General features: G+C 40.4%; 12 protein-coding genes and 1 long non-coding RNA gene across 26 annotated transcripts; 7 read left to right on the top strand and 6 right to left on the bottom strand.

Annotated features, from left to right (window-relative positions):
* Positions 1–11858: 11858 nt before the first annotated feature.
* Positions 11859–16471, top strand: mul1 (mitochondrial E3 ubiquitin protein ligase 1). 3 transcript variants are annotated; one of them, XM_030734813.1, is made up of 5 exons: positions 11859–11943; positions 12913–13058; positions 13134–13221; positions 13323–13443; positions 14656–16456. In XM_030734813.1, exons 2-5 carry the CDS (start codon positions 12939–12941, stop codon positions 15383–15385), a joined length of 1059 nt encoding a protein of 352 aa, XP_030590673.1. In that variant the 5' UTR covers positions 11859–11943; positions 12913–12938; the 3' UTR covers positions 15386–16456. The 3 variants fall into 3 exon arrangements, with proteins under 3 accessions (XP_030590673.1, XP_030590675.1, XP_030590674.1); XM_030734814.1 differs by lacking the exon at positions 11859–11943 and adding an exon at positions 11974–12222 and having other exon boundaries at positions 14656–16471; XM_030734815.1 differs by lacking the exon at positions 12913–13058 and having other exon boundaries at positions 11864–11943; positions 14656–16471.
* A 17061-nt stretch (positions 16472–33532) lies between these two features.
* Positions 33533–59980, bottom strand: vwa5b1 (von Willebrand factor A domain containing 5B1). The gene is made up of 21 exons (XM_030734111.1): positions 59842–59980; positions 59506–59667; positions 58293–58512; positions 58010–58164; positions 57124–57255; positions 54890–55014; positions 53402–53578; positions 52357–52467; positions 50740–50942; positions 49513–49627; positions 49108–49293; positions 48735–48936; positions 45867–46063; positions 44854–45100; positions 41306–41599; positions 40626–40763; positions 38959–39093; positions 38315–38386; positions 37771–37840; positions 35815–35938; positions 33533–34946 (listed from the first exon to the last, which is right to left on the bottom strand). Exons 1-21 carry the CDS (start codon positions 59978–59980, stop codon positions 34314–34316), a joined length of 3837 nt encoding a protein of 1278 aa, XP_030589971.1. The 3' UTR covers positions 33533–34313.
* Positions 59981–66002: 6022 nt separating this feature from the next.
* Positions 66003–77676, top strand: ddx19a (DEAD-box helicase 19a). Its single transcript, XM_030734797.1, has 11 exons — positions 66003–66487; positions 66626–66689; positions 66793–66985; positions 67063–67155; positions 70940–71042; positions 71144–71258; positions 71351–71528; positions 73422–73659; positions 74872–75034; positions 76725–76916; positions 77004–77676. The coding sequence occupies exons 1-11, from the start codon at positions 66425–66427 to the stop codon at positions 77063–77065; spliced, it is 1464 nt and encodes a 487-aa protein (XP_030590657.1). The 5' UTR covers positions 66003–66424; the 3' UTR covers positions 77066–77676.
* A 392-nt stretch (positions 77677–78068) lies between these two features.
* On the bottom strand, positions 78069–79330 carry ubxn10 (UBX domain protein 10). The gene has a single exon (XM_030734380.1). The coding sequence runs from the start codon at positions 79051–79053 to the stop codon at positions 78379–78381; it is 675 nt and encodes a 224-aa protein (XP_030590240.1). The 5' UTR covers positions 79054–79330; the 3' UTR covers positions 78069–78378.
* A 1115-nt stretch (positions 79331–80445) lies between these two features.
* On the bottom strand, positions 80446–85485 carry cptp (ceramide-1-phosphate transfer protein). Of its 2 annotated transcripts, XM_030732736.1 has the most exons (3): positions 85381–85485; positions 85111–85253; positions 80446–82747 (listed from the first exon to the last, which is right to left on the bottom strand). In XM_030732736.1, the coding sequence occupies exons 2-3, from the start codon at positions 85233–85235 to the stop codon at positions 82225–82227; spliced, it is 648 nt and encodes a 215-aa protein (XP_030588596.1). In that variant the 5' UTR covers positions 85236–85253; positions 85381–85485; the 3' UTR covers positions 80446–82224. The 2 variants fall into 2 exon arrangements, with proteins under 2 accessions (XP_030588596.1, XP_030588594.1); XM_030732734.1 differs by having other exon boundaries at positions 85111–85461.
* Positions 85486–87167: 1682 nt separating this feature from the next.
* ints11 (integrator complex subunit 11) lies at positions 87168–103806 on the top strand. Its single transcript, XM_030734185.1, has 17 exons — positions 87168–87372; positions 87623–87720; positions 90334–90407; positions 90490–90718; positions 90841–90939; positions 91021–91055; positions 94652–94790; positions 94900–94964; positions 95366–95555; positions 95643–95726; positions 95821–95910; positions 97357–97519; positions 97623–97733; positions 98637–98698; positions 99021–99163; positions 99309–99438; positions 103531–103806. The coding sequence occupies exons 1-17, from the start codon at positions 87345–87347 to the stop codon at positions 103594–103596; spliced, it is 1806 nt and encodes a 601-aa protein (XP_030590045.1). The 5' UTR covers positions 87168–87344; the 3' UTR covers positions 103597–103806.
* A 6-nt stretch (positions 103807–103812) lies between these two features.
* Positions 103813–104939, bottom strand: LOC115783384 (lysophosphatidic acid receptor 6). Its single transcript, XM_030734187.1, has one exon. The coding sequence runs from the start codon at positions 104937–104939 to the stop codon at positions 103977–103979; it is 963 nt and encodes a 320-aa protein (XP_030590047.1). The 3' UTR covers positions 103813–103976.
* A 2413-nt stretch (positions 104940–107352) lies between these two features.
* Positions 107353–114427, top strand: LOC115783385 (PHD and RING finger domain-containing protein 1-like). Of its 2 annotated transcripts, none has more exons than XM_030734188.1 (7): positions 107353–107865; positions 109098–109181; positions 109266–109399; positions 109893–109984; positions 111286–111485; positions 113424–113514; positions 113595–114427. In XM_030734188.1, the coding sequence occupies exons 1-7, from the start codon at positions 107698–107700 to the stop codon at positions 113627–113629; spliced, it is 804 nt and encodes a 267-aa protein (XP_030590048.1). In that variant the 5' UTR covers positions 107353–107697; the 3' UTR covers positions 113630–114427. The 2 variants fall into 2 exon arrangements, with proteins under 2 accessions (XP_030590048.1, XP_030590049.1); XM_030734189.1 differs by lacking the exon at positions 107353–107865 and adding an exon at positions 107899–108070.
* Positions 114428–126017: 11590 nt separating this feature from the next.
* Positions 126018–131305, bottom strand: LOC115783236 (uncharacterized). The gene is made up of 3 exons (XR_004020193.1): positions 131110–131305; positions 127318–127504; positions 126018–126245 (listed from the first exon to the last, which is right to left on the bottom strand). It is a non-coding gene; the product is annotated as an uncharacterized LOC115783236 (long non-coding RNA).
* Positions 130513–221523, top strand: LOC115783235 (arf-GAP with coiled-coil, ANK repeat and PH domain-containing protein 3-like). Of its 7 annotated transcripts, none has more exons than XM_030733968.1 (25): positions 130513–130686; positions 169701–169758; positions 175224–175343; positions 175983–176036; positions 194799–194857; positions 195107–195290; positions 196418–196462; positions 196551–196646; positions 196924–196998; positions 199628–199639; positions 204145–204257; positions 207548–207599; positions 207951–208051; positions 209203–209314; positions 209938–210146; positions 211387–211456; positions 212176–212270; positions 212365–212582; positions 212757–212843; positions 213040–213132; positions 213217–213443; positions 213555–213664; positions 214118–214228; positions 214328–214389; positions 221228–221523. In XM_030733968.1, the coding sequence occupies exons 1-25, from the start codon at positions 130640–130642 to the stop codon at positions 221335–221337; spliced, it is 2520 nt and encodes an 839-aa protein (XP_030589828.1). In that variant the 5' UTR covers positions 130513–130639; the 3' UTR covers positions 221338–221523. The 7 variants fall into 7 exon arrangements, with proteins under 7 accessions (XP_030589828.1, XP_030589825.1, XP_030589827.1 ...); XM_030733965.1 differs by having other exon boundaries at positions 213031–213132; XM_030733967.1 differs by having other exon boundaries at positions 212754–212843; positions 221231–221523.
* A 2859-nt stretch (positions 221524–224382) lies between these two features.
* On the top strand, positions 224383–239389 carry hipk1a (homeodomain interacting protein kinase 1a). 3 transcript variants are annotated; one of them, XM_030733960.1, is made up of 16 exons: positions 224383–224739; positions 226540–227273; positions 228300–228673; positions 228759–228882; positions 229331–229450; positions 229550–229636; positions 231914–232095; positions 232177–232327; positions 232657–232861; positions 232943–233061; positions 233919–234067; positions 234181–234333; positions 234432–234599; positions 234716–234909; positions 237565–237695; positions 237832–239389. In XM_030733960.1, exons 1-16 carry the CDS (start codon positions 224700–224702, stop codon positions 238261–238263), a joined length of 3363 nt encoding a protein of 1120 aa, XP_030589820.1. In that variant the 5' UTR covers positions 224383–224699; the 3' UTR covers positions 238264–239389. The 3 variants fall into 3 exon arrangements, with proteins under 3 accessions (XP_030589820.1, XP_030589819.1, XP_030589821.1); XM_030733959.1 differs by having other exon boundaries at positions 233916–234067; XM_030733961.1 differs by having other exon boundaries at positions 233916–234067; positions 234716–234926; positions 237832–237972.
* Positions 239390–241632: 2243 nt separating this feature from the next.
* Positions 241633–254086, bottom strand: sdf4 (stromal cell derived factor 4). The gene is made up of 7 exons (XM_030734175.1): positions 253809–254086; positions 252448–252764; positions 248382–248518; positions 248181–248294; positions 247907–248065; positions 244856–245031; positions 241633–242980 (listed from the first exon to the last, which is right to left on the bottom strand). The coding sequence occupies exons 2-7, from the start codon at positions 252756–252758 to the stop codon at positions 242804–242806; spliced, it is 1074 nt and encodes a 357-aa protein (XP_030590035.1). The 5' UTR covers positions 252759–252764; positions 253809–254086; the 3' UTR covers positions 241633–242803.
* Positions 254087–257036: 2950 nt separating this feature from the next.
* Positions 257037–283088, top strand: c1qtnf12 (C1q and TNF related 12). 2 transcript variants are annotated; one of them, XM_030734812.1, is made up of 8 exons: positions 257037–258119; positions 270257–270361; positions 270475–270586; positions 271065–271249; positions 273098–273206; positions 276363–276456; positions 279784–279862; positions 279946–283088. In XM_030734812.1, the coding sequence occupies exons 1-8, from the start codon at positions 257958–257960 to the stop codon at positions 280042–280044; spliced, it is 945 nt and encodes a 314-aa protein (XP_030590672.1). In that variant the 5' UTR covers positions 257037–257957; the 3' UTR covers positions 280045–283088. The 2 variants fall into 2 exon arrangements, with proteins under 2 accessions (XP_030590672.1, XP_030590671.1); XM_030734811.1 differs by having other exon boundaries at positions 257037–258137.
* Positions 283089–288358: the final 5270 nt, after the last annotated feature.

Raw genomic sequence — 288358 nt, 5'->3', positions numbered from 1 at the left:
TTACTGGCTAGATGACTCTGCTGCAATGAATCAAAATAAGTATCATACACGTCTGCCACCAAACTGTGCTGGACACAGTGGGCTGAGTTGTCACGTGTAGATGGTGGATGAAGTTCTTAGCTGAGAGAATTGTTACTGTGGCAACACTGGGAAATAAATGTCCCTCTTTCCACCCATAGTGTGTGCAGTGAATTAAAAAAAAGCCATGCAGGGAGAAATAAATTGAACAGCTTTAGAGGCACTATAACAGACACGTAAATGCCTATTATTATAACTACAAGAGCAAAATTAAGTGCATCCAAGTTGTCTCAGCATGCTTACTGAAAGGGAAGACTGAGGACTGTTGAAACTGAGTAAATGGGATTGGCAATGTCACCACACAGGAGACACCACAGTGGTCAAATGATTAAGAGATGTTTGTTCTCAAGACTAGCTGGACATTTAGTGAATGAAGACTGGATCTGATCCAGGACAAGCCGGTATCTCCTTGAGTCACCAAAGACAGTCTGATTGAGAGGCCTTATCCAAGCATCCGCAGTCCCATAAATCACCACTCAGGCCCTGATGTACTAAACTGAAAAGATCCATCATGATTTTAAAGAAATTGATTTGTGTATTCAGTATTGACTAGTCTGAGTTATCATCCCATACAAGAAGCCACTTCAGTGCAATTAGGATGATACGTGTTTAGTCTCTTTATCTTGTGGCGTATGAGTCAGTCCTTCAGCCTTTAAGTGATGTGAGACTGTGCAACAACTCTTTTTGGATCCACTGCTCTAACTCTGGTTAATGCATGAACTGCTCTCAGACAGAGTGGTGCATTTAAAAAAAAAAAATCTGTCCGCGTTCAAGGTTAATATTGGACATTCTTTCATAAGTTTTATTCAGAGTTTTAGAAGTGCTAGCCAATTTCTTATGCACTTTTTTTACTTTTATTTAGGCAAGTCCATTTAGAAATTAGCAACCAGTTTCTCAAGAAACACAAAACAGCAATAAAAAAGCAGAAAGCACTAAAAACCACGTGACCATGTAACAGTAGGTATGTCTAAAAGATCAATATGTAAAATAATAATACATTTAATCTTGTTGGATAACTAGCAGTCATCTCATCACGTTTAACCTTCATAGCATTCGGTGGACTGGAATGAACTTATCAGGCAATGCTAACAAGCACATTTATGACAATACAAGTGCACAGACTGAGAATTAGTGCAAACAGCATACAGTAAAAACTTACTAAGGGTACTAGTTTAGCTCACTAGGTGGAGCAGCTGACTGTGCTGCAAGGCTACTACAGAGGGCTGGGTTTGAGGCCATTTACTGCATATCTTTCTCCCAGCTTTGCGGTCTTTTCTCCTCTGTTTTTATCACAATAAAGGCTAAAAAGCCCCAAAGGTTATTTACCAAAACTGGAGCATAAACTAATTGTACAATTAACCACAGAAGAAGTAGTTTTGGCTGCAAACATGCTTATTTCAGCTGTAAAACACGGCATTTTAGCATGGGAGTCCATGGCGACTGACCACGACAGGGTAGATATAGCCAGGATAACATCACACAGCATCACACATTACAGTCTGCATTCTGAAGCTTTAATGTTACCATTTTGGCTGCTTCCACGTTGGTTTTTGTAGCCAGATTTTACCTTACAGTACATGGATAAAAGGCTGAAGTGCTAAGTTATTAGCTAAAGCTAGCAAGCTTGGTTAGTAAGCTGTATTCATAACCTGCACGTGTGCAAAGCACAGACACAGATATCAGCTAATTGGAGCCAAGTAACAAACTAACAAAACACTAGAATTTCACGCACCAAGACTCACCAAAGCCAAGCTTCTTGGATGATCTGTGGCACACAGAAAGCCATATTATTTGTCAGATAATCCATTAAAAAATCTCCAAAAGGCACCAATACCACACACACAGTGAAAAGGTCTAGTTTAATAACTCAAAATAGTGGATGAGGCCTAGCACAGGCAGCAGGGGGCACCCAAGAACACTTGAAAGTCACAAACAGATGCAAAAACCGGTTACTGATTAGGCTGCTTTTTCTGTACTGAAACATAAGATAAGATAAGATAAGATAAGATAAAACTTTAATGATCCCACGACGGGGAAATTTGTGCATTACAGCAGCTCAATACAGAGAAAAAATGAAAAGGATGAGTAAGAACAAATAACTAAACTAAAAACTAAAACTAAAATTCAATAGAATAAAATAAAATAGCAAAAAACTATACACATATACATAAGCACTATATACATAAATATATATATCAGTGTCAATACCCACATTTACATATACACACATATACACACACGTCAAACACTATATAAAGATATCAAAATATTATATACATTTGTAGCCGGTAAGGTACACAGCACACGGTAAGGTACACAACCGCGGTTTTCTGAACTAAGGGACTATACTAGTGACATATTAATGGGATATCCTTAGATCCTTATCCTAATGCCAGGTTGAGATAAATCCCATGTGATAGACGTGACTCTAATAACAGTGTTACATTATACAGATCATCATGTTGGGGTATGGACTAGCTACAACAGCATTTAACATGACATGACCTTTTTTTCTTCTTCTCTGCAATTAATAGTTTGTCTTTTATTTATTTATTGGGTTTTACTATCTAAGTTTATATTTATTTTTTTTTAATATTGTCTGTTTTTACATTTACAATTTACAAGTGTTCTGCTCTTTTGCACATTTCAAAAGCAATTAAAATAGGTAACTTGTTTTGTAAATGGATTGTCTGGCAGTAGCAATAGTAATGGGTGTCTTAAATCTACAATGCACGATCAAGCATGGACAATATATAGTTAATACTGGTGGTGTTGAGATGGGTTTGGCTGGGGGTGGGGGACCCAAATCAAATTCTGCTTAGGGCCTCATAACACCTTTTTTTTTTTATAACAGGGGAAAATACCAATAGAGGTCAAAATAGCTTTTGTACCAGATTGTAAATATGCTTTTTAACCTTGTGAAGTTTGGCAGATAACACGGATGCCTGTGAGGATTGACTCACTTCAAGCAGCAGTTTTGTTATTTTTTTGGTACTTTTGTCATTGCTATGCAGTTATGCAAACGTGTTAGAAAAAATATATATATAATTTCTCTTTTCCTTTTCAGTTAATCCTGAGAGGAATGTCTGTGCCAATTTTCATGGCATAATTCACCCAGTAGTTTTTGGCACTACTCTCAAAACCACAAATATCAACTTGGTAGTACAAGAGGAAAAGAGCTGGGTTCACCTGAGCAGTTACAGTCTATCTTCTTGAAATCTGTTTAGTTGCAGATAAGGAAAAAAAGCAAAAACTTCCTCTTTTGACCTCATCATATTGCTTTCTCCTCTAGCCTTGAAAAATGGACATCAGTTATCAACTCACAAGCAGTTCAGGGTGCAGAAGGTTATTGCAGCAAACCAAGTACTTTCCCTAAGTGACATCCATCCCTCACCTCTGAAATTCTTCCTCCTTATCTTTAGTTTCATCTCGTTGCTCTCAAAGACATCCTTTTATCCAGGCCAACATATATTCTACGTATTTCTGTCTAGCACGGCAGCCTAATTGAATCGGGCTCTCTCTTCATCACGCTACACTTACCCAGTGCGGTGTAATCAATGAGCAGGGTCTGGCAGAGAGGGGCCCAGCTCTTAGATGGCTGATTTATGGTTGTACGTGAGGGCGACAGCAAGGCAGCAATGCAGGCCGGAGCAGCGTAAAGAACGAGCGAGAGGGGATGATGACAGAAAAGCTACTGTGTTTTTCATATATCAGGCTGCGGCCATCAATAACACACCCACACCCAATCAAAAATTATTCTCACAAAAAAACGACGCAGCAGTGTTTCAGAACATTTGGCAGAGCTGAGGTCTTTTCTCTGTTTAGAAAAACAGGAAGTATGAGCCTCAAGGGATGAAAATCAATATCACCTCATTCCCATACTATAGATTCCCTAGCTTTGGCTGAATACATAATTCCATTCAAGTGAATCATAGTTTAATGAAGAAGGAGCATGCAGGACATTACATAAAGGAGGCTCATTCACTCCCTTACTGGGGAGAACGGTACAGTCACAGGAGACATGCAGGTCAACTCCCCCTCATTTAATCCTGTACTATAAAATTGGAAGAGTGCTCTGCTGCCGTAAGTGGTTGTTTGCAGTAAAGGTCAATGTAAAAATAAAGCAAAAAAAAAAAAAGTGGCAACTAGCCAAGAAATTTGAAGCAAGGGCTAATTAATGTGTGTTAAATGGAGTTTACTGTATGTAAGTATCTGGAGAGGGATGCTAAGCACAAGATCATTATTGGTTTCTCTGCCAGAAAAAACAATAATAATGAGACTTATGAGAAGTCTGATATCTTGTGTTTGTCCTTAATTTCTGTCATATGCAATACAGTGCAAAAATCTTGAGCCACGTCTCATTTCTTTGTATTTTGTTTCCAATGAGCCAGACTTTCTTGTAATTTTTAATACTCCTTCAGGCTCTCTGAAGGTCTTTCACAGACAGTTTTTCTTTGGCTGCTTTTTCACTCATTTTCAGTCCGGTCCTTGTACATATTTTTTTTGGAATATTTTTTGGAATATACTTGTATATGAATCATTCAAGCATAAAAATGGTACCTAACTCAAGGGATGAACCAGTGTTGTGTTTACGCATAAGAGGCAACTTAGCAAAGAACCAATTTTAATTTGTACCTTTAGGCCCTTTGTTACTAGCAGCCTGTTGCAAAAAAACCTTTGTTCCCATTTCAAAAATTCAAAATATTATTCAAAATATTCAGTCTATCTGGCACCAACAACCGTGCCACATTCAAAGTCACTTTAATCACCTTTCTTCCTTCATTAGGTTGTTTTGATCATGTCTACATGCCTAAATGCACCAAGCTGTTGCCATGTGATTGGCTAGTTAGATATTTGCATTAATATGCAGTTGAACAGTTGTACCTAATAAAGAGGTTAGCTACTATTGATCTTCATGCTAGCTTTAAGAGGGCAAATAAATATGCAGCATTTCCTCAAATGTTCATTTATTTTTAAAGCACATTTTGGATACAGCGATTTTCCTCCATCTAATATTCGCCCTGTGAAAACTGCACATTATGCGCACCCGTATGTTCAGCATTGTTAGGAATACCAGTGTTTAATCGTGTGCTGCAGGTAAAACCTTTTTAAGTTTTCAAGGGCAGAATATGTGAGGCACCACAATAAAGTAATTGCCAGCTACACTCATTACACATCCTGTGCTCCTCTTGAGTAATGCTCAAAGCAATCCTCCGGCTACACCAACCCAGCACATTTGTGTCTTTTCTCAAGTAATACGCTTTTCAGTGGGTGAATAAGCAGCTTGTTCATAAAAGCAATGAGATAAGGATTATTCCAAACATGTTTTACATTTAAATTTTTGAATTTGTGTTTGCCTCATTGATACCAAATGTTTAAGTCTATTAAGGCACCTGAATAAAGATTAAAAGAGACTTCTGGTTTTTATTTTTTTAAGGCTGTCTTTAATTGAGATACTGAAGCGTGGCATGTGTCAAGTTAAAAAAATTAAGTTAAAAATCAAACTGAAACCGTGGTCCAGTAAGTGCAAACTAATACTCCTCCAACCACGACTGAGTATGTGAACATTTCAAAGGTCCAAAGGTTAATTCTGCAGCTGTCTATTGTAATTTCAGCAGTCTGAAAGAGCATTACAATAAATATATCTTCCTGCTGTGTAATAGTGAAAGGGAAGAGTGCTGCTGTGGATTTTGCACAGGCAGGCAAAGTGCCAGGCTTCTCTGAATCAGTCCCAGTAAATTCCAAATGTCGTCCTTTCAGCGCTGCAGCATCAAGAGGACACACACGATGTTCTTCTCGCCTCTAGTACTCCTTCTATAAAGCTGCTGCCTCCATCTGCTATCTCTATTTCTGTCTGTTTGAAATTAATGTGAATGTGTCAGGCTGGCATTTGAACGGAAGTCATTCTGTGACTGACACAAATAAGGTAGCGGGAGTCTTACATGGGCAGAGGGGGTAATGGAAAGGTAGATTCTCTCCACAAAAAAAGATGACTAATGTTGAGAAGAAGCCCCAAGGACACCCCTGCTCTTTTGTTGAGGATGAAAATAAGGCTGCAACTTTTCCTGAGAGAATCAAACCTCCCTGACTTCGTGAAGGCCGATCATTCACGTCAGGTTGATTATGTCAGACTGATTCAGCCTCAGGAGTTTTCTGGGACAGATTTTACTTTTACTTTGCTGAATTCGTAAGATTTTAAAAGGAAAGTTAAGAAAAGAGGCAACTGAAGTATGAGCTGCATCTCAGGGATATTTCAAAAAGTAAATGCATTTGATTGAAGGCATGAATTAGACAACTAAGAGTGCACCGTTAGAGGCTAATGCCCCTGCTGCTTCCCTTTGATTCATTACATTTTAAACACTCGGTCTGAATAATTATAATAAGTATTTCTGTGCAGTGCCAGTTTGTCTGGCAAATAATTTTTGATGTAAAAAGTTGGAGTGCAAAATAACTGATTTTTCAATACATCCTGAATTTTATGCAGTTGTTTCGGCTTTTTCGATTGTAGACAGAGTCCCCTCATGACTCTGTGACAAATTAATTATGTCATGGTTACACAGTAGACAGGCAAAACTCTGATTCACATAAATTAAACCATAAAATTATACATGACCACTGTGGTAGCATGCTGTCACAGGCCCCCGGCATTAATTAAATGGACAAAGCAGTGTATGTGTCTAATGTGCATATTTAGCTTCATGCAGGGTCCTGCTCTGGTAAAATTATCCTGGTAACACTTAATCACTCAACAATATATATATATATATATATATATATATATATATATATATATATATATATATATATATATATATATATATATATATATATATAGTTTAAAGGATGTCAAAGGAATGGTAAAGGGTCAAAAGAGCCCTCATGTTTTTGTGGGTGGGAATCGACAGCTAACAAGTTTGCTAAAGCAACCAGCTTAGCTTAAATATCAGCCAATTAACCCATGTTCTGATGTAAGGATAGCGCTGCAGAGCAGGGACACTTCAAACAGGTGAAAGGCAAGTTTTTAGCTTCAGATTTAAGATGATTGCAATCATTATCTCATACAAAGTTGCAGAATGAAGTTGTAAATGCAGTCCCCTTTGGGTTACTAAACATAAATAAATGAATACATTTAAAAGGATGAAGAAAGTTACCTTTCATGGTGGAGTGTGGAGGATGAGTTTAGCAAATGAACAGAGGAAAGAAACGGCTCAGGAGTCTGGGGTGGGTATTACCCAAAGACTGTATGAATGATGAATGTGGCATTCAGATCTAAAAATTGAAGCCAGCAGGGGGTGACTCCTCTGGTTGTATCAAAGTCAATGGAAAAATTTTCCTACGTTCCTTTGTTGTGATCTCAGTAAACACTTTTCTGATGAGTTCATGGTCTCATTCACTAGCTTCAAGTTTTACTGAATACTTCACGATGATCATTTTGTAAATTAAGATCGCCATTAGAGTCCAAAAGTAAAATAGAGCACGGTGTGCTTTAGAGTGGACCAAATAACTAACCAATGGGTGATGTCATAGTAGCTACATCCATTTCTTATACAGAGCCTACCAATGTCAGTGAGGCTCAGCCGACTGCAGCTGTAGAGTCTTCAAAACACCACTTTCTGATGTTTCCATTGAAGATTCTTTGTATTGCTCCTCACATGAACTTGAAATTGAAATTGACCTTACTTTGGAAAGGCAATCTTCTTTGAGCTTATGATATAAATACAGTTCTGTAATGTGAAATCTCCAAGGAACAGTAGGATTTAATGACACAACAAAATCAGAAAAAGAACAGAGCTTCTGTTTTTTTCCCAGAAGATTACTGTAAGTAAGAGCGTGGGGTATCCAGAGTAATTGTATTAACTCTCCCCCAAATGAGGAAGTCATAAAACACAAAGAAGGCAAGGACAGAGAGATAGAAACGGGATTAAACACTGGACGTGCAGTGGAGAGAGCTCTGAGCAACACTGAGTTTGCATTTCTATCAGATTTTTTTTTTTTTTTAAAAGGCCATAATACAAGCAGGGATTTTATCTTGCCTCTTTTAATCGTTGCCTCATTTTTTACTCTCGAGTCTGATTTCAGGCAGACGTCATAAAGTAGAAACAAAATGCCCTTGAAATGTCCTGATGCAGTGTTTAAAAAAAAACAACTGCTTTCCTGTAGTTCACCTGACATGTGTAAAATACAGAAAAAAAAATGTTTATCAGACTGCTGAATATTTCACTCAGCTTTTATAGGATTTCCACTTCATTCATTCCCAGCGTGACCCAAATTCTTTCAAAATGCTGCTTCAACCAGCAGCATATCTTCAAACATGCTTTTTTAAATCCAAAGCTCTGCTTGCTCTGATAGCAGCACTTTTATTGAGTGAAACTGGCTGCTGGTTTTTCAGGCAGTTTGCTCCCAACACTGTGTAGTTCCAGTGTCTTAATGGATTGCTGCACAGGGCAGTTTTGACAGCTGGTTGACCTGGACTAAAAACAAAGTCTCAGAAATGATTAGAGATATACAGCATAGCCACTAAAAATCATCAGGATGTCCCTTGTTTTCAGTGCAGTCTTTTAAAACCAATGAATTTATTCAATCTACCCACAGTGCTAAGTTTAAGTATTGCACCTAATTCCATGATTTGTACTCCTTCAGATTTTCTCTTTACCTGATAGATTCAGCTTGTGTAAGAGGGCCTCTTGTTGCAGAGCAGACTGTGCCAGCTGAGAACACAACACTCTAAAGAAACACATGTACACTAAACACATGATGCAATGAGAAAGTGCAAAGATGCAATACACACACACACGCACAAAAAAAAAAGATAATTCAGTCATTGAGTTGAAATATGGTTCTTAAGGAGAAATCAAAACAAAAGGCTCTCTCTCTTTTTGTGTGTACATTGGAGGGATTTGTAAGTGGACCCAAAGTCATGGTTAAAGACTGCCATTAATACTTGCAGAGAAAACACAATTTGTATGCAGCCTTGGATTAACTGCAGGCAGAGAGGGTCACCTCAGGGCGAAGACGCCCTCCTGCCCTCCAGAAGACTTTTGGGTACACTTTCACATCTTTATGGATTGGAATACTTTCCTTTTTTTTTTTTTAACCATACTCTAGCATTGCATTTATGTCCTCTGCAGTGGCACAAGAATGTGCTCATGGTGCAGCAGAAAAAGTAGAAGAGACAAGAGCAGAGAAACACTAGAAATGAGATTAGTGGTTTTCCCAAACTGAGAGACATGCTTTCTTGGGATGGCCTAGGGTTATAATGGGAGGATGCTGCAAGTGCACATGTGTAACTATTAACTGTGTAACTATGTCTGAGGTTTTGTCTTAATATTTGGGTTCTGAGATGGGTTTCATCGTTCTTAGTTTTGCTTTATTTCCAGTTGAGTTTGGGTTCCTGTGTTTATGGTCTTGACTACCTTTTGAGTTTTGTATTCTCTTATATAGCAGGTATTTCCTGGTTGGTTTCTTTATCATTATATTCTCAGTTTGAGATTATGTTCTCACCTTTTGAAATCTAGTTTCTGTTTGTGGTTAGGGCTGTAGTTCATATTTAATTCCTTGAGTTTCACTTTATCCTGCCTCCCAGTGTTCCCTTATATCTCATTAAGTCTGTCTCTGTGTTCAGGTAGTCATTTTTCTCTTGGGTCTTGTATTTAGTTTTTCTTGTGTGTCATTATCCTAATTATTTTCAGCTGTGTCTAGTTCCCAAGGCGTCTCCACTTCCCCCGTGACCTATTGTTTATTTAAAGCCTCAGTTGGTTAGTGTACTTTGTCAGAGTGTGTGCTTTTTCCAGCTTTGTGTGTTTGTGTTTCTTGCCTCATGTGCTTTTGGAATTTGACACTTTCCGCTTTTGACCTTATTAAAATGTTGTTGTTGTTCTTTACGCCTGCCTTCTGAGTCCTGCATTTGGGTCTTTTCCCAATTCCTGCTTCAAACAATGACGAAAGGGACAGATTAAACTGAAACTTTGTTTTTAAGGAGGGTTTAGGCTAAGCACATCATGATATACCAGTATATGTAACGACCAGCAAGACACAGAAGATGTGAAGGTGGATTTGGTACACAGGTGATCAATCCGACCAGGAAACAGAACTGAGTCAAAAACAACAGAAGTTTAATACCATGAGATTGCAGGGACACCGAGTCTACTGAGAGGAAACCACACAGCTTAAATACAAAGGGTAGACAATTAGATGCAGGCGAAACACATCAGGGAGGGGGCAGACCTGAAATATGAGACCAGGGTGTTTAACAAAACAACACACACAGGAAAGAAAAGAAAAACATGCAACTAAAGAAAAACAGAAAATAACTTATGAATTACCTGTAATGCTGACACACACACACACACACACACACCTTTACAAAAAGAACAATATGTTACAGATTCATATAACCTCTATAAACTTGTATTGTGAGTTTAAGTAATTTTAAGTAAAAACACAAAAATATATTGGACTGATTACATTATTGCTTTTTACATAATTTTATCATGATGTTACCTTATTTTGCCATGATGATTGTGTGCGAGCTCCAGTTTAATCGTATCGCCATGAATGATCTGGTGCTTCTTGTTTTATGGTCCTTTTATTAAATCTTTGTTTGAGTTTTGTGCATTGTAATGGCCGGTATGTATCTTCTTGTTCTGTGTTTTGTGTTTATGCATGTATGTTTGTTTGTTTATTTGCATTTTGTACTATCAATTATTGATTGGATGCATTTTAAAGACCCATAGGGTTAATGTGGCATTCGTGTACGCTGGTGGTCCCTATACAAAAACAACCAAAGCTGCATTCTGTTGTTAGAAAAATAGGTCTCAGTAGCTATGGTAAGCACAAGGTCCAGGAAAAACATACTAACCTAGAAACAGTTACTCACGTTCTTCTTTTGTTTAGGTCTGACAACAGTAACTCCCTCTTTTTGGTTTTGAGGAAAAATCACTCTCAGCCTCACCTCAAACTAGCTGACGACTGAATTCAGCAGCTCAGCTTCTTACTGGGTTTTCAAGCACCTAAATCCTGGCTTCTCTCCACGGGCTCCCTGTTCGTTTTAGACTTTAAAATTTCACTGGTCACTTCTAAAGCACGTCTGCAGCAGAAATCTTGGCTCTCAAGTGGGGCCTCTCTGAGGCTTAAATCTAAAGGTGACCCTGCTTTTGCCTCAGCTTTGGGGGCAATCTGCCTGTGGAGAAAAGGCTTTCATACTTAATTCACTTATTAAAACATGTTATTTATAGTTTTACTTCTGCGTGTTGCTGTCTTTTTAATATTTTGATTGTTATTACGGATTTTAATATTTTATTTGCATATAGTATTTGCATATAGTCTACTTGTTTCAACCTTGACTTTCTGTTTCAGTTAACCTACTGAGTAGGTTTTTCATGTTTTGCATGTCTTTCAAATCACTTTATTCAGAGGTATTTTATTTCATTTTGGGCTTTGAGTTTCTGTTCAATTTAGTTTGTTAGTTTATACTATTAGCCATATATACATCCCAGGCATGCACCAAAGCCTCCTGATGCTTGTCTGATTTGGCCACACTGATAAAGATAAAACTGAGGCCATATTCTGTTTAGTTTTATTTTGCCTAGTTTTGTTTCAGTTCAGTTAGTTTTTGTCGTTTCATGATGTCTAGTTTTTAATAATTTTAGTTTTTATTTCAGTTAAGTAAAATGTTTTTCCAACTCCAATTTTGGTTTTGGTTTAGTTTTATCTAACAATGCCAGCCTAGGACAGGAGCTCGTGTGACTGTTTTATGAGCGGATGTACGCTGCCACACTGCCATCTGCTGGCGGGGAGGAAAAGTGCACGACGGTGTCTTTCCTGGGGTTCGTTTTGGTTTAGCTGTGGACTCCGCTGATGTTTAAGGTTTGTTGACAGGAGGACGAGTGTAAAGACAGGCTGGACAGTGCGCACAAGCTGTTGCTAATTGCCTGATTATGTGTCGACTGCAGTTTTCTTTCAGAGAGGCGTCTCAGCCGTCCTTTAATTTACAGCTAAAGCGTAGCTAGCAAACTGCTAATTTAGCCAAGCTAGCTCGTAAGCTCAGTTAAGGAAGTGAAGGAAACGCTAACTTAAGTAAACTCTCCAGCCAACGACTTGGATTCAAACGAAGGGATATCTACTAGCGAAGACTAATTTTACCATGTAAGGTGATGAGTTAATTGTTAGCACAGGTTAACGTTTACGAAAGCTAACGTCCTTGTGGTAGTTAATGAGGGCTATTTTAGTGTCCTGACTACAGTGACCATAAACTGTGTATATTTTACCTTTCATATACGGACTATGAGCGGTATCCAGTGCCTTTAACTAAGTAGGAGTCCTACACAGTGTTAAAATGTTCCAATGCAACCAAAAGTCCACAAATTGGGGAATTATTTAATGAGTAGTACTACAAAACATTACATAGAAATACCAGAGCTGTTTTTTTCAAAAGTACTATATTATCTATACATTAGGTTATGATTGTTGTTTCATACCGATGAGTAGTTTATAAGTGGTTTATAAAATCGTATTTAAAATTTAGTGTATAAGTAGTCACTAGCTGCCAAACAAACTTTCCTGTGACATATAACTTTTGTTGTCTGTAGATTAACTATTTGAGTCATTTTTTTTAGCAATAACAGAGGGAAAGCCCGTATATTCAAGGATTTTTATTGTTATTCCAACGCGTACTAACGCAATTTTGCAGTCAGTTTCCGGTTAAAAGCCAACAAGAATGAGACGGCACAAGGTGATCGCCATAAATCTTTCTATGTAGAATAAACCCAGACAGTGGTCATCTACTTGATTGATATGAATGATAGTGTTCTGATATGTTCATCTTCTCTCTCACAGCGGCCCTGAATGCTGCAGATCTCAGCATGGAGTCCAGTGGGAAACCCTCAGCAGCACAGATTGTGGTTTTAGCCACCAGCTCGGCTCTGACTGCTTTCTTCTATTCCATTTACAGGAACAGAGTTACAATAGTTGCTAGATTAAAGGTTAGATTCATTTCTGTGTGATCTGTTTGTCATATGAAGAGTTGTAAGTAAATATATAACATTTGTATTCTACAGGAAGCAAAGAAAGTCTCCCTTGACCAGGATTTGAAAGCCATCCTGTCTGAAACTCCTGGAAGATGTATCCCATATGCCATCATAGAAGGTTTGCTAGTCCATTCTCTGAAAACCTAAATAAAGTAACTTTTGCTTTTATTGAGAGTCCTGTAACATTTTGCACACTGTCTTTATTATTACACACCACAGGTGTGGTGAGATCTGTGAAGGAAACGCTGAACAGCCAGTTTGTTGATAACTGCAAAGGCGTCATTGAGAGGCTGACGCTGAAGGAGGAGAAGATGGTGTGGAACCGCACAACTCACTTATGGTAAAAGGGTAAAAACAATGTTTTGGGGTTTTTTTTTGTCCTGAATACAGACCGTCCTCATGTTTTGTTAGTTCAGCTGAAATGAATAACATTTTCTGTCTTCGACCGTAAACATCTGCTCTTTGATCAAAAAGGGGCAATATTTATATTCACTATTTTTTTTTTTGGTTTAATAATGGCATACAGTCATCAGTTTCATCCATCTACCTAGAGGGAGAACAGGATTACGTATTGCCGTTTCACTCTCACAAAAAGCAATAACATCAGTGTTGTATGGGAGGGAGAGCAGATGGTAGCACTGACGCAGACAGCAGCCTGTTAAACAACTCAAGAGCCAAACACTAACTACTAAATGAAGCTTATGTCATGCTGAAGTCATCTTCCTGTCAATTAACTTGTCTCCACAGGAATGACCAAATATTCAGGGAAAAGGAAAAATGCTACCAACTCCTTATAGTCATTCTATCCATCCATTTTAAGCTACTTAACTGGGTTGCATGGGTGGCAGTCTAAGCAGAGATGCCTGTTTGAAGTGGTCACAAACTGAGAGGCATAATCTCTCCAGCAAGTCCTGGTCTGCCCTGTGGCATGCCTGAAACACCTCACCTAGGAGGTATCCTAGTTAGATGCCCAAACCACCTCAAACTGGGTCCTTTCAGTGTGGAAGAGTAGTGGCTCTACTCTGAGCCCTTCATGAATGGCCAATCTCCTCATCCTGTCTCTAACGGAGAGACCTGCTGCCCTCCACAGAAAGCTTATTTCCTTCTTATTCTCATTTTCTTCTTATCCTTTCAGTCACTACTCACAGCCACATGTGAGGCAGGAATGTAGGTCAACTAGTAAATCGACAGCCTCACCTTCACGCTCGGTTATCTCTGGTCCGCAGCATACCGTACATTGTACCAGTCTGCCTGGCATTCTCTCCCGTTTGTGGTCCTGTTTGTAGTGTAGATTAACATCAAGCGTTGGTCATGCACGCTCTGTTCAGACAGCTCTGCCGCCCAAAACATAGAAATGAAATATTTTCAGTAGCATGTGCAATTCACTATTTTCCACTACGTGCTACATGTCAGAAAGAATTGTGGAATAATGAATAAATAATGAGATGATTAATCAAAAACAAATAATCTCCATTTTGTATCATTACAAACTGAGGTTTGGACTGTTGGTGCAAAAACAAGACATTTAAAGATTGTGATTGTTTCCAAACAGGAACAGCACAGAGAAAATCATCCATCAGCGCATTAATACAGTTCCATTTGCCCTTGGGTCACATGATGAAGATATCACTACCACAGTCCGAGTCATACGTCCATTAGATGCTGCGGAGTTAGATCTGGAGACCACTTATGAGAACTTCCACCCGACAGTCCAATCCTTGTCCAGTGTTATCGGTCACTTCATCAGCGGGGAGCGACCGAAGGGTATCCACGAAACCGAGGAGATGCTGCGTGTGGGAGACAGCGTCACAGGGGTCGGAGAACTAGTCCTGGATAACAACCTGATCAAGCTCCAGCCTCCCAAACAGGGCTTCTGTTATTTCCTCACTCGGCTGGATCACGAGTCTCTCCTGAGGAAGCAGGGAAACAGCGTCAGACTGTGGAGGATTCTGGCGGTTGTGTTCGGCATGGCTGCCTGCTCCACGCTCATCTACATCCTGTGGAAGCAGTACATGCACCGCAAACAGAGCAAGAAGGAGAGGAGCATGCTCAAGGAGTTCAAGGAACAGCAGAGGAAGCGTTTGCGTGAACTTAATATAGAGGAGGGCAGCGTGTCCCCCACCAGCTGCACTGTCTGCCTGAGCCGGGATCGCTCATGTGTGTTTCTAGAGTGTGGTCATGTGTGTGCCTGCTGCCAGTGCTACGAGGCCCTGCCAGAGCCGAAGAAATGTCCCATCTGCAGGGCACCTATTGACAGGGTGGTGCCTCTTTACAACAGTTAATGTGTCAAAGTCCTTAGCTTTTTGCAGTCATTTGTCTTTCAAAAACTCAGTCTTAAAACTGACACTTGTTTCTGCTTTTACTGTGGCAAATCTATGTGCTGAATAAGAATGTGTCTACAGCTCCAATCAAATCTTCAAATCAAAACGGAAAACCAGAATTCATCTTGACTGAGAAAGTGAATTTCCCTCTGTCATGTTCACAGAGAAAAGTAGCTCTTTTTGTGCTCGGACTCTAACAGATCTTGGCCCTGCTTCCTCATAATCGATCTAAGAGGTTAAAAGCATTTTCTTGGGTGTGGAAAAAAGAAAAATGCAGTTTATCAGTTAAAAAGCTTGAATGTTATAGAAATATTTGTAATTGTTTAGTGAGAAAACACCGCTTAAAGTGCAGTTGTCAACAGCTTTTGTTGCCAAATTACACCAACACCCTTAGGAAGTTCCTTAAGATTAAGTCACAACACTTATATATACAATATGTATTTGAGCACTTATTATGAATATCTTTGTCATTCTTACAGGCACACCATGACAGAAAAATTTTATTTCAGTCAGAAAAGTCAAAAATGGTCCATCACTGGTTACAGTTTGATTTTGTTTCAGTTACTTTGTTATTGACCTTGTACGAAAATTACAAATCTCATACAAAGAGAGAAGAGGCATTGTGCAAAATGTAGCTGCTTTCTCTTGTCCCTGAAAGGTAGTCACAAGACATAAATAAAAATTAGCATAAGCAATAAAAACTGCAGTTAAACCTCCTCTCAGACCCATCTGCAGCTCTTTAGAGCCAGAGCAGAAGGCACTCTTTAATGTGTGGGTATCTCTACAAATGGGTTAAGTTATTTTGCATTTGGGAAAAATAGTTTTAAAAGGATAAAGAGATTGATAATACAATGATATTGGCCTTAAGCTGCTTTTGGGAAACGGGGTCCGCTTTGTTTATCTTAGTTTGTTTCCCTGCTGGCTGGCTTTTTTTTTTTTTTTTTTTTTAATGTATTTATTCTTTTGCTCTATTAAAGTAGCTTTACATGAATCAGTGCTCAGAATGTTTTTTGTTTCTTTTTCTTTTTTTTTAAACTTGTGCTGGGCCTTGGTGCAACTGCTTTTAGTTCATCCACTGTTGGAAACAAGCTGATTTAGCTCCTCCTCATTTAAGGCTGCTGTCCAGCGGTCTCAAACTCCCGGCCCTTGGGCTGGGAGTAGGGGGCGGGGCCGGATGCGGCCCGCGGGCCAGGAGTTTGAGACCGCTGGACATGAGGAGGAGCTAAAAGGAGGAGCTAAATCAACTTAAAGTAACCTTTAAGTTACTTTTTGACATTTCGCTTTCCCCTCCAATTAAGAGGAGTTAGCAAAATGTAACTTAAAGGGCTAAATTGTCTTATATTTTTTACATTAAATCGCGGGCCGGGAGTAGGGGGCGGGGCCGGGAGTTTGAGACTGCTGAAATTTTAAAAACATTCACCACCAGAGGGCAGTGTTTTACCAGTGGCTGCTGCTGTTTAGTTTTTCTCACTAATTCCATTTCCTAATCCCAGCCCACCATAAATAACAAAGTCGTCTCACTGTCTACCTGGTTAAAGTAAAGTTACATGAACTTGTTTCAACATCTTGTGGTACACATTGGTATTACAGGAAAGTGCAGCCTAGCTGTCATTCAACCAAAGCAAAACAAATATGTTTTGGACATGAAGTCAAAGTTTCTTCACATTCTGTTGATGATGTTTGTTAATTTTATAAGGTTTTCAGCTATTTTTAAATACAATAATTTACAATAAGTATCTTTAAGCTACCTTTCTTTGGTTGACTGCACCTCATAAAAAGATTTTTGAATATTAAAAAGGTCTGAAAAACTTTATCGTTTATGCAACAATTAAAAAAAAAAAAAATTATAATACTGTTCCACTTTTGTTTTTTATGGGTGCCTGGTAGGATGTAATGTGCTACTACTGCCAGAAGGTGGTGGTAAGCCACCTGGACACTGTTTGCAGACTCTCATTAAAGGAGGAATGAGCACTTTTGCCGTGTTGCATCTCAGCCAATTAATTTACAAAACTTCTTCTGTACCCACCTCAGATAATGTACTTGAATGAGTGAGAGCATGTGCTGGGTATTGGGGTTGCTGCTCTGTGTGGGCATGAGCAGTTATTCATACTGTGTTGGAGACAGTTTCTCACTCTGATTGGTTGGTTGCTTCCATTCAGGTACAGCAGATCCTTCCAAATGGCGCACAGGGAGGATTTTTTTTTTTCTTCAAAGATGATCTCTGTTACATCCAACTGTTGGAATATAGTGTTAATTCCAGCAAATATGACAAAAATTAATACTTACAAATGCTACCTACTGAACCTTTAAACAAAACCATCCAACAGCTACGGCCATTAAAAAGTCTTCCCGGCCCTTCAGAAAATAAAAACTATGTTCAGTGCAAACCATGCCAAATAAAAATCTACAGTTTCACACTGTTGTTCAAGAGCAGTTTGGGGTGGGGTTATGGTATAGTTCCCAGCAAAAATCAAATGGTATTTTGGCTTGAAAAGCTTTTTTGGACTTTATATAGTGACAACAATAGAAAAAACAGCTTGAAACCTAGAGCATTTAGAGCAGTTAGCTGAGCTTTTGGCTCACTGGGATTACTTGCACATTCATTGATCTCATGTTTAATACCAGCACCCACTGTTGCAACAATACATTTGACAGAAAGTGAGCAAAAGCATAGCAGGACCCCTTTAAAGTCATACTGTTTTAGCTTTGGTAAGGTCTTGCAGTTCAGTCCAGGTTGTGTTTTGTGCGGAGGAGGCAGAGCAAAGGCTGTGATTCACAGTAATTGTACAACTTTCTCTCCTTGTTCTGAAGAGTGGGAGCAAGCTGACCCTGTTGTGTTCTTTCTTGACTTTTCTGTGGGTGCCTGCTAATAGAGAGATGTGCAGTGGGTGCTCAGGCTTTAGTGCATTCAGCCGCAGTACACAAGAGAACAGTACAGGGGTAACCTCTGAAAACACCACAGCGACTGACTGCTGGACTTGAAATTAACTCACTGACTGTTTGCAGCTGAAACCTCATTAAAGACAAACATGGCAGTGACCAAGCAATTTCATAAGGCTGCCTCACTTTTTTTTTTAATTTATTATCAGCTGTTTATGGAAGTTGGAGATTTGTGCCAGGAGAGGGGGGTATTGGTCTGTGAGGGAAATCAGTGATTCAGGTCTTGGAATTAAAGAGCATGAATAGGCATAAAAATGTGACTATTAAATTCTTTCTGAATTATATGTAAGATATTCAGAACAAGGTGTGTACTGTACTGAATCATGCCTTTAGTCATTTGGCTGTTTCACTTTGGAGCTGCAAAAGGTTTCATCTTAAGCCCAAGTAAAGGTATGAAACCGTCATTTTGCCCACAAATAGATGGCTGTATTCAATTTTAGTCAGTGAAATTGAAAGGCAAAATGCTAGAACAGAAGTAGGAGAAAATGCTTTGGAACGGTTCAATTTTAGGCCAGCGGGGATTCATATCTGGCTCCAGAGGAGGCCATCTTACGGCAATTTGAGCACACAAGAATGCCCTTTGTGTTTCTAAATGATTCCATATTATACACAGGAAAAAAAAAATCCAATTTTATCCTCTCACTTGATGCCACAAAACCTCAGATGTATTATTTAACATTATATTGGAGCTTTGGCATTATCATTACATTAGTATTCAGCTGCTGGTCCAAAGATATTTATTTTCAAGGAGTGAGCTGATGCTGGATGGTCTCTGAAGAAACCTGAGCTAAATGTCAGACATACAGTGTAATCGAGCAGAGAGAGCATTATCTATCCACTCCTTCCTGTGGAATGTACTGATGGCCCTAAAAGCTCACTTTACAATCTGGCCTGTAACTGGCTTAAGGGTATTCATGCTGCTTTTTTTTTTGCTTTGCAGTGTTATTGTTGACATTTACATGTATCCAGTGCAATTCTGCTGGGATGTCATTGTAGGTCTGTCAGTTCTTCTGTCCATGGTTTTGGTTCGGTTCAGACTGAAATATCTTGCATTGCTATAAATTTTAGTTTGGGCGCTTGTGGTCCCCGTAGTAATTTGGCCAGGTGTTGCACTTTACATGAGACCCCACAACATTTTTATCCCTTGTTGGTCTGTCCCACATGTTGAGGCTCTGCTCCAGATTTTGATTGGTTCTAGCTTACAAAAATGAACATCCATGGAAACATGATAAGGATGTATCCCTCCTGAAACCCAAAGATGACTACCAGAAAGAACCATGGCAGAAGTAAGAGTTTGGTTTTAAAAATAATTGTAATAGAAAACGGGAGTAAACAAGTGGTTTATGGGCCTGATGCTTCTAGGCCTCAGAGATGTGGCAAAGAACTTGGCCTTTGGGGCACTGCTTCAGAGTGTTGAGGTGGATTAGGCATCTGACCGGAACGCCTCTAGGTGAGGTGTTTTAGGAATGTCCAACTAGGACATGGCTGGCTTAAGAATCCCTTGGTGTCCCCCTAAATGAGCCATCCCCCCATAGACAAGCCAAATGCCTTCTGAAGAACATTTTTATGAACAAGACAAAGATTGAGCTATTTGGCCACAATGATGAGGTATGTTTGGAGGAGTAAAGGTGAGGATTTCAAACCTAAAAACACTACCAACTGTCAAACGTGGTGGTAGCGTCATGGTCTGCGGCTGTTTTTCTGCCAGTGGTACTATAGTGCACAAACTGGATGTAATGAAGAAGGAGAACTACCTCCAAATTCTTCAGCTTCACTTCAAATCGGCACCTAGATGGTTGAAACTTGGATATGACTGGGTGTTCAAACAAGACAATGATCCCAAACACAGATCAAAACTGGTTTTGGGATGGATAAAACTGGCTAACATTAAGCTTCTGGAACGGCCTTTCCAAAGTCCCGACCTCAGCCCTTCTGAAAATGTGTGGATCATGCTTAAAAGTCAGGTCTGTGACAGGAATCCAACCAATTTAAACTCTACCAATTCTGCCAAGAACAAGGTCTAATATCCAGCCAGAAGTTTGTTGATGCCTACCAAAAACATCTGGTTGAGGTGCAACATGGTAAGGGACATTTAATCAAATATTATTGGTGCAAAATTTTTGACTGTAGATGCAGCCTCCAAGCTTTTGAGATGATTCTTTGCCACCTAAGTCTCACTCAGGGGGTCTGACTATGAGTTCTAACCTGTTACTTGATAAAACGTCAAACTCTTATGCTTTTTTTTTTGCTGCTCCTTTCGCTGTGGAGTTTGCATGTTCTCCCCGTGTTTCCGGGTACTCTGGTTTCCTCCCACAGTCCAAAGACATGCAGTTAGTGGGGTTAGGTTAACTGGTTATTCTAAATTGCTCATAGGTGTGAATGGTTGTCTCTCTGTGTTAGCCCTACGACAGGCTGGCGACCTGTAGCCCTATGACAGCAGGGATAGTCACACACAATATAGCTACCTTCCTTCTGTCTTTACCCATCATAGTTCCTACATTTAAAGTCCCTACTCTCACCTCCACATTCCCACCTCTCCTCTCTCACTTTCTCCAAACATGTCTTCCTCCTCTCCGCTTCCTTTGGATTCAGCCAACAGTAAGTGGTAAATGGACTGGTTCTTATATAGCGCTTTTCTGCTCTACTTTCAGCACTCAAAGCGCACAGTTTCCATCGACCAGCTGGCCAGCAGCACTGGTGGGGGATGCTGTTAACCCGAGTGCTGACTGATACCCTGACTGATCCGGTATGGAAATTGTACTGATGATCCGCATGTTTGATTTTATGCTAGATCCCCTTTCCTGACGCAACACTCCCCAATTATCCAGGCTTGGGACCAACACTAGGAGTACACATTATAACAATCACTGTTATTTAGGAATGAAATGAATATAATGGATGTAACCAAGCACCTTGTATCAGGACTATAGTTATAGCAGTTATGCAGCAAACCAAACAGCTTGAAAATTGGTTGAAAATCCAGCGAGTCATGCTAATTTTTAATTGGACAGACTTTCATTAGACTCTTCAGATTTTCTACTCCTTGTGATGGCACACTACACTGCAGTGAACAGCATGGACCAATGTGCTGTTTTTTAGTGGCACAAACTATTGTTTTATGCCTTTTCAATATCCACTGTGATCTGCAAATTGTACCGTACATATACTGAATGTGGGAAAACCAAGACATAAAGTTGAAATTGTATATTTTTCACCAGGCATCACAGCCTATTTATCTGTTTTGAACGTTTTCAGAATGCATTTCTTTAGACTTTAAAAAGGGAAAAAATTGGAGGTGTGTTCTTTTTTAGTTCCTATTGAGGCATAACAAAGTGCTGCACAGAAATGCCAGGAAAAAACAACATTCAAAAATGCAAACAGGATCAATCAAAAAAGGGGGAAAAAAGGCAGCCAGCAATCAAAAACAAAGAATAGAAAGACTGAAGGATCAGAGACAGACTACGGGCTTCTCATTTCTTTAATTTGTGCCTCCACATCTCCTTCCTTCTGTCTGCAACTCGGAAATCAGTCTCAGTTTGCCATGTTGAAGGATATCTTAGTTCTTAAAATGCATCTGAATGCGAGAGAAGCCTTGTCAGAGAGGCAATGCACAGGTGTAGCCTTTAAAAGTGTTTTTTAGCTTCAGAGTTTAAAAGAGGCGTGACACAAACTACGGGGAGAGGATGACTCCTTAAACAACTCATACTTTTTAACCATATGTATTTCCAGTTATTTAAGACAGTCTCTCCTTTACTGTTTATGCGTGATTGAAAAATATATTATCTTGTCACATTGCACTCTGTTGTGACTTTAATTAAGTGGCCCTAAATATTAAAAAAGAAATAATGAGCACCAAAACAAATTATGTTGCAGTTGTGCTAAGGAGGCACAGAAAAAGGAAAACAATAAACAAAGATCATTACAAAAACCATGACTAAAAAAAAAAACCTTTTGTTAAAACACTAACCATTTAAAAGGCTGTCATTGTTTTAATTGATAATTGGGGAAAGTACTTCTGCAAGCAACAGCCTTTCCCACTTTGCAACTCTCCAGTACTGTAAAATGACAGGGAAACCCGAAAAGTTCAGATCCTCGTGCCAAAGGCTGCTGTTCAGTGTGAGCTAAAGACAAAATTTTCTGTTATTTCTCAGAACTTTTTAGTTTCAAGTCTTTGCTATGAGATTCTGACCATATACTCAGCAATGAGGCCAAAAGATCACATTTGTAAGAGCATTATTGTTCAGCTAATAGTCACATTAACAAACAACTCTTTTCCTTTGTGCTCACAACATGAAAGCAGGTGCTCTGGTTCAACACCATGGAAACCCATCAGTCCAGTCGTGCAGTGCTTTTACCATCAGGACCAGTCACTGTTCTGAGAGCGAAGGAACCATCAAAGACATTCCTTCTATTATCTCCCACTTAAGTGTTTTGAATGTCAATGCGGCACGAGGACTGTGCAAGATCTGCACCGAGAGGGCTGCACACAGGCTTATTGATGGAAGTCAAATGATTGCTGTACAGCATCTATGGCGCATGGGTGGCTCCACAGTGGATTACATATTCGGCTAACAAGCGAAAGCACTCCGGTTTGATCCCCCAAGAAGACACAAATCCCTTGTGCCAGGAAGGGCATCCAATGAAAAATCTGCCAAATCAAATATGTGGCGCTACCTGCTGTGGTGGGCCCTTTGTGAATAAGGAAGCAGCTGAAAGCAGGTATTGATGAATGAAATTTGCCATTTAAAAGGTATCACATTTTCCTGCTCCTGCACCAGCTGGACCTGATTCAAATAACATGCCTGATATGTTTTTTCTCAGACAGCATGATTAATCAGACAAATTACACCCTAGACACCTATCTCAGTAGCACATTTGTACTTCACAAAAGTTCTTTTATTCTTTATAATAAGTGGAAATGGCATTTCTCTGTGCTAGTGGCTTATTAGAGAAAGGCAACCTTGAATCACTTCAGCTTTCCTCTTCCTTTTTTTTTTCTCTGAGAAGTGTTATTAACTGGTAGGGCAGTGGATTGATTTTTCCTTTTTTTTTTTTTTGGATGTAGTTGGCCTCCAGACACACTGTTCGGTTCAAGTATTTGAGTGCTATTACATCAAAAGAATACAATTCTTAGTACACAGCTGGTAGATTGCAATAAAAACAAGGTTAATCTAAAGCTTGCACAGTTCCTGCACTTTAAAATGAGAAAGATTTACTAATCATTTCTCTCTGGGACATTATTCTTATGTCTCCTAGTTCTTCAGTTTTATGTTAAGCTGAAACTACCAAGACCTCTGCTACTGTATGTTTCACATTTAATACCTGAGGCGGTACTGTATAAGGAGGGCAATGCAAAAATACGTAGGAGTGAAAGTCTTACACTCAGTCTTAGGTAAATATGTATGCATTTTTAGTATTATTAGCACAATATACTTGGAGTTATTGAAAGTAAAAGTACTTGTTTTACTGAATGGTGTCTTTGTGTTTTATGTTATTTATATTATCACTAATGCACTTGGATTGGGTTCTTGGTGAGTTTTGTTTTTTGTTGTGATTTTATTGTTTCTTGAGTTTCTGATGTTCTTATTTTCCCAGTGTTTCCCTGTCTTTGTCTCCCTCTGTTTTGTGTTTCCTCGTCTTCACTGTCTGCTTCCTGTTTTATTTTGGCGATTGCGTTTCCATGTGTCGCCTGCGCCTTTACTTCCTGCCTTTATCTTTCCCATGCCGCCTTCACCTGTGTTCCCTTCTTAAAGACTATCTGCTGTGCCCTCTTCACCTGTGTCATCCTGAATTAGCAGCCCTCTGTGCATGCGTGCGTGTGTTCGTCGAGCTCAGGTCCTCTACCAGAGGCCTGGGAGATTGAGGGTTCTATGCAGTGTCTTAGCTGTTCCCAGGACTGTGCTCTTCTGGACAGAGATCTCGGATGTCGTTCTTGGAATCTGCTGGAGCCATTCTCCCAGTTTGGCTGTTACGGCACCGACTGGTCCGATTACCACAGGGACCACTGTTACCCTCATTTACTTCACTTCATTAGAAAAGTTGTAATTTTAAAAACAAGAAAACATGCTGGAGGGAGTTTTTCCTTCCCACTGTTGCAAAGTGCTTGCTCATAAGGGGTTGGTTTTAACTTTTGGGTTTTCTCTGTAATTATTGTAGGGTCTTTACCTTACAATATAAAGCTCCTTGAGGCGACCGTTTGTTGTGATTTGGCGCTATAGAAATACAATTGAATTGAATTGAATATCGTTTATAAAATGAAATTAATATTCTTATTTTTCCTGCTGGAGAGATGATCCATTGAAAATTCTTTTTCATGCTTGTTTAGCCTCCATCCAAGGCTTATCCCAGCTTATCCAAAGTAATAAATAATTACTGATATTCATACCTAGAGACTGGCAGTACATGAATGGGCATTAGTATATAGAATATAGTGTATAGTGTGAATTACTTTTTTTTAATTTTTATTCTTCTTATTTATATGTGTGTGTATATATGGTTGCAGGTACAAAATACATTTCACTGTGCATTGTACTGTGTATAACTGTGCATGTGACAAATAAACACTATCTTAATCTTAATCTTACTAATGTAAACTAAACTATATCAAACCACAAACAAACTCTGATCAAATAACATAGATTTTCAAGAGCTTTTTAACATTTTCATGCAAGGCAACACTTTGACAAGAAGCAGATTTTATTATAGCAAAGTTACTTTCAGCTGCTCCCTTGTTTCCCAAGAGGCCACCACAGTGGATGGACCTGCACACTGATTTGGCACAGACTTTACACTTCCTGATGTAACCCTCCTAATTATCTGTTTTTGGGATCAGCACTACCCTGTGGCCCCTGAGGCTGGGTTTGTGTCTCCTCCTGGTCTCAAACCAGGGACCTTTTGTGTGTAAGGAAAATGTATTAACCAACACACCAATGAGCCACCGCTTTTACATTGGCTCAGTGGGCATACACAGCATTTTTATCCTTTGTTCTGCATACATTGAGACACTGTTCCAGATTTTGATTGAGTCTATCTTTTCTAAAGCCTGGTTTGTATCTAATGGCTGTGAAGAAAGTGGGGAAGGCTGTCATCATTGCTTAACTGCAGGCTAACCTGTAACCCATTTTTCCTGCCTTTGAAAGAAGATTTCCACAGAAAATTATAGAAACTACCACAAAGAAAAGCAAAAGCAGTGCCAATAAAGACTTGGAATGGGCAAAGTGGGTGGAAGAGCTTTTTATGCCAGTTATTTTTCAGTCATGTACATGGGAGAATATGACATGAAATGACAGAGTACATGCCCGTCTCACAAGAAACATGGCTCCAAAAGAAATGTGCCACTCAGTGAGTCCCCTGCTGAAATTCAGCAATGACTGCCACACAGAATAGCAGCAGGAAAAGTGGTTAACATCAGTCACTGGGACAGAAAGTTGAATACGTGAATAAAAGAGGACTTTGGCGTTATGAAATCAAAATTTACCTTTCTTTTATCCTTATTGTATTTTACTTACCAAATGAGTTGGAAAAAGTTGCATTCAAATAAAATATTTGTCAACCACTTGTAAATACTACTTAGTTGTTTATTTTTAAGTTCTCCTGTATACACTTTTCTCGGTACACCTTGCTAGTACCAGGTTGAACCTCTTTTGCCTTCAGAACTGCTTTTATACTTCATGGCACAGCTTCACCAAGGTGCTGGAATAGATTTTGGTCTGTACTAACATGATCGCATCACACAGTTGCTGCAGATTTGTTGGCTGTACATTCATGATGCGCTTAAACAGCTCTCACTTACTATTAACGCCATTACGCCGCTGCCAGCAGCCTGAACCATTGATACAAGGCATGACAGATCCGTGAGTTCAGGTGGTTTATGCCAAATTCCAAATGTGCCAGCAGAAATGGAGGCTCATCAGGCCAGGCATCGTTTTTCCCAATCTTCGTTTGTCCAACTTTGGTGAGTCCGTGTGAAATATAGCTTCAGTTTCCTGTCCTCAGCTGGCAGGCGCCACGCCTTCCAGTGTGCTCTTCTGCTGCTGCTTCAAGGTTTGACATGCTGTGCATTCAGAGATGCTCTTCTGCACACCTTGGTTGTAACAAGTGGTTATTTGACTTGCTGCTGCCTTCCTGTCAGCTCAAAGGAGTCTGGCCTTTCTCTTCTGACCTCTGACATCAACAAGGCATTCTGATGCTCGGTTTGAACTTCAATAGGCCGTCTTTACAATGTCAAAATTTCTACGTTTATTGAGTTGCTGCCACGTGACTGGCCAATTAGAGATTGCCATTAATGAGGTATACCTAATAAAGTTACCAGCAAGTGTCAGACACAAACACACTCTTTACCCAACATTTAGTTTGTTCATATAGTCAAATTAATAATAATAGTAATCTTATTGATTTAGATGAATAATTTATCTGTAGTGGGAATCTACTGTGGCTCAAAGTTTTAGTCTTACATTGACTTCAAAAACATTGAAGGTTAATAAACATTATAGACTGACTAACAGTTGAAATGCATGCAAAATGCAAATAAATAAAATGATTGTGAAGCAAAAAAATAAAAATAATTTTGCAAGCAGCACTTCCACTTGGCCATGATGTAAAATACAAATGAAGTTGCCACAGCAGCTGCTAATCATGTTTTTAAGTTCTGCGGGCCAAAGCAGAGACAATAATCATTTATTGTGCCCGACAAGCTTCCTCTGGGCCAACAGTCATCCCGACACTGCAGTTACTTACGTTTGCTCTGTATGCTATTTATGTCCACTTTAAACCGCTGTGATATAGTGGCCTGGATTAAATTAGACATCATCCTCCGTTCTGCAGCTAGACGAGTTTAAGTAGCTCGAATGTAACTGAATAATTATCACTGAAGTTGCACAGTTTACACATCTGTGAGGAAAAAAAAATAAGCATGACGACGGATGTGCGCATGGAGCTAAATGAGCACTTTGATATTTTCCAGCCTGCGTCTAAATTAACCTTTGGCTTCCATCAGTGTTATGTTTGCAAAATCCACAACTTTCCTCACTGTGGATAATGTCTGATCTAAATATGGGGCCGTAAATGAAATGACACAACATTCGTTCAAACAACACGTCTTTACATGCATTATAGTCAGTAGCTTAGCAACAGGACACAGTTCAAACTTTTATAAGGTTTTACTTGTGTGTGTTGCCATGCTGTGTAATATCACAACACACCTGAGAAAATATCATGATCTTAAATTAGCATTTTGTGCACGTGCTCTTCAAAGCACTGCACACTCTCAGGAACTCTTTAAGGCTTGTTTGATCTCTCTGACAGGGGTGAAGATGGTTATTAGTGCCGCAGTAATGAGCTTTCATTTTTCTTACCCAGCACTCTGTTTGCTGGTTCCCTCTTCCCCCATTCCTCCTTCATTCACCCTTTTCAAACCTCTGGCTCTCACGCTGGGCATGTTATACCTTGTAACAGGGTGGATGGTATAAATGGTGCCTTGTCGTCCTAATTACTATCACCCTCTTTGATTTCAAGGACCCATATAATGGCAGCTTTTTGTTGTTAATGAGACTTGTGCCATGTCACTCGGGGGAAGGAATATTACCAGTGTAGCTCAGGTCACCTTGACTTCAATTCACCTGCTGATGGGGAAAACGCTGTAAGCTGAATGTGTAGCATGTGAAGCCAAAAGTGTTATTAACTGTCTGCTCTTTACTTTCACACTTATTTAGTTGGAGCAGTCTAAGTCAGCATGGCTCCAATTCAATTAATTTTATTCTTATAGCACCAATTCACAACAAAGGGATAAGGCATTTTATTGCAAACACCTTAAAAATACACATCATAAAAAAAGCTGAGAATTGAAAGATGAGAAACACACAATGGAGAAAAACGGTGGCACAGAGCTTAGTTTCCATCTCGCACAAGCTCGCGGGAAACTCAGGTGAGTAGCATGAAGTAGCAGTTGTCAACTATTTGCTATAAACTGTATAAAATATAAAGGTATCCATGGTGATGTCACATGCTGGTTTCTGAAGACTCAACGTTTGAGTTTTGGCTGCTGCCATGTTAGGAGTTAGGAGGAGTCGAGCCATCAGCTGGAACCAAGTTAAAGAATCATAGCTTCAAAAATTAGCCACGAAGTCCTATGATTTGCTCCCATTCTCCAAACGCTCTCTTTTTTTCTCCTGTGCAGAGGAATCCTTTATGTAACATAATAAAGTATTTATGAAAAGACTTTACCCGCCTCTTATTTCTTTAGCCAGACTTTCTGTCTCTGTGGAAGCAAAATTTCACAAATTTTTGGTCCTGTCCTTAACTGTTCTCAACACTGACCTACACAAAAGGCACCTAACTCAGTGTTGTGTCTACACATAACAGGCAACTTAACAAAGAACCAATTTGTAACTGCATCTGTAGGAACATTGTTACAGGCAGCCCGTGTCATGGTGCTGGGCCGTGTTTTGTGTTTTTTGAAATTCTGATATTGTTATTTCTTCTGTTGTGTTTCATAGGTTGCTTATGATTCTTAGGTTATTGTTAGTTTTGCAGTTCTGTATTTTTCCTTAGAGTTTCCGCTTTGAGTTACAGTGTTTTGTGGTTTTCCCTCAGTATGCCTGCATCCCTGTGTGTCATGTTTAGTCATTTCCTGTTTTACTTTGTTAGTTCTTGTCTTGTTTGATTTGTGTTCAGTTTTGCTTCCTTTGCCTGTTAGATTCAGTTCAGTTGTGCTCCCTGTTGTGTCCTATCTCCCCGATTACCTCATGTGTGTATTTAAGCCCTCAGTCTTCTTCTGTTCCTTGTCACGTCCTCCCTCATTCCCTGTTCTGTATTCCCAAAGTATCCTAGTCAGTTTGATTATTTGCTCCTGTAAAGCCTCTCTGTGTTTTTGTGAGAATCCAGCAATAAAGCTGATTTTTTTAGTTTATGTTTTGCCTCCAGAGTTGTGCTTTTGGCTCCATATCCTGTCTGCCACATGTCCAAATATGACAGCCTGTGCATAATGGTTCCCATTTCTTTAGCTGAATCTTTAAAAAATGGCAAAGATAACACAGTGACAGGGATAAAATATTTTTGTAACAAGAAGGTGATTCTCAAGGAGCCATTAGCTGAAAACATGGCATACCTCAGCATGGTTTACAGTATGTGCTTAAAATTTTGAGGAAACCAGACAAGAAAGAACTCTCCAGCAGATGAACAGTATCTGAACATGTCCTTAAGAAATATGAGAAAATCCAGCAAAGATCTGACACAGAATGTGGGAGATGCATCTGGTCCTTCTATCCATCTACTGCTGTCTGCAGCATCATCATTCTTTCAGCGGCTGAAGTGGGATGAAGATGGGTGGTGGCAAGTCTTATGGAGTGAAATTTGACATTTTTGCTTCAAACAATGAGAGTCTGCAGCCATCTTTGAAACACGGTTCTGTCATCGATTGGTTTTGCCTTTCAGCCAGACAACACAAGAAACACAAAAACCTGCCATCATGGAACATCATCATCACCTTGGCTAAAATGGTGTAAGTGACTAGAAAAGTTAAATAAGTGAGCGGCCTTAATAAGAACACCTTGTGAGCTTTAGTAGCTCACCTCCAATCAGACAGTTTATGGTGCCTGACCAGAAAGGTTTCTAGTTTCTGGGTTTGTTTCTGGTTTATGGAGCCTAATCAGGTGTAGTGTTTTTTGCTCTTTTTTTTTTCTTGCATTTTAGTTGAGCCTTCAAGTGTTAGATCTGAGTATTTTTGCTCTGTTCTTGTTGCCTGTGTAGATCATTGATTTCCATGTTCTTTCAGGATATTTGTGTCTTGTCTCCATAGTTCTGTTATTTCTGGGAGCTTCCTCCTGATTTTCCTTTTGAAGAGAACCTCTGTGGGGCTCTTGCCTGTGGTTGGGTGATCAATACACTGATAGGTTTGGAGGTACATTCAGAGTCACTTTTTCCAGTTTGGGCCTTCTGATTGTGTGATGTGAATCCCTTTTCATGAGTAAAGAATAAAGTCTCCCCATTTCACAGTTGGTTTATGCCCACTGCTGTGTCACTTTACCATGTAGTTTTCTGTTGTACTGACATGAACAACAGGCCACAGTCATACATGACTGTGAGACCAAGGTGACTGAAGTCACCGTAAAGTGTGTACAAGATGGACGTCTCCATTGGTTGGAAATCTTCCTAGTTTAATACAGCCATGGATGGAGACTCATTGATCTGATAAGGATACATTAAAAAGGATCATTGAAAGACCAAAATGCTGGTATGAGCAGGACAGTGCTGCCTTCATTTTCAGATGATTCTGTAGTCACACTAGAGGAAACAGTGGCTGGAGACCATGGCATGACCAAATTTATAGCCAATGTGTACTGTGATGTCATTGCCTTTGAAATGGTTGCTTCAAAGACAGGGGATGCATTGCAAACCAACTGTGCTCATCTGCGCAGACTGACTCAGATTGATTGCAACATGTTGGCAATATGTCTGCATTTATAAATTAAGACTGCGGTTATTTGCAAACTTTCACCAATCTGTCAGAGTGACCGCAAGTCAGTCCAAGTAAACCGCGATTGACTGGAGACAGGTTGCCTCCCAGCAGGTGGCCTGCGCAATCGCCTTGTGATCCCAAGTGGTCCCTGGAATTGCATTCAATCAGTCATTGACATAAAAAAAAAATTCAGCACAATCTCAGCGCATCTCCAATCTCATTTTACATCCTGCATAATGCCAATAAAGGCATTCTATTCTATTCTATTATTGGGCACCCATCAATTTTTTCCTAGTTGCATGGAGGTTGCCATCCTATTTGTACTTTAGTGTGACTGTGCTGTTACATACCAGGAATGTCACCAGGGACACTCAGTTAATAAAACTTGAAATGAAAATCTTCCAGTCTGCCACTTAAATACAGCCATGGATGAACTGCAAATAGACTGAGAAAGACAGACTGTGCAAACTCATTGGTCTGATAAGGATGCATTCTTTGAAAGATCAAAATTCCGGTATGAGCAGGATGGTGTTGCTTCCTGTATTTTGAAGGAAGATGAGTGTGGCACACCAATAGATAAAGCTATCATCAACATAACAGGAGAAGCTGTATTAAAAAGACAGTGGTCCAAGCACTAATCCATGAGGTACACCTTTGTGGTAGTAGAGGGACAATAATGACTTTAGACTCAGATCTTTGGTTGTAGACTTATTTTATTACATGCACCTTCGGAGCTGGTCAGAGAATTAACAATTATAAAGACACAGCAAAAGCTTTCAACAGACTCAAACAGGTAACGATCATTTATAAAGGCACAAACAGCAAGTTGAAAGATACTGCACCTTACAGCTGACTCGGTACATAAAAATTACTTATTTCAATTACAGCTGCACTAAATACTGCAATTACAGGACAAAAATATTACTATATGACATCTACATTGTATTTCTCAGTTCAGAGAGGAAAATACTGCACTACTGGCTCCAATGTGCCAATTGAGTCATTAAACACCATAACAAACACCTGTGCTCATGCAGAAAGACGTATGCAACTCAGCCTGAGTGAAAAAAGGAATACCTGAGTAAAGCAACACCGAAATGAAGGGGGAAAATAGAAAATAGAAAATTAAAGCTGAAACATGCTTAAAATGGACTGAAAAAGAAGAATTAAAGAAAAAAGTTTGAAAGAAGGGTATCTACTGTATATATTTTTAAATGAACCAATTGTTACTGCAATGAACAGGTTTTACATTTTCAACCGATTTAAACCTTGTTTAGGCACTTGAGGTAACGAAGCTTTGACAGTGATAATTAGCAGGGGCCATTCATCTTTGATTTCAAGAGTAGGACTTTTGATCACTGTACATATTCTTGAGGAGAGGGCTGCACCAGCTGTTTGCACTGGGCCGCCTACACATTACAACTGATTTAGACTTCTGCGCTGAAACTTTGTAGAGCCGAAGACATAACCTACATAAGTCACAGATGCTGTTGCCAGCATTCATGCTTGTGAGTGGCGTTACTACCTTGTGGTCATGTCCCAGTTTTTCAGCTGCAATCCCAGCCATGATAGAAACAAATAAAATGCTGGAACTTTTTTCCCTTTTTTTGTTTTGTTTTTTTGTGTGTGTCCCTCAAGTTTTTCCTTTTTCATGCATTCCCTCATACCCATTTCAATAGTTTCTGTAATCTCCTTCCAGGAATTTGCTGACTTTTATTTTACATTAAGGCTAGGTTTATTATTCTCTCACAGCCATTCTGCAGCCAAAAGGTAGCCAGAAATGCATAGGAAGAATCAACGGTACTGAACAGGCCATAGATTTAACACAGAAGTATAAATCCTGTTACATCTGCAGGAGCTGCTCAGCCTCTGAAACCCATGCCATGTAGCGCCCAGGGTGCAGTTTCTGTGCTGATGCCAGAGGAGGTTTGGTACTCTGCAGGTACTGAGTGAGCAGAGGTTTGGTGACTTTTATGCACTGTGCACCTCAGCACTTAGCCACCCCACTCTGTACCTTTACGTGCCCTGCCACTTTGTGGCTGAGTTGCTGTGGTTACTAATCACTTCCACTTTGCAGTAATGCCATTTACAGCTGATTGGGGAATATCTAGAAGGGAAGAAATTTCACAAACTGACTTACTGCAACCGTGGCATCTGATTACAGTATCATTCTTAAATTCAATGAGTTCTTTAGAATGACCCATTCTTTCACAAATGTTTTTAAAAGGCACCTGAATTCAAAGATTACGAGGCGTGGCCCATGCTTTTGTCTATATAATGCATTTAATATATTTGAAGTCAATATGTTTAACATATCTGAAGAGCACATTGGCCCAGCAGCTGGTGTGATCTCGAGTATTAGAAGCCTAATTTTTGTAGTTTTGGAAGCTATATTTTGAGAAGCTTCATTTAGAAAAACCTTTAATACTTTTTTTAAAAATTCTAACAGGATAATGACAAAGCTTATGTCAGCTTACAGCAGTTTAACCTGGCAAGTACAGAGAGCAAATATTATAAAACAACTAATCTCTGTGTGAACACTAGTCTGTGTAGTGCACCCCCTTTTAAATTAGTGTAAATATCCCTTCTACATAGCAAACTTTCAACTTTCAACAAAGCTAACTCTGAACCTTCAAACTGCTGGTGCATCCAGCTCCACATGTTTTTCTTTTAAATAAAATAATAATAATAGTAATAATACATGATGACCAAATCTTATACTCTTAAATAAGTATAATTACATAAGTGAAAAATAAAAACTGTATGAAGGATAGATAGTAAATTACATGCTAGAGAGATACACGTTCATAGATCCCCACATATACCACATATTTTTTTTAAACAAAATATTAACTTATACGATATATTTTCTCTAGCTTTTTGCATATTTTTCTTTCTCTGCTACAATTAAACTGCAAAAAATGGCAAATAGTACTATCACTGCAATGGCATTGAGCATTAGAAAAGAGTGCCAGTACTGAGAGCAAGTAACCAGATTATTATTTTCAACCTTTTTTCCCCCCACAGAGCAATCTAAACACAATGTATTGTTGTAAAAATGGTATGTGCTAAGTAGTGAAACAGTTTCTCCTACCATAGTTTTGCAGCATTCTCCGTGTTACATCAATATGATGACAGTAATAGCTTTTCTCAGATGATGATGGTTGGTGGTCCAGCATGCTACAAATTTAACACTGGCATTCCTCTCTTTCAAACTCAAATTAGTGGCATAAATCAGATAGCTCCATTGCTAACAGTGATCCAGATACAGCATATGGCACCAGCGAGGTAACAGCTTGCACACACTGTAGTGCCTCTGAAGAGCCTGTGATATGTTTGGAGGAACAGCACACAAACAGAAGAAAACACACACTGTTCACAACTGCAACGCAAAATCAGACTCCAGAGGACAAACTGCTGATCAGAGAATAGCATGGCCTCAGTTAGCATAGTATCGTAAGGGATTGAGTACTTTCAGTTCTGGACTAGCAGGACTCAGACGCTGTTAGGGTTGTAACAGAGCATGTTCAGTTGCAGGTTTTCATCCCAGTGTCTGAGGATGATGAAGAGCTGATTAGCAGCAGCCTTCACTGAGGCTAAATCCCGGCCTTCTGGGATGTCCTGCTCACTCAGCCACATGCTGGCCTTGGCAGCTACCAGTTCCCATTCTATAAAATAGTTGGCAGAGCTGTGCTCCAGCCAGGCAAGTGCCACCGCTGTGGCCCACACCATGCTTTCTAGAGCCGATGGTGTTTCCAAGCCCCCTGACCCAGAGCTCTGTGCACTGTCCATCTGGGAGTGCGGGGAGAGCGGGGGATTGGCAGCGACAGATGGGCTGGCTAACGAGGAGGGACCAGCATCCGTCCAGGTGCTCCTGGACAGATGAGACGGGCTGTGAATGCCTGCGGTGTGCTCTGCAGGTTGCTGATATGTTTCTTGCTCAAATGGTGATCTGTAGCCGTCATCAACGCTCTCGGTGTGGCGGCTGCTGGAGTGAGACAAGTGGCCCAGGCTTGTGCGGTGGCTGGTGAAGGGGGATGTCCACTTTAGCTTGTCCATGGGCACATTAATGGCATCACACAGAGCCGCGTCCAGGGGAAATGCACCGCAAGCCAACTGCAACAACACCTGCGCAGAAAGAAGTTGTTAGAAAATGTATTCATTTGTTTATTTATTACAGCCTTTAATCAATCTGCGGTGAAGCAGAGGGTGAAAATGTGTTTGGAGTGGATCCTAAATCGTTTTTCAGTCGGTAGATTGTGTGTTTTTCTTTCTGCATATCAATAAAAAAGAGAAGTGAGGAAGCAACTCCACAGCTGATTCAAATTCACGCTGCTCTTCTGCACCGCATCTTTTTACTGCTCCAATCAGCAGCTTGTCGTGAGGCGTTCTGACCAAGGATTCCTCGCTGTTAAAGGAAGAGGAAATCATTTCATGGGAAGCTAGTCCACATATCTTTTAATCTGCAGCTATTAATTTCTGACACACAGTATATAGACAGTGTGGCATGTGCCGAACAGTTAAGAGCTCCCTTCAAGGTCTTGGTTATTGAAAGGGAGAGTCATGGACTTATAATATTAATTACCGATATTACAAGCAGCCTATTATTCCATCCATCATTCCAATTTCTTTTGCAGTTCATCAGCAAACTGACGCCACCTGTACAATATATTTCTTATGTGCTTAAGTCTCATTTATTCCAAGTGTATATAATGTCTGACTGACCTTTTTTCATAACTGTTTTCATTTTTCTCAAATTATTTCTTTGAGAGACTGCATGAATTTGCAGACAAAGAGATTTGATATGTCGGATTTAAATCTACAATACAGCATGCTTACGTGCTGTGCACCTTAACGCCTCGGGGCTATTCGGAACAGCCTAAATGACAACTCCTCGTTCACTCTAACTCAACGGCCTCTGACACAGTCACAGTCTCTGTCAGCTCGAGTTAGCGTATCTTAGCAAAGCATTCACACGTAAAGATCTGCAGCCCACCAGAGGAATGTAGTCTTTGTTCTCGATGTCGTTCTCTCCGATTGAATCACCGGACTTGCTGTGAGATCGACACATGAATCCTTTGGCAGCTCGAGTTAGCAGACGAGTCCTGCTGAGGGCCAGCCTTAAAGGGGAGAGGGGGGGCAGAAGTAAATTACAGTGAGCAGTATGTGAAACACACACCACCATGAGATTTAATCCACTGATTGTAAGTGGACAGAAAAGCAGCAACTTCTTTCTTTTCTTTTATGTAAAGATTTACGCATTTTCGAAGTCCAATTTTTAAAAAACTAGGATTTTTGTTATAGGCTATGAGGGGTTTTTTAGCCTCTAGGCATTTCCATGCCTACGGATAGAAATACCTTTATCTATGCTGAAATATCTCCAAGAACTATTGAATGCATGGATATGAAACTGCACAGACCACAGACGTTTTAAGGTGAACTAACCTCGAGGTGTGAAAAGTCAAGTCAATGCAGAATTGCCTTAAATCTGCATTCCTCTCTAAGGTCCAGCAGAGGGCAACCTCTGAAGAAGTACAACTGGATAAAACCCAATGAGAAAATGACTATACTGCTCACTTTATTTATAACCTCAGTAAACACGTCTAACGAGTTTATGGTCTCAATCACTAGTTTAAAGTAATAGTGAAACGCTGAGTCCACAAGTTGTTTTTGTAATTTTCTCTCTGCACTCCACCACAGTGGATTTTAATGCAAACAAGATGTGATGGAAGTGCACTGTCAGCTTTAATTCAAGAGGTTATAAAAGTATTTTATGTAACTATTTACAAATTTGACATTTTGATACATAGAGGCTCAAAGGTAATTAACATTGTGGTGATGCAGAGATGCAAAATTACAAAAATGTGCCATTGTCCAAATATTTATGGACTTAACTGTAAGACATTTGTATTGTATAACATAACATTAGGAAATTGCTGCCCCATGTAAGGTCAAAAGAAGAGAGACACAGTAAAGCAGGGTATTCCTCAGGGAAAGGCTTATGATTTGAGAGTTACATGAGAATGCAGTGTCCTCAATTTCTCGGTCGTATCCACCCCTCAGTCCCCTCATTTGATTTGAACAAACTGAGATGGCCGAGGCTTCCAAACAGGATTCTACAACTCAGTTTCTTTGTGAAATGCTTCAACAGTCATGTGATTTTTTTTCCTTTACAGGTTATGAATGCCATCAACCTGCAAGAGACTGAAGACAAAAATTAGCCTGTATGGCTAAATTTCCCATATTTACATGATGAATTTGAGCGCTCATGTTAATTAATGTGAATTATCCCTTTTTAAATGAAATAAACATTATATTATAAATATAAATTTTGCAACAAAATGTAACTTTGTCTGTTAGCCCATTATCTAACACCAAAATCAGGTCACAGTTTGAGTTAATTCAGAAAAGAGACAGATGTCTAATGTGCCTATAGGGGCTGAATACTCCATCAGAAGTGCTTGTAGGATTGTAAACTCCCCCCCAAACCTTTTTGATTGGATTTACGTCACTTTTCATGCAATGGTATGAAGAGTTTTAACATTAGAGACTGTCTTGAAATATGTTTTTTTTTTTTTTTAACATTTGTACCATCTGGGCTCTTTCTTTCCTTCATTTGAACAGTGATTCACTCTGCTGAGGCATCAGCATGTTGTAGTGTAAACTAGGTATTTTAAAAAGAAGCCGCTCACAGAGCTGCAAGCGTGGCTGCAGAGTCTTTGTCTTCAGGAGAAGAAATTGTAACTCACCAGTTCAGGGTCACAACTTATACGTTAACCTCAATACAAACACTGAAAGCCAAACTCAGCTGACAGGAATGGATAAAGATGATGTTAAGAAAATTTTCTGCCCTGTGAGGCAGCAGAATTACAGTATAATGCTTAAGTCCCTAGTGTGGTGATAGCGCCAGCTTCAGCACATTTATTCAGACAGCAAGCCTCCAATCACCCACCTGGCAGAAAAAAGGCTTTCCACCGATTTCTGTGATTGGTCAGAGGTCACAGAGGGACTCCTCTGGGAGACTTGGAGACAGCAAAACACAGAAAGAGGCAGAGTTAGCCAAGGTAAAGAGAGAAAAGCGAAGCAGTGGCATCATTTTTTTTTTTTTTGTCACTTTTAATTTTGTTTTCCCTCCTGTGTGAGATATAATAGTGGTGAAATACACCAACTGAGATGTAAGTGACAGCAGAAGACATTCCAGTGGCTGTCTCTCCTCTCCAGAAGAAACCCTTTTGTTTGTTTCTCTTTTTTTTTTCCCCAAAAAGATCCAGACAGCATTTGTCAATACAAGCCAGCAAACTGTGTCGGCTTCTGTCGTCACTTACAAGCAGAGGGACTAAAATGTCAATAATCTCATGTTTCTCATTTGAACCAGTGCAACTATGCTGCAGAGAAAACGACAACAGAGAGCCAGACGGTTTATGTCAAAGGTCTTTGTGGAGGGAAAATTGAGGAGACACAGCAAATTCGCTGACCGTTTGATGTGTTACACTTACCCTCTGCAAAGCTACACCTCTCCCAGCCGGCAGAGGATGGGGTGCTGCACGGAGACACGCCGTCCTCTCCACCTGAGACGATGATGAAAAAGATTTTAAATTAACTGTCAGCTGTGCTTAATTTTATTTCTTATCCTTCCAAACCTAAGAGGACATTCTCCTTTTTAAAAGGGCAGTAACTGTCTAATAACATGGATGCAACTCATCTGTAACTGGCAGTGCCAAGCAGATGCTCGAATGGCGTGCTCATCTTAGCTCCTGCTGTTGCTATGCCACCACTGAAAAATCAGTTTAAAATGTTGTGACCCTTTGCTGAAGCTGGATTATTTTTAATGTAAAGTAGCACACCGCTCTCTGAGCTCAAAATCTCACAGCTCCCTGAGCCGGCGATACAGGACTGAAACCTTTACATTTCAAATAAACCAAGATTTCAGTTCATAAGTATGATTCTTATCCTTTCCCCAAAGAATAATATTCCTTTAACTGCTTCCTTTGATCATATGCTCTCTGCTTTCCTCCTGAATAAAAGCCCTCTTTATGTCTCATTTCTTTCTGCTGTATCTCTAGTTGGTTATTGATCTAGGAATGAAAGCTCCTTCCCTGAGACTGAAATGTGAGCCAAGAATAAAAAAAATGCAGCCTACTGTTGGGCAGCAGGACATCTTCGATTTCCTCCGACATGCCGCCAGACTGAGAGCGACCCAGCCCAACGGAGTAACCTCTGTTTTTCCTGCTCCCTGACCGAGAGCTGGAGTGTGAGCTCCTCTTAAGACCATCACCTGAAAACAAAATTTAATCATGAGATATTAACAGGTGCTGCATAATTCAGACTTAAAGAAAACGGCACTTTAGTCTAAATATGACATGGGTCATTTAAGTTCTCGGACATGAGATTTAATCATAATTTAATCATAAAAATGTTTCCTACCCTTTATTTTTTTAACCTATTTCTTGGGTTCTTTTGTGGCAAGATGTTATAAAAACTAGTCCACTGGTGTGGTAATGATAATATAGTTTGCTAGTGTGGAGTCAATTATGACCCCAGAAAATTGTGGAGTTTTTTAATAAGTGGCTTTGATTTTATTGTAATTTTCAACTGCTTATTACTACATTATAATGCCTTGCAGTGAACCATGGCTAAGAAAATTTACTACAGCAGAAGTCTTGGGGTCTACTCTAACCCTTTTTGCATAAAAATAATTAAAAACACTAAATCACAAATGACATTTTTTAGAGGAAAGAAACAAGTATCAAAAACAAGTATAACAAAAAGAGCCATTTTAAGAAAAAAGTATATATAATGAGATGAATATAATGAGGTACCCACTGACCCACTCAGTCATGTTCACTACAGGGTTAAGGAATAGTTGGAAACTTTCTGGAGTCTCTGTTTCATGGAAATCATGTTTTTTGCTTAATAAGAGCAACTTTAACATGTTTAAGGGGAGGAGCAGGTATTGATTGCTGCCCACAGAAACAACTTTTGAGATCTTGTAGCTTCTGCCACAAATGAAGTGATCGACTTGCTCCAGTTGTGTTGAAGCTGACTGTCGGTCACTGGTGGACACTCCTGGCTCTTGTTGCACAGGTTTGCCCTCTTATACACACACAATCGTATATTTATTAATATCCTTTGCTCCCATTGGTAGACTCTTGCCTCACAGTTGAGACTTTTGCATTGCAAACTTTTTATGTTACCACTACATGTTGCTGAATTTAATTTACATTTCATGATCTCTACTTGGCTTATCACTGATTATCTGTTCCTGTATATAGGCCCTTTAATGTGGTGCTTTCAATTGCCTTATTATCACTCTAGTGATAATAGTTTCCATAAAGTATTATTTAATGGGAACCTGTTATTCCATCTTTGGACTCAAGTGGAGTAGCTTTACATAATTCATGCTTCAGGTTAATCCAAGATCCCCAGCTCACTGTCTGAAACAAGCCATTTTAGCTCAACTTCCTTTAAGGCCAATGTCCCTTTAAGACAAGTATCTTTTGATTGGCTGCCCCTCACAAACAAAAGGTTTAAACAAGGGGCAACCTCAGAAGTTGAAAGATCAAGCGAGCGTGGAAGTGCCAAAAACTGCAGTTCCTGTGGCTGCCACTGGAGCCTGGTTTGAAAAGGGAGTCATTCCCGTGTTAAACTGTACAACTCTACAGCACAAAAAGCCATTTCCCAAAATATCACACTTCAAATATGACACTACAAATGGTTCTGTCAGACACAACAGCAATCTTTTTAAAAATAAGCAGATGATTAAACATTTTTATTGCAACTTTGTTACTCTTAAGCTGCGTTACTTACTAGGGTTTAAGTATTTAATGCATGTCTGCAAATACTCATTCGTGTCCAGGTCAATGGGAACAAATGCTGTGTACTTGCTCAGTATATTGCAAGCTTTGCTGGTGTGAATAGCATATAACTGGTACTTCCTGCCAGACCCTGTGAATCACAATGAGCAGAAAATCATTATATATATATAAAATCATCATGTTACATAATATTACATAACACTGTATTTGATTATATAACATAAAATAAAATGATTCCAAACATATGTTATCAGTGACAATAACCATCAATGACATGTGCTTATTTTCTTTCTTGTTATGAAGTAAATGAGAGGATTAACACTAGTCTGGAAAGTAGGAGAAACAGCTCATTTGACTCCATTCAAAAGGAAAATAATCCACATTCCAGGATCTCTAAAGGACCTGATACCACCTAACACTCTGTATCGAATGGATAGACCTGACAGTGATGTTAGTCCTTTCTAAAAAGCCTTTGGTAAAAAAAAAGTGAGTAAGCTAAAATGACCCATTTGTTAAAAGTTTTATATCTAAAATGCCAAAACCAGATGAGAGACAGCCAAATATCACATTTAAATGGGTAGGAGGCCTACTGCCGCTCTCTCTTATAATCTTAAAATTTACTCAGCATCCCCCCAATCTTCTTTTAAACATTTAAATCCCCACAGAGCTCACCGTGTTCAATCTCACACTCCTTATCAGCCATGTGCTCAAAGTCATTCATGATGGAGCGTCCGGCCAGGTGGTGGAAGGTCTCGTTCCACAGCTCCTCATGAACCTTTTCCTCACGTTCCCGGCCATTCAGAAAGGGCTCGATATCAAACACCACCTCCCACTTCATTGGTTTTCCACACAGCAGTCCAGACACCACAGCCTTGCAGTCACCTTTGTGCTGGTTGGCAGCACCCAGATCTGAAGTGTGAGCGTCCTGTGGGGTTTCTGCTCGGCATAGCTGGTGTCCATAACCATCTGAAACATCACAGGAGCAAGATTTGATGTGGATTTTTCAATCCCTCTGTGTTTCCCTTAAGCTTATTACCTGCTGCTGCTCGCATGGAACTGGATTTGTACTGAATTAATTTATTTCCTGTTTCCTAAGCTCTCTGTCTGCTAGATTTTCTACTTTAATAACTGTTTTCTAAAACTCTACCTCTTCTGTTTTTCATCTCCTAGATAATTTTCTGTTTTGTCCCCAAATATAGAAAAACAGTTCCTGTTCTCCCCGTGAGTCCAACATCAGTCACAACTAGGCTTGGTTGCTTTTTACCATACTTGAGCAATATTGTTCTCCTTCCCTTCTCCCCTGCTGGCCGCCTGTGCTCACACTGCCCTTAACAATCCAGGCCAAGAACACATCACATTGTCTCACCATCTCAGCTTCTCCACCAAACGTACTATCTCTCTCTTCTATGCACACACAAGCTTTTGAAATGCCCTCTTGCCATTGTCAGCATTATGAACCTCAGCTAAATTCTACTAACATACGTAAAATTTTGTCATATAGTTTGGTAGTAAAAAAGCTTTAAAACCCCCATGGCAGATATGTTATTCCAGCTCAAGCTCAAGTCAGTTATTTGGGTAATAATAACTGCAGCAATCTAGCATGATTAGTAACTAGCATGACTGACAAGGACACTGAAATTGGAGCAGATGGGCCTGTGCAAGTCAGAGTTTGTGAAGTACTCCTCATACAGATGAGGACAGAATTATTAGCAACCCTATGAAAATTTGATGATCTTCTGGCATCGACATTGGTCTCCAGTTCACCCCACAGATTTTCAATGGGATTGAAGTCAGGGCTTTGTGCAAGCCAGTCAGTAATGTTCACTTTGGTCTTCTGGAGGTAGATCTTCACCAGGACTGCCGTATGTTGGAAGACAAAGCTATAACCCAGACCCAGTTTTGCTGCTGACTGCTTGTTGTTTTCTTTGAGAATCTTCACGTATCCTGCTTTCTTACACATTCCTTCCACCTTGATGAGATTCCCAGTTCCAGACGCACTGAAGCATCCCCCACAGCATAACACTCCCACCACCGTGTTTCACTGTGGGGATGGTGTTCTTTGGGTTATACTGTACAACTTTCCTTTCTTTCTCCAGACACAAGCAGCATCTCTATGACCAAAGAGACCTAGTTTCATCTCATCTAACCAAAGAACGCACTTCCAGTATGCATAATCTTTCTCTGGGTTGTCCTTAGCATAAGTGGAGTTTTTCATGGTCTGCAACCTAGCAGGCCAATCCTGTGTTACTAGTTCTAGAGATTGTCTTCTTTGAGACTACAACTCCCAACTTGACTAAGTCATTCACTAGTGTCTTGGCAGTTGTTCTGGGGTCTTTAGACACATCTCTCGATAGTTTTCTTTCCAAAGCCTTTGAAATCTTTCGCTTCCTACCTGTGTCGGGCTTGTTCTGCACAGGTAGGAAGTTCTGTGTGCTTGTTCTGTGTGGTGCTCTTTGAATTTCTTGATGATACTTCTCACTCCAGTTCTTGATACTTGGAATTGCTGTGATAACTTTGTATATCCATCTCCTGCTTTGTGAGCATTAACGATTCTTTTTCTCAAGTTTAAACTGATTTCTTTTGTTTTTAGCATGATACTTTCTCAAGTGACAACTCAAACCTTTGCTGACATTTTTATATTGTGTGTGGATTGGATGATAACCCTCAGTTTTAACTTGATTTTGCAAGCTTTTGCCATTACAGAGTTAAAGCTCATTATTGCACAGCAGTGGTTTTTGCTGTGGCTCAATACAAAGGTGAGTTTTGGGGGTGGGCTAATAATAGTATTCCTGGTCATTTTTGGTTTTTTCTGAAATAATTCTGTTATTGTGTGCAAATGGAAATAATTTACTAAAAACTAGTATGTTTAGAAATCCCATGTTGAAAATTCCTGGCTCTGTTAAAAAAAGTACTTGGGAAAATTTTGATAAAACTTAAGATTTCATAGGACTGCTAATAATTTTGTCCTCATCTGTCTCTTGGGAAAATATCTCTCCTGTTTTTCCTTTCTAAGACATGTATTGCTTGCATGTTATTAAACTGTCTAAATACACTATAATATATTCCTTATATTGTTCAATGAAAAAAAAAAATTAATGAATCAAATGTCACTCTGTCAAAGTTGGTTGCCCGTCCAGTCCATGTGCTCTGGTGCCAACTTTGACTCTTGCAGAGCATGAGTTTCATGATTTTATGCATTGCGTGGCTTCACTGGGGCAGTGGTGACACACTGACCTTTCACATATTTGTTAATTACTTAAATTTTATGGAGGAAGCTGTTGCCGAGGAAGCCCTGAAGTTCCGTGCTGGAGCAGAGATAGCAATCACACTACATGTGTGTACCAGAGCTCAAGTGAACCATGGCCAAGCCTACCTTTTCAAGCTGGCACGGGCATCTTTCGTTTAACCACATCCCAGCACAGCACACGATCAGACTGGTCAAATAAACTGGACCTTGAAGGTCAACGACATGGGCATGGTACGGATAACACAGTGGTGATGGTATTGTGCAATGCACAGTACTAATCACCCCATATTGTCCACATAACACTGCATTTTTAAACTTCAAGATTAAAAGGGAATCTATTGTGCTCATTTACAACTCCATTTTTATTTTTTGGACTAGAGTGGCCACTTAAGTAGCCTTGCATGATTTAAAAAAAAAAAAGAAAGGAAAAAAAACATGAGACTTGTTGGCCTATAGAGCTCCGCTGTCAAATGTTTAATTATACAATGTGTGACATATTGGAATGGTAACTAATTTGGCTGTAGGTCAACCATCAACATTTAGAACAATGGCCATGTTGAATATGAGTATCAACTATTGTAACAGTATACTTATATATATGACAGAAAATAAGGAAAAGCATAACAGGTCTCATTTAACATGTTAAAAAAATAAAGATTTAGAGCCTTTTTTTCTAAGGGACAGTCTATCTCTATGTACACTCTATGTACTAAGCTAAGCTAATCACTTCCTCGCTGTAAGTTATATATCTGCACACACTGGAGTTTATCTTCCAACTCTCTAACTCTGTTAATTTGCTGCTACAGTGCACTTGTTATTAAGCCCCTCTATAACCATGGACTCTGAATTTAAACTATTAGCTGCTACAACATAAAAATCAGGCAAGCTTTAAAATATTTAATTTCTCTTAGAGATAAAAAAAGATTTTGGTTTTTTTTCTATAAATACAGAACAATTCTATTTGTCCTCTCACCTGTGTCTCCAATGCTCCCGAGAGATGGGCTGTCTGTGGAAGACCTGGATCCATCTTCCCTGGTAGCACTGTGAGACACAGGCATCCCACTGCTGCCGCTGGGCTGTGGCTCATCCTGTGGCTGGGGATGAAAATGAAGCTCAGAGTCAGCTTCCTGCTGCAGAAAGATCTCCTGTTGAAGGAGCGGCTTGTGACAGCTGGCAGAACGCCCTCTGGTAGAAGTGGCACAGAGACTTGCCAGCTGCGGCTGAAAACAATAGAAGGCATTTTAATTTGAAGTACCTTGGTGCTATCAGGGGTCTGATAAGATTTGCGACCTTGTCTACCAATTGTAATTCTGGCCATTTCCATGTGCTCACTCAGGCTCAGGTTTCACGGGGCTTTCAAGTGAATAATTACATAAGGATTCTGCAAAGCATGCAGTGTCTTGCTAACAGGGCAACTGACAATTTTCTAGTTCAGAAGATGTCAGCGTAACAAAGCAAGAATGGCCATCGCAGTATTGAGTTTTTGATTAGTGTTAAAGGCCTGAGGGTACCACATCGTTTAGATTACTCTTCTAATTTGTACAGAAAATTGAAATTTGCTATATTTACTCAGTTAATCATGCAAGAATATATTAAATCCTCAGCTGGATTCTCAGGAGAAGATAGTTTCTTCACAGTCCAGTGAATTCTGCTTAGTTATACTGACACACTCCCTGAGTCATAGACAGACTTAATTGCAATTCATAAATTTTGCCCTTCATTACTGAGGAGAGCACATTAGTATGTCCTTGATTATACTTCAATCCAGACAAGGCTCGGATGGCTGTTTAATTGTCAACTAAATATAAATATCAATTTCTATATAATGACAGCATGACAGCTCCATCATAATCATCATGATAAGAGTTTCCTGCCTGTATAGCTGATAGTGGGTTTTTTTGTGCGTTATGTCCATGTTTATGCAGTTAAATCAGGGACAGAAATTTTACAAATCAAAAAATTAAGCAGTTCCTCTTAAAAGCTCACCTGGTAGTCATTCCTCCACTGTGCATCATATTCAGGGCTCATCTGGCCTATTAGCTCCTGGACTTTGGCTCTCCTCAGTGGATTCTTTGCCACCACAGAGGTGGGGTCACTGGGAGTGTAGACTTTCTTTGCTGGGTTGTAGTCTGATATCTGGTTGGTACTGTAGGCACGCCTTCTCGGTGATGTCTTATCTAAACCTAATGTTTTGTTTAAAAATGAAAAAAAGTCACCCCACCCCCCAAAAAATGTTTAAAAATTTTTTTAAAAAGCAAATCCACAACACTGTGATATACATAATTGTTGGTTCTGCCAGACCGAAACGGTAATTACTGAATCAGCGTGCCAAGTTCACCACTTTCTCCTCCCCTCTTCATTTAGAAAAGCAGTTATGTTTTATTTTATCCAGAAGCTTCGTTTGATTGAAATAATATGAAAGTCAGTAACATGTTAAGCTTGTAATATATACAGTATCAGTCAAGTTTGGACACACCTTCTCATTCAATGTTTTTATTTTTATTCTTTTTCTTTTCCTACATAGTAAATTAATTCTGAAGTCATCCAGACTATGAAGGAACACAGAAGGAATCATGTAGTAAACTGAAAAATGTGTTTTAGAGGCATCTTTTTCCTTGATTACAGCTTTGCACACTCTTGGCATTCTCTCAGTCAGCTTCACCTGAAATGGTTTTCCAACAGTCTTGAAGGAGTTCCCAGAGGTGCTGAGCACTTGTTGGCTGCTTTGCCTTCACTCTGCAGTCCAACTCATTCCAGACCGTCTCAGTTGGGTTTAGATCAGGTGATTGTGGAGGCCAAGTCATCTGACGCAACACTCCATCACCCTCTTTCTTGGTCAAATAGTCCTTACATAACCTGGAGGTGTGTTTGGGGTCACTGTCCTGTTGAACAACAAATGATGGTCCCACTAAGCTAAGATGGGATGGCATGTTGCTGCAGAATGCTGTGGTAGCCACCATCACACTTCTTCCTCCATACTTCACAGTGAGAACTACACATGTAGGAACCATCTGCTGACCTTTTTGCATCTTACAAAGAGATGGACAGATTTCCGCTGGTCTAACGTCATGCCTTGTGCCCAAGCCATTCTCTTCCTCTGGTTGTTCTTCTTTAGAAGAACGCAGGCTTCTCTGAACAGCTGATATTGAGATCTGTGTTCTACTGATCGGGGTGCTGTTAACTTGTGGTTTCTGAGGCTGATAACTCTGATGAACTTATCCTGTGCAACAGAAATTACTCTTTGTCTTCCTTTCCTGGAGCAGTCCTGGCTGGTCCAGGTTATTCTCTGAATACCAACTCTACCTCTTCACAACACAAGTGATGTTCTCAAACATATTAAGAGGGCAAGAAATTCAAGAAATTAACTCTTGGCTAAGGCACAGCTGTTAATGGAAAGCCATTCCAGGTGGTTACCTCATAAAGCAGACTGAGAAAATGCCAAAATATGCCTACTTTGAAGAATCTAAAATCTCAAACATGTTCTGGTTTGTTTAACACTTTTAAGTTTACTACATGATTCCTTATGTGTTCTTTCATAGTCTGGATGACTTCAGAATTGATTTACAGTGTAGGAAAAAATAAATAAAAACATTTAATGAGAAGGTGTGTCCAAACTTTTGACTGATACTGTGAATATTAATAATTTATACAAATAAAAATATTTTGTGCTAATGAATCAACTAAATGCAGAGGTAGATGTACATCTACAAACCTTTGTAGCATTTGAAAGGAAAAAAAGGCTAAAAACAATCTAATTCAGCTGTTTGCAATGTACCTTTATAAAGACATACAACCTTGGCTGCAAACTATTTTTATTCAAAGCACTGACTTCAAAGTAATAATGAAATACAACTTCAGTGTGCCTCATTACTTTAAAAAAAAAAAAAAAAAAAGAACAGGTAAAGTCTCCAAGTGGTGTCCTACCTTTTTCAGAAGCTAATATATGAAGACACACAGCACACTGCGTTCTCTCTTCATCGCCCACCGCATTAAAGCCGACAGCAGCATAAGCCTTGACATATTTTATAGTCTTTGTTTTGGTATTTGTGATATAATTACTCATCTGTTTTACATTAACCTGGCAGTCCTGGCACAAACTACTCCACGCCTTTCTAGCAGTTCACGACAACGCATCATTCTTACTGCATCCTTCCTGCTTTAAGTTTTAGGCCCCGCTAGGGCGCCCCCCTGCGAAGTTTGGGAACAACCGCCCTACTCTGAGCTCTTCAAACTATCTTGTTGGCATGTGTACTGACAACCAAAGGCAGGCACTTGAATTGTGCCGTGGGCTAGTCAGTGGGACATGCCAGAAAAAGTTTCAGAACCACTGGATTAGCGGTGTTTGCACAGTCACCTCCTATACTTCACCAAGGCATAATTAGGCTGGTGGCTTTGGGAATAGTTTTGCAGGTTTCTGGTGATAAAGCAAAGTAATGGGCAAATTATTAACCTTATAGAAAGTTAAATTACCACAAAGGCTTTTAAAATGATGATAATGTCTGCACTAAACTTCAAGGAAAATCCATCCAGCAGCTGTCAAGACATTTCAATCAAAACCGCAAATATAAACTAGCAGCGCTAGATGAAAAATGTCAAAGGATCATGAAATTCAATATGACTCACCCTGTGGGTAGTGTGAATACCTGTGCAAAATTTCCTGTCAATCATCTAACACACATTTCAGTCTGCCTAACCCACCACTTCAGTAGTTGGGATAAAAAGCATTACACCTAAATTATAGCAATTTGCATGAATGAAAGCACACAAATTGACATTTTTGCAAATCCGTAGTTTAGAAAAACATAAATCTCCTCATTAAGGAGCCGAGCACTCATTTGTGCTCTGAGTTCTTACCCATGGGGTCGTGATCTGTGCAGACAGGGCTGCAGTCTATCACGGAGTCCTGGTAGGAATCATACAGAACGCCAGAAGGGCCCTCCCTGTGTGAACCCAGACTGTCACCAGCTGTCTTCACCGGATCCTCTTCTTGAGAGTGGTAAAACACTGAGCTGGCTGACTCAACAGAGCGCATCATGCTGTATCGCCTCCTCTTATCCTGTTGAAATTTTGAGTAGGTGACACATGCAAAAAAGACCTTTTCACTGGGTTTGATTAAAAGCTTCTTTAATTAAAAGCTGCTACTTGGTGTAATTTGGTGTTCCTCTTCTGAAGTGTTTACAAAAGAGAATATCATCATGCATGCCACTTTTTTCAGCAGGTGTCTTACAGATTTGGGGTTCTCGTGATAGCGGGTGGTGTCACAGACCACACTGTAGCCAATCAGACTGTCCCCAGGAAACAGAAAGGTGTTGCCCACGGGAGAGAGCAGCACTTCTTTGGTTTCAGGAAAGAGCCATTCAATGGAAATGTCGCTGAGTACGGGAGACATAGTTTTCTTCAGAGACTTTATCATCTGTGGAGTGAAAACAAGCCAACTAAAAAAGACTTTCCACTACAAGACAGCTTCTCTCTGACCAGTACATAAAGCGAATGGCGTCTCTGAGATATGATTTCCTAATTGGTATCAGTGGCAGACACTTGGCGCTTTGAAATCTCTGCATAATGGCTCTCCAGTGGCCCTCGGAATAGCTCGCTGTCATTAGGAAAGCAACACAAAGCTAGAAATTAGTACCTTGGGCTGCAGCCTTTCACCGTCAGTGAGAAACTCTGCTGTTCCTTTGGAAACTGTCGCCAGCCCCTGCACCAGCCTCCTGCAAGCATTCTGCCCTATGCCGAACGTAAAACATCTGCACAAAGACATTAAACACTGCAGCTCCATGGACAGATCAAGAAATATATGAGCATGACAACAGGTGTCTTTCCAGAATGTGTACACAACTCGCAGATGCTGCAAAGACATTTATATACTGGAAATAGCATCATTCTTTAATAGCTTTATATAAAACACCTAAATTGTCCTTTCTAGTGAAACTGAAGTTAAAATAGTTCTTCTAGCAGATTGGCTGATAGCAAATGATTTTACAGTTTTTCTTCCATTGTCCACAGAGGGACGAGCTGCTTAATTTCATTGCACCAGCTTGCATTTCTAATTAAATCAGAGAGCGCAGACTAAAAAAAGAAATGTCCCCCTCGACATAGTTAAAAATCTAACACAGATTCTCAAAAATGGAGATTCATTGTTGTTTGAGCCTGTCTCTGAATGGCGGCTCTGATTTGTGTGCACAGAGCGATAACGGTCCAGGAATTTCTGATGGTTTGGCCGAGCTCTGTGTACCTAATGCAATTGTCTGGGGGCAGGCATCCATTAAAAGGGAGTGGACAAAAGTCAATTATGTCCAGAGTGACTCAGGACAGGGATTCTCAGTGTGAGACGTAGATGCAGGTGGTAACATAAAATGATTTCCCTGCACACTGCCGATCTATTGTGGCTCTCTTGCTCCCTCTCACTCGACAGCTGGTGTTCATATGCTTGCTTTCTTTCTTTTTTAATTTCTTATTCACACTGACTTGCTGTTGGTTTTTAATCAGAATTCAAGGGTGCACAAACGTGTGAGATTCATTGTGGCGATATACAATGAAACAACACGAGCTGCATATTGTCAGATTTCATTTTGAGAGGATCACAGCTGCAGAATCAGGTGCTGCATTTAAGCCCCCCGACAAGCCTGAGTTGTGATTTTATGTTATATGCAAGCTCAACATTGCATAACAACCATAACCAGAGGATGAATTTACTATCACAATAGTCTTTAGCATCAAAGGTGTTCTTGTATAGTATGTTTGGAAGCCAGAACGGCTTTTACAGCAAAGGTTGCTGCAATACAATATTGACAGTATCCCTGAGAATGCTATTCATTATTCTATCTAACATTCAGAGTGTGGTAACATCAATACTTGCCTGATGTAGCGTGCATTGCTGCGGACCAGTTCGATAATTTTGCCGGTGTTACTGACAGCACCGTCTGTGAGCAGAAAGAGCAGGCGGGGGTGTCCACAGGTCACCGGCTGTCTCAGGATCCAGGTGAGCGGTGCCAGGATGTTGGTCCCCCCCATATCAGCTCTTAACTTTCTAACATACTCACAAGCGATGGATAGGGCATCCTGGATCGTGAAGATAAGGTGTTAATAAAAGACAAAACGCTGCTGTACTCACACAGCACAGAGATCTGTACTCAGTCAAGTTAAAAAGAAACTGTTTGTAAAGCACAGTAATCCATAATTAATCTGCAATACCACTCACAAGGATAAAGGTGTTAAAATAATTAGACATGGTTGCATTAATTCTGAGATCTCAGCAGTTATTAATCAGCGCTGAAACTAAAATGAGGTGGCATTTTCGTAAGAATTGTCCAAAGTGACATAAGTAAATCATAAAAGCCTTCAAAATAAAAGGTAAAATTTAGTTTGAGTCATTAAGCTTCTGATTTGAAGCTCCACCGCTTAGTCACAGCTCTGATTCGGGGATGGTTAGACATTGTTATGGAGTAACTAATTTGGAGTTTGGTGTAAAAATATCCTCTTGCTTAATGTTAAGAACAATGAGATTCGTTGTTAAATTAAAACGCTGTTTGTGTGGATTGTGCAAGTGGACGTCTGATGCTTTGTTGAGCTGTCATGTCTTGACAGCTCCTACAAGTGAAGCCAAAATATGTTGATAGCCTTCTGGTGGGTGGCTACAGAACTGAGCTATATGCTTTGGAGGAAAAAAACAAAACAAAAAAAAAACAGCAAGCTTTCATTTTTTTAGCCTCCGAGGCTAAAAAAATAAAAGCAATGCAAAAAAGTTCCAACAATACATGGCTTTAAGCTATGCATTTAGGCCATCCCATTTATCATCACAGTGAAGTAAATGTATCTTGCTGACATTAGCTGATAATCTATGCTGAAAACTCCCCAGGCATACCCTTTTGTATAAACAAGATGGCATAAGCAAATCTTCAAAAAGGTAGTCCCCAGTTGTTACATCCATCTTATTTCTAGTCTATAGACACCTAGCTGACCCGCTGGTTGGTGAAGTCCCACAGTGAAGCCTTGAGATGAGTCCTCACATTTTGTAACCAGATGTGAAACACAAGGAATAATGTGACCTGAAAATTTAGTGAATGAGCCCCTAAAGTCATCAGGAATGTGTTTACTGAGGTCACAGAGCGAGCGTCCCGAAGGATCATTTTCCTATAGATTTCTAAAAATCCGGAAATGTTTTTGTTACAGCAGTGTTGCCCCCTGCTGGCCACTACAAAGAATGCAGGAATAAGTAAGACACTCTGGCTTTACTTTTTAGGCCCAGAGGCTACATCCATCTTCCATGTACAGTCTGTGGTGTTGAGCAGCACTCACAACAGTCCAGGACGATCAACACTGTGAGTTGGGTTACATGATGTTTAAGTGCACATGCATTTATGTCCAGTCTTTGCTCTACAGAGATACTTTCTACCACAGAAGGCTTTGTCTGGGTTGTACTGCTCATGATCAATAAACTAGCTATCATTAAAATCATTATAAAGAGCAGCATTACCTCCTCATAGCTTTGGCTGGTTGTAAATAGTGATTTGAATGTGGATCCGAATCCTATGACATTGAAAATGCAGCCAGGCACCAGGCTCTTCAGAATAACCACCATGGCATCCTAAAAAAGAAAAAGAAGACGACCGGGAGCCAAATTAGGTCGTGATCACAACACAGAACAGAACAAAGACTGATGTGAAATCTGAAATTTTAAAAGAGAAAAAAAAAAAAAACACTTCTCTGTTTAATGTTTGGTTAAATGGAAACATGTGCTCTACACAGCTGTCAGTGCTCTGCAGCAGATTTTCCCTGAGAGGAGTGAGAGCCATCACACAGTATCATTTCATCCATCACTGCCTCTTTTCTACAGGAGAGGAGCCCTTTCTAGAAGAATACCACTTATCTCAACCTCTGTTCAGGTGAATATCACAAATACCTCATCGACTACACAACCTGCAATAAAACATCCCTTCAGGCGCACAGAAACCCAAACAAACATAATGTTCCAATTTTATAGATATATTAAAAGCTATTCTGCAGGATTTCTTGGTAAATATTCATTATATCACAGCCAGGCTCGCCTTGGTCTTAAGCCCAGACTGTGTAGTAACACCTCCAATAAAACCCAGAGTATGAGTCACAAATGAACACCTGCCAGCATCACATCGCAGGACACAGTCAGTGCACAAGCAGCAAAGTAAACATGGTAAAAAAAAAAGTATCAACCTTGGATGACCCTGATTTGGCATTGCAGGTAGCCTACTGAAATCCGATTAGACCTCAGAACCTAGCAACTGGAAGACAGGTGGACAGTGAATGATTTGTACGATCAATATCCGTAAATGTACGCCTTCCAAGCCTTAAATCACATATGATGGATTAACTTTCCATTTTATCTCATTGAAAATGTATATTGATGTGTTTGACATCAGCTGTAATACTTTTTAATGAAAAAACTCGACGCTGTGTGATATGGTATGCAATTTATATGTAAATCAGCATGCGTTTTAATGTTTGCTTTTATAGCGACGCACGCCACGTCGAGATTAAAATACCTTCACACGGTTGATGTTAATCCCGCTCATGCTGCCGCTGCGGTCGATGAGGAAGATAAATTCGCCGTGAACCTTCCTCAGGTCTGAGCAGATGGACTTGAGGTCAGGGCAGAAGTTCAGCATGACCACAGGGTTGTGGAGGATATCCTTATGGAGTCTCTTGTGAATTATATCTACCTATAAAGATGGAGAAAAGAAAAGCATGAATTAAAGGGGGGCTTTGGTTTGACTGACGAATTTGCTCAGGCTTTAATTAAAGGTTTGAAGAAGCAAAAAAAAAAAGGTGACAAGTTATCAGGTCAGTAGAAGAAGCACATCAATTATTGTATGTATATGTGCTGGAAAAGTCGAGGCAGACTGCGCAGAGCCTTTGGAGTGTTTCCATAGAAACACATTTTTATGGCTAAGTGCTCTCTCCTCCTCCTCCTGTTTGCTGCTGGTCACTTAACAACCTCATCATAGCTGAGACGTAAATGGGCACATGCATGACCAGGGGCGCCGCAGTGAAAGTGGAGCTAACAAGCTGAAACCCAGTGAAGTCTCTCTTTGTTCGTTATAAAATGACACTTAATCTTTTACCTATCAGTCAAAACACCACTGAGGGAAATTATGCTGTGCATTATCTTCAAGAATGAAAGAAGTATCACAGACTTGTTTTGACCAGATGTAGGCATACTTAATACTACCAATTAACAGTTATTTGTGCGCACACAGGAGACAAGCCTTTTTTATCCACATACTATGACCCAGGTTTTGTGCTATATAACTCTTAGTGAATAAAAAAAAAAAAAAAAAAAGCTAGGTAGATTCAAAAAATATGAACTGATTTCTGGGGTGGAGGTAGGGCAGGTCATCTGCAAATCGAAAGGTCGGTGGTTCGATCCCTGGCTGCGCCTGTCTGCATGCCAAAGTATCGCTGGGCAAGATACTGAACCCCAAGTTGCTCTCTGATGTGTTCTTTGGTGTGTAAATGTTAGATAGAAAGCCTGTAGGTGTAGAAGAAAGTGCTTGTGTGAATGAGACATTTTGTATGAAGTGCTTTGAGTGCACGAGTAGAAACGCACTACATAAGAACCAGCCCATTTAGTTAGAATTGCGTTAAGTACTTATTCGAATTTTTTAAAAAAGTTTCAAAGCCCAGCTAACTTTCAGCTAAATGCTTGCTAGCTGCTTCCCCACTAATATTTGGTTAAATGTCTCTCAGCAAGTTGCACCTCGACCAGACACTTTTGGTAGCCATCAACAAGCTTCTGGCATAATTCTGGATATTTGATATTTGAGGAGCTGATTCAACCCTATTTTGAAATCCTAGTATGTGATGTCATTGTATTAGACTGCACTAAATTGGAACAAATAGCAAAATAAAAAAAATGTTCTTTGCAGGTCATTATTGTGATCTTGTGCTTTTGTACATCTCTACTTAAAATTAAAGTGATATGATATTGTGGCCATCAGTTCAGGTGTGCTGCTCACGTCAGGGACACTCACTTTCCTCTCATTGCTGGAATCCTTCTTGGTGGCCTTGATGAAATCGTTCCGGCTGTGAAGATACTCATCATACTCCTCCTGTGTCATGTCGCCATTCTCAATGAGCACATGCGGCACATGAGGCTCTAAAGTGGCACAGTTGGTCATGACAAAAGACATTACTATAAATGCTGCAGACAAGTTTATGAAGCAGATGGACAGACGGCTGAAGCTGAAGGGAAGGAAAGTATGGAAATCTTAAAATACAGATTTTCACATGACTTTTTTCTTTTTCTTCCCTTTTAGTGTCTAGTACTTTCTGTCACCCTATATTTTCATATTTCATGAAACCTGAATCATGAACCCTGACACAGGCATAAAATGCCACTAACAGAATAATACTTCAGGATATAAGTCACAATAAGCAATAAAAAAATAAAAAATACAGCTACTGGCCCCTAAACTTCACAAGATAAGTTTTACTTTAGTTCAATTCAGTGGATGTAGTAAAGGAGGACATACATCTATCTATCTATCTATTGAGAGAGAGAAAGAGATGGTATCATCTGGATAGCAATAGAAATCTATGCAGTGTTTACTAATAATATTGGGAAGCATGCATAGAGTGAGTACAGAACCCTGCAGAACTCCGTGACTAACTTTTGTGTGTGATGAAGACTCCCTGCTTACCTATCAGATATATATGTTTCAAAAGGGCACAGTCCATTTTCTTTTATAACAATGGTGCATTCTAGTGTCTGCAGTAAAATGTGATTATCAAATGCTGCACTGAGGTCTAGCACCGAGATCATCAGCAACCTTCACCTTGGCTGTTTCAGTTGTGACTCCTGACTGAAACTCTTTAAATGAACACTTCCTCTGCAAATGAGCACACAGCTGTGTCAAACAGATTATGTTGGATCCAGTTTATATCTAATAGTTGAAAACCCCATGCAGTCTAAAGAATTTATAAAATCAATACTCTGCACCCCACCCCACCCATCTTTAAAGTGGTTTGGTCCACTGCCTGCCTTGGTTTGTTGTAACCAGACGGCACCTCCCACTCAAATCCTGCACTTGGCCATATTGTTACAAGGCCCTTACATCTCCTAATATATGTTCATAGAGGTAGGAGGTCTTTCCAGTTATAACTATAAAGTGCTGAGTTTTCAATCAGTTCTCAAATGGTTTGGTTTGGTATTTATTTCTTATAGAAGTTTCTAATTTCCTCAAAAAAATAGCTAAATGAGCTCAGAGGACTGCATAATTCTTGGGGATTTGGGCTGTTATTTCACTTCTCTACAGAGATTTTGCAGGTCTTGAAAAAAACTTTAAAAATATCGATTTCAGTTTTATCCTAAATGCTTTTCTGGCTTTCTGCAGACCATAAGAGAAAAGAGCTTTTGTATTACTATAGAAGACTTCTGACATTAAAATTCATGAGGCGGTTTAATTAATTAGATATTTTGCTGGTTGAGAGACCCGTCCCTTCATCCATCCATTTTATGCTGCTGATAAGCTCCGTTTATTGATAGAAAATAACATCTGAAAATGATGTTTTTTCATCCCTTCTGATTATTGCTAATATTCTTTTCTCTGGTCATAAAACAGATATTAATTTGCAATGCATGGAGTATTAAAAAGTCTTACATTTAAATGTTGAGCCATTCAGAAACCCAGCAATAAGTTGAGAAAATTAAGCAATTAATCAACCAAGCTGATGGTGAAACCCGACTGTGCCTCTTTTCGTATTGCACCTCAATTTCCTCCATCTCTCTGCTCGGGCTGAGCATCCATGTTGTGACTGAAACTGCAGCACTCGTCCGAGATGAATTAAATTGCCCAGCTCTGGCCGCAGGTCTGTTTGTGAACAGAGCCTTCATAAGAGGCCTATTGGATCAGTTTGAGCGGGGCTCATTCCTCCCTCTGGGAGACAAACGGCCCCCACACACTGCAGGGTAAGACAGCAGTGAGGGAAATACAAGAACCGGAAAACTGACAACACCCACCCACACAACAGAGTCTGGTTGTGCTGGCATGTCATACATTAATAACAGAAGACCTTTTTTCCCAAAGAGGCACTCACAACAAAACGTAAGGCAGTGAATCACCTTTCCACTGATCTTATTATGGCCTAAAATGGAGTAAAAGTCTCACAGAGCTGAAATAACTGTTTTTTGGTTTGTTTTACTTGAGAGTGGAGGAACAAAATTGCAGGGCTGCATTATGAGTACGTTCTAAAGTTGAAGACCTACCACTGGGGTAGATGAGGATTATGACCGGGTAGTCATAAGTGTACTTGTCTGCCAGGGTGATGACAATACTGGTAGCAGAGCGGGCCAGAGGATCTGCATCGGCTCGGATGGCATGAGAAGGGCTCTCCACACCTGCGTAGAGCATCAGCCAGTAGATCAAATAACATGTTGTTAGTCCTATAAATTGAAAATGCTAAGGAACAGAGCATGCATCAGTGGAAAAACATATTAAGTCGGATAGAGCATGAAAGGAGGCTTGCCGATGCCTACAGCAACTGTAGGCAGCTTAAATAGAGTGCTCTATAACTTGCCAAATGGATGCTTAGAGCAGTACCAGCTGAGCCATCAGCTAATGTGGGCTGAGATCAGCTGATCGGCTAGAACTGTCCAGAGCTTAATTTGGTGGCCTGCCTGAACTAACTCTATGTTCAATTTGTTCTCTTTCAACACTTACTGTCCATAATAAGAAAAATGTACCACTTTCACATCTGTAGATTAAATATGAAGCTTCATTCATGAAACTTAAATATGGGGAAACAGCTAGCTGCACACTAGGTCAATCTATCATCAGTGGCTTCCACGAGTCTGCACTAGATATTTGACAACTTTATGGTGAGACACAAGTTTCTGCTTAGTCAATCATTTCACCACTGCCAACTTGTCATTTTAATATGTATTTTTTCTATATAAAGATTAACTGTTAGCTCATTAGAGACCTTTAGAAGTGCTGGTACTAGAAAAATCCAGGTTAGCTATGTAGTCCTGATGCTACGCTATACCAAGTCCAAATATAAGAGAGCAGTCAGCAAAATGCGTAACCAAGAAATGATTTTTACAGATGTGAAAACTTCAGATTTGTCCTAGGAGAAATGTTTATTTCACAGACCTGCAAGGAGATAGGGAGCCCGTATCTCCAGCTGGAAGTTAAACTCATAGTCCATGGAGTTGATGGCCTCTTCCTCCAGCAGTGAAGCTAACCACAGCTGAGGTGAATTGGGAGTTTGGTCATGGGGACTTGAAGCACAGGTCTGTCTGTCCCGCCTAAAAGTGGCAAATTATAAGTAATGTGCTAAAAACATATAGAAATATGAGAACTGGGGGAAAAGCTTAAAGTGGCAAATCCACACAAAGACAGTGATTTCTGTTGTTTTGCATCTTTGTTTTCTTACGTTCTGGAGAAGTTTGGGGATAATCCCTGCTCCTCATTGATGGACCTCTGCACCCGAGGCGTACACACCGGTGGGGATGAGACTCTGATGCCCCCACTGGGCAGAGTGGAGAGCTCGGAGGAGGTACTGACCAAAATATGGACCGTCTCCATGGGAGGGATTATCCCAAGGTTAACTACTAACACTATCCTCTCAAAATCCTCATCCATCACTATGTGTCCTGTTAGAAGGGGAAGCAGCAAAATTTTCAACAATAACCACAGTGATTATGGTCCTGTATGTGTAAAATATATGCAAAGCTGTCCAACAGTTATCTTACACAACAGATTCCGTTCTTAAATTTTCACTTTAATCCTTTCTAGCATTTTTTACTGATTTATGTAATATATATATATTTATCACTTATGCCGCTGACTCCCTGACCTCTTACAAACTTGGGAACAACTTAAAACTTTCCTAAGCACATGTCTTTCAGCACAATCCTAATGCTAGGCATAGCAAAATCTTCAGAGTGAATTCAGGCTTGAATCATTACTGCAAAAAATCATCAATGCAAAAAAAAGAAGCCCTAAAGGGATAATGTAGAAATGTCATTTTTTCTGTTATCTAGGCAAAAAAAATGATCAAACTCAATGCAGTTGGGTGGAACATAAACTGACTTTTCATGCTTAACATAAGCCAAGCACCTAAAACTGGATCCTACATGCCCCATTATCTCCTAGTACACCCTAATGTACCTGAAATCCATTTGCTGACTGCAGGAAGCTCCCCCCCAGAGCTAAAGTGAATATTGTACTTTGTATATTTCAAGGGATCTGGCAGATTAAGTGCTACCCCTTGTGGTGACATCACTGATATATTATCATCTCGTTTTGTTTTGTTGACTTAAATCCAATAATTGCTCTGTTTTGGTCTCCACCATCTCCCAAGGGAAATATCTGGCTTTATAGCTGCCCTGTCATCAGCAGCTAGGGATTACCAAAGTGGAAACTGTGGGGTTTCTGAAAGATAGCGTAACGAACTCGACAATTGCAGCTGTGAAACCAACACAAAGACATAAAAGAGCCTAAAGCACTCCACAAAGCTGGTGGGGAGCTGCAGACTTGAGTAATACTTCTCAGTGGTTTCCTCACTTTCAGCACCTTTAACTTTCACTCATCTCATTTGATCTTTTGCTAATGTAACGCTATTGATTAGAGCTGCTTGGTCTTACCGCTGCCACTCTGGAGAGCTCCATTAGATGTGCTGCAGCAATCCAGATAACAGTCGTCAATTTTTGCCTTGTCTTTGATCTGAAGTGTTATAATTTGACTGGATATCATAGCCTCGAAGCCTACAACAATAGAATTTTCTTCCAGTGGATAAATGAAAATCCCTAAAAGGCAGTAAGACAGAGAAAACAGAACTAAGGAAAGCCATCAACCAAGCATTTTATATTCAGTCAATAATACTGAATTTCACAAGAGCTTAAAAGAGCGTACGGTTAGTTTAAACTGGTCAAAAGTAGTGAGTGCTGATATAACTAAACTAACAAATAAGTTTCACTCACCTTCAATGTCATGATCCTCAATATTTTCATAGGTCATAGAAGCTGTCAGAGCCAGAGTGTAACCCCTGACACAGGAACTGATATCAGACACACTGAGCGGCAGAGCGCTCCGGTTCTGCTTGTTAATGAGTCCAGGCATGGCTGTGGTTTTAGGATGCTGGTGTGAAAAGAAAACACTCATCAATCCTTCATGCTGTATATACTTTACCCAACTATATGAGAACATTTTTGGTGGGTCTTCCATAAAACAGGAGAGTAAGGCATTTAAGTGTGTGCATATATCTGTGTGTAATGTACTAAGTAAATATGCATCAGTAAAATAGATGGACATTGAAGATTAGCATTTTCAGCTTCACCATTTTGGTGATTTGAAACCCTAAAGTGTCGAGCAAGGGATGGATTTGAATTACTCATCATTCTCCTGCTGTTGGACAGGCAGTCCAGGAGCGTACAGATCCACACCGGCAGGCTCGGGGGCAGTTTCTACACACAAGCCATCAGGCCACTCGCACCACATGCATATGCACCGAAATTACCCCAAACCACTGCCACCTTAACTTCTGTTCCAACCTCTATTCCTTCTCCAAATCATTTTAAAGCTACAGTCGCTTTAAAAACAAACTCACCTTAAGCTTCTATACAGGAATGTATACATACATGTACATAGAGTATATAAATCTAACTGTGTTAACTGTAATTTTACCGTTATCTTACTGTGAAAATTTGAGAGGGCTCTGAGTCCAAGAATTTCATTACTGGTAATGATGTTCCATTATTATCTCTATAAAACTTGAAGCTTCAAACCTGGACTATTAGAATAGTGACTAATCAGTCACATGGCAGCACAGCATAACCTGCTTCATCTCCTTTTTTTATTCTAATGGTGACCATAATTTAAGTCACTGATTAAAGGAGAAACAGGGTCATTTTCCCATAGACTTCTATATAACTGGACTTCTTTTTCCAACCAGAGAAGTCACCCCTTATGGACATTAAAGGAATGCAGATTTAAGCCACTTTTTCACTGGATTCCCTCTTTAATTACATACATCTGATTTTTTGTTAAAAATGAAAATGTATACATCTGTATTATTTTTTTCTAAAAAATTAAATATAAAAAAATAAGTACACCAGTACCAGTACAAAAACACCAGTATTATTCATTTCATGATGGCATTTTTCACATTATGTTTTTATTTCATGCTAGCCGTCACTTTTCCTGAGATGTAGCTAGCCCCTCTCAAACTAATAAGTTCAATAACTGCTACCAAATTTAGCAAGTTAGCTTCTGTTAGCAACACCAATAACTAAGTCATTGAGTTAATTAGCTGGCTGCCTCTAGCAGGTATATAAACAGTACCTAGCTTGTTGAGTAGTCAGCTAGGTAGGCTAAGTAGCATGTGCAGCCATGTTAAATTAATACATAAAAAGTTCTTGCATCTGCAGCTAAATTTGGTTGCAGTTGTCAAAACTGATCCTATATGAAACTAAAACATTTTATAGTATCATTTTTAAAATCATCTCTCAAATTTGAATGCCTTGGTTCTCAATCTCGACAGGGCTGTCCTTTCTCACTAATTCTGTTCATAATTTTTAATCGAAAGAATTTGTAGGCGTAGCCAAGTGGCAGAAGGCTTCCGCCTTGGTGGCTTCAGAATTTCATCTCTGCTCTTTGCGGATGATGCGGTCCTGTTGGCTTCATCAGGTGGTGGCCTCCAGCTTGCAGTGGAATGGTTCACAGCCAAGTGTGAAGCGGCTGGCATGAGAATTAACACCTCTAAGTCTGAGGCCATGGTCCTCAGCCGGAAAAGGGTGGAGTGCCCACTCCGGCTTAGGGACGAGTTGCTGCCCCAGGTGGAGGAGTTTAAGTAGCTCGGGGTCTTGCTCACAAGTGACGGGAGAAGGGAGCAGGAGACTGACAGACGGATTGGGGCTGTGTCTGCAGTGATGTGGCCAATGCACCGGTCTGTCGTGGTAAAGAGGGAGCTGAGCATGAAAGCAAAGCTGTCAATTTACCGGTCAATCTACATCCCTACCCTCACCTATGGTCACAAGCTTTGGGTAATGACCGAAAGAACGAGATTGCTGATACAAACGGCAAAAGTTAACTTCCTCCGAAGGGTGGCTGGCCTCTCCCTTAGAGATAGGGTGAGGAGTGTAGCCATTCAGGAGGGGCTCAGAGTAGAGCTGCTTCTCCTCCACATCAAAAGGAGCCAGTGGGGGTGGTTCAGGCATCGGACTAGGATGCTTCCTGGGCGCCTCTTGGGTGAGGTGTTCCGGACATGTCCTACTGGGAGGAGGCCCAGACCCAGGACACATTGGAGAGATTATATCTCTCAGCTGGCCTGGGAATGCCTCAGGGTCCACCCAGATGAGCTGGAGGAGGTGGCTGGGGAGTGGGAGGCCTGGGCTTCTCTGCATAGGCTGCTGCCCCCACAACCCAGCCCCAGGTAAGTAGAAGAAAATAAATGGATGGATGGATGGATCTCAGTCTTGGTTTTGTAACTCATTTTCCCAGCAATACTATCATACATAGACTGGTTCTCATAGAGTGTTTTTCTGCTCACATGAACACTCAAAGCACTTTATACAGCATGTCTCACTCACATATTCATGCACACATTCATACGAGAACTTTCTATATATAAATGCTTTCTATCTTACATTCACACACACAATCACACTCCCATGAACACCTCTGGAGCAACTCAGGGTTTAGTATCTTGCCCAAGGATACTTTGGCATGCAGAGTGAACCAGCCAGGGATCGAACCACCAACCCTCTGATGATTTGTGCTGCCTCCTGAGCCATCCCAGTGCAGTCTTACTAAAACCTAAATCTGAAGTGGGCTACCTAGATGTCCATTCAGTACAGCACATTTTATACATGGTTGGAGCCTCATACATTTCTTTGATAGGATGCAAAAACAAGGAGCCTAAGGTAAGTTGGCACATGTGTTTTGGACATCTGAGGTAAAGGTCAGCAACAGAACACAATTAAGGTGATATCATCATTGCAACCCAACACCAATGTAGCGAGAGAAGACAGGAAACCAAAATCTGTGCTATGAGACATGAAAAAGAAACTTCACATGTATTAAAAATCCATATAACAATAACAACAGCATTCCTAATTATGTAAGTGTGTATTCAATAAAATGATTTGTTTGTTCTAGCCTGTGCTTCATTGTTAATGGCGTCTCCTCCATCAGCAATCTTGGTTATGTGGTGTGAAGGGTCTGCATCTGCTGCATGACCAGAGCTTAGCACAGGCTTGATAGGAAGCATTGTGACGAAAGCAATATCCATAGAGACAGCTCTGCTTGCTTGCTTGCCTGCAGACTGACCAGTAACACCTCCAAGTGTGCATTCATTTGTGCCAGAGGGGCTGATTGCACTTTTTGTTTACACAAAGCACAAAATCCCATTAGGAAAAAATAAAATAAATTCAAACTTCAGGCACAACTTCCACACTTCCTGGCTACACAAGAAGCCTGTGAGAATCAAAAAGTAAATTTTTATAAGTCTTCTAAATTAAATTAGGGTTTCAGGCACCACATGATTGTTTATGACGAAGAAAAGGTCATAGAGATGCATTTGTATTTGTCTCAACACTGCCATCATGTGCTGAGTAAACCACTTAACTGAGTAATATATAGATATAGATATAGATATAGATATAGATATAAACACAAATTAATTAGAAATAAAGCATCACTGTCTTGTAAAAGGTTCTAATTCTGCACAAGTAGCTTTGAAAAGCTGCACTTCAGTTCACTTAGTGAGCATCTTTCTCTTTAGGGTCTTCAATTTATAATAATTAGTGTTAAAAGTGACAGTCCCAGGATGCTTCTCTCCTGGTTGGTTCAGTCACACGAATCTTCTTGCCACCCTCTGGGGCTTGCCATCAACTCTGAACATTTTCTATCAGCAGCGCAACAGTCCTCTGAATTCATTAGTGTCAAATCAGAGCGAGGATGCTGTGGAAAACCACCTGTTGAAATACAGTATGTCTGTTTACACTGAGACACAACACTGACAGTTTTAATCATCATCCCACTGCCCGACCGTTTTTTCTTCATTTAAAACAAATGACAGGCTTGTTTGTGCACCGTCAGAGAGACACACCGCAGCATGAAAACGCATCTGATCTGTATCCTCATTATCTTACCTTTCATTTGTGTTAACTTGGCATGCAGCTCTCCCTCTCTCTCTTTCTATCAGAAGTCCACTGATCGTGAAAGATATCCTCCACCTCCTCTACTACCTCCTCTCCGACCTCTTTCAGATCCCCTTTTTTGTTCTCTCTCTCTGTGGCGTAGAGGGAATAGGAGTGTGGCCACAGGTGGTATGAACTACACATGCAACGGCCACAAGAAAGGGAAGGTAGCTGCTGCAGCGGCTCAATCAGCAACATGTGGTTGCAAAAACTGTTTCATTTATTCTCTCCTCCTCTTCCTCCTCCTCCTCTTCTTCTTGACTGTGTGGATGCTGGAGTTTCAGTGAGAGAGAGAGACAGAAAGAGAGAGAAAGAAAGAGAGGGGCTGAGACACAGGGTCCAAACATCCTCCTTCCCATCCCCATTCAAAGCACCACCCACTCATTCAAGCCCTGATGACAATGTGTTAGGTACCCTCTTTAATAACAAGAGATCAGCGTGCATGACATGTACTGTAACACCAAGAGAAAAGAGGTGGGAAACAGAGCATTACACATCTCCCTCTTATCTCTATAATCTCTCCTCTGGTGTGATTGGAAAGCCCTTAATGTTTTTAATCCAGCGTGGGTGTCTGGCTGTCTCTCTGTTTGGTAATCACTCGGTTTGATCCATCTGTTTTCTGCTTGAGGTTACCATGACAATTAATATGTGTTTATAAAATAATTTTGCTATAGTTGCGAATGTGTATATCGCTGTCTGTGTATGAGTGTGTGCGAGTGCGCGTGTGGGTGGATTTGGCTGAAACTCAGCATCCGCCTCCAAATTGAATTAACCTGCAGCCAATAAAGCTCCCTCCTCCTTCCCCGCTTCCCTAGCACTTTCTGTTTCTCCACCTCTCTTCCTCACAACATACAAATGGCATGAAAGGTAAAGGCAAATCCTACTTCTATCCAGAGGTTTTGTTTTCCAAAAATAAAAACTGCTTCAATCATCTTTGAACCCAATTAATCATTTGGTTATAAGATGTCAGAATAGTGACAAAATCCCAAATGTTGGTTGCCTATTTTTGCCCATTTCTAATGACATAAGACACCAAAAAACAGCAAATCCTCACACTCAAGAGGCTGAAAAGAGGAAATGTGTACTAATTTCTGTAAAATTACTTAAATGACTGACCTCAATTAGAGGATTAGTCCATGTCTCACACAAGTAATTAAGCATGCTATTAACTCCTAAATGTGAAATTCTCATTAACATTTTATACCTCAGAAGTGTTTCTTTTGCCACAAGCATAACTAAACTTAGCTGCTGTGCATTGGACAAGTCAGTTTGTCAATAGACATAAAATTAAAAAGTTAATTAGTTAAGCTGTTTTATTAAGTAGAAATGACGAAAAATGCCCCAGTTTCAGCTTCATAGTTGTGAAGATTGAATGCGTTTTTTTTTTGTCCTATGTGAAAGTTATTTGAGTTGCCATAGTTTTTAAACTTTTTGAGGACACATGAAAAAAATCCATTTATCAAACACATAATTTGTAATCCAAACTGCATATAATCGATAGCTGAAGACTCTCATCATGGTCATTTGTATGTGAAAAAACCTATAGTCTGAACATGTAAATGGAAGTGGAATTAAGTGCCTTTAATATCCTTAAAGATGAAAATGATCATTAATTAGGATTTTTTTTAAAACTTCCATAGGTCCTCTGTGAAAAGAAGAGTGTTAATATATATATATTAAAACGCATTCAATCTTCACAACTGTGAAGCTGAAACTGGGGAATTTTGTGCGGTAATTTGCAGTTATAAATTACCTTTCTACGCGCAGTGATTGGGTGTGTCTTCTATGAACGGAGTGTCAGCAGGTTCACTCAATTGTGGAAATACTGTGGTACCTTCAAGTATCCCTCAGAAAGTACGTAACTGTACCCTCGCGTGGATTCAAGCGTTACAGTTTAAAACAAACAAACAAACAAACAAACAAACGAAATGATACTGCAAACCTGTGCGAAGTATTTCTTGTTCGTAATCACAGAAAAGGGTAAGTAAAAATGTCATCGTTGCTGTATTTGTCAAAGAATAAATTAACTGTGGATAGAACTTCACAAAAACCTCTCTCACACATCTCACCTAAAGAAATGCCAAAAAAATTGCTTTTGAGATGGGCAGATGTTAAAGCTACAGTTAGCCGTCATATATCCGCGTTTAACCTCTTTGATTGGTTGCTTCTGCAGGCTGAAGTTTTAAAAATGGCGATATTTCCAACGCTTGTGAATGCGACACGAGTGGTCCAGCGGCGGGTTGCGGTTGGGTTAGGTCGGGGTACTGCGCGCTCACGCACATCGCACATGCTGACACCAAACTTTTTCCTAGAGAGAAAAAAAAATAGTTTGTGTCGAAAAAAAATATACGATTAATGTCTGAAAATGTCCCAAACCTCGTGGGCAGCTGCAGTGGATGTTCAAGAGGCTACAACTCCATCCATACAGGTAAGTTTTAAAGGTGACTCAACCGCTCCAAAGGTATTGTCAAACACGGGCTAACCAAGCTAGCTAAATGCTGACTGTGCTGTCACTGTTGTGTTGTTTGCTCACTAAAAAGTTATAAACCGTGCCTTTTCTTACCAGCTTAACTTTTCAAAGAAGGTGAATCGAGTTCGTGGTCCACGCAACATGATAGGAGACATAAATGGTAACTGTTCATTTTTTCCTCGCGAAAAATCAAAGCTAACTAATTTAATTGCTGACTTATGATGGTGCTATCACGGTTTCGGCTGGTTTTCCCACCTGTGCAGGCAACATCATGCCGGAGAAGGCCGAACATGGAGGCTGGGGGGACGCAGAGGACAGGGTGAACCTGGCCGAGCAGTCCCTCCTGAACAAACTAATCCGCCACTCTCTGGTGAGGAACAGGAACCAGGTGGAGGTCCTACAGGCAGACCCCACTTCTCCACTGTATTCTGTGAAGACCTTTGAGGAACTGAGGCTGTGAGTCTGCAAGCAAAACCTCCATCACACTCATTTTGTATTTTACTTTACTAAAAGCATTTTTTTTTTTTTAATAGGAAGCCTGAATTGCTGAAGGGTGTCTACAATATGGGCTTCAACAGACCATCCAGGATCCAGGAAAACGCTTTGCCCATGATGCTGGCACAGCCGTGAGTTCATTTTCTTAAAGGTTATTAAAGCAAGCTAAAAGTAATTAAAAACTACGTGTGAATCAAGAAATTAAAATTTAAAACTAACGTGTATGTTAGAAGGGCATGTCCTTAGTTTTAGTCTTTGGTCAAATTTGTCAACAGAACCAACCTGATGAGGCTTTGTTGGAGATGTTTATTGATGAGGTATCTTATTGACAGTGAGTCAGCTTCCTTTACAAAGGGTTGTTTTTATTGTGTTACCTGTTTTGAACTTCTTAGATCTTGCCCCTGACAAATGCCCTCCCTGGTATGTTAATAAAGAAGACTTTAACACAGAAACCTTTAAAGATGATATAAACTAAACCGAAATGAGCAAACTCAACTGAAAACAGAAATTCAAAATGAGAATGACAACTAGTTAGAAAATGCAAAACTATAACTCTGAATTTCAATCACCTGCTGTAGTGCCAAACAGTTAAGGGATAAATCAGTTAGATATTTTTGATTGAAAACTATTTTGAGTTGTTTGAGGGGAAAAATGTAAAGTGTATGCCTGTTTTTAAATTCTTGAATTTCCCAATAACCTGCTCTTTTATCATTTTATAGTATGAAAATTTTTTTTGTTAGTAGTTTTTCCTTTCAGTAAATTAGCAGTTTGACAGTAACAGGATAATTTAATGGAAACTTCATTGCCATCATCTCCACAAATGGATTGACAATGAGCATTATGCGTTTGGTGTTCAAGTCTGAAAGTAGTGCCTGTCATAATTTCTTGTGGCCAGATAAAACATCCACTGTGGGTTTTCAAGTGGTTCACACTGTGTATTTTGTATTACACAGGGGGGGGGGGGCATATTAAATGTACTTTTCTTGCACAATCATATGAAATAAATGCAAGACAGCAGTTAATAACCCACAGCTAACCCTCTCACATCAGGACACACATGGCACACAGTAATTTGTGAACCAGGAGCTATTTTGATGATAATTGCACAGTTACAACTGCACCACCAAATAACATGCTGTGTAATGCTAGCTGGCTAGCTGCCCACGGTGCTGGCACAGCCGTGAGTTCATATTCACTCCTCTGATTTAGTGCCAAAACAATTAACTTGATAAATATATTAAGAGATTTATTTAAAATAAAACTATTTTAATGTATTTATTGAGGAAAAATATGAAATGGTTGCCTTTTTCGTCTTAAATGTGCACCTGTGTTCATTTGTAATGCTATCTTACGTCAAAGTTAAATAGTTTTAATAGTTTAAAGCACTCTGTTAAACCTGAGGTATTTTTTGCTAATACTTATTTTTAATAACACTCACCTTGTTAGATACACCTGTTCACCCTCACATGTAAGAACCTTAAATTTAGCAAATGCTTTTATAGACAGTCTTGCAAAAAAAAGTACAAGAACCCAATATTCTCCACTTTTGCCACGAGTCATCGAGAAGAAAGGTTCAAATGTTTTTAAAAACAAGAGCAGATGAAGCAAATGACAGCCTGAGTCTATTTGTGCTGCCTTTGGGAGACTAAACCTTTGCCCTGTTTGAAACATCTGGAACTCAACATGTAAGAGATGCTGAGGGTCCAAAACGATGGTCTGTGCCTCTGAGAAGATCATACAGATGCAAAAAGATCATTAAGGCACAGCCTGACTTTTTTTTTTTTTTTTTCTTTCAATTTGCTTTTATTTTTAAGTCCGTATATTGATGCTTTGATTATTATTCTCTCTAATAAATTCAAAAACTGCTGCAAAAAGTAGCCAGAAATTCACAGAAGGACTCGGCAGTGGTGACCAGGCCAATCACAATCGTTGCAGGCTGCGTGGACCCGATGTGTAGTTGCATTTCTGGAGAGGTGCATGTCAGGTTACGTCGTAGGTTACCGCATAGGTTCAGAGGGGTTTCCACAGCTGTCTGGTGGATTTTGAGGTTGGTGGGGTTTTTCTGTTTGAAGTGCTCCACACATTTTGCTGTCATCACTTCTATCGTAGTCAGAGAAATCCCATATGGGACTCTGCTGCTTTCTCCAAACTTTAACTGTTGCCCCACACACACACACACACTGTGAGGTGCCATATGGTGCTCCCATCTAAAACTGCTAGAGCAGGGAAAAATTATTTCATATCAATCCATAAGGCTTTTAAATAAACTTACAAAAACGAAGGGCATTTTATCTATAATTTCAGAACATTTTACTTAGTTTTGTAAATCCACAACACAGTTTCAGTTATCGTTTTATTTCAGTTAATGAAAAGTTTTTTTTATTTCCGTTTTTGTTATTTAGTTTGTGTTTTTTTTTTTTTGTTTTTTTTTTTTTTTAATGATAGTAACCTTGCTCATGAATGCATTAAAGCTTCACAACTTCCTTTAAAAGAACAAACATTCTTTTTGGGGTTACTGTGGCTCAGGAGGTAGAGCAGGTCACCTACTAATAGGAAGGTTGGCGGTTCGATTCCGGGCTGCATGCCAAAGTATTCTTGGGCAAGATACTGAACCCCAAGTTGCGTGTGAATGGTAGACAGTAAGCACTTAGCTTCATATGGAAGTGCTTGTGTGAATGGGTGAAGGTAAAAACGTGTTGTATAAGCGCTTTGAGTGCAGAGTAGAAAAGCACTATATAAGAGCTAGTCCATTTGCCATGTAGTGTACATGTATTGCTACCATGGATGTGCATGACTAGTCAACTGGACACTTAAACTTTCCTGCCCTTACTAGTGTGTTATTCTATTTACTTTATTAATGTTTAAAGGTGGTTACTTGTTGGTTCTGATGTTAGGACGCGGCCCACAGCTAGCTGGGCCTGCAGCTCTGAAAGACAACAGCGCCGGTCTCTCTCTGTGACAGGAAGTTGTAAAGCAAGATCGGTAAACTGGCGTATAACCAACAGGCCAAAGCAAGGCATTACATTTTTCACAAACATGTTGACGCTAGCCTACAAGAAAAGAAGGCTGCTGCTGCAGCTAGCACTGCTAATGTCTGCCACACTGTGCAAAATAATTTGTGTGTGCACAGTGGTATATAGGGTGATATTTAAAACACGATTTCATTAAGAATAAGAAGAGTGTTAACTCTGAATGCACAAGCAATATATGTATGCCTAAGAACTACAATTGCTCATTAGTGTGCGCTCAATTTTGAATGTTTCCTGAGTCCTTTTGTACTTTTAGAATATTTTTTCCCCCCTCATTTTAGACATGAATTAGTCTCTAATTGCTGCCACTGGCTTACCTTCAGTCAGACATTGTGCAAGGAAGACCAATAAACATTTCATTGGTCTTGGCCATATTTATTTGTAGGAAAAACTGGTCACACCACTTGACAGATATGTCAAGGACAGGGCCATGATCGTGCGCCACACCATGCAGAAGACTCACAATTACAGTATCAATGGCATACTTAAGGATTTTGAGCTATGATTGCTCTAATGCTCATTAGTATTTATGTATTTATTTTTTTTCTCTTTTTTAGTGAAAGCACATTAGTGAAAGCACACAGCCCCAATGATCCAGTGGAAGATGAGAGATTACTGGGCAGGGTTCCACTGATCTGAATCTACTAGGATTTTTTGGGGTTAATAGAAAATTAAACTTAAATTATTTAATTTTCTATTAGATTTTTTTTTTTTAATCAGCTAACTATTGTCATCTTGTAATGATCAGAAAACTCCAGACAACTGTTGTTGTTGTTTTAAAAAAAAAAAAAAAAAAAAAAAAAAAAAAACCTTTCTAAGCTTCATTGCATCAGGTTTGTCCATGATTTATTCATTTCTTCATGTGTGCACTTTTTTGTGCTTCCAGACCTCAGAATCTGATTGCCCAGTCGCAGTCTGGCACAGGTAAAACTGCTGCTTTCTCTCTGGCCATGCTCAGCCATGCAAACCCTGACAATAAGTGGACTCAGGTAAGCAGAACATCCTCAGAATATCACAGCATTTTCAATCGCTAGTATCCTTTTATCAGGCCCTTAAATGTATTCACTGGTTCAAAAACTGTTTCTTTTAGTGCCTTTGTATCGCACCGACGTACGAGCTCGCGCTGCAGATTGGTCAAGTAATCGCGCAAATGGGGAAATTCTGTCCAGATGTGAAACTGGCATATGCCATTCGGGGGAATAGAAGTAAGAACATGACACTAATTGTACTTTTCTCTGGAGAAAAGGTATTTCTAGTCACCAGTCTGTATCACTGCATGACTCTGCATTGTGTGCAGTGGAGCGAGGAGTCAAGTTGCAAGAGCAGATTGTCATCGGTACACCAGGCACAGTCCTCGACTGGTGCACCAAGTACAAGATCATTGACCCCAAGAAGATTACAATGTTTGTGCTGGATGAGGCTGATGTGATGATTGCCACACAGGGTCACCGGGACCAGAGCCTTCGGATCCACAGGTGAGCTTCTGTTTTATAGTAACGAGCACCAGCTGGTAAACATGCAAAACAATACAGTACACTACACCTGATGTGTTGTTTTTTTTGTTTGTTTGTTTGTTTTTTAAACACCTGGGAGGGATGCAGATTTTTCATTCTCTATATGCAGTATTTGGCATCATAATCTATAATGTCATAGTTTAATTTATCAGTCATAACCAACAAAATCAAGTTTGTTGGTTATGCTGCAAAAGCAAGCTGATTAGCCTGCTGCTGGCTCATTGAGGCAGGCCAGTTTGCTTTCTCCAAACTGGAAGCAAACTGGCTGGCACAAACCTTCACTAACAAGTATTTTTTATTTTTTTTCTTGTTGCCAGTAGCCAGCTTTCAATTTTAAAGATGTGTCTCTGAAATAAAGAGGCTGCTCTTGGCGGTGTTGAAAGCACAGTAGGAAGACAATGCTGGTTGTTGACTTGACAGCGCAGGCGTTTCACTCACTTTTGCACCTATATATATACACATTCATGTGGATTGTACGTGTAGGGGGAGGAAAAAAAAAGATTCAGCTTAAGCAACCTCTGCTTTCCTCAACAAAGGGTGATAAAACAGCAGGAGTGAAGATAATGCTGTTGTAGTTGGAGCTGCGCCTCTTAGACATACACAGCAAGCAACAAAGAGGCAGCACCACGACCAGGATAATGAATCAAGATGGAGTAAAAGGAAACCTTTTTTCTTGTCTGCAGTGTCCACATTTGTTAATGAGATGAGAACCTTTTTAAGTATAAGTATCGTTTATAAAACCACCTGTTAAACCACCTTTGGTTTCCTTCATGCAGCGACAAAGCTAATAAAGAACAAATTAGAATAGAACACTCCGTATGCAGATAAACACAATCTTTAAATTTGGTAGATTTCTTGAAACACTTTGCTGAGAACTGGCAACAGTCGTTCCCCTGTCGGTGGGATAACCTGAAGCATGCAGGGGTAAGGCTAAAATGGGTCATTGGATGTACTTCACGTCATCCAAAACTCATTAAAGAGAAGGATGGTGTCAGCTGGCAGCCAAGTTTGTGATATCTGCCACATTTAAAGAAACCAAAGCAAGCAATTTGGCTGCATAGCTTTCATTTCAACTTTTTCTTACTTAAACAGCATTGTAGTTGCTTGAGATTTGGTCAAAAGAAGCAGCTTTTCTTCCAGTTTAAACTTGTTGAAATGGTGGCCTAACAAAGGACCATTAGTGACAATTACTTGTGAGGAAGTCAAGATTCACATCGAACGAGCAAGATGGCATTTTTGTGTGTGTGACCCAACAAATGGAGATCTGTGGTCTCACAGGCAGTAACTCTTCAAGGCCTGAACACAAAGAACCTGTTTTCATCCATGTTATATTATGGAAGTGCAGACATGTAAAATCTTCCATCAGACTCATTTTGATTTTAATTGTGGTCGCAGTAATGAGCCCTTCTCTGTGTGCGTCTGTTTGCTCTGTTGTTTTTTTTTTTTTGGTTTTTTTTTGTTGTTGTTGAGATCTTTTTATTTACGCATGTTTGCTCCTTAATACATTTAGCAGTTTACGCACATCTATGAAGTGAGTGAAAAGTTCGCAGTTTTGAAGCCTGCAGTACCAACTTCACCTTCCTGCTGTTTTGTCTGCACCACTAAGAACAGCTGGGTTATTTCAGCAACTTTGCTTCCTTTTAATGTGGAAACCTGCTACTGATGGCAAGGAAACCCTACTTGTTCACAAGCCTAAGCAGGACAGCTGCTATCGGGCCATTAACATTCCCCCAACCCAATACACCAACATAAACACAACAAAATTAAGGTAAGAGAAACCTAATAACTTAATATTTTCTTTGTCATCTCAGTTAACAAGTTTCTCGTGTCACACTTGTGTCCACACTGATGCAGGCAGCTGACGAAGGACTGTCAGATGCTGCTTTTCTCTGCAACCTTTGAGGACTCTGTGTGGCGGTTTGCAGAGCAAGTGGTCCCCGACCCAAATATCATCCGGCTGAAGCGTGAGGAAGAGACGCTGGACACCATCAAACAGTTCTACGTGATCTGCAAGGAGAAGGAGGACAAGTTCATAGCACTCTGTAATCTATACGGGACCCTTACCATTGCACAGGCCATGATCTTCTGCCATGTAAGTCAGCTGTTTAATCTATCTTAAAGAAAACCTCCTTATGATTAATGGGTTTAATTTGTCACTTACTGCACAATAACTCATACCAGAATTCATCAATTTACAACTGAGAATAAGAAGTGTTGTTTACTCACTCCTGATCAAGCTGCAGTTGGATTGATTTATCAAGTTTGGCTCCAAGAAGTAGTGTTTGAGCTTTGTTTTTCTTGACAGAGGACACATAGGTTTTTCTTCAAGCTGTGGCTACTTTTAACTTTTGCTGGGCAGCTGCAGCTATTGGGAAGAAGCAGAATCAAGTGACCTTTCCACTTAATAACTGATCATTTTTAACTCCTCTGAGTGAAGGACCTATGAGCTCATGAGAGATGGAGAGATATAAACCCTAATACTAATGAGGTAATCCATTAAAAATGCATTAAAAGGCACCAACGAAACAAACACAAGGGAGAGGTCTAGTTCAGATCAGTGTCAGCCTAGCTGATGTTGATCTGGTACAGCTCCCTCTCTGAGGATATGTGTCAATCAAAGCAGCCACAGCCCTTACTTGACCCTCACTCCATCATGAGTTATAAAAACTGTAACATAAACACAACAAAAATTAAGGAACATAACAGTTAACAATAATTTAATATATTCTGTCATCTCAGTTAACTTTCTCCTGTCACAGTTGTCTCCACACTGATGCAGACAGATGATGGGCTGTCAGGTGCTGCTTTTCTCTGCAACCTTTGAGGAATCGGTGTGGCGAGGCCTCAAAAACAAATGAACATACCCTAGAGTTTTTGTAAAAGGAGTGTTTACAGGATTAAAAAGCATGTGTAAAGTTGAGCATTTTAACATGGGGGTCTATGAAAACTTTTTCGAGTCAGTCTCAAGTGGCCACTAGAAGAACTCCAGCATTTGCTGCTTGTTCCTTTAGCTTTACCCCTGTCGCCAAGAATACTGAAGTTATTTTATGCAATGAAGTTCTTTGTAGTAGAGTGACTCAAAACTGTCAATCAAGCTTCTGTTTTTTTTTTTTTTTTTTTTTTTTTTTTTTTTTGGGGGGGGGGGGGTTTGCTGCTGTTTTTCTTCTTTTTTTTTATCTCAAACATGCACTTTTACAGAGCAAGGATATTTTAATGATGTTTACAGCTAAGAGCTTGACTTTTAATAAACTTGACATACTGCTGTGATTTATCCTTATTTTATTTATTTTTTTTCTCTCTTCAGACACGGAAGATGGCTGCTTGGCTGACTGCACAGCTGACCAAAGAGGGCCATCAGGTGGCACTGCTGAGTGGTGAAATGACAGTGGAGCAGAGAGCTGCTGTCATCGAACGCTTCAGGAGCGGCAAAGAGAAGGTGCTCGTGACCACAAATGTGTGCTCCAGAGGTAAGAACACCATTTAGAGTTCAAGATAAAAAAATGTTCATGCTGTGGGAGGGAATGATCTGCCCCATGAATGTTTGAGCCTGTCCTAATTGGTGACCTTAAGTTGTAACATTTGCCTGGTTCTTTTTTAAATTTTTTGTAGCTGTTAACCCAGTCTTTGTGTAAAATAGCTCAGTTGTCAGTCTTTTCTAAAGAAAAAAGACATTTGGGGGGGTAAAAGTTGAGGAGACAAGACAAACAAGCATCTCTGCTAATTTAAAATCAAAGCAACAAAAGTTGTCCTCCTGTTTTTCATTTGATGATAGATCAGTGGAGTCGTTCCACAAACTCATATTCACTTGAAAGAGTGTGGAGGAGTTTGCAGATCCAGACAGAACTGCTGCAACAATCAGTTGTACACGGGGATGCCTACATTTAAATGAAGTGAGGCAGATTCAATTGGTGAAAAAGCACCTTGATTGATGAGCTACTGTCATTCACGTTGACCAACATTGATCCCACTCATCACCTGGATCTTCTTGCTGGTCCAGAGCCCTTCTCTGGTTCATCGTCAACAACAATCTAAATTAAGAAGCTGTTTATATGGTCTGGGCTCTTCTGGAATACTCTGCTCTTCATACTCAGTCCATCGGCTGCAGTTGGCTGAGCTCCTACAGCTGTGTTTCCACCTGTCTGACCCTCCGCCAGTATTTCATTGCTGCCTGGACGTCATTTGTCATGCCCGTCTGATACAGTAGATCCACCATGGATCCCGGTGGATATTTCATGTCTGACTCCAAACCAATAAATTCTATCTGGTCTGAAAGTCACCATTCCCCAAGAAACAACACGGAAAGTTGACCACAGTGTCCTAGCTACCCTGGCTAGGTCAGGTAACACCAGCGTCAAACACAGCCACACCTGTGCGTGCGTGCGTGTGTGTGTGTGTGTGCGTGCGTGCGTGCGTGTGTGTGTGTGTGTGTGTGTGTGTGTGTGTGTTTGACTGAAATGTGGCAAAAACTAAATTTTTCCCCCGCTGACTGAATCTACTCCTCCTGGGAGTAGATTGGCTGAGCATCTAGCAGAGGGTCTCACAGTAATCTGCTGTGGAAAGTCTTGCTTGTTTCTGTGCCAGTTTACAACTAATTTAAATCCATTGCCCAACAATTTAACAGGCCTATGCTTACTACGGTCTCCACTGTATATCATCCACCTAAGCTCAATAATTTTTATAAATGAATTTGCTGCTCAACCATCACTGACACGCCCTTAAAATGGTTTAAATCTTCTCTCTCTGGCCACACTTAGTTCATTCAACTCAAAAATTTCAAATCACATCAGTTTCCAGTTCCCCAGGGATCTATCCTGGGGTCTCATCTGTTTATCATCTACTTTCTTATATCTTCTGTGAACAGTTTCCATTGTTATGCTGATGACACCCAGCTTTACCTGTTTACCAAACCTACCACCACTCTCCCACCCACCGTCGTCCGTGTTTACTTCCAGGAAATTGAATCCTGGTTGAGCAGTGATTTCAAACTGAGGTTCTTCTCATTGGGGTCTCATGGGGTCTAGAGCCTTCAGTTGCCCTGCTCCTTGCCTCTGGAATTCCCTCCACCCAGACATTCGTAACATTGACTCTCTCCACTTTCAAATCTCTCATCGGCGCAACCCTGATATCAGCACCCATTTGTGATTGTGTGGATTACAGGTATTGATGTGGAGCAGGTGTCTCTTGTAGTGAACTTTGACCTCCCAGTGGATCTGGATGGGAATGCGGACAATGAGACGTACCTTCACCGGATCGGCCGCACCGGACGTTTTGGCAGACGCGGATTTGCCGTTAATATGGTGGACAGCCAACACAGCATGGATATTATCAAACAGATTGAGATGCATTTCAGTATGTTCCAGTTTCATTCAGTCAGTTTGTGTTTAAACAGAATTGATCTAAATCCTAACTTGTTTTCCTTTTCCCTTTCTCCCACAGACAGGAAAATCATAAAACTAGACACTACCAATCTGGAGGAAATGGAGAACCTGATATGCTGAATTCTTTGCAGATGCGGTACCTAAAATGTGACGAGTTTTTTTTTTTTTTCAAGGGTTTATTGTTTGCGTTTAATTGTTTACAGATGCATGCAGTTGTTAACTATGCAAAACAGAACTTTTTCACTTTGATTTAGCTTTTGATCACTGACGTCACCTTAAAGCTTTGAGCCGTGTCGCTCTGTCTATAAACTGACCCATGGCTGTTTAAAAACAGCATTTACAAGGCAGAGTGGACGTTTGCAGTGTTTGATTTATTTGTGCAGTGAATTATTTATGTAGCATATAGATGTTTGCATGACTTGATCGGGTTTGAGTTTAATAAAATGTCCTTGAGTGACTTGAAGCATTTTAAGGTTTAAAATGCCTGTTTCAGTGTAGCGGGAGCCAGTTGGTAGTTTCACGTGAGGCTATTAAGTTTTTGTGGATTTAAAAAAAAAAAGAAAAAAAAGTGCCCCTGTAAAGAGATGGTTGCCAGAAGTTGAAAGGCAGCTTTTAAGAGTGCAACTTTTGGCACCTTGAAGAATAATATGTTTAAAAGGGGTTTCTCAGTTTCTCTGAGCCTTTTCTCTGAAATATCCTAGTTTTTCTTTGTGAACTTTGCTGTAAATGTTTTAATAAATTTTCCAGAGTTAGCACAAGTGGCTTCACGAGTTTTTGTTGAAACACATTAATGAAAATAATGACTTTGTAATGATGCCTTCAGGAATAGGCTGTGTTTCCAGTTGCTAAATATTACTAAGGCAGTGAAACTACTAAATATCATTCATTGGGATCTGGAGCACCCTGACCTCTAAATATTACATACTGCAGTTACAAATTTTTAATTTAATTAATGAGCTGTTTTTAAGGTGCCATCTTCAAATTGCCCCATAAAGGATAAAGAAAGCAGATCCAAAAGATTATTTTGCTTCTTCACTAATCTTTTGTCTGATTATGTGGTTGAATAAAGCCATGGGATAAATTTTAATTAACAGTCCAGGAAGACAAGCTGGAATGAGTTGTACTGAGTTTGATTTATTACATTTGAATTACAAAACCAAGCTTATGCATGTTTAAAGATCACCAAAAACATGTTTTAGGATAAATACAGCTTTGAATACTACCACCCCACCCCTGTTTACACCATGGTCCTGAGCGTGAGTAGCTTAATTTTACTTGCGTAAGGTGCACATTAAGTTTGGTGTTTAAAAGTATAAAGGACTACGACTACAGACTGATGAGGAAAACAGCCTTTTAAGCGCTGCACAGTAAAGGTCAGATATCCAATTGAGGCCATAAAAATGCATAACTGCAGATCCAAAAGCCATTTCAAATCATTCCTGCTCCCCCTCCACAATGTCATTTTTCTGGGAGATGCACAGCACGGATCTGTTCGGAATACCACACTGTGCCAGAGTCATATTCAGGTCTGTGAAGGTCCTGCGTGGCACCTCCATGGTCTCAACGCAAGCCGCTTCGTACGTGGCTCCAAACCTGGCCTCTGCACTGGCTCTCACTGTCAGCAGAGTGTGTGTGGGGTCAAAGAGCTGCTGAAACCTCCTCCCACACGGAGCTCTTATAGCAAGAAGCAAACTGCCACTGCCAGCTTCTGGTGCTGGATCGTGGGGCCTGGCACAGACTGTGTCCACTTCGGGTCTGGAGATCTGGGTCACACCATCATCATCAGCCAGGTTGAGGTTGGACATGTCTTTGTGCAGACTCGCCTCTGACTGCCTTCTCCTCTCTATAGACGGAAGGACTTTGTACTTGTTAAAAGACTGTAGCCGAGCAGCGGGAGCGTGATGCAGCATGTACAAAACATCCTCCTGGCTCAGCTGGTTAGCTTGCAACATGACGGGCTGAGACCGGGAGCGGAGGCTTCCGTCCGGCCTGCGACACACACGAGACTCCGGCTGCCTCTGGAAGCTGTCCGCCTCCCCTGGATACACTGAGTTATTCACAGCGGGTCTCTTTCGCCCCTTGGAGGACTTTGGCCTTGTTAGATGCATCGAGGAGCCGTTGTTGTGAAGATTTCCAGCTGTTTCTCGGCTTCAGTGCTTCGCAGAAAGAAGTAAAAGTTTATATTGGCCTAAAAGCTGTGAATATACCTTTTTTAAAATAAAAAACAAAAAAAAAACTGCTGCACCACTTAAACGTGTACATGTATGCTTCTGTAGCTGGTTAACAAGATAAAATGCTGTTTGTGCGCTTTACTTCCCAGTTTAGGTATTAAGTCCCTTCTCAAGCGTCAGCGACGTTGCCATGGCACTCTGGTTGCCTTGACGACCCGTGATTGGAGACTGGGAGCCCCCTAGTGTTGGGAACACGCAACTGCAGCCAAATCCATTAATACAAACCAGAAGTGGCAAACCTATTTTACAGTTTAGTTAACAAAAAAACTAAACCTTACTGAAACAATATTGTGTGCTTAAAACTACCTAAAATTAAAATGTAGGAAAAAATATCCTCAGTTTCAGTCAAAAACACATTCCTGTTTTTGTGTGTGTGTGTGTGTGTGTGTGTGTGTGTGTGTGTGTGGGGGGGGGGGGGGGTTGGCATTTATATTTTGATATCAATTCTGAACTGCTTTAATTTTTACCCTGACAAATACCCTCCATACTATGGAGCCTGTGTGAACTGTACTTTCAGTTTCCTGTTCTTAGCTGACAGGAGTCACACCTGGAGTATTCTTCTGCTGCCATAGCCCATCTGCGTCAAGGTTTGATGTCTTAAACATTCAGAAATGCTCTTCTGCATACCTTGACTGCCATCAACAAGGCGTTTTTATCCAAGGAACTGCCACTCACTTGATATTTTCTTTTTCCCAGACCATTCTCTGTAAACCCTAGAGATGGTTGTGGGGGTGGTGAATTTGAGTAGATCAGCTTCTGAAATACTCAGACCAGCCTGTCTGGCACCGACAATCACACCGCTTTCAAAATCAATTAAATCACATTTCCACCCCCATTCTGATGGTCAGTTTGAACTTCAGCAGGTCATCTTGACCACATCTACATACCCAAATGCATTGAGTTGCTGCCGTGTGATTGGCCGAATAACACTGCGTTGAGCAGTTGAACAGGTGTACCTTACAAAGTGGCCAGTGTGTATATTTAGTCTTATAGCAATGCTATGTAATAATTTCTGCCACTTCCTAATGCTGCAGCTCAGTTTAAAGCAAAGAGAAGTTTAGCTTTTTCCAAGTTTCTAGCCTTCAGAGAAGCAGAGCAGTGGGGTTCTTATGGGATCTCAAACAAGCTTGATTACAAAAAGTCAGGTATGAGGATGACTGCGCTCACAAACATGAGGACTTATATTGAGGGTCTAATCTCACAAGTCACATGCCAAAGTGTTTAAATCACTAAATAAGAAACTGCGAGTAGATCTTTTACAGCCACAAGTCAATCTTTAAATTTATTTGGACAGTTTATTACACATTTGAATAATACCACAGGGGAGATGTATCATTTCAAACAAAGAATGCCCTTTTATCAGAATATTTGTACATATAAATTCACAATTATTTCCATAAATAAATTTATGTAAACAAATGAACATTTGCATGTAACAAAAAAGACAAATCCTAATTTAACCAACAACAAAAAGACAATCAAACCCTAAATCAGTTGTATTGTAAAGCACTGATTTGATATGCTTTTATGGATGTTTAATAACAGTATGTTTTTCTTTTTGTTTTGCTTTTTGCAGGTTAATGTTGCTACAGATTGAAAAATATTTTTTTAATCACTGATTTAAAACATGCTGTTTTGCCATTATTTGCTGGTCTGTCTGCATTTGTAATATTTCTCAATTTATAGAATATATTGTAATATAGGTCATCCAAAATTACATTATCTACAACAGACGCAACATTTTAACACTGGACTAAATACTGCATGACCATTTAAAAACTACCTAACAGTTTACTTTATTTAATTACTGATATTTAATTGTTAGTTTCCATTTAACTGCTTGGTCATTAGTATCATCACCATGCCAACAAATAATTTTTGTGTTAATCTACTGAAAATATTAAATCTCTTCGGCAAATTCTCATATCTGAGAGCCAAATATTTGTTATTCTGTAATCAATTTATCATATTGTGGCTTCACTACCTCTAAATTAATGTGCAAATGTAAAATGTCAACTTGCCCTTTTTTTCCTTTGGATAAATTGTAAAAAAAAACCAGCAGCTTTAAACGAGACTTCAGGAATCCACCGTAGTTATGTTTAAAATAAACAAAACAGTTAATCCAGAGCAGCTATTCCCAAACTTCAGACCACTGTGGACCAGTATGAAATTTAAAAATCCTAAAGTGATATCAGGAGATTGGAATTAAAAAAAAAAAAGGTCAGAAAAGGAATTATAATAATGAGGTCATTCTTTAAACCCCATGGTTTTACTGTTTGTTCAATTTCTTTTTAAAATATAAATATTTAATTGCAGTTTTAAACTAAATTTCAAACCTGGGTCAAAAAGTCCTTTAGGATTAAAGAGAAAAATCTGTTTGATTTTGGCGCTTTGGAACTCAAAGAATTTTATCCTATTAAATGTTTTAATTACTGGTGGTTCAGGCATCTGAACGGGATGCCTCCTAGGCAAGGTGTTTGGGGCATGTAGTACCACGAGGAAACCCTGAGGCAGACCCAGGACATGCCAGAGAGATTACATCGCTTGGCTGGTTCGGAAACCCCTTGGCTTCCACCCAGAAGAGCAGAAGGGGATGGCCAGGGAAAGGGAGAGTTATGCATTTCTGCTTAGACTACTGCCTCCATGACCCAGATAAGCATCAGAAAATGGATGGATAAGTGGATTAAGTCATAAAAGTTTAAAAGGTGCAATTTTTAAAATATATTCCTATTTAAAAATGTAAAATCTTGTAAAAATTTCAGTTAACTGAAAACATGTTTCTCAGGACCCACACTTTGGGAATTGCTGATCTAGAAGGAAAAATTTAGATTAAAATAATAATTCAAAGGTGGAGGTATACAGATAACATTTTATATTAAAACATGTACACAGTAATTTAAAATAAGTCTTAATGAAATTCCACTTAGTTATGACACAAATCCTTCACCAAGCAGCAGAAGCAGGTCGTTCAGCAGCCTTTCAGCAGGAAGAAGTTACAAATATTTAATTATATAAAGTACGAGGCAACGTAATAGCACTTCTCGCTCTCTACGGTAACTCCAGCAGGTTATGTTGAGCATAAAGGTCCTCTGTGATCTGATACACCTCAGAAATGAGGGGCAGGGCCTCCCCCAGCTTTGCCACAACCTGCTCGGGTGGGCCAACATTCATCACTTCAAAAAAGGCTGGACGCCCGGGAAGCATGCAGAACGCCATGCCCGCGGCCTTACGGACCACCCACGGGTGGTGCTGGGCGAGGGACTCATTGTAGGCCTCTGCACACATGACAGATGTTTTGCTATCCTCAGTGCTGGTGCGCAGGCGATCCAGGAAGAGCTCCAGCCACCTCAGAGCACGATGGAGCCTCAGCAGAGTGCGGCAGCCCGACTCCGGGTGGATGCCTCTCTTGTTCACGTCCACGAGATCATTGTCCAGCTCATATTTCACCATCGACTGCATGGTGGTGTAGTGAGAGCCATTCTCACCCTTCAGATAATTCACCAGGATCTGGATCTTGCTGACAGCATCCTTAGAAATGAAGCCAAAAACGCTTCCCAAGCTGTTCAGAAACCTATTACAAGGAGTAAAAAACACACACTGTTAACACCCCTGTGTCCTTCTGGTGTACTATTAGAGGTCAGAGTATAATCAGTAAAATCGAAATGCCTGCAAATTATAATCAGTTCGGTTCACATGAGAAATTCCAAGAATCCGCTCACAGAGCAGAGCTCGAGTTTTCCTCAAGTTTTCCCTTTTCATGCTACTCCTGGTGCAAAAATATTTCCCATAATGCATACTTTTTACAGTAAAAATGACAATTTCAATTACAATTGTGGCTTCCAATAATTTTTTTAAAACATTATTGAAAACTGGACTAGACTTCTTTGCTTCTTTAAGACGTTTCACCTCTCATCCGAAAGGCTTCTTCAGTTCTTAATTTTTAAGCTCAAGGTAATCCACCTGAATAAAAGGAAAAGTCAGTTAAAAAAACTGACCCATATAATCAAACAGCCCTAGCAAGGACCTGTTTGCTGTGTGTGTATTTCTCAGGATGGGCCTTAAAGGGAGGTTGGCAGGGCATGTAAGGGATTCATGCACAGTAAAGGCAATGAGTCTGTGTTATTTGAGACAAATGTAAAGCATCATACTGACATTTGTGACCTTTTGAAAAACAGAAGTGCCTGTTATGCTTGAGTATTTGAAAGCCTTAATCTCTTTAGAAGGCACCAGAGGGGGAGACAAAACAGGTATTTTTATTATACTCATCCTTTCCTTTTTCTATTTCTTTATTTGAAATATTTAGCTCCCCTTTTATAGGAACAGCAATTTAAAAAAAAAAAAAAGAAAACAGCAAGAAAGAGAAGGAGTGTTAAACTGTAGTCTGGGCACACTCATGCATTTACAAATCCAAATTTAATTCTTAACTCACACATTGCTGAAAAACATTTGAATCTTTAATTAATCTTGTGACATTTGGGTCATATCTGGATTATAACCAAATGGTCCACTGTATTGAAGACTTCCTATTTTATTTTCCACACTTCCTGTCCCCTTTCTTCTCATCACTGATCTTATCTGAAATCACCTCACATTATTTAAGGACTGCGCTCCCGTTGAGTCACTCTTTTCCACCTCCACATGGGACGGCAGTTACAGTGAGTTTGTTACTCATCCTTTCATATACTAGGTTCTACTAGCTTTGTCATCCTATTTCTATCATGCACTTTTTTTTTTTTTTTTTTTTTTTTTTAAACAGGAAGTCCACTGAGATTAGAATCTTTTTCCAGGGAGACCTGCCCAAGAAGCCAGAAAATACCAGGTTACCAAAACTAAGCACAAACATAACATGGAGAGACATAGGCCAAACAAAAGATGCTGTACACTGCTAAGAAAAAAATAAATAAATAAAGCAACACTTTGAAAACACATCTGATCTGAATGGGGAAAAGATGCCTGCCTATAAATTCCTGGACAGGAAACCGGACGTTCCATTGTTCTGGAACAAGCCAGTGATGTTCGGTTGAAAGCCAAATGGCATTGCAGGCCTAAAAGGATGAAGGGCATTGATTTTGAGGGCCAGTGGTGGACCTGCCAATTCTGGTATTCGATGGCAAATACCAATCAGGCTCCACGGTGCTGGGCAGTGAACACAGGGCCCACAGGCCACGCTCATGAAGTCCATTTCTGTTGTTTGGTCAGAGACATTCACATTAGTGGCCTGCTGGAGGTCAGATATCAGTTCTGCTGATCAGATCAATATCCCAGAAGTTTAACTGACTTGATGCCACACTGATTAAAAAAAAAAAAAAAAGTTCCTTTAATTTTTTGAGCAGTGCATAATAAAGAGTCCAGCCTAGGAACAGCAGGATTGTGAGCAAGTGTGATGTGTAATCTTGGTATCCAGCACATGTTGTATACATATATAATCTTCATTTATTCAGCATTATCATGGTTTCATATCCTTGAGTATATTAAATATCAAATTAAACACCTGGCATGTGTTAAAATATGACTACATTAGAAAACTATGTTGATGCAGAAGGAATGACAGAAGATGATCATGGGATCATTATCCCATGATGAGGTAAAAAGGAGACCCTTTCGTGTGCTGTAACTTGTTTTGATCAGCCACCTATCCCACATAGACATTGTTTCTGCTCCTCTACATCACAGACATTAAACTGGTGCAGTTTTGCCACTAAAACTACGATATAACCCATAATATTGGTGCACAAAGTTGGCTGTAGAGAAACAGAATTACACCATACAAGATTTTTGCTTCAGACTGTGTAGAATTCATTTGTTTGCTGTTTTTAAACACAGCTTTAATGCGTTTTTGTTCTGTCCCACATTTACCTTGCTGGGATCTGCTCACCTTTATTTCTACATTGATGTAAGAACAAATGTAAAATATTCAGGCCCCAAATCACTTACTTTACAAGCCCACGCCACCCAGCGACGTAGTGTTCAAGATAGACTTCTTTATTTTCCGACAGACACAATTTAAAAGTGTCTAAGACCTCCTGCAGGGAGAACTTCTGGTCTTCCGAGCCAGCCATGGTTGGTATAAGGAAGTGCTAATGACACAAGAAGGCAGGTTAAAAAAAAAAATGAATGAGAAAATGTATTTCAGGGATAAAAATAAACCGGAGCTGGGTAAAAATGTAAGCCCTGAGGTAAACGATCAAAAAGTGAACGCGTTACCTGCAAGAAAAGTTAAAAGTGAAAGAAAAATTAAGCATTTTTCTGCTCGATAAGATACAGTGACAGGTCTGACTTGTTCTAATCCGGTTCTACTGCGCAGACTCGAAATTTGCAGTTAACCTTCAAAATAAAAGCCTTTTATTCCTCCTGGCTTTGGCTGCCCTTCCATTATTTTTTTCACCGAATCAAATATTTTGTTGCCTAAATATAACTGGGTGAAGACTGAAAAGTAAAAAAGGTTTTCTATACCAGAAACTTTTAAAATGAATCCACCTGAAAGCCCTGCAGGTGTTGAAATTGGGTCAAAAAAGAGCTATGAAAAGGTGAATTGCCAGCTGAAATGTCACCTGAAATGGCAGCTGGTGAGTGTTCAGTGAAGCACTGATGCAAAGAATAAGAAGCATTAAGGATGAGAGCTCTAAAAATGTCACAGAGAGGTTATAACAGAAAAAATGTACATGAAAAACTGGCCTAGTGTTAATTTATTGTAAACATTGCTGGAAAAAATACAAGCGTATTGAGCACTGTTGTGAAAAATTACATCTGATGACTTGAGATTTCTTTTCTGTTCTTACCAATGAGATAAGCAAGTCAAATATGAATAAAGTACACTTTGACCCACATCCCTCCAAATTAAAGCTGAAAATGTTAGAAAAATCAAAAATGAATCAGAAGCTATATTCTGATTACTGATTAAACTCTTGAGCCCCTTTTTTTTTACACACAGTATCATTTGAAGACATATTTTTGGGAAATTGTGAATGAAGTAAGTCCCTTAAGTTTAATGGTGTTTTATAGACTGAATTTTTATTTGTTTGAGAAGTCATTTGGCAGATTCATTAATAACTGAAACAAAAATTCTCAGTTCTAGTTGAAATCACTTTCAGAGTTTGAGTTTCCCAAATATTCTTCTGCATTTTTACTTTTTAAAATAAAAGTATTTTTCACAACATAAAAACTCATGAATGTAAAAGGCCCAGACAAATAAAACTACCCAATATTAGCACTCACCTGATAAGAAAATTTGTTTTTTTTTTAATCCAAAAATTTGGGCAATCAGCAGCAGAAAAAAGTGAGCATAACTTATAACAAATAATAACAGGGTGTAGTGGACAACACGTTTGCCTTACATGTGAAAGAGCCCCAGTTCAAGATCAGGAGAAGATTGTGTCTTCTCCTGACCCAGCCTTACTGGGTCACAAGCTGGAGTATTCCCAGTGCTGGTCCCAAGCCCAGATAAATAGGAGGGTTGCATCTGAAAGGGCATCCAGCATAAAATCTCTGACAAATCAAACATATAGCAGGTCTCACTACCACCTTGTAAACCTCCCCTTTCACTCTTGCTGCTACTCTGTCACAAATCACCCTTGACACTGATCACCACCCACCCTGCCTGCACTTTTTCGCCTCACTGTTGTTTTGGGGTGGTTGACCCAATAAAACCACAAATGATTAATTAAATGGTAGTTGATTCATTTCCAGGCTACCTGTTGCCATATTTTCTTGGTCACTAATATAATAAAAGCTCACTCCTTCACACAATGACATAATTTTTCCTTATACTGACTGGCAACAAAAAAGAAAAAAAAAATTAACCTTACCAGATATATAAATATATTTAAATTTGTCTTCAACTTGAAGGGAAATATAGAGTATCACAATAAGATTTGGAAAAGGTGCTTCAACACTATACTCTGGTACTTTCCACCTGCGGTTTCTGCAGCTTTGCTTGGTAAGGGGGGTTTATTTTGAAAGTGCTAACCGGAAGTCCTGCCCCTTACCATGACGCTAATGAGAAAAAAAAAAAATAGAAAGTCAGTGTATGAAATTAGCCGCACGTTTTAAAGTTAGGGACAATAAACTTTCCCATCTAACCCAGTGGTTATTTAGCCGACACAGCCGTTTGGGTCACCTTGGTGTCATTTACCTATGTATAAAAAAACGGGCTGCCCCGATGAAAAAACATGCCTGAAATAAAAGTAACGCCGCTCGGTGAGTCCAGAAGCTAGCTAGCTAGCACCTGCTAAGCCAGTTCCATCAACATTCAAATTGTATGTTAGCTGGAAAATTTTTAACACCGCTTTAAGCGTCTGCCTCGCTTTGACAAGTAACCATCGCCTGTTTTCTGTCTTTAAATGGTGCTAAACAGGCTTTAAGTCCCACCGCTGTGCACCTGTGTGTCTGCTGCAGTTGCTAAGTGAGTGCATTTCTGAGCTTTTTTCTTATGTGCTCCCTCTCCAAGGTGCTGGACAGGATGTGGGCAGGAGCTGCATCCTCGTCTCCATCGGAGGCAAAAACATAATGCTCGACTGTGGGATGCACATGGGATACAACGATGATGTGAGTGAAATAGTGCCTTTATCGTTGAAAACATTACAACCATGCAATATAAACAGTATGTCACGTTCCCTTATTCGTTTCCGTTGTGTTATTTATAAACAACCTGCGCGTGGCTCAATGTAAAAATAACTGTTAAGAAGAATCCCAAAACAAAAAACCACAGTATAAATCCTACATGAGATATGCAAAAACAACGAATCTAAAGTGTAACAATACAAACATGCTCTCAGAAGTATTTCAAACATGACACTAAAAGTTAACACAACTTAGGCTGCCATACACTGGGAAGGTTTACAAGATGGTATTGAGATACCACTTAAATATGAATCTGCAGCCAGGAAGGTGTTAGTTTAGCATAATGATTAGAAACAGGGGACCAGCTAGGTTGTCTCTATCTACCTTAATGTCTTAAAGTTTGGACTCATCATTACAGCCATGCAATGTCTCTACCTATAACTTCTAAAGGCTCAAAATGGGCCTCTGTGGCCATAAACATAACCACGACTCATCTGCATACATGTAAGGCATTGACTCTGTGTTACCTTACCTAAAAAAGACCTGTGTATTTGTTCTTTCTGGCCTACTGATAAATATATATACAGGGGAAAACAACATCTGAGGGTTGCTAAAGCCTCTTTCAGACATGCACATGATTTCATCATACTGATGGAGGAGATTGTTGCATAGTGGGTGTAGTGGGTGATGCTGTTGTCTCCCTTTTGGTTGAGTTGCTTAACTCACAAAGTTTTCAGCAGTAACATGAAAAGAAAATTCTTCTGGATCACTGTATGTCTGGATTGCGTTGTGTCCTCCAGTAAGATCCACTCCTTTCTTGTCATAAACAAACAACTGAGTTCTGGGAGCTCAAAACAAATGGGATAGCTTGTTGAGGCAGAGTGTTTATCAACTATAGATGTAGCCAAGGTGATGTCAACCATTGATTTTGGGCTTAACAGTCTGAAGTCTCAAGATTAGTCTGTAAAAATCCAACATGGTAGTGAGACCTGCTGTGATGTCTGGTTTGGAGATGGTGGCACTGACAAAAAGACGAGAGGTGGAGTTGAAGATGCCAAGATTTTCATTGGGGTTAGAAATGAGTACATCAGAGGAGCAGCTCAGGTTGAGCAGTTTAGAGGCAAAGTTAAAGAGGCAAGACTGAGATGATTTGGACATGATGAAGATGGAGATGCAGCTGCCAGGCAGGAGGAAAAGAGAAAGACCACAGAGGAGATTTGTGGATGTAGTGAAGGAGGAGATGTGGAGGGTTGGTGCGACATTGGAGGGGATAGAAATATTCTCGGTATATTGGAGGCAGATGATCCTTCAAGAAGGTCCTGGAATTATTCCTCAAAAATTTGGGTTTATGACGTTGACGTTATAGCTTGATGGCTTTTATCTGTTTTTTGGGAGTTTTTTGTAGTTTTCCTTTTAGCACACTGGGGGCTGAAGTGCCCTTTTCAGCCCATCTATTTTGCCCATGTGTGGTCTATGGGCACTTGTAAATGTTTTGGGGCTTTTGGGATAGCCAGCAGATATCTATATAAGCAGTGTCGGTGTTGATAAAAAAAAAAAGTAATGCATTACACATTATTTTTTGTAGTGCAGTACATCACAAAATCATTTGCCAAAGAAGGAGAAAGTAATTTCTTAAACTACTTTTTAAATTACTCACATTACTCGGTAACATGACCTGAAATGTATTGTCACGTCGTTGTCGGTTAATATAAACCTGAGGCTACAGTCCCACACGCCAGCACAGATCCCTATTCTAATGAGGACACACACACAAGCTTTCTTTTTAGTGTTTAAAACCAACAACACAAAGTAAAATTGAAAACCAGTCCGAAGAGGCTTGAAAGTGATCACCACAGTGATTCTACTTTAGAAATATGTACAGATAGAAATGCCACAAGCCTGACTGCTCATCACTGTTACCTGTTGAGGTTCAGGCTCTGGCTGCTGGGTTGGGGTCTGCATACACTCAGCTTGAACATCACTCTGGGTTCTTCACTGCGTTAGCATGTTGTCTGTGCAGGTGTTTGTGAAGAGCCGAAGTTGCGTTAGCAATATAATACAGTTGTTTCTGTCCTGGATGTAGTTTGCATTTTAACATAGTGCTCTTGTCCTTGTGTGCAATAAAAATAAAAGCAGTGTCCATAGCTCCACTCCTCAAACGTTGTAGACAGCACCACCATTTTCCTCCTCCCTGCACACAAACTGAAATCAGCTGATTGCAGCACAAGTGTGCACATTTGATGTGTTTTTTTTTCTTTTCATTCTATCTGCCTGAAAAACTTTGCAACACGAGTAATGACATAATTGTCACCACAGTCTGGTTACTGAATTTAGTACAATAACTTGTTATATAACTATGTTACTGAAAAACGTGATACGACTAATGTAATGCATTACATTATAGTTCATTACACCCAGCATATAAGAGATATGAGTTGTTGTGTTCACTCTGACTTTGAATGCATCTTAAAAACAGCTGTATTAAAGTAGTCCTTCTAGAAAAGAGGCTTTCTTTTTTGAATGCACTAGTTTGTGCCTTTGAAAGAGGATTTTCTATATTCAGTCTCAGCTGAATGACAGATTGTTTTGTTATTGCAGAGACGTTTCCCAGACTTTTCTTATGTAACTCAGAACGGGCGTCTGACAGACTTCTTGGACTGTGTGATCATCAGGTTTGTCGTCTCTCTCTTCTGCATATTACACCTTTTTATCTCAACAGCATCTATAACATAACTACACCTGTTCTTCTTTCAGCCATTTCCACTTGGACCATTGCGGTGCCCTGCCCTACATGAGTGAGATGGTGGGGTATGACGGACCCATCTACATGACCCATCCCACCAAAGCCATTTGCCCCATTTTACTGGAAGATTTCCGGAAGATCACTGTTGACAAAAAGGGTGAAACCAACTTCTTCACTTCACAGATGATCAAGGACTGCATGAAGAAAGTGATTCCTTTGAACCTACATCAGACTGTCCAGGTGCAGTGCTGACATCGTTTTTGACCACGTGCCCACGCACACGTGTCTAATGGTTGCTTCTGCACCAGCTGCTTCTTCTCTTTTGATGGCAGTTCAAGCTGTTTGTGTTGTGCTGCTGGCAGGTGGATGATGAGTTGGAGATCAAGGCGTACTATGCAGGCCATGTCCTGGGAGCTGCTATGGTGCACATCAAAGTGGGATCAGAGTCTGTGGTCTACACCGTGAGTGTAAACAAGCCTGTGCTGTGTCACAGTTGGTGAATTTAGCAACTTCAGTCTAAGAATAATGTCCTTTCATTTTAGGGTGACTATAACATGACACCGGACAGGCATTTAGGGTAAGTGGATTTTACTGTGTTTAATGATAATCAGCAGGATTTTATGCTAATAGAATCAGCGTAAATTTTGGACAAACTTACTCATTCAAGGTTTTTCCTCCCACAGTTAGTTGGGTTAGGTTAATTGGTGATTCTAAATTGCCCGTAGGTGTGGCTGTGAGTGTGAATGGTTGTCTGTCTCTCTGTGTTAGCCCTGTGACAGACTGGCGACCTGCCCAGGATGTACCTTACCTGTTGTCGTATGGCAGCTTGGATAGGCTCCATTTCCCCCGTGACCCTGGAAAGGATAGGAGGAAGAAAGTGGATGGATGGATGTTTAGATCATACATTCACAAACTTAGGACTGCTGGTGCTCATTTTGAATTTAATAATAAATATATTTTCTGAAAATCTAACAAAGCAACTGTGATCCTCACACAAGCCAAAGTTGAAATATTTCTGTCCTGTTTTCATTGATTCATTTTGTTCTACTGACAATTTGCTTGTTGAGGTTGACCCTCCATTAACGGCTTTTACCATCATTAAACTACTTTCCCAAAATGGACAAGAAATAAAAGAACTTCTGGATCAAAAAAAAAATGGGTCAGAAGATGAAGAATAACCTGTAATTTATAAATTTCATGCCTTTATTTCATTAGTTCTGTTTCTTTTTTCAATTTTAATCTTCTTCTTTAGACTGCACCCTTTAGGGGTCACCACAGCAGCTGGTCTCCCTCCATCTTACCCCATCACTTGCTGTTCTGCACGTCCTCTTTCACCACATAAACCCTCTTTGTGGTTTTCCTCTTTCCTGGGAGCTCAGTCTTCAACATCCTTTTCCCAATTTATCCACTATCCCTCCTCAGGTACATGGCCTTGCCTCCCTTTCAAACTGTCCAACCTGAGCTGCCCCTGATGGCGATTTTAAATTACAAAATTAAAAATAATTGATTCACTTCTTGTGGTCCACCTACAGGGTGCCACACATTGTAGATTTTTACTGGTAGACATCAAAACTATTAAAGAACATATGAAAGTGTCAGGGCTGTACCCAAATATTCAGATATGTGGGGAGGTTTTCAGGAATAAATTTCAGGATTTCGATATTTACACAGAAGCCACTCTATTTGCTCTATTCAGTGTTTTTTAAAAAAAAATAAAACTGGGATCTAAAGGGTAAGAGGATGTTTGTGCCACAGCGATGTCTCCCCTTTGTTTTAAGCTGCCAGGAGATTTTAGAGCATTTCATTTTCCCACCTGCTGACAAGCTTCATGGAGATCCTCATTTCCTTTTACAGCAGGACTTAGCGCCTGCCCACAGTGCCAAAACTACTACTAAATGGTTTGCTGACCATGATATTACTGTGGTTGATTGGCCAGCCAACTCACCTGACCTGAACTCATTGGGGGGGGTTCTGAGGAAGCTGAGAAGCCCCAAAATACAGATGACCTAAAGGCTCAGCAGTCCCGCAAGCCGATCACCTCCATGTCATGTCACATTGATAATAATTCATGGAAAACAAGCCCCGGTTAAGTGTTGAGTGAGCAAAGAGCCCAGTTTGACCTCTGCAGGTATCAAAATAAATAATCAAATAAGTAAAGTGAACAGAAAGTCCTTCAGTACTTTAAGACATGAAGGTTATCAGGCCAGAAAACAACTTTTAAAGTTTCCTTCAAAAACATCAAATGCTGAGATGAAACAGTTTCTCATGAGGACCACCTGAGGAGACACAGAGTCACCTCGGCTGCTGAAAATGTTCATTAGAGGCTCAGAAATCACCAATTAACAGCAACTCAGATCAGAGGGCACATCAGTGCTTCGCAGAGTTCAATCAGTGGCAGATCTCAACATAAGCTGCAGGGAGGAGGTTGTGTAAATAACTACTGAGGGAGACTAATTAGAAGAAATTAACTGCCTGGATTAAGAAACACAAGAAATGGGCATTAGATAAGTCTGAATCTGGACTTTGGTCTGATGAGTCCAAACGTGAGTTTTTAGTTGCAGCCAGGTGAGGGAGGAGCTTCATTGATGACACTGTTGGTGATGTATTTAAGAATGGCGTGGCTACCACAGTGTGGTCAAGCAGCAACCTGTGGAGCTGAAAAAATGACGCCAATGCAGATGTGGCAAAAAAAAAGTTAGACCCCATGTTAAAATTCCCATCTTTACAGCAGAAGTAAACGTGTTTTTAGGCTGGTATAATTTTGATTTGATTTTGGCCTCTAAGGATAGTTTCTAACTCCAAATGGATGCTGGAGTTAGGCCTCAGCTCTGCTAATTTGAGGCACTGTCTGGACCTCTCAACAGTGTTTGTTCTGCTTTTTGAATTATTATTTGACAAATATTGTGGCTTGCTGTGTAGGAAAGGCTGTCCAAGATGTTTGTGCTTTAATATTGGTTAGTAAAAATTTATTATTTTATTAGTCTGTTACTATTTAGTGTGATTTAGCACTAAATAGCAGATATCTGTGTGTGTTGTACTCGCAGTTTATAGATTGATCTTTTCATCCAGATTTGCCAGCCTTAACACTCACCCTTCTCATCTAAATATGCTGACATCTGGCTCCCAAAAGCCAACATGTTTGGGTTGTTTTTAACAGGAAGTCTGAGATTTTGCTTGATTTTGGAATCGGCCTCAGGTGGCCACTTGAAGAACTGCAGTTTTTGTCACTTCCATGTTGGCTGCATTTGTCACCCCCAGAGGATGACAAATGCACCAGTTTATGGGAAAATTACCCACCTGCTCACTTGATCTATGACCTTAGTAAACACTCTCCTCATGTTATCATGTGGTGCCAAATACTAGCTTAGAGTCTTACTGAGTACAGCATCTTAATTTTGTAAAGTGTAAGTCCCACTAGAGTCAAAAAGGAAGATAAAGCAGGGTATGCTTTAGGGTTGAGTTGCATAGATCCTAGAAGTAGCTCCAAATTTCCCACTGTCTTCAAGGATGTTTAGATGGGCAAATCAGTACCACTTATATATGAATCCGAATCCAGGAAGGTGTTAGTTTAGCATAAAGATCAGAAACACTGGACCAGCTAGTTTGTCTCTGTCTACCAGAACTACTAAAGGATCCAAATGGCCTTCTGTGACTGAAAACATAACCACGACTTGTCTGTATACATGTAAGGCAATCAATTCATGTCTGTGTTGTACAGTGTTCTTAGTTTTCCAGAGCCACAACTTTCTTTCCATGAACAAACAACTGAGTTCTGGGAGCTGTTGTGGGATGGCTTGTTGAGGCAGCGTTTATATAAAATACAGATGTAGCCAAAGTCTGAAGTCTCAAGATTAGTCTCCAAAAATCCAACACGGTGGCAGTCAAAACACTAAAGTTAAAGCTTCAAAATGCAAAGTCCCAAACCAGTGGGTGATGTTGGTGTTAGCTACGTCCATCTTGCAATGAGAGGAGTTGTGCCCTGGTGGCCGTTAGAAAGAACGCATTTTTAAGGCATTGACTTTATTTTTCATACACATGCTTTGCTCACACCTTTATCTCCACTGTATATAATTCCATATTTGTTTATTTGTTTTGATGTCTTCAGTCTTATTCCATAACCCTCCCAAATTGTACAGGTTTTGTACATCTCATCCTGGTGTTGTATTTTCGCAGTGCTGCGTGGATTGATAAGTGTCGCCCAGACATCCTCATCTCTGAGTCTACGTACGCCACCACCATCCGTGACTCAAAGAGATGCAGAGAGCGGGACTTTCTGAAGAAAGTTCATGAAACCATAGAAAGAGGAGGAAAGGTAAAGGTTAAAGTTAACAAAATATTGCATTTTGTGGTCATAGTTGGGGTTTTCTTCCTCTTAGTATTATATATTTTCTAAGTTCTTTGTTTTCTTCTAAATCTTCCAGGTTCTCATTCCAGTTTTTGCCCTTGGTCGAGCACAAGAACTTTGCATCCTGCTGGAAACATTTTGGTAGAATTCAGTTTTAAAGAACTCCTCAGAAATATTAACAAATGGGGCTTTTATATATCTCTGCTTTCCACATGGTTTCTTTTAAAAAGCGAGGAAGTCTCTGTCAAAGCGGGTAAAGACAGTGATGTGTGGGGATAATCATAGTCTGTTCCCTGGCTGAGTGATATCAGATAAAGGCCATTTTTCTAGCGCATAATTGTTGACATTCCTATTAAATAAAAAGTCCTTTCAGTGTGGAGTAATTGCACATGATTACAACACAAAAAGGTCTGATATTTGTCTGGACAGTTCCCTAAAATAGCTGTATTCAAGGTATTAAGCTTGATAGAATAATGGTGGCATATTAACTTTTTCACTGGCTCTTTGGACGGATGCTCTAATTATCTCCTCTCACCACACAGGGAGAGAATGAACTTGAAGGCCCCAATCTACTTCTCCACTGGGCTGACAGAGAAAGCTAATCATTACTACAAGCTTTTCATAACATGGACCAACCAGAAGATTCGAAAAACCTTTGTACAGAGAAACATGTTTGAGTTCAAGCACATCAAGGCTTTTGATCGCTCCTACGCTGATAATCCTGGTCCTATGGTGAGTCCATTTTTCCTCAAACGTGTGAGAAATTTCTGACCGAGTAAGTCAAAATGCAGTAAAGTAAAAACGTGTGGATACTTTCAGGTGGTGTTTGCAACACCAGGTATGCTGCATGCAGGTCAGTCTCTGCAGATATTCAAGAAATGGGCTGGCAATGAGAAAAACATGGTGAGTCTGATTAGAAAATGGACATCACTTTTTGAAAATTGCTACACTTGAAATCTAAAAAAGGTCTTTTTCTCTTTTCTTCTTTTTTTTTAAGGTTATCATGCCTGGGTATTGCGTACAGGGAACAATCGGTCACAAGATCCTAAATGGGCAGAGAAAACTGGAGATGGAAGGAAGAGCAACAGTAAGATTTATTTTATTTATTTTCTTTAAGCAAAGATATTTATTTCTTTTAGGTGAGAAGATAAAGTCGCCTCATTTATTCATATTCTCCTCACTCAGTCGTGCCGTTCCCTCTCAGTTTTCTTTGAACTCGGCTGAAGCAAAGACCCAAAAAGAAGTAGCTCCAAATTTACTACATTTACTACAGTATTCAGCAGGGTTTAGATGAGCAAATCGATACCACTTAAATGTGAAGGTGTAAAGGTCTACCAGAACTTCTAAAGGCTCAAAATGGGCCTCTGTGGCCATAAACATAACCACGACTCATCTGCGTACATGTAAGGCAATAAGTCTATGTTACCTTAGCTAAAAAAAAAAAAAAAGGCCTGTGCATGTATCTGTTCTTTCTGGCCTATTGATAAATATATATACAGGGAACTCCAGAACCTTTAATGTTTGAGGGCAGCTTGCAGGCAGCAGTATGTAGTAGTGCAAAAAAAAAAAAAAGGTCATTTTCCATCATTCTTGTCCAATGAGCTGCTATCATCGATGACAGACTACCTGATTCAAAGTGTGATGCTGTTTCCACAAGGTGCCTGCAGCAGCAGCAGCAGCATTATATTCCAGGAGTAGTGGTGCAGCAATATATACAGTGATGCGCCATAAGTCAAATGTAAGCATAACAGTAGCCTGGGTAGTATTTTCAATGGAAAACTATAAAAAAGCTGCACTACACTTAAGTTTAACAATAACTAAACTAAGTCATAACTCCTCAGGAGCCTGCACAGTATTGTCACTTACAGTAATAAAACTGAAATTGAAATGTATTTTCTACCTGGGATGTTGTAACTTGGCTCAGGCTTTTTATGACGACAGCATACCCATGCTGTTTAAAGCCCTGTGTTTTTGTTGGAGGTTGTTCTAGTAGCTCCCATTTTATTAAACAGTCATTGAAAGCTGACACAGACCTCATGCCGTCAGACGTCTCTGGGTTTTTCTCATTGTTGTGCGCCCTAGGGAATGTAAACACATGGCGATATGACACTTTTATATCCCATAAAAATTTATACTGGTAATATTGCAGATAATATGATTTGGCACACTCCTATTGTGTACATAGTATATATACTGAGCTCTGAGGTGTAGAGCAGATAAACAATAAGGTAACCTTTATCTGACTAACAGAACACTGTCACATAGTCATGAATTTACTTCAGAATTTTGCCAGTAAAGTTACGATTAATTTTAAATATCAATTTGAAACCGGCCCCAGTATTTATACTAAGCTAAACTGCACCACCAGCAGGCAGTGGTTTCTCCTTTAACAGCCTGTCATGCTGCTGATCAGTGTAGCCAACTCCATGCAAGAAAGTGAATAAGCAAATTTCCTAAAATGACAAAAGTCCTTTTAAAAATAACGGAGAAGCATCCGAGTCATTGCCTCTGAATCTCTCTGTGATTCTTACAGTTGGATGTGAAGCTGCAGGTCGAGTACATGTCCTTCAGTGCACATGCAGACGCCAAAGGCATCATGCAGCTCATTCGCATGGCAGAGCCTCGCAACATGCTGCTGGTGCATGGAGAGGCAGTGAAAATGGAGTTTCTGAAGGGGAAGATTGAGCAGGAGTTCAGTGAGTACAGACCACACACTCATCAGTAAAGCTTGAAATGATTCAACACCGCTAATGCTTCTGTTTTTTTTTTGGTGGTTGTTGTTGTTGTTTTTAATGGCAGGCATCGACTGTTACATGCCCGCTAATGGAGAGACGACGACTGTGACCACAAACCCCAGTGTGCCTGTTGATATCTCACTCAACCTACTAAAGAGAGAGATGGCTCTTGGAGGTATCTTGTTTTCTGTGGTAAATATGGGTTAGGTGCAGTGTGCCTACATAGTTTCACTTTGGATTTCTCTTCATTTGTCCTGACTTTGGTTAGCAGATTGCATTTGTTGCGTGCTCGTGCCACCTCCATTCAGAATTGTGACCCACATTAGGTGTGGTAATGAAAAATGTCATTTATGTGACATTAAGAGATGAGAGAAAATGAGTTCCCGTGTAAGTCGGGACAGTACAGCAGCGGTTTAATTACTGTAACACTTTTCGCACTTTCCAAGAACCGCTGAATTTAGTCCCAGTTATTCCTGGTACTTTTAGACTTCTGTTTAACTTTTCTGTTATAAAGTTGATAGGCGGGAATCTTTAGCTCCTGATCAGAGGTATAAAGTGATAATGAGGTAAAAGATTTAGGAGCCATAAATAGTCATTACTTAAATCATTACACCTTAAAAACAAACAAAAAAATATGATTACTTCTCTTAGAATAAAATATATACATGCACAAAGTGAGTTCAGCATAACCAGGCTTTCTTTGTGTGAGCTGACTTGACAAAATCTAAAACCCCAGTCAGAGAAAAGGGGTCTCGCAGCAATGTTAAGCCAGGCTTTCTGCTTCAGGATCTCTGCAGAAAAGACAATAAAAAAAACCTGAAAAGGGGGCATTTAATGTACCATTTTTCTCTGCTTCTACACAAAACTGACCGATTTAAGCGCAGCTTGCATTATCACAGGATTGGGTGATAGATTGTAAAAAACAAAAAAAAAAAACAGAAATGGAAAAAGGTTAATGTATGTTTGCTCACTTTTCTTGGACTTTACCCCAGACAGCCTTTGCACCAGGACCTGTATTGCCTAGTTTTGATCATAAACAGGAGTTTATAAAATTACTTACTTTTTTATTGTGCTGCAGGACCCCTGCCTGATCCTAAAAAACCTCGCACCATGCATGGAACGCTGATCATGAAGGAAAATGTAAGTTTCACAGTTTATACGTTTTCAGTTCATTAGGAGCACCTAAAGAAGCAGTTTTTATTAAGTTGACTCAGTTTTCTGTTTAATTATTTTGCTTTTTTCTTGTTTATGTCAGTGAGATTCAACTAAATATAAACTGACTTTCCAAACTGAACTTTTGCTTTGATTTATTGCAAGATTGTTGCATCAGTTTGCACAGCTTAGCTTTAGGTAGGTGTGCCTAGTAAACTGCTGTACCTCTTTAACTTGTGACCTGCAGTTGCTCACTTATTATTTATCGTGTAATGATAATTACCCCCCTGGTGTCTTTCACTACACGCAGAGTCTGAAGCTAGTATCATCGGAGCAGGCCCTGAAGGAGCTGGGCCTCAACGAGCATCAGTTACGGTTCACCTGCCGCGTGCAGCTCCAGGATCCTCACAGCGATGCGGACACGCTCCACAGAATCTACACTCACCTCAAGAGGTGAGAGGAAGGTCACCAAGATGCTACCAACTAATGATTAATCTGAATTTGTCTACCTTATTATCTGCTTGTTATAAAGCATGCTTGTTTTCACTTTCTCTCAGTATAATTATCAAAATATATCCTTTTTTTTTTGTTGTTTCAGTGTGTTAAAAGGTTACACCATCCAGCATCTCCCTGATGGTACAGTCATAGTGGAGTCTATCGTCATCAAGGTCTCCTCCTCCGCAGAAGACTCCAACACCAAAGTCCTGCTGCTTTCCTGGAGTTATCAGGTGAAAACTTTGGCATTATATTTGCAGCACGGTCTTTTTATTTTTTCTTATCTAAGTGATCTTTTAAATGCTTTGAACAGCAACAAGGTCTTAGGGGGTGTCCACACAGGAAGGGACCAGGAGCAAAGCCAGTCAATGTCAATGAAATACAGCAACATGTAGCAACAATGGGTAAAATAAGCAAACAGGGAGGGTGTTGAGTTAAACTTTTCTCACCCTTGAGGCAAGCAGTACCAGTGGTGGCAAAGGAAAACTGATTGGCATACAGTGAAGTGGAAACCTGCCTGTGCAGTTGAAGCCTGGAATTTCCATTAGCACCCAGTCATCTAGTTATCGAATTGCTGTGATCACACATGAGGACATTTTCTAATCAAATTCAGTGAAAAAAAACAACAAGACGCTGGAAAACTTATGTTGTGTGCTAAAAATGTAACACAGGATATAATGAAAGATGAATGTCCAGGAAATATTATGCACATGTTTTTGCTCTTCAATATGGAGAGGAGGTGCTTAACAGTGTCTGTAGCTCAGGAGGTAGTCCTAACCAACCTTCCAATTAGTCCTAATCGGAGAGGTGGTGGTACTGGCTGCTCAAGTCTGCATGCCAAAGTATCCTTGGGCAAAATACTGAAACCCAGTGTGTGTGAATGCTGCATAGGAAGCACTCAGGCGCAGAAAAAATGCTTGCATGAATGGGTGAACGAGTCATGTTGTATAAAGCGCTCTTAGTGCTCAAGTAGAGTAGAAAGGGCTATATAGAATTTAAACTAAACTTTTAATAAATTTGATCCACATGCTCCATTTGGTTTAGTTTGTATTGTCATTCATTTTCCTTTAAGGAGAAAGTGGTCTGGGTCTTTATGGTTTAATGTTGTAAATATAAATGTGGTGTTAATGGTGGCTGAAATCATCTGAGCGTCTCAGCTTCTCACTGACCCACATTTTAAGGAAATGAAAGAAGTTCAGTGTGATTTAAAAAAAAAAAAACCCCACCCTGAACAGCCTCCTGCTCTGTGGATTAGACACATTTGTAAAGTTTTGGTAATAAAGGCCTGGATTACCTGGTTTTACCTGTAAATGATACATTTCAGGTTACATTATATTCTGTGACAGCAAGGTTTCCTGTCACCTCTGGTGGTGCGTCGGGTTTTGGAGGAGTAACTTTGCTGAAATGACAAAAACTTGGTGCATGTTCTTCTTCTTCTTCTTCTGCAGTGGTTTAACAGAACATGGCTGCAGAATAACTCTTTAAAGTAAATGGAAACTCACATTTTATTTTCTTCGGCTGAAAATTCACGACATGAAAGAAAAACATTTGCTTTAAATAAAATAAAATGCAAATAAAATAATGACTGGTAGAAAATGAAGAGGAGAAGAAAAAGAAATATGCTTACAAGTTATTTCTAATTTAAGATGACTTCTGGTCCTAAGAGCGGGATCATAAATGTCACTCTTGGAGTTTTTTTTGCTTGAGACCAGTCTGTCAGACTTTAACCTTTCCAAGGTTTAAAGACTCGGTAGCTTTGGAGATGGTTTATATCAACCTTTCCTCTTCCTGTTAAACAGATCTGGTGACTCACTCTGCACTCAGGAAGCTTATATAACTTTATTTCAGCAAATGTAATAAAGTAGAGCAAAAAGTGTGTGTTAGGATTTCATCTGATAAAATTTAAAACAAGAAGAAGTACTAGCATCATGTGCACTTACAAGAGATACCACCTGTAGATAATATAATACACACAAATAATATGCACACCTGAAGGATCTGATCTAAAGACTGGCGGGGCTACACTGTGAATGTTGATAAATATGATTTAAAGGCGTATGAGGGAATTAAAGCTGGGCCACACTTATGCATGCAGCAGAAATAATCAAAATGTTACAGTGCAGTCCGACAGCTCATATCAAGAACGAGACCAACTGTATTCACCAGATGTGATTTATTTTGACACGTGAAACCTTTTCAGAGAAGGAGTAACCCATCGTGACCACAATGAGTGCAAGAACATCGATGAAGGTTAATGTAAATAACAGGGTTTACTGTCCTAGATCCTTATCAGTGATGGACTCAAGTAAAATTTTGACCGCAACGCTCAGGAGATGGCAGTTATTCAAGTGTGCCTGCACAGGGCTGAAGGTGAGCGGTTCAGCCATGAGGGGTGAAAGCAGTTGCGTAGGTGGACAGTATGAGAGTAGGGGCTTTGAAAGTAGAAGGTGGGGAAACCTGCCTGTTAAACTCAGTCACAATGGAAAGAAGTAGAGAGGTTTCTGTGGCTTTGTGTGCTCCATGCAAAGAGCAAAGGGTAAGAAAAGAAGAAAATATACTTGTGTGTACTTTATGCCTTACTGTCGTACCTTTAATATCTCGTAACCTCAAGATGGGACTTCAGAAAAATCTTATGATTATAGTTTTTGATGGCTTAAAATGTGGAATATGTCACATTACTGAGGTGTAATTGAGGACTTTGGAGAACTTGAACAATCACTTATAATTAGCTGGGATAGAAGGCTGACTTTACAAAACGCACAAACTCATTGTCATAGCAGGAAAGGTAGAGGTGTAATAAGACTTTTATTTAAGAACTGATATTATTTATGAATTACAATGAGATCACATGCAGGAAAAGAGAGTTAATGAGGGGAAAACACAAATTAAGCACTCATTCAAAAAGTTATTGGACTGACATAAGGTGATTTCCTTTTTCTTCTTTTTGTGCATTTTCTGTTAGGGCATAGAAACAAATCATGAAAAATTATTAACACACCCTGAACAAAATATCTCAAAGATTTTTTTTTTTTACAAGTGTCACAAATTATTAAATTCAGAAATATCGTTATAATTAGTAGATTTTTAAGCTTTATTTTGGGCATTTTAGCCTTTATTTTGACAGGACAGAGCAAAGCGCAGGCAGGAAAGTAGGGTGGGAGGGAGGGGAAATGACACACAAGACTTGGTCTGAGGTGGACTCAGATCCAGATGTGCAGTAACACTTCATTGTACGGGTTGCCAACTCAACCAAGTGAGCTATAGTGGTGCCCTGCAGTTACTTGGTTACAGATTCTCGATCAGTTGTTTGTAAAGTCCTCTAAATTGCATTTAATTTTATAAATAAACAAAGAGTATTTTTCAAACAACTGTTTTAATAATTAATGAAGTTTAATTTGGTTTGCATATTATATGAAAACACAGTAGTAGAGATGAATAAAGTAAAACAGTGCAGGGGAGGTTAGAAGCCAAAGAAAGCTTATGAGGGTAAAGATCTAAATAATAATAGTTGCCAGTTTATTATAATACAATCCAAAATGTCTTAAAAATCATTGATTAGAACCCTTTCAAAAGTTTTGTAAACTGTGATCATGTAGGTGCTGATTGCAGTTTATGTCATGTTAGAAAGTGTGTGTCCTAGAATGTAGTGAGGTGTGCTTTAAAGGTTGAAAAATGAAATAAAGAACTTTAAAGGATAGATATATAAAGCCATTAGCGTGTTACATGTATTAAATAGGATGTAAAATAATATAGTTTTTAAAATGTTTTTGTTTCAGCTTCTCAAATGTGATCATTTTTTCATTTCCTTTATGTCAGTGTAAACTCAACTTCTCTTTTTTTTAACTTTAGTCTAATTAGTATTGAATTCATCTAAAACTTAATAAGAACTTAATTGTTCATTAGCAAAGAATAATCACTAGCTGCAGACCAAATTAACTAATTTGTCAGTGGAGCTTAGCATGAGTTAGTCACAATAAGACAGATTGGAGTTAGAAACACTAAATTTATGTCCATTTTAATTCAGACTTAAGGAGGTGTCGCCCTTCCTCCAAAGAAAATCACCAGAATTGTATTTAAAATATTTTTGAGCTTTTACTTAAGGCAGAGGCAGACAGAGGTTTGTGCATTCTGTCTGCAGACCAATCATACTCATTAATCATACATATCCAGGCCCTCTATGTGCCTGCAAAAACTGATGAGATTAAAAGGTTGGAAAGCCCTGAGCTAAATCCTTAACCTGTATGTGTGCCAACCACAAATATGATGCTCACTTTCTTATTCCCTAAAATGTTTGTGTGTGTCTCTCTCTCTTTCTCTCCCTCCAGGATGAAGACCTGGGGAGCTTCCTCTCATCCCTACTGAAAAAGGGTCTTCCATCTGGAATCTGCTGAAGCAATTTTTGGCCTCTAAACTAAACATTTAGAAGGACATTCACACTAAAATAAGCCCATTTGTAGTTTAAATCTGCTTCCAAGTGCAGAGAAACTAAAATGTCCACATGTAAACTTCAGCAACAAGGCTGCGCCCTTTATTTACACGTATTACACACAGGCCTTTTCATATTATTGGCTTGTTTATAGTTAAAAAAAAAAAAAAAAAAAGGCCACTCAAATTCTGATTTATTCTTTTATTTTGATGTACAAATAAACATTTTTCCAGAAAAGTCTTTGCAGTACTCCAGTTTCACATCCACTGATGATGAAGTTTATACAGAGTGTTATTTATTTACAGCTGTATTTACAGTATGTATGTTGTTGGCTCCACTCCCCGCTCAGTTCACTGCAATGGCATAAACCCCCCTTCTCCGGCTCACCACCCCCCACAGCCATGTCATCTTTAATCGCTCCCATTTGCAGTGGTTGGTGGTGACATAGTAGAGAAGAGGGTCCAGACATGTGTTGAGAGTGATGAGTGCCATGGTGACCCGCCGGGCGTTGTAGGTGGCTCTGCCAAAAGAGCAGCTTTGGATTACCCCCCTGCGGTAAAGGAGGTGCAGCAGATACACGATGTGGTTGGGCAGGAAGCAGAGCACCATGATAGCCAGGATGGTGTTGATGACCCTCACAGCTTTTTGGGCTGTTCTAGTTCGTATCATAGAAATGCGCTTGGCGGCCAGAGGGTAACATATCAGGGTGATCATGGAGGGCAGCAGAGAGCCAAAGATGAGGCCCAGCACGCTGTACGGCCCCATACGGTCGTCCCACTCTTCCTTGGCAAAGTTTTCAAAACAGCTGAGGCCTCCAGATTTGTCTGTGTTGGTTTTTAGAGGCCCCATGAGAATGAAGACCAGGATGGCCACTCCAGCAACGCACCAGAGGACCACGCTCGCGACCACAGAGCAAAAGGGGCTTCGCATCCTCAGGTAATTGTGCGGGTGCACCGTGGCCATGTAGCGGTCCACGCAGATACAGGTCATGAAGCAGATGCTCATGTAGATGTTGGAGTAGTATAGAATCCCCGTGATGCGGCAGGTGAAGTCCCCGAAGATCCAGTTGTTCCTGTTGATGTGGTAGTGGATCCGAAAGGGAAGAACGCAGAGGATGATGATGTCCGCCGCTGCCAGGTTGCTGATGTAGACACTGAAGGCCGTGCGGGGAGTGGTCCTGAAGGAGAAGACAAAAAGGGCTGCTAGGTTGCCCGGCAGACCCACAAGCAAAGCGAGGATGTAGACCGCTGGGAAAAGGTAAATCTCGTACTCTTCTGTTGGGTTGCTGCAGTTTGTCGCATTCATCATGGCAGGTCTTTTTTTTTTTTTTTTTTTTTTTTTTGTCAAAGCAAAGAAAGTGTAGGTTGATTCTCAAAAACGAAGCATCGCAGGCTGTCTCCTGTAACTGTAGTGACACACACACATATTTCCATTCAGAGTTTTTCCACTTTCACTTCCACGCAGCAGCAAACTCAAACTGATCAGAAACATCGAGAGTAAACTCTGCTTTCTACTTTATTGTTGCTCTAGAAAATGCAGTAATCTGGTTTGTTAAAACAAGAGTAATGTGTCTGTTTTATGCTGCACTTTTTTCCCCAGGAATTTTCTAACAAAAATGAAAGGCAGTGCTCAGGCACTGTTGATTTTTCTGCCTGAAAATCAAGCCAAAAATAAAACGAAAAAAGTTCTACTTCTTTAATAATAAAAAAATGTTCTTGAATGTTGAATATTTTTACTTTACTGATAAATTTTAATAGTGCTGAATTATTTTTACAATCTCAGCAGGTGTCATTAAACATTTTCTGATGCCTTTTCATAGATAAAGTAATAAAACTATATTATAGAGTATTATAAATCATATATGAAACAATTGGATAAAAAGTAACTCACCAAGTCGCTTATGGACTCCTCCGCTTGATCGCCACATGCAGAAAGTAACACTGTAGATCAAAAACATGTGATCAGACCTCTGACTGTGCTGCTCTTCTCTGACTGCAGAGGGTATGTAACATGCTGCTTTTTGCTCCACCAGTGTAGTTTCCTGTCTCAGTGACATAGGCACAGGAAACCAAAGCATGACTATCTACAGTCTACTTCTGTCATCCACCTACTTCAATGTAGATGTATACAGTTTAACAGCTTGTGGTTATTAGTAATGTTTTTTACACATATGATTAGTAATATAAGGTCAAAGACAAACAGAACATTTTCATCTAGTGGCATATTAAACTTTTAAAAGAGTTCACATATTTGTACAACCTTTGGCTTGGAAGGTTTTAACAGATTAAGGCATTTTCATACCAGCGCATGCTGCTCTGTGTGGTAGGTTCAGTGTTAAGTAGGTAAAACTGACTAAAAGAAACTACATTGCCCTACACCCAGTGACTCAATGATAAAGTGAAAACATGATTTAAGAAATTCTTGCAAATTATAAATTGAAATCTCTCATTTAATAAAGTTTAATTCAGTAATCTGCAGTGTGCCCTGCAATCTTTCCTTTCAGATGGGTGCAAACTGTGATGTAATGGAAAGTTTATCAAAATAAATCTATATCACAACAGTTTGCAAAAGGTGATGGGGCCTGTTGATTTTTTTTTTTTTGGAAGTGAATGTATGACTTAAGTCCTGCTATTCAGCATCATCATCTGGCCGGAGTGTAAAATCAGCTCACACACTGCAGGGGTCCAGCTTTACCCAATTAATGAGGTAATTAAATAGCACTTTCCTACTCTAATTGAGCACTCAGTGCATTGTAATTTATGCCAAAGTGCCTTTTGTAACATTCAGACACCCTCGGTCACACAAATGCACCAGGGACAACTTGGGAGTACTTCAACATGCAGACTGGAGGATTCAGAGATCAAACCACTGACCCTCTGATTAGCCTATCCACTCTACCACCTGAGCCACACCCCTGTTATGTGCCCCAGGAAGTCCTGGGGATGTTGGGGAAATAAAATAAGTGTCCAAGTTGAAAAAGGAGATAAGGGAGGAAAATCAAGAATAAAATGCAGTTTTTTTTTTATTATTACTATTATTATAAAGTGACAGCCAAGCCAGTGTCACCACCACAAATTCTAAAAGTTGGTCACAAAATGAAAGTCAGTCAGAATGTTAAATGCTCAAAAGCTCCGCTTTACTGCGTAGGTGTAAACCAACACAAACCCACAACCAACACTGTGTGGCAAAAGGCACTCTGACATTAGGGAGCTCCTCTCCCTGACCTTAACTACTAATAGCGTGATGGCTGATTTGGCTCAGCTGCCAAAACACAGGACAGGGAGAGCAAGGTACCCCCAGAGGCATTAATGAGAACTTAAATTCCAGAAGAGTTTCTAATGACCTGGAGGCTTGATTTCATGAGTAATAATGCCCCCCCCCCGCCCAAAAAAAAATACGGTTTTATTTTTCTTTTTGGTTTGACCACAGGGAGATATTGGCCGATTTGAGTAACATAGATGACACTTATAAACGGCTAGTCTGATCATGAAATCAAGATGTCAAGTCATTTATGGGTCTTTTAGGGTTTTAAGATACCATGTCGCTTGAGAAATATTATCTCGTTAATCTCGTTTTTTTTTTCTGTACATGAAAAGGTTTCTCGGAATTTCTAACAATCTGATTAATTCAGGAAGTGAATGATATCAAGTTAGTGCATTGCGCCACAATCACAATCGAAATCTGCCGCTTTTAGCCTGAAAGGACACGACCGGATGTTTTCGCGGATGTCGCGGAGCGTGAAGATTGAAAAATATAGTAGCTATATATATTTACTTTTACACGCGAATTTTAAGTGATATGCTGTACCACAAACTAAATAAAAGTCAAGATCAGTTAATAGTAATATTATTTTAACGCGGCAACCGGAAACGGCTTCATGATAGTAGCGGCTAATGCTGCCTGTCCGGTTGTTGTGGTCGGTTCTGTTAGAAACCAGAGAAAGGTAGAGTTGGCTTAGAAGCATTTATGCAGGTTTCGTTTTTCCAGTATAATTGTCCCGTTTTAACCGTGTGCAAGCAGTAACGGATTCAGAACATCAGTCATTAATACTGATCTAATGTAAGGGATGGATAAGTCACCTGCTTTGAATGCCGCTGGTGCAGAAAGCAAAGATTCGATGTGCGATTCAGTGAAATGCTGCATTTGCCTGAATCCTTTTGACAAGCAGACTGTGGGCTCTCTGGAGAACTGCCAGCACGTCTTTTGCCTTGAATGTATTCTCCAGTGGTCCCAGGTAAACTCACCGTCTTTCACTTGTTGTGTCCAACTACCAGTGCACAATCTATTTGCTGCCATACATGACAGAAAACCAAATTTGACACATCTTGACGGGGTGATTATGCTCGGAGTTTTGCTTTTAATATGACTGAAATAATTTGTCGGTTAAGAGCCATACCAGCTCGTTTGACACCAAAATAGGAAGGATCTGTATGCAGCAGGTAAGCAGAGATTCAAAATGTTGATTAGAAACAGTTTAATCAATAGAGCCGTCTGGTTTCAGGTAAAGATCTGCTTAGCAACACACTGAAATAATGACCAAACATATATCTGCGATGTTGAACTTATTGACAGGTTATTTGTGAATTATCAAACATTTACCACAGGCAGTGTGGCCAGTCTTTGTTTGTTCTTTTAACTTTGTTTTTTTAAATGTTATTTTTTTTTCAACATGAGGCCATTTACAAGAGAATTTTAGGATTACAGTAAATTGTTTAAAAAAAAACACTTGATCAGCACAGTAAAACGCAAAGCCAGTTAAACTTCAGGGATGTGTGGTGTGTGTGACCAGTTAGGAAGCATAAACCGCTGTGAATCCATGTGGTGCAAATGAAAGCAACAACAGTCGCAATGGAGAGGCAACAACAAGATAACCCCCCAAAAGGGAATGGTTTTGGAGGCGGTGGCCACAGACCATTTCTCTTTCCTTATTCCTCTGGACATTTTTTTTTTCTCAAAATTAGCTGTTTTCTCGTGTTCTTGTCTCTGCTGGTAGCATGAATCAGTACCTGCAGCCCATTCAGATTGCACAGGTAGTCCAGCTGTTCCAGGATGGCACATTAATATGCCAGAAGCTTGTTGATAATTACCAAAAGCATCTGATCAAGGTGCAACTTTCTAAAATTAGTGGGGGTGTATGTATGCGTTTGACCCTGTGTGGATTAGAGAAAATCCTGAATAAATGTAAACTTGTGCACCGACGTCTTTTTTTTTTTTAAGTCGTTAAAGATGTATGCTACACAATAATTTTACCTTGGAAAAAGAACAGTTCAAAAAGCCATTGAAAGCCCCAAATTACCATGATATTCATACCTTTGACCACAACTGTGTATTATGTTTACCATCATGTTTGACTAAGGAAAAAAAATAATTAGCACATCATTCAATAAATAGTTACAAACACATGTGAATGAAATTATAAGACACTGTTAATTCTGACAAATTTAGTTGCTTTGCATTGATTTTCAGACAGCTAACACTTGCCCAGTGGATCGGATCAGTTTTGCTTTCATCCACCAGAGACCGAGTCCCGGAGGCAACGTTCAAAAGAAGGTTTGATGGAGGAAGTATACAGAAATATATGAATAATATATGTGAAAAGTGCCGGTGTGTGCTGAAGTGTTTGTGCTCCTGTAGATCAAAGTGAGGATATGGAAAAAGAATGATGGCGACGATGAAGAGGAGGAGAGCAGCGCTGCGGTTATCTGTGAGGAATGTGGGCGTGGAGACCGGAGGCACCGGCTGCTGGTGTGCGTACTCTGTGATTCAGGGTATGAATTTAAATATTTTGATTTGATTTGTCGCGATTCCCCACCCTGTGACACTTTTTGAATGTCTCCACTGATGTTTTGTACAGTTGTGTTCAAAAGTTTACTTTCCCCGGCAGAATTTTTTTTGACCATTTTTCAGAGGATGTGAATGATAACACAAAAACTTTTCTTTCATTCATGGTTAGTGGTTTAGTGAAGCCATTTATTATCAGACAACTGTGTTTGCCCTTTTTATATCATAATGACAACAGAAACTACCCAAATGACCCTGAGCAAAAGTTTACCTACCCTGGAAGTTTTGGCATGACAACATGCAAGTTGACATGCACAGATTTAAATGGCTAATAAAGGGAACCATCCTCATATGTGGTCTGTCTGCTTGTAATTATTGTGTGTATAAAATGTCAGCAAAGGATCAGCAGGAAAAGATAGGTGAACTTTAGACAAGAGAAAAAGGAAAAATATATCCAAGAATTACAATTTCTTTTTCCAGGTATCATATGCACTGCTTGAGACCATCTTTAAACACGGGACCCGAAGGTGACTGGATTTGTCCTGAGTGTGCAGTCACTCCTCATCACACAGGTAAAAGTGTGTAGTTAAAGAGCAGTTTCAGGTTGGTGACCCCTAAGTTCGTGTGTAGGATAATGGAGCATTACTGATGACATTTAAAGTCACTTTTGTAACTGAGTTTATACCCACAGCAAACAAAGAACAGAAGAGCAGCAGAGGTCCATGTGAGCGATAAGAAACAGTAGTTTTTCCTCTTAAAGAGGATAAAAATGTAAATCAGTACACACACGAAAAGACCACAGGCTTATATTCATGAGCTGCTAATGTTAAAATCATAGCCATCAGTGAGAAATCAGGAGGTCTGAACAGATATCTTGGTAAGGCCACAGTCAGCAACCACTGATCACAAGGGGAATGTTTCCCAAATGGTGGCTAGTTGTTGCTCTGAGAAACTGGTTGCAGAAAAGTACAGGTGGCTACACCAAAAACCTCTTTACTTTGGCTGCTAGCATGTTGCAGCGGATGCCCATAGTTTGCACGTGAGATGCTGACATGTCTGCAAACACAAACTACTCACTGATTAGTAGTTGAACTTGAAAAAGTGAAAAACAAACCAGAGCCAGTAAACGTTTTTGAAATGTGATAGCTGCAGCAGTAAAGCACAACTTTTACTTTGAAAGCAAAGGTTTAGTTTCCGGTTTGTGATCGAATTTTTCAGGTTTCACGACCACTCTGTGAGTCATTTGTGAGTGTTTGCAGACTAGTTGGGCAAACGGAGGTTTTGTGAATAACTGAAACATTCGAAGCGGTTGCCCCAGAATTGTATCCAGGTTTCAAAACAATCTGACACCCGTCTCCGTGGGGACACCTACTGGTAACTTGCTGTAGTCGCATCTGAATCAACGCTATCTTGTGAAACAATGAGACAAACGAGCATTCCAGTGTAATTCTGATTGAGACAGTTTGGAGAAATCTCGCCACAAAAAAGCAAGAAAAATTTTAAAAATGTTAAAGACTTCAACCTGCGACTGTAATGAACTGTGTGTTTCAGCTAATTCTATTTCCCCCTGTTGTGTTAACGTGTGATGAGGTTTCAGTTGCTTAGTAATTCAGTGCAATGTACAAGTTTTATAAAATACAATTGTAATCAAAGGTCAAAAATGTAATAAAATGAAGAAAACATAATGCACCGCAGTGTTTTAAATGTTTAAAACACTGATGTTTACATTATCGAGTCATCTTATGTTAAATGACTCAATAACATCAATGGTTTTGATCCTTTTACTAGAAAAAAACAACATATATATTAAAAGACAAACAAAAAATGCATCAGGATTACGCATGTTTATTTTTATGAAACTGTTGCTGAACAGAGAGCTCCCTGGCAGAAGAGGAGATCAGTGATGGAGAACTCACAGACCTCCTGGCTGAAGTGGAAGAAACTGCCTCTATCGGCAGTCGCCTTCGGCCCTCCACCGTGAATCGTCCCAGCAGCTCAACCGAACGGCGACGCAGCACGAGGATCCAGAGCAGAGCTGGCAGGAGTCCAATTCCGCGACCACAAACCTCCTGGGTAAGTTCAGTGTTACACAGAGTACCATTTATTCAAAGAACAGCTGTTATTGTGCATCAGTAAGACACAATTTTTACTTTGAGGCCAAAAATTCCCTGTTTTCAGTTTGCATTGCAATTTTACAACTTTTACAAGTGTTCTGCCAGTTTGCAGACAAGTCAATGTCTTCCATGCAAAGTACACACTCCTAGTGACCAAGGTTTTTGCTGCTGCACCCTCTGTGCAACTGATTTCACCCGGTGACTACCAGCAACTTCTAGCAACCGTTCACCAACTGGTCAGGGAATCCACATTTTTCTCTAGTGACAGGAGCTGCCAGGGGGTCACCAACCGGTCTCTAAGCCTGTGTGACCGAGGGACTTACTTAACTTAAATGAGCAGCTGTCAGACACTCAGGAAGAAAAGACCCCATTTGTGGTTTCTCTGATGTTAACAATTATGCAGTGCATACTTGTTACTGTACGAGCAGCACTGTGGTGTTTAACCACATTTTCTACCTTGCTGAATGTTTTTGTTTAGTTTTTTTTCCTGGAGCTGTTTTGCTAACATTGGTGCACGAAGAACTTTCCACCATGTTAAGTGTGTGCACACAGATCTGTAGTAGGCTTGTTGGTGAAGAGCAGGGCAGCTGCGCCTGTTTGGGGTTCCTGTCTGAAAAAAGCTTAGGTTCTTCTTTGTGGGCCTAAAAACTGTCACTAGTTTAGAGGAAGGAAGTGTCATGCTTTTCTTATTTTCTGTTAAATAGATATTGTTGCAATGTTGGATGCTCATAGTAAACATGACTAAAGTTTTAAATAATGTGTACATATCTATGCATAAGTCCTGCGAGCCAAAAGTTCAGGCTTCAGACTGCTGCAAACTGCTGTTTCTGATATTTTTTTTTCCTGCTCTTTCATGTGTGTGCGATCACCGGTGAGAGCAAAAATAATAAAGTCATCTCGATCAGAGAAGCTCCACCCACCTGCTGTTCAAACCTTCTGTTGATGAGGGGCAGCCAGTCAGAAGAAGAAAAACAGCTTATTTCAGACAGTTAACTGGCAGGCTAAACCAAGGCTCAGTATAAGTAATTAAAGTGAGAATCACACAAAGCTAAAATATGGCACTGGGGATGAACAGAATATACTATCAGGGGCATTTGTTGAAGTTCCTGCTGTACCCCACTGCAGTTTCTGGCCTCATGTTACATGGTGCAATACTTCGAAATGTTGCCAATTAATTTCATTGATAATGCACTTATTACATTTTAGAACTTGGTGTTAGTATAGGATTCAGTATGTGCAAGTATCTGGAGACAAGAAGTAATATAAAAAACACAAGAACAAAAGTAGATTTAGGCATTGCAAAGATGCATATCGATGGAAACTTGACACAAATAAAGCCTGAAGACAAGACTTCAGCAATCAGAGATGAGAAGCAGCTCATTGTTGTCGTCTGTGGGCGCTTCGTGATTCAACTTCTCTTTATATAGAGACAGGAAAACAGGAGTGGGCTTGGAGAAAAGCACACACATGGTGAGAAGGGCCTATCTTCTACAGCATTGGTTTCCAAAGTGTGGGCCCTGCACATAAATGTATTTATTTATATAAAAAAAATAAAACTGGTAATAGGAGGTGGTTAGTTTGTGATATTACTCACTAATCTGACCTAAATTTACTGCTCTTGTATTGCAGAAAGGGTTTGTTTTTTTGTTTTTCCCCCCAAGGAAAGTTTCAGGGTGTTTTCACCTGAAATTTTTGACTGAGTTTGTCTGCAGTCATGTCGTCCTCGCTAAGAGACAAGCGTTACGCACCGCTCCATTTTGCAGTAACTTTATAGTGGTCGATGGGAAAGTTTATCTGACACCACAAAAAAAAATGTATTTCTGATTTGAGGGGAAAAAATAGATGGACCATTTTTCTGTTTCTTATTCATTGCGAATTTGAACTCTTTATTTTTCAGCATGTACCTAAATACCTGCTGAGGGCATCAAAGCCTGCAGTCCCAACTGATGAAGCTCTTAATCAGAGTGAAACCAGCCAGACTTCAGTCAGTAAGTAAACAGCTGTCAGTGCTGTGAAGACCATCACATTTGCTTATATAATGTTTAATGTTTGTGAATGTATGTTGCAGAGATGAAGAGAAGAAGACGGAAGCGTGCAGCTTAAACGTCTGACAGCAACAAACTGATTAGAAGAAAAATCGGTCAATTCTTTTTGTACAATAAATACGTTTATTTAATGAAGTCATGGAAAATTTTACCTTCATACTATGAAGATTTTCTGACTTACAGACCCTTAGAGTCCGTGGTGGGTCAAAATTCAGTGCTTTTAATTATTTTTTCCCACATTTTTAAGCTTTAAATACAGGAAGTATCCACATGAAACCTTTCAGGACCCCCCCTCCCCAAAGTGTCACAATCTAATGCCCAAATCTCTATAACCAACTCTGAGCATCAGTATCATGGGATGTGTCATAAATAGCAAAACTGCACCAATTTAATGTCTTAGATGCAGAGCAGGGGTGGACAATTAATTTTTTCCAATGAGCAACATGAGAAACTGGGACTGTTGAGCAGGGCTCTCACCGTGTGCAATAGGTGGCTGGTCAAAAGAAGTTATGGCTTATGGAAGGTCTCCTTTTTACCCTTTATTTTGATACCATGATCATATCTTGACCACGATAGCTTCCGTGTCTGTGTTGAAACTATTTGCAGCTACAAGTGCACTTTTCATAACAGACCACAAGATGGCAGCATTGTATTACCTGAACTACAGGTTCGGGTTCAGTACCAGAAGCTTCAGGTCCAGTCCTGGTGGTTCGTCATTCCACAAAAAAGAACTGTCAATAAATGCTTTCATTTTTGCTTTGTTTTGTTTTTTGTTCAAAGTTATTGGAAACATTTTTCACATTTTGAAGTTGAGGATTACCAAAAATATTGCCCAACAAAAGGCTAACTCATTCTGTTGGAGAAATATTTTTGTCTTAAAGCAAATGTCTTGTCTTAATGTTTATGGTGCTTGTGTTGTTTGCCCATAAAATCATTACAATAAAGCAGCTCCAGCATTCAGCAATACAACCAAAGACGTAAGACTGTGAACTCAATGGAAAATATTGTACCAGCACAGACCATAAATTGGATACTTTAGACTGAGTGTGAAGGTAAGTTTGGATATCTTTATGGACTTCATGTTCATCAAACATGCAGCAAGACCTCAAACATCAGATTGTCAAACAAATTTTAATATTAGTCAAAGATAACCTGAGTATACACAAATCAGTTTTTAAATGATGATTTCACTTATTAAGGGGGAAAAGCTATCCAAAACCTACCTGGCCCTGTGTTGTGTCTGACAGTGTGAAACGCATCATGCCAGGATCTAGAAGAACAGCTGAGAAACAGTCTTTGTTTCTCAGCTGTTCCTATCAGTCTGGAAAAGGTTACAAAGTCTGAAAATGCAAAGCTTCTTAAGTCCAAGAATTAAAAAAATGCATCTGGAAAAGAGCATAAATTTAATGTCATATTTGCTATGTTGCTTTTACTGCATTTAGTAAGCCATTTTAATTTTTTTCTTTGTTGAATTTGATATTTTTTTCAATATTTTTTTTACTGAAATTCATATTACGTTTAACTTAATTGGGATAATTGGCGTACATCTCTTAAAATCACCTCACAGTCACATCAGGTAGTCGGACCTCAGCAAGCAGAAGTATGTGAGACAGCAGAGGTGTTTGAGAGTCAGAGACTTGAACTTCAATAGCAAGAATTTCCTCTGATCGTCCCTTGTCCGCCTCCCTCAGCAGCGCCAAGCCATCACCTACTGTAAGAACACCAGCCTCTGTGTCTCCTTGGGAGCCTGTAGACACACTCACATCCATGTGGTCACTTGATATTAAATCCATCCTTTGATGTCCTCAGAGCACAGATTTGGAAGAAAAAAAAATCAATCATCCCACTAACATAACCTGCTCAGACATCCCTTCATTTCACCGTGATGATATTAGAGTGAAGTTATTAAAGCTTGTGTATCCGTGCTCATTTGGTATGTATGTGTGTGTGTGTGTGTGTTTGTGATGTTCGATGGGCTGGCACATACACAAGCCTGTAGCTCTTCTTGCCCTACTTTCCCCCTAAAACAACGAGCAGAGAAAAACAAAAGCATTGTTTAGCCATGTTTGCTGAGCAGAACTGAGATGGGTAAAATGCGCTGGCCGAGATGTTGTGAGGTGCGTTAGACAATGTGTACACAGGAAAGCACTCAGTTTCTTGTTTGTTGGTATAACCTTACTTGGATAAGCACCTTTGGATCATTGGGGAGCAGCTGCATGCATTATTCATTAACCATTTTTAAAAACTCCACCTAGCAGCTCCTCTAAAACTCTCTAAACTATAACATCAAATCCATGTTCATATGGAGAATCAGACATCCCTCATTCCACCTCCCCTTGGGGATCCCAAGGTCTTCCAAGGCCAAATGAGAAGTATTATCTCTCCAGGATCTTCAGGGTATCTGACCATTTGGAGGGAGGACTTCCAGTGGAAAGCAACCAGGAGGCATCAACTGACTGTGTTCAACAAAGAGCAGCAATAACTGCTCCTTGTTGAGTCTCTTAGGGCCTCCCTGAAGAGGAAGCTTGTTTTGGCTTCTTGTAACCGCATTCTCTCTCTCCCAAAGCTCGTGACTATATGAGTGTTGGAACAAGGATGGTAGCTGGAAAGCTTTGCCTTCCGCTTTACTGCTGACGCTGCACCAATCCACACGTCAATGTCACTTTACTAATGAACAAGATCCAGACATATTTGACCTCCTTTATTTTGAACAGGAACTCAGTTCAGAGCCTGGAAATGTAGTTTGAGACTTGGAGATCCTTTTTTTTTCCTGACTGCCTTGGGGGACCACCAGGATTGTGTGTTTGTCTTGCGCAAAGCTGTGCAGAAGCAGTGGCTGACTCAAATCATGGTAGTGGCAGCTGGTTGTGGCATTTAGAGGACCACCCTCAGATGCCACTGATTTTCTGGGGTACACGCTGTGGTTTGAAGGTGATGCCAGGACCTGCCGTGGCTGTTTGGGGTGATGCCACAAACTACAGCAGCAGCTGCCTCTGTCTGGAGACGATGCCACGACCTGCCTCAGCTGTTTGGAGATGATGTCACCACGACCTGCTGCAGCAGTTTGGAGATAAATGCCATGACCCGCCACAGCTGTTTGGAGATGATTCCACAATCTACCCCAGCAGCTGCCTCTGTTTGGGAGAGATGCCATGATCTAACAGGCAGTCTCTGGAGCTTGAAAAAGGCGACTGGGCTTCTTTTTGTTTCTTGAAGACGTTTCACCTCTCATCCGAAAGGCTTCTTCAGTTCTCAACCAAATGGTGGAGAGACCCAGGTATTTAAACCCCTGTGGGCGTAGTCCCCTGGAGGTGGTTATGACCCTCTATTGATCATGTGCTTGAACACATGTGCCCAGGTGTGAAGGGGGCGTGGGTCATATTTAATCAGTGGTTTCAGTTGAAACCAATTTAGGACTCCGCTCCATTGTTTCCTGTGGCCTATTGAGGTCACTGGAACAAAGGTGTGAATGGGGGTTGAGACGTCTGGGAAGGGAGCTCAGGACAGCACTGTAAGCGGGGGAAAGTTGGTGACGTAATCCACCTCCTCTGTTCAATGATGGTTGTTCACAGTGGACATAGATGGCTTCTTTCACTCCTCTTTCAAACCATCTGTTTTCCCTGTCCAAAATGTGGACATTGGCATCCTCAAAAGAGTGCCCTTTTTCCTTCAGATGCAGATGTACTGCTGAATCTTGTCCTGTCGAGGTGGCTCTTCTATGTTGTGCCATTCGTTTGTGAAGAGGCTGTTTGGTTTCACCAATGTAGAGGTCCGAGCACTCTTCACTGCACTGAACAGCATACACTACATCGCTGATCTTGTGTTTGGCAGGAATGAAGGCCAAACACAAACTACAGAGAATGGGAAGGACAAGAGGAACAACATTGTCATCCCATATGTGTCAGGCTTGTCAGAGAAACTCAGAAGAATTTTCTCCAAGCATGACATCTCAGTATACTTCAAACCAAGTCACACCCTAAGACAAAAACTGGTTCATCCCAAGGACAAACCCGCCAAACACAAGATCAGCGATGTAGTGTATGCTGTTCAGTGCAGTGAAGAGTGCTCGGACCTCTACATTGGTGAAACCAAACAGCCTCTTCACAAACGAATGGCACAACATAGAAGAGCCACCTCGACAGGACAAGATTCAGCAGTACATCTGCATCTGAAGGAAAAAGGGCACTCTTTTGAGGATGCCAATGTCCACATTTTGGACAGGGAAAACAGATGGTTTGAAAGAGGAGTGAAAGAAGCCATCTATGTCCACTGTGAACAACCATCATTGAACAGAGGAGGTGGATTACGTCACCAACTTTCCCCCGCTTACAGTGCTGTCCTGAGCTCCCTTCCCAGACGTCTCAACCCCCATTCACACCTTTGTTCCAGTGACCTCAATAGGCCACAGGAAACAATGGAGCGGAGTCCTAAATTGGTTTCAACTGAAACCACTGATTAAATATGACCCACGCCCCCTTCACACCTGGGCACATGTGTTCAAGCACATGATCAATAGAGGGTCATAACCACCTCCAGGGGACTACGCCCACAGGGGTTTAAATACCTGGGTCTCTCCACCATTTGGTTGAGAACTGAAGAAGCCTTTCGAATGAGAGGTGAAACGTCTTCAAGAAACAAAAAGAAGTCCAGTCGCCTTTTTCAAGCTCCAGAGACTACTATGACCTGGATAACTGAGAATCTACACAGACAGGAGACGGGCAGTTGCCTCTGTCTTGAGATGATGCTACAATGTGTCGCAGCACTTTGGAGGTTATACCCACGATCTGCTGCAGTTATCTGGAGATGGTGCCACAACCTACCGACTTACAGCAGCTACCTCTGTTCTTAGTAGGTGACATGACCGGCCATAGCTGTTTGGACATAATGCCCTGACCTGCTCAGCAGAGGTATAATGCTATTTAAGTAAGTTTTGCAGACCATTATGTACATGTTGCAGCTGTGTGCTGCCATAAGACAGCAAATGAGTTTGCCTGTAAGGCACTTTGGGTCAACTTCTGTTGTTTTAAAATGTGCTCTATAAATAAAACTGACTTGACATAAAAATGAAACCTAGTGTTGAAATCAGTGAAAACGTCTCACTTCAATCATTGAGATTCATGTTGTTTTTTTAACGTTTAATTTTTTTTTCACGTTTCATCCCTTCCACGAGGAACTCATGTATTGGAACCACATAAAAGCAGATCTATAAAAACGTGTTTTAAGAAGTGATTTCAAGGAGCTTACTTCTTTTGCAAGCCTTCCCTCTTCAGGCAGTTTATTTGAAAGTTGAGGGGGTCATGATAGCAAAAACATGGTCGTGACTTTGGTGTAGAGAGAGGGGCCTGAGCTAAGGGTCTAAGGATGTGATCAATTAAATCTTTAAATAAGTTAGTAATTGTATAGGAAACTAAAGGAGAGAAACCAGGTGGAGTAATGTGACAGTCTCCAAAAACCAGTTTGAAGCTGAGCTGCTGCTCTCTGAACCGGCTGAAGGTGAAAGAGGAGGGAGTTGCAATAATCAAGTCTTGAGAAAATAAATGTGTGAATGACTTTTTCCAGATGAGAGTGTGAAAACATTGGTTTTATTTATTTATTGTGGTTCAAAGCTAATCAAACTGAACTACATTTTTGGGAATGAGCTTTGCGTTAGTAGACAAGGGGCCAAGGGAACTGTCAGTGATGTTGGACCACACTTTGCTAATCAAAGGCTTAAAACAAATCAGTTATTGAGTCCACCTGATTGCAAGAGGAAGAGTTTTCCAGATTTTGGGTGCTATTACCTCAAACGCTTGTTCACCTCTGGATTTATAACAAGAGGGTGGATCCATTAAGAGGCCCCATAATCAGATGATCATGCAGACTCTCAACTGGCTTTGGGGAGAAGTAAGGTGCACTGTGGAGACATTGCTGGCTCATTTTTGGACCAACATAAATAGTTAACTAAAGAGGTTTCTGAAGAGGTCATCTTTTCCGCTGTAATGACGTATATAGCAGGGTTTGACCCCTACGACCCCGGATGACCCTGCTCCCTGAAGTCCTCATGCCTTGTGGCGATGATGTGAATTGGTCTGAATATCTGACATCAGTCCAGCTGACTCAGTGAAACATGCTTCCTGAAGAGTATTTTCCTTTGTTTTCAGTTCCATTCTTGACCCGGCACTCACCTTCTCATCTGTTAATGATATCCTGTCACCGTCTCCCTTACAGAGAATCATGATCATCATTGACAGGAGCAAACACACTGCAGTGGATAAAGCCCTGCAGAACCAATGGGCTTTGCGCTGTAAAGCCTGTGATTCCTTAAGCACTTAGGCTTACCCTAAAACGATTAACACACAATAGAGTCAAGGTCAAAACTTCTAATTACTCACTAAGTCTCCGTTCATAAGTACGTTCTGTTCATAAAGATACTTTTCGTAATCACCCTCTGCAAAACATTGTTAAATCTTTCACCACCAGATGGCAGCATTTTACCAGTGAGTAAATTTAAATGTTTTTAATTTAAATGTTCAAATATATGCTGCTGTTTTTTTAACTTCTGATATTTCTTTTTAACCCTACCCCCAATCTGCTCTTAATGACTTGTCTTGTTAAATAACGGTTATTTTGAGTCACTGCACCACCTTCTGGTACAAACTGATATTACAAGAAAGTACACCCCCCAATTTTAATTTCAGTTGATATCTCTCCTAAACAATTAGTGGACATTTTGGACACATTTTTTTCATCATATTCTTGAGATAGCTTTAGTTAATTTTTAAAGGTTTTGGAATATTTTTTAAACATTAATGTACGTCGTGGTGAAGAGGGAGCTTAGCGTAAAAGCGAAGCTCTCGATTTACCGGTCGATCTACGTTCCTACCCTCACCTATGGTCACGAGCTTTGGGTAGTGACCGAAAGAATAAGATCGCGAATACAAGCGGCAGAAATGAGTTTCCTTCGAAGGGTGGCTGGCCTCTCCCTTAGAGATAAGGTGAGGAGTGCGGCCATCCAGGAGGGGCTCAGAGTAGAGCCGCTGCTCCTCTACATCGAAAGGAGCCAGTTGAGGTGGCTCGGGCATCTGATTAGGATGCCTCCTGGCCGCCTCCTGGGTCAGGTGTTCCGGGCATGTCCCACCGGGAAGAGGCCCCGTGGTAGATCCAGGACACGCTGGAGAGATTATGTATCTCGGCTGGCCTGGGAACGCCTTGGGGTCCCTCTGGATGAGCTGGAGGAGGTGGCTGGGGAGAGGGAAGCCTGGGCTTCTGTGCTTCGGCTTCTGCCCCCGCGACCCGGCCTCGGATATGCGGAAGAAAATGGATGAATGGATGGATGGATGTACAACAAGTACTTTTACATACCCTACTTAGCAATGATGTACAAATGAATGACTGATCCACATCCCCTTAATGAATGCACTGTAATTTTTTGTCCTGCATGTGACGAACTTGGAGATGTTTTCTTTTCTCTGGGATTGGGAATAATCTACATTTTTTAGCATATAAATTTCACAAAAAAAATCCAAAATAACAATGCAGAGCTCAGGATGCAGGATAATAAGTATGCAAAGCCAGTAAAACTGATGTTTTACTTTTTTAGAGGTTATTCTGTTAACTTTGTTGTACGCTGTTTCCACATCGCAAGCTTTAACCTGTTTTTAGCATTAAACTTATTAAAATACCATATGACTCACCAAAGAAGGCAAACTGTGGCTTTAAATAGACACAGGAGGTAAACAGAAAGATTGAAAACACCAGGGTAACAAGACACAGCTGAGACTAATTAAGACAATAATCAGACACAAGAGAGGACTAACAAAATAAAACAGGAACTAACAAGATGACACCACAGATGCTGGACTAAACTTAAATACAAGGAATCAAATAGAAAGATTTCTAAATATTAAAGAAAACAAAAACTAAACACAGAGTCAAAAGATTAAACAGAAACTAGAGACAATAAAATTCAAAATAATCCAACAAAATCCACAGACCATGGCATGAATAGGAATAAAATCTCATTTAAATTACCACAGAAGTACACTGAATAAAATTAAGAACAATTAGAGAGAAACTGAAATAATAATTTAAAAAAATGAATTAACAATAAAACAAAGAAATAATACTGATAGATAAAATATATTTTAAAGACAGAAACATGAAATAATCAGGGATTATCTCAGACATTGTTGGATTTGTTTTTATTTTATTTTCACTGTATTTTTCTGACAGCACAAAAATAGATTCAATTTCAATTTTCTGGAAAAGGTAAAATCTGTTTTTGTTGCACATGTTGCATCAAAGTTTGGCCTGGAAGAATCTTTTGTTCTCTCTCGTTCACGTCCTTAAATTTGTAATATTCTAGAATCGGTTTTAAATGGTCCATATTTATAAGTCATCATATATTTATTAGAGAGTATAAAGTAAATCTTGAAAATCTGCAAAGGTATTTTACAGCAACAGCAGCGATGCATTTAAACAGATGCAGGGAGGTGTCTCACACCCAGAGGTGACACAGAGAAGCTGAGATGTCGGGTTCGCGGGTTAATGTGCACTGGCAGGACTGTTAAATAAGTCAGCAGTGATTTCAGAGCGACTATAAACAGCTTCTGGCAAAAAAAAAAAAAAATGCACCTCAAACTCAAAAAGGTCATGTGTCACATATCTGCCATCACTGGGACGTAATAACCGTATGTATGGAATCACCTGTCAAGATGAATAAAAACAGGCCTAAAAAGCTTTGCTGAGGTTTTATTTTTGCAGCATTACAGCGTCATTAAAGGCTCAATCCTCACACAATCCATGTCTGTGCTCATCCCAGAGAAAGATGATGACTTAGGAAAAAGGTGAAAGACTGCCTCTTTATTATCATAGTAAATAGAACTCACAATAACACGTTTTACAATTTGGCTGCTAATTAGCTCTCTGTGTGCAGGAGCATGTCCAGGAATTTTTTTTAATGGTGTGGCACTGGGGAAAAAATTGGTGCAAAAGACATTGGGCACAATTTTTCAGGTTTCTCGAACGACATCACGCACACATTACTCGAGAGCTGTCCGCCATATTGGAGTTGTATTCCCTGACTGGTTGGTGAGGTTGCTGGCAGTCACTAGGTTAAATTAAGAAGGTGGCTCCTTGTGCCTGCTTTCGTCACTACCAGATTGCTGCATTCGCTTGTAGCTCGAGCTACTACAAACCACTCGCCGAGCTGTAGTAAAACTTGAAAAAGCACAAAGCAAACCAGGAACAGAGAAAGTTCATCTTCAAAGTAAAAGTTGTGCTTCAAGCGCTGCAGCCAACACATTTCAACTTTTACTTTGAAAGCAAACTGTTTGTGTCACACTTCCACAGTCTCACTACCACTCAAAGAGCAGTTGGGGGGCTTTACAGATAAGTCTGCAACTTCCACACAAGCTACAGTCACATAGGGGATTTTTAGTGCACCATATACCTGTTTGCAAGCAATTTCATGCTAGCAACTGCCAGTAACCTCCTGCAACTGTTCGCCAACTGATTGGGGGATACATATTTTTACCTAGCAACCGGTGGTTGCCAGGGGGCCACTTACCTTACTAATGGTCCTCCTATCCATGCTCTCATCCAATGGTGATGGACACTGTAAGGTTAACAGCAATCTAGCCTAACAGCACTGGTAGGGTGGCACTGGGGCCATATTTCAGGGGTGGCCAGTGCCACCCTATTTTTAGACCATATTTTCTGGCTTTTTATTTTCTATACAAGCGTACTATTAATCTTTAGTCTAATCTGAAGAAAACATCAAACTGCAAAATTTCAATTTCAGCCTCTTTGTTTTTACGCTGAATAGAGAAGCCTGACAGATGACAGTAGCACACAAATACTATATTATACATCATGCCAGTATGCAATTAGTACAAGCACAGCAGTTATAGTGCAAGATTAAAATGAATTTAAAATTCTAAGTAAGTGTGCTAAGAAGATATGCATGCATAATACAAAACATCCATGCGGCATCTGTACATGGCCCATCGGTAGTATTACAAGCTGTGTGCTCAGCAGTGAGGCTTTCTCCGGCAGCCTAAAACAGGGGAGGAAAAAGTAGGTCACCATCCTGGAGACCCACACATTTCTCCTAGAGATGCTGCAGCGGTGCTTATGTCTGCAAAGAGAGAGCCTGTGATGGAAGCAAAAATGGGAGCCGACAGCTCCCTGCCTCCCTGTGCAGAGGCAAGACTCATCCCTGCTCCCGGTACATGCCACACAGAGTTGGCAACAAAGGCAGCGGGAGATGAAACATGAAGAGCTCATTACTGATATGATGGCTTGTAATCTGCCCCCAAATCTCATCATCCAAATCATAAAAGAATAGTTTGACATTTTGGGAAATACACTTATCTTAGATTAAGGTCAATACCACTCTCATAACTCTAATTAAAATATAAAGGTACAGCTAGACAAGGCAAACAAGACCTGTGGAAAATAATGCTTAGAGAGCCATGCAGTTTCAGTGGGAGATAAAAACATGAAGAGAATCAAATCTGATAAAAATAGCTTTTCACAGCTGTGGGGCAAAATTCTGTGACTCTGCTCTGCTTTTAACGTTTAAATGGCCTGTTTTTTGTCTTTTTCTCCACAGGTTATAAAGGTTTCACAAAGTGGGAAAATGCACGGATCTAAGAAGGACAATTGTAGGTTTACACAAGTTGGGAAGGTCTCATGGAGCCATTTCAAAAAAACTACAGATTCAAAACTTATCAGTTCGAACAGCTGTATGTTAAGTACAAGTTATTCATTGTGTCACCACTTTTCCAAGGTCTGGAAGAAGACCCCTCAGATGAGAGGAAATTGGTTAGGATGTTTTTGCTGGAACAACCCAGGAACCACCAAAGCTCACGCCTACCATGAACTAGAAACTGCTGGAACACCAGCATCAGTGTCCGCAGTGAGGCAAGTTTTATATCATTATAGACTGAGAGGCTGCAACCAAGAAAGAAGCCCCTGCTTCAAAATCGACACCTTCAAGTTCAAAAGAAATTGCCCACAAGGCCATGCCAAATACCTTCTGGAGAAAAGTTTTATGGTCAGATGAGACAAAAATTGAGCTGTTTGGCCACAGTGACAAAAGATATGTTTGGAGGAGTAAAGGTGAGGCTTTCAAACCCAAGAACACTGTATCAACTTGCATGGTGGCAGTAGTATTCTGTTATTTTGCTGCCAGTGGTACTGGTACATTTCCCTAAGTGAATGGAATAATGAAAAAGTCCAAATTCTTCAACTGCGTATAAAACATGGACGTAGACAACATGTCTAACATGTCATTCATGCCACAAATTAGCTGACAGCAGCATGCTAACTTGTGTAAAATAATATGCTAACATGCTAATATTTAACATAATATCACATGCTCATTGCTTAAGTTTAATGTGTGAGAATAATAACATTTACTAATTAGCATAAATGAAAGTGGCCTACTTTGAGTTCGAAGTGTATAATTTGTTTAATATATATAACTGGAGTTTAGCTTTAGCACTGTAAAAAATTGTGGCGTTTTAGTGTAAGGCTATGTTATCTAAAAAAATATATGGTTTGCTAACATACATTTCCTAAGTTATTGATGTTTGGTAGGTCTTCACAATGTTCTATCTAGTTTAGTATGCTAGTTATTATAAATAATGTAAAGGACCAATTTAAATTTTGTGATTGTGCTAGATGTAGGGAAGCTTGCACTTGAAAAAAAAATGCGGCAGAAAATCTTTTGAGTACGTTGAAATTTTGAGATATCTAATGCAAACTTTCAAGATACTAACCTAAAATTTTGGCTTACAGAACTTAATTACTAAAAATAATAACTAAAAATTTTCAAATAACAAGGTCGAAATATATAAGCTGAAAACTCAGCCTTCAGACTTCTCCAAAAGTGTCAGAGACAATTGGATCTGTATGAAATCATTGAGAGGGGATGTTCCTAATATGGTCATCTCAGACCCAGAAGCCCCACGCACCTGCTGTTCAACCCTTCTGTTTGCGAGAGACAGCCAATCAAAAGAGAGTGGGGTTAAAAAGATGGTAGGAGTCCTAATGACAGTGGATAAACTTAAAGGCTGCACCAAAACCCAGTAATAAAGTACAAAAACATGCAGATTTTTGCTAATAGAGAAGAAAACTAAAAATGTGGATATGGATCTTGGCACTTTAAATGCATGGCTGTCACCAGGTGTAATGATCATCATGTTCATTATTTTAGTTTATCATGTAAGCTATTAGAAAGTATGGGATAAATGTCAAATTTAGTCTGATAATGGTGCAATGCAAACATCGTAATTCATGGTAATGGTGAACCTCTTATGCAACAAATATCTTACTCAGAATCCAAAATTAGAACCTCATGGTGGCTCTAGAGGAAGAGCCAGCTAGGTGTATGATAATTACTGGAGGATTCAAATGCAAGACTCAAAGAGACTAGGCTGTTGATTCGTATAGCCTTTATTGTGCAAAGGAGATTTGTGATAATGTGAGAGGATTCTGAGATGTCTCTGGGTACAGGTCTGACCAGAGGAGAGGAAATTTAAGAAGGCTGAAAGAGATTTCCTGAGATAGAGGCCACTGGTTTGGCTTTCCGTAGGAGCAGAGGATGTCAGAGGGCGAGCAGACCAGCTAGACAGAAGCAGGTAGGAGATTCAGGTGAGTAATCCACAGCGCAGCCAGGGGGAATGACACTGGAAACAGGGAGATGTAGAAATTAACACAAGGAATTGTCGCACATGTGAGCCTGATTACCACACATAGGAGGCCGACAGTCTGGCAGAGACTGGGTTCTCAAGCTGGTTCTTAAATGCAGGTCTGAGGCACGACAACCTGGTTCCACCCAGAAGGTGGAGAAACCACTTCTTAGCTCCTCCTGGACTCAGGGAGAGTCAGAGACTTCCAACAGGCAAAGCACAGGGCAAGAAATCCCTCAAACATGCTCAGCTTATTTTCTTTGTTTAATCTTAAGGAAATTGGAGAGTTGAGGCTAACCACTTGCTGCTACTGTTTCTTATTTAAACAAATTTGGCAGCGATATCCTAGGATACAGCATTATTAAGCATATTTTCTAAATTTGTACTTTATAATTCAATACGGTCTAAAAAGCTGCAGTGCTTTGGTTGGACCAGTCAGGCATTTAGACAATATCAAATCAAAGGAAAGCCTGTGCTCGTATGCATCACCTACTGAGATCTTATGGTGCTGTAATAAAGTCCAGAACAATCTAGAAAATGTGTGTGCTGCCAAGTTTGCTGTGTAGTTTCTCTGGCAGTCTGCATTTTGGGATCATCCAGCTGCTGACTCAACAGCTTCAGAATCAGGGGCTGCTTTGATCTCAGATTAGTAAAAGGAGCTTGGGGGTAAGGCGAGGACTGAGAAATTGTTGCTTAAGTCCACAAAGTAGAGGAGGACTTTCATGAAGCCGGAATCACTTTCTATATTCAACCAGAACAAGAAGACAAAAATATCACAATAATATAATAATAATAATAGTTTAATTGATAAGAAAAGATAATATTTTTTCAGTTCTTCAGACATTTTTCTAAAACTCTTAATACATAAAGAAATAAAGATGTGAACTATAAAGTGCCATGAAAATATGCATCTCCCAATCCAATAGAGCCAAGGTGCTCTATTGGATCCGGTGACTGTGGAGGCCATCTGAGTACAGTGAACTCACTGTCGCGGTCAAGAAAGCAGTGTGAAATTATCTGAGCTTTGTGACATGGTGCATTATGCTGGAAATATTGTACTGCTTCAAACCTGCAACAGCCAGTGTCTCTGTCATTCCTGCTAAAAGATGATGGCGTTCTTCCCAAGAGTGAAATCATCTCCATTCATGGCCTGAGCTGCAGCCTTTTTAAAGCCAGGATAGGAGGAACAATGGAGCTCAGTGAAAACCTGCAGAGAAATCCCAAACAGGCGCTCTTTCTCCAAGCTTTCCCATTTCCTGTGAATTAATAATAGCCTTGTTAAGGAAGTGGAAGTTCTTAACGCAGAATCATTTAAGAGCTGCATGGGAAAAAAACGAAGTTATGGCAACCCTGCAGGATTAAAGGCCATTTTAAAGTGCTCCTTTGAATCAAAGTGTTTGTTAGAAGCTACAGGCTATTGGCTTTTCAGGTTTTTACATGAAATAGGTTTCACAGCTTGGACAAAATGTGATGATTTGATATGGAAAACAAACCGTTCTGCATCAAAGGTGTGGAAGTTAAGAGGGATTAAAACTGAAGCTACTGTGGGCGTTTGCTTATTCACGGCTGTTCACCAGAGAATATAAAAATACTTTCATCCCACTTCTCTGATGAATCTACAAATACTGTAACACTGCAAAGATTGTTTTAATAAACTAAATTTATTTTTATTTGTTGCACTGCCCACTACACTTTACATTCTGTTATTCTAGGGTGCTGTAATGCCATCTAACATTTGCTGTGCTTTTCTCTATAGCAGTTATATTCTGTTTATTTTGCTTTATTAGATTTAATGAGCTATTCTGCTTTGTTGCACAATATACCTATTTTTAATTTCAGTGAATGTTATTTAAACATTTACTTCTTGTTACTCTTGAATTGTATTCTTAGACTTTAATTTTTCAGAATATTTTATTTTTTCTAATTACTTCAGCTAATTTCTTTTGTGTAATTTTTAAAATCATATTGAGCCATTTTGTTTTGTCATAGTGTATCTTATAGATCTATTTTACTTAATTTAAAACATTTTCTTGGGTTGTATTTATTGCTTTGGCTCCTATAATATGGGAATTCCCCAACAAAATTTTTTATTTTTTTATTTTTTTAATCTTCAGCTGTGGAAAATCAAAATTCAAAGAACAAGATAAAGGTGAACATTATTATCATTATTAGGTGATACAGTTAATGTCATATTGTGATGTTAAATGTTTCCTTTTTTGCTGTGTTCATAGAAAATTGTTGCTGTCTGTTTGGGCAGCAATATTTTTGCTCTGTTCATTCAAATCAGGTGGAATGTCAGCTTTACCATGTTGCTTTCACGAGCTACTGGAAATGGTAATGCTGTTACTAGTTTTTTCAAAATTAGTCTTCCCAAAAAAACATAAAATAGTTGATTTGTTCAGACAGCCACATAAAAAAATAGACCTGTGATACTTTTTGCATATTTTGCTTTAAATATTACTGCATAAAAGCACATTTTGATAATGCTACTTCCTGAATTTAAGGATCTGTTTATGATGTTCACCTCTGACCAGGATATGATAAACTTGCAGAAATACAATATGATGATTAGACATTAAGTTGGCTTTAAGGCTACTTGTTTCATATAAATATAGTTTTTTTTTTCTTTCATTATACTGCTCAAAAAAGAAAAAATTAAAGGAACACTTTGAAAACACATCAGCACTCAATGGGGAAAAATCATGACGGATATCTAAACTGATACGGACCGGGCAATGAGTTAGGAAGGAAAGGATGCCACATCATTTGTTGGAAATGAAAATGATCAACCTATAGGGCTGAATTCAAAAACACCCCGAAAATCAAAGTGAAAAAAGAATGATGCAGCAGGCATGCATGCCTGATAATGTTGGGGAGTGCTCCTAATGAAATGATGGCCAGTGGAGGGATCTCCTCCCAGATCTGGATCAGGGCATCTCTGAGCTCCTGGACAGTGCTGGAGGTCATTTTGTAGGGCTCTGGCAGTGCTCATCCTGTTCCTCCTTGCACAAAGGAGCAGATACCAGTCCTACTGATGGGATAAGGACCTTCTACAGCCCTGTCCAGCTCTCATGGAGTAACTGCCCGTCTCCTGGTATCTCCTTCATGCTCTTGAGACTGTGCTGGGTGGCACAGCAAAACTTCTGAAAATGGCACATATTGATGTGCCATCCTGGAGGAGTTGGACTACCTGTGCAACCTCTGTAGGGTCCAGGTATCGCCTCATGCTACCAGTAGTGACACTGATTCTAGTCAAATGCAAAACCAGTGAAAAACAATCTGAAAAGATGAGGAGGGAAAAATGTCAGCGGTCTCCACCTGTAAAACCATTCCTGTTTTGGGGGTTGTGTCATTGTTGTCCCTCTAGTGCACCTGTTGTTAATTTCATTGCCACCCAAGCAGCTGAGACTGACTAATAGCCCCCTCTGCTACTTAACCGACCACATCAGTATCCCAGGAATTTAATTGACTTGATGCTATACTCTGATTAAAAAGTGTTCCTTTAATTTTTTTTTGAGCAGCGCATATAAAGGATATGTGAAAATACTACAACCTGAACACTACTGAATATATTGTGTAAAAACTGAGCTGAGCAATAAATGCTGCTAATTAAACACGATAAAGAATTTTGCACTACAGGACTTTATGATATATAACCTAAGACGAGAAGGCCAAATAAAATTAATCAATATTACATGCATATGATGTTGAAGATCGCTGCTGCTGTGCCAGTCTCACCTTTATAGCTATATGTTCTAATTTACATTGCAGCTTATTTTTAAGTTTAAAAAATCTGAAAAAATAAGTAGCAGCTCCAACTATTAACAGTAGTGGAAGGTACCTGTGCATTTACTCCAGTGCTGCACCATGCTATTACAATTTTTTTTTTCTAGCAGCACATGTTACACTTTTAAATCTGCTACATTTATCTGTTTTGTTTCATGCCACTTTTTGAGTTCTGCATAATCATTTAAATATTATGCATAAATATTTCATGGTCGTTATCAGATAGAACTTGAATGCGTGCTTTTAATATGTCTTCTTCCAAAGTTAGCTGAAACATTCCCTTAAAAAAACTAGTGGGACAAAATAATAAGTTTAAAATAATATTTAAGTTTAAAGTAAAGTACTATTTTTATGCCCAAATCTAATGAATGTGCCGTTGAGCGCATTGAAGCTCTAAAATCCGAGCTCGTCAGGCGCCACTGAAGGCAGCAGCGGGTTGAGTACAGAGTGAAGCGGCTCCGGATCAGCAGAGCCGGACTGAGCAGCGGCTGCAGGAGGAGCCAGCGAAGGCAGGATCGCTGTGGACTAATTTACATCCCTACTTGAAGCCACCCGGGAGATGAAATCCGTGTTTTAACCGCGTGGAAACTCCAATCCAGCCCAAGATGACGGTGGATTTTGAGGACTGCATTAAAGATTCACCCCGGTTTAGGTAAGAGCAGAAAACTCAGTATCCTAAATGTCTCCTTGAACTGTTGAACGCATTAATTCTTTGCACGTTTGCTGGTATTTCAACATTTAACATGTTTCTTCTCAGATTAAAATGCGACACTCTGATAGTCAGTGGGAGCAGCACTTTTATCCGGTACATGCTGGATTACGAGCCCAGTTTGGAGCGTCATTCAGACTGTGCGCATTTTTTCCAGCCTCATTTCTTACAGTAGGCACGATGATAATGATGAGCAATGCAGCCACATGAGTTGTCACATGGGCCGACTCTGAAGCTGCTGATATCTGAGCTCACAACGCCACAGTTTTCAATTCATCAGCATCCATTTGACAATCTGGCTTATAAAATAAGATACGATTATCCCGTTCCTGAAGTAATTAAATATTTTTAGTGGAAATCACTTACTGCAAGGTTTTGTTGTAGAGCATTCATCACGAGCCTGCCGTCATCTGTATTGATTTCTATTATGAATGAGCTTCTTCCCATTTATGGCCCCATTAGCCGATTAATGGTCTGAAATAATTTCACTTTCTTATGAGACAAAGAAAAGCTGCAAACTTTCACTACTGCGCTCAGATAGATGGTCAAATAGACTGTTTGTGTCAGGGATCCCTAGATCAGAGGAAACGGAAGATTTCCACATAGACTATGCCAAAGTCCCTGACAGGGGTGCTCCAAAGGTTACATAAATAAGTCAGGAATTTTCTACACCCACATCTAAACCTGGTCCTGTGCTCCCACAGAGTCAAGAGCTGGTCAAACGGGAGGGGAGTCAGGGTGGTTTTTCTCACAGGTACACCGGTGAAAGATACTTAGAGAAGAAGTACCAGTACAACAAAGTAAAGATGTCAAATACAGTCAAAGACTTCACAGTACTGGAGCAAAATCTGTCCCATTGCAAATTTAAGTACTGCAAAGTTAGTTAATGATTTGTAGAATTTCAAGGGCTGCATGATCAAAGATCTTCTACCTTTTTATTTCCACACTGAGTTGTCGTGTTCAGGCCTTTAAAGAGTAGGTGAAAAACAAAATTAAACATGCATAATTTAACAACTTGAATTTCTGTGGATTTATCAAGGTCTACATACGGAACAAAATTATATATATGGGACATGATGCAACAGTATTATCCAGAACATTTGTATTCTTTTTCATTTATTAACAGTTCATATATGTCTTGTGCTAAAGTGTGCCCCCCCTCCTTTGAGTTTTTGGTTCCTTTATTATTTGCTAGATTTTCAAAAATGTGAAATCAGATTTTGGAAAAAGGGTGCACAGATAAAATATTCCAAACAAAACATCAAATAAATGAAAACTTCCAGTAATTAAACAAAATAAACCTGGACTCAAATTACACAGATTAACTCCTTAAACTTTCTAATCCTGTCTAATCTGCTTAAATAAAATAAATAAATATGGTTTTACCTTTATGGGCCTCAGCTGTAATAACAAGGATTCTTTGCGACACAATATGTTGTGATTTAAAAACTTATTGTGAAATCTCTCTGATAAATGTGCAGTGTTCCCCTCTGAAAATGGAAATTCTCATTTAAAGTACCTTAACGCTGCTACAGTGAACAGACTTCAGTGAACTTGTGCGCTCCCTGAGATAAAAATCTCTACTTTCAAATCAAAGACTTCCAGACTTGGCAGCAGCACCTTAATGACTCCCATCTGGAGCCGGAGGAAGGCACATCTCGACCTTCTCCCTCCTCGTTTCATATGCAAAGCAGTGCGGCGAGGCCACAGCGAGGCAAGCTGCATGCTAAACAGTCACCTTCCTCATTATTCAGAGCTTGGAGAAGCCTCGGTGCATCGTGAATGGGTGGAATATGGAGTGAAAATGTACCTCCTCCCCCTTTTATGCTGCACATGTTTTCAGATTTTCTTGCCTGCTGCAGAGAGATGTTCTCACAAGTGAGCTGTCCTCCAGTTTACAGTGCATGAAGAGTCTTTTATCTGCTGCCCAGGGTGTTTAAGTGACTAGAAGAGATGCTGAAAGAGGCAAAGTAAACGCATGTTCACACAGCCACTGAAGCCTGTAACAGTGTTTTCAGACGGCATTCAAACGGCTCCTTTATGGAGCTAAAAGCGGAGCTACAGTATGTAGTGTTATGTAACGGCACTGGAGGTGGATGGCTGCGAGGTAGCAGCAGGGAAATCGGGTCTTTTTACATTTGGGACTTGCGTGATTCACTGCTGCTTCCCACACATGTAAAATCATGCAGGAATTATGTTTTGCACTATTATCGCTGACACTTGGCTGCCTTCTCTGTTTCTCAGCTCAAGGTCGGACAGCTTATTAATGGATTATCTAGTGAAACAAAATTGCAGACAGTCAGATTCTTCTTCTCCCATTTTGATTTGCTGTTTTCACTCTATACAGTACTGGCATGAACAGTAACCTGAAATATATAGGGGGCCTGCCACATAGACTGTATATGAAGATGGCTGTCACCATTGTAACCATCTGGTTTACAGACTGCAGATTTGAACAGACCAGTTTGGTGTAGTGGCAGTGGGCATAATGTAACCATATTTATGCTGTCTCATCATGCTATGGTATCTCAGCAAGAGGATCATGGGATTCTCATGATTGATGATGATTGATCAACCAGCGTTGTCACCACAATTAGCAAGCGGACCCCACCCACTGTCCCCCATCGTGTGATCCTCCGATACCGCCGGCATGTTAATTTCACCGGTTCCTCATCAGCAAGCAGGTGCAGACATGGGCAGTAGCAAGCAGGTGTCTGATACCCTGCTAGGTTATCAGCTAAAACTACTAATACATAAACTACATGAGTGCATTGCATAGACACAGGTATCTGCTAATTATTGATAACTAAGCAGACATCAGCTACAGGCTACAGTTGGATGAACAATTACTCGGTTAGGTTTTAAGGTCTGATCTTAAAAAATGTGCAGCAGCTCTTTATTTATCCCATGTTGGGTATCACTGATGACAGCCTGTTTCTCAGCTGCATGAGGCAAAGTGAAAGACAAAGGATTTCCTTACTAGCGGCATGATTTTGAGGCCTTTCTTTTCCTTGATATCTACACTGGTAAAAACATAAAGCTGTGATTGGTCTTAATCACACAGTTATGTGTTCATAGTCGCCCAACATGACACATCTGAACTTCTTATCAGACACAAATATCATGTAGTCTGATTTCATCGAACAGTATGAAGCGTTCACAGTCTAAAAATCTCTTTAACAAACTGTGAGTTCACTCTCGGGACAGATGTGATACCGCAGCCAGCGATGCTCTGCACATCTGCACAGGTCAGTGAGGATTGCGCTGCAGTGGAAGCTCATCTGTTTGTGTTTGCTCTGGCATATTATTGGCAACGTTTGAGCTGTTTTCTCCTCACTGACGTGTTAGTCCGACATCACACTCGCAGACTGAGAGAGCTGAGAGTCAAACACACGGTCACTGAAGTGTTTGTTGGCAGACATTTTCCTTTATTGTTTTCACCAAAGAAATTTGATGCCAGTGTTTCTCACGCATTAGGACTACTTGATTATGGGAAAAAATGATCACAAATATTCTGGTGAGTAATAAAATTGTGATTATTTAACTAAACCTTCGAAATGTCGGCCATTAGTTGAACTTTTAGGAAAAATAATATTTATTTGTTGTTCCTCAACAGATACCTCACTGAATATTAGGACTCTTATAGTTAAGATGGCTAACACATCCTTTAGTTTTCACTTAGGAGGAAGTTTCATTAATGCCTGCTCTGCGGTTTGGCGGGTTTTTCAGTGTCCCTGCTGGCCTGTTCCCGTGAGCTTCCAGACCTTCAGTAGAATATGACTATTGTCCAGCGAGCTTCGTGCTTCCGCTGAGAGACAGACTCTTTTCTCTACGTCTGAATGGCCCAGGGCAGCGAGCCCCGATGATCCTCCCTCCCCTCCCATGTCAACAGCTGGGGGCGGAGAGCTGAGGCAAGGCTGCCGTCGCGATGAAGGGCTTCGCTTTGAGTCACAGCCAAGCAGAGAACCTCAGCAGGCAGGGAATCCAAGGCCAGTGACCTGTGGCGCTCCCTGCTTCTGAGTCTCATAGCGTCTGTGAGAAAATGAGTGGATGGATGGATATGTGACACAGTCAGATGACGGGGGTAAGGCGAGAGAGGATGTCACAGTTTTTTTTCAGATTTAACTGCCTCAGCTTACTGAAAATTTTAGTAAATAACAAAAAATTGTGATGTAAATAAACAATCATTGGTGGTTTGTTTTCAAGTACCAAAAAAAAAAAAAAGGCTAATTTTTGCAAATATTTTAAACTAATGAAAAATGAATTGGAAATGGCTTGATTCATGTTGGCCTACCACTAGTTAGCAGTTAAACTGATAGTTAATTGTTGGTGGTGTTGTGGTCAGCTGTTTCACAGCAAGAAAGTCCGGGGTTCAAATCCACCGGTCAGCTGGAGTTTGCGTGTTCTCCCCATGCCTGTGTGGGTTCTTATTTGGTTCTCCAGCTTCCTCCCACAGTCCAAAGACGTGCATGTGAGGTTAAATGATGATTCTAAAATTGTACACCGGCCCTCACCTTATGACAGTTGGGAGGAGTGTCCCAGCTTCTTGATGGTGAAGATTTGATGATAGTAAACTGAATATCTTCAGGTTTTCAGGGGAAAGAGAAAATCTGTTTGAAGCTGTCATTTTGAGTTCTGCTAAATTAAAGCATCACAGTTCTTGTGTCATTTTATTCATGTTTAAGATCCAGGATACATATCATGCACTTTTCAGCAATTTTTTTTTAGTAAATTGGACTCAAATTATAAAGTCTGTGGATGAAGAGTTTATGATGGTTTTACACTTCATCTTTATATATTTTTACTGAGAAAAAAATGAGTGTGTAAAAAATCCTTTCAGCACCCTGATTTTAACTCATCATGCATTAACTCATAATTACAAGGTTTATTAAATTCTTAGTGGTATCAGAATCATCTGAATGCTCTGCGTCATGGTGAATCCAGGCATCGGGCTGGTCTCGGTTTACGACTGTGACAGATCATCTTTGTGTTTCTGCATCTCCAGCTGCTGGAAGGGATTTCTCCTGCATCCTCTTGTTGCTTCTGCTCTATTTCCAACTGACCTCCTTCCGTCTTGAATCTGTGTCAGTGGTCTTTCTGCTCAGCTAAGAGTGCTCCTCCCAGAATGGTGTCTCCCGGCCAGTTGAGGGTGAGGAGCACACCATTCTTGTAAAAGCAAAAAAAAAAAACAAACACTTTCCTGATATCCAGCTGCTCTCCATCAGATCTATTTCCTAATGCAGCCTTTCATTATTATTAATTTGCATAATTTCTCTTGCATCATATCATATTTATTTTCAGGTGGAAACTGTTTAATGTCAGTTTAATGATTTGCCTGTTAGAGTGGTGATTTAGATGCTTTGCTGCCATTTCTCTCGCCAATAATGTAAGTTGGTTCTGCTGTTCTATGTTCTTGGTTCAGAGGCTGAGAAAGCTCAATGATGTTTGCTTTCAGCCTTTTTCTCCATCTTGTTAAGGGCAGCAGCAGCTATGTGCGCTGCAGGTAATGAAAATGACAGTGGATTAAGTCAGCACAGTGCAGTAGGTTGGATGCACGTTTTAATCAGGGATTGCCCCACATTTCGCCTGCTCAAAACCTCAATGTCGAGGTGACACACCTGCGGGCTTAACATCCAAACGGTGTCATCCAAACAGATCTGATGATACACAGGGAAATATGACTTTATAATTGTGTTGTTGATGCCCTCCTGTTGATAATGTGCAGTGCTATTAGCTGGAGAGGCTTTTATCTTTTTAAAATGAGACCAGATGAAGTGTGCTTGCAGGCTCCAAAGCATCAGGAGGGCAGCCGCAGGAAGGTGGTTTATTAAAGAAGAAATATGTCTCTGCAAACACAGAAGTGGCAGATTCACACATCTGTAAGGCAGAGCTCAGGAGACGTTTGCTTTGGCAGTGCTTGGAGGTGACCCGAGATCACCTTTTTGCATTATTAAAGCAAAGACGGAGGGGTTTAAGAGACGTGGATCCTAACTGAGCTAGATTTTGCTGTACTTCTGGCATTTTAAAAATTTAGTCTTGAATGAAAAGAGAATTGGTTCATTCAGTGAATATAAAGATGGACAAATTGTACAAATGTAAAGGAAAAATGGTAAAAAAAAAATTGATGATGCCTTCTCACACTGAGCTGGAGTCCAGTGTTTTCTGTGAGAGGTGGAGGGCGTAGTGTAAACCAAATACGAGCGCACAGCCCTTGAATTTGTAGTGTTGGTGCCAGAGTGGATAAGCCAGAGGGACGCTCTGTCTGTTACTCTGGGATTGGATATGTCGCTGTCAGGCAACTGATGTGACAGAAAAGGTTGTGCAGCAGCTAAATGGGTCATTTGTGGACTTGACTGCTGGCTTAAGATTAAGTTCATTTTGTTAAGAAAGAGAGAGAGCGCGCGAGAGGAGGATTATCAAGGGTATGCCCATTGGCCGGTGAGTGACACTGAAGGCGTGGTTTTACAGTCAGATCCGGAAAAAAAAGTGCTCATCTCAAGACTTCTCTAACCAGAGTGTGATGTCACAGTAAAGTACAGAAAGAAAGTGATGAGTTTTCTTGACATTGGGTGGCTATATTGCACAACCTAAAGAGGTTGCCACAGCAGTTAGCGCCTCGTGTTTTGATTTGGCAGATTTATACGCTGAGTGGCCTCCCTGACAACCTTTAAAGGGATTTGTATCTCCTCCTGGGATCGAACCAGGGATCTTTCTCTTGTTCCACAAACCAATGAAAGTTACAATCAACCGAGAAGTCAAGAGACTTGCAAACAGTCAAATGACAGGACAAATTAATGAAAGCGTTTGAGTTCAGGAGTATTTTGACTCCATGTCCAGTAGTAACCATGGCCATTAAACGCATTAAAATATGTTAATGCATCAACATGTCAGAGAATATTATTGATGTTAGCATAATGGTGATAGGAAGGTCAAACCACACCGTGCTGCTGTGATCATGATCGTCTGATACCAGTTGTGTGAAACGTGTGCCAAAGCGATATTTGAAGCTATCACATCATTTGGTGTTTGAAGTTCTTTATTTATCATTTTCTGCAAAATTTAGCAGCATTGAGAATCTTATGTTTATGACTCTGTTAAATGCTTTGAATTGAACGTTGTTCGGTGCATCCAGAGTGAGAATTTGGTGAAACTGTAAGAAGAATGCACGAAGGTTGTGCTCTGGCCAGCTAAAGAGACTCAGGACATCTGAGGCCTCAGGTGAAGTAGACCTAGGCTATGTATTAAAAAGGCTCAAATATGTTTTCTGGATTTTTATTTTTATTTTGTGGTCAAAATTTGTTCAGAAATCTCCTTTGGATAGTAACATGTGCCAACTCCTGGTGTAGACTTCAACAAACAGTTTTAATTTATTTTTAAAGTGCTGGAAAAGGTTTGTCTATTTCTACGTTTGAAATCCTGAAAGTTAATTGATGATTTGTGTAAATGGAGATTAATCCCCAGTGAAACGCTTTGTGATGGAGAGATGATGTCACCCCTTTTGTGCATTTTGTGTTGAAGGAGGCGGCTCGTCTGTCCCCTCTTATTTCATTTCAGTGAAAAGCAAGACGTTTCACACACTGCGCACACAAAGAGCTGTGAAAAGCAGGGTGCTGCATACCGAATGCTGCGCTAATCTGCTTCTGTCGGACATCCTAAGAGATTACAAAGGCCTGGAGCTGCTGGCTGCATGGCCAGCAAGAGCACGGACAGTTTATCAAGTGCAATTAAATCAAATAGCCCAACCTCACAGCTGCTGAGTTCCTCACGCCTCGCTTTCAGAACAGCCGTCCAGTTTTTCCACAGGTTCAGCATGCTTTGCTGCAGACATTGATTCACCACTGTGGCAGCTAAGTGATGGATGAATTGTAGTAAATTTACATTAGTATTCCTTTCCCAACCCATGGCAGAAGCAATGATTAATGCAAGGCAGCGGAGTTAGAAAACAGGAGTTGGGCCAATGAGGACAGTATCACACACACACTGAGAGGCTTTTTATTTAATGCTGATAATCCCAAGCTTTGGTCTTACTTCACAGTGTGGGTCAACAGAACCTCTCACAGTTTGGCATTTGTTTTTCCCAGCAGATTGGATTATGGTAATGGGCGGCGAACATCTGATCTTAATTCTTTATGGCTGCAGATATCAGATGTCTCATACAGTTTTCAAGAGAAAATCCACTTTTCCCTTGATATGCAGGAGAAGGGATTCAATTTGCCCAGAGACAGTCTGGATCATGTGTTTTGTTCCACTGCTGGAGAAGACAAAAACATGAGAGAAACCTCCAAAAATATGAGCAAAACAGTGAAAACTTATGTAAAGTGTGTCTTTAACGATGGAGAAACATGCACTAGTTTAATCTGTTCACCTTCAGCTCTTCCTGATGCTACGGAGAAGGACAAATGGTCTGGCTTCAGTGTGACTCGGCGCCGTTTGAAACTGACTATAACTCTCCAAGTTAGTATAAATAGTCTGGATAATGTTCCCGTTGGATTAATCACACTGTAAATTCCAGCTGTCGGATGTACTGCAACACAGGCTGGTGTAATTTGTCAGGACAGCAGTGTAGCTTTATTTTTCTTCTTCTCTGCTCTCATTTGTCCCTTTTTTTTCATATTAAAGGAATTTAGTGGTCTCATTCACTTCCTGTTTTGGGGGGGGCGATGCAGAGATTAGCATCACTCTCGGGTGTTAAAGCTAATTGAAGTTTTTATATATCAGTTTCTGAATAAATTAAGCAAATGAAATATGCCATCATTAAAAGCTGGATGGTTAGGTTTTCAAATCCAGAACTTCGATTTGATTCCTCGTTAAGTTACACTGGAGAAGCATCTGTGTTACATAAAAGCACACAGTATTTAAGGCCAGCTATTATCATCAAAATTACATTTAACCTAAAATAGCCTTTGTGGGCATTTTGTAATAACTTTATCACATTATTCAGTCTCCTTCTGCTTAACAGTTATCTTAAGCTAAGCTAACTAGTGGGTCAGTCATTTTCTAAGATGTGCTGTCCGACCATATCAAAATGGATAGATGGGTATTCGTTTAGTTCAGTGGGTAGTGTAGACGATCCTTATGCCATAAGGCTAATGTGGTGTTTGGGTTTGAATCCATACCAAGGCTATTACCACAAATAAAAATGTTTGGAGGAGGAGGAATTTCCAATCTGCTTTCCTGTACTCTGATTGGGGGTGAATTATATGTTCCACTCTGTTAAGGTGGCGCTATCCGTTTTTTCTGTGCAAACACAGTGCAGCTCATGTGAGGACGAGGGAGTTTATTTCCCATATTGGCTAACGTAATAGTCTGAAAAGCATCTTAAAAACTACTGAGCATTGTGGGACACTGGTGGGAACTGCGATACTGTTATTTACCTGTTAACATGAAAGTTTGCACCATTACTTGGGAAATAACTGGATGATTACTTATTTTGGAAAAGGGTTAATAGATCACACAGACACCTAGCACATTTCTGACTGGATGCTACGAACATTATAATGGCAGTGTAGTGCATACATTATTAAAACAAGAACTGCAGTCAGGCATTTGCAATAACTGGCAATGAGTCTTTTTCATCACTGTGGAGGAATTTTGGCCCACTCTTCTGTTTTAATTCAGCCACATTAGAGGGTTTGCAAACATCCTGTTTAAGGTCATGCCAAAGCATCTCAAGCGGATTTAACTCCAGACTTTGACTAGGTCACTCCCAAACCTTCATAATCTCCTTCTCTTTTATTTTTGAAGCCATTCAGAGGTGGAGGTGGTGGTGTTTCTGATCATTGTCCTGCTGCATAACCCGATTGCTCTGAAGCTTCACGGTATGAACCGATGCTTGGACATCCTTCTTCAGGATTTTCTGGTAGAGAGCAGAATTCATGGATCTATCATTTACAGCAAGCCATCCTGAAGCAGCAAAGCAGCCCCTGACCATCACACTACCACCACCATGTTTGACTGTTGGTATGATGTTCTTTTTATGAAATGTTGTTAGTTTTATGCCAGATGTGACGGGACTCAAACCTCCCAAGAAATTCAACTTTTGTCTTGTCAGTCCACAAGTTTTTTCCTAAAGTTTTTGAGATCATCAAGATGTTTTATGGCCAATGTGAGATGAGCCCTTGTGGGAATTTTGGTCAACAGTGGTTTTCCCCTTAGAACTCTTCCATGAATGCCATTTTTGTCCAGTCTCTCTCTGACTGTTGAATCATGAACTCTGACCTTACCTGATCCAAGTGAGGCCTGCAGTTCTTTAGATGTTGTTCTGGGTTCTTTTGTGACCTCTTGGATGAGTCGTCAATGCGCTTTTGGAGTAATGTTGGCAGGCTTGCCACTCCTGGGAAGGTTCACCGCTGTTCCAAATTCTCTCCATTTGTGGATATTGGCTCTCACTGTGGTTCACTGGCGTCCCAAAGCCTTAGAAATGGCTTTGTAACTGTTTCCAGAGTGATAGATGGCAATGACCGTGTTTCTCAGTTGTTTATTTAGATCATGGCATAATGTGTTGCTTTTTGAGATCTTTCAGCCTGCTTCAGTTTGTCAGGCGGGCTCTATGGGTCTGACAGTAATCAGGCCTGAGTGTGTCGAGTGAAATTGAACTAGGCTTTCCCAAAAAATGTGGATAATCACAGTTAATTCATGATTTAACAAGAGGGGGCAGTTACTTTTTCACATAAGGACAGGTAGGTTGTATAGCTTTTCATTATTTAAAAACTGCATTTTTTTTATTTGCTAGAGTTATCTTTGTCTAATATTAAAATTTATTTGATGATCTGAAACATTTGAGTTTGAGAAATATGCAAAAAAAAAAAAAAAAATCAAGAAGGGGGCAAATATTTTTTCACAGCCCTGTAAACAAAGGTTTTGACAGTGGTATTTATATAATCATCTGCCTGGATTATTGAGCCCAGATTGTATAAAATGCTTCCACTCATGATTGTGCACCTTAGAAAAGTGACACAAGCTTTGGATTATAAAAATCTGATTTGGTTTTCTCATTAGTTCTGCAGTTTTATATGCTTTGCATACAAAATGGATCACCCAATGGGAAAATATGCAGCGTCCTCAGCATGCAGCAACTGATCTGCTTCAGTCTTGTGGCCTGTCTCGCATCTGCGGTGCTTTTGACTGGCTGTTTTTTTTTTTTAAAGTTTGCCCTCTGGTCAAAAGCAGCAGCATGTGAGGAGCTGTCCTCTGGGTTTGGCCCTGAGCTTGTGGCTGTGCGTCATTTGTCAGCAGACTCACAGAAAGCAGAAATGATAACCCATTTGGTTTCTTTTTACCACTACATTCTTTACACATAAACTAAGCTTGACACAGATTTGAATCTAGGTTTAATAGGACACATAGAAAGTTACGACTGAAGAAGTTTCTCTGTTTAATGTCATGTCTCTGTAATGGCTCCTCTAATGACCAGGCTGCCTAGAAAACCTCTCTGGCTGGGTGGCTTCCAGGTGTGTCAACAGGATAATGTTATCAATAGAAGAGGGAATTTCATCTGCACAGCTGTAGCTGTTTGTCACCACCAGAGGAATGAGAAATGACTGTACATCCAACACAAACACGAAGCCGTTACCCCGACAGCATGAAAAGGAGATTCTAGGATAATTCGCTGGGCTTCGACTCAGCTCCGATTTGAAATGCTGAATCACACGTGTACAGGCATCTGTTTTTGATTTGTTCCATCGCTCTCACTCCCTGCCTCATACTCTCCCCTTCTCTTCCCCTTTCCGTCCTCCCTCGTCTTCCCATGTGTGCGGGGGCAGACTTCTGGTCGCGCCTGGGCCAGAACCGGGTCTGGGGACGGGTCAGGAAGTGCGTCAGTTTGCTGAAATATTGAAAGCAGGTTCAGCAAAAAGGGCAAAACTCTGGGGAGATGATGTGTGTGAGGATGTTGCTGACTCGTCTGTTATGACACCTAGCTCTGATTCATATTGTAAATCTCTTAAATATCTTCCAGCATTAATAAAACTTCAGTCCACCGAGGAGCACAAGGAGAAGATGGATTTTTCCTTTCTTCTATCCACCAAAACTGCTATCACTGAAGAAACATACTCTGAAATCCTCAAAGTGAGGATTCGTGGATACGTTTTGTTGTGAATCTGTTGCTTTTGACTGGATTAATTGTTTAATTCACTGGCTGATTAACCTAAAATTAATGTTCTAAATTTGTGTAACATAAAGGGTCTTTTTTTAAAAGCAAAAGGCCAATCTGCTGATTGGTCAAACAGGATATCTGAAGTCCTGATTGGTATATTTTACTGTTTCTATTGTTTTATGCCCTTCAGTCACACAATTGTTGAAATCACTTTCTAGTTATATATTGTACTGTAATATTCATTTTCTGACATCAACTACCTAAAAAGATTATGTAGGCAGAAGATGATTTTTTTTTTCTCACCAAAATCGTGACCAAAGGAGATAAAGATCATAAATGTGGGGCTGCATGACGATTAATCATGTCTGACTTATAACTGTGGAAAAAAAATCACCATGTAAATGAATTGCTCTTACTTTTTAAAGCCCTGCTGCAAGAAAAGCAAGATACAGTAGATATTTTTCTTCACATAGGCCTCTAGGCTTCCCTTCCCCAGCAACCCCAGGCTGGCAGTTGGTAATTGGTTGCTGGAAGTTGCTGGCTGTCAATTGGTGAAATTGCCCATAAAGAGGGATATCGTGCTACACCAAAAACCTCCTTGTGATTGTTTTGGCCACTATATGATTGCTGTGGTCGCTCGTAGTTTGCACGGAAGACACCCACTTGTCAGCAAACACTCACAAACTACTTGCCAAGCAGTAGAGAAATTTTAAAAAATGCAATCCAAACTGTAAACAGAGAACCCTAGCTTTCAAAATAAAAGTTGCCCCTTTTGAAATATGTTGGTTGCAGCAGTAAGGCACAACTTTTACTTTGCAGGTGAACAATCCATTTCCCATTTCAAGTTTCACAACCACTCAGGGAGTGTTTGTAGTTAAGTCAGTGTCTTTCATGCAAAGTACGGGCAACCATGGGAATCTGCTAGTGACCAAAGCAATCACAAAGAGGTTTTTGGCGCAGTACCATCTTTGCAATTGATTTTATATATATATATATATATATATATATATATATATATATATATCCACATTTAAAATCAAACACATTTCTCAATCCTCAAACTGAAAAACGGCTTACATAACCCACAAAGAAAAATCTGAATTGTTAGATAATTATTTTTTATTCACAATTGTGTTTTCTTACTTTCAGTCAGGACCCCCATAAGACAATTGTTATTTATCAGGGACTTCCCTGCTATTTCATGTGCATAAATAGAACGCTGGAGGCAGGGAGAGCAGCAGAGCATCAGCTATGACATGGATTAACTCAGATGTAGCATGAAAAGAGGAACTGGGGTGGTGGTGGGTTGCAAACCAGCTTGCACATGCACAGCAGCTGTGGTCAGGCTAAAGCAGCTTAAATAACACATTTTCCACTTTAATGCATAAAGTATGAACTGAGCCATCAGCTGATTTGGACTGGCATTGAGGAATGTGGCTGACGCTTGAAAGATGTAGCTCTACCAGTGTCTAATTTCCAGATAGTTGTTTTTTTTTTTTTTAAATCTTCCTTTAAAGGGCTGAGAGATCAATATGCTGTTGAAGCCTGTTCTGTCCAATCATGATTATAAAATCACGTAAGACAAAATAAACTGAGCTGCTGGAACTAATGAATGTTTCATATTTTTGCTTGAAAATAATCGACTTTAATACTTAATTCTTTATTCTGAGCTCATCTCTAATCGTGGTCTCAGTTTTCGGAACTACTGTATGTTATTAGAGCCTGTATTTCTATACATTATGGGTAATCTGTAACATGAAAAGCCACATTGGAGGTGCTGTTAGGATTAATGTACTGACAGCCATCACTGGATTACCTTTGACACCAGAGAGAATGTAGAAACGTGACTTTAAAAGTTGTTTTTTCTCCGATTCCTGTCAGATTTATTGGCTTCGGACATCGACGGCCTACTAACCTTGACCGAGTTTGTTGTGTTTCCCACCTAATCTCCAGTCACTAAACCACCAACTGTATCACATTATTTCACTGACCTTTACTAAACCAACAGCGCAGTCAGTATTTTGCATTCCACTTAACTCATTTTTCATTGTTTTCTCACTGTTTTCGATGTTTGTTTGCGGCTCTCCTCGGAGAGTTGGGTTTGCTGAAGAGTCCAATGAGCCGTGACTCGGCTTCATTTTTTTTTTTTTTTTTCTTCTGTTTTCTCACAAAACTGTGTAATTCTGCTCTTTTCTCTCCTCGCTCTGAGTCTGGCAGAGCTGCCAATGCTGCGATCCTCTGGGGGGCTGTTTTCAGTGCCTTGTTTCTGCATTGTTAACTGAGCGCAGACAGCTGTCCCACCACGCTGCACTTCGCTGCACTCTCATCTTTGTTTTTTGCATACTGGTTGCTGCTGTTGGATTGTGGGTTTGTGTGACTTTTCCACATTTGAATAGCTCTGGTTGAGGAACAAAAAAAACCCAGCACCCCTCCCTGGCTTTGTCTATGCTTCCTTGCTGGCAGTGTCATAGTTTGGTTAAATCTCTTCTGATTGTCACGGGAGTCATCTCAACTTTCAGGTTCATGGGCTGGATTAGGTTAAGGGGGTCGAGAGTGACATAAGGGGCATGTTCCTGACTCAGTGCTTAGGAAACACCTGGGGGAAACCCTGCAGGAAGTGACAGCTCTCCCGTTATCTTTGACAGTCTGTCCATGAGCTGAACTGACCCTTTTTTTTCCCCTGTTAATTCTTGGATTAAAACTAAGACATCAGACAGTCCAGTTAAAGTCTGTACAGCTTGAAAAGGATGTGAGCACAAGCCACATCGAAGCTGTTGTTTCTGCGAGCACCATCTCTCAAGCTTCTAGACAGGAAGGAGCTGAATGCTTCACACGTCTGGTATGTCTTTCTAGTGGAAGCCAAGCTGCATGTTTAACCCACAAAAATGCCGGGAAGACTCCCAGCTCAGCCCCGTCACAGCCGGACACATCACGCCTGTGTAGGGATTTTCACTAGGGGGAATTCAGCTATTTCACCAAAATGTCAGGGTGTTACACTGTAGGTTTGGCTTTCTGTAAGCTCTTTGGTGCCAGTTTTTACTCCGACAGCCTGGTGTGCTGCCTAGAAAAAGGCTGAGAGAAGCAGCACATCTGTAGGCTTTATTGTCTTCCTTCCTTCAATGGAACATTGTCCAGGCCAGTTCTCACAACTCAGGCATCTTCTGGCTCCTCTGTGTGTGTGCGTGTGTGTGTGTGTGTGTGTGTGTGTGCCTTCTTTCGTCTCCCGCGTCCCAAATATCTTCATTGACATTTTTGTGTGTTGCAGTCATCTCGGACCACCCTGAGTTAATATAAACCTGCGCTGCCATTCCAGACCTCACGTATCCTGACCTTTTTTTGGCATGTCCCTCCTTCCCACCCACTCATACAATAGTCTTGTGACGTTGCGCACATCCTCTTGCATCCTAATAATAATAAACACTCAATATGAGGCTGTCCATTTAAGCATGTTTCCCCCTTTCTAACGCACGGGAAGAACTTGCAGACCACAGGCTCAGTCCCTAAAATGGGAGTTTTGCTGAAAGGGTTAATATGTGTCACATTCCCCCCTATGTGAAGATTGCCATTTCCCTCCCGTGGGCTGTGGTGGCCTAATTGTACGACCCTCTTCCCACCCCCAGAGCTGATGGGGGAAGTAGGGAACAGGCGTTGCATCGTGCATGGTTACAGCCAGCTGGTTTGTCAAAAAGCTAATTGCAGCCACTTTCTGCCAATTTTCTAACAATGCAGCGGTGACTCTTGACTCTCCTGCAGTCCATTCAGTCTTGACTGCAGCAAAGTTTAAGCTGAGATGGTGTTGGCCTCTATCCAAAGAAGTAGGGGTTAAATCAGCCGATTTAGCAGCTGATCAAAGTGCTTTCACCAGTTTGGTCCAGAATTAAACTAACCATTGGATGCAAGTTTACAGGTCAATAATCACGATTATTTTGGTCAATACTGGAACATAATTATTGATTCATTCAAACATCAAGCAGTAGCTGAACTTGAAAATGTGTCTCTCTACAGCAGCTTTCCTTGAATTTTAAATTAGAGGTGACACAGTGTAGTTAGGCCCTGATTAGGGGATGTTTTTGATCATAAAGACAACAATGGATCCCTGCCAGCCTGCCTCCTTCATGGGATGTCTGTGGGTGCAGACAGGGGTCAAGGGAAAACTGATAGCACACCTCCAAAAGTGGGCTGTGTGAGACAAACCCATCCTTCCACAGGTTCATGTACAAAAACCTTGCAAGTCTTTTATTTTTTTCACTAGATAGATCTTGTTAATCAAATGCACACTTTTAGACATTATCACTAGCAAGGAAATAGACTCACTCAATTTATAGCAAAAGGAGCCAGTTGCTTTGGGCGTCTGATTAGGATGGCTCCTGGATGCCTTCTACTTGAGGTGTTGTGGATATGGCCTATGTAGAAGAGACCCCAGGGCAGACCCAGGAAACATCTCTGAGCTGGCTTGGGAATGCCTCAGTGCCCAAGCCAGCTCAGTGCAGGATAGCTCAGGTTGAGCATTTTGGAGACAAAGTTGGAGAGGGAAGGTCTATCCCAACACTGTCTCTTGGACATATCTGCACATGTCCAAGGGATGGTGTTGGGTTGTAATTTTAGGGGTCCTTGAGTTTCTTTTTGGCCGAAATGAAGGGGATTCACTCCTGTATAAAACTCAATTAAAGCCAAAGTTTCCCAAAAATCACTGGGATGAGCAGGATCCAATGCAGGCTGTTTATTAGACATATTGGTTACACAAAACACAGACAAAGACCAGGACACAGACGGTAACAGAAATAAGACAACGATTAGAGAAGAAGAAGAAAAGGAAAGGAAAGAGAGAAACAAAGAGACAGGGACAGATGCAGAGACAGGAAGAGAAGAGAGACGAAGAGCAGGCACATCATTATATAACCTGAAGATGCTAACTCTACCCACTTGCCTTTGACCCCTCTCAATTTGCATAAAGTGTCATCCCCTGAAACCTGATCACAGACCAGTAACCTCCGGACGTACTGCCAACTGTCCTCACGTGTGTGCTAAAGAAAACACACGTGTCACCGGAGTACCCCATGGTTTATGACAATTCTGACAGGCATAGTAAATAATAGATCCTCTTCCAATTAAAACTTCACTACAGCACCACTTTTAGACAGAACCCACTTAACTGGAATTTATCCCCATAGTAATTCATACTACCCAAACACAGGTTGGTCTGCAGAGCCATGTTTCAGAGGCCACACAGTCATAAAATAAACTGAAATAAGGCAATACAATGTCATGTGAACCAGAATGTGAATGGATGAGACTGAGGCCTCAAGAATAATGAGAGTGAATATAACAGGCCTCAGTTTTATACTACTAATCTAAAGCATACAGTGTTTATTAATCCAGTCTATGTGACCACTGTGATTGTCAATACATGATGCTAAAAATGATAACTGTAAATACTAATACCAAAGTAATAAGAAATGGACATGGACATGGGTGTGGACTGTAGATTTGCAATTGCCAGATTAAGGGAAGAACCAGTGGCTAAATATTACATGTTATTAAAACTTACTGTCAGATTTGCTCATTTCATGCCACCAGTGATCAAGATCCCAGAGATTTTTAATTTGCAACAAACATCACATTTGAGAAAACACAAATTTGCTAATTTTACTCAGTAAATGACATAAAGATGATTGTTGTCTACTTTAATCCTTGTGGAGGAATATTCAGCTAACTGTTTAAGTTGCAGCTGCAGGTTTTTGATCATGTTTAATTGTTTTACATTTTGGTATCACTGGACCATGGCTTCAGAAGAGCAGAAATATAATGCTCTCTTCTTTGTGACATTTGCTGAAGTGTTTACAGGCTGTTGCGTCACACTCACTCTGCTCTTCGATCTGCAGCGGTGGCTCTCACACTCATGTTTTATCCATTACGGCCACTGAGAGTGAGAGCTGGATCATTGTGTAGTCGTGAGTTGAGTGGGAGTGTACTGTTTATTCGAGATGGGAGTGTATTGTTTATTAAATCCCCAGATTGGCTTCACCACTGACCTGCAACAAGTCAAGGTCATGTGGGACTCATTGGCCATGTTCCCAATTATTGTCTCCCTTCTCCAAGAAAAGCACTGTCAGAAGGAAGTTCAGATCACTTCTGCTTCCAAATTCACTGTAAATACAGGATGCTGAAATTGGAGGTTGCATTTATAGGTTGATTTCATCCTCTCTTCCTCTCAGATTCTGTTGTCTTGTTTATATGCTATACATTGAGTCTAGACTGAGTCAAGACTGAGAGTCCCTTCCGATGCTGTTAAATGATCCGTAATCTCCCGTGTAGTGTTCAGTAGAGACTAGGGATATCATTATGAGCTAATATATTGTATTTCTAACCACAAAGCTCCAGAGGCTTTTAGGACATTGAAAGGTGTGATGTATCATACAGTATGTGAAGGCTTCCTGAAATAAGTACTCTAGCTGCTTAACTTATGGATGTACTGATATATGCAACCAGTATTGGTTAATATTGGTTACTGTTTATCATTGTTTCAAAAAATAATAGCTGAAAGACCTGAAAATAGGTCAGATATTGTTATACAAGCTCTAACACTTTCAGTACTATTGCCAGAGTCTTCCATGAAATTGATGGGTTAAGCCCAACCGAGGATGCAAAGGTGTCAGTTCTCTCAAAAGAGTTTGGATTTTCCATTTTAAAGTTTGTGTCCAGGTGGCATGAATTGGATAAGTGGAAGAAAATGGATGGTTTTTATGGTGATTTATACAATGGTTGTGTATTTTCTTCATTTTAAATGATGCAGATGTTTTATTTACATGATTTATCCTTTATTAAGCACCTAATGAGATATTGTGATTGTTTGTTTGTTTGTTTTACTATTTCCTTTCAGCTAAATCAAACTACTCTATGTATTTTAAGGTATTTATAAAAATCTTTGATCTTTTTTAAAGTATCATTTTTAAGTTTTGGATGGGACAGACACTTCCCCCTGCCAACTGTTTTGGCTGCAAAGTTGTATATCAAAGCATACGTGTAAATGCTGGCAGTGGCTTTGGCGAGTTGTGTAGGCACTACATAGATTCAATGCAGAACTATAAAGCATTACAGAGCTGTGCTTACAGCACAGTTCATGAGCAAGTATTGCACAACTGCTGCATTGAGAAGCAGGAAGCAGTCCTGTTGTAGTGAAGTTAGAGACGGTTATACCGCAGACAGAGACGTGGTTCAGGTCATAAGAAAACTTGTTTATTGACAATCATTAAAAAAAGCACAAGATAAAAGAGAGCCATCAAACCAATTGCATATTTAAGATTTTTTTTGGTATGTTGTCTTTTTTCTTTCTTTTGTAGTTGCAGCATTTGAATTGTTTTGGTTAGTTTAGTGGTGCTCTGTCCTCTTTTTCTGTCTTCTCCCCTGTCTCTTTTTTTTTTTCTCTTTTTTTTTCCTCAGCCTGTCAACTGGAATTACATGTATATGTACACAAATAAATAAATAAAATAAAAACACAAAAATTAACAAGAAAAGCTTACAGAGACTCTATAGAGCTTATCTTGGAAGAACAAATATGTTTGGCACAACAGTGCATTCAGATCACGATTCTGCTTGCAAACACTGCCAAATATGACAGGCTTTATATAAAAATAAAAAATAAAAAAAAAAGTTCAATCATCTCAGAGTTGTGGCTTGCCGAGGAGTGAATGGGATACCAAATGAAGATAAGTTCAAAGAATCACCAATTCACACATGCATCACACCTACACACACACTCACGCTAAGGTGCAGCTCAAACCAGGGGTGCAGAAATGACCACAACACACGGAAGTAGATCCACCACCAAAGGCACCCAGTTGCCTCCACTCTAGGCCTGCGGCATCTGAATAAAACGGATGCAAATTTTATTAACACCCCACGCCCCAGAAAAACAAAACAAAAAAACCCATAAAAATCCTCAAATATACCCTTTCTGGAGTTGAGCCTACTGCACTGACCAAATGCACCAACCCAGGCCCTAGATCAAACAATTTACTATGTTAAAAGATTCACAGCATTTCATATACCACACATACATACAACTCACAGTGTTTTGAAACGTTCTGGGTCACCACTTGACTCCAAGTCGACTTGCCTGAGACAGAGGGGCCAACTATAACACTAACTAGTGCTTGGCCAATTATGAAAATGGACACCTTTTTCATCTTCCAACACAACCCGGAAAGTTACCATGCAAATGAAATAAAATACAAACATAAGCAAAGGTGAAGATAAAAACAGGCAAAGCAAAGCCAAAGGGGGGCAAAGCAGCACTTCTGCAGCATAGCCCAGAGTACCGTATTTTTCGGACTATACGTCGCTCCGGAGTATAGGTCGCACCAGCCAAAAAATGCATAATAAAGAAGAAAAAAACATATATAGGTCGCACTGGACTATAAGTCGCACTTTTTTTGGGGGGGGGTTGATAGAATCCGAGACCCAGAGCAGAAATTCCATCTTGAACGGCAATTTAAAATAATAATGGATTAAAGAACAGGACGAACACGGTTACGCCTACGTTATGCTAACGTAGCACATTCAGCTACATGACGCACAACGAACACGTGTTCGGTATGTTAACGTAACATTAAGTTATTCAGATAACCATAGCATAAAGAACATACTAACAAGTTAACCAAACCATCAATCCATTGAATTCTTCATCCTCGGTGTCACTTCTAAACAACTCCGTACACTCCGTAGACGAAGCGCCGCTTCCTCTTCTGTGTCGCGTTAGTCAGACTCGTCGTCAGCTGCAGTTCCAATTATTCCAGCCTTTCTGAATCCCAACAGGATGGTTTGTCACTGAAGCCCATGTTTTCTTGATCCATCCAATGACTTAGGGGAAAGTTGGGTGGCGCATTCTCCCAGTTGCCGTTAAGCTGTGCTCTCCATCCATCATCCACTGCGCCCACAGGTTACGCAAGACTGCCTTAAAGCTGCAGTTCACGGAGATGTCAAGTGGCTGGAGTATTTTGGTTCATGTGTTATAAATGTCACATATACGTCGCTCCGGAGTATAGGTCGCACCCCCAGCCAAACTATGAAAAAAAGTGCGACTTATACTCCGGAAAATACGGTAGTAGTAGTAGTAGTGATAACACAGTCATTTGTTCCCACTCAGGCTCAAACTTCTTATCAACAGCATTGCCTGGTTTTTAGGAAGAAGTGGCTTCCTCAGCTACAACCGGTAATCCAGGAGAGAAGACTTCTGAGAAAGTAAGATAAGGCAATTTCTGTAACAGAAGTCAGGTGAGCAGAAATCTGGATGCGGACGACAACAGGAGAGCGAGGGCGGCTCAAGTATCAGCTACTATTTATACTTTAACCACATGATGCAATTGGCCACCAGACACACAATTTACAGTGCAATACTAATTAAGGTATTCATTTTGCTACATATAAAAGTAAAACTAATACAACCTAAACTAAAACTGAACATTTTCAGACATTTAGACTTATTTGAAAATACCTGACTATAATAACTCTGGAGCTAGTTTGTTAGCAGTGACTGAAGTACCAAAAAAACCACTAAAATGAGTCACAAAATGCACCCGAGCAGCTTGTCTGTGTGTGAGAAACACCGGAGATAGCTTGGCTTCACTTTCTTGAACTGTCATCAGTTTTATATCCAAGTCCAAGTCCGGATCAGTGAAACAATGAGGGGGTGGTAGCGTTCTGGAGCCACTGGTAGGTTCAAGAGGCTCCTTACGGCTCATGTATTTGGGAATAATCTAAACTTACTCAGCAGTAACAGTCAGACCAGGTGGTATCTCACTGTTTCCCATCAGGTTATCCAAACATCTGAAAAGATGCTTATCATAAAAACAACACTGAGCGATCCACAGTCGGATGTACCGCGGAGATGTGATGTTGCTTTTAGACACTTTTAGTCTCTCTCCTGACCGTCTTCAGTGCTGAAATCCATCCAGCTGTCTGACTGCAGAATGAAAGGAGATATTGTGCAGGAGACGTCTGTTCCAAAGCTGACCTGCAGTTAAAGCTTTGAAATATTAGTGGAAAGGCTGACACAGGAAAGAAAACCATCACAGATCCAACTCCGATGTAACAGGAGAGAGACTTTCAGGGTTATAATTGTGGATTTCAGGCCTGTGCGTTCACACACTCTTGATGCAAGTCCTCAGCTTTGATATCCAGCTAATAACTCAGGTTTATGCACCCTTAAATTAATCTGTCTGAGCAGAAGCTAAAATTAGATAATCCAGATGTTTTGCCATTTCTCTCTGGCACAAATCCCCGAGCCAGACGAGTTATGAATGGAAACTTTATTTTCCTTATTAAAAGAACCTCAGAGGACGACTTCAATGAGAGGAATGCAGCTGTACTTGGCATATTTGCATATTTTGTACATGAAGGAGCTTTTTATCATGTGGTAATTATTCTCCCCACTGTCTTTAATGCGAACTTTTTTCCCTTTGGTCCCAAATGTACAGATGTCTTTGTTAGGAGTGTGTCAGCATGGCGTCCCTGTGGATGTGTTTGGGCTGACGGTTAAGAATTTGAGCAAGCGTGATTTCAAAAAGAGCGGGAAACCTCCTCAGCTGTTCTTTCTGTGCAGCTGTGAAGCAAACGGAGGAGGTGTGCGTTTGTGTTTCTTTGGCAAATGAACCCTGCTCTTATCTGGTCAGCCTGGAGAGCGATCAGAGAAGAGCCAAGGACAGCTGCTCAGGAGTCACCACGGGGTCAGGGTTTGGCAGTTAGTGTGAAGGGGTTGTTAGTACATTAACCTTTGCTTGTGAATAAGGTGCAGCTCTTTGTGAGCAAGTGTTTTATCCAAATCTTTCTTAAAATTGTTTATTATGTAGCCATATTGCTAGTATAGTCTGTTATCAGTAACAGTATTCATGTAACACTGAACATGAAACATGAAATATTTAACAGACATTTTTGGTTCCCAGAGGACGACTTGTACAGACTTTAATGATCTCCTGACTTCTGCTGTCATCATGTTTGACGTGCTCTGCAACTATTTGATGATTTAATAACAACTTTTAGTAATTGAAGTGATCTCTGGACTTGATTTAGTTCTGTATCAGGTTAAACCTTGAATTTGTTGATTTGTGGTCAGGTGATTTACTCAGCAGGGCTTGTTGACATTCTAAAATCTAATTAAAAGATTGAAATCTTATGTTGCACTTTGATTATGAGAAGCAGGGCTTGCACGATTATGGCCAAAATCACAATTATCACAATTATTTTTTGAGATCAGGATTATTTGTCACAGTTATTCATTGATTTTTAGTGACAAAAATATTTTTATTGCACTGTCAGAACAGAAACTGCTTTCATATACTAATAAATCTTTGCCTCAAAATGCAAATCCAAAATCCAAACAATGAATGATAATCCATTTCGAGGGAGGACCTCTTTGCCTTCTGCTTTGCCAGACATTAGATTTTTGTTGGCTGGCTATATGTTACTTGTCCAGACTAGTTCAGGAAACTTAAAGCTGCAGGGGGCAGGAAATGGCCGTGATTGGCACATGCTTGCATGCACGCAATCAGGCTCTTGATTGTTAATTGGTGGAGCATGCATTTTAACTATCTCCTGCTAACTATCGCTTCATTCAATTGTGGGAACCCCAAACTGTGAAAGAGACCCCAGTAAGGAGCATGTTAAACATTTATAAAATTATGGGAAAGGGTGGGCATTTATATTCAGCATTATTGATTGAAAGATTGTCATTCAGTCCAATGGGTGACAGTCTTTGTAATCTAAGTATCTAAAGCCTCATCTCCTGGGAGGGTGTGTGCGATGGTGTTAAAATACAGGAGAGACCAGGAGATAAAAGAGAGGAGACATCTTTCAAAAAGATGGGTTTTTAAAGTAAATATCTTATTTTATCTCTCACTTCATTAGGAGATGTGTCAAATCTGATATCGGATATAAATGCAGCACTTGGCTGCAGGAGTGCTTGATTTGAATGTTTCTGCTGAAGAGTCTCTCTCTGTATTGTTGTGCAGCGTTAAGAAGATTGGATTCCCTGCTCTGCGTTTCCCTGCCTGTTTGCGTGGTTGCTTTGCTGCCCGTGATCAGCAGGCTGATGGACAGCACCAGAGCTCAAGTCTCCCGCCAAGGGAAGCTCTGAAAATATGCACACATTCTTCAAGGTCCAGCAGGAGACTAACAGGCTAACGGAAGAGAGAGAATAAAAATCAGAATCCGTGACGAACAGCTTGAGAAGTTTGATCGGCTTATGTGTTGGTATTTTTCACGCTTGCAGTCTTGTTTTAACGAGGCATTTCAGTAATTTGGCAGGTGAAGCCAGTTTAGTCATTGTTAGAAGTACTAAAACTGTGTGAAACCTTATAAGGTTTTGCAAGGAAGTTGAGCTTTTAAAGTATATAGAGAGGAAGTGTGCAGAGCTTTATTTAAAAATGATTGACTTTGAGACACAGAAAATTAGCTGGTCTGTGTTGCAGTTCTGTGCAGTGTTTATTGTGCGGACCTTCAGCTGCTCCCTTATTTCCCAAGGAGTAGCCCCAGCAGATGGGTCTGCATATTTGATTTAGTACAGATTTTACACCGGGTGCCCTTTGTGACACAACGTTCTCATTTGTAGTTATTCATAGTTTGCGGACTTTTAACGTGGTAGGTTTGCCTGGTGCAGTTTACACTGAACTTCATTTTCTTTTTTTTCTTTTTTTGGCATGGCCGTAATCATCTTTGGTTTTACGTGTTTCCCCCATTTGCACAGTAGCATCAATCTCAAAGCAACACGTATGCCCTGCTGGGAGCTAGTACCATGCATAGACATGGTAAAAGATGTCTATAGCTTCAGGTCCTGAGAAGTAGCTTAAACATACAGTACATTCTTTTTAGTGGCCACCAAAGTGTGACACCTGCAAAAAAATCTTAGGACTTCTGGTCCTATAGAAATCTAATGGAAAATGGCCTTTAGTCCAGTTTTAAGATGCCTGCAATTGCAATGTTGCCTCAGAAAATATGAAAGTTCCTGGTTCAAATCCACTGGCTGACTGTGGCCCTTTCTTGGGGAATTTTAATGTTCTTTCTGTGCCTGCGTGGGTCTCTATGGGTACTCCATCCCCCACCCCCACACAGTCCAAAGATGTGCTTTTTTGGTTAATTGGTGATCCTAAATTGGCCATACGAGTGAATGTGAGTGTAGATCAGGGGTGCCCAAACTCGGCCCGTGGGATGCTTCTAGCCCCGCCCCTACTTCTGGTCCACGAATTGATGTCAAAAATAACATACAATTTGACCCTTTAAGTTACTTTTCTGACATTTCGCCTTCCCCTCCAATTAAGAGGGTTAAGCAAAATGTCAAAAAAGTAACTTAAAGGGTCAAATTGTATGTTATTTTTGTGACATCAATTCGCGGACCAGGGGGCGGGTCTGGAAGTGGCCCGGGGGCCCGGAGTTTGGGCACCCCTGGTGTAGATGGTAGTTTGATACATGGTTATAGATGGGTGGCCTGTCCAGGGTGTACCCTGCCTCTCACCCTATGACAGCTGGGATAGGCTCCAGCCCCCCCACGACCCTGAACAGGATGAGTGGAAGAGAATGGATGGATGGATGGATGAATGGATGGATGGATTATTATGTTCTTGCCCTCATAATTTACTGATAAGGTTTGTACTATAAATATGTTCAACTCTTAAAGTTGGCTTCTTTTTTTTTGGTGCTATGATTGAGCTCCATGTATTTAAGCAGATCGGTGGTATTACCTTTGGTTGCTGAAGCAGTTTTTTTCACAGTTGCCTGCTTTCTTCTTTTTGTTGCATGAATGTCTTTTATATTATCACTCAAGACTTAGCAACACTCGCAGACTGAATTATGATGATGGATGGTCGTTTCTAACCACAAATGCATAAAAATAATTCCTAAAACCAGCAATAAAAATTATATTTGCTTTTTTGTGAACTTTTTAATTACTTGTGGTTTTTCCTGTGGAGTCGGAGGGTCAAATGAAGATATAATTACCATTTCAGAATAAAAAAATTAGAATATTTGTAGTTTCTGGCACAGACAAAGTCGTATATAAAAATTTGAAACACTAGCATCGAGGAATCAGTCCCTGTGGTATTACTGTTGGCGTTCAGAAAGTCATTATTGCTTCTGTTTGTAGCTTCCTGGGTTTCTTTCTGTGATGAATATTTATGTTTTTGTAGTGCCTTTGGGTTTCTTTCTGAGGAGAAGCTTCAAGCCTCGGGCTGCTTCCCTCAGGATTTATGTGCTGTGGTCTGTGGCGTTCGGAGGAGTACCACACCGCCAACACAAGCGTGAACGAGGGAGAGCTGGCAGGGGTGTGGCAGAGACTGAGGAAGAGGAGGAGGAAGTGGTGGTAGTGGTGATGGTGGAGGGAGCAGACAGGCAAAAGTTCACCCACAGCAGGCAGACTGGTCATCAGAGGTGGAGCGCTCAACACGCCGCCAGACTATATCCCACTTGGCTAGAAAAAACATCAGGAGTGTTGGTTTTGGAGAGGTCGTGCACAGTCCAAAGAGATCCTCCCTATCTCTTCCCTTTCTCTTTTGCCTCTCCTGCCCTTTGTTTCCAAGCCAGACGTTTCTCGGCAGTCTGACCTAAGATCTGATGGCGGCCTGTTAGTATTGAGCTCAGCTGGGCTCCACATGCGGAGTTCCTGACATCTTATCAGAGTTCTGGCTCTGGTGAATTCCTTACAGTGAAATCATGAGGGAGGAATGGATGATAGATGATCATCTAAGAGGCTCTGACACTTACAGAGCAGCTTTAGCGCAGCACTCTGCCTCTCTCTGGGCTTCGTCAACCCACAGTGAACCCAGATAACCAGCATCCTGAAGTTTATCCAGCTGGATCTGTTAGCTCAGGTGTCCTCTGGTGGAAAACGCTTAGCCTCAAGTGCAGCACTTTTAAAAACACAATACCTGCAAAGGAATTTGTACACAAATCTGTATAAAATGATATCTAACAATTATTCTGGTTGATCTAACTAAAGAAATACTAACATTTTTAATTCTAACATCCATTGGATGCTGTCACCATCCTTTTTTGGCAGTTTGGAACCATTAACAATAGAAACAAAGATTTCAAGGAATGATACTCATTATAATCAACAAATGAACATGGACTGAATCTAAGGATGCACTGATCCAATATTTGGATTGGATATCAGTCGATCCTGACCAAGAAAGCTGAATATCAGTGATAACAAGCTAACGCAGTATGGAGGATGGGGGGAAAAAAGCAGCAGCATTATGAATGCATTTTAACAGCTTTTACTTTACTTTATTTTACTTTTGCAAAAAGAACTTTTAACTGCAAATTGGGGTCAGGTGAGTTGACGTGACTAGAAAACTTCGACCGAGACGACGATTCCTCTCTCTCGTTTGTTCTCACTGTCATTCTGTTCGGAACAAGTTTCAGTACATACAGTTTTCACCAACAGTCTCCATTATTTACACTTAGACACGGGGAAGCTGGGGCGCATCATACAACTGCTTGCCCACAGAGACAGCACAGCTTTATACTTGTTACAAAAACTTCCTTCTATCCTTGAAAAAGTGCCAGAGTCACTTCTGAATGGCAGCACTCTTAACTATTAGTTTGGCCATCTCTAAACACAGCTCTCCCCAGACATCTTCCAACCCTCATGAATATAAAAACACAGTAAAGTAAAAGTAAGTAAACATTTTTTGTACAGCATCTTTCAAGATAAGTGTCATAAAGTGCTTCACAACAAAATGCTCAAAACATAAAGACAAAAAGTTACACAAAGGCAAGTTTGAAAAGATGAGTCTTTAGCTGCTTTTTAAAAGAGATCTTTGAGTCAAAGATCTTAGGCTCAGTGGGAGAGAGTTCTAGAGTCTGGGCGGCACTGCAGCAAAAGCTCGATCTCCTTTAGCTCTCAGCCTTGTATGCTGCACAGCCATCAGGCCTTAAACATATTACCTCAGGGACCTGCTGGGGATGGATACAAAATTTCACTGATGTGCACTGGTGCTTCTCCATGCAGAGCTCTAAAAGTCAAACCCAGAATCTTAAAGTGGACTAAAGGGGATCCAATGAAACTGAATTAGCGACGGCGTGACATGTGAGCACTTAGAAGACTTAGAATATTCACAGCGGCATTCTGAACAACCTGCAGATGATCTAAGGAAGCTTTAAGACAAGTGAACCATGAATTACATTAATCCAGACATAATAAAATAAAACCATGAATAACCATTTCCAGTTGAGAGCGTGACACAATGGAACTAAACTTGTCAATTTTTCTCAAATGATTAAAGCAGGGGCGAACCAGAGATTTAACATGAGCATGCAAAGTGAAAGCAGGTCAAAAGTTACCCCAAGGTTCGTGATAGAAGATTTAGGAAAAGTGACAAGGGGTACAAATGTGTCAGGGGGACAAGAAGGACTCCTGTTTTCTCTCCATTAAGTTGGAGAAAATCGTCTGCCATCCAACTTTTAACAGAGTCTAAGCAGCTATGTAAGATCTGTAGCTTAGAAACATCTTGGGGCTTAAAAGACACATTTGGCTGAAAGTCAGCTGCATAGCAGTGATAAGAAATGTACTTAGAAATGCTCAAAATGTGCCAAAGAAGGACAAGATATAGCAGAAGCACATCAGATAATTATGCATTAATTGTATTAATATTAAATCACATAAGTAAATAAGGTGATGCTGTTTGTTCATTAAGAAACATTCTACCACATAACTGTGAGGAGCAGTAAAATTAGGCGGAAACTAAGGTGACCATTAAATAACAGTTTGCAGCAGCCATTGACTCTCACATTTAAAATGAGACTAGTAATAAATTAGGTTAATAACATGCATTCAGTTTTTTATTTTTAATTTATTTTTGTCCTGTTAGTTATTTTACTTTTAAATACCATTTCAGTGAATGTATATTCTTGGAAGTATTTATTTGCAGTGCAGTAAAATGTGCAGTAGATGAGCAACAATCCCCCCCAAAAAAATCAACAAATGGAAAAATACATTTCCAAGTTCTGAATCATCAGAGTTTCCCTAAACAAATCTCAGGGTAAACAAGGGGAGAGCCTTAAAGTCCCTTCTGTAAATCAAAGCTGATTAAAAGGCCTTTTTATGCACACAGTGGAATTTGAACATCAAGCTTTTTCCATATTTACACCAACATTAGTCTATTAACAGAGAGAGACGCAGTGAACCCACAGAGACGTGTCCGTAATAGTTTGGATTTCACAAAACACTAACAGGAGAAGTTCATTGCTGCTACCAGCTGTTTGTAGGAGTTTCCCTTATGAGATTATTAAATTCCTGTAGCTATTCTTCTGATCAGTCCGCTCTCTTTAGGGGTTGCCACAGCGATTATCCGCTTCCATCTCACTCTATCCCAAGCATCCCCCGTCACACCAACCCTCTGCGTGTCTTCCCTTCACTACATCCATGAAACTTCTCTGTGGTCTTTTTTTTCCTCCTTCCTGGCAGCTCCATCTTCAACATCCTTTGTCCAATATATCCATTATCCCTCCTCTGCACGTGTCCAAACCATCTCAGCCTTGCCTCTCTGACTTTGCTAATCCTGTCTATTGTGGTCACTCCCAATGAAAATCTTAACATCTTCAACTCTGCCAAGTCCAGCTCCACCTTCTGTGACACCGTCTATAAATAATACACCATAGCAGGTCTCGCTACCATCTTGTAAACCTTCCTTTTCACTCTTGCTGCTATCCTTCCATCAGAAATCACCACTGTCATCACATTGTCTCCACTCACTCTACTCTGTCTGCACTCTTTTTCATTTCTCTTGTGTTCTGTCCATCTTATAACTTTAAGATGTACTTTACAGCAAATGTTTGGGATTTATGTTAATTAATCAAAATAATTTTTTTAATTGATTATCAGTGATTACTTTCTGTAGACTAATTTTTATGGATTGATTGCACTTTAAGGATCCTGTCCTCTCCTGAATTCAGCACCAGAGAGTTTCTGTACAGAGAGGCAGAGATCAGATACTCAAGGCCACTCAGAGGAAATCATTTGTGGTCTCTGTAGTTAAGCCGCTGAATGAGTGGGTGGGCTGGGAGGCCGGTCTGTCTGCCAAGGTAGATGAATGTAGTCTTGGTGAATGGTTGCCAGTCAGCTGTTTAGCTACAAACAGAAATCTGGTGCTGGGGGTAAGCGCTAACCTTCACTTGCAGAGTATGACCTAAAATATCTCCTATCTGGAGACATCCATGTTAACCCAGTGATAGATACCACACATCCAGTACATGGAACTAAATCTCTACTTTCAGCGATGGTGTAATCGAAGCACAATTGAGTCATTATCGCTGCAGCAGATACGTCACTCCTGTGAAGCCATTAGCGCAGATGTGTGTTCCTGAAGAGGGTTTGGGGGTTTATTGCGGCAGTGCAGTTGGCACAGTCTGGTGCAGAAATGTGAGCTGAGCTCTTGGAGAACAGAAAGCTGGTCAGTTTAAGCATGAGCGACACATCTAAGCTTTCAAGTGGAAAAATAATGGCAGGGCTTATGAAACAATAGCCAGAGCTTTGAACACATGTTCAGAAGGGTATTACTGCAAACATCTGAACTCCCTCTGCACCTCAAATGCATTAGGATTGGGTTACTGCAGACTAAAGAGGAGCATATGTCTTAATTGGATGAAGAAGTAAATGCGACACCAACTGTATGAATACTGTGGAGGTCACATGGTCTAGGTTGGTAATTACATCATTGGTCATAACTGCTTCCTTGCTTAGGGTTGAGTCAGGAAGGACATCCATCCATCCATCCATTCGCTTCTGCTTATCCTGTTCAGGGTCGCGGGGGGGCTGGCTGTCATAGGGCGAGAGGCAGGGTACACCCTGAACAGGTCGCCAGCCTGTCACAGGGCCAACACAGAAAGACGAACAACCTTTCCCACTCACTTTCACACTCTCATTCACACCTATGGGCAATTTAGAGTAGCCAATTAACCTAACCCATGTCTTTGCATGTCTTTGGAATGTGGGAGGAAACCAGAGTACCCGGACAGGAAGGACATACGGTGTAAAATATCTGCTAGATGAAACTTATGGAGCTGTTCTTATGGAACCCCTTGTGAATGCCATCTTGTTTTGTTGGACCACTTGGTGAAACTGTTGTCAGCTTGGTTAGACAGAACTGTATTGTGCATTGTACAGACTTGAGTACCTGCTAAATAAAGCTAAAATACAAATAAAATACTAGAAATTGAATCACCAAAAAACCTGGAGTCTTCTTGGACTGGTCGTTAGCACAACTTACCAAGCAGAAATATGTATTATTTGTCTGATTATCTATCCGTCCATTTTCTACCACTTATTTGGGTCCTAGTTGTGGGTGATGCAGTTTAAGCAGAGATGCCCAGACCTCCCTGACCACCTCCTTCAGTCCTTTCAGTGGGATTAAAAATTTCCTCAGCCAGTCAAGAGACATAATCTCTCCAGCATGTCCTGGGTCTGCCCCAGGTATGCCTTTCTGGTTGGACATGCCTGAAACATTTCACATAGGAGGGATCAACCACCTCAAGTGGCTCCTTTTGATGTGGAATAGGAATGGTGCTAAACTCCCAAAATACTGAGCTCCTTATCTGTTCTCTGAGTCATAGGTTGTCAGATAATTATATTAAGAAGGCAATAACACCACAAACACATTTGATAGAGAGCAGCCTCGTCAGCCTAAACTTTGGTAGGATATAGTAGGTCTAACCTTTAATTGAGAAGAAAAATCTACACAGTTGACTTCCCGTTACTCCTCCAACTAATGTATTATGTCAGATAAAGTGGTCCCTGGAACTGGAAATAACATTGGGCTGCTGGAGTATAAATTTTAAAAAAGCCAAGTGAGCTAACATTTGCAGCATCCTCTCTAGCTTCAGTATTTATTGGTTTTTCGAAAGGCTGCAGTACAGGAAATTCAGTACTTCAGGATTGGGAGAAATACAGGTTGACAGTCGTGGCATTCATCTCTCAGGGGAAGTTATTTTTGAGCTCTGAAAATGGGCTGCGTAGATACATTTTTATTGGTCAGAATGGCACAGCCAGGGGTGCCTCCATGATCTTGCTTTAGCTCACGCAGTGAGTGGTCTGGAAGAGTGAGAGGGGGGCAGGGCAGAGGGCGTTAGGACCCATACAACTAAAAATAACCTGAGCTGTAGCTGAAGGGGGTATGCTGAGTACACTCACCCCCTCCTCCAATAATCAGCCATTCAACCCTGTAGTCCAGCCTCAATTAGGGCACTAAAGCAATCAATACTACTACCAAATGCAGTTTCTCCAGACAGGAAGCTGCTGTGTCACAACTGAGGCTTCAGACAGATGCACAGACAGGGCCACGCCCTGTCCCTTGTTTCCCCTCCTCCATCCTAACACCACCTTTTCCTCCACAGGGTCTGAATGATGATGTGGAGATGCTGAAGTGTTGTGCTGATTGCTGAGGACCACTCAGAGATCATGCCCGGTCTGTTGCACAGCTGTGTGCTGACACTGCTTCATCAATCAGTGGCTAATTCGCTCTCCCAGTGGGCCGCGGTCTGGAGGTTTAGCCGCAGGTTTTGCCCCAGCTGGAAGATGCTTTTGGGTCTGGTTGCATTTTAGAGGTCACTACCTGCACCCAGTGTCTGCTTTCGTTTCAGCATCCCACCTGCTTGCTGTCCATCCAGAACCCTCTGGGGCCTCTAAGCCCAGCTGACTCTCACTCAGCTTCACACACAGGAGCCAAGACAATAAATGTGAACTAAGTACATTATTAAAACACATGGTATTTCTTCATCTCTATTCCTATGTTATGCTACTTTACACCCCACTTACATATTAAACAAAAATATAATTTTTTATCACCTTTATTTTTATACTGATTATTTATTTTAGTTTAAGATATTGCATATTATTCAAATTACAACTACATATAATTTTCTCCAGCTCTTCTAGGGGGCCACTGGAGTGTTTCCAAGCTAGCTGAGTGTCCACTTCATGAATTAGGACCTCATCACAATGGAGGTCTTTGCATCCCTGGGTAATGTCAGGAGCTGTGAAGTCTGGGGCCACTTGCCGCTGGTAGCATCTACGAGGGACAAATTGGTCCTGGATGCGAGCTCAGACTAATTGCGATTCAAAGGAGTCATGATGATGACGACATGCAGGGATCCAGAAACCTCGTCCATATCAAGGAAATTAAGGCCCATCCTTGGAACCAGGACTTTGTCTGCAAGCACCTGGTGGCTGGCTGTGCTCAGCCACAATGGCGCATGGGTTACACTCTTGGGTCCACCCTCCTGTGGGCCCACCACTCGTGAGAGGAGCTGTCAATGTCTGGTGATTTGTGGATTAGGTAGCAGTCAGAAGCCTTGGCAGTCTAAATCCACAGCTGTTTAGGCTTGTGGTAGTAAGTCAGGGTTCACAGGGATATGTTGGTTCAACACTTGATGGTAGGTATTCCTGGTGTTCGGATGGGTGTCTTTGCTGGTGCGATTGTCATAGCAACAATAACAAATCATCACAAGGCAAACTAGCTGAGCTTCAAGTAACTCACTCTAATAAATCTTCACATATTATTCCACTTTTAAAGCTTTTGCACTGGCTTCCTGTTAGGTTTAGATTCCAGTTTTAAAATCTTGGTTCTTACTTTTATGGCCTTGCAGGGTGAGACCCCCACCTACATAACAAAACTCCTCAACTCCTCTTCTCCAAATCGAGTTCTCAGGTCTCCCTTCCTGTGATTCCATGTAACTAAAGGGGATTGTGCCTTCCAAACCTTAGTGCCAAAACGATGGAACAGCGTACCACTCGCTCTTTGCTCCTTTACTCTGTGGCATCATTAAAAAAGCAGCTTAAACCTCATCTGTTCAGCAGGCATTTGGGTAGTGTTTGTGTTTTGTGTTGTTTTGCTTGGTTCACCCATTTAGCCTTTGGTAAGGGATTCACACATCCTTGTGAATCCTGCGTAATTAATGACTTCACTGGTTCTGGTCTCCAAGCCATACATTCGACACCTGAGGTATAGACTCGTTAATCTGAAAGTTTATTTTGTGCACAAATTGAGAACATTTCTTTTTTTTCATTAGTGAATGGGATCTAATGTTTCTTTCCCTTACTTTAGCAAATATGTAATTTCACTTTTGTAATGTTTTCAGTGGAATATAATTACAAAGAGAAGTCGTAGTTAAGAGAGTTATCGCCTCAGTCTGCACCTCTTTTGAATTTTCAGTTTACACTAGCATTTCAGCTCATTGTTTTCCTGTTTTGGTTCACGGTCTCTGCTCTCAAGGGGTAATTTTCTGATGCAGCAGCTGTTTTTGAGATAAAAAGTTCCAAATGCCTTCAGTACATGACTTAGGTGCAGTTACAGACTGACATATTCCCCTCAAAAACCAAAGACGGGCCTGAGTTTACCAGGTAGACAAAAAATAACCTGATATTGGAGGTTCAAGTAAAGGATGTGACTAAAATTTTCCACCACTGCTTACTAAAATGAAAACATTTTCCCTGAGACGATACTTTAAACCTCAAACCAGCTGGCCAGCATGGGCATAATGTTTATTTACCATTCAGCATGTCAAAAGACCTCAGCTTAGCGTCACGTGGAACCTGTTAAGACGTTCAGCGGCTCTTGAACTAACAAGAAGCAGAGGTGTTCTGCGACTTTGGGCCAGTAAACGGCACCTCAGCCTCTCTCCTGGATGCCCAGTCAGCACGCCACCAGCCAGAAACCACCAGAGCTGCGGCTTGCTCAGCACAATCTCTGTTTATTGTGTTTTTACACCACTGCTTAACTATAAGGCTTCATGTCGGATAAATGATCCCGACGGCGTGTTTTAAATGTACTGTGGGTGTTGCTGTCGGGCTCTAATCAGCCATTAAGGACCACCGTGTTTATGTGAGTTGATTGGTGACGTCTGCGTGAACCACATGTGGATGTACTGCCGTTAATGGGCTCCTGATGAGTTTTTAATGGAGGTTGTCTCTTGTCGCTGCAGCCCTGTTGTGAGTGAGTCGTGTTATAGACAGTTTGGCTTCCCCGTTCCTCTTGGTGTGAATGAGGGTCAGCTCACAAGCATATCGGGGACTCCTGCGGCCCACTTAGGAGATGGTTGCCGTGGCTACAGGCCCGGGGCTCCATGTGCATGTATTATAGGAGGCGTGTGCAGTGAGGGGAGAAACAAAAAGGGAGTGGAGGGGGATACAGCCTGGAGGGAGCAGCTGTCCTGTGAGCCGGAGTCTGCACATCTGGGACCGCTAGCTGGGTTGTCACCACGCTGTAGCTGAAACCCGTCCATCACTGCGAGAGGCACATTGTTCACATTATGGTGTTTTGTAGACCAGTGAAACTGAGGTTTAATGTTTGTGGCATCTTTTATGTTTGTGTACATGATGCTTTGGGAGGATTTTTCCACTTTGCCCAGCAGAGTGGAAGTGAAACACTTGGTTGGTTTCAGTCATTTATTATCATGCCAAGCATTCTGAGGTTTTAATTTTCCATGATCAGGGTTTCTGCCAGTGTTGTGAAAGCCCCACAGTCCGCCTGACCTAAGCTGACCCCCCCCCCCCCCCCCCCCCCCCCCCCCCCCCCCCCCCCCCCCCCCACCCCCACCCAAACAGGCGTAAATATCAGAGATTTTTTATTTATCAGACCAAAACCTACAAGTATTACCTTGGATAATCCAGTGATTCCAAAGTGTGGGAAGCATTGAGATACTGCAAGACAGTCGACAGAAGCTATTTTAACCTTCTGCAAAGCAAAGAAATTTAAAATTTGCATGTTATTATTTTATTTTTCAGTTCTATTTTTAATTCCGAACTTTATATCTCATCAACAAAGGGAAAGTTCTAAAATGAAGAAGTAAATTTTCTCACCCTTATAGCTGCAGTATCTGCTGGGTCTTACAACCTTCCTAGTGGAAACTCTGTGTGATGTTGATTTTCTGCCTTTCTTCGGTTTATGTCATTGAGAAGTTCATATCTTGATATCCCATCTTAGTTTAGGAATTTTGTGGTAGACATTTCCCCCAGTATTTTTCTACATTTTATTCAAGTTAATCTATGAAATTAAATTATGACCTGTAGATAAATCCATAATGGTTTGACAGTTGGGCCTAAAGCTGGTGGTTGACCTTGATATCTGTTGTAACCACTGTAATATTTTAATTTTACCCATTTTATTTTAATTTTATCCATCCAAAGGAGTGCATTTCCAGTGTTCTCTTCCCCATTAATATTTATCAGTTTCTATTGATGAATCCTGATGTATTCACAGACAAAATTAAATATGTATCTCTCCAGCAAGTTCTGGGTTTTTCCCAATTAGGACTGCCTGGAAAACCTCTAAAGGGAGGCATCCAGGACCTGACCAGATGCTCGGACCACGTCAGCTGATTTCTTTAGAAACAAACGAGTAGCAACTCTTATATTCACAGCCTTATTATTTTGGTCATTCCTGAGAGCTCATGATAGGTGAGGGTTAGAACACAATGGTCTGGTACATTACCCACATTACAGTACACCTCATGATCCAACTTACCAAAGGTCCTGAGATCAGTGACCTACCTTGCTTAGGGCGGCAAGTCAGAGGGAGCAATCTGCCATTTTCCGACAGAGGACCATGGCATCAAACACTATCTATATCTATTGTGTTTTAGATCAAGCACATTTGTCATAATAATAGTAATTATTATTCACAAGTAGTTGATCATTATATATATATATATATATATATATATATATATATATATATATATATATATATATATATATATATAAATAAAACACCAAAAGCTTCTGAAAACCTCTGTAGACATTTGGAAATAAAACATGACATTAAAATCAGCTCAGCTGAATGCTGGAGCCATAAATGCACAAGCAGAACTGGGCTCTTGAAAAGCGAGAGCCTGCTAAGCTCTGCACTGTCATGTTAAAAAAAAGAGCAGTTTCAAAAATGACGTCAGCAATGAAAACAGTTTTGCTCGCTGGCAGATAATCCCTGGCCGTGGATGGGCTCAGAGCCGTTTAGCAGGAGATCAGCTGAGGTTACAACAGCACGTGTCCACATGTGGAATAATGTGGTATTGATTAATAAGGTAATGCATGTTTCCAGTCTGCACGATTTACAGCTTTTGACAGACTTTTCCTCTCTGGAGTATTTTTCCCTCATCCTCTCGGTTCCATATTAAGGAAATGGTGAGAGTAGAAGCTGCGGGGGTTGGAGAACATGTGCCATCCTCCGTCCCTGAGCTTGTCCAAGCAGACTAATCCACCCAAGCCCAGAGATGAAGAAGGGAGCCGGAGATGTGTATTCTGCCAGAAATGGCCGATATATGGCAGAACTCCTGTGTGATTTGTAATGCAACATTGATTCAAAAGTTTAAAAAAGGAGTCAAGCGTGGGAAAAAAGTGTGGCTGGTCGAACATCTTTCTTTTTTTTCCCGCTCCTTTCTGGCTTCTGGCTTCTCCTACCCTCTCTCTCAACCGTGTTATACAAAAATTCCTCCAACTTTTCATGAAACAACACCTGTGTCAAAACCTGTTTGTGTTATTCCATTATTTCAACAATATAAACACTCTCTTCTCTCTCTAAGTGTGTGGATGTTCAGAACAACTATAAGTAGATCTGATTTCTGATGTGGTCTTACAGCACATCAGGTTCTTTTCTGCTGTAACTTCAACCTCAGAGTGTTCGGCTGTGCTAACAGCCTTATTTTGCTGATGATTGGAAAGAGTCTTGTGTTTGCAACCTAAGATGGCAGCTGCCAGTCTTCTTGTATGTGGGTGTGATTGATGCTACCTTTGGTTTTTACATGTGTGTTGCTATATTCACTACTAGACACACAGAACACTACCGAAAGGCCCACAAACAGGACAAATCAGCTGTGCTCAATCATTTGCGAACACCGAAACAGGATGTAAGTAGTTCTGTTGGTATTTTGCAGCAAAGCCAAGTTTTTATCATTTCTGCTCTGGGACTTATAGATAACTGTAGAACTGCTGGGATATTTGTTTTGCCTGGGACTCGAGATACTGGCTGACCAACTGACCAACATTTCTACCCCTGATGTCATTGCTAAAAATGGGAAGATGGGTTGTGACTGTATACCCTTTGGTCACAATATGGGAATTTTGGTGGGGAAAAAAATTAATCTTCTGCCTAATCTTTTTTGGTAGGAGAGGTCAGAAACTGAATATTAAAATACAATATATAACCATAGAAAGTGATGTACGCTATTCTGTATGCAGTGCCTGAGGGGGATAAGAAGAAACTGGCTGTAGATCATCCTTAAACCACCAGCTCCCGCTGTGCAGCAGGAAGCACATAATGGATGAGCAGCACATGTAAATTGACACATCAGGGCGGTGAACATAGACCAGCTCACAGTCCACATAGTCTGACATCACCTCAGCATGTGGAGGAGCCTGGGAGTGGTGGAGGAGCCTGGGAGTGGTATTTCTAGGGGGCTATGTCATGCTGCCTTTGGGTGTAAATCACACCTCTCTCAAGGGTGGAGGGGGGGTGTTCCAGATGTGGTTGGGTGCGGTTTTAGTGTTGACAGAGAGTAGGTGGACTGGAGGTTATGTGATGAGCCAGATGGCTGTGTTCCCCTCACTGTGGCGAGACCACGTCTGTCACTTTGTTTTGACAGAGCTGAACTGCTCCTAGGATGGCGTCTCGCTCACTTAAAGCACACCCAGAGAGTGCTTTAAGTTCCACAAAAACGCCATCTGCCACTCACACATTTATACTGTTTCTGAGAACGCAGGGAGTGACGAGCCTATTGCAAATCAACTGGTTTTCATGGAGATTAAAAATATTTGATAACAATAAAATTTCCTCTGTTACACTTTACCACACATGTAATAACAGATTCTCCGGCTTTTATTTTTCAGGGCGAACATTGATGAGGTGGAAACGGAGGTGGTGGAGATCGAGGCAAAACTAGATAAGGTAGGACACTTCTCATTCACTTGTTAGTCTGGTATTATTTGACAATTCCAGGTTTAAATGCTCCTTCAATTCAGCAGTGTAGACAAACACTGAGGCACCACGGAGAGCCAAAATGGCCCAAATTCTTTTGGCTGTAATAAAAGGAGTTATGATAAAGTTTAAGGTCTAGACATCCAGGCAGAAGGTTTAGAGACCAGTCGATGACCCCTGGTAACCAATGGTCTCTGCCAGTGACTGCCATCAACCTCCAGCAACCACTCATCAAGCAGTCGGGGAATATGCATTTTTAGGCTTATAAGCACATCAGCACAGGGAAGATGTCGAATGAGGGTTAAATTGTTCTCAGTAAAAATCAGTGTTGGGGATCCCGGATGGGGAGATCCTGGAAACAAACAACACTGTGTTAGTCATTAATATGATGTTGCATGGTTTGGATTACTCGCCATGAAAAAGTCCTGATGCTAACCGTAGTGTCCACACCGAAGTCTTAGTTAGCCTGCAAGTAATTCTTCTCTGAAGCGTCACCGTGGGCCCATGGGCTGTAGTGTATACTGTGAATTTTTAAAAGCTTAGCACGTGAATAGTGCTAATAAAAAGTTAGAGAGGCCCAGAATAACAAATGAATCATTTTGGAGAAGTTTTATCTCTGAAGCATGTTAAGAAGACAACAGCCAGTGTGGGAGACGGCTGACTCTTTCTTCTTCATCTATTTGTCCATCTGCTCTATGCATCAGCATCTTTTTGGGTGTTTTCACACCTGCAGTGTTTAGACTGTTTAACTGTGGTTCATTGTCCCCCCCACACTGAGACACTTTGGAGAAGGTGTTCTCCGTCTGGTTCCAAACAAACTCCAGAAAGCTTTGTTGATGATGAGAACGTGATCTGTCTTCAGTCTGACCAAATGTCAGCTGTATGCTTCAAGTTTGAGCCATGCCACTTCCTCTAGCCAGGTATGCTTTGCATTCTGGGATGCAGCAGAGTACACATACTGTAGCTACTAGCTGTAAAATGAATTAAACTGCCCAGATAACTGTGAATGTTAGGATTAAATGTTATCCACTAGTCCAGAACACATAATCTTTTTCCTGTTTTTACTTTTGTAGCTTCTGCCCGAGACACAACTGGCCATGAAGTGGACCGAACCTTCTCGTGTGGTTTGTTGTGATGCATTTTGGTTTTCTCTGCGTGAAAAGAAATCAAAACATGGGAAAAAGCTACAAGTTTAAAAACTCTTCAGGTGTGAAAACATCCTTCACTCTATGAAGCCTGAACCATGAAGTAGTTGCCAGAAAAAAAAAAAATTAAATGGAGTGTTCTGATAGATTCTTAAAAAGAAAGAAGAAATAAATAACAATTTGCATATATGAGTTTTTATTTGTATGATATTTGCTATATCCAATTTTTTTTGCGTTTTTATTCCATTAAAATTTATGCAATTTATTTAGGTTTTTCAGGGGAAAAGATAAACTGATATAGAAGTCTCAAAAACTCCTCAAAGATCATCAAATATAATAAAGGGTTAAAGAGCAAATTGTCTTAACATTTATGTCTGTGGGTTGTTTTTGCTTAACTTTATATCTGTTTTTATTGGTGCCGTTAATTTCCTTCCTTCTTTTAATTTTGGGGGAATAAAGTTTACTTGTTTAATTGCTATAAAACTGCAAAAGAATAAAAACAATATTGTGTAAATAAAGTAAACTTTCTATAATCTTTTCAGCCTTTACAACCCACGCTGTTGGAACTTGCTTTATTTTTCAAGAACTAAACCAAGACTAGGCCAAGTTTCGATTGCTTAAAAAAAAAAAAAAAAAAGAAAAAGAAAAAAAAAGTCCAATTAAAATGAAACAGAAAATCTGCCCTGAGAAACACCTGAAGGCAAAAACATGTGACATACTTTGAAGAAGCCATTCCAGTTTAAAAAAGCAAATGGGAATCAATGGTGCTTTTCAAAAAAGCAAACATAATGAGGTCAGGGCATTAAGTGACGTATCTGGCAAGGTATCAAGATGCTGATACTGAAAGTTCACTAGCAACATGTCTTACAGTATAATATGAAACTATTAGTTGGATTTAGATTGTGGTTTTGCTTAAAAGTCAAAAGCTGCATTAAATTCAAAACATAATCTGAACCTTAAATTAGAAATCTGTATTTTTCTAAAATACATTTTTGGGGTAGTACGCTGTTCTGTAAAGACATTTCCCTTGTATGTACATAGTGATAAACACAGTAAAGTGAGCTTCTAAGAACAACTGACCTCTTTTAATCAGACCCTTTAATGCCACCAGCAATAACCAGAGAATCAAATATTTGGGAGAGTTAAAAAAAATAAACCAAGTTATTTTCTGTTTTTCGGCTGACGTGGATACCAGTGACCTTGGTCGCAGATAAATTTAAATCCACTAAATCCAGCATACATTTCATGAAGAAGCCCATATTCAATGTTACTGATGGATTAGGGGACAGTAAAAAAATAAAAAAATGTTGGGCAAGTTCACTGGTCACCTTTAGGCTCCACTGGCTGAAATGGATCCTGATTTTCTATTTATTTTTTTCCATACAGGAAGTATTTCTACATGAAAAGGTCAACTTAGAGCCACCTGTTTGGATAGGTCAATATAAAATGTAGATTTACTGTTAAATTATGCTATTATTATTGAATGATCCAGCAGGATGTAACATAATAAAATTAGCTTTGAGCTACAAGTGGTGGTAAAAATCTTTACAACTATCCTGTATAATTGATCGATAATGCAAAATATCAGTTACATTTGTACATTTTGTGGGTTTTTGAGCACCAAGTATGATTTTTAGTGCTTTAGAGTGGTGCGTTTTCCACCTATCTGATGTCTCTATTAAAAAGTGCAAGATGAAAAATCCATTAAACAAGCTAATTTGAACAATATTTTTAGCACTAAAAAAAAAACAGGTCTAGACATTTGCAGAAATATAAAATTCTGCCCGTTGTTTTCCTTAAACTGGTGTTAATATTACAGATTTGAAACATTTGGACAAGTGTGCCAGAGAGGCCTCTGCCATGCTGCTTGCATTTAATTATTAGTAATCCTTGCAAACATATGGGATCCCATAAATTTTACAGGGCGTTTCTCACACTGGTCACAGGCCTGAGTGGTAGAAATACTGCAGGAAAAAATGGGTGGAAAGGAGGAATTTTGGTCACATTTTGTCACACTATATTGAGTTGCGGCAGACCTTAGATGCGGCCTGCCCGTCGCTCCCAGCATTATATCACTGTTCAGTGCCTAATCCCTCAGTACTAACATTGCTGGCCTAATGGACCGGGTATTGTTGCTGAGCCCAAGTGCAGAGTTCAGCTCAGGTTTGCTGAAACGTGACGTGGGAGGAGTACAAGCTGGGGATTACAGAAAACTTCAGACTGCATGGTTTTCAGAGCGTGAAGTTGCCCTGTAATGAGGCAGCCAGATGTTCCAGCTGTAATGCTCCTGTCACAGGTCCATCTGGTGCTGTTCTCAACCTAACCCTAACCCTGACTTTGGATTGCATGTATCAGAAGGAGCCAGGATTAATCAGGCTGTTCTTTTATTGCCATCATTGTTGGAAACCTCTACTATTAGTTCATATACTGGTCCACAGGGAGTCCTGTCAACTTTAATATTTATCTACCACAAGAGTCTTCACAAATTTAACCATCAAGATACTTTAGAGAGGGGGTTTTTAACAGCTTACATATATTAGACTCATTAAGGTAGCTAACATGGTAGTAAAAATATGACTGGGGCATAATTGTCTGCACCAAATTTAGCTGACACTTGTAGAACTCCTAACTGGTTGGGAAGTGGTTGCTGGACATTGTTGGCAGTTGCTGAGTGAAACTGGTTGCAAAGAGGTATACATGCTGCATGGAAAACCTTTTTGTGACTGCTGAGGTCTCCACGTGCTCATTGACCATATCACAAATCCTCCTTTCCACAATAATCAGAATTTAGAAAATGGACTTAATATTTTATTCAGTGTGATTTGAAATGAGCAATTAAGTCATCAGGAAAGCTTTTACAGAGGTCACAGAGTAAGAGAGCCGAGGACGGTTTTCCCATAAACCTCTCTGAAATCATCCCTTGCTGGCCATTAAGAAGAATATGAGTTAAGCCACTTTGATGTTGGTTTCCTTTTTTTAGATCAGAAAGCTATTTTGTACAGACAGTCTGGAGTGGCATAGCTGGCTGGTGAGTTTTAGCAAGCTTTTTGTTATTATTTTTAATGGCAGGTTAGGTATAAAGCCTTATTTCCAGTCATAATGCTAGGCTAAGTTTGCTTTAGCTTTAAAAATCAAAGGAAAGACTGCATCAGGTTTATGTCTGGTTAGCAGCTGGGAGGAAATGAGTCTTTGCTGCAGAAGACGGGTGCTGAAAACAGAAAACCTGGCACTAGAACACAGGATGAAAAATAAGAAGAGATTAATTTTCCTCTCATGAAACCAGAAGCTAAACAAAGCAGGCGCTCCAGTAGACATCAGAAATGTTACTGACAAAGAAAATGTTCTTGGACATTTATGCTGAGTTGTCAGTATCCACTGTCTGTTATCCAGTCCTGGATAACATCAGCTCCTTTACATGTGTGCAGGGTGGCAAGCAGATGTCAGGGGCTGACATCCAGAGACCACCTGCACACACTACCATATGTGAACACAGGTGATGAATAGGCAACACACACACGCAGTTGGATGACTCCATCCCTGTATAGGGCTCAGGTGTGGTGATGAACTGAAAATGCAGAGAAACAAAAGCTTGAGTGTTGTGGCTGAGCATGTGAATGCTGAGCTGTAAAAACCGCTGGGGGTGGATTGTACCTCAGTGATGGTCACATGGAGCCTCAGGTTAGGCAGAGTTTCTATTTGCCAATTCTGGAGATGTATGAAGAGAAAGTATTTTTGTACCAGGCTGTAAAGTGTTTTTTTTTTTTTGTTTTTGTTTTTTTAAATGCTGCAAATTTGGGCATTTTAACACAGGGGTTTATGGGGACTCACTTGTTTTTGGAGCCAGCCTCAAATGGCCATTTAAAGGAACTGCACAAATTGGGTGTAAAGCCAGCATAAAATTGCAAATTATAGGGTGAAAAATAATGCTAAAAAGCAAGTGGCAATATGTACCAGTAGCTGGTCTGAATGTAATGTTTACTCTTGTCTCTTTAGTTGCTAAATTGGTCTATTTGATGGCCTTGGCAGGTTGCAAACACATTTTTTTTTTTTTTTTTTTTGTGATTTTTTACCTCCATACACATTCAAGACCAGCTCATGGCTAAAAATGACTTTTTAGTTTTTTACAAGGCCCCAGCCTGATATGGATTTTTTTGTTCAAACAAACAAGGCCTGTCCATCCTCGTCCTCCTTAATCATAACTACAGCCCTGCTAATATGATGCGTACGTTGAAGGCTTCCTCACCATGCGGTGATCTTTCATCTAACCTCTCATCTGTTTTCTGTCTTCAGTTGGTGAAGCTATGCAGTGGAATGATTGAAGCAGGAAAGGCGTACATCAGCGCCAACAAGCTCTTTGTCAACGGCATCCGGGATCTATCTCAGCAGTGCAAGAAGGATGAGATGATCTCGGTGAGGTTCTGAAACAAAGCCTGTGTTTTATTGTGGTATTACTGCCTTTATTTGCCTTTAGCGGATAGGGTTGTTAAAGAGTTTATCCTCAGGAATCGGGGTCTTTCCTTCTCTTCAGGCATTAGCTTTGCAGCTCTGTTTGTGTGTGAACAAACCTGATTACTCACAGATTAGTCAGTGAAGATCAAATCAGGCCTGGAAACTTACTTCTTGGCTCGACTCACAGCTCTGGCGTCTTGGACTATTTTCATTGCTGCTGACATTAAGTACTATTAAAAGCCTTTTTGGCTTCAACCATATGACTAATTGTGAGTTTCTTATTAAAGCCTTGTTCATATTTGTAGTTTCCATTGTAAAAATAAAAAAATAAAGGGCATGAATCAGTCCTGCAATTATAGCTCTTTTTCCCGTACATGGTACAGCTCAGTGACTTTAACCAGCTTTGACTTACTTTTAGCTTTGTGGATCTTTTCATTTTCTTCCATTTAGAATTCATATAAATTATGGTTTTAGTTTCTGACAGCTTTTATTTGCTTCTTTTATTCACAAAAATGAAGTTATGGTGGCATGAGACTATTATGGGGATATTTCTGTTTCTATTGTGTAGCTAAAGAATGGTTTTTGTTACTTTCTGTGCAGGAGTGCTTGGAAAAATGTGGAGAGAGCCTCCAAGAGATCATAAACTACCACATGGTAAGTCAGCCATGCACTCTACATATATTATATTGAGACTGAGCAGTATAACGCTAATATTAACTGGCATTTAAGGCTACATTAGGGCCTTATATTCCCTTTATTACAATACTGAGGGTCACTGAACCCGTCTGTGGCTGTGTTAATGTCAGTATATGCATCTCAAGCTGCAAAGTAGACACTGACACTGTCTCATTAGGTTATTTTATGGCAGTATTCACCAACAGGGCACCTTTTAATAAAGCTTATGTTAATAGTTAGTGAATAATTAAATAATAGCTTTATAGCTCACTTAAAGGCCATTTATAAAAACAAAGTTGGGGTTGCCAGGTTATGAAAATCTCCCATTGGCAGGTACTTTTAATTTCCTTTTAGTTGGCCTAATAAAGAAAATTCTCCTGGGTTTCTCACACTCCAGTAAACAATGTAATGTGTAATTTAATTCAGGTTTTTAATGATCAAATAATGTTCAATCATTTTAAATAGATGGATTTTGGCCCTGATTTTCTGCAGACCTCCAGAAATACTTTAACCCAAACTCCACTATGTAATTATTTTACTTTATAAAACAATTTTATATAGTAATATTAGGGCATTTTTGTTTTGTTTTTTTTTTGTTTTTTTAAATGTAGATTAGTTTATTTATTTTATTACATATTTATAAACCTGAGTCCAGTTAAAGTTGTTGATAGCAAGATCAGTAAAAAGTAAAATATCTGCTTACAGTATCATTACAACGTATTATAGAACACATTTAAAGATTTTTGAAGGTGTGCAACCACCTTACTTGACCGGACATCTAAATAAGGTTAAGATTTGGTTAAAAAGTGAAAGGTCAAAAAGCAGTCTTCTCAGGTAACAGAAAAGGTGCCCTTTTACATCTAAATTTGAGTGGTAACTCTTCCTCCTTAACTCCTCAGAAAACCAGCAATTTGAACCCAGAGCTGTGTTGTTGTGATGCACCATCATGCTGCCCTAGCATATGAGAACAATAACTTTGAATTGTCCTATGCTTGCACAAATTAGGCATAATGCAAAAAAGAAATAAGAACATTTTATTTGTGTGGCACATTTAAACCAAAGTGCTGCACAATGGAGACCCTGCTTGCATACAATGACACGATAAGAAGCTGTCCTCCATTCACACAATCCCAGAGATCAGCAGTTCTGGAACTTAGTTCTTCAGCTTTTGTTTAAGGACAAAAAAGTCACAGTTGATACAAGTCTCATTGCAATGACTGCGAGACTGTGGGACAATCAAGAATGGGATGCAGACCTTAAGGCACTTGAGGGAGTGTATATATCTGCCACATATGCATGTTCAAGACCATCTAAGTAGGGTTTAATATTTTTCCCGAAAATGACATGAATCAAATCCCGGGAAATGACGAGCCATTTCCCGGGAATCCCGGGAAAAATTTATTTATTTTTTTATTTTAATTAGGCCTTCTGTAGCCTGTGTCGGCCTTAACCTATTGTGATATTGTAGAGGTAGCTTTCCAGCTATGTCCTGTTATGCCCAGTAGGGGGCAACGTCGGCTTGATTAACGCAATAAAACCTACATCTCGACATTGGAGTGCTCGAGCTATGCGGTGTTGTATCGTTCCTCAACACTCCCTTAACAAATATAATTCGAATATTCCTCCATTGTACATGGAATTATACCAAGATATTTTACAACTGCTGGTGCAAAACAATACGGTTCATCTCCACAGCATTGATAAAGGCTCAGCCACGCTGTCGTGGCGACATCTGTTGCGCTATATCTCCACCAGTGGAACGCTGTAATAGTCATTGAAAAGTTAACTACCATACTACACTATAATATGACATAACACAGGGCCTTGAGTAATGCACTACGACTTGGTCATTGCCATTCTGGCAACAGCAAATTTATAACACCGTGTCTGAGGGTTAAAGTAGGTTCGCTGTGAATCGTCTTTTGAAAAACTGGCCAATCCTTATAGCCTAAAAAATATACATTTTACTCAACTCCATTTTAAAAGCGAAATATGTTAAAGTATCTATTTCATGATACTTTCTTCACACATTAGGCCCGTATCCTAATTCATGATTGTTAGTAAGCGGCTGCAAACGAGGAAAAGAAACACTCGAAGTTAAACAGATATTTCTTTATTGTTCAGGGCAGGCATATTTTATAGGCTATATAATGCAATATAACAATATATAATAATATAAAATTATATAATACAAAATACTTTAGGGTAAACACATTGCCTACGATTTCAACAAATTAAAGAGGAAAAAAGTACAACTGTGTAATACCTCTATTAAAACGCTTGAGATGAAGGCTGAAGCCTTAAACGGAGGCTGAACGTGCCTGAAATGAAGAGTAATGCTTTTCGCATTAAACGAACCCTTCTCTCAATATTTCCTTAAATTTAACATTCTGAAGCTTTCTTTTCTTTCTGAAAGTCAAATCGACGCGCGCGACTTTTTTCCCGGTTTCCCGTCTAACGTTTCCCGGGAAACGGGAAATGGTTCTGATCGCATTTCCCGGGAATCCCGGATCCCGGGATTAAACCCTACATCTAAGGTTTTAAAAACAAACAGCAATAAATAAAAAGCACCACTTACTGGATTCTGTAATGTGCAGGGAGCCAGTGTAAGGCTGCTGACACTGGACAAATGTGATACGTGATCCCTCTTTTTCTTTTTTTTATCCCAGGCAGTAATATACTAATTGTAAACAAGCAAGAGATGATTCACTGACTCCAGTATACAGTGCATTAAAGCAGTCTAATTTATATGTAACAAAGCCATCTGTGACTTTCTCACGATCTGATAGATTTAAAAAGGATTTTAGTCTGGAGATTGTTTTGAGCTGGGGAAAAAAGCAGCCCTTAATCACAGCATCTGTTTACATTTGTGTCAAAGATTATCCGAAGATTTTAAACCTGTGTTTTAATAAATGGGATTTAATAAATAGTAATTTATCTATAACAAACAATGGACATCCTCTTTTTTTTTCTTTTTTTACCTTTCATGTGGATTCAAGATTATGAAGTGAATGTAGTCACACAGTGAATGAGAAATAAGATGTAAAGTTCACAAATAATTAAAAGGTACATGTATAGAGAAAAAGAAGAGGCCCCAAAATTGATTCTTGTGGAACTCCACATGTCATAACGGCTGAGGTTTTATTTCTAGTGGATACACTAGAAGAGACGGTGCTGTCAAAGGTTATTACAGGAATTGACAGCAAGGATAATTCTTGTCTGTTAAATGAGACCTATAAGCAGTTTTTTTGATTTCCAAAGGAGATTCATTGAGCTGTCGTATGGATGCAAAATTCAGGTAAATAAATTTCTAAATGAGAAATGGAATATTTAAAAATAATATGCCCTGAAGGCAGCATGTATAGAAAGAAAGGAAGAGACCCTACTATTGATCCCTGTGGGACTCCACGTCATAATGGCTGATGTGGAGACTTTTTTCCCCAACAGGAAAAAAATGGCTGTTAACTGAGAAAGTCCTGTGTTTAATATAAGATTTAAGCCAATTTAGAGCCATCCAAACACTCAATGAAACACTTTGATTTATACTTGATATATGCTTATTTTACAGGTACACTTGTCAACTGCTTGCTACTGAGGTTGTAATTAGTGCTGTTGATAAAATGTGTTTCACATATTTGTTGTCTGTAAATTAAAAGTATTGTCCAGTTCAGACTAATTTAAAAAAAAATATACATTTCTGGAAAAACAATGAACATGATTTTGTGCTGAAAGAATAGTTGATGAATGTTAATTTAGGGAGTTTATAGGGTTGTTTATTGTTATAAATCATTGTTTATTGATGATTGTATGTAATCCTGAGTTTCTCTTGTAGATTGACCTGTTGGGAAAAAGTCAATAAATAGTTTGATCATATGGCTTTAATTTAAAAATCTATAAAGCATTTAGAAATGACTTATTTACCCTGAATTAAACTATTAGTTGTTACTCCTAACCTCCCTTTAAATAGCAATAGGTACAGTAGCAGCTATCTGCTGGCTTATAACAGTAAAGTTAGAGTAAATGTTCCTTATTCCCAACTATGTTATTGTATTTTCTTCATCCACTGACATCAAGCAGTGTGTTCTGCTTTACTGCTCTGTCCTTTCCCCTCCTTGTCTTTAAGACTCCTGACCCGTGCCTCCACTCTGCCCTTCTGAGACCCTTAAAGTCCAATTGCTCAAGTGCACAGCATGCTTGACCATGCTGTAAAGTGCAGAGCATGTGTGTGTTTTCAAACCACAACAGAGATGTGTCGTCGCAAATCAGCAACTTCTTCCTCCTTCGTCACTCCCGATCAATTGATTAGCTTAACTGCTGGATAGTATAGCCTATAAACATGTTGCTTTGTGTTATGGGCATGTGTGCAGTATAGATATGCGTGACTGTATAATTATTTTGTGTGCTATTGTGGGTTTAGATACTCTTAAAAAAAAAAAAGCCTTAGAAGCTGTTTTGACTATACAGAGAACTTGAACATTTTTTTTCTTGCTGCGCTTTGGCTGTAATGTGAGTTTTAAAATGTTTTTATAGACAGAAACTAACAGTGAGATTGTGGTCAAACTGGACTGTGAAGGCAGATGTTACAGTACAATAACAAGGATCAAGTTGTATCAAGGAGGTCAAGTCTTGTTCATTTAATTATTAATATCATAATAAATTACCGTTATGTACTCCTGGGAAAACAATTTCATTCCATTTTTTTCTGTTTCTGTGACTCTTTGGTTGATATGACTTTGAAATGAGTATTAAATTTCATCCTGTTTGTATTTAAAAGAGGTCAGAAATGTCACTTAGCTATGCACCGGGAGGGACAGTGCAAAGCTGCTCTCCTATAAAAAAACTATTTAGGTGCAAATGAACATAACAGGTCCACTTTAAGCACAGTTAACCTTCAACAACCTTCATCTTCTCATCAGGCATTAACCTCCTGACCTGACCTGACCTCCTTACCAAACACAAACACAGGAGTGTAAGCTCAAGCACACTTACTGGGAAATAAACAAAGTACAAATAAGGAGATAGGAGCAGGATGAAGATGAACATCTTCAGCCACTGAAAAGAAAAGACCTCATCTCTAAATTAATATATGTTAAAAAACAAAATAGGTTTCGCTTTTGTGTAATATCTATAAAGAGATACCTGCATATGAGTTTGCAGAATATGTAAGCAAGCGGCGACACTTTAGGTAAAGAAAGTTCTCTGGTTTCCATTTGTAGTTTGAGGAGTATTGATGAATTAACACTGACGAGGCTCTGAGGGCGCACAGATAAAAAGATTATTGTGCTGCAGTCTGTTTTTAAATAAATCTGCCATTTTGCCTTTGAGCACATCCTGTTCTTTTACCTCCACATAAAAGTCCAAATTTGCTCCCCGCCAGACTGTGCCAGATTTAATTAACTTCTCATGCATTTATTTCATTTGCTCATTTAAAGTACAAGTAAAGTTCATGGAAATTCCCTTAAATAAAAATTAAGTTAGTTTTTGTTGTTGCTGTTGCTACTTTTAGCCTGTGAGTAATTGTGTTAAATAATCGTGAGCAGCCCAGCTAATAGTTATGGCACATCTCAGGAGGGAACCCCCTGAGATATGAGAATGATGTATAGGAACTTTTTTTTTTTACACGTTTTTCTGTGTGACACTCCTGTAGCTGAGGGACTCCAGCAGAGCATCAATGAATAAGAAATGATGACAGTTATATCTGGCATCGTACAAATGTGGCTGCTGAGTGCCAGCCACCCTTGTCGCAGCCATGCTCGGATGCCTTTAAAACCCAGAAAGGAAACACAAAACGGCGTCTGAGCGCATACACGGGACAAGTTTAAAAGAGTCTTGGCCCTTGCTTCCCTCAATTTCCTGATAGCTTGGCTCTCTTGCCAGTCCAGTACCACACAACAGAACAAACAGGCTCTGTTTGTATGAATGTCACCAGCAGGCCAAGTATAGCTCTGATCCTGAGAGTCTCTTTCTTTTCAGAGATTTCACAACACATTTTTCTTTCTCATGGGCAGCGGCATCAACAGAATTGGGCCAGAAAACCCTATTTGAATACTCGATAAATTATTGACATATGTTTGACTCTCTGAACATACATTAGACATGAGGTGGGAGGGCCGACATGCAGACACAAAGAGAGAATATGATGTGAGTAAATCTTAATGCACTGGAAACAGTAAAGGGTCATAATGTAAGAACTGATGGCATTTGCAGTCAGTAGAAAATATGTTTAGGGTTTCATTACATAGGTAACTATTTGCGGTGGAATTGCAAGCTGTTGGCCTACAACAGCCAACATTTCCCAGTCCGATGCGTCTTCCAGCTGTCCATTCCTGGTCTGTGTTGGAATTCTCTCCTGTCCTTGTTCCCCTTTACGGATGAAGGATACTGAGGGGACTGCTGTAGATGTTCTAGAGCAGGGGTGTCCATACTTGCGGCCTGCGGGCCGCTTCCAGCCCTGCCCACTTCCGGTCCGCGAATTGATGTCAAAAATAACATACAATTTGGCCCTTTAAGTTACTTTTTTGACATTTCGCTTAACCCACTTAATTGGAGGGGAAGGCGAAATGTCAAAAAAGTAACTTAAAGGGCCCGAAGCGGCCCGCGGGCCGCATGTTTGGACACCCCTGTTCTAGAGACAGTGGCGCTGGCGGTTTTTCTTTTTGCCTCGATAGATGCAGCCAGGGATTTTAAAGGTGGTGAAATCAGGTGTGGAAAAGCAGAACTGCAAATCATGGAAGTATATAACATCATTTGAACTGGCCTTTATCATTATCCAGTTGTCCTAGGTGCACCATTAGATTGAAATCAAGATAATTAGCAGTGCAGGCTCATTGCAGTTATTTGTTTTAAAATTCCTTAGTGATTCCTGCCACTTATTTATTTTTTGTGAGTAATTTTAATTTCCTTTTCAGCCATTGCAGACCAGATTAGGTCCAATGGGCAGCTGAGGCTGGGACATTAGCTCTATATTGTTTTTGCATCTCTTAAGCTTTATATTTATTAGTCATGCTATGCGGCAACAGTCTTCTTGAATGAATATACTCTTCTTTTGAGAAAATGCTAATTTCTGTTTTTTCAGTGATCCATCTCATGCTTTTAAAGTTGATATAAAGCTACAGGAATCAGACAAACATAAAAACATTTATCCTAAGAAAATACGATCACCAGCATCTTTAAAGATCACTAATTAACAAGGTACCTGTTTATTGGAGAAAAGTTATATTCCTCGATCAGCTAGTGAGTGGTTGCTGGAGGATGCTGGCTGTCACTAGGTGAACTCAGTCCCAAAGAGGGTGCTCCACCAAAAACCTTGTGATTGCTTTGATTGCTAGCAGATTGTCATGGTCGCCCTGTGGTGGCCACATATATGCACATTTCACACCAGAATGCCCCAAGCTCTTATTGCGAAGAGAGAGACCGGAATAGATCTGGAAAAGGCGGGAGAGAGAGGCCTGGGATAAAAGGGCTTGACTCCTCCTTTTGCAGGAGTTATATTTGGAGTTCTAGTTTGTTGTGAGTTTACCGAATAAAGCTGAGACTACATACCTGCTCGTGTCTCCTTCCACCGACTCCTACATTGGTGACCCCGACTAAAGAACATGTCTGCTGACGACAGCTCAACGGCCGCGGCCGCTGTTTCCTCACCAGCCGCCGCCGTTTCCTCACCAGCCGCCACCGTTTCTCCCGCTATTTTTGCGGCCACAGTCAAGCTCCCGGAGTTCTGGCAGCACGATCCAGAGCCTTGGTTCCAGCATGTGGAGGCCCAGTTTCACCTCCGCGGGATCACCTCAGACGACACCAAGTATTACCATGTCGTCGCGGCGCTGGACTCTGCTTCTACCCGCCGGCTGATGGGACTGCTCCGGGACCCGCCGCCTGCTAACAAGTATGGAGCGCTGAAGGAGAACCTGCTGCGGATTTATCAGCTTTCAGACGAAGAGCGGGCTGATCGCCTGTTGTCCCTGAATGGCTTGGGAGATGGTAAACCCTCCGAGCTGATGGAGCACATGCTGGCTCTGCTCAGCCCGGGCGACGCTTCGTTTCTCTTTACGCATCTGTTCCTGCGCCAGCTCCCCCCTCCCGTGCGCACCGCGCTAGCCAGCTCCGCTCTGATACGGGCCAAGGATTACCGCGGGCTAGCTGAAGAGGCAGACAAGATTTTGCTGGCATCCAGGCATTCCGGTGTGCATGCACTTTTACCGAGTGCGGCTCTACAAGGGACGGAGACTAGAGAAGCTGGTGCTGTGGCCGCCGTCGCAGAGCGCCGGAGGAAGGAGAGCGTGCTCTGCTTCTATCATCGCCGGTTCGGAGTGAAGGCGAAGCGCTGCATTCCGCCGTGTACCTTCCAGCACCAGGGAAACGAGAGGGCCAGTGCTCACTAGCAGCTGTGTGCGCTGGCAGCTCGGACAAGCTGCTCTTCATTGAGGACACTGCTTCGGGACGCCGTCTGCTTGTGGACTCGGGTGCTCAGCGTAGCATCATGCCGGCTTCAGCTGCGGACGCCTTGGGACAATGTCACGGACCCCTGCTGGACGCGGCGAACGGTACCCCCATTCGCACATATGGAATGAGGTTGGTGACTGTGTGTTTCAAGGGACGTCAGTTTAACTGGGACTTTGTGATAGCGTCTGTGTCAGTACCTATACTCGGCGCTGATTTCTTGTGTGCTTTCAGGTTGTTGGTCGATGTAGCTAATAGGTGCTTGATAGATGCTGTGTCTTTTGATACCTACCCCTGTACACTTGGTAGTCCTGGCCCCCTGCCCCTCGCTAACATGCTTGCCACAGGTGATGAGTACCAGCGTTTGCTTGCCGAGTTTCCCACCCTCACGGTTCCCACCTTCTCTGCAGCCGTAGCTAAACATGGTGTGGAGCATTACATTACCACTGTGGGTCCGCCGGTTTTTGCGCGTGCACGCCGTCTCGATGCCGCGAAGTTAGCGATAGCCAGGGAGGAGTTTGCAAACATGGAGCGCCTTGGTATTGTGCGCCGCTCAAACAGCCCGTGGGCGTCCCCGTTGCACATGGTCCCTAAAGCTGACGGTGGGTGGCGCCCTTGTGGGGATTTTATTTTTTTATTTTATTTATTTTTTTTTAAAGCCTGTCATGTCTGGTAGATCTTGCAAGCAGAACTGTGATCTGAATGCGTTGTTGTGCCAAACATATTTGCTATTTCAAGATGAGCTCTATAGGTTCTCAATAGGCTCTTCTTGTTGATGTTTTAACCCTTTATTTTATTTATCTGAGTTATTTTTCCACATACTATGTAACAGCCAGAGCTGACAGGCTGAAGAAGAGGAAAATAAAGAGAAGAAAAAGGGAGAGAGAAAGGGAGCAAAAAAAAAAAGGGGAAAGAGCACAAGTCTATTAATCAGATACTTCATCACTTTAACATATAAAAAAATACTATCAATACTTGCAAAAATAAATTTGTGTGTGAAAAACAAAACTAACAAAGCATGTTACGCACACCAACAATTTTGTTGAGTTGTGATTGAGTGGGCGTTTGTGTCTGTGTCATGTTTGTGTCTGTGTCATGGAACGTACTTACCAATGAGGGCAAAACGCTGCAGCTCCACCCATCAGAAGCCAGAGGCAGGTACGGAAAGCCCCCGGAACCCCAGGCCACCAGCAGCCCACCAAGGGCCAGGAAGACCCCCGGCCACTCAGTCCAAAGACAACCGCACACCTACCCCAGCAGACGGGAGAGGGTGGTCTCAGACGGAGCCCCCCCAGTCGAGGAGCGAGGGCTCCAGGGAACCCAAGGCGATGAGAAGCCAGCCCCCCCCCAGCGGCCAGCCCCCTGCACTGGCCGGCGGCAGGGCTCCCGGGCCCACGGCACCCAAGGACCGCCCGACCCTCCACAGAGCCCCCCCCCACGCCGAAGAAGCCAACGCAGCCCCGCACCGCACCCCCAAGGGGGGCAGGCCAGCACCCACGCCAGAACACCCAGCCCCACCCAGGAACCCCGAGGCACCCCCATCCTTGTGGGGATTTTAGGCGCCTTAATAATGCAACGACTAATGACAGGTACCCGGTTCCCCACATTCAAGATTTTTCGGTTCATCTTGCGGGGGCAACTATTTTTTTCAAAGGTGGATTTGGTGAGGGGATACCATCAGGTTCCTGTCCATCCGCGTGATGTGCCCAAGACCGCGGTTATCACTCCTTTTGGCCTTTTCGAGTTTTTGCGAATGCCCTTCGGTCTGAAGGGCGCGGCACAGACGTTTCAGTGCCTCATGGACTCCGTTTTGCGTGGTATGCCATTTTTGTTCGTCTATCTGGATGACATACTGGTTGCCAGCCCTTCCGCCGCGGAGCATTCAGTGCACCTCCGCCAGTTGTTTGAGCGTCTCAGTGAGCACGGTTTGATTGTGAATCCAGCTAAATGCCAGTTCGGTCTGCCGGCCATAGAGTTTTTGGGACACCTCGTTTCGCCCCAAGGGGCGTTTCCCCTGCCCGCTAAGGTGGAGGCGGTTTCTGCTTTTCCGCGCCCTTCCTCAGTGAAGCCCCTGCAGGAGTTTTTGGGGATGGTGAACTTTTATAACCGTTTCATCCCCCGGGCTGCTCACCTCATGCACCCTCTGTACAATGCACTTAAGGGCAAGAAAGGCAACCAAGAGATAGAGTGGACACCTGAGCGGGTGCAGGCATTTGACAGTGCCAAAGCTGCTCTTGCCAACGGTGCTCTGCTGGCCCACCCATCTCCCGAGGCGCCTGTTGCCCTTACTACCGATGCCTCCGATTTTGCAGTCGGGGCCGTGTGCGAACAATGGGTGGGTGGTGCTTGGCAGCCCCTCGCCTTTTTTAGCAGGAAGCTTCGGGATGCGGAGAGAAAGTACAGTACGTTTGACAGGGAGCTCCTTGCCCTTTTTCTCGCGACGCGTCATTTCCGGTTCCTGCTTGAGGGCCGTGACTTTACCGCTTTTGTAGACCACAAACCTCTCACATTTGCCATGGCAAAGGTTTCAGAACCATGGACTGCACGGCAGCAACGGCAGCTTTCTGCTATTTCAGAGTTTACCACTGACATTCAGCACGTCGCCGGCAAGTGTAATCAGGTGGCTGACTGTCTGTCCAGGGCGCAGGTTAGTTCTGTGCATTTGGGAGTGGACTACTCTGCCATGGCTGCCGACCAACTTACGGATACGGAGATTCAGGCTTTTAAGGTGGCCGAGTCCAGTTTGCGTTTGGAAGATGTCTCATTTCAGGATAGTGGCGTAACCCTACTTTGCGACGTCTCATTGGGCAGGCCTCGCCCCTTGGTTCCTGCTTGCTGGCGTCGGCGGGTTTTTGAGGCAGTTCATTCTCTTTCGCACCCAGGAGTTAAAGCCTCAGTTAAGTTGGTAGGGGCCAAGTTTGTGTGGCCCGGCCTCCGGAAAGAGGTCAGGGCGTGGGCTTCCTCATGTGTTGCTTGTCAGCGCGCCAAAGTGCAACGACACACCAAATCCCCTCTGGAGCACTTTCCCATACCCCAGAGAAGGTTCGAACATGTCCATGTAGACCTGGTAGGTCCATTTCCCCCTTCCCGGGGTTTCACCCATCTCCTGACAATGGTGGACAGGACGACTCGGTGGCCTGAAGCAGTTCCTTTGGCGTCAACCACCTCAGCAGATGTTGCTCGTGCGTTCGTCTCCTCCTGGGTATCTCGGTTTGGCGTACCGCTTGACTTGACATCTGACAGGGGTCCTCAGTTCACGTCTGAGCTGTGGACTGCTGTGGCGGAGAACCTTGGCGTCAGACTCCATCGCACTACCGCGTACCACCCGCAGGCCAATGGCCTTTGCGAGAGGTTCCACCGTACCATGAAGGCTGCCTTACGGGCTGCGCTGGTGGACAGCAGCTGGGTTGACCGCCTTCCTTGGGTCCTGCTGGGCCTGCGTGCGACACCTAAGGAGGACCTGCAGTCTTCTTCAGCCGAGCTGGTCCTGGGCCAGCCTTTGAGGGTTCCAGGGGAATTCCTTCCTGGTGCATCTGCTTCGGGGGCCGACAAAAGGAGCGGGCCGGTTTTCCCGGGGAATGATAGGTTTTTGGCCCCAGTAGCGGCGCATCACTGCCTTCCACAGTCATATGTGCCAAAGGACCTGATGTCTGCCAAGTACATTTTTATCCGCCATGACGCGCACCGTTCTCCACTTCGACCTCCTTATGATGGTCCATTCCGTGTGCTAGAGGTGGGACCTAAGGATTTTTTGGTTGAGCTGGGAGGTCGTCAGGAGCGGGTTTCGGTGGATCGCCTTAAGCCTGCTCACATGTTTCCGGATGGTCCTATTGAGTTGGCCCAACCTCCGCGCCGCGGTCGTCCTCCCGTTTCTATGCCTCACTCGGAGGACCTGCCCCCAGCTGCTGTTTTTTCCCCTGCGAGGGGGCAGTCTCGCCGTAGTCGGGGCTGTGCCCCTCCCTCGTTTTCACCACCTGTGGTCGCCGAGCACAGCCGTAGCGGCCGCCTTGTTAAACCCCCTAGGAGATACTCTTGATGTGGTATTTTATTTTTGCTATGTTGAGTTGAAAATGGTTGCTGTTTTTATTATGGTATTGTTTGCCATTCTGTGTGTTCAGGGGGGGCCTGTGTGGTGGCCACATATATGCACATTTCACACCAGAATGCCCCAAGCTCTTATTGCGAAGAGAGAGACCGGAATAGATCTGGAAAAGGCGGGAGAGAGAGGCCTGGGATAAAAGGGCTTGACTCCTCCTTTTGCAGGAGTTATATTTGGAGTTCTAGTTTGTTGTGAGTTTACCGAATAAAGCTGAGACTACATACCTGCTCGTGTCTCCTTCCACCGACTCCTACAGCCCAGTCATTTTTGTGCACGAAAGATACCGATTTCTCCGCAGACCTTCGCCACTTACTCTCTGAGCTGTAGTGAAGTGTGAAAGAGTGCGACACAAGCCAGATATGGATAATACTTGCCTTCAAAGTAAAAGTTGTGCCTGACTGCTCCAACCAACATGTTTCAAATTGTTTCTGTTCCCAGTTTGCGTGGCACTGTTGCCGTGAAGAAGAAACTGGGAATCCTTCTTTGTGTACGGAAACATGAAGACATTGTTTTCCTCCTTCTTTAGACTGGTCCCTGTAGGGTTTGCCATGGCAGATCATCTGCCTCATCTCACACAATCTCTCTATTGCTTTCCTAACTTTTTAAAAACAAAATATAACAAATAAATGCACCCAAAAATATAAATTTACTGGATTGGTGGTATTTATTAGTGAAATAATAAATAACAGAGCAAGGATAAATATAATGTAAAAATATCAGTGATGATGGCAGAAGTTGGTAAACAAGAGGTTTTATTTTAGGAAGCTTCAGAGGCACAAAGTAGGGTTTAATATTTTTCCCGAAAATGACATGAATCAAATCCCGGGAAATGACGAGCCATTTCCCGGGAATCCCGGGAAAAAGTTTATTTATTTTTTTATTTTAATTAGGCCTTCTGTAGCCTGTGTCGGCCTTAACCTATTCTGATATTGTAGAGGTAGCTTTCCAGCTATGTCCTGTTATGCCCAGTAGGGGGTAACGTCGGCTTGATTAACGCAATAAAACCTACATCTCGGCATTCGAGTGCTCGAGCTATGCGGTGTTGTATCGTTCCTCAACACTCCCTTAACAAATATAATTCGAATATTCCTCCATTGTACATGGAATTATACCAAGATATTTTACAACTGCTGGTACAAAACAATACGGTTCATCTCCACAGCATTGATAAAGGATCAGCCACGCTGTCGTGGCGACATCTGTTGCACTATATCTCCACCAGTGGAACGCTGTAATAGTCATTGAAAAGTTAACTACCGTACTACACTATAATATGGCATAACACAGGGCCTCGAGTAATGCACTACGACTTGGTCATTGCCATTCTGGCAACAGCAAATTTATAACACCGTGTCTGAGGGTTAAAGTAGGTTCGCTGTGAATCGTCTATTGAAAAACTGGCCGATCCTTATAGCCTAAAAAATATACATTTTACTCAACTCCATTTTAAAAGCGAAATATGTTAAAGCAATCTATTTCATGATCATTTCTTCACCCATTAGGCCCGTATCCTAATTCATGATTGTTAGTAAGCGGCTGCAAACGAGGAAAAGAAACACTCGAAGTTAAACAGATATTTCTTTATTGTTCAGGGCAGGCATATTTTATAGGCTATATAATGCAATATAACAATATATAATAATATGAAATTATATAATACAAAATACCTTAGGGTAAACACATTGCCTACGATTTCAACAAATTAAAGAGGAAAAAAGTACAACTGTGTAATACCTCTATTAAAACGCTTGAGATGAAGGCTGAAGCCTTAAACGGAGGCTGAACGTGCCTGAAATGAAGAGTAATGCTTTTCGCATTAAACGAACCCTTCTCTCAATATTTCCTTTAAATTTAACATTCTGAAGCTTTCTTTTCTTTCTGAAAGTCAAATCGACGCGCGCGACTTTTTTCCCGGTTTCCCGTCTAACGTTTCCCGGGAAACGGGAAATTGTTCTGATCGCATTTCCCGGGAATCCCGGATCCCGGGATTAAACCCTAGCACAAAGTAGCACTTTTTGGAAAGAGCATGAATGGTTTCCTGTATAAAGTTAAAAATAGTGTATTTTTACCCACTCAGATTTGACAGAGGTGTTCTTGTGCATGGAGTGGGCTTAAGATAATCGCTTGACTGACTTAATCACATTATTCTGTCTCAACATGCTGGCGGAATGAGAGGGGGATTAAAAAAAAAGTGATAGTACAGTAGTCTTTTGTAATGGTGTCTTCAGCCATTTCATTCCTTAGCTCTGATTTCAGCACGCTGAAGGTGTGCCAGATATTTTTGGACTTACTCACGTGTTTGACATTAGCTCTATTATTTGTGCTCATCTGTCAAACATGAGAGTAAAATGTCTGTTAGCAGTTAACTGCCGAGACGTTTTCAAGTCCAAACAAAGTGACACCTTTGTCATAATTAACATGACTAGTCTGTCAGATGGGAAGCCAATGAGTGACTTAAGATACATGTGCTGAAGGCTTTATTACGTGAGGTACAAGAGTGATAAAAATAAGATTAAAAAAAGAAGTGGAAGAAAAAATAAAAGAATACGTCTGAGATTGTTCAAAAGAGAATTCATTATTCTGCTGTGTGAATATAAAATTTATGAGCATGTATGTAGCATGTATGATGACGGTATGCTTAAAGTTACCATATTAACAACGTGCTAATGTATGGCAGGCTAATGTTTGAGAGTTACGTTTAAGTATCTGTATACCTACATTAGAAATAACTTTGTTTTAATTGTAAAAAAAGTATTTTTTTTTAATTTTCTTTGCCTATGTACCAGTAATTCTTTTTGCCCCCCCTCCATTTCTATTAGAGTTTACAACATTTTAAGGCCACCAACAGTCTGTCAGTGGAACAGTGTGAGACAATCAAAACAAAAGTGTACTTTGTCGTATACTTTGAGTACTATGTAAGAATAAAAATGGGAACACACCAAAATAAATAAAAATCTCTATCTCTATATTTTTGTCCACATGGTAACATCAGGTTCAAGTTAGGTTCAAACTGAAGTTTAAGCCGATGGAAAACTGAGCAGTTTTTGTAATATGCTGCAAACTTTATTGATTTTATAAGATGACAGGTAGGAATCAACCTCTGAAGACCACTCTTAACATTTGCCATCATTTTTCACAACTCATAACCAGTCCCCAGAGCCCCCCGTGTTATTAGTGTGGCAAATTACAATACAGTATCCCCTGCTGCCTTTCACATTTTAAACTGCCAGGTTTGCATTGTGCAGTGACAACCTGATGCATGTTGGTCCAGTGAAAGAAGGGTGTCAGCTTGCCACAAAAACAGCTCAGGAATGCAACAGGCTGCACTTCCCCCCCAAAAGCCAGGAAGTTTTGCAGCAGCTCTCCTGCTGCACACAACCATCAGGGTGTGCTGGGTGAGCCAACATCTTTTAAAGACTGTGGTTTACTTTAAAACGCAATCCAGCTCAGTTCGGTCTGCTTGACGTTCAAACTAATCCGAGCCTGGCAGGTTTACGACTGCTGCACAACACTCCTCTGCTGATTTTTGTGTTTTAGTCATGGCGTGTTTGAGGGAGCTCATGATAGCCTGAGTTTTTGTTCCCACTTGCACTTTTCTGAGCGCTTGTTAAAATACATTCAGGGAAACAGACTGACCACATATGCGGTATCAGACCTGTTTACTGTCAAACAGGGTGCAGTTTTAAACATTTCACTTTCCAAGAAGCAGGAAAGGTTGTCTCACCTACCCTCACTAGCATTCACAATAACGTACGTGTGGCCGAATGGGTGGGCTGTTTGTTGTTCCATTCTCACGCGTATTTGAACACAATTAGTTTATAGAGCAATAAAATGCAGCCTTAACCCACCATCAAAACAAACACATCTCTCTTTGAGGTGTCGGGAAGATATTTAAAATGACCACTTCCATCTGAGCCATAGTTAAGTAAGTGTGAGTGTGTGTGTGTGTGTGTGTGTGTGTGTGTGAGAGAGAGAGAGAGTGGGATGGTTATTTTCAGGAAACAAACGGGTAAATTTACAAGAAAAATTTTGATACATTTACAAGAAGTTTACAAGGAAAATGTGGTAAATTTAAGAGATAAAAACTGCATATTTACAAGGGCAAAATGGGAATTTTACAAGAATAAAAATGGCAAATTTGCAAAAAGTGGCAATTTCATAAGGAAAAACTAGTTAAATTTAGGAAATATGACAAAATCACAAGGAAAAGAAATGGGCAAATTTATGAGCAAAATAGTTAAATTTATGAGGAAATCTGGTAAAAACACAATGAAAATAATTTACAAGGAAAAACTTTAAATTTCAGAGGAAAAACAGGCAAATGAACAATTTAAAGAAAATTATTAAAATGGCTAAATTACATCAAAAAATGTTGCAAATTTGAATAAAAAATAAACTATTCAGAGGAAAAAATGGCAAATTTATAAGAAAAAAAATGACAAAATTGTCAGGGAAAATCTTGTAAATTTATATGAAAAAAAGGAAATTTAAGGGAAAAACCTGCAGTTCAAGTATGTGAATGTCTTTCCGTCTTGAAACCTTAAAAAGTGAAGCAATTTGGTGTATTGACCAATTAAAATTAAAGAATTTTTCTTATAATTTCATCCTCTGTCTCTCTCTCTCTCTCTCATACACAATTTCTTTTTCTTTTTCAGTGGCACTAATAGCCTGTCATACACTCACTACATCGTTCACAGCAACAATAGCAAAGTGTCTTCGTCATCATCAGCACTTATAATCCCTGAGTTAAAACACCCACCACGCCTCTTTATACACTCAAATCACTCAAATCCTGTAATCCACACATACACTCATGTATCTTTTATTTATATATATATATAATATTCAAGCAGAATGAGGGTGAAACCTTTTAAGCAGTCTAAATGCTCAGTTGTGCTGAGGACACCTGGGCCTTGACAATTTGACTGGTTTGTACCCTGTGTTGGATGCAGACTGCAGTGTTGCATTGTACCACAAGCCTCGTCTCCTCTCTCTCACTCACTTCCTCCCTCCCTCCCTCCCTTTCTGCCCGAGTGACCTATTTAGCAGCAACCGCTCTCGCAGACTGTACACTCTGAAGATGAAAGGGAAGAGGAGGGATCTTGAATGTAAAACACCAAACTGAAGGCAGCATGTTATTGTGTTAGAACAGGCATGTTTGAGTCACAGCATCATTCACCCTTCATTCATTCCAACAGGCATTAATAGCTGACTTGCATAATTTACCAGCATCTTTTGAAAAAAAGTTGTGCTTTGTTGCCCTCTGTTGGTCACTTTGCAGGTAGTTTCACAAAAGGCGCATAAGTTGTTTCCCTCCAAAAGACTTGGAATAACTTTATGAAATGAGGCTCTCAAAGCCACAACCAATCATTTTGAACCCTCATCATCTCGTACATATTGAATCTGTCCAAAGGTAGATGCAGGCAGACATTTGATCTTGCTCCTGTTATTTTAAGCAAATTTTGAACCTTTTTATGGTTCATGGTGATTGTATGGGACACTTGGATCCTGCATTGCTTTCTGTGCGTAGTACTGCATGCATGTATTGTGTTTTGTGTCAGCAAAGCAAATGGGTGTGGGTGAATTCAAATTTTAGTCAGGAGTTCTTTGCTATTTATTGGTTCATCTATAATGAAAAACTGGCACTTCTGTTTTTTTTTTGTTTTGTTTTTTAATTGAATACTAACAATAAAAAAAAGGGTTTAAGGGTTTCTCTATTACATACTTGTGACTTTACAGGTTTCATCTCATAAATTTACTGGGATTTGTTTCATAAACTTGCCAGCATTGGTTTCATATATTTAGCAGTTTTTTTTTTCCTTTAAATGTGCCATTTCTTTTCTTGTAAATTTACCTTTTTTAATTATTATTTTATGGTTTATATATTTATTACTTTGGGGTGGTATGGCAGGCCACAGGTGATGTCTTTGTTGTAAAACTGAAAACGTATGCCCCGCCCTTTGGTAGGTTGGTTCTGGCCCCCTGGTCTAAAGAGTGTATTAGGTTAAAAGTGCTCCTCACAGGTTCCTTAGGCCCAAAATGAGATCTACAGATTGTCCATAACCCATGATAATCAGTTTACTGTGACATAAGACAAAGAAAAGCAACAAATTGTCAGTTGGAAATACTAATCAAACATTTATGATCTAAGAATGTCTAAAAATTTGTTGCTAATGTCTTTTTGTTTTGTTTTTTACCTGTTTCAGATCCTGTTTGATCAAGCCCAGCGGTCTGTAAAGCAGCAGTTGCATAACTTTGTGAAAGAGTGAGTAAACCTGAGATTCACTGAGGCATCCCTTTAGAAGTTTAAATGTATAAAATATTCAACACAGGTGGAAAAAAGACATATTCCACAACCTTTAAAGGGCAGACATACCCTTGTTACCCCAAAAAACCTTTTTCAAGTGTTTAGAACAGGGTACAACCTTTTGCAGCCCAGATGTGTTGTTTGAGATGCACCGTTAACCTGCAGTGCTGATGCCTCACTTGTATTTTGTTCCCGTTTGCTTGTCAGGGATGTTCGGAAGTTCAAGGAGACAAAGAAGCACTTTGACAGGGTGCGTGAGGACATGGAAATAGCACAGGTGAAGAACGCTCAGGCGCCCAGGAACAAGCCTCATGAGGTTGAAGAAGCCACCAGTGCACTGAGCATCACCCGCAAGTGCTACCGACACCTCGCTCTAGACTACGTGCTGCAGGTCAGAGAAACCACTCCATCAATGTTTGATCCATTATTTAAGAAAAATACAAAAAATAAGATAAAGGTAAACCCGTTAGGCTAGTACCAGGTCTTAGAATGGACAGAGTAACACATCGTGAAAAATAGAGCCAGCCAACAATTTTAAGCATCATTTTTGGTTTCAGTGACCCAGAAAGAGCAAAGTTTCAGAAGCATTATGGCTATAGAGCAGTGTAATGCCTTCAGATTCATTTACACTCCCACTAGACAGCCTCTTGTTGCTATTACAATAAGAAAGTGACCATGATGTGGCCTGTTGGCCTGCAGCGATGCCTGCCACCATCCTTCTGCTTGAGTGGCACATCCTTCACTCTGGTAGCATGCAGCATGGATTCATTTTGCCCACACGTTTACCAGAACTGCCCGCGGGAACAAAAGGAGACTGATTCAGAGCGATCGCTGTGATGGCCGTGGCCTCTTTCCTTTCTTCAGTTTGTCTGCCGGCAGCTTTCTCTCACAGCTCTCAGACATCTGACCCTTTAGAGTCTTAACGGAAAGTGTCTTGAGACAGAAAAGGTCAAAGCTGTGGGGATATGTGCTCTATATGGAAGTGACCTCTTAAATGTAGCACAAAATATCACTTAGGTTTGCATCAGTTGGGATGTACAATGCAAAGACTTTGACTCAGGAAGTAGTATAAGGATGGAGTGAAAAGGAAACAAACCCGTCAGGGGACTGGGTGAGTTTTGTTTTTGGCAGGCATGTTATAAAAAGAAAAATGAAAATAATGTCCACCAGAGGGCGCTATCTCAATAGTTTGTGTCAAATAATATTTAATGTTGTGGGCTTCATCCAAAAGGTGATATTTATCCTCCCTTATGTACAACTTTACATAAAACTCAATATGTAAAAGTTGATTGCACATTTTTAAAATGTATAAAAAATATTTATTTACTGAAATATCTGAAAATTAGATGCCTAATTATGGGCTAATTACCACAAAATTAAAAGGCTAGATATATTTGTAGGAAGAGTAGATTATATGGAAAGTAGACTGACAAATTCTTGGTAAAAAATTAAAAAAATAAAATGTCACAATTATAAAACACGTTAATTATGAACATTTCCTGTTTGTTTTTCCTGCAGATCAACGTCCTTCAGGCAAAGAAGAAATTTGAGATCCTAGATGCTGTAAGTCAATATTTTATTCTTTTCATATATTCAGCATACCAAGAAGAATCTGTGCGCTTCTTAATATTAATTTTTGTTTCCCATGCAGATGCTGTCATTTATGAATGCCCAGTACTCGCTGTTCCAGCAGGGCTACAACCTGCTGGATGAGATCGACCCCTACATGAAGAAGCTGGCTGCAGAGGTGAGCAGTGTGATTACTGTTACCACCACCATCATCTGCATCATATCCTCAGGCACTCTGATTTGATTGGTCCTCATTTTAACTATTGACAAGAGACTGTTGCGTAATTTAAATTTCCATTTCTCGGCTACCCTTATAGAATAGGCTCACTTACAGTCAGATGCTGTGAATCACTCTCGCTCTGACAGTATTTACAGTATATTTTAATTATTGGACAAGCAAAATGAATCCGGATACAACTGATGTATTTCTGTTTTTGTGTGAATTGACTTTTAAGCTGGATCAGCTGGTGATTGATTCAGCCATGGAGAAGAGGGAAATGGAGCACAAACATGCAACAATTCAGCAGAGGGTGAGTTCCTGCTTTTTCCTTGATTGATTAAAAAAAAAAGGAATATAGTAATTCAATTAAATTTTCTTCTTTCTTTTTTAAATTTTTTTTTTAAAAAGTGTGTTGTTACCCACTGAGTCACCAGGCTTCAGAGCCTTTTCTCTGGGGTCTTCAGTGTCTCAAGTTTTGTCTCAATCTTTTTCTTGTAATTTTGCCATTTTCTTTCTAGTAAATTTATTATTTTTTCCTCTAAGATTCTCATTTATCCCTGATGAATTTGCCAGTTTTGCTTATACACTTGTAGCTTTTTAATAATAAATTTGCCATTTTTTTCTTGTAAATTTATCTGTTTCTCATTTCATAAATTTGTCAGTTTTTTCTTATTTATTTTCCAGTTTTTCCTCATTTGCCTATTTTTGTTGTAAAATGTTTGATTTTCTTATTATCCCTTTTTCTGCTAAAATATGCCAAATTTTTCCTTATAAATTTGCTGATTTTTCTTGTAGAAATTGACACCTTTATCTTTTTTTTTCTCCAGAAATTTGATATATTTTACTTTTAAATGTGGCATTTTTTTTTTTTTTTTTTTGCAAATTTGCCATTTTTGCTCATGAATTAGCCTCCCCCTTTTTAGTCTACGTTAAAAAAAGGAGTGTTGAAAGGTCTTACATTTGAGTTTCAGTCAAAAATACTACATTAGTAACAAAGTAACAAAGTGTTTATTAGTAACAAAGCTAACTACTGAGCTACTGTGGTTTTATGCATTTTATACCACTCGTGTCAAACTTGAGGCCTGGGAGCCAACTGTGTTTATTAGTTTTTTGGTTTTTATGTGCATCCATTTTCACAGGAAAAAGCTAGGCTGTAGTGGTACATGTAAAATACAGATTTATTCCAAAGTTGGCAAATTCCTTTGTTACTGCATATTAAATTAAACACATCTTATAACAAAATCTCTAACATTTAAAATAACATGTTCATAAATAAAATTCAAATACAGTATTTCAGTAAGTTACAAAAACACATATCAGAGAGTAAAATAAAATAATTTAAAGGAGCTAAATAAGAAACTTTGGTTTAATAATATAATTTAATAATTTTAAAATTAAATTAAATATAATAAATGTAAAATATTAAATAATTAATGTTAAATAAAAGCTGAATAGAATACAGTAAAGTGAAATATGAAGTAAAATATTTCCAATTCACTCAAGAAAAATAAACTGTATGAAATTGGCTTCCTAGATGTATTAAAGTTCCCCACAGGTTTTTACCCTTTAATAGACCATCAGGTTGGTACTGAGCTGTATCACACCTCTGAGATCCAGTCTGCCACCTGGACCAGTTGGTCTGTTGTGACTGGGGTGAGATTAGACCCAGGCAGCTGGGAAATGTTTGATTAATCCCCCTAACAAACTCCAAGCATTGATTAAAGCATTAAAGCAGGTGGATTTAAGTGTTTTAACAGATATTAATTCCTCTGTTGTCTGCTGTAAATGTTAACTGTCAGCATATGTATGTGCTGGTGAATAAGCAGTCTCGTAAAGTGCTGACTGTATGGTTTACTGGATTCTGGCACCATAAATGGACGACATAAATCTGTAACTGGACTAAATAATGGATTTAAATGAAAAGTCTGGGTTTCAGTTAAAGAGCCATGACTTTACCAACAAGGTATCCTCTAGGTGTCCTCTGGGTATCCTCTGGGTATTCTCTGGCTGTCGCTGGGTGAAGTCAAAGGTAGCTGCACCAAACCACTTTGTGAGTGTTTTGGCTGCTAGCAGGTTGCTGCGGTCTACAAACACTATCACCTGAGCGGTAGTGGAACTTGCAAAAAGCATGATGCAAACCAGACATGGAGAATGATAAGCTAGCTAGCTATAGTAAAATACATTGCTTTTAGCTGTATTTTTAGTTTAGTGGTAAAAGTCTTGTCTTGTAGTCTTGTAAAATTTGCTATTTTTTCTAAAAAAAATAAATAAATAAAAAAAATCTATTTTTTAAATTTAAGATATTTTGCAATGTGTGTTTTGGTTGTGGCTCCTATGAAACAATAATTTCCCAACTTTTGGGATAAGTAGAATGTAACATATCTTCTTTATTGCTTAGATTTGGCAGTATTAGTACACTGGGTTTCCTGTTGTTCCAAAAAAGAGAATCCATAAATCCAGGGTGCACTCCCTTTATGGCATCTCCACATTTAATAATTTAGAAAGCCTTATTTTCAGCAGAGGTCTGGCTCTTCTATACCCCAGGATCAGTGGCCATCTGTCAGTCAGCTCTGGTCAGCCTCCAAGCGTTGTGGTCTGTGCTGAGGATAGACTCACAGGGAATGGATGGGTCACATGTGGGGCCAGTTATTGATCTGTTAGACACTAAATTTCATAAAACATCTGTCACCAAGGGGTCTGTAATGGTAATTAAACAAGCTGAAGCCACACTGAATGAAAATATTTTGTTATTTTAGTAGGTGGGTGATGTTTCTTGTTCCTGAAGTGATGGAAATCCAGTAAGGAGGATAATCAGAGGCGCACTGAACCTGAAAGATTAGCTTATTATCCTCATTTTAACCAGTCTGCTGGTGGTGGTGCTAATGCTCTCTTCTCTTTTCTTCTCCCTGTATGTTCCCTATGCCACCGCTTCCTCCCAGACCCTCATGCAGGTGAGTACACCTTCATCTGTCTTCCAAGTGAATTCTCATTTTCTACTTGAAGCACCTCTTTGCTTTATTGTGTGAGGAGGTGGCTGCAGCATAGCCCACAGTGTTAGCAGGGAACATTAGCAAACCCCTTTGAAGTTCTCTGCAGCTGTAGTTGGACTCCTGAAGCCTTGAGGGCAAGCTGAAGTGCATCCTGAATCATTTATACAAAACAATTAGAAACACTGAAGTTAGCTTGAATGGCCTATATAGAACCTGTCTCTTACATCAGCCTCTGCAAAGAGATCATGGTGGGGTCCTAAAGTAGAGACCGGTCTAACTCTTTACCACAGAATGTGCTTTTCCTGCATAAAAATAAGTCAGTCAGCTTTTCTATTTTTACTTGTTTAACTGTTATACTCTGTTATTTCACTTTATATGCCTTATAATTAATGGCTAGTTTCCCTGACGCTTAAATATGAAAAGATAGATTTGAAATATTAGTTGCATCCAGCTGTAATATGTTCAGCCCTTTTTGCTGTCAGCTGCTTTTAGATCAGTATTGGCCTACTTTGTCATTTGCTCTCTTTTTTTTCTTCATCACGCAGAGAGCATGTTCAATAAGCTTTGTGTAAACTTACATGGGACAAAGGGGCAACCAGGGGAGCAGAAAGTGCTCCAGCTCGGGGACTGTCGCTATTGCTGTCTGGTTACACAATGCACAGCGCAACCACCTAAATGCCAGAGCCATTCATTTTTAACTGCAGGTTTAATGGAGAAGTCCTGTTTAAGCTCTGCCTACTATATTTTGGCATTTAATTCACCAGTGCAGCTACCTGCTGCCCCTTGTGCATCACTGTATTTATTTTAACAATGAGATGTTCCAGGTGGATGTTGTAATATAGTAATGAGTAAATATTTTCCTTTGTTTGTTGGCTATTTCACTACAGTTAAATTATCTTTTGCTAATGGATAATTTTCTTTTCTCTTCATTTTGGTGCAATAAATAGGCAAAAAAAAAGAATTTTTTTAGCCTGTCAAAACAAAATTAATTTAGTTTTATATGTGATTTGCATGTTACCAGAGGCATTGTGTTGGGTCGTCAAGTGTGCATAAAAGTATAACCGTGAAGTTAGCAAATATCTTTTCATAATAAAAAGCTGAAATGGTCAAACAGTCATTCATGCAGCATCTAACCAAGCTCTCCATCTGTGCAGAGATTAGCTGCGCTCACCTTGAATCAGGTTGTGTGTTGACACGATTCATTGTATGCAATATGTAAGTAGATTGTAGCTCATTAGACACATTTCCAAGCATTTGGAGAGAAGCTTTGTTTCCAGTTGTCCTTAGGAGCATATCTCATTTTTTTTTAAGGACTGTTTAGTATCTGGTGAGTCACTATTTTAAACGATGTTCAGGAACCTCGTAGTAAAACTCGAGCAGGTTGGTTGAGGATTACTAGGAAGTGGCTGAGCAGATGTCTGGCAGGTATGGAAGCTGTCAGACTGTAGTAATGATGAGAACAGAAGGAGGCTACAGATGAGTGATGAGTGTGTAATCACTGCAGCCAACTGGGCTCACCGTTTGGTGTATTACCAACCTGTGTACGGCGGCAGCAGGTGGATGAAGTATCAGGACACTTTTGTCTGCATCATCCGGTGTTCCCATCTGTGTTGTTCCTGCCTGCTGCTCCACAGCAGTTTACTTATTTGCTCGTAATATTTTGAGGTCTCCTGCTTGTTCAATAATTCACTGCTAGTAGGTTTTTTTTCCCCTCTCTTTCATCTGTGTGACGTTGCTTCATTAAAAATAAATGATCTTTGTTGTGGGTTTTGGTGCTTGCAGAGCGCACAGCTTGTTAAGTGTTTCCTCTTGTGTTGATGTGCAGGTAAGCTGTGTCAACTTGATTTCTCGCAGATTTATCAGTTGCATTGCAGGGATTGAAGTGGGCAGAGCTGCTGTCAGTGTCCTTAGTAAATCAAGCCTTCAGTTGTAGTATTTGTTTGGTGGTCTTGGTTGCCTGCCAGTTGGATTCCCAGTGGGTCTTCTTCAACAAGGGAGGTGTGTTTAGGGAGTTGAAGCTTGCTTCTTTTTTTTTTTTTTTTATGTGGTGGGTCAAGAGCAGCTACAGGACAGCATAGCAAAGTCCACAGTTCCTCCAAAGCTCCCTGCCAGAGATACATTGGCAGCTGTATGGTAATTAGCCATAATCCGAAGGCTCACAGGGTGGCAGGCAGGTGGCTGGAGTGGAGGGCACACATGTCAGTGCTGGAATTACTCACCAGACTGCAGCAGCACAGAGCGTGAGAGTTGTGAAAGCTGCAGCACGAAGACAGACATGCTTTTACTTTGAGGAATCTACTTTTTCAGGAGCCTGTTTACAAGGTTTTCTCTTTTCTTTTGTGCATTTTAATGTTGGAACATACAAAGCATTTGAAAATGAAGATCTTTTGCCGGTGGGACCACAGTTTGGTGGGTGGATTTACATTATTAACTGCATTTGCATTTACTTATCATAATATTCAACTTTATTCTTGCCTTTGTATGCTTTTTTTTGTATGGCTTTAAAGCAAGCATAGCGTGATTACAGTCCTGGTAAATGCTTAGTGCTACAACATCCTCTCCCTTTCTCCCTTTATCTCTTGCTTTTTGAGTCTGGAACATTGCTGTCTGTGGCAGTTTAATCAGAGAGACCGTGCCCCGCCAATAATGCTCAATAACTAATGTACTGAGTGCCTTCATATTAAAATGAATACACAGGGGCAAACGTGCACAGGAAAGATACAGTCAAAAGATTCAATTCATGCAAGGTTTGAACTGTAGGTTGCATGGGAACTGTGCATTGCCCATCTTGTAACAATTTTTTTTTTGTCCTTTCATTTTTGTTTATGGCATGTATTGTTTCCTGCATTATTCCACCAATCATCTTGATCAAGAGCCTAAAAAGGGTTATTTTTTCATTGTAAAGTTATTTCAAACCTACCTGACTGAATTTCATTAAACTTGGAGAAAAGGTGGAGCATGTGCAAAGGAATAACCTACTGAATTTGGCATGAAAAATAACATTGCATTAGCCTTGGTGGAGGAGGAGCTTTCTGGGTGCCCTTTTCATATTAAAAATTAGTTATTAATACGATGCTGGCCAAGATCTGGGTTAACTGGTTGCAGCAAACTGTGGCTTTGTGATTTCAGTGCCTGAAGCATTGCCTCTCTGTGTAGGGATGGGGCCAAAAGGGGGGTGCTGGGGTGTCACTGTCCCCCCTAAAATTGCGTTGTCATGACAATGTAACTATGGGTGGAAATTACTGGGGAGGTAAGGAGATCTAGATCTTTTTTCCTGTGGGAGACAGTTTTATCCTCCTTAGTGCATCACTGTAAATGTACTATAAGTAATGCTAGATAATATTCAGTGCCGTGAAAGCTGTTAGTTTAATTATATATGGAAAGCAATACATTCGTAAGTTTTGAAAGATAAGACTCCTCCTCATGTACAGTCTCTTTCAAAAGGTTTGGCTGTGGTACAAATTTTGTGTTTCACACACTTCACCACTCAGGTTTTTATTTAGATTATGTTTAAACTGATACATTTGAGAAACCACTTGTATCTCACAGTGGTTTGGTCCACTGTCTGCCATTCACAATCTCCTTTACTTTGCAAACTGTAAACACAGGGTGTGTGAGACACTGTTATCCCTACAGAAGCAGGAGGTCTGTAAAAAAAAAGAAAAACAATTGTGGAAAGGCCCCTGTCTCTCTGTGCTGGAATTCATCCTTTTTTCCCCTTCATATGTATATATTCAAAATGGTGATGTGCAATGTAGCAAGTTGTTCTATTATTTAAGCAAGCAGCAAGAAGTTAATGGTGTGCAGATTTATGAAACAGCAGAGTAGAAGGTTGAAAGTTGTCTTTACATGGTTTGCTCCTGTAGGCATTCTCATGTTTTCTTCACATTTTAACAAGGAACAGCCTAAAACTCACTCTGCAGGGACGTCTCAGTCCGCATGCATGCAAAGCTGAAATTTAATATTGGACAAGTTAATATTCTGTCCTGCTGCATGTTAAATTACTTCTAAAAATGTAGGTTACCAAAACACTTAAGTTTAAATAATTCCTTCCTTAAACCCTTCGGGGCATTGGCTTGGCCTTCAGCCTTGAATACCTGCTTGATGCTTTTTGTTGGCCAGCAGTAAAGGCAGTCATGAAAGAGGCTGGAGGCTAATTTCACATGAATCACTTTGTTTATATAATAATCTGCATCACAGTCACATCTGTTCCCAATGTGCCACACAGAAGGATGGCATGCAGCTTCACACGTGACCATTTCTACATCATCACATGAGTTATGATTATTCAGATGGTTTATATACAGTATGTACAGTACACTGCACATCAGACCTGCTGGTATTTGAAGAACACCTCGGATGCAGCAGGTCATTAACAGGTTAAAACAACATCCTGCCAACAGTAAACAGGCCTCTGGCTTCCGTCTGTGACAACCGGGATTTATTTTGTCCCTCTTCTCCTTCAGGACTTTTCCTATGACGAGTCAAAGGTGGAGTTTAATGTGGACGCTCCTAATGGTGTGGTGATGGAGGGCTACTTGTTCAAGAGGGCCAGCAATGCCTTTAAGACCTGGAACAGGTAACCACAAAAAATTCTCTTTTATATTATATACATTTATTTTATCTGGATAAACCTTTCAAGATATAACCTCTCATTTTCAAAGGGATCGAACCAAGCTTTTTTACTTAAAGGTATATAATATGTAACACAACAAAGACTAAACAAAAAATCTTTGGTTACCAGGGTAACCCTGGTTCTCTGAAAACACCATGGGAGGTTTTCAAGAGAGCACTTAATTAAAAGTCGTAAAAATGACAGCCTTATATAACGTACTTATAGTAAATCATGTATGTATGTATGTGTGTGTGTGTATATATATATATATATATATATATATATAATTTTTAAGGCTTTAGAAAGCCTTCCCACACTCCTATTAACCTTTCCAACTCTCTTACTACAACTTGAATGATAAAGATGATGAATTATGTAGCTGTGCAGTACTGATCACGATGAAGGTGGTCTAGTATCTTCACCCTCAGCCGTTACTTATATTTCTGCTAAAGGCATAGGCATAACATATCTCCTCGTCCGAGTGATGAGGAGATATGGTATTAAACAGAATTAGTAATATTAAAAAAAAAAAAAATCCACAATACAGTGAAGCCGAAATAACTGAATCGCGATACAGCAAGGGATGACTGTATAGTGTGCATAATGATAGGTAGGATATAAATATACACTGCTCAAAAAAATGAAGGAAACACTTAAACAACACAATATAACTCCAAGTAAATCAAACTTCTGTGAAATCAAACTGTCCACTTAGGAAGCAACACTGATTGACAATCAATTTCACATGCTGTTGTGCAAATGGAATAGACAGCAGGTGGAAATTATTGGCAATTAGCAAGACACACTCAATAAAGGAGTGGTTCTGCAGGTGGGGACCACAGACCACTTCTCAGTACCTATGCTTTCTGACTGATGTTTTGGTCACTTTTGAATGTTGGTGGTGCTTTCACACTCGTGGTAGCATGAGATGGACTCTACAACCCACACAAGTGGCTCAGGTAGTGCAGCTCATCCAGGATGGCACAGCAATGCGAGCTGTGGCAAGAAGATTTGCTGTGTCTGTCAGCGTAGTGTCCAGAGGCTGGAGGCGCTACCAGAAGACAGGCCAGTACACCAGGAGACGTGGAGGAGACCGTAGGAGGGCAACAACCCAGCAGCAGGACCGCTACCTCCGCCTTTGTGCAAGGAGGAACAGGAGGAGCACTGCCAGAGCCCTGCAAAATGACCTCCAGCAGGCCACAAATGTACATGTGTCTGCACAAACGGTTAGAAACCCGACTCCGTGAGGATGGTATGAGGGCCCAACGTCCACAGATGGGGGTTGTGCTCACAGCCCAACACCGTGCAGGACGCTTGGCATTTGCCAGAGAACACCAGGATTGTCAAATTCGCCACTGGCGCCCTGTGCTCTTCACAGATGAAAGCAGGTTCACACTGAGCACATGTGACAGACGTGACAGAGTCTGGAGACGCCGTGGAGAGCGATCTGCTGCCTGAACCATCCTTCAGCATGACCGGTTTGGCAGTGGGTCAGTAATGGTGTGGGGTGGCATTTCTTTGGAGGGCCACACAGCCCTCCATGTGCTCGCCAGAGGTAGCATGACTACCATTAGGTACTGAGATGAGATCCTCAGACCCCTTGTGAGACCATATGCTGGTGCGGTTGGCCCTGGGTTCCTCCTAATGCAGGACAATGCTAGACCTCATGTTTCTGGAGTGTGTCAGCAGTTCCTGCAAGATGATGGCATTGAAGCTATGGACTGGCCCGCTCGTTCCCCAGACCTAAATCCGATTGAGCACATCTGGAACATCATGTCTCGCTCCATCCACCGTCACGTTGCACCACAGACTGTCCAGGAGTTGGTGGATGCTTTAGTCCAGGTCTGGGAGGAGATCCCTCAGGAGACCGTCCGCCACCTCATCAGGAGCATGCCCAGGCGTTGTAGGGAGGTCATACAGGCACGTGGAGGCCACACACAATACTGAGCCTCATTTTGACTTGTTTTAAGGACATTACATCAGAGTTGGATCAGTCTGTAGTGTGTTTTTCCACTTTAATTTTATGTGTGACTTCAAATCCAGGCCTCCATTGGTTAATAAATTTGATTTCCACTGATGATTTTTGTGTGATTTTGTTGTCAGCACATTCAACTTTGTACAGAACAAAGTATTCAATGAGAATATTTCATTCATTCAGATCTAGGATATGTTATTTGAGTGTTCCCTTTATTTTTTTGAGCAGTGTATATAAAGTGTCTTTATAAAGTAAAATATCTAAGAGTTAATAAAACAGAATACAAATGGCTTACCAAATTTAAAAAAAGAAAATTCTGAATATCTAATAAAGAACCCAACACATAATATCCTTATCTTCCTTTGATACAGATGGGCTATTAAAGAGTTTCTTTATAAAGAACCTGAAGCAGAAGGAATGACAAAATATACATTTGTAAATAAATACTCAGTAAATTTATCAAGTTATCCTTTATTAATCCCTGCAGGGAATTTTTTTTTTCCCTGCATTTAACCAGATCCTCAATATTAGGATCAGGGGACCAGTTTCAGCTCTTGTAGTACATAATGCATTGGTCATGCAAACTGTGACGTCAATACATCACCATGACTGCTGGAGGCTCACTTGAAATGCTGCAGTCTTCTCCTAAGCAAAAGACACATTAGGAGAGAGAGGAGCTGTTAAAAAGAGTGGGTTTATGATTTTATTTATATAGGAGGGATGATTATGTTAACTCAGCCAAAATTTTGTATGGAAAAAGCTGAAGTGCAAAAGTTCACTCAGAGCCTTTAGCCATATCTCAAGGTCCTCCATTCTCTCAATATCTTAATTAAATAGGTTTGTTTGACCCAGTGATTTAAGTCAAACATTGCAGTCGCACACACATTGTACCCATGTTTTTGTTGGCTTCCATTTTCTGAGGCTCTCTATTAACTCAGACTGCAAACACATGCCTAAAAATATGCTTTAAAAGGCAATCATTGTAACTCTAAGACTTGATTGGAAGTCATATTTTAGTTTTCAGTAACAGTTCTAAATATACTGATAAGAGCACTGCAAGCTAGAGTTGCTAGGGGCCAATTCACTTTTTTTTTTTAAGGGTTCCAGATTGCCAACAGGTAAATAAATATAAGCCGAAAAACAAAGGCAGTGACCTACTTTAGAAACTTTTGAATAAAAACAAACAGTAAAATGTTAGTAGTTTAATAAGGTTGTGATGTGATGCATACCCTTAGCATCTCAAGGATTTAAAATGTTTTATTCCCCTCCCTCTGTCTAGACGGTGGTTCTCCATCCAAAACAGTCAGCTGGTCTATCAGAAGAAGCTTAAGGCAAGTCCACATATCTATCTCAAGATGTCAGCTTTCCTCGGGAGCAGTGTGGCCTCTGAGAGGTTTAAGTGGAGCTGGAATGTTGTGTATTGTGATCTACTCTAAATTGTGTGTTTTTTTTTTTTGTTGTTTTTTTTTTTAAAGACACCCCAGCATCAAGTAGGTCATAGAAAAAAAAAACCTCAAAGCTGCTGTGTCAGTTTCAGACTGAATATTTAACCTCTCAGATCTCACATTACCCTCAGGGGAAGCAGACAGCTGGTCAGGAAAATTGTATAATCTGGGAGGAAAACCAGTGTTTTCTCTGTGTTGACAATAGCAGGAATGACAAAGTATTTTTTGTGTTGTCAGGATTCTTTGACGGTGGTGGTGGAAGACCTCCGTCTATGCTCTGTTAAACCATGCGAGGACATCGAGAGGAGGTTCTGCTTTGAGGTCGTGTCCCCCTCCAAGTAAGGCACAATGCCATGATAATTACAAATGTTAGCCATGCTGGCAGCAGTGGCTCAAATCACTATGGTTCAGTGTGACTGTGGTGACTTTTCCCCTAAAGCCACTACCAGGTCAAAGTGCGTCTATTTCCAATCAGCGTCATCTGTATTTGTCTAGTGATAATCATAGACTGTTTATAAACAATGGATGTAGCCAAGCAGCCCATTGGTTTCTGCAACATAGTATTTTAGCTGCCACCACATTGTTTTTTGTTTTGTTTTTTTTATATATTTTATTTTTACCATCAGAAGGTGCTGCAGATTAGTGAGAATCTGAGACTGAAAAAAGAAAATGACTACTGAAAGCAACTGAAAGCTGTCATAATTTTGAAAGCTCGTTTTTCACCATTGATTTTTTTTTTTTTTTTGGCCACCCATAAGTCAAAATGTCAGGTTAATATTTCAAGATAGAAATTTTGAGATAACTTTAATTTGTGATTTTCCTCTGGTAATTTCTTTTTCAGTGGCAGAGACAGGCTTCTATACATAATAACTGAAACATAACTTTTTATTCAATAGTAATTCCCACTAAAACTTGTGTGAATATATATAAAGTTGTAATTAGTTTAGCATACTAACTGTTTCTTTCATGTTGCATGTTAATACAGGAAACTAGATTTAGCATATTAATATAGAAGCTTGTTTCCACCACTGGGGGAAAAATTGCCAGGCAGAGTTGAGTTGAAATTTCAAGTTCTCAAAATTTTGACTCACTAAGTATCTAGAAACTTGCTTCTGAGTAAGATGAAATTTTCGAGATACCGAACTCTTAAGTTGAAATTTTGAGGTGAGTAAAGGTTTCGACTTATTAAGCATCTTAAAATTCTGACCTAGTTTCAAGATGCTCAACTTGAAATTTTTAGTTAGTTCAAATTTTGAGAAACTAACCCAAAATTTGGATTTAGGGACACCATTTTTTTCGCGCTCAGCAGCAGAAATCAAGCTTCAGTATATTAGCTTTTAACTCAAATCAGTGCTGTGCCCAAGCACAGTGTCACAGAGTAGCTGGCTTGTTTTACTTTTTTTTTTTAAATCTGTGCTTTAGGTGATCATAAATATACTACAATAATCTTTTTTTCTGATTCATGAATATAATTGTGATCGTCTTTCAGGAGCTGTATGCTTCAGGCAGAGTCTGAGAAGTTAAGACAAGCGTGGATTCAGGCAGTTCAAGCTAGCATTGCTTCAGCCTACAGAGAGAGTCCAGACACATACTACATAGAGGTGAGTCATAATTCATAGGAAAAAAAAATGCTTATGAGATATTTTCTCCCTCGTTATGTCCCTTTTCCTTCAAATATGGTACCTTTTATTCCACTATAATTTATCTGGCACCTGTAGTTGCTTTATGATCAAAATATGCTGCTTTGATACAGACTAAATACCTGGTATGCAAAAAAAAAATTTGACTTTGTGAAATGAGCTTTCCTGCTAGGAGATAAATGAGAAATATATATTAAAAAGAACCTTTTGTTTTAAAGAAAAACAAAAAGGACTTGATTGTCCTTTGATTGTCTCCAGACTGCCACAGTTTGGTAGAACAATTATCCAAAGCCAAAATTGGCATTTTCTGATAGCATAGGATTAGAGATTAGAGGTTTTTTTTGTTTTGTTTGTTTTTTTAACCTTATCTTACCGTAAAGCCTGGAAACAGAAAGAGCAGACATGCTATATCCCATTGTAGCAAATATTCCTACTAGGATGTCTAAACTTGCTCTGTAACAAGTTTTATCTCATTTGTTTAATCTGTAAACAAATGATACTTTGTTTTCACTAAAATTTACTGAACACTACAGATGCAGAGCATGCTTTCAGTCCTAACTGATAAGATTTGTGTTTACATTTAGCATCTGGACAGAACAGCCTCTCCATCCACCAGCAGCATCGATTCAGCCAGCGAGCCGCGGGAGCGCAGTGCCCGAGGTGAGACCATCCTGCATCGGATCCAGTGTCTGCCGGGGAACGAGCAGTGCTGCGACTGTGGCCAGGCCGACCCTCGCTGGGCCTCAATCAACCTGGGCATCCTGCTGTGCATCGAGTGCTCTGGCATCCACAGGTACAAAAAAAAAAAAAAAAATCTGCTTTTAGATCCAAAAAGGCATTTACTGAACTACAGTGTGCAGTTCAAGCACAATTTAGAGGTTTTGTACTCGAAAGATTATTCAAATTAAAGATTAATCAGATTATTCTCCATGTCAAGACATTATGCAGAGATCAACACCTGGAGGTCAAGGTTGTATAATTATTAAATCTTTGTTTTTCATGTGACAGCAAACAGGTTTAATACAGTTCGATGGACTTTTTTGCCTCGCTAGGCGGTGCTGTTGTTTCTTAATATAATGACTTGTTTAAAGTTTCAGGGAGTCTCCCACTGTTGCATTAAAGGGAAGGTCACATATACTCGTATTTACCCCCCAGTGACGGTCAGAAAACCAGAAGATGATTTTAAAAGCAGCCTTACAGTGTCAAACTGCACAAGATGCACGAGAATCTGTAGAGCGGACGTAAAGGATCTGAGTGTTTCCCCCAAACCTGCCTCGTGCTGCGTGGTGGCTGCTGGCTCTGAGGACAGGAAGAGGTGCCAGCCGTCTGTTACTTTGTGCTGCTAAAGTTGGGAGAGCACGTTCTGCCACACACGCTGCTGATGGATTAAAGTGCAGTACACCACTTATTGGATCAGTCGGGCTTTGATTGAGAGTTCTCATTGAGTGAAGAAGCCATTGAATAGCAGTGAATTCAGTGCTGGATATGATGTAATGCAGCTGAATGGAGGTACCATGTTTGCAGATAAACACCTCCTTTGCACTTGTTTTATTACATCACACTGTGGCGTCATTGAGGTTCGTTTTCAGCCGTCCGATCCCTCGGGTGTTCTGTGTTTGTTTTGAAGCTGCAGTTTTCACCGCTTATGTAATCTCAAATCCCATCCCTCTGTGTGTGTGTGTGCCCACCTGTTGAATATTCATGCTCCTTCTTTGGACTCGTCTTCTCACAGTGAGATCAAACATGGCCTCTTGTGGCTCAGTGCAGTTTTTTTCTAATGTGCAACAGTTGCCTGGATACCAGACAGTGATTTGCATGACATTAGGAGCCCGGGCTTCAAATCAGGTCACTACACAATGCCATGGTGCATCTTTTCATATTAGAAGAATACTGGAACTGCTTTTTGTTTTCTTGAGTTGGACGCCATCTGCTGCATTACAGTCAAAACAAAGTTAAATTCTTCAATATTTACTACTAATAAATAGTTTGACCAAACATCAACAGCCTGGACTCAGAATGTGTTTCTGTTGCAGGAGTCTTGGAGTTCACTGCTCGAAGGTGCGCTCACTCACGCTGGACTCCTGGGAACCAGAATTATTGAAGGTACTGTTAGCCTCAGCTAATGAGTTGTTAATGCGTTACTCGAATAAGTTGATGATAGGGAAAAAAAAAAAAAAATACCAGTACCAGTCAAAAGTTTGGACACACTTACCCATTCATTTGAATGGTTCATAGCTCAAAATAATCCTTTTTCATCTTATACTGTCTGATACAATCATTTTAGCTCATTTCACTCTTTTAAGCCATCTCTATTCTGATTGGCTACCCCTTGCAAACAAAAGATCTAAACAACAAATGGGTGGGGCTTTTGCTGATCATAGCCAGAGCTGTGCACCTGAGATGACTAAATTTGGACAAATGACATCTTAAATTATGTTAGCTTATTTATTCCCTGTTCTTTGAAGGAGCAAATTTACATCATGTGCTAAAATTAGCATTTCTCCTGACCAAGAAATAGTCCAATAAATACATAACCCCCTTTAAAAACCACAAGTTGTAGCTTCTTTGGTTTGTTTTGTTAGTTAATGAGCTGTTAGGTGGAAATATTTACCTCTGGATAACACCAAAGTAGCAGTTTCCCTTTGCCAGCTTAGCATAAAAACTATAATCTTTTAGCTCAAAATTTATATTGTGCAAGCAGACATGAGATTGACCTGGGTCTTCTCAGGTAACTCTGCAAGGAAGCAGAAAAGACTAATATTTCCTAAAATATTAAACTATTGCTTTAAGTTCCCTTTCACTATCATCATATTTCCTCATAGTTGATGTGTGAGCTCGGAAACAGCGTCATCAACCACATCTATGAAGGCTCATGCAAAGAAAAAGGTCTGAAGAAACCATTACCGTCCAGCTCAAGGTAAGAACTAATAAAGCTCAGCTAATCTGATACATAAATACGTGACTTTTGAGGCACTAACATCAAACGTCATATGTGGTATTTTTCCGTTCAGGCAAGAAAAAGAGGCCTGGATTAAGGCAAAATATGTAGAGAAGAAGTTCCTAAAGAAGCTGGGCTCCACAGAGATACTCATCAATGGAGAGAGGAAGTCAGAGCGGCGGTGGAGCGTCAAGAAGTGTCGGAGACACAACAGTGCTACCACAGTACCCAAAACACGGCGAAGATACCGACAGGAGCCTGGAAACACCTCCCCCTCCACCCTCTCCTCAGGTACATCAAGTGAAATGGGACTTGGTGGAGGCACTGGAGCATCAGGCCTCAAAAAGTCACATATGCAGTTTAGTGATGTAGTTTTCCAGTGTTTTTGATGCAAAATAAAACACTAATATTTAGAATGGGCCATATGATCATATAAAAGCTGTCTCTCTGTTTGTCTCACAGCAGCTGCTAAGTTCAGACGAGAATCTCTGTTCTGTCCTGATGAGCTGGACTCCCTCTTCTCCTACTTTGATACGGGGTCTGGGCCTCGAAGTAAGCAACTCGCTAGTCTGACACTTCGTGCACCCACACCTTTTTAACCATAGGCCCAGACACATTTTAAAGCATGTGAATACAGAGCTTGGATTGTGCGTTCACCCTTGCATGTGCCTTTAAAATGACACTAATCAGCCTGAAAGAGACAGCTGTGACTAATGTGTCCATGTTGTGGCGCCTCCCGGTCCGGCAGGTCTGAGCAGCGACAGCGGGTTGGGAGGCAGCACAGACGGCAGCACAGACATCCTGGTGTTTGGCTCAGTGGTGGACAGCGTCACAGAGGAAGGTAAGTCCAGTGGAGGAATTAGTCTAAGAAACTGTTTTTATGGTTTGTGTATGCTATTGCTGAGTTTTGTTACGCTCTCCTCAGAGTGTGAGGTGTCCGAGGACTCGAGCGGCGAGGCCGAGCTGGAGGCCGAGCCAGAGATGTCAGACCCAGAGGACACGAGGGATCTTCATCCTGGAGCGCTGCTCTATAAAGCCTCAAAAGCTCGCAACCTTCCCGTCATGGCTGAAGCATTAGCTCATGGGGCTGATGTCAATTTAGTAAACGAGGAAGATGAAGGAAAGACTCCCCTCATACAGGCTGTGATCGGGGTGAGTCAGTTGACTGAACATGTCTGGAAACTTCACATTGTTCTTTCATTAGATAAAAAATACAGATTATGACTTACACCAATATAAATATCCTTTCACTTCCACTTTTAGGGTTCATTGATCGCCTGTGAGTTTCTGCTCCAGAATGCTGCTGATGTCAACCAAAGAGACGCAAAAGGGAGGGGGCCGCTGCATCATGCCACGTATCTGGGACACACAGGGTGAGTCATGAGGAGTTTTACTCTCCCCACTGTGTTTCTAACCACTTCACACATCAGGATCAGAAATACTTTATTGATTCCAGAGGGAAATTTCGGATGGTTTCTAGTTTAGTAAAGCGAGCTTTGTCGGAGGGATGCTAAGCTAGTCCAGCACAAGGCTCATTGTGCTGGAAATGTATTTAAATGGGTCCACGAGGATGTCTGCATGCCTACCTGTTTTTGTGATTACAAAACTACAAAAACATTACATTATAATGCACCAACTATACATTCCTGGCCTATGACAGGAATGACTACTCAGCCGTCGGGTCTCCAGCTGTCCATGTCTGCAATATAAGCAATTGGCCCGCTTCTTCATGAACAGCTGTGATTTTAAACACTCCTTTGAGCAAATTTCAAAACTTGAAATTCTTCTTTGAATAACAGTTATATGGTTTTCCTTTGTCTTTCCAGGCAGGTGTGTTTATTCCTCAAACGGGGAGCTACACAGAACGATGGTGACGAGGATGGCCAGGATCCTCTGAGTATAGCTGTGCAGCAAGCCAACGCAGATATCGTCACGCTGTATGTTATTTTGCATATGTGCTGTAGATTTGATGAAGTTTTCTTCAAATATTTAACATTCTGTTTCTCCTCTCTTTGATTTCTCATCTTTTCCTTCAGGCTGCGTCTGGCCCGGATGAACGATGAGATGCGGGAGTCAGAAGGACCCTTTGGACAGCCAGGTCAATACCCAATCAGCAGCCCTACTGAGCAGCAGTATAAGAAATGCATTCAGGAGTTTATCTGTCTCAATATAGCAGCTTCCTAATAATCGAGTGAGGTTGAACCAGTGCAGTCGGTGCCATTAGATGAATGACAACACATGCTTGGAGATCTTAGGCTTTATGGTCGTCTAATGGAGTCCTTTCACCACCAGATTTTCTTGTTCTCTACATATTCCTCTCCACAAACCTGGCAGCAGTCAGCTCCCCTCTCAGGATCAAACAGGAACTCAGTGTTCTTAATCCACGCTAACGATGTCAGATTGGACCAAAAACAAATAAATTAGCGAGGTGTTGGTCAGCAGAAAAATCACTGCCAGGGAACTTAACCTCTTTATTGTTATTATAATCATTATCAGGCAAGGAATGGACCACAAACATCATCAGCAGAGTGTTTGGGACCAATCTAGCCCTTTGTTTGAGGGTTTCAGAGGGTACAGGGAGTTCTGAACTAAACAACCAAAAAGTAATAGGTTTCATTTCATCATGTGGCTGGGGTGTTTGTTTTGTGTTATGTAATGCTACCCCAGGCACATAGGTGTCATATGTAGAAATTATGCCATGTCACAATGGTGATAGTGATGAGCTAAGCTGATAAAACATTGGGATATCTGTAGTTTGTCAGTGTGGTATATTTTTCTAGAACGTTGGTCTTGTGGTTCTTTGGGTTATGCTAACTTTATATATATATATACACACACACACACACACACACACACACACACACACACACACACACACAACCTTTTGTTGATGATGTTCCAGGAAATTAGTTGTTTAAAACAACGTACAGTAGAACAAAAGATGTGGGGTCCCTGGAGCTTTTCAAAAACTTAAATAATTCATTTGAAATTTTTTTGTTAAAATGCGTGAAACAACCACTTTATTAAATGTGGGCTCTCCATCTGGGAATACTTACCAACCAATCTGTTGGTCATCCAAAAGCTTTACCTGTGCTCCCACACTTTAGGATGTTTAACACAATGCAACTGACCCCCACCCTGAGCCTTAAAACTCCAGTATTAGGAAATCACCACCCTGTCCACTTGGCTGGCCAAGCTTATTGTATAAACAATTTAAGTGGCATAAAATTTTGGGTTTCTAGGACCCTCATGGAAACCATCAGTGGCATTCAGGGTCAAGACAACAAGCCACAACTAGAGTCTTCTGATTTGAATAATGATCATAATTTACAAAATGAACCACCACAAGAGCGTATGACCTGAAACTATAGTTTTAACCCACGAAGCCATCAGAAAAATATTTAAGGTTACAGAATAAAAGGTCAGTACTGTTCTCCACAGACTTCTAAAAGCTACATACAATTTTGATACACCATATGTGGTACTGTAGCTTAGCATCTTATGGCAGAAACCTCCAGCTCTACAATGTGATGTACTACACAGAAAGCTCTCCACAGCCTGACATTATGTAAATGGATGGAGATACAAGTTTTAAGGTTTACCAGCAAGATGTCCCAGATTAAGATATTTAATGGAGTTAGGAAAGTAGCTGCTACAGGCAGCTAATTTGTATTCATTTATGTTGAAGACCAGCAATATGTGTAAAAATACATATTTTTAAAGTTAGCATAACACAAAGAGCCACTGTAGCCACCTTAATAGGAAATAGATTCAATTCTAAAGTAAAATTAAAGAAAATTTTCAGCTATGAAAATCAAGAGGGGAAAACCCTTCTGGAGCCAGTGACATGCTTGTTTCCCAGTAGTTTTAAAAAAAAAAATCACTGACAGCCACAGGGTGCTGCAGTTTTCAACTAAATCCATTTAAAAAAAAAAAAAAGAAAAAAAAAATGTATCAACCTGTGAAACAAACTGAGGAACTATTTATTTAAATAACATGATGGTTATGAAGAGAACCGGTGAAGCTGCAATAACTGACAGAGTAAATGACCTGAGAATCATTTCTGTGTATTGACTGAACGATTAAGTATAGCTTTTATTTTTCATTAAAAGCAAAATGATGCACTTTTTTTTTCTTGCCAACAATGATTCAAATTTTTTTTTTTCTTTTAAGTATGATAGGACTCTCAGAGCCATAGTGCAATGACTATTTCAGTGCAGATAATCAGCTTTTTTTTTTTTGTATTATGCCCAACGGCAAGGCAGATGGTATTTTTTTAAGCTGGATATAGATTTTATTTTTGGCTGAACACTTACACAGTACCAATAATATGTTCTCAATATGATATAAAGTCACTTGTTGGTAGGAGTTATTCTGCAGAAGAAACTGCACTGGAAGGTTTTTGATAAGTCACTCCTAACTACCGTGTTACTGTACATATAGTATTTGTATGTTAAAATGTTTATGGTAATCAGATGTATCACAATTAGGCCTATGTTGTTTTTGTTTGTTCGTTTATAATGCATGGGTGGCTGTTACCCAGGTCCTCTGAAGCCCAGTTGCTTATTTTTAAACTTCTGTACCCAATGTACATGAATATTTAACATTGAGTATTGTTGAAAAATGTTAATATCCATATTATTTACTACCAAATAACAGTGCATGAGATTCATGGCAGAAATCCATTAACGCAAACACACTGAGCACCCTCTCCTGCAGTCTCCTGTTATCTGCACGACAATGATAGTAAACCTGGCAGATCACAACTTTTTTTGACCACTTGGTAGCTTGCAGATAGTGGCATTGTGTTATCTGAAGTCTACATAAAAATACTGGCGAATTCCCAAAGATCTTGTCCTTCAGATGCTATAGACTGTTTGGATTTAAGTAAAACCAAAGAAAGCCAACAGTTAAAGAGTGCCAGTGAGCGCTTTTATTTATTTTTATTTATTTATTTATTTTTTATTTCATTGTCAGAAACTCTTTGACACTATGGGATTGTCTAAAAACTTAGTCATAGGGAGAATGGCAGATGCTTATAAAAGTTTTTGGGGGATTTTTTTATAAAAATTATTTGATTTCAAACTCAGTATGTCATTTTTATATTGCGTAAATTCCATGACACGAGTGAAACGACTAACTTCTAAAACTGTACTAATCATAAAAAAAGGGTACATTGTCTAATTATTTTCGAACCAAAAACTCTAGCTATGTTACATTAGTCTAATCAAGCTAACATTAGCTTGTTAGACCAATGTATAGTGTTAAGGTAGGTGTCATTATTCAGACTGTCCTAATATGAATTTGGTGTTGAAAATCTTTCAACTATTAGTCTAGTCTAAACAATTTAACATTGGCTTGAACAAGTTAAACATATGTTACTGTTAAAATGGTAATACAGTATGTTTGGGCTAAAAAGCGTTAGCCTAAAAAAAATGCTAAATATGTATTAAATGTATATTAAGTAATACACCACTTGTTTGGGCTAATCTAACATGAGCCTAAGTGAGCTAATGTTAGTCTAAACAAGCTAAACGTTTACTGCACATACAATAATACACAGCTTTGGCGTAAAATTTTCCTCGTTTCCTTCTTTGTGACACTTTATATAGCGCAAAACCACAACAAATACTCACCTCAAGGCACATTATATTGTAAGGTATAGGCCAGGGGTCAGCAACCTTTAACACTCAAAGAGCCATTTGAATTCAGTTTCCACGGAAAAGAAAACACAGAGCCACAAATACTACTGGAAGCCAATAGCGGCTACCGTGAGTGACACATGTATTAAACAAAAATAAATAAATAAAATGATTTTATTTTAATATTAAGATCACAAAAATGTTCCAATTTAGAACTACAACAAAAAAAAAAAAAAACTGACTAAAATAAAATGCACTTCAATTGGATACTTATAATTTACTTCTGCAAGCGGCACAGGGCCGCAGCATAAGCCTGAAAGAGCCACATGAGGCTCCGGAGCTGCGGGTTCCCAACCCCTAGTATAGGACATACAATAATTACAAGGCTAAGCACCAAAAACTATCCACCAGCCTTTTAATTGCTAACTTGTCACTGTGCCCCCCCCCCTTTTCTTTTTTTTTTAAAACTACAATTAGTGCATGATTGTGTTATTGCTTTGTATTTCTGGTACCAAAATAATGCCGACATCAAGGACACTAAAGAAAAATTTAGAATTATTTTTTTTTTTTTAAACATAATTTCGTTTTGGTGTTTTTTTGTCACCAAAGTGTCGGGTCTCAGGACATCCTTAGGACGATCTGCTATTGCCAACAGCTATTGGTTTAACCCCTTTGAGTGAACTCAGTGTGGCGAAATTATTTTGCTACAAATGAAACCATTTTCGGACCCCACTAACCTTCCTAATAATTTCTGTACAGTTCCACTCTTGTAATTTGCCAGTTAAATGTTTTTAAAAGAAGCACTGACAGGAAGAGTAGCTCGCTCTTTTCCTCCTCCTTTCTCGTTTCTGATGGATTCAAAGCACTTTGAAAACATGCCGTCCCTTAGCCTTTTCTTTCTTCGTGCAGTACGTGGCATCAACAGCTGTTGGCCCCACACAACCACTTTCCAAAAGTTCTCAGTTTTAACGAGATGAATGATGTCGTGACTGACAAAACAATCATTAGCATTAAGCCATTAAAGGATTACATGTTGTACAGCTCAGTGTGTCTACAGTGACTGTTGTGTATATAAACTCAAAGACTATTAACACTTCTGACAGTCCATTTCTAACCTTCTTGTACTTTTTCCTCTCTTGACTGTTATCTGTACAATTTTGTTGAATATTGTGAGAATATGCATCTCTGAATTTACAGTACTTGCGCATATTAACACTAACTGCTACCTGTGTTTTCCTCCTGGTGTCTTCTGATATTGAAAATAAACAGAAGGTGTGACTAAACACTAACCTCTCCCTTTCTTCTGTGCTTCATGTTCATTTCTTCTGTGCTTTAACAACCTTTCACTAACTTTACCGAAGACTAGTAACTCACATACGAAACCACCGAACAATTATCTGATTTCTATTGCATGCAACTAATATATTATGTGAATTAGAAAAGAAATTAGAAAAGGATTTTTTTTTTTTTTTTTGATGAACAAATTAAACTGAATGCTATGGAAGCTTGTTTCAACCACTGAAGAATTTTTATTTATTTTGCTGTCCATAATTGAAAATTTAAGGTTAGCATCTCAAAATTTTGACTTTTGTAAATTTCAAGTTGGGCAACTTGAATGTTCAACTTATTCAAAAGTAACTTGAAATTTTGAGATAAAAATTTGACTTAGCTTTTTGACTTTTTTAATCCAGTGGCAGAAACAAGTTTCCATAGTATGCACTTTAGGTATTTAATAACTTAGTAAGGAATAATGTAAGATTTGTATAGCAACCTATTATGGACCTATTATGTCAGTTTAAAAGGCTATTCTTAGACTCCATTAGATAATTTTGCATGATTCACAATCCCAAATAATCCTTATTCATCTTAGATTGGTTCTTGATGAATCACCTCAGTTCAACCACTGTTTGAAACGAGCTGTTTTTGCTCTTCACCTTTTGAGACAACTTATAGGCTCCCTAAGTTTGAACAGCAATGGGTCGGGCTTCCGGTCTTAGCTAGAGCTAAGAGACGACCATATACTTGAAATCCTAAAAAAAATTAAACTGAAAAAGCTCATCAGACTAGACAATGTCATCCAATCTTCTATTGTCCAATTTTAATGAGCCTGTGTGAATGGTCACCTCAGTTTCCTGTTCTTAATTGACAGGCGTGGCACCCGGTGTGCTCTTTTGTTGCTGTAGCCCAACTTCTTCAAGGTTAGATATGGTGTGCATTCAGAGATGCTCTTCTACATACCTTGGCTGTAATGAATGATTATTTGAGTTACCATTGCCTTTCTAACAGCTCACAGCAGTCTGGCCATTCTCCTCTGGCTTCTGATATCAGCAAGGCCCAAAGAACTGCCACTCACTGGATATTTGCTCTTTTTGCAACCAGCATCTGCAAACCCTAGAGATGGTTGTGTGGAAAAATCTCAATAGATCAGCAGTTACTGAAATACTCAGACCAGCCCGTCTGACACCAACAACCAGGCCACATTCAAAGCCACTTAAAAAAAAAAAAAAAAAAAAAAAAAAAAAAAACCTCTCTTCATTCTGATGCTCGGTTTGAAGTTCAACAAGTTGTCTTGACCATGTCAAAATGTGCCGAATTACTGCCACGCGATTGGCTGGTTAGACATTTGCATGAATGAGCGGCTGAACAGCTGCCCCTAATAAAGTGGCCTCTGAGGGTAGCTCTTATAAATCCTTCTGCAGATTATTTCAGGAAAAAGGGGCAGAATGTTTAAAAGCTCAGGGAACAAGCATTTGTAAGATGTTATGAGAGTGAAGGTCATTCACAATCATTCATTTCTATAGAAAAAAACATACAGAAATGGTCACTCAGCAGCAATTTCCACAGGTAGTAATGAAACAAAGCAGAGTGGTGTACACACGTCAAAGCACAGCAGCTTCTTCAGAGCCTGGTCAAAGTCAGTTAGAAACCTCCATATCTACGAGAAGCCTCGAACTCTGACTCACTCAGAAACAAGCTGGGAAAACCAGGAATTTTCTTAATTTTCTGAGCCTGGCAGCTCTCATGGACACAAAAGACTTCAGTTGCTTTTGTTGTGGTGGTAGCAGTGGTGGGCTCAGCAGTCGCCATGACAACGGCAAAAGTAGAGGCTCAGTATTTGGAAAGTTGAAGGAGGGGAAGCTTCATGGCGCCTCGGCCTTTCATTCAGAAGCCTCCTCTGTTGTTTCCTTCCTAACTTTCATTTAAAAACATGTTTTGGCTCTTCAAAGAGCTTCAGGTCTCAGGCTGTGGTTTTCATCGTCATTTCCTGTCATGCCCCCCCTTCTCTTTCTTCAGCAGGAGATGCCACGTACCTTGACATCTTCCGAGAATTTTCCCACATGGCTTCCCACAACCCGGAGAAGCTGAAAAGAAGGAGTTTGCACTTCCGACACTCCTTCAGGTAGTCCTCCAAGATTTCAGAGAGGGAGAAAATACTTGAAAAATGCAGCTTTCCATACAGTCGCCACAGCTGGATTTCAGTGAGAACTAACTGAGGAGAAGCCTGATGCTGATGCTAAATTCATCTATTACAGTGTACTATACCATCTGCTTTATTCCACAGAAAACTCTACAAAAAAAAAAAAAAAAAGTCACATTAAAAGTGCATGAAAGTGAGGAAATGACTGCATTTTAGCTCAGAACTTTTATTTTGATAGTACTTTGTTCTATGGGGATCTGCTGGTCTTTTCCTCTTAAATGTGTTAGATGAGCACTTGTTTTGCATAAACCATTTGTTTGCTGATTCATTACATCAATAATTTACAGTATGTTTTTTTTTCTGTATATGTACTGCATGCATGTACTCCCACTATATTTCAAAGATAAGAAGTGTAATATCATTAGTTATTACCATATTGATAAGCAGTTTTTTTTTTTTTTTTTTACCTGTTTATTTCATTTTTGTTTATTGCATCGACTATGCTGGTGTAGTCGTGGTGATATATTTTTGTCTGCTGTGGCGTACCACTATGAAATGCAGTGTTTCCGTTACTGTAAACATGTTATAGAGACAAAAATAAAAATGCTAATATATCTGATGGATGGAAATAAACGTTTCTTGTTTGACTCGCACCCCTTTCCTCATGGATAAGACAACAGCACCCCCTTATGTTGAAATGTGTGCATTAAAAGTCCCCTTTTGGGAAATACTACACAATTAGTTGATCTTATGATTTAAGGGAATTATTTAAATGGGGTGTCATGAAACAAGCTTTTTTTTTTGGTTGATTCAAATCTGAAAAAAATATTTGCTTTTAGATCTACAATATTTCTGCTAATATTTTCAAAGTTTTTATTTCATTTAAACCTATTTTAAAAATCAGGTAAATATGATGTTTACAGCCCTCCTTCCATGGAAAACTTGGCAAGGACAGCAGCATCACAAGTTTCAATTAGGAGAACATTAAATAATGCTTTAAAAAATTAAAATTAATAAGGGACCAGAGGATAAAATGTGATCTTAAATGTATAATCAAATGGTCCACAGAAATATGGAGGACCATAAGTGTCAAACAGCAATTACATTTTTCATTAATATTTAATAAAATCAAATCAATTACAACACAATTATTTTGTATGTTGGTGTTTTATATTTTCATAAGTAATGAAATCCATAGATGAATGATAAGAGGAATTAAAACTTTTTTGATATTAATTCATCAATAAATTATTTGATTTTAAAAAGGTCTTTACAAAAACATTAAGCAGTCATAGGTTAGAAAAATGTATTTATGAAATTATAAATAAGGAATGGAACTTTAAAATCATTTTAAAATGTTATCTAAAAGGTAAAATACTGAAATAACAATACCTTATTTCCATGGTAAATGTGGTCCATCCATATACTGTTAAAAGAAAAAAGTAGACAAACTGTAAACAAAGAATTAAAAAAAAAAAAAAATGAATAACTATAATAATAGCCAGTTATGATAATGCTAGTGCCCTCTGCTGGCAGAAGTGTGGACAGAGACTTTTCCCACATATTTTGGGAATGCCCTATGATAAAAGTCTACTGGGAGAGGGAAAATATTAAACTTCAACACAACCATGGAAGTTTACCGTTTAGTTCTGGATGATTTAAACCTTGCTGCTGAGACTGATACAATATGTGTTACGAGCCCTTGTGTTAATTGCTCATAAAGTTATTACTGCAAACTTACTGCCACTTAGGTCTTCATACACAGAATGCACACAGATTTACATTAGATATTAATCTCACATTGATGATTTTTCAATAGCTTCCATGTCATCAATTATATAATATATATGACAGCTTATAATGATAATATCATTATCCAGCAGATGCATTGCATTATAGAGGGTGAGAGCATGAGCTATGAAATATTTCCTGTATCCATTCTTGTAGTAGCAGAGCTGAATCAGTCTGCTGGACAAGGTGCTCCACTGCCTGTCCAGTAAGTGGTGCAGAGGGCAGTCAGGATTACCCATAATGGATGATAGTTTGTTCAGTGACCTGCTCTCCACCACAGCTCTAAGAATGTCCGGTTTGCAGCCAGTCAGAGCCAGCCTTCCTGATCCGCTTGGCCCATGCTGCTCCCCCAGGAGGCCACAGCAAAGTACACTGAGCTTGCCACAACTGTTAGAAAATCTCCATTATTTTGCTGCACATATTGAAGGATCTCAGCTTCCTTAGGAAATACAGCCTGCTCATCTCCTCCTTGTATGCAGCCTCTCTCAGTGTTGGGTCTTCCAGTTCAGCCTGTTGTCGATGTGGATGCCTAGGTACTTGCACTCTTCCACCACATCAGCATCCTGTCCCAGAAGAGACGAGTTGTGTAGATTGGCAACATAGTAACAGCTGGTGAGTATAACCTTCTTTGATTTCTCATGTGCATTTAACACAATTCAGCAACTACTGAGAGAGAAGCTACAGTAAATGCCAGTAAACACATCCACCATCTCACACATGCCTGACAGGCCACAGTGCGTGAGACCGGGCAGAGCTCTTTCTGATTTAGTGATGTGCAGTACTGCAGCTCCACAGGGGACGGTGGTGTCTCTGTTCCTGTTCATCCTGAACACCTCAGACTTTCGTACAACTCGGTCAGTACAGAGCACTGGTGGGTGATTTTGCGGACTGGTCTGGGAGGAATTATCCGCTTCTGAATATGAAGCCCAGAAAGAAGGTGTGTATTGCTAAGGTTTGCAACCAGGACACTGCTGCAAAGGAGGTTTATAATCTCCAGACTCGTATTTTCCAGTTTAAATAAAAGGTTAAATAAATAAAATTTGAAAAGAGACGACAACTACTTTTTTCCCTTTCCAATATCACATTAAAATTATTCAAATGTAGTTAATCACAGGGTTAATTATCAGAGCATCAGCTCGGTGAAATAAAGATCGGAAAATAACGAGGAGTGAGATACGCAAGAAAGATACAGACGATCTTTGACTGCAGCCGTTGACGTCTGTCACGTCTCGCCGTCGGATACGTCAACAGGACAGGAAGTGTAGGGAGCAGACGGTCCATGATGATGGAGCTCAGTCCGGGAGTCGGCGCTCATCATGATGTTATCTGACGTTTCGAGAGACACGACGCGCGTTATTACGCTTGCTTGTCGCGCGATGTGAGGCAGGGGATCGGAGTCAGGTATGACTCGGATGCTCGTGGAAAAGCTAGCTGGCTGTTAGCTCGGTTAGCTCTGATCCTTCCAGCTCCGAGCAGGCAGCGCGCAGCTCCGCCGACCCGCCGCCGCTGCTGCAGCACCACACGGAGCCCGGGGAGAAGATGACGAGGCCTTAATTAATGTCCGACAGGCGACGGTGTGCAGAGTCAGCAGATACAGGTACTGTCAGTCAGGTTTGGGTTTACTTACTGCCAGTTAGCGGAAATAATGCACGGCATAATGTCTAGGTTAGGGGTGGGGGGTAGATGGAGACCCAGCTAGATGGTTTATATGAGGTTAAAACGCTGGAATCATGCTCTTTTTTTGTTAAAAAGAAAATACAAGGCGTCACAAATCGGAATAACAAATAGTAAACAGTATCTAGCTCAGTTCGGGTTTCTATCACAAGATGTAGTCAGTCTGGATCGATAAAATGCTGTGATTTGTCATTTTGTTGCCTTAAAACAAATAAGAGTTTCATACAAGAAAGTCTAACAGCATTTCACAATATGTGAGAAAATTACTCAGAATTTCCTTTAACCAGCTCAGTCAGAGATTATCAGAATAAAATAGTGCTAGTAATCCCATGAGTCTAAAGCTTTACTCTGCTGTAAACACTTACCTTTCCACAGCTGTTTGATACTCGTGGCTCTGTATGATGTGTGGTCAGAGGCACACAGCTCTAGTTGTGAGCCCAGAAGCTCCACCCACCTTATGTTTGAGGGGCCTCCAATCAGAAGAAAGTTGCCTTAACGAGCCACCAGCTTGTATGGGCTTAAGGTCCAGTGAATCGTGGGAAGCTACTCTAGTAAAATCCAAGAATAAAATTATGGAGTTGGAAATGAGTTTAATGAGGTCCACTTTTTTTTTTTTAAAAGGAGGGAGGAGGTGGAGAGATAGCGGGTCCAATTTAATCATATTTAATTGTAAATGACATCCTGTTTCTAATACACCTGACACAGGTTCTTGTAGCTTTATGCAGTGGTTCCTCAAGCTGATGGGGGCAAAAGAGGAAGCTGAGTTGAATAAATATGATTTATTTTTAGGGAAAACAAACCCTGACCTTTATTTTAGTAAAATTAAACTTTTATTTATTGTTAACAGTTGATTAGAAATTGAGGGATGTGAACTGGATTTAGCTTCTGAGGTGGGTAATGCCAGGAAAAAATTAAAACCATTGGCTTAAAGTAACAAATCAGATCAAACATTTAATCAGAACAAGAATCCAGGACATAAAATCAAGAAATGGTGGTGAAAATTTTATTTATTTTTTTGCAATCTAGTTACAGAAATTTCTTCCTAACACAGTCATTTCACGTGAGGACACATGCTGTATCATATGCATAAGTTACAGCACATTTAGACCAGAAACTTAACCCAACTCTGGAAACCAGACCTTCAAAAACATGCTCTCAAGAGCTCTCACAAGGCTCAACTTACCCCACCATCAGGGCAAGCTGATCCACTGTCTTCCAGATTGAAAATAAATAGGTAAATAGAAACATCTTACTTTACTGAACAACACTTCATCATAAAGACAACAATAAAAATAAAACGGTCCATATAAATGCTGCTTTTGTAAATAATATAGATAAACCAATTAGAGTATAACACAATACTCTATACATGGGAGCAAGAGGAGTCACTGGGTTAAGATATTTTCAAGACCTGACTTAAAGCAGAAAATATTTTAGGCTATTTCAAGTGAACATGTGAGAAAACCATTTCCCTGTTCAGATGAAATCCACTACTAGAGGATGATTTTGCTGCTAAGTGCTTCAGAAGAGAAAGTTGTAAAGCACATAGGAAGTAAGTCGAGAGTCAAGCATAGGTGTTACAACTAATCATTTTTGACATTTAATATTATTTTGTCTTAAAAAGGAAGATAACTGTTTTCTTCCTTTCAGACATTTAAACATAAATAACACATACAGGCTCTTACACCTCATCTCTGTTAAAACTGTTAAATGTCCTCCACAGACATGGCGTCCCAGCTCCAGGTGTTCTCCTCCCCCTCTGTGTCCTCCAGTGCCTACTCTCGCTCAAAGAGGCTAAAAGTGGAGAATCCCTCCTGGGATGTGTCCAACCAGCTGGGAGACAATGGTTACTACCAGCAGAGCCCTACCCAGGGAGCTGCACCCTCCACTTCAGGCTCTAACTTTAATCCAGTGTACACCTCCAACCAGGTTCACCCACCAACAGCTGGCTCCAGGGAGCAGACGGTGGTGCGGGCGGCAGACAGCACAGGCAGCCTTTGTGGGCCTCCTTCATCCTCCTCTTCATCTTCCTCCTCCAGCCGGCGCATTAAGGATGCAGAGTCCTCCTCCCAGCCGTCTGACCTTTACCATAAGCAGTACAGCCTGAAGAGGAAGAGTGAGGAGGTAGACAGCAGCGACAGCGTGCAGATACTGGAGGAGCTTTCTGCCCCTGTGGTCTCAAACCGCACAGGCGGCGGCGGGGGAACCACCACAGCTCAGTCCATAGCACACTCCACCTCCACCACCAAGAGCAGCAACTCCCACAGCGAGGGCGACTACCAGCTGGTCCAGCACGAAATCCTGTGCTCCATGTCCAACAGTTACGAGGTGCTCGAGTTTCTGGGACGCGGAACCTTCGGTCAGGTGGCTAAATGCTGGAAGCGGGGCACAAATGAGATAGTGGCAATTAAAATCTTGAAGAACCATCCTTCTTATGCTCGGCAAGGGCAAATTGAGGTGAGTACACATTTAGAAACTTGAAGAAATCTTCTAATTTTATCAAAGTAATTTAGTAGTAGCTGTCTTTAATTCATTGACCAGTACTGAGAACGTCAGTTAAAGTTGTTCCAGGCGGTGTGGCTGTGACATGTAGTTACAGTTCTGGGGAGGTGCGTGTAAGGTTATGCTGTAGTGGTTCAGAACTGTTTGTGGTTACAACGTACCTGTGGCATAGATTTAACACGCAGTATAAATTCTTCATAACACAGCAGACCAGCTGATTAGGTCCCCAGGTTGTTTGCTCACTAATAGGTAGTTAATGTAAATTAGGAATGGTGGTACATGTCTGACACAACAAATGTAGTCCTGCGTTGTGCTTTTGATGTGGTTTCAGCTTATTTGAACGGGTTGGCCTCCACCTGCTTTTCAATGATATAATCAATACAGGAGCACAGAGACTCCCAATGGCGCAAGCCGAGGTACTGCAACAGCTGGAAATGATGCAACTTTCTGTAGACACTTCTGCAACTGCTTTGTTTCCTTTGTCTTAGTCCAGCTAAGAATTGCTGAATATTTTTTCCCCCGTTCTTTTTTTTATCCGAGTTGCATTTTGAGTAGAGTATAGCAAATAGCTCTACATTAGCAGTATGTTTCTGCAAGCTGTGTTAGTGGTCTGGCTCCAGGGTTGGTAGTGATGGTCAAGTCAAATAAGTTCTCTGAACTTTGGTCCACTGACTAAACTGTCTCATCTATTTGATTGGCAGGAAATTTTGTACTGTTTATATTTATTGGTGGATGAATTCTACTGACTTATGTGATCCCCTCGTGTACACTTTAGTGCTAGCATGGGGCTGAGATTTGTGATTTTGAGTACTAAATGATTTGCTGTTGTATTAGAATTCATCTTTATAAACTGTGGTTATCCCTTTGTTTTTTTTGTCCCGCACAAAAATAATGAAATTCCTGCAGCCTGTTAAGCTGGATGTAATTTCCTCAATAATTTTTGTTCATTACCACATAATTACACGCTCCTCCTACATGCAGGTGAGCATCCTCAGCAGGCTGAGCACGGAGAACGCTGATGAGTTCAACTTTGTCCGCTCGTATGAGTGTTTCCAGCACAAGAACCACACGTGCCTTGTGTTTGAGATGCTGGAGCAGAACCTTTACGACTTCTTGAAGCACAGCAAATTCAGTCCTCTGATGCTGAAGTGTATCCGGCCAATCCTGCAGCAGGTCGCCACAGCGCTAATGAAGCTGAAGAGCCTCGGGCTGATCCACGCCGACCTGAAGCCTGAAAACATCATGCTGGTAGACCCTCTGAGGCAGCCGTACAGGGTGAAGGTCATCGATTTCGGCTCGGCAAGCCATGTGTCCAAAGCTGTTTGCTCCACTTACCTGCAGTCACGATATTACAGGTGAGTGTTTTGGCCTGGAGCTTTGAAATATCTTGTGAATTACCTGCTGCGATCTTGCCATTTACCAGCTTTGACGTGCCTGCAGAGCTCCAGAGATCATCCTGGGCCTTCCTTTCTGTGAAGCCATCGATATGTGGTCTTTGGGATGTGTCATTGCTGAGCTGTTCTTGGGATGGCCCCTTTATCCCGGTGCCTCAGAGTACGACCAGGTCATCTGACATTTACATAATAACTTTTTAAAAAAAGAATAAATAGACTTTTTGGAGAGTATGTTTAAAACTAATAATGGAGCTGCTGATTACAGCTGACTATCTTGGGACACTTGCCAATCAAAGAGGCCAACACCTTTAATTTTAACCATCAGCAAAATCCAAATTAGTTATAAAAAAAAAAATGAACCACCCCTACATTTAATATCAAGAGAGAAACTAGCTATAGAGACAAACTGGTTCTTGTACCAGGCTGTAAAGGTGTTTTTTTTCTGCTCTAAAATTGTACATTTTAACATGGGAGTCTATTGGCTCACTTTTGCCTCAAGCGGCTGCAGTTTTTATCCCCGGAAGTTGCCAGTTGGTGTGACTGAGTACTATGCAGTAGTATAGGTCGGTCTCAGCATGTATTTTTTGTTTTTACTTATTTTTCAATGTTTTCTCTCAGATTCGCTACATTTCTCAGACCCAGGGTCTTCCAGCAGAGTACCTCCTGAGTGCAGGAACCAAGACCAGCCGCTTTTTCAATCGAGGCCCCGACTCGAGCTATCCGCTCTGGAGGCTCAAAGTAAGCAACGCCACAGATTTGAGCCCACAGACGAGAACAAACAGTGAGTATGTGTGCAATTCATATCATGAGGCGTTGCTGTGATTCTTCTCTCTGCAGACACCTACAGAGCACGAGGCAGAGATGGGCATCAAGTCAAAGGAGGCGAGAAAATACATCTTCAACTGTCTGGATGATATGATGCAGGTGAGGAGGTATACCTTTTAAGAACTGCTGTAAGCAGATATTTAAAGTGTTGCCGTCCCTTTGAGGCAACCATGGCTGAAACAGCAACATTGTCTCAGGATAAAAAAAAAAAAAAATCTGATCACGGTATGACAGCAAAAACTGCAGCGTAGATGCAGATGTTGACATTTTCAGGTAGAGACCCAGTCAGACTGTACAAAGCAGGAAAACTCAGTCACATTATTGCAAATAAGAAATTAAATGCATTAGGGCTGCAACTAAACATTATTTTGGTAGTCGACTAATCTGTCAATTATTTTTTCGATTAGTCAACGATTGTTTCAATCTTACTTCACCTGTTCAAGCCTGTGAATATCACCTTGTTCTCTCTTCTCATAATTACAATAATGACCCATAAAAATACGAGTTTGAAAATAATCAAATGTATTTTTAACACCAATGTGACCATCGCAATAAATATCAAATAAACAATGCATATTATATGAAAATATAATGTGCAAATGAATAAAAATGTCCTCTGTCCAGAAGTTCAAATAAGGCTTCAAATTAAATCAAAAAGATTTTTCCGTCCAAAACAACTGAAAAGTTTACAGACGATTCAGTTCACGAAGAGGTTTACTATTCAGAATGAACGCTAATATTAATGCGAGAAGAAAAAAAAAAAAGAGACAACGTAGCTGCTCCTATTGTCCTTCACTCGTTAGCTAACATAACTGAAATGGTGCTACTTAGCAAACATCATCTATGAGAACTTGTTTCCAACAGGTAAACTAACAGAAACATTACTGTAGAAACCGAAAGGCTAACAGTACCCATCCAGAGCTGACGCCGCAGCTCCAGGGTGCCAGCAGCAGTGATGCTGCCGTGGAAGGAAAGCTCTGCTTTGCACCGTCTGCATTCAGTTTTATTTCTGTTTTCTGTAAAATGCTCCCACACCTTTAACAGTCTGTCTCCATTTTCTTTCATTTTATCCACCCTCCTCTCTGTTCCACCACTGTTATGTTGTTCACTTTATGTTCTTCTTCGTTGGTATTGTTGTTACTGCTAGACAAGGGAGGCAATACTGCCCCCATATCTTCTTGTAGTGTATTGCAGTTACAAAATCACATAACGTGGTTTTAGAATATGACGCGTCGACATTAAAATTCCACTTCAACTAATTTTTGTTGTCGACATCATCGATTATGTCAACGAATCATTGCAGCCCTAAAAGGCATATGTCTTGTTTTAGTTTTTTGAATGAACTAGCATTTCACTTGGTTATTGAATGGTTTTAAGCAGACTGCCACACTTTTCAAATTACACAGACTGGTATTACTGGAACTTTTTACACACACACTCACACACACACTTTTAAGCCATTTACCTTTATCTACATCTAAATTGTGTGTCTCACAACCATCGTCTCTGCACCTGATGTCAGCATTATAAACCTGTGATCCGAGTGTGAATGTCTAGTAGGATACTAGTTCAGAAATCTCTGGACACCAGAATGGCCGACAGGTGCGCTGGAGGAAAAGCTCCACAACCATTTAAATATAACTCCCACACAGGGGCTCGCTTTTATTAAGTCACAACGTTTCGGCCTGACTGACCATTATCAGGTAACACATGAAGTAGGAGACAATGTCATCACACAGTTCATAGCAATGCACAATCAAACCATCATTAACAGCATTTCATGCCATAACATACTGATGCTTTGAACCTTAAGTGGTAGCTGTTTGAACATCAGAGGTTAACTATGAACAGCTGGATTTTATTACACTATGTTACTATAATAAAATCCAGTCCATATGAAGTTGTTGTCTTGCTCTATAAAAGCTCTATAAACCAAGATTATGATCTATATTAAAATGATCAAAGGAAATTTGCATTGTTATGTCTATTGTTGCGGTTATGTCTGATGCGATTAGGATGATCATGAATTAATTTGCCTTCAGGCACAGAAAACCTTAATAAAGACAGGAGTTACACTGAATCATTTCAGCAGGAAATCAAAATGAGCAACAATGTGACAAGCATTTTCTTTCACTTTTTTTTTAATTCCTTTTACTTTAAAATTACAACCTTGGTGATGAAGTGATATTTTCACCCAAGATTTTGCTTTCACATTGGTCAGGAGCCTGGTGTAAAGAACCAGACTTCTCCTCTCCCTCACACCTTTCCTTGACCTCATAGTGTTTTCCATGGAGGTGTAGGAAAAGCGATTAGGAAAAGGAGATAGGAAGTAATTTCTCGGGCTGTAAACATGTCACGTGCTGTGACTTCCTGCAGGTGAACATGACAAACCTGGAGGGCACAGACATCCTGGCAGAGAAGGCTGACAGACGGGAGTTTATAGACCTGCTGAAGAAGATGCTGACACTCGATGCAGACAAAAGGATCACACCTATGAAGACCCTGAACCACCCCTTTGTCACCATGACACACCTGCTGCACTTCCCCCACAGCTCACAGTAAGACCTGCATGGAGGAAAAACAAGCTATGCATTGTGGTGACTGATGCCCTGTCTGATTTATTCATTTTTTTATTCCAGTGTGAAGTCTTGTTTCCAAAATATGGATATATGCAAACGCAGATGCAGCGCCTTTGAGAATGGAAAAAATATGTTTGCAAGCAACAACACCCCGAGTGCAGCCACGAACCTCACAGTCACATTCAGTAGCCAACTTAATCAGCACAATCAGGTGAGAAGATCATCTCTAATCTGCCTCGGGAACATTTTGATCTTCATAACACTATTCTCATCAGTCCACTTTATCCTGTTGAAGGTCTAATCAGTTATTTTGTAAAGCTGTGTTCATTTATTAGCTGTGTGTATTCACATTTCTGTGCACAAGTACTAGAAGCAGGGATGCACTGATCCAACTTTTCCATTTCTGATTCATATCCTGGATTTGGGCATTTGAAAACTCCTACACTGCATGCTTGTATATGCAGCTCCTACGCAAACATTTAGAAATCTAAATTGATCTTTTCAGGCATTAAATTTGAATTTTTCTGTCACGTCCTCCAGATGGCTGCTACAGGAGGCCAGTCCCTGTCTCTCAGCAGTAATGTCCCACTGCTGAACTACCAGCCTGGCCTCTACCAGCAGGCCACCATCAACATCCCCGGTCTGACCCAGCAGGGAGTTCCTCTGCAGACCAGACCTACCCAGCTCTGTGCCCAGACCGAACCCTTCCAGCAGACACTTATAGTTTGTCCACCAACCATCCAGGGTGAGAATGATGGGACAGTTTTCTCTCTTTTGTGACATATTTGCCACAAATTATAATCCACCTCTGGCTTTTTTGGCGTAGGTCTTCAAACCTCCAACAAACCATCTGCTTACCCGGTAAGAATGGACAACTCTGTACCCTTAGTCCCTCAGAACCAGTCCTCCCAGTCTCTTCACATCCAGCCCAGCATGCTGGCACAGGTAGGACCCTCTGCACGGTTGAATTTCTGTAAAACTTTATTGAATCTAGTATTACATTTACTCAACTACTGAACGGCAGTATATAACTTTAGGTACTTGTTTATAATTTAACAGGTAAATACAGTTATATATTTGACAGCTGTAGTTACAACTTTTAAATGAAATATAGTTATAGAAAATAAATACATTTTTCACCAAAGTGACATTTTAAGCATTTAAGCACTTTTAAGCATTTTTTTCTTTCACACTCCATGGGAAACAACACTGTTATGACCCTTTGGGGGTCCTCACCTTAGGTTGGGAACCAGCAGACTAAGCTAACTATATATCAGACCTTGGGTGCCACCTGGTGGAAGCCAGCAGTGCACACTTCTGTGTTTTTTAAGCTTTAGAAGTACTCAGTGATTATTCTTTTTAAAACATAAAGCAGTGAGATAAGCTCCGACACATTTCTGTCTTTCATGTTCTTATCTCAGATTAACACATTTCAGTTTCGGGTTTTATGCCAGATTCATACTGGCATAAAACCCGTATGCCAGTATGAATCTTGCTTGGCATCAGAATCGATGAGAAATGTTTTCTTATTAAGCTCGGTTTTGTTTGTCATGCCACTTTAATCACTTTTCTTTCCTTATAAGTGGTTAAAAATACATCTCTCCCTCTCTGTACAGCAGTAAATATGGAAACAGGCTCTAAGGCTGAATCCATGCAGCATTTTATTCAGCTAGAGATATTGAGCGCATGCACTCTCATCTCTGAGTCTTTTTTGTTAGACTAATGTTTTTTTTGTTTGTTTGTTTTTTTAAATGCCTGTTTCTTACAGTTTTTCAGCATGTTTGTGTGTTCTCACACAGCAGGGCTGGCCGGCTGGAACACAGCAGATCCTCATCCCTTCCACATGGCAGCAGATGCCTGGCATGTCCATCCACAACCCTGGGCAAGCTGTGGTGCCCGAATCACCCATGGGAGCCCCCGTCTCTGACAGTCAGCAGACTTCAGGCTGGAGGTGAGTTTATTCTGATGCTGCTCATCTGTGAGTTCACCTTGGGTTACAGTGGAACAGGATTTCTCACAAAGGTGGCTGCCCATTCATACTGAAGTGATACCTCCATTTCACAGGGGTCGTCATGGCAACCAGTATGATGGCGTTAGCCAGCAGGACTCTGGTGTTGGCCGTCATACTGGCACCCAAAATCACAGCTCAGGGGCCGCTCACTCGAGATCCCAACAGGGCAAGAGAACGAAGGCTCGACACGCTGAGAGCAGAGCCAGGTATCCTGTTGGGAAACCTCTTCATGTCTCACCTTATCATTCAAATGTATATATATTTGCATTAAGACAGCAAGTGTGCTTCTTATTCTCTCCTCCAGGCCGGTGTCCTCAGTGCATTCAGCCACCACTGTGGTCAACAGCACTTCCTTTGCCGGTGACCAGTCTCAGCCCATCATCATCTCTGACACACCGAGCCCTGCCATCAGCATCATCACCATCCACAGTGACTCTGAAGATGAGGATGATACAAAGTTTCCTGCCACCTGGTGAGCCTCATTTTCAGTTTGGACAACCTCTATTACATTGCTTTTGTTCAACTTTGAGCAGCATTAGATAAGAAGTTGTTTTGTTTTTTTAAACATTTTACTCTTCTCTCCCGCAGCTCAGGAACGAGTCAGAGAACCAATGTGATCAGCTGTGTGACTGTGCATGACTCCCATGACTCTGACTCCTCTAGCAGCACCCCCCTGAGCCCCAAAACCTCCTCTCAGCCTACGAAGTCTCTAGCAGTCATCATGCCCTCAGTGAAAAGCCAGCCTGGAGAAAGCACAGCCCACAAGACTCCAGCAGCTTCAGGTCCTTCAGCTCCTTATGTAACTGTTAATACAATTCATTTTCTCTATATTCACTTTAGACTGCAGGGTTCTAGCCAGAAAAATTTTCAGCCTGGCACGTGTGTGTTTTTTGTTTTTGTTTTTTTTTTTTTGGGGCAGGGGGGGCAGTATTAGCAAGCTAATGCTAAATGCTACATGCCATGCCTCCTTGCTAATTCAGTGATGGTGAACATTTGGATCGATAAAGCAATAATTCTTTTTGCATATAAACCAGAAGACTTACATTTACATATTCAACACATATACATATTTACACATTCAACGTGTCCCAGAGCGCCATTTCCTTCCACTAATGGGTTTGCAGATATGTAAAAAGCAAACAAAACATTATAATCCAGGTGTTTTATCGATCAGCGGCTAACAACACGTTCTATGTTGGAAAATCCATCATCACGTTGTCAGTACGAACTGTCACGTTTTTAATGCAAGCTACTAACTACGACAGCAGAAGGTGTCATTTTGCTGGGAACTGTAGTTTTTTCCCCCTCCAAGGTCTCTCACAGCTCCTGGGATTTTATGTTTAACAGGAAGCCCAAAATTGTCCTTAGAGCTCCCTTTTTCCTCTACTTCCCCCTCGGTTTCACGCTCATCACCATTTCGCTTTCTGTAGCCCCGCAAACTCAAGCGTGAACAGGACCATCACGGGATCGCGTGTGCACATTGTGAATGAAACTGGCCATGCCCGGTGGTAGATTGCAAATTAGGGTGAAATAATACTATAGTACAGTGATCTAGCCACAGAAAAAAAAAATTTCTCTCGTACTGGCGGTGGATTGCATGGTTGCACGGCCGCTTCATAATTGCAGTGTTAGTGAAGCGTTTCTGATAGCGAACCAGTTAAATTCTCAGCCCAGTGCGAGTCGACCTCAGCATGGTGCAGTGCCAGGCAATCAACCGCTGGCTAGAACCCTGGACTGTTTTAATTATACGTGGCTGCATTTTTACACTTCTAATATGGACCAATACACTAGAGCATTAGTCCATGGGACTGCTGACACCACTGACAATCAGAAATGGAGAAAGCTTATTGATGCAGTTTGAGGGCAGCTGGAGCTGTATGGTTCAATTTCACCTTTATATGGAGATAGGGGAGAAAAAAAAGAAAAGATTCCAAAATTATAGCTCTTTGTGGTTCTGAAAATATGTTTCTGTAACTTTTCTCCAGCTTGGTGGTGGTTCTTCTCATTCTGCTAGCTGCTGAGACAAATATTTGTGGCAGCAAGTCTACTGTAGTAGTGGTAGCAGGCTGGAAAGTGCTCATACATGTCCTCCTTTGGGGAATCAGTCATTCCCAGGCCAGATGAAATATATCACATCTCCATCGAGTTCTTAGTCTATCCCAGGGTCTCCTCCTCTGAGCTGGGCATGCCCAGAAAACCTCCAAGGGGTGGGGTCTAGGACGCATCCAAGCTCGCTCAGGATTACTGAACTCCTCACCCAATCTCGAAGGCTGAGACCACCCACCCAACAGAAGAAATTCATTGTTCATATTAGGGCTGGGCGATATGGACCAAAAGTAATATCTCAGTATTTTTTAGCTGAATGGCGATATACGATATATATCTCAATATTTTTTCTTCCCAAAAGGTATAAACAAAAAGGCACTTCTGAGGCACTTCTATGTCACACGGGCACTTTTATTAACATTCAGCTGTAGAGGTACATGAGAAATTGCTCAAAAATAAGCTATTGGCATATTTAAATAATAATGCTGCTCAAATAAATTAATGCTTTTTTAACTCCATAACAAACTCACAGTTGTGCTATTAAAATATAAATAGAAAAGATACAGAGCAAAAATAGCAAAAGGCTGACTTATTCTTTAAAAAGCCAGTCTGCAGTGAAGTAGACTTCCCCAAAGTGCTCCCTCCTGTGTGTACTCCTGTACATCTAGTACTCTGTGCAAATAACAAAACATGTAAACAGACTGAATGAACAAAATTCCATCCTTCAGTCAGCAGGGTTCTAGCTAGCTCAGTAAATCCATAGACATATATGCTGATGTATCACAGACCCACTTCCGCTATTAAGGTCACATGACTTATGGTACAAACCAACTTCTGTTGCGATATGGCGGCGCCCTTCTGCCTGCAGCCAGGGACTTTTGGGGGTCTGGGCGACGCCAAAGCTCACGAACGGACGCAGTACGAAGGCTGTATGTACACAAAACACGGTGACAGTGGAGGATTTCAGGTTTCCAAAAGTCACCAAAGTCACCGGAAAAAGTCGCTAAACTTGTCGCTAGTCGCTTTTTGGAAGAAATGTCGCCAGCGGAATCTGAAAAGTCGCTAAATCTATCGACAAAGTCGCTAAGTTGGCAACGCTGCCATGCTGTGGCTTCCTGCATGAAGCGGTGAGGGAGAGAGGCAGCGTACTGTGAAGTTGTGCAGAGACAAATTGGGAGAAGAGAAAGGTGAGCTGGTGGATCTACAAGTATGATTGTAACGCGACATGGACTATATCAATATAAATGATAGTCTCATCCGATATCGTGTATGAAACTATATCGATATTTCTTAAAAACTCAATATATCGCCCAGTCCTAGTTCATATGTTTTATTTGCTATGTTTTATGCTCTTCTGAGTGCTAACAGTTGCCTGTCTGGTTTTGTTTTAGCTCAAGCTGCAAGCAGCTCTGGAAAGTCCAAAAAGGCATCCACACAGGCATCCGGTCGGTCAGGAGATTCCACCATCGAGCGCCATCAACGAGCTGCATCCAGCAGATCTCAGCCTCTGAATCTGAGTCAGGTAATGACTTTCAAAAGCGTCATGTCTGAATGACATAAGGCTCCAGTTCTGTACGTGGGTTTACTTAATGTTCTGCGGCTGAAGGCACCTGGACTTGAATTTGCACTTTAGAGGCCGTTGTTGTCTTTCGTTTCAGCTACAGCAGACTGTGATGACATCTTCTCACGATCAAACAGGAAGCAGTAGTTCCCTGAGGAGGCAGCCCACATACCCCCCTCCGGTCTCTTCCCACTCGTCCTACCGACTCCATGAAAGCACTCTCTTCGGCTCGACCCCAAACCTGTACGCCTACCCGGCCTCTGCTGCCTTGGCCTCTGTGTCTCAGGCTGTGGACCAGATGCAGGGCGGCTCGTCCCGCCATGGCAGGGCGAGCGGGGCTTACTCCTCTCTGGCTCTGCTTCAGAAGAACAGCAGCTTAGCCCTCGTGGGGTCTGCTCCAGGACAGTACAGCAGCAACCAACAACAACAACAACAACAGCAGCAGCAACAACAGCAGCTGGGAGCGCAGCCTTTCCATCGCTCTGGTGCCGCTTACCAGAGAAAACTCAACCAGTACCCCTACCTGTGAACACTGATGAAGACCAAACTGAGACCGAGACTAGAGACGAGCACAAGCTCATCACAGGCGACTGTGATCGGACTCCTTTTTTTTTTTTTTCTCAACGCGACATTTTAATTTGTTCGTCCAGCCCCAGAGTCTGCTAATATTTTAATCATAGTCACGTTTTTCTTTAATCTTCTCCACTTTTGAGGTTTCTTTGTGTCACATTACAGGTTAGCGTGCTGTACGTGGTTTTATACAGTGTCCAAACTGAAGATAAAGCTAAAATTACTTACAGACTGTAATTTAATTCTTCACATATCAACCCCAATATTGTGATTTTATGTAAGATGTGTGGAACTTAACTGTTATGCTGCTATATTAATAATTGCCTCACTTATTTAGGCTGTTTTAATTTAAATGTCTGCACATTGTGATAAGTTAGTTACCTTACTGTGTTGTATGTTTTATTTATGAATGTACTGTATGTATGTGTGTGTTTAACTGTAGTATACTACAAAAACAAATTGAGACTAAGCGACGTACTGTACTGTATAATGACGTGTCAGTGTGTTTTTCTTGTTTGAGTACTGGCCATTAACTTGACTATATTTGTATGTTTGGTATGTTGAATGATGCATTTCTGCATAATGTAGGTGTATCAGAGGGGACTATTTTTTTTTTTTTTTTTTTTTTAATTTTACTGTTAAGGTTGCATGTGTCTGACATGGAGTAGCATTCAGGGGAGGTTTCTAATCTGCAGACACGCTGGTCTGCAGACAGATTAGTAATGTTTAATTTGTGACTCAAACACAATAATATTGGGAAAATGTACAAGTTCTTGTCTTGTGAAGTGATGTCTGTGGAGTAAAGCGTGCACATAAAATTAAATTGGGTATCGCATACGTAGAAGCTGAAGCCATTTAGATTAAAAAATTCACAGAGCTGCATTTTTAATTGTGAATAATCAAATCCAACAAGGACAATTTATAAAAAAAAGTTGATTGATGTTCAGTATGTCACTGCTTCTAAGCAAATCATTGGTTTGGTGAAATGATGGTTGTTCTTCCAATCCTGCGGTGTTGTGAAGTGCTACATTACATAGAACACACAATGAACCTTAACCCGTATATACGCAATAAAAACCGTATCAAAACAGGACCTGGGCCTCAGTCATGCTTTAATAAAAAAAAATATATTTTCACACAATCATGTACAGTTGTTGGCCACTTTATTAAGAAAAACTTCAACTTGTCCCAAAAATCAGCCAGTCACGTGACTGCAACTCAGCGCATTTAAGCTTGTAGACATGGTCAAGAGACAACCCACTTAAGTTCAAATCAAGCCTCAGAATGGTGAAGAAAGGTGATTTAAATGACTGAACGTGGCATCGTTGTTGATGCCAGATGGGCTAGTCTGAGTATTTCAGAAACTGCTGAAAACAACCATTTCTAGGGTTTACACAGGGCCAGCCCAAGCCTCGAAGGGGCCCTAAACAAAATTTGATCAGCCCTCCACCACCACTAAACATGCATGAATAAAGCCAAGATCTGTCCAGTCCACTGAATCTCGTAAATATTAAACAACCCTGACACATAAATGTCACGATTCGGCAGTGTGGCAGGCAGAAGGAGGACCCAGACGCAGGACTGATGATGATCGAGGCCCCAGTCTCAGTCTGCATCAAGACGATACCTAGCCAGCTAGCGATCGCTAACTACATAACCGTTTAGAGTTGGTTAACTAACATATTACTCGTGAAAACATACCTTTGTTTTCTTGCCTTTTTTCTTACTCTAATCTTCTCTTCTTCCTCTCCTCTGCCCAAGAAGGATGGGTCATTTCCTGTAACATTTCTGTTTTGTGGCCTCATCCACAAATGACCATAACTGATGTTACATCAAGGTCACATGGAACACTGCTGATGCGCATGCCCGCCAAGACCTCCTGACTGCATGCTGACATACCAAGTAGCCTATTCATTAAATTAGTATTGTTACAATTGTACAGTTATTGAGTGCTATAATAGTTTCTTGTTAATTTTAGGATACTGGCATGTTAAAAAAAAAAAAAGTTTCATGTAAAATTTGGGTGAGCTCGGCGGCCCCCTGGTGGTCAACATATGCAGCCACATATGTTGCGTATGCGTCGGGCCGGACCTGGTGCTGCCGGTCGGTATGAGGGGTTTGTGCTGATATGCTGCGTTTTATTTTTACCAAATGTGACGCTGTGCGTTATGGCCACACATCTCCATCTGTCCAAAGGACATTGTTCCAGAAGTCTTGTGGTTCATTTAGATCAGGGCTCTTCAACTCCAGGCCTCGAGAGCCGGTGTCCTGCAGGTTTTAGATGTGTCCCTGATCCAACACACCTGAGTCAAATATAGAAGTCATTAGCAGGACTCTGGAGATCTTGACTGCATACTGAGGAGGTAATTCAGCCATTTGATTCAGGTGTGTTGGATCAGGGACACATCTAAAACCTGCAGGACACCGGCTCTTGAGGCCTGGAGTTGAAGAGCCCTGGTTTAGATGCAGGTACCATGTTCTGTGAAGAAAGGAGAAGCTTTCTCCTTCCAAACAAGCCGTACTTGTTCATTCTTTTTTCTAATTGTACTGGCATGAACTTTAACATGGCAAAAGGCTAATTTAGGCCCATATAGTCTGAGATGTAGCTCTAGTTTATTTTATTTTTTGCAGTTTCTCTGAGTGTTGCACAGTCTGATCTCCAGGTGAATTTGCTGGGCCGTCCACTCCTGGGAAAATTGGCAGCTGTCGTTAACGTTTTCAATTTGTGAAGGATCTTTATCACTGTAGAATAATGGACTTCAGATTTTCTGGAAATGATCTTATAACCCTTCCCAGATTGATGAGCAGCAACAGTTTCTTCCCCAAGATCACTGCTGACACTTTTGTTAACACACACCTGAATGCTACAGACCAACAAACTGCCAAACCTTCTGCTGTCATAGAAATGCTCACACTTGACTTTCATTTAATCAAGTGCAGCTGATTAGCAGCACCTGGATGCTGCTTATCCTAATTCCCACAGAAACAGCAAAGGTGTACTTAGTTTTTCAACATACTTCTGCATTTTGACTCATGTTAAATAATGTGTCACGTGTTTGCTCACCTGAGGATGTATTTACCTGGTTTTAAGACCTGCTGAGGACCCGATGATTTTTCATTAATGGAACTGAAAGAGGGCGTAGTTTCCTTTTCCAAGTGACAATCCAGTTTGGGTACTAGTATCCACCTGTAAGATTCCCCCGGTTTATTCAGTTATCTGCTCACTACTTAAACTCATTTGCTCTTCTGTTCCGATTTACGTCATCGAAGAAAGGCTGGACCGCCTCCAGCCTCGAATTAAAAATAACTCAAAGCCGGCACTCATCAGTCAATAAGAAATATTTATTGTTTTACGGTAATTTTGCAGTACATTTTATAAAGCTGTGTCACATTCTCTTATCTTATTTTTACAATCACACCAAGGACAGAAAAGACTGCAGCAGGATCCCAACACTCCACAGGTTACTGAAAAAAAATGCAGCGAAAATCATTAACTGATAACTGTCCATGCAACTGGAATCAATCGTAAGGATTGACCGTGAGCATTTAAAGATTTAGCAGGTAAATATGACGACGAGCAAACCAAGACAAGGACATCAGGACTAAGTGAACACCTGTATGTTCAAAGATGCAGGGGGTCAGAAAAAACAAACTGTTCTTCATTGACATCTTAATGTTAAGTATGAATTAGACTGCTTGGAGTGAAGATTTAAAACCAGACACACACACACACACACACACAGGTGAAACAAGATGTTTAGGTGCTGCTAACTTTTGATTTTCCTTCAAAATATTCTCATATATTAATCTTTTCTCCAAACTGAGAAATATATATATATTTTTTTACCATCACAATATTTTGAGGCTGCTTTAAAAGTTACACTTCTTATTATTGATTCTTAAATACACAAATACCCTGTTTTTAAATAACGTGGAAGGACGGATACCACCTATTGTGGAAAGCGGTGGAACTGTACAGCACTACAAATGAAATCTTAGGTTTGGGGAATTATGTGATATACCTCGTGGCACTAATATGCTCTTTTTAATGCATTAGTGTCTCTCTAAGGGTCGCACCTTTCAGCACCATCATCTTTCCCACTGACGGAGGCATTCGTGTGTGATAAATGTGAATATTTACACTGTATACAGACAACTGATCCTGCAGAAAAACAGCTCGCCTGGCTGCCCAGTCTCTCTCACCTCTGCACCAGCTATGAAAATTCCTCATATACACACATTTCACTATTTAGCAAAAATAAATTTGGATTGGTGCAGTGCCTTTAAATTTATGGAAAACATTTCAAACAGTCCAATGGCACGCAAAAGGCAGACTGTTAGCTTCACTGGTCCAGGGCTGAAGGAGGGGTGTATTAACTGGACTCAGCAGTGACAGGGGCTGCTGATGCTAGGCTTTTTAAATACAGAATTGCACACTAGAACATCTTGATCATCACGATGCCCATCTTCCAGATTTGTCCCTGAAGCAGGATCTGTTTTCAGAACTCCTCATGCACGTTTCTGGCGTAATCCATGAGCTTGCTCCCCGTGAAGTACTCGCTGTACTTCAGGATCTCGTCCAGCTCCAAGTTATGGTTCTGGTTCTCGTCTGCGACGGCGATCATCTGTTTGGCTTCATTCAAAGCGTTGTGCTCATTCATCGGGTCCATGTACTCCTGACAGACAAAACGGAGACGAGAGACAAAAAATTGACTGTAAGAGACACACATGGTTAAATCAAAGTACAGGGTGTGGAGAAATAAGAAAATATTTCAGTTATACTCGCAGTAGCTATTTTGTTGGACAAAAGTAAGAAGGTTTTTCTTTTGTCTCTATTAGTTTTTAATCCATCGTGTTGAAAGGAGCCAACTGAGGTGGCAGGGGCGGCTGACCATGATACCTCCCTGAATGCCTCCCTTTGGGGGTTTTCCAGCCACTCACAACTGGGAGGAGACTCAAGGGGCTATAAACAGCTATAACCAAATAATGCCAAAGAATTACCTCCTATTTTCCTTAACCTTGATGGAAAACATCATGAGGTCAAGGAAAGACGTGAAGGAGAATTTATAAGGACTATAAAGCTTATGCCACATTTCCACTAGTACCTACTCAGCACGGGTTGACTCGATGCGGTCTTGTTTTGTTTCCATTACAATTGAGTACCACATCAATGTGGGCGGAGTCGATATAACAGTGCGGGCAGTAGTCTCTTGATATAATTTGTATGCGACTCAAACCACAACACAACAATGGATGAGATAGAGGCAAGCTAATGGTAGCTAATGCCAGTTTACTATCATTATGCATAAGTCCCCCTACATGTTTTAATGGATGAAGGTTATCATTAAGTATTAAAATATGTATGCTGTGTGAGTGTTTCAGACGATTCTCTTGTTGCAAAACTCCCGCTGCAAACTGTCGGTCTGAGTGTTCAACCGAGCCTCCCAGTGGTTTGCGAGCCTCCATTTTCTTGCTATCGGGTTTTAAAAATGGCGCAGTTGATTCTGGTGAAGGAGTTGCTCTCATGACTCAGCTAGTGATGACACTCTCTGGTCAATCAGTGGCATGCTGTTCTTCGACATCACATTTTCAGATCGCCTCGGATCGCTTGGAACCCCGGCTGAGTGGGTACTAAAAAAGTACCTGGTACGAGGACCTAATGGAAACGCCAACAAATGGTGCTGAGTCAAGCTGTGCTGAGTAGGTACTAGTGGAAATGTGGCAATAGTTTTCGGCTCGTTATTATTGGACGTTGCTGACACAGATCTGCTGTGGTAAAACGAAAACATCCTGAAGATGGACTATAAAAAGCTGATCGATACTTCACCCCACTGGTCCTTACTGTGTTGTTTCTTACAGGCTAAATGAGAGTACTGCAGGTGGAACTTCATTACTGACATTGTAATTTTAAAGAAAACTGTCTTTAAAGTGAAATGAAATGTAAGTTATCTTTGTAATTAATGTTTTCTTAAACTCTGTTTTTAGCTGATATATATGATATGTTAACTTGAATTGCAACAAAATGAAAATCACAAATGTAAAAAAACAAAAAGTCTTAATATTTTCAAATAAGGGTGAAGTTTTCAGTTTAGAGTTTAATGATTGCTCTTTAAAGTGTTAAAGAAGATGATGTGGAGCTGAACAGCAGCTTGATGGCTTCTCGCTTCCTGCCACGCTCCACCTACTTTTATGAAATTTGATGGTTTTGCATAATCTTGGTGATATTATCAGCTCAAAAGTGGCAGTTTGATTCATCTGAAATTAAATCTACAACACAAACTGTACTCCACCTTCTATATGATCTTTTACTTTCTCCAAATCACACTTTACATGTCACCCAGCTTTTCCATCATAATTAACATTAGTTTGGTTTTTAATATCCTTTTGTATGTTTTTGAGTGAAATTGTGAAACAGGCTGGACACACAGTGATTCAAAAACCCTGCTTTTCATACAGTTGTTTTGTTCCTCACAGCAAACAGCTGACTGTATCACATGAATGAAATAAAATAAGCACCAAACAAAAACTACAGTTGCTTTTTCATCACTCACCTCCAGCTCTTCCATGGTTACAATGCCATCGCGGTTTGAATCGATGACATCCTCAAACTCCTTCTTCCTCTCTCGCACCCACTCATCTTCAATGTCTACAGCCTGCTGGTTCTCCACGGTGCCCACGGGCAAAGAGATGAACTCTGACAGGGTCAGCCTCTTATCACCGTCCTGGTCTGAAAGGAAAAACCTTGGATTTATACTGTGCACTGTTTAGATTAACAGTCATTAACCTGCCACTTACTACAAAGCCACGAGGACATGGACACTACCACAGCAAAAAAGAAAACGCAGCCACAAAAACACTGGTGGATGGTGATTCTTGGTTTTTGTCTTTTACTAGAGGAGAGTATGATATGAAATGCCATATTACATTTGAGTCGCACAACAAATGTGGTACTAAAAAAACTGAAATTCAAGGATGATAACTGGGCAGCACTGCAGCTGAAATACCTTTTAACACCAGTTTAACAGTTACAGTAATAATAAAAGTATTTTGTTGTCTCTCTGTTGTAGCCTGGTGGTTGCCAAATAAAATGTTTGTCCTTCACATCTTAAAACACACAGTTTGCTGGGACCTGATCACCCCTTTGCTGTGACATTATTAAAGGAAAATATATATTTGTTTGATCTCATATGGAAACAAAATAATTAAAAATAATTTTGTATGTAAAGCTGATATTTAATAAATGTTGATATTGCATAAAATTTCCTCATGAAAGCAGCTCTGTTTGTTCATAAAATTATGCTTCATGAGAAAAATGCAGAGTAAACATTATGCCACATGAGAAAAATCCAAGTGGGACCGCTTTCAACTGCCAATCATAGTATGAGAACCATAATCATTTACTACAGGAAAGAATGGAAAATTAGGGAATGGGATATTTTACTGATACTGATACTTTTACCATATTGGATGCAAGAGAAAACCGGTTATATCTGGGCTTGAAAAGACAAAACTAAGTTGATGCCTCTGCGTGTTCCCTGTGACAAAATGCCAACAGTTACAAACAATGCTCGTCCCAGGAACTCTTACTATTGGCTTTATCATTGTGTGCTCATCCCAAACTTAACCTTGAGGCGCAATATTTACATGCAACGACACAAAACCAACCATCACCCAACAAGGTCAGGAACACAATTATCTGCATATCCTCTTCACTGCTTTCTGCTGCAGAGCCACAGATATTTACTGCCTATGTACATTCACATCAGGGCAACCACAGAGATGAATGTGAGCAGAAAAAGCTTTGGTCTGTACCTTTTCAGTCAATATTATATATGTAAGAATCCAACCACGTCTTTAGCTTTACATTAGCATTCTATTGTGTGTGTGTGTAAACCTGGACATTATTTAGCATCTTAAAAGTCTAGTCCATTCTACAGTTTAGAAATATTGCAAAGGTCATACTTCCAAATAATATGACTGACCATTTTATCGACACCCTTGTTTCCTCATGATTAGATTACTGCAACTCATTGCATACATGATACCACAGTTTCCTGTGTACAGCTACAGCAACGAGTCCTCACAAACACTCCTTACACAATCTAAAATTTTACTTTTAAAATCACTCCCTGGTTTGGTTCCACTTTATAACTCCACCTCTAGAGCCCTCAGACCAGCAAATCAATTAACGAGGAGATGACAAGCTTAGAGCAAAAAAAAGGACCCGTCATTATTTCAGGCCCAGCACTGTGGAACAAACTTACTTTTACTGTTAGATCAGTTCCTCATTAAAAAAAAAAAAAAAAAAAACTTCTAGTGATCGTCTGCTTTTTTAAGATGTTTAATAATGTCTTCCTGAATGGTTCCTCTTGCCCTCTTCGGCTTTTGTTTCCATTTCTTCCCTTTCACCCATTTTATAGAGTTTGTATTGTTTTAATGTTTTTTGTAAATTCTGTAAAGCACCTTTTTACATTAGTTAAAAAAGGTGCTGTGTAAATAACGTTTAATATTCAGGGTTCATACACCTTTTCCAGGGTCAAATTCAAACACTTTTTAAGCACTTATAAGGCCCATTTTCAAAAATGTCCAGCACATTAACACTGGGATACATATTTATACAAATACACACATACTCAAAATTATTTCACATTTTTTAGTCACATTAAAAAGATGGTATTATGCAGTAAGTCACTTGACAGAAAACAATAACTACTGATAGTTAATTCTGGAGACTTTATTCTCCAGATTGTGAGCAAATCTGGTTTGAAACAGCTCTTACGTTGCTGCCACGGTGTAACTCGGTCTAACGCAGTAACCTGAACTATCCATCCAAGTAACCAACACATTAGGCTCCATAGGCTCCGCCCAAATGGGCGTAGAATTCAGCTCCACGCACACAAAGTTTCCTCACAAGCACGTGAACCTGCAGCAACACAGCACAGCAGACACTTGTGTTCGTGGCTGCTGAGTTTTACGCACACGAGTTGTTGAATTAACTCGCAAGGAATGAATACATGTGCTCGCGGAATGACATTATTTGCGCAAATTGTTTTTTTTTTTTTCTCTCGCGTGTGATTTTTGACCTAAATATAATTCCATACTCGTCTTATCCATAATTGGAATTTGCAGTTTTCCAGCCAACACTCATTAAAATGCAGGCTGTCTTTGGGGGAGGGGTGGGGTCACAAACAGACTGACAGGTCGCATGCAGATGTGCAGGCCAGGCTTAGGTGGAGAAATTTTCATTTTAGACTTTCTGTCTCATTTTCTTTCTCCATCTCATAAGCAAACTATTCAATCACATAGTTATTTTTTTTTTTATTTAAAAAAAATAAAAGGTTGCAATTTCAAGCAGTTTCAAGCACTATATCCAAAATCCAAGCACTTTTCAAACCTTGAAAACACAACATTAAAATCCAAGCATTTTCAAGGATTTCCAGAAATTGGCTATCTGTTAATGCCTATGTTGCTCCACATCTACTTAGTATGTAATACAGCATTATCTTTAAACTCTGTATAAATAAAGTCTCATAAGGTGATGAGGTCAGTGTTGTGCAAAACACTGGAGCTCATAGTTCAGGTACCGGGCAAGTAAAACGTACCTAAGTCACGCACAATTTCCTTGACCATGTACTTGAGCATGCCTCTGCTGTGCTCAGGGTGGAGGAAGGACAAGAACTCCTCCTCATTTAGCAGCTGGTCAGCTGGGGGGTTATCAGCCTGAAACCAGCGGTCCTTCAGGCTTTCCAGGACCTCCTGAGCTGCAGAGATGAAGATTGGATAAATATTAACACCACAGACAGTTACAGTAGACCTCTGCAGGTTTTACTGTTTGAAAAATCTACAATGAAAAGAGAAAAAAATAACAATACTTACTTTCCTCATCAAGTTTCAGATCTTCATTATTCTTTATTTTCTCAGCAATCTCCTTCTCATTGAAACCTTTGCTGGCCAGAAACTTCACTCTGTATTCATCCCATGTCACATGACCTGCACACATGAATTCAGAATTTGAATTTGACCAGACAGGAAGTATTTATAATCTTGGATGCAGTCAGTCATCTGTGAACCTCTCACCATCGCCGTCTGGATCAACAGCACGGAAACTGTTCCTGTTCTCCTTCTTGGCCTCCTGAAAGTGCTCCTCCGTCTTCTCCATAATCCAGCGCTGCATCTCCTTGGCGCTCACGCTCCTGTCCCTATTGAAGTCAACTCTATGAGGATTTAAAAAAAAGAAAAGAAAAAAGAAAACATTAGTTCCTAATTTAGCTCTAGTTCCTGAACATTAACACCATCTCCACTCCATTAGAGGTCTAATTAAACATGATAATGAGTCACCTAAGGCTTTGTCTGTCAAACATGCAAAAGACTTTAACCCTGAAGTAACCAAGTGGAGCCATTTGTGAGCCTGGCTGCATATTTATATTTGTGCTGCTGGAATATTTTTTAAAATGTTCTCTACCATATCTGTGAAGGTTCTCAATCATCCAGCTCTGGAGCTTGAAAAAGGCAACTGGACTTCTTTAAGTTTCTTGAAGACATTACACCTCTCATCTTCGGTTGTTAAACCCGAAGGTGGAGAGGCCCAGGTATTTAAACCCCTGTGGGCGCAGTCCCCTGGAGGTGGTTGTGACCCACGGCTTACGGCCACACCACCCTGAACCCGCCTGATCTCGGAAGCTACGGAGAGTCAGGCCTGGTTAGTACTTGTATGAGAGACCACCTGGGAATACCAGGTGCTGTAAGCTTAAGGGGTGGCTGTAGCTCAGGAGGTAGAGCAGGTCACCTACTGATCGGAAGGTCGGCGGTTCGATTCCTGGCTGCTCCAGGCTGCGTGCAGCCAGGACAAGATACTGAACCCCAAGTTGCTCTGTGTGTGAATGTTAGATTATAAAAGCACTTAGCTTAGATACTCATGGCTTGTATGAATGGGTAAATGTAAACGTGTTGTATAAAAGTGCTCTATAAAAACTAGTCCATTTACCCACTATTGTTCACGTGCATAATCACATGCGCCAAGGTTTCTCCAACATAGAGGTTTGAGTACGCTTCAATGCACTGACAGCATACACCATGTTGCTTATCTTGTGTTTGGGAGTTTTGACCAATTTTTTGCCTTAGAGTGTGACTAGGTTTGAAGTATACTGGGATGTCATGCTTGGAGAAAATTGTTCTGACAAACCTGCCACATAAGGGGTGACAATGTTGTTCCTCTTGTCATTCTTATTCTCGCTAGTTGATGTCTGGCCTTCTTTCCTGTGCATGTGTTTTGTAAGGATCTGTCTTTCTGTAGCCGTTTGACGGTCTCCACTGCCTCAGTTGTAGGTATGCAAGTTAAAAGTGAAGCCCCCCCCCCCCATTATAACTTAGCTGCATTTGTTTCTGTCTGTTCATCTATCAATTTTCTGCTGCTTATCTGGTTCTGGGTCAGTAGTTTAAGCAGAGATGTCCAGACCTCCCTCTCCCTCCACCAACTCCTCCAACTCCTCCAGCTCTTTGATGGGGACACCAAGGCGTTTTAAAACCAAGAGACATAATCTCTCAAGTGTGTCCTGGGTCTGCCTCGGGCCTCCTCTAAATAGGACATGCCCGAAAACCCTCACTTAAGAGGTGTCCTGCCCGAAGCACCTCACCTGACCCCTTCCATGTGATGTCACAACTCCTCACCCTCTTTCTAAGGCTGAGCCCAGATACCCCTTGGAGAAAGCTAACTTCTGCCAACTCATTCTTTTGCAGGTGGATTGGTTGGCAGTCGGGAGGTGCAGGCCCTGGCTATCAGATACCTGGTTACTAGGGCTGCAACGATTCATCGACGTAAGCGATGACGTCAACTACAAAAATTTGTCGACGTGGAATTTCATTGTCGACATGGAATTTCATCGTCGAAGCGTCATACTTTTAAACCCATCCATCTATTCTGTTCCGCTTATCGTCTGATTTTGTAATTGCAACACACTACAGGAAGATATGGGGGCAGTATTGCCTCCATTGTCTGCCAGTAATAACAATACCAACGAAGAAGAAAGTAACAGAACAGCGTAACGCTGGTAGAACAGCGATGAGGGTGGAGAAAATGAAAGAACATGGAGACAGACTGTCAAAGGTGTGGGGGTATTTGACAGAAACTAAAATAAAGCTGAATGCAGAGCAGAGCTTTCCTCAGCATCGCTGCAGTGCTGAGCGTTTAAAACGCCCGCACTGGAGCTGTGACGTCAGCTCTGGATGGGTACGTTAGTGCGTCGCTGATACCTGTTAATGTTTGTACAGTGAAGTTTCTGTTAGTTTACCTGTCGGAAACAAGCTCTCATGGATAATGCTTTTGCTAAGCACCGCCATTTCAATTATGTTAGCTAACGAGTGAAGGACAATAGGAGCAGCTACGTTGGCTCCTATTTGTTTCCCCTCGCATTAATATCAGCGTTCATTCTGAATAGTAAACCTCTGTATGAACTGAATCATCTATAAACTTTATAGGTGTTTTGGACGGAAAAATCTTTTTGATTTAATTTGAAGCCTTAGTTGAACTTTTGGACACAGGCCATTTTTATTTATTTGCACATTATATTTTTATTTAATAAATAAAAATTGCATTTACTTTAATATGCATTTTTTATTTGATATTTATTGTGATGGCCACATTAATGTTAAAAATACATTTGATTAGTTTCAAACTTGTATTTTTATGGGTCATTATTTTAATTGTGAGAAGAGAACAAGGTGGTGTTAACAGGTGGGCAGGCTTAAACAGGTGAGTTAAGATTGAAATAATCGTTGACTAATTGACTAATCGACTAATCGACTAATCGACTAATCGATAACAAAAACGAGAGATTATTCGACTACCAAAAGAATCTTTAGTTGCAGTCCTACTGGTTACCAAAACCGGATAGTTTGGAAAAATGTATTATCATTATTATTATATTGCAACACAGGAATTTCCCAAACTCTGGATTAAATGAGGTCAGTCTCACCTTACAAGTAACTTTGTCCTCAAAAAGTGCATTTGCTAAGTTAAAGAGGATTTAATTTAAAAATATAGCACCACTATGCAAAGAACACCTGCATAGCTTGTTGACTATACTGTATTTCTTCTTTGATTACAGCTATGCTGCCTCACATGTCTGGAATTTCCTTCTACACAGATGAACATGTAGTAAATAGTACAAGTACAAAAGATTCACAATACCATCACACCCCAGCACATCTAAATCAAATACACCTCCAGCTTCTAATAACAGTGTTAAGTACACATCATGCCACCCAGGATGTTTTTGTTAGTTTGGCATCCAAACATCTGGAATTTCTGAGTCCTGCAATCTGCTTGTTAAGTGTCTCTTGTGCTGGACGAGGCTCTCGTCTTTTTAATGTGCTGCAGGGACACGAGTTCCCAAAGTAATCAGCAGTTGTTTTCAGCCTGTCTTTGTATTACTCATGTGCAGGATGTCATAAGATGAGTTTTTAAAAACTCCCAGTGTCCAGGAGAGCAAATATTTTAATACTTTAGATAAGAATCACTCCCAGAGGCCAACTAAAACATTAAGCTTAGGAACAGGACTTCTTTCATAGCGAGCAATCCAAAGCATGCAGCAACATATGAACTAACATCACGTTGGGGATGGGCTCATCTCAGACATTCTTTTGGCTGATTTTTTGTTCGTTTTGGGCACCTTCTTGCTGCCATATGAAATCTCTTATCTCTTATCATGTACTTTTAATGAGAACAATTTAACCCCCATCCTACATCTTCCCTGTATTAAACATCAGTAGCATTTCGTTTTCTGTCTTTGTTTATGTCCAGAGTTATAGCAGTGTTGCACTTTTGGTTTTAAGAAATACTTGAATCAGAACACAGTTTATCTTCTTATATCAAATCTCATAAATCTTCTTTTTCATCGATGTGTGGAAGTTAAACTTCATTGTAACACCTGGGAGAACAGCCACACTTCAGACTGACATAGACACATTTAGACTGTTTTTAAATCTCAGTGTTGCCTCAGTCAGTGTTTGGTTGCTCTTGGAAGCTGAAAGATGGCATCAAACTTAACACTTTAATACTTGCTCCACTTGATCTGCAGCTATGCTTGAGCATCTCGCTCAGGAATGCTGTGACTGAGAGCTATTCAGAGTTAAAACTATGTCTTACTTGGTAAAAATTTCAATAAGCTTCTTTCTGTTCCTCCTTGGCTCCGAGTCCTCCTCAAACTCCTCAATCTCCTTCCCCAGAAACACCTCCTGATGGAAGTCCTTGTTGAGGTGGCCATCCAGCTCCAACTTCACCCCGTTCAGGTGGTCTGGGGGAAGAATCTCGTTCTCGTCTTTGCTTGCTGGAGGCTTCTCTTTAGAGGCCGACATGTTGGCCGGCCGTGCGTTTACGTTGATGGTGTGGAGCAGCACGCAGAAAAGCAGAGACATAGCCAGGAGGTTTCTGCACCACAGTTTCCTCCAAATAGCCATGATTACCTTTGGATGGGTGAATGTAAAAGGAAATGATGAGTTATGTGAAATCATTTTAGTATTTAAAAAAAAAAAAAAAAACAGGAACGCACAAATATATCAGCCAATATCAACCTATTGGGAGATGAGGCAACCGTTACAGACATTTACAGTCCCCAAAATCCCAACAGGCTGTAGCTCGACTGGAGTTCACCAGAAACAGGAGAAGCATGAACGAATGTTTTTAACACTCGGGTTCATTTTGCACTGACTGAAGGACCAGCAACGGCACAAGACTGGTTATACCACATACTTTGTAGACTGCCTCAGTCAGTCTACAGCCCATGTTTAGGATATTCTTGAGTCCCCACTGTTGTCATTTAGATCCTAGATGAGACACCTCCTGTCTCTGTTTAACACCTAGATGTAAATACCAGCCCCCACTCCCCCTCCACAACTCAAACACGCTTATTTATAACTCCAGCATTTATGATTTGACCCATTTTTCTGGTTGCTAACATACCTACCCAGAGGACACACGAGAGAAAAACTGCGCAAGATAAAGACAAAAAAGCACCCAGAAATACGCCAACATAAATACACACTGGACAGCAAACACACCAAAGCCAACTATAACGAATTTATTAGATAATAAAAAAAAAAAATCCCGACTTATTAGTTTACTAGCTGTAAAATGATCAATTTAATAATGTAGTAAAGACACACGAGTTTTTTCCCTCCCTCGATGCTTCCTTTATTTCAAAACAGGGACGTTAGTTTGTTTTTTAAACTCTGCCCATATTCACCCTGTCAGCATTAATATTAATTTAGCAGCAGTAAAGTTACACGAACAAAACCATTTTCGTATTGTAAACAGCAGTTAGCATGCTAATTTAGCCCCGTCACGTCTTTTAAACACTGGTTAGCACTGGCAGGCTAACATGTTAGCGCTCGTTGCTAAGTAACAAACGTAACAAAAGTTTTGGCAGTAAAGGAGGACAGCGCTCGCAAAAATAATCCAGTCCCTAAAACACGACCAGAAACCGTTCTCAAAGGATGTTCCGGACTCACCAGCTAGCTGTGGTTAATAGCAGCAGGGACTTCCTAGTCGAACGGACCTTCGCTGGTTCCTCTGGGTCCAGTTCCTGTACACGTGGCTCACCCCCCACCCCCAGCACAACACCCTCTATCCAAAATGTGGGACGGCTCAGCCTAAAAACAACCTCAGATAGACCCAGGTCAGTCGCCAAGTCCAAGCTGAGGTTCCAGTTAGTGTTAAAATGAAGAGAGCCTGACCCTGACCGGACACCACTGGCAACTCTGCGGGGTAACTGCGTTTACCACGTAACTTCCGGTCAGCTCTTTCAAAGTAAAAGTAAAACAGTGCCCGCTATCAACACTTCTGTAGTCGTAATTGCCCCCTAAAATTAATAACTGGTTGTGCCACCATTTGCAGCAAAAACTGCGATCAAGTGTTTGCGATAACTGGCAGTGAGTCTTTCACATCACTATGGAGGATTTTCCGCTCACTGTTCTTCGCAGTATTGTTGTAATTCAGGCACATTGGAGGGTTTTCCAGCATGAACTGCCTGTTTAACCCTTACGAAAATTCACTATGGTTTCCTATGGTTTTTATGCAATAACCATAGTTTTACCATGGTAAAATTACCAGGGAAGGCCATGCCAAAGCATCTCAGTATGATTGAACTGCAGACTTTGACTAGGCCACTCTAAAACCCTGTTTTTTAATTTTAATTTTAATTAATTAATTAATTTAGTCATTCAGAGGTGGACTTGCTGGTGCATTTCCAATCATTGTCCTGCTGCATAACCCAAATGCTCTTGAGCTCCAGGGTAAGAACTGATGGCCGGACATTCTCCATTCCATCAATTATGGCAAGTCATCCTGAAGCAGCAAAGCAGCCCCAGACCATCACACTATCACCACCATGTTTGACTGTTGGTGTGATGTTCTTTTTATGAAATGCTGCGTTAGTTTTATGTTAGAAGTAACAAGACTCAAACCTTCCAAAAAGTTCAGCTCTGTCCACAGAATATTTTTCCAGAGGTCTTCGGGATCTTCAAGATGTTTTTGTTTTTTTGGCATATATGAGATGAGCCTTTATGTTGTTTTTGGTTAGCAGTGGTTTTCTCCTTGGAACTCTCCCATGAATGACATTTTTGCCCAGTCTATTTCCTCTTGCTGAATCATGAGCACTGACCTTAAATGAGGCAATTGAGGCCTGGAGTTCTTTAGATGTTGTTCTGGGTTCTTTTGTGGCATCCTACATGAGTCATTGAGGCTCTCTTGGAATAATTTTGGTAGGGTGGCCACTCCTGGGAAGGGTCATCACTGCTCCAAGTTTTCTCCATTTAGGGATAATGGCTCACACTGTGGTTCACTGAAGTCCCAAAGCCATAGAAATGGCTTTGTAACCCTTTCCAGAGTGAGATATGACTGTCATTGACTTTGTTTCTCTGATGTTTCTTTAGACTGTGGTATGATGTGCTGCTTTTTGAGCCTCCTTCACTTTGCCAGAGCGATTCTATTTAAGTGATTTCTTGATTCAGCCGGCCTGGCTGTGGCATGGCATTTAAAATATTATTTAAATAATAAATGTGTCAAAAAGCAAAATAAAAAAGTTTGAACCACCAAAATTAATGAAGATGTAACTAAAAGTTAGTCTATAGATAAAACTTTTAATAACTAAAAGCAACCAATAAATATCTTGTAATAAATACATTTTCCAAACAAATAAATTCTAAAATGTAAAACACTTAGCTATTAGGCATAATTAAATGACTGAAACAACAACAGATAAATAGTAATACATAAAATAATAAAAGAGTTGACAATAATGTTAAAAGTAACTGGGTTAAATAGATAAAAGTAATATTAAAAGTGGAAATAGTGATATGTAATCAATGGCTGAGAAAATAAATGATGGGTAAATGGTTAAAACGAATGCACAAAAAGTCTAAATTTCATGGATATTCAGATTAAAAATTAATCATAAAAAAACATTAAAATGGCTAATTTGATCAAATTAATGCCCATATTGTAAAAAAAACAATAACAAAAAACATCCCCATATTATGTATATTGTAATACTAACCCCAAATTTTAAGTTATTGATGGCATTTTTTTTCCCCCAGTGGCAGACACAAGCTTCCAGAGACATGGGCAGACAAAAGTGAGGAGAACAGTTTTAATATCTAGTTGGAACATAATTAAAAGAGCTAAAAAATAATCGGTACATTTTAAAAATAGAGTTAATGAATGAATAAAATGCAAAATGACATTTGAAGTTGCAGCTAAATAAACTTTAAATGCTTTAAATATCTAGAAAGTGTTTCAATTGGAACACTACAAGAAGCACAAAACACACAAAGATGAGTCATAAAAGTCTACGTGTGGTTTACTGTTTGCCCCAAACTCCTAAACTTTATTTTTCCATGCTGAAATCAATCCATGTGGCTGACTTTCTTATTTTATTTTGAATTTAAGATCACGTCTTTCCTGGTGTGCTGTTGAGCTTGATGCTTCTTGGCTGCAGCTTCCTGCTGTGTCTTCAAACAGATGTGCAAGCAGATACAGGAAGTGAGATGTCACCAGTATGGAGCCATACTGGAAAGGCCCTGCTAAGATATTTGTACTTTGTGCTGCTGCCTCTGGGTGGCACTGTGTTAAAATGTATTATTGGCAAACAGGCCAAACAGCAGTCTAAAAATGTAAGTTATAAAAAAAAAAGTGGTATGCACTCATGAGCTAACATGTTATTTATTAATCTGGCAGGGGTTGAATTCCTTTTTGATGAATGATTGTAGAAATACCCAGACCAGTAATTTATTCACATCAGCCACGTTTATTTACTGAAACCTGCAATTTCCACGCTTTTCCTCCGGGAGCATTGAGAGAAGAGAACACCAATGCTGAATAAAACAAACAAGTGTACGTCTCTGTCCCTGGCATACTTTCAAACAGCAGATTACACAAGATAAAGCCTTAAGGTCACAAAAAAAGTGCGTGAATTGGTTTCGGCTTCCAGCTCGGATCTAAACACACAGCTTTGGTAAATCAGGCTCATATTGAGCTGTGCACAACTTTATACACATCCCATAACTTGTCTTCCAAAGAAGCTCTTCAGCTGTGAGATAAAGCAGAGCTGAATCAGCTGAGGTTGCCAACAGAGAAAGTCAAAGGAGACAGAGAGAGAGCGAGCGAGAAGGACAGGGGGAGGGAGAATGGGTGATGATAAAACTCCACTGTGAGCCCTCCTGTAAGCTCAGTCAGAGAGCAAAGGAGCAGCTGAGACCAGACAGGCAGAGAGTGCAGCAGAGCAAGGCAAAAAAAAGGAGACCTACCAGGCACTAAATCTCTGCATGTGGACTTGTTGGGACAATCAGGAGACAGCACCTGAGTTGTGTCTGAAGAGCAGACTGCTACCTGTACAGGTTCATGCTTTTTGATAACACTGAGTAACCACTGTAAGGACAAAACAAGGCTGGCTAAGATCAATACTGGACCTCATCCATCTTCTCTTGGGCATCCCTGTGGATGCGTGGTGTGCCGGAACGCAGATTGATTTGAATGCTGACCTGCATCTTTTGATGTGAGCCCAACTTCTGTGGATCTTGCAGTTTTTCCAGCTACCACATCATTTTGCTGGAGCCTGAAACCCATTGTTGAGTATAAGAAGCAGCAGGAGACAGCAAGGCAAAAGAGAATATTGCCATCCATCTCTAACCCCCTACAGCCCACCTTCGGCTTTGGACGCCCCTCCTCTCTGGCTCTTCTTTTGCCCCCCCGCCCCCCGTGCCCCCCTCCACCCCAACCCAACCCCCTCCGGCACCTCACCCCCCAACAGAGCAGAAAGCGTGAAAAATCTCACTAATGGGTTTATTTGCTGTCAGATCTGCGCTGATCTGTCATTCCCTTGGACCATTCTGCTTGACACATTTCATAGTTGAGTAAGCCTCCTGGATTTCTGGCTAGACTTAGCAGTGCCCCTGCAACGCTGTGCTGGCTGAGAGCTCATCAAGAGGGGAGCAGCAGTCAGCCTGACAGCCTCTTGGACAGAGAGTCCCTGAAGCTGCATTCCTCCAGTCTCTTGTGTTTGTGAGCCTCGTGGGCATCTTCAGCTTGTGTCTGACCACAAGACTGGTCCTCCCCAGAAGATTTGGGCTGTTTCTGCAGGTGCTGATTGAAAGAGTGTGAAGATGTGGTGTGGGGCTATGCCTCTGGCCGTGGTGGCTGCAGTGTTTTGGACCCAGTGTGTCCTTCTAGATGGAGTGGATGCCAAGAAGGAGAAGAAGAGGCCAAAGGAGGCCACTCCACAACACACAGAGACGTACAACACAACTCTGACCAACAGTGAAGAGGTTGGTGGGACCATCAAGGTAGTGAATTCCAACACATTTCTTTTGATGTATTTTTAGAGCTTGTTGGCTTCAGATTAGTTTGTATAGGATATGTGACATATGCAGATTTCTTGTCAGCGCAGGCCATAAAGAAGAGAAATAAAGTGTGGCAAAGGTCGAGGTTGGTGTGCCCTGCCAGATCAGGCCTTATGCAGTCTGAAGGACCAAAATGTGTGAATCTCTAAATAGATGACTTCCCAAGGCATGCCAGGAATGTGGACATCTAAAGGCTGATCAATGCATCAATTAGTGTGCGCAGCGGGTGTCTGCCTCCAATGTTTCAGCCTTTGTATTCCGGATGCAGTAAAGCAAAATGAGACGTTTACAAACCTCAACACAAGAACAGTGTTTTTATTTTAAAAAATGAATCCTGCTTGCAAAACAGCATTGCTGTGGTACACTCCTATTTTCAGGAGCAACACTTGGCCCCTGACTCTGTTATTTATTGGCTTATTGCTGGTGTTGCATATTTGTGAAGCTTTCCAACAGGCTATTTGTTTTGATTTCAGCCCACCCATTATGTTGGCATTCTCGTGTAACTCTCACTGCCCTATATACCAGCCTTCACGTCTGCTCCTAGCAGCCAGTCTTGCGGTAACCTCCACTGCCCCCCCCCCTCTAGAAACCACACAGTGAGGTCTCCTTTGTGTCTTTAAGAACACTTTGTAGGTGGTTGTGGCCTGGTGGTGTTTATTTGACTTGGTTTGCCCAGTAAAAACAGTGGCTATGAAGGATGACCTTATGTCAGCCCTGAAGCCTGCTGAAGATTGCACCCCACTGGGATCTCACTCCTCTGCCTCGTCCCACAGGGAGCAGGGTGTCTTTACAAATGCTGCTTCCCTTGCAGTGCCTTATGGGTGGTGATGTGACTCCTGGGAAAGTTAGGTGGAGAGATATTATAGGACCTGTGGCGATGTTGTTCCCAGCCCATTGATTCTGTCATTCACAGGCCTAGCCTGACTCCTCTGTGTCTGGGACATCCGATAGGGGCGGTGTGGCCCTGAAAACTGGGGCAGCATGCCGTGTAAGCCCCTCACAAAGCCCCATAGAAAGGGTCCTGAAAGGGAACACCTCTGTGAGGATTATCCCCCTGTGCCTCCCTCTATAGCATTCTTTTCATCTCATCACCCACAATCACAGGGTAATGGCATAATCACTCTTAAGACGCAGTGTTATGCCCAATAGTGTCTTTGCCAAACAGTGTCACCTCTGATGGAACCTGAGATTTAAGCGTGACATCTGTGGAAGTGGTTGTATTCAAGGTTGCATTTGTTAGTGCCACTCTCTCTGGGTTTGTGTTGGCGGTAAAAAGAAAAAGAAAAAAAAAAACATGCCACACACCATGAAAAGTGGTAAACTTGCTTGTCTTGGGTAGTTTGTGAGTTTATCCTATTACACATTTGTTAGGTCTCAAAGAAAACAGCACGTCCATTGGAACTGTCTTGGCAAGCAATTTGTATTCTCAAACAAGCCAAACATTTACACTCCAAATTTACATTTTTTCCCCTTGTGCCCAGTGGAAACAGTTCTTATGATGGCATTCATTTTCTATCTGACCAATCCTGTGTGTGGGCTGCTTGGCAGTGGGCAGTCAAACCCTGCATTCCTCTGGAGATTTTCCATTTGAAAGTGATCACAACAGTGAGGTGTGGAGATATGCTGTGAGGGGAATTCTTTTTAATGAGATGATGAACATTTCAAACAATCGTGATCTCTGTGAACCGTCATGTTGCGCAGGTTTAGAGCAGTGTGTTAAAGGTGCAAGCCTTATTGTGCTCTCCACTCTAAAGATGAGAGGAATCTGTCACTGCTGAGCGCAGTGAGGGATCTGTGATGGAGGGAGTCAAGTCAAACATCACGCCTGGCGTGTTGAGTAATGGCTGGGTTTAGCCCGAGGTGAGGGTTTTTGTTTCCTCTCTCTCATCTGTAGTGATGATTAATGCAGCGGCGTGTGGGACCTTTTGGATCAACCCACACACTGAGACAAAGCCGAGTCCCTTAGGAAACACGGCCACTGAGAGCACGCACCACCCACCAGTGGCGTGAACTGTCCACAGTAAACTCTAGTTTCAACGTGTCAGACAACAACAAAGGTTATGTTTATCTAACCTAATGAAGTCATAAAACAGAGGGAAAAAGAAACAAATAACAAACCCTGTTTTGCATTATATCTGAACTTGGGCAGTAAAATAAACCACACTGTTGTGTTTTCACCTCAGACATAGAGCGGCTGTTTTATTTGGATTTTGTCTGATTTCTAGCAGCTTCAGGTTGATGCCAGATTTATATAAAAATCCCTTAATCTCGCCTGATTCTTATCATGTGCTGGTCATGTTTCTGTAACCACTATTTCAGAACTTCAACAGTAAATTAATCAACTGTGGCTTTGAGTAAAATGAATGGCAAAGCTCATTAATCAACACAAGATTTTACTGACAATGGATAATGCAGATGCATATAATGTATTCTGCAATTTGATACATTTCTGCAGCTTTAAGTAGATTGTTGAATTTCTCAGGGACTAAGCTTATTAATTTAAATGTACCTTAAACATATTAATAACCAGGAGATTGTTAGCTTAGCTTTGCATAGAAACTGTAAACAGTTAGAAACAGTTAGCCTGAGGTTTAACAATAATCCATTTTGACATTATGGTTTTACAGGAGTTGTATCGTGTAAATGTATTAGAGTGAGCTAGGCTAGCTCTTTTGTTTCCAGGATAGACTGTACATAAAAGATGGACAGAGCCACCATTACAGCACATCACCTGTTTTGTTTCTGGACTCAACATTTTAAAACACTTACGTGAACATTTTCACTGCAAGGGGCTTCTTTTTTTGTGGAGACAGAACTGATCATATTTGGACAAGAGGGTGGGATAAATTACATCCCTACTGGAATCCTGGATTTAAGAAACTGGATGGATATTACTTTTAAACTGTTTTGGTTTCACAGTTTCAGATTATGTCTGCTGTTTGCTTCTCCAAGTAATTCTCCAAGTTTAAACACTGTACTGTGCTAGTTGGCACCAGAAATACAAGTCAATTAAACTTAACTTACACTTAACTGTTGGTTCTAAGAGGTTACAACACCACTCGCCACTGACCGGGTCTGCAGCTCTGACAGATGACAGTATCACTCTCTCAGTGATGGGAAGTTTTAAATGAGCTAGATGAAAAGTAAACAGATGACAGATACATGAACCTGCACAATTCTGACGTATGTAGATGTAGAAAATGAGAAGTTTTTTGTCAGCTGTCCCACAGTAAAAACTGATATATAACCGCTCAACCAAAGTGACCAAAGCCAGGTGAATCATGGCCATGAAAAGATTTGATTTGGATTAAAATAAATAAATAAAGGAAAACAGAAAAAAGGCAACAGTAATTACTTTAAACAGTGAAGGAACTTCTCATCTCTATGGAGAAAACAAATTTTTAATTTAACTTCCTGATCCTCACTGTTGCCCTCTATAGAGGTTTATGGGAAAATGTCCCTTGGACTTCACTTCAGTAAACCCTTTCATGATGAGTTTATAGACTCTGTCACTCATTTGGTTTTACAGTAAGATCCACTCCTCACTTGTCACATCCAGTTTCAAAACACCAAGATAGTGATGGCAAAAATCCTCACCTCAAGGCTGCAAAATATGCCCTCAGAAACAGTGACTGACATCATGGTAGCTACATCCATCTTTTATGCTGTCTATGGTACAGCCATGTTGGTGCTAGCACTGGAAATGTTAGCCAGTTGAAGTGGTTTGGGCATCTAACTAGGATGCCTCCTGGACATCTCCTGGACAAGGTGTTTTGGGCATGTCCTACCGGGAGGAGGCCCAGAGGCAGATCCAGGACATACTTGAAGGATTATAGTTTGCAGCGGGTGTCCCCCAAGATGAGCTGGAAGAGGTGTCCTGTGAGAAGGAGGTCTGGACTTCTCTCACTGCTGCCCCATCCAACCTGAACCCAGATAAGCGGCCGAACACGGATGTGTGGATTTTGTTAAATTTTGACTGTTTTCTTGCTTTTAAATGGCTCATAAATTAGCTGTCAGGAGCATTCCTAGTATGTGGTTATGTAACATAGTCCAGAACTACACAGGAATTATGTAAAAAGAGGAAGATCTAATGAGATTTTATCTTAAAGTGGCAAACCCGTATATGGGATGGCACAGCATAGGTGATGCTTTTCAAAGCTCATTTTACCTACCACAGGGAAAATGAGCACTCACTTCCAATTTCAAAGCTATAATTTGTACACAAAACAGATGTGACACAACGATCAAAATATCTTTCAGCTTATATTACTTTTTTTTTTTATAAAGAGGAAGCTGGGATTGTCTCTGGCGATCTTTGGAGCATAAACACAAATTTATTCACTTTCTCTCCTACGGAAGAAAATGCAGCTTTGTTGGGACAACAGAGAGCCTGTTAGAAAAAAATCAGGACATATTATAAGAAGCATGTTCAGCCTTATCATTATATAATAACTACATTTCATTGAGACCTCGAAATGTGCCTCTCTGTGATAGAGTAATTATGTTTTGCGCATTGTGTTTGCCAATTGAGTAATAACACTGTGAGCAGAGAGCAGAGTCAACATTGCATGCTTAACTGTATTTACCTCTTCAGCGATAAATCCTGGAGTCAATCTATGTCTGTGAAGTGCAGCGGTGGGGAACACGTGGGCGGATGCATGACGACTGAGATGCACGCAGTTTAGCAGGATCCCCTCGTCCCACACAGCCTGGGGATCCCTGCCTCCTGGGGTGGCGTTGGCCCAGCGTAAGGCCCTTCCACCCATGCATGGATGACTGCACAGGGAGTAGTGCAGGGATGTGAAAACAAGGGATTAGAGATGACTCTTAATCATCCTGTCCAACCTTAAACCTGCATGTGCAACACTTTTATCAGCAGCAAAATGTTTCATGTTGTCGAGTGTGTACGAGCAGGTAGAAAAACAGATAAAGCAGAAGTGAAAATAAGATAAGTTCGGCTGTACACACACACACAGAAGAATTCAGGAGCTGCCTGCAGAGGACTAGAGTTTCAGTATCTGGTTGCAGCCCCAGAGACATGTTTTAACAGTTGTGTTTGTGTTTTTGGTGGCACGCTGCCCCAGGGAAATATTTCCCGTTTTATTGCTTCAAATAAATTCTACTTAATTTTCCCCAAACTACATGACAAACACATTTAAAGCGGCACACGTAGAAGATTTATTTGTGCAGGCCCAGGTCAGTCGTCTGTGGGTAATAAAATATTATAGCCTTCTGTGAATGATCAACAATCATCACAACTGATCCACTAATTGATCCAAAAGCTCTAAACGTACCATGCTATGGGTTAATAAAACCATTTATCTTCACTTTTATGGTAAGCCACGGGTGCCAGGCACAAACGATGGAAAATAATTTGATATATTCACTCAAATGAAAATACCACACTAGATTCCAGCACTTTTGGATTATAACCCTTTACAGAAAATATCAGCTCAATCAGATGCTCTCTTTTAAATAAGTCAAATTATGCAAGAAGTTTAAATATGAAGATAAATCTATGTCAAAAAACTGTTTCTTCATCATCTCATGCTGAGGGTTTCACATATTTCTGTAACTCTTTGGTGGGGCTTTATGCTTTGGTTTGGAAATCTTGAATACAATATGAAGGAGTAACAACTCCCCATATGGAATAGAAACAGAAAAAATAATAAGTGTTTGTTTCATATGGCTATATACAAAATATATAATTATAACCAACGTAACTTTTTAAGAGAAAAATCACAAAATGGACATTTAGATTAAATTTAAAAAGTTGTTTATCTCATGTCTCTATGAATAATTAATACATGATCTTTAACACTCCCATATTGTAAATAATTATTTTACACTAAAAACATGCATTTTTATTCTTAATCCTAAAATAGTGATAAGCTTTGCTTAAACCTGTTATGAAATATAAAGAAATATGCACTTTATTACAGGGCTGTTTCTTCTCTGTAGCTTAGCTTACCTTAGCATGATGACTAGAGACAGGAGGCACAGCTAGCCTTGGTTTGTTTTGTTTTATATGGAATAAAAGAGAAATTAGGTATTAATGAATGAGCTTTAGATTTACTTGTAAATAGATTTTGTACCTTAAGACAGAGCTCGGTTAGCCGCTTCTCTCAGTTTCCTAGTTTTATATTAAGCTAAGCTAACCAACACTTGGCTAACTCCGTATTTATACCAAAGAGACAAAATATAGCTATCAAGTTACCTAAGCAAAATATTGGATGCAAGCATTTTACTTATAAATAAGTATTTAACCATGATTATATTGATATTGTTACTTTTATACATGTCATTGATAATAAGTTTGTAGCTTTAATTTTAAAATATTTTAAATATACTTTAAAATATTTAGCACACTATTTTCTCAAAGAGAGTTTTATCCTGTTTGTTAGTTAGCTTTGACAGTTGTGGTTAGAAGCCTACATGCACTGAATATTATTGTACTTTTGGACTTGTAATGATTTCTTTGAATTCTTCTTTTTCCAGGGTGCAATAATTGTTTAAGTATCTCAGGGTCTTGTTCACGAGTAATGGGAGAAGGGAGCAGGAGATTGACAGACGGATTGGGGCTGCAGCTGCAGTGATGCGGATGCTGCACTGGTCTGCAGTGGTGAAGAGGGAGCTGAGTGTGAAAGCGAAGCTGTCGAGTTACCGGTCAATATATGTGCCCACCCTCACCTGTGGTCACGAGCTTTGGGTAGAAAGAACAAGATGGCGGATACAAGCAGCAGAAATGAGCTTCCTCTGAAGGGTGGCTGCCTCTCTCTTAGAGATAGGGTGAGGAGTGCAGTCATTAGGGAGGGGCTCAGAGTAGAGCCGCTGCTCCTCCACATTGAAAGGAGTCACTTGAGGTGGTTCAGACATCTGACTGGGATGCCTCCTGGGCGCATCTTGGGTAAGGTGTTCTGGGTATGAGGAGGCCCTGGGGCAGGCCCAGGACACGCTGGAAAGGTTATATCTCTCGGCTGGCCTGGGAACACCTCGGTGTCCCCCCAGATGAGCTGGAGGAGGTGGCTGGGGATATGGAGCTCTGGGCTTCTCTGCTTAGGCTGCTGCCCCTGTGACCCAGCCCCAGATAAGCAGAAGAAAATTGATGGATGGATGGATGGATGGAATTATCATACAGCATAAATCTTAAATTACTTTAAAAAACAAGAATTGGGGCACAAATTTGAATTTATTTAGGATTTTCTTTAATCCACACAGGATCAAATGTGTATATGCAGGCTCAGATATATACATACACTGACTTAATTCTTTTACTAAGTGGTGCTGAAGTTTCTACAGTGTATTTTAACTTGACAAGGTCAAGGCCCATTTACTTTTGTTAGCAATCATGATTGATCATGATGAGTGCATTCCAATTGCATGTACCACAGCTGTAAGACTTCAACAGGGTAGCTCAGCTTAGCATAATGATAACAGCAGGGGGAAACAGCTAGCTGTGAAGATGGTGGCAAAGAAGTATCAGGACACATAAGCAACCATAAAATTAAAATATAAAACATGTTTATGTTTTAAGATATAGCCATAACTAATTAGTGAGCTTTAAAGGTGCTGAGGTAGATTTCATACTTTCTCTGCAAGAAACCAGATGAGCATAATTCCTAAAATGTTGAGCTATTCCTTTCACTAAAACATAGACTTTAATGGAGTAAATTAACACTGTTTTACTTCAACTTTATTTTTAAAAAAAGGCTTCTTCTACCCATCGACACAATGCATCACATTCTTAGGGTGAGAGTCTCAGTAATGTGGCGTGATTTAGAGTCCCATCATCAACCAGGATAAACACTGTCTAGAAGATTTAACGTTTCCCACCTTCAGACAGAATACCTGACACATTCTCATGGTCTGCGCTGGAAAGGCGTGTGCTCATACCCGCTGAGAGACGAGGCCACTTTGAGGCACTCACACATCAGCGGTGATCAAAGCCAAAGCCCCGAGTCTACGACTGATACCTGGATCCACTCCTTCACCACTTTGTTCACGACCTGTACGTGCTGATACTGAGCTATGCGAGGGAATCCACAGTTTACTTTACACCACAGCAGCGAGTGAGAGATTGAAGGCCTTTCGACAGGTTATTCTTTGTCGTTGGGCAATATGGTTTTTCATGTCTGCATGCGTGGAGTCTTTGAAGTTCTCAGTTGAGACAGACACCCACCTGCATGCAATGAATCAGACAATTTTTGGCAAGTGATGCAAATAACTGACAGTACAGACAGACACAAAGAGAGCACAGTATATTTAATAGAAAAAAAAAAGTTTCTAAAGTTGATGATTAAATTATTTATACAGTGATTTGCAGTTATTTTTTAGCTTAGAAATGTAAGTAATAATTACCGTGGTCAAAGCCTTTCTTCCTTGAGCACAGAAAATCCTTGAGGGCAAGGGTTTAATGGTTTAATTACAATGGTGCGTATTAAAGAGGATGCCAAGCTCAGAGCATGGCTGATTTCCTGGCAATGATAAGATGTGTAATTATCAGGCACATGTGTGGGCCAAATTAACTGTATGATATCTTTGACACTGACCAAGAACAGATGTTAAGGTTTTATTTTTCCTGGGTAAAGAGGCCGCTGGTTTGCCTCATCACCTCATCATGGCTGTGTTTCAGATTGTACTGAGCTGTTAATTTTTTATATTTATTTAGACGTATGCACCATCTTGATGGCTGTAGGATAAATAACAAGTTATAGCCACCAGCCAGTTAGCTTAGCATAGCATATGGACTGGAAAGATCTACTTGGGCTCTACCTGAAAGTCTGCAAACCCCTTATGCCTTATGCTGTTTTTTTTAGATTTCCAACTGATAGAAGCTCCCCAAAATCAAGTAGTAAAAGTCTCACAATTCAGTTCATCTTAAGCTGCCGGATGCCCTAATTTCCTTCAGGATCAATAAAGCATCTATCTATCAATTGATCTATCTATGAAAAACCGACATTGTGGATAAGAAACACCTCATTATCATTGGGCCAGAGTGGAATTTGAAGAGATCAAAATGCCTAATCATAACTGTAAATTATAACAGGAGGTTAATACGGTAGCCTATTTTCATGAGCAGGGAATCAAACCTACTGGCATCTTAAACAGGATGTGTAGTGCTGCGATGTCTGTTTGCAGTGCAGGGTTCTAGCTAGCACCTGATCGCCTGGCTGAAGTACCATCGCACCGGGCTGAGACTTTCTGCTGTTAGCTATCGTCACAGCTGTCATTACAGTTAGCTAGGGGTGCAGCCATTAGCACTAGCAAGAAGTTGATTGGTACCAGGAAGGCATTACTTTGGAAACCATTCAATTAAATTAAATTAAATTTTATTTATATAGCGCCAAATCACAACCATCACCTCAAGGCACTTTATATTGTAAGGTAAAGACCCTACAATAATTACAGAGAAAACTTCCCACTTGGCAACAGTGGGAAGGAAAAACTCCCAACAGCTTATCCCAGCTGTTGCAGGGCAAAAGGTGGGGTACACCTTGGACAGGACTGGTCTATTACAGGGTGGGTGTGAAAAATTGAAAATTTGTTTTGAGAAACACAAACCATTAGATTAAAGTTTGCAACTATTCCACAGACTGCATTGTCCTACAACATATAAGAGTGTTTTATGTTTAAAAGAGCATCACAGTCTGCATTAGGACTCTGGTGGGATGGACGTTTCTGGCATTTTGTTGTGAAGCACTTTTATCATGAAAGGTGATATACAAATAAAGTTTTACCTACTTACTCACATTAAGAGGTGATGACGGTGTAAATGAGGAAACTGGTACTCGTGTCCTGTTTGGATTCTTTTTTTTTTTTTTTCCAAAGATTGAAGTTTTGTCAAGTTTGTTTTCACTCACTGTGTTTTTTTCTCAATGTGGGAACAAAACCTCTTGGTTAGGATTAGCTTAATCTCTATAAACAGACATCTGCATATGAATATGGAGAAACTGTTCGTGGAAAAATAATGCTGGTACTGAAAGCTGCCTGGTGTTTGTTTGTTAGTCTGCATGTAGTCTGAATACTATCAACCAATCACATTTGAGCAGGCTTTATGTTGGTTGCCTGCAGGTAAACAGTCTGGATAGAGAGAGCAAAGGAAGCCATCACCTACTGTCTGACAACAATTTAGCTTTTCATTTGTTTTTCTTTTAAATTCATTTGTTAATGACCCTCAAATATTGGGAACTAGTGATCGGTACCAAGATTGGGTTTAGGCACCAAAACTGCTTGAATTAGAAAAAGATCACTGTTAGACCCATTCACAGTATTATCCACGCACATTTAAAATAATGCGACATCGTCATATGTGATGAGCTGGGAGTGAATCGGAGAGCTTTATGCTGCTGTAAGGCGGATTTTCTTACTTTTGAAGAGTTGGATTAAGGGTTTCCCTCTGTTTACGGTCTTTGTGTTAAGCCACCGGTCTGTGCTTCATATTTAGCAGCTAGAAATACGAGCAGCATCAGTCTTTTCATCTATATTTCAGCAAGAAAGAAAATGCACATCTTGTTAAACATTTCCTTAAAAGCATACAGTATTGTTATGTTAACAAATATAATAAAACGACTTGGCAAAGGAAAAAGCAGTTTGTCCAGCAGGCCTCCAGTTTTATAGAAACAGTTTTGAGTGAGTAGTGTAAAGGTATTCTTGATCAAATCAATCTCTTTTATCTGTTTCCAAGCCTCAAAATCGCAACAAAAACACAGAACAGTCCGACATGCAGCGCCTGTTAAGTGGTTTATTTTGACTGATGTCAGAGAAAAGAGAAAATCAGAGAGTGAAAAGCAGTGTGTGTGCTGTGTGCTGCAAATCCCAAACATAAAAGTGTTTTTTTTTTTTTTTTTAATTCCAGCATAATGAAAAGACACGCAAGAATTTACTCTGTTGTGGTGGAACAAGATGCAAGTCTTTAACAGTGAAGAAAGGGGCATGTTGGTTTAGCAGATAAGTGATCCGTGTCCCGCTGCCAAACCTAAACAAATTCCATTTCAGACAGCTCACCTCCATGGCTCGTTTTTATCTCCTCTTCCATCTCAGCTGAAGCCTCTTGACATTTGGGGAAGGGTTAGGGTACGTTTTTCAGCTTGCTGTGATTGGAAATTATTCAGCCTCACATTTTATAGCAGAATGAAAATGAACAAGTTGTAGCACAATGTTGGATCCAGAGGACTTCTTGCTTTCTTATCTCCTCAAGAGATCCCGCTCTCCTATGTGGCAAGTTCTTATAAATTTGTGATTTCAGAACATACACCCTGATTGGAAAACACGCCACTCATTGTTTATATTTTATATATTTAAATATATAAATACATATTTATGTCATCTTGCTTATTAAATTTTCCATCATTACATCTAACAAGCAGTATTGAAAAAAAAAAATGCTGGTTTGTCTTTTAGTGAGGGGGGAAAGTGTTGGCCACTTTGACATGTTGTTATAAACTACAGTAATTGAGGCTTGCGGTCCACAGAATCGACATCACACATAGACAGCCAGACTCATTTTTCACCAGGGTGCTCATGGAAATTTTCATGTGCTGAATAAAAAAAGAAAACACACACACACACACACTTAACAAGGTTTGTTTACGTTCATCCCAGCCTGTTGGGCAACATAAGAAGTGACGTGGCATCTGAGTGAATTATCTGGAGTGAAAAAAAATAAGCACAAGGTAAAACTTTTGGAGGAGGCTGGGTGATTGATGGCGAATTGAGAAGCCTTGCAGTCGACCGGGCAGGAGAAACAGAAAGGACGATGTTTCCCTGTTTGACCTTCGCTGGTGTCTGGCTCCATTTAATTGTATCTTAATGCAAGCTTTTCCAAAGATCGTTTTAAAGGAAGAAATGATAACTCGTTGGATTTAGCATCACATCCAAGCGGACAAAATGATCTAAACATAAAATATATTTTTTATTCTGTAAACAGCAGTTTTTTAAGTTTTGGCTGACTTGAAATCTTGAAGATGGGTGTGCCTAGATCTCAATCACGACGTTATTCTGTTTCCTAAGAGTCGACACTCATGTTGGGCTGATAATTTATACAGACTTCTGTTCTGGTGCAGGGTTCTGATCAACAGAGGGTGGATCCACTGGGATCATGGATGGACTTTGTGAAAAGACCCGTTGGAAACTTTCCTGGAAAGTGTCGCAAACGCAAACGACCACTGGTAAAACCCAGAAGATAGACTGTTTGTCTTGCAGTTATTCAAAAACTTTCACATAAAGCCATTACATGCACATAAGTTTGGTGCATAAATATTTTCTCTCTCTCTTCTATTAGCCAGGTCCACCTGGTCCTCCAGGTCCTCCTGGTCCCCAGGGTCCTCCTGGCTCTCCTGGGGCTCAAGTAACCCAGGAAGTTCTCCTACAGGAATTCAAAGAGATGATTAAAGGTAGAAGCATGTTGATTTTTAAATCCCAGACACAGTTCATCTCCTTTTTTGGGGGCTACAAGGTTGTTCTTTTCCTCATCTTACAGTCATCTTACCCCTTTTTATTGTAATCTAATCCTGCGAGAATAGTTTAAAAATTACTCTTGAGTAATCCAGTTGAGGTGGCTCGGGCATCTGCTTAGGATGCCTCCTGGCCGCCTCTTAGGTGAGGTGTTCCGGGCATGTCCCACCGGGAAGAGGCCCCGTGGTAGACCCAGGACACGCTGGAGGGATTATATCTCTTGGCCGGCCTGGGAACGCCTTGGGGTCCCTCCGGATGAGCTGGAGGAGGTGGCTGGGGAGAGGGAAGCCTGGGCTTCTTTGCTTAGGCTCCTGCCCCCGCGACCCGGCCCCGGATAAGCGGAAGAGAATGGATGGATGGATGGATGGATGGATGGAGTAATCTTGTGCTGTAAACATCTGGATGTGTTTCTGTCAGAGGCTACAGAGAGAAGATCAGCAGCACTGGACAGACAAACCAGCCCCAGCCAGCTACCTACAGCCATCCTCACCCTGGAGGGGATGACCTCGTACCGCAGAATAGAAGAAGCTTTCCACTGCAAGCTCAAGGGACCCGTGGTGGTCGACAAGAAGACTCTGGTGGAGCTCCAGAACTTTCAGACAGTAAGTTTGTTTGAAACCAAGTAAATGTTTATGAATCGGTCCAGCTTTGCTCCCTACTTGTGGCTGAAAAAGTAAAATTTTGGCTAAACATCCTCTTTATGGTTTCACATTTTTTTTTCTGTTTTAACCCTGAAAGAGTAAGTGTTTGTTAATCACTGCTTACTTTGCATGTGGGGGAATTATGAGAGTATCATCCCCTCGCTGGTAACTGGCACTAGCAAAGCATGCAGTGCCACTCCAAGACTCAGACTGCCTCTTTGGTCAAAAATATCAACTTTTTCAATTCTACACATCACTCTCTGGGCAGCTTACAAAAGGCACTCTGTCTCAGACTTGGAATAAAGTGAGGAGAGGACAGAAATAGACACTGTTTGAAACAGCATGCTGTAGTGGAAGAACTATGCCCTGTTAGGACTAGCTGACAAGGCTGGAGGAGGGTGTATTAAGCTCTGCAAGCTATTAAACATGCAAACACAGAGTTATGTTAGTGAGGGTGTGTTACTATGGCTTTGGAAAGTTTTAATGTTTTTGCAGAGTCAGAAATATAGAGGCACACAAGCAGACAGAGGATAAAAATAGGGTCTGAGTCCAGGTGCCCCATTTATCAGTGATTCATGGTTTAGACTAATTTCTACACATAAAATAATATCAGCTTCTTTTTGCGCCTGAAAATATTGAGTCGCTCCTAATTCTCAGAGAGAAAGGTCTGCTCATATAAAAGAAATTAGCCTATTTAAAACTATTTAAACTAGCCTAATTAGCCCCAGACACCTGCTGGTGAAACCTTCTGTTTACAAGGAGCAGAAGAAAGTTGGCGTAAAGGGAGGGTGGTCTTAAAAGGACAGATGTCCTTTGGCATTACTGCCTTTAACAAATATTGGTCACTCACAGCTAACGGTCCCATTTTTAAGGCCGATGTTGGTGACTCTGGGTTTTTTTTTTCCTCTCTTTTTTTTGTTCTTCATTCACTTTTTCCTTTCACTTTCACTCAGTGGGATTGTAGATTACAATGCAGGAGTTTCAATGAACTCATCAGTCAGGGGAGCTTAGGTAGCATAATTATTAAAACCTTTACTAAAACTGTATCAAAGAAGGAGAAACAATGAGAAGGCAGGGAGTCATATCTTGGCTGCGAGGAGCCACCCATCTGTTTCATCAGTGAGCAAACTACAAAACCAGTTAAAAAAATGGATAAATCAGTCCAGCCCACATGAGGAACACACAGTTCACAGTCCAGGAAGATGGCCGGGAGCAGTCCCCACTCCTAACAGCGATCACCTATTTAACACTTTGTTATTCACTATTTTCCTCCTGCCTGCTCTTCACTGGGAACAGTGAAGAGCAGGCAACATTTAGGCATATTTTAGTTAAAAAATATTCCTTCACATCAGTAGTGGCTGCACATTCACCTAACAAGCGAAAAATCCCCGGTTTAATCCCGGGAGGAGACACAAATTCCTTTGGGGCTGCATCAAGAAGGGTATCCGGCGTAAAAAAAAGAAAAGAAAATCTACCAGCTACCTGCTGTGGGGACCCCTCGCAAATAAGAGAACAGCTGGAAGTAGTTTATGCTCTTTCACATCAGTAATCCTCCAAAATGGGACAGCACTGTGTCACTAATGCCATAACCTGTACAACACTTTGTGTATAAATGAGCCATAAAAAAAAAAAAAGAGAGCGGTTCTGTCAAAATCGTGCCTCAGCAATGAGAATGAGTAGGGTTTGACAGAGGCTTAAGGATTAGTTCTGCTAAAGTGTCCTGGAGCAAGGCAGAAAGGCGTACTTGGTACTATGTACTGTTGCTATACAATGTACCCATTATCATTCTTCTTTTTCCTGTGCTTCCAGCCACCTGCTAAAGGAGCTTTCCTCAGAGGGTCGGGAATGGACCAGTCTACTGGGAGGTTCACAGCTCCCATCACAGGGATCTACCAGTTCTCTGCTAATGTCCACATTGGTAAATCACAGTGACTTTCCTATATAATTTATGACATATACCAATCCCTGCTCACTAATAGTCCGCCCACATAGGTGTTGGCCCTCTTTCTGGTTAATTAGACGTCCTTGAAGGAAAGATGGCACGTTTTGATTCTCATCTTTATCCTTTTGTTGGTTTTCTTAAAACAGTTGAACATTATCACAGAGTTGTGTGATAAGAAAAACTGTTTTGATTCTGATAATTTAAAATTTGAGTTATTAAAATTTTACTCCTTCTGGATTTGGCAACACCGGGGGATTAGTGGGGATAACAGGGTTTAAAAGCAGAGATCACTGAAAGCTGGCAGAAGCAGACACTCGCTGAGCAGCTTAGCAGAAGAGCGACTGTTTACAGCACAATCAAACAAGCTCTGTTTGTTTAACGAGCCACTTCTCACGCCAAAGGCAGCAGTGATATGATTTTATGTGCAGTTCTGATAAAAAGTATTGGCTCATCCTTCTGACCACATCAGTGCCTTTGATATTCCAAATCTGGCCCATCGTCAAAAATGCAGAAAATGATGCTCGTCTTTGTTTTATAGATTGATTTGTAAGAATTGGTGTTAGCCTGTAATAAACGCGTCACCAGTTCACAATTGTTTAATGTCTAAATTAAGAATAGTGGGAAATGTTTGAGCTACAGTAAATAGTGAAGCTGAAGCAGTAACACATGTGTATTATTGTAACTGTAAATCCCCCCAAAAGTTGATTTAAATCCTTATGTGTGGAAATTCAGTCCTTTTTACTGCCAGTTTACAATTAAGAATATGATTACAGGATGTATATACATACTGTAAGGCATCCATCCACCCGTTTTCTTAACCTTTTAGGGTTGCAGGCCACTGGAGCCTTTTCCAGCTGTTGTCATAGGTTGAAAAATGGGGTACATGCTGAACAGGTTGCCAGTTGATCACAAGGCTATTTAAACAAATTTTAAGATTTATATTGTTAAGACTGCAACATATTAAAAGGGGAACATATATTTTGGTAATGCTCTATGTTTATGTGACGGCATATTTGTATTTTTATTTATTACAATGGCGTATTAGGTCTGTTGAATAAAAAAAAAGGGGGTTCAAGGAAAAAGTAATACATTTAGAGGAAAAAAGCTGGCAAATTTACCAGACAACAGCAACAAAAACTTTTCTTTCTTTTTTTTTTTAATCGGTGGTTGATGCACCAGAACGCTTCACTTTTCAAAGTGGGATCAAAGTTCCCTTCACACTTACCTTACATTCCAGTGAAACCAGTGAAACCAGTGCTGTTCGTCCTAATTGAAATGAGCTTGCAGGTTGTTGTCTGATATGACTGAAGAGCAGCATTGGTGATTGCATAACACTTCATGGGTTTTTGATACCAGCCATTCAAATCTGTTAATGTGGAGCAGTATTGTTCCTTGACTAAAAAAAGAAAACCAAACAATATTTTTCCCACCAATTTGCCAGTTTTTTTCCTGTAAAGTTAATATGTTTTCTTATAAATTCCCAGCTTTAATCTTGCACATTTAAGTGTTTTTACTTTTTCTTTTTTTTTCTTGCAGTTACCCTAGGACACCACTGTAATTGGCTTTTTTGGTTTAATCGCCTCCGCCAATGAGGTTATGTTTTTGGTAGCGTTTGCATGCGTGCGTGTCGTTCTGTCTGTAAACACGATAGCTCGAGAAGCTTTGAATGAATTCTGATGAAACTGTGTAGGGGTTTAGAGTGGGGTCGTTAAAATTTGGCTCATATCCACTGAAGTTCTTCCAGGCCAACTTAATGATTCACTGGTTGAAACTTGACAAAAAGCCTCATAACATAGAAACTATGATTCTTACAAGTGTGGTGTGTGTTGTCAACATATAGAAAGTAGCATATAAAGACTTAAAATATCATGTCACATCTGACCTCTGACCTCTCCTTCATGGTCAATAGATTGACCTGAAGGTCAAAGTGATTAAAAGGCTATGTAGAGCTATTTATTAAAACTATGTTTCTTACTACCATTGCTTGCATTGCCAACATATGGGCATATTGGGAATGATATCTATTACTTTAGACCTCTGACCTCTTCTTCAAAGTCAAATGAAGTCAAGCTGTCATAAAATGTTGTATATCCTTAAAACTCTGCTTAAAATTCTCCTGCCTTTGCTTGTATTGACAACATTTCTGAAATGATACTGGTATATGTGGATTCTAAATATCACATTATAATATGGATCCAAATATCCTGTCATATTATCCTGTCTGTCCCCTCAGCTCCAGCTGGTCAGGACTAATGACTGCCCCTCCCTGAGCCTGGTTCTGCTGGAGGTTTCTTCCTGTTAAAAGGGAGTTTTTCCTTCCTATTTTTACCAAGTGCTTACTCATAGGGGGTCATTTTGACTGTTGGGTTTCTCTGTAATTATTGTAGGGTCTTTACCTTACAATATAAAGTGTCTTGAGGCGACTGTTGTGATTTGGTGCTACATAAATAAAATTGAATTGAATGGAATTGAATGTTTGACCTCTGACCTCACTTTTACATTTGACTTTCTTTCAATTTGACCCCGAAATTCATTTAAAGAAGATATTGTCAGGAGAAAGTGAATGAGCTGCCTGGTTAGTTAGAAATATGGCATGTATGTGTATTATATGTAGTATAATATTAGATAATAAGCGCAAGTTATTCGTATCCAGTTATTTACAAATAAGTAACTTTATTACTAAACATTTTAACAATTTTTACTAAACAATGAAATGAATACCACACGTGTACCATATCCAAATAAATTAAAACAATAAAAATAAAATAATTGTGCTCAAAATTATGTAAAGTATATTAAAATGGGTTTTAGCAGGCTAAATAACCAAAACCTGCAATTTAAACTTGTTTTTACTGCACTACAAACTTCTTAAAGTACATTTAAAAGGGACAAAAAAACAAAACAAAATGAAAATACAACACTTTTCCAGTAAAAGTAAATACTGCCTGAGAGTGAGGTGCCTTGTTGGAGGTTTGTGCTCTTCAAGTGTTTCTTGTTAGTTTAGTTTTGACCTTATTGACCTGTTTTGTTTTGTCTTTGTTTTGTATTTTTATTTTGTTACAGGTTGTCTTGAATGTTTTGGCTACTTTTCTAATTTTTGCTGTCTTATTTTAATCTGTCACCATCTTACAGATCACAATGAGGTGAAGAGGAGCAAGAGTCAGCTAAAGGCCAGGGACAATATTCGCGTGTTGATCTGCATCGAATCTCTCTGCCACAGATACACGTACGTATCCTGTGAGGTTGTTAAATATGCTGAAGATCAATCTCCTGTAGCCTCATCACCTTAATCATAATTTTGTATCCATGTGTTTTTTAAATTTGCTATGACACATTGGTGAGAAACATCCCCACCGACCACCAATAAGTGTGAATAAAATCGATCTTGAGAAGGTTTCAGTATGACTTCAAGCATGCTTTGTATTCTTGAGATTCTTGTTTGGTGATATTTTAGTGGTGTTTAATACGTCCTTAACTTTCCCCAGAATTTATGAGCTGTTAAAGGTGTTGTCTGTTACACTTTGTGTGGAACCAGTGTGGCATTTCCTGTATAAAAGCAGAGCAGGTCTCTAAAAGGAAATGTCCTCTCATTTAGAGGCCTCGTCCTTGTTGCCTAACTAATCTATAGACTCACCTCTGACACTGCAGGCAGCCTGTTACAAGCAACGGCACACAGAGAAATATCCTAATTTGGGATGTGGGAGGCAGATAATGAAGCGGCTGATACATTGGTTCTGCAGGGCATTTTTTCTTTTTCTTTTTCTTTTCTTTTCTTTCTTTTTTTTTTTTTTTTACAAAACCAAAGCAAATCCAAGTTCTTTCCAGTATTTCAAAATTTCTATTTACATAAAGTCAGTGAAAGCTGTTGAAATGAATTGTTCCCTGCAGTCTCCCCCGGACCGAGCTCCACAGCCTCCCTTTCAGTGTGGTACAATGAGGGGAATGCATAAATAATATTATTATGATGGGTTACTTAACCCAAAAGAGTGCTTGGCTTTGGCTTTTTCGAGCCAAAGTCCCAGCCAGTCTCGCCCTCCCACTCATGAAAATGCAGAGAATGTGAAATGAGGCTCATTGTGATGGCAGTTGGAGGGGAGGCCAACATGATTGATTTGCCATAAAAATGTATCATTTTCCACTAAACAGGAGCCAGTGCTCTCACTGTGTGGTTAAAGGCTGCAGCTATGTTACAACCATCTGTGCAGCTGCTGAGAGTGCTCAGTTGTTAAAGGAAAAGTTTGACCTTTGGGTCAAACTTTTCTTATGCGCTTTTCTTTCTGAGAGCTAAATGAGAATATTGGGACTATTCATATGATGGATGTGAAGCAGCCGTATCAGTTAGATAATGTCCCAGTCACACAGGCATAGAGACCGGACAGCGACCATCTGGCAACAACCAGTTGTGAGGGAAAAATGTATGTTCCCAGACCATTTTGCAAGAGGCTGCTGGAAGTTGAACCGCTAGGGTGAAAATGATCACAGAGAGGTGAACGTTGCTGACAGGTTGCCACGATCGCCAGTAGTTTGCATGGAAGATGTCGACTTATCTGCAAGCACTCATTGTTTACTTGCCAAGTGGGAGTGAAACTATGAAAAGTAAAAGTTGTGCGCTACCACTGTAACCAACACATTTCAAAAGGTGCACTTTTTGCTTTGAAGGTGAAGTTCTCAAGTTTCCAGTTTGCCACTCACCCACCCTTGATACTGGTAGCACTTAGCCTGCTAGCACTACTAACATTAGCTGATGCAACATTATGTATGTGTGCAATGTTGAGCATGGTGCAAAGTGGCACAAAGCAGTTCAATTCAATTTTATATATAGCGCCAAATCACAACCATTTATATTGTAAGGTAAAGACCCTACAATAATTACAGAGAAAACCAACAGTCAAAATGACCCCCTATGAGCAAACACTTGGTAACAGTGGGAAGGAAAAACTCCCTTTTAACAGGAAGAAACCTCCAGCAGATCCAGGCTCAGGGAGGGGCAGTCATCCACCGTGACCGGTTGGAGCTGAGGGGAAAGAGACAGGACAAAAGACAAACCGTGGAAGAGAGCCAGAGATTAATAATAACTAATGATTAAATGCACAGTGGGGTATAAACAGAGTAAAAAGAGGTGAATGAAAAGAAACACTCATGGGAGCTGGTTCCACAGAAGAGGGGCCTGAAAGCTGAAGGCTCTGCCTCCCATTCTACTTTTAAGTATCCTAGGAACCACAAGTAAGCCGGCAGTCTGAGAGTGAAGTGCTCTATTGGGGTGATAAGGTACTATGAGGTCTTTAACATAAGATGGGGCCTGATTATTCAAGACCTTTTATGTAAGAAGAAGAATTTTAAATTCGATTCTGTATTTAACAGGGAGCCAATGAAGAGAAGTCAATCGAAATATGACTAGAAATCTGCTCTCTCTTTCTAGTCCCTGTCAGTACTCTAGCTGCAGCATTGTGGATCAGCTGCAGGCTTTTCAGGGAGTTTTTGGACATCCTGTTAATAATGAATTACAATTGTCCAGCCTAGAAGTAATAAATGCATGAATTAGCTTTTCAGCATCACTCTGAGACAAGATGTTTCTAATTTTAGAAATATTGCACAAATGCAAAAACACTGATGTCACAGGGTGCCCCACAACCCTGAACAGGATAAGTGGAAGAGAATGGATGGATGGATGGATGGAAATTAGAGGTCATCCAGGCCTTTATGTCTTTAAGACATTCCTGCAGGTTAACTAATTGATGTGTTGTCATCTGGCTTCATGGATAGATAAAGCTGGGTATCATCTGCATAACAATGAAAATTTATTCAATGCTTTCTAATAATGTAAGTAAGTAAGTTACAATGATACACAGTAAAACACACTCAACTGCTAGTTAAAAGCAAGTCTGTACAAATGAGTCTTGAGCTGTTCTTTAAAAGATTCAATGGAGTCCACAGATCTCAGGTGTGATGGTAGTGCATTCCACAGGTTAGGAGCTGCAACCTCGAATGCACAGTCTCCCTTAGTTTTAAGTCTATTAAATCTGACCAAAATCTATGGTCAGAAGACCTCAGTTGTCTATGCATTATAATGCTGCCTTTTCTTGATTTAAGACTACTTGATTTTTAAGATATTTTTCCATTTAATCAACTAGGAAAAGAGTCGCCAAGAACATTCCTAGGTAAAGCATGCAGGAGGCAGGATATTGTATGTAACCCCATATACAGCATTCCCATATACTTTGAAAAAAGTTCAGGGCTGCAGTTCATGTGTAAAAACAGCAAAAGACTGACAATCCTTTGATTATTAATAGGCCCCACAAGCCTTTGGATAATAGGCATAAACAATCAATATATCATTTCCCTGTTTACCCGTAAAATATGTCAAAGGAATAATCCTTTGGGCCCTCTCATCTAAATCTTGGCAGTAAAGTGAGCATACATATTTGCCCAATGACTAGTTATCCCTTTAATATAAGGCCTTTTACACTTGGATGAAGTTAATGGGGTCTTAAAGAATGCAGCTCTGACTTGTTTGAAAAATACTCAGAAATGTTATTTTTTAATCTGATTGCAGTTCACTGGAGATGATTGTTGGCTTGGAAAGTAACAGCAAGATATTCACCGTCAGTGTGCAGGGGCTGCTGGAGCTGCAGGTGAGCAAAGAGACATAAGTATAAGATATAAAGAGACGGGGACGCTTTCAACATTTATGTTTTTTTTTTTTTTTGCTCTGCAGGCTGGGCAGTACACTTCCATATTTGTGGATAACGGGGCTGGTGCTTCCATTACAATACAGAACGGGTCAGATTTCATGGGCATGCTGCTTGGTGTATAGCCTCACACACGAGCGGGGCATCCTCCAAGCTGTCCACTTCTGCCAGTTATTTTTTATTTTCTTTCAATGGACTGCTTATGAGCACCACCACACAGGACCAAACCACAGGGGAGGTTTGAAAGAAGGATGTAAGTAAGGCTGACATTGACTTGACTGCTTGTCAGATGGTGAAAGGACAGTGTGAAGCACTCAAGGACTGAGTTTGTTTCTCACAGTGCACTGCCACTTCCCCTCCCAGGAACTTGGACGCATGTTGCTTCACCAATAAACTAACCTGAAAATAAAATGGAAAATATGTTTTTTTACAGTATATTTTTCATGGTTGTTGAAGACCTTTGCAGTAAACCAAGATTTTTTAATGTTCTCTGTAGTGGTTGAAAGAACTAGGGAACACAAAATAGTACATCATTTAATGTATATTGACATCAGTGTTTTTGTCTTTTCTATCTATTGTCTACACACTCTTGAACTATTATTTTGCTGGATTAAAATACACATTTATTATGTTATATGGTACATAGACTCCTTGAGTACACTGGACAGTGAAAATATACTCAGTAGGCAGGCCTCATGTGATTTTGCATCATAACTGTTGCTGCATTTTTAGCCATTTTAGCACCAGTTTAGACTGAAATATTCAACAGTGAGAGGAGGGATTGGTTGTATAGACTTTTATTTTCCCCACACCCACAATCCCACAGATTTTGGTGATGCTCTGACTTTTCCTGTACAGCCAACAAGTGATGCTGACATTTATGGTCTTGAGTTACATATCTCAACAATCTTGCTATGAAATTAACTTTGTTTGCTTCGGAATAAAATGCAAGCTCATTTCATCTGTGATTGCTTAACTTTTCAGGTTGTAATTTGATTTGCCCCACAGTTTTATTTATGACAGGATTTTAAAAATAGTTCTTTAGTCCCAGTTAACAAATGCTAAAACCCTAAACTAAGGTGAACATGGTGCTTAACGAAACACGATAAATATTAGCATCTCAGTATCATTATTGGGAACATTTTCACATTATGGTCGTCCACCCCATGTAGGCACCCCTGTGGCTAAATATACCTCAGCACTAATACATCTTAAAGGGGTAAACTTGACCAGGTTTGCACCATAGACTGCATATAAAAAAAATGGATGTTTAAGAAGTGAAGGCAACGCAAAGCACCTTAAACCTGCATTCAATCAAATGGCCAGCAGGGGGTAACTCCCTCCAAAAGAGACTTCTATGAAAGTCTGTGTAAAAAATGGACTTCTACTCTCTTATTCTACAACTTCTGTTAGCACTTTCCTGATGAGTTTATGTTTTCAATGGCTAGTTCCAGGTCATATATACGAATAGAGCATTAAGTCTTTTTTTAAGATTATGGACATTACTTGAGCAAGAACGGAGTCTTATGCACCGTATCCTCATTGGCTGAAATAGAATTTGTGATACTGATTCATGGTTTATGTCCATTTGCACAGGTATTTGGCTATTCAGAGTGAAGGATTTTGGATATTCATGCTTGCCTGGAGTCCTCCAAAAAAGCCAGCAGCATGTAGTCTGGCGGTGATGATGCTACGCATAGATAGAATGCTGATTGGTTGAAAGCCAGGAAAGGAAGTCACAGAGGAGTTCAGGAAGAAGAGTGAAAAAATTCACTGCAGTGGACACTTTTCATTGTAATATCCAGTTTTTGGTCTTCTCTGTGGCTGGCAGAAGGACCAACAACAACAACACAAGCAATAGGTGGTTATTTGTGACAATGTCATCCATGACATGATGACGATGGTCTGCAAAGCTGATGCACAACCATGCTGGCCCGTTAATGACTTACCAATCCATGAGTGTGGCATCTTCAGTTTCTCAGTTAGATCTACCCATCAGTGATGGTGATGGCAAAACCACTCAGCTTGACCACTGAAACAGATTGTTACTAATCAGTGTGTAGCTTCATGGTGGCTACATCCATATTTCATGTGTAGTCTATGGTTTGCAACAATTGTCACACTTTGGACCCATAAAAAAGGAGACTTTTGCAAATACTGATGACCCCAATTTAGTTTGAATTTGTCCGAAACAGAAAAAGTTTGTGATATCATCCACCTTGTGTGGATACTCCTTTCCCGGCATCTTGGATTTATCTGGAGATGGGCTTTGTGGCAAATGCCAGTAAAATAATTACCTTTTTATCATCACCATGACCGCCTTATAGTAGTTTCAGTAAAAGTTTCACCTCATCGTCAGTCCAAGGCTTACTCTTTTTGCCATTTTTAATCTCATTTTCAAGCAGCCATTTCTGTGCTTCCTGTTCCCACCAGGAATGGTCAATGTGATATGCATTTATAGGTCTGTTAGTGTACATATAAATTAATAATTCTGAAAAACTCCCTTTTATGTTAAAATACTGTGTTTTCACACTTTTTCAGAGATTAAGTAGAAAAGTTTTTGGAAGAACTAAGACTTTTTTTACAGTCCCCTTTGTGTTATCTTTTATAAACTTTAAATATTTTTACTGTATTTTATGATTTTCTTGGCCTATAGATGTTTGTAATTTATCATAATTGATATAACAGTAAGTTTGGGAAGCATTGAAATTTGATATTTATGTTTGAGATCCACAGTTTATGCCAGAATCTATACGTGAAACCACAGAATAAAATGATAACTTTACTATTTTTTATTAAAGTATGCTGTAAATTGAAATAAAACTCTTTCAAATGTTGCCATTTGGTGTCCACACACAATGATGATTTAAACAGCTCTTGATAAGATTGTAGTAATCAGTTGGTCAAGAAGTGAAAAATGAATTTTACTGATTCATTACCAGAATTTATATTTTGTTTCTGCATCTCTTGTTTATTCATGAAGCATTGTCTGCAATACAGCACAGCTTTTCATGCCTCTGTGCCTTTATTTGAATTGTAAAATACCCGAAATACTTCAAATACCTTTACAAACACTATGGCAGTCTGCCAAGTAAAACCACGGCTGCATTTACTTACCTGTAAAATATTGCTAAAACTGCCAAAGACACTGCACAACATTCAGGATCACGCCCCCAGAGAGCTAAATATAATGGCTGTTTTGTCCAGGCTGCTTTCCTCCGTGTGTTTTATTTTCCTCAAGTCTCCAGTTTAATTGAAACTAGATAGCTGTTGTCCTGCATAACATCCTGATAAATCAGGTCTTTATTGCTGCTCTTGCTGTGGTTATTAAAAAGCTTCAGTACAAGCATATTTTTTCTTGGGTGGTCTCACGAGGCACAAATGCACGTCCAGCTAGTGAGATGAGGTTGTTAGCATCACTGCATGAAAGCCTTATAATAGAGGCTTCTCACAGAAGCATTGCTGACATGCCAAGTGTCACATACTGTACCCAAGGACCGACCACAAGAACGTTGCACCCGTGTGCTATTCCAGCCACCTACTGTAGCACACATTTCAGCCAGGAATAGGCTGCTTGCTGAAGAGCACGCCCAAAATTTGGAAAACAAACATTACATTTTTATTTAGAAATGAGCTGAACAGCATTTTTAGGTACCACGTAATATTTGTTCTTATTTCCCCCCACAATTTAATTTTCTACTAGTCAGGAGGAATAAAGATGCTGAAAATAACGCAGCCAGAAATTATAGTGTATTAGGTGAGGGGGACTGCTGCAGCATACTCACTTTCCATTTTTTTCATAAGCTGTAGTCTGTCAACAGGTTTAACTGTGCAGGGATGACTGACGATATAATATTTGCCTTTTCATTGCTCAAGAAGCAGGAGAGTGGCACACACTTGTGAGTTTTGATTGTCTTATGTTTTTTTTTTTTTTTTAAAAATGTGTTTAATGACAGCTATGCGAGCATGCCGTAACGCATTCGCTGCCCTGCAGTGGAACACGAAGCCTGCCAAAGTGGTTGCGAAACCACCCCGCGCCACGACTCTGACAGGAATTTCCCATCGCCCCATTATCAGCATCAGACAAGCTGAGTGATTGCAATTACATCTGCCCAAATGCTAAGAGCAACTGCTTTTTCTCTTTTCCCCTAAGTGAGGTATTATGAAAGGCCCCATTGTGAATCTCTGAGGTTCCTGTCTGCCCTGTAAACCAACATAGTTGGGCTGTGTAGCTTTAATGAGGCCTTAATTATGAGATTCCTCTACCTTAGTCACTGACTCATTGGGTGATGGCTTTAAGCAAATCCCTCCTAGTATAGACAATTAAAGGATATGTTTGTCAGATTTTTAATACAGACAGCTGAAAGCTCTGAAATCTTTCTGGAGTGCAATAACTTTATAAAATGACTTGCATTGCTTCTGATACCTCCATACCCTTAAGATGTAGGATAGGGGGGTGTCGTCATGTGTTTCTAAACCAACTGATTGAATATTTATTTATGACCAGCTTCGTTCAGTGATTGGTCAGCTGTGAGGAGGTGAGAGAGGAGCTACTAAACGTCTCTTCTTAGCTCTCTTTTTCCATTCTCAGTCAGCTCCGCACTTCAACTATAAAGCCGTCAAAGCCATCTGATGATCAGTAGCTGGTTTGTGTTTCTAGTTCAGAGAGCCCACAACCTGACCTTCACTGCTGCTTACAGCAACATGTAAAAGTTAATTTTTAGCAGGTTTTGTTTCATAACCTCTGTATTTGACTTCTCTAATCCTTCCCTTGTTTCTGGCAAGTCTCCCTCTCCCTGTTGCTGAGAAGTACCCCCATAAAATGATGCTTCCACCACGAGTCTTCACAGTTGGTTAGAGGACCAAATGTTCCCAGAAAGAGCCAGCGGATGAGGGGAGTAACATTAACAGTGTCAGTGAGCGCTTTAGAACAACCCATTCTTTCACAAATGTTTGTAATGGCAGACTGCATGGCTAGCTGCTTGATTTTATACACCTGTGGCAGTGGGACTGAAAAGACCTGCATTCAAAGATCAAGAGGTGTAGCCCAGTACTTTTGTCCATATAGTGGATGTGTCAGCTGCACTGACTCCACAGGAGAAATGGGGAGGCCTCTGGGACACACCCATAAAACAAAAACCAGTGGGCCCGCTACAGCTGTAACACCTACGAGTCCCAATGTGAAAATGCTATTTGATTCTTGTGATTTTCATCTGACATAAAACCTGGTTGATGGAGTGAATCCTTCCAGCAGGTTCTCCTTTCTCTGCAGATGTCTTCTGATCATCTGTTAAAGTCAGCTCTTCGTCAGCCTCCCTTGACTAGATTTGTGCACTGAAAACTGGGTTCAGGTGGATTATTAAAAAGCAAAGTCAGTCTTGCTATAGGTCTGAAAAGAGAAGTCACTGAAAAAGTGGCTTAAACCTGCATTCTATCTAATGGCCACCAGTGGGCGACTCCTTTGGGTGCAATAAATCTGTTTGTTTTGTATATAGGTGAGTAGGAAAATGGACTTCAGTAAACACTTTCCTAATGAGTTCATGGTCTCGATTGCTAGTTTCAAATGCTAATAAATACAACATGGTGTTATTTCTTAAAATTATAGTCACCATTAGGGTCAAAAAAGAAACTATAAACCAAGGATAAAATTTAGGGTACGTCTATCAGTTTCTCAGCCACACCCACCCCTCACATCTGGTTTTTAAAACAGTAAGATGACAAAAACCTTCAGCTCAAGTCTTCACAACATGTCGTGTGTCATATGTCCGTCTTTTATATCCAATGCAGTCCATGAATACGGTCGTCCTGTACCAACCAGCATGCCAACTTGTTGACGTTTGTTTCAGCTGGTGACGATGGTCTCTTTACTCACACCACACAACTGCCCTTCATTCCGTCTGCAAATTGACTGCATACTGTATATAGCATTTTTCAACTCTACCCGAGCCCCTTAAAGTGCTTTTTTTACTACTTTTTTACTACAAGCCACTTCTACTCATGCACACACAGCGCTTTAGTCTCTACCTTAAAATTCTTTTCTAACTATCGTGCACACACTCAAACTGATGGATGCATCAGGGGCAGTGTGGGGTTCAGAAACTTTAACATGCAGACCTTCAGTTTGGTGGATGTCACAGTCTACCTCCTGAGCCACAGCCAATCTCCACTGCATACCTGTAAATTATATCCTGCACTGTTGTTATGCTGTCATTTTGATAAAAATGACTAAAGACAGATGTCTAAACAGTTTTCAAAATACTCCAATACATCTGCAGTACTTCCCAATGCAGCAACCAATGGGAAAGTCTGCAGGTGTGACAGCATACAGAGGTTAAAAAAAAAAAACAGGACACAGACCAACGCTGTGAGAGCTCTGACAAAAGTCTCTGTAGCCTCTTGCACAATTTGTCCCAGTGGCCAACTCTGAATAGTTGTGTTGGTTTCAAACTTCCACTTCACAATGACTGATGTTGCTGTAATTCTGGGGACATTCAGAGCTTCAGCTTTAATATTGTTGCCCTGATCTCTGCCTGCTGTAATTTTATCATAGAGGACTAAAGAGAATCCCTTGGACTTCATAGTTTGGCTGTTGTCCTGACATGCAGTATGTTACACAGGATATATACTTTCCAAGCTATGTGCAGTCAATTCAGTTTACTATGTGCAGTCAATTCAAGACACATATCAAGGATAACTTAAGCAAGCTGGATGCACCTGACCACAAATTTTCCACTGGGAATGAATACTTTTGGAAATAAGTTTTCAGTTTTGGCTTTTTATATATTTAAATAGCAATTTATTGAGTGTAGATCGATAGGAAAGAGAGATTTTTTATCAGTTTAAAAACATATCTACAACACAGTAAAGTGTGCAAAACTGAATGTCTAAATACTAAATCTTGCTGCAAAATGAGGTATGATGAGAATTTAGTACCCGACTTTCAATGCCAGATTTAATCGTTGCATTCTTGATAAATGCCTGAGTAAAACTAAAATGATTTTTTCCCCCTAATATTACTGCTTCTTCAGCCCTGAAGTCATTAAGGCTCAGCTCTCAACCAACTAAAGAAAAATGTAAGTATTTAAGGTAATGGACATTTAATGTAATGTCATGATTTGGAGTTAATTTTGTCTCTCGCTTCAGTTTGACCCTGTATTGGCAACACACATTTTTATTATCTCATGTTTAGTCTACAAATGCCAACATTTCATATAAAGCAATAATTCCTTCACCACTTCTGCTTACAATGAAGCATGCAATCAAGCCTACTTATGAAAGGTGACCATAGCTGGAGCCCGAATATGAGGAGGATGTGACATTTTTGGCGAGGGGCCAGCCACCGGCTTGAACCCCCCCCCCATGCTTTCTGTCTTTCTTCTCTGTTTGTCAGCACTTCCAAACATGGCTACCTGCGGAGAGCAACAGACAGTGAGACTCTCTCTTAGGGATGCCAGGCTCCTGTATATTATGTTTTTAGCGTGCCTCGGATTTTTTCACAGCAGCCTAAGTAACTCCAAACAGAGCCGAGCAGTCCAAGTCCTGCTGATACCGACGTTGCGCCAAACAAACCTGTTGCTGTGATACCGTCCTCTGAGGCAGCGATGAAAGACAGACGCAGTGCAGTGGTGCTTACTACGTGCTGGTTTTCCACAATAACAACAGCTTGGTTTCTAGTAAGGTGTCTTTTGTGACTGTTTAGCCTCCATCAGAGTAGCTTTGTGTGATTCACAGTTCAAAATAATCCTTATTTTTCTTATACTGGACCTCGCTGTATCCTACTGTTTCATCCACTTGCTCATTTCACCTCCTCTCTCCTTACACTTGAAGGTGGATAGAGCTTCAGTGCTCACAACCAGACTGGCCACGACTGTATGAGGGATATCTGCTCTCATTGACATCGCGCAGAGCCATGAGTAGGAAAAACTGTCGGAAACCAAGTGTTCAGAGAAGTCTGAGAAGCACATTAGATTCCCCTTTAAATTTAGTTAAATCTAAAGATCAACTGTTAATCTACGGAACAGGTTTCCCGTGTAAAATGTATCAGCTTTAATTTAGATTCATACTAAAAGTGAATAAGGTTGCAAAACCAAACTTACATACATTCATTGCTAAAACAAGGTGTCAGCATTTTTTTTCCCCAGAGGGCAATACTGAATTAGATAAAGTAAAAGTGAAATGTTAGATAACTGAATTAAAACATGATTAAAGGTAACAATAAAAATAATGCTAATAAAAAAAAAATCCCTAAAAACTATATGAAAATTTAAATCTTGCCACTTGTCATGTGCCCTGAGAGTCCTTCGGGTTGTGCTTTCAGTATTTTACAGGCTGGATGGAGATGGTCTGTGGGCTGCTTCTGGCCTTGGCCTGTATTTCACCCATGTGTGCGCAGACTGTCTGCCATTTCACACCATGATTTTCTTCACATTTAAATTATTG

The sequence above is a fragment of the Archocentrus centrarchus genome, chromosome 7, assembly GCF_007364275.1.
Source record: "Archocentrus centrarchus isolate MPI-CPG fArcCen1 chromosome 7, fArcCen1, whole genome shotgun sequence".
In the NCBI taxonomy this organism is placed as follows: domain Eukaryota; kingdom Metazoa; phylum Chordata; class Actinopteri; order Cichliformes; family Cichlidae; genus Archocentrus; species Archocentrus centrarchus.
This window is presented reverse-complemented; position numbering and strand designations above follow the sequence as displayed.

Bases quoted from the DNA above. Each gene is read 5' to 3' on its own strand.
- ints11 (XM_030734185.1), top strand. From the start codon at position 87,345: ATGCCTGAAATAAAAGTAACGCCGCTCG. The intron at 95,911-97,356 runs GTAAGATTTATT...TGATTCTTACAG, and splicing joins AGATGGAAGGAAGAGCAACA to TTGGATGTGAAGCTGCAGGT. The intron at 99,164-99,308 runs GTGAGAGGAAGG...TTGTTGTTTCAG, and splicing joins ATCTACACTCACCTCAAGAG to TGTGTTAAAAGGTTACACCA.
- sdf4 (XM_030734175.1), bottom strand. From the start codon at position 252,758: ATGGCTATTTGGAGGAAACTGTGGTGCAGAAACCTCCTGGCTATGTCT. The intron at 248,066-248,180 runs GTAAGTATTGTT...TCATCTCTGCAG, and splicing joins TCTGAAACTTGATGAGGAAA to CTCAGGAGGTCCTGGAAAGC. The intron at 242,981-244,855 runs GTGAGTGATGAA...TTTGTCTGTCAG, and splicing joins TAACCATGGAAGAGCTGGAG to GAGTACATGGACCCGATGAA.
- ddx19a (XM_030734797.1), top strand. From the start codon at position 66,425: ATGTCCCAAACCTCGTGGGCAGCTGCAGTGGATGTTCAAGAGGCTACA. The intron at 66,986-67,062 runs GTGAGTCTGCAA...TTTTTTTAATAG, and splicing joins ACCTTTGAGGAACTGAGGCT to GAAGCCTGAATTGCTGAAGG. The intron at 71,529-73,421 runs GTGAGCTTCTGT...ACACTGATGCAG, and splicing joins CAGAGCCTTCGGATCCACAG to GCAGCTGACGAAGGACTGTC.
- LOC115783385 (XM_030734188.1), top strand. From the start codon at position 107,698: ATGGATAAGTCACCTGCTTTGAATGCCGCTGGTGCAGAAAGCAAAGAT. The intron at 109,400-109,892 runs GTATGAATTTAA...TTCTTTTTCCAG, and splicing joins TGCGTACTCTGTGATTCAGG to GTATCATATGCACTGCTTGA. The intron at 111,486-113,423 runs GTAAGTTCAGTG...TTTATTTTTCAG, and splicing joins CGCGACCACAAACCTCCTGG to CATGTACCTAAATACCTGCT.
- c1qtnf12 (XM_030734811.1), top strand. From the start codon at position 257,958: ATGTGGTGTGGGGCTATGCCTCTGGCCGTGGTGGCTGCAGTGTTTTGG. The intron at 258,138-270,256 runs GTAGTGAATTCC...GTTCTGGTGCAG, and splicing joins AGGTTGGTGGGACCATCAAG to GGTTCTGATCAACAGAGGGT. The intron at 270,362-270,474 runs GTAAAACCCAGA...CTCTTCTATTAG, and splicing joins GCAAACGCAAACGACCACTG to CCAGGTCCACCTGGTCCTCC.
- ubxn10 (XM_030734380.1), bottom strand. From the start codon at position 79,053: ATGCATCTAACAAGGCCAAAGTCCTCCAAGGGGCGAAAGAGACCCGCT.
- LOC115783384 (XM_030734187.1), bottom strand. From the start codon at position 104,939: ATGATGAATGCGACAAACTGCAGCAACCCAACAGAAGAGTACGAGATT.
- hipk1a (XM_030733959.1), top strand. From the start codon at position 224,700: ATGTCCGACAGGCGACGGTGTGCAGAGTCAGCAGATACAG. The intron at 229,637-231,913 runs GTGAGGAGGTAT...GACTTCCTGCAG, and splicing joins GTCTGGATGATATGATGCAG to GTGAACATGACAAACCTGGA. The intron at 234,068-234,180 runs GTGAGTTTATTC...TCCATTTCACAG, and splicing joins CAGCAGACTTCAGGCTGGAG to GGGTCGTCATGGCAACCAGT.
- cptp (XM_030732736.1), bottom strand. From the start codon at position 85,235: ATGGCTGGCTCGGAAGACCAGAAGTTCTCCCTGCAGGAGGTCTTAGAC. The intron at 82,748-85,110 runs GTAAGTGATTTG...TCCTTGTAATAG, and splicing joins GGGTGGCGTGGGCTTGTAAA to GTTTCTGAACAGCTTGGGAA.
- vwa5b1 (XM_030734111.1), bottom strand. From the start codon at position 59,980: ATGCCTGGACTCATTAACAAGCAGAACCGGAGCGCTCTGCCGCTCAGT. The intron at 46,064-48,734 runs GTAAGAACTCAG...ACAAAACATTAG, and splicing joins CACAGATCACGACCCCATGG to GTTTAGATAAGACATCACCG. The intron at 40,764-41,305 runs GTGAGCTCTGTG...TGTGATTCACAG, and splicing joins GGAGTGTGAGATTGAACACG to GGTCTGGCAGGAAGTACCAG.
- LOC115783235 (XM_030733962.1), top strand. From the start codon at position 130,640: ATGACGGTGGATTTTGAGGACTGCATTAAAGATTCACCCCGGTTTAG. The intron at 130,687-169,700 runs GTAAGAGCAGAA...TTTATTTTTCAG, and splicing joins AAAGATTCACCCCGGTTTAG to GGCGAACATTGATGAGGTGG. The intron at 211,457-212,175 runs GTACTGTTAGCC...ATTTCCTCATAG, and splicing joins GGGAACCAGAATTATTGAAG to TTGATGTGTGAGCTCGGAAA.
- mul1 (XM_030734814.1), top strand. From the start codon at position 12,939: ATGGAGTCCAGTGGGAAACCCTCAGCAGCACAGATTGTGGTTTTAGCC. The intron at 13,059-13,133 runs GTTAGATTCATT...TGTATTCTACAG, and splicing joins CAATAGTTGCTAGATTAAAG to GAAGCAAAGAAAGTCTCCCT. The intron at 13,444-14,655 runs GTAAAAGGGTAA...GTTTCCAAACAG, and splicing joins AACCGCACAACTCACTTATG to GAACAGCACAGAGAAAATCA.